This window comes from Serinus canaria, chromosome 6 (genome assembly GCF_022539315.1).
Source record: "Serinus canaria isolate serCan28SL12 chromosome 6, serCan2020, whole genome shotgun sequence".
NCBI lineage: Eukaryota > Metazoa > Chordata > Aves > Passeriformes > Fringillidae > Serinus > Serinus canaria.
Window position 1 is genome coordinate 11,097,759 of NC_066320.1, and position 288,358 is coordinate 11,386,116.

General features: G+C 40.6%; 6 protein-coding genes and 1 long non-coding RNA gene across 7 annotated transcripts in view; 4 read left to right on the plus strand and 3 right to left on the minus strand.

Annotated features, from left to right (window-relative positions):
* Window positions 1-35,266: 35,266 nt before the first annotated feature.
* BMS1 (BMS1 ribosome biogenesis factor) lies at window positions 35,267-57,699 on the minus strand. Its single transcript, XM_018911000.3, has 23 exons — window positions 57,497-57,699; window positions 56,989-57,222; window positions 56,422-56,612; window positions 55,971-56,050; window positions 54,367-54,555; window positions 53,739-53,881; window positions 52,377-52,498; window positions 51,595-51,791; window positions 50,752-50,888; window positions 49,453-50,273; window positions 48,554-48,655; window positions 47,454-47,611; window positions 46,862-46,943; window positions 45,799-45,875; window positions 44,567-44,752; window positions 42,992-43,180; window positions 42,229-42,409; window positions 41,590-41,648; window positions 39,384-39,506; window positions 38,199-38,346; window positions 37,162-37,337; window positions 36,507-36,668; window positions 35,267-35,799 (listed from the first exon to the last, which is right to left on the minus strand). Exons 2-23 carry the CDS (start codon window positions 57,162-57,164, stop codon window positions 35,563-35,565), a joined length of 3,936 nt encoding a protein of 1,311 aa, XP_018766545.1. The 5' UTR covers window positions 57,165-57,222; window positions 57,497-57,699; the 3' UTR covers window positions 35,267-35,562.
* Window positions 57,700-73,257: 15,558 nt separating this feature from the next.
* Window positions 73,258-79,937, plus strand: TMEM254 (transmembrane protein 254). Its single transcript, XM_009087717.4, has 4 exons — window positions 73,258-73,403; window positions 74,901-75,004; window positions 76,198-76,257; window positions 78,396-79,937. Exons 1-4 carry the CDS (start codon window positions 73,302-73,304, stop codon window positions 78,514-78,516), a joined length of 387 nt encoding a protein of 128 aa, XP_009085965.3. The 5' UTR covers window positions 73,258-73,301; the 3' UTR covers window positions 78,517-79,937.
* A 4,171-nt stretch (window positions 79,938-84,108) lies between these two features.
* Window positions 84,109-116,494, minus strand: LOC103814207 (L-threonine dehydratase catabolic TdcB-like). Its single transcript, XM_030241365.2, has 11 exons — window positions 116,284-116,494; window positions 108,173-108,515; window positions 103,929-104,045; window positions 102,804-103,045; window positions 98,574-98,739; window positions 98,031-98,127; window positions 97,077-97,152; window positions 96,306-96,431; window positions 94,926-95,093; window positions 94,556-94,613; window positions 84,109-87,009 (listed from the first exon to the last, which is right to left on the minus strand). Exons 1-11 carry the CDS (start codon window positions 116,436-116,438, stop codon window positions 86,911-86,913), a joined length of 1,647 nt encoding a protein of 548 aa, XP_030097225.1. The 5' UTR covers window positions 116,439-116,494; the 3' UTR covers window positions 84,109-86,910.
* Window positions 90,832-91,581, plus strand: LOC108961638 (uncharacterized). Its single transcript, XR_001989995.3, has 2 exons — window positions 90,832-91,108; window positions 91,404-91,581. It is a non-coding gene; the product is annotated as an uncharacterized LOC108961638 (long non-coding RNA).
* Window positions 116,495-127,052: 10,558 nt separating the features above from the next.
* PLAC9 (placenta associated 9) lies at window positions 127,053-139,013 on the plus strand. Its single transcript, XM_009087715.4, has 4 exons — window positions 127,053-127,333; window positions 136,495-136,592; window positions 137,541-137,661; window positions 138,825-139,013. Exons 1-4 carry the CDS (start codon window positions 127,276-127,278, stop codon window positions 138,833-138,835), a joined length of 288 nt encoding a protein of 95 aa, XP_009085963.3. The 5' UTR covers window positions 127,053-127,275; the 3' UTR covers window positions 138,836-139,013.
* A 928-nt stretch (window positions 139,014-139,941) lies between these two features.
* Window positions 139,942-160,695, minus strand: ANXA11 (annexin A11). Its single transcript, XM_030241059.2, has 15 exons — window positions 160,566-160,695; window positions 151,737-151,797; window positions 150,507-150,619; window positions 149,045-149,419; window positions 148,412-148,499; window positions 147,985-148,079; window positions 147,481-147,594; window positions 147,172-147,262; window positions 146,978-147,057; window positions 146,771-146,827; window positions 145,773-145,866; window positions 144,993-145,088; window positions 142,399-142,457; window positions 141,722-141,844; window positions 139,942-140,692 (listed from the first exon to the last, which is right to left on the minus strand). The coding sequence occupies exons 2-15, from the start codon at window positions 151,786-151,788 to the stop codon at window positions 140,633-140,635; spliced, it is 1,497 nt and encodes a 498-aa protein (XP_030096919.1). The 5' UTR covers window positions 151,789-151,797; window positions 160,566-160,695; the 3' UTR covers window positions 139,942-140,632.
* A 35,680-nt stretch (window positions 160,696-196,375) lies between these two features.
* The window catches only part of ZCCHC24 (zinc finger CCHC-type containing 24), a 101,516-nt gene continuing 9,533 nt past the window's right edge, over window positions 196,376-288,358 (plus strand). The window contains exons 1-3 of the mRNA XM_009087502.4: window positions 196,376-196,771; window positions 212,899-213,099; window positions 285,268-285,432. Of these exons, the coding sequence (XP_009085750.1) occupies window positions 196,532-196,771; window positions 212,899-213,099; window positions 285,268-285,432 (606 nt within the window). The 5' untranslated portion in view covers window positions 196,376-196,531. The remainder of the gene's footprint in view (window positions 196,772-212,898; window positions 213,100-285,267; window positions 285,433-288,358) is intronic.

Here is a 288,358-nt window from a genome sequence, read left to right on the forward strand (position 1 = left end):
TCTGCTTTGAGAAAAGCAAAACTTCATGAATACAAATATACTCACACATAACCTGTGACTTTCCAAAGCAGACAATTCATATTGGAAGATGAAGGGGAGTGGCAAGTGCAAACTACTTGAAAATAAGGATTCCAAAATGGTGGTACCTTTAAAATATTTTTGTTTAGATGCCTTACATGTGCATGGGAAAGGTGGGATGATTCTGCCTCAACTGGTACCGGGTTCTGTGTTAAGTGCTGACAGTTACAGCAACTCTTAGAAACAAAGCAAAAACAAAGGTTTCTACAATTTCCTCAGTTTTGCTTTGTAGCAGAGCACATCCACTTCAGGTCAGGCATCAGCCACTGTGTTCCCAAGTACTACACGTTCTCAGCTTTTAAATGTGGTACTTTCTTACAGTTTTAATCAAAAAAAGGTTTTCAGCAGCCATAAATCCCTAAAGACTGTTTAAAAAAAAAAAAAAAAGTATTTTTCTACACTAGGCAAGAAAGTTTCACAATTTATCACCATATGGTCAACTTTTTCAATGCATTCTAATTAGGACTACATCCTAATTAGATCTTTATCTTTAGCAGTGACTATTGTGCTGTGGGTCTGCTCACCAAGACAGCTCTCCCTAGTTTGTTTTCAGAGGAAGCTCTAAATGCTGAAGCTGAGAAATATGTATTTCATCAGCTGAATGTTTTTCTGCATTTTCCTGGTCAATTGCCTGAAGAGAAACCAGATGCAAATCAGGGTAAGATGATACTTCTCTTTCTGAGGTCTTAACACATTGTAGAGTGTGATTAGAAGTAGTGCAGAAGAGATTCTAGAGATTTCTTTTCTAAAAGCACTGTCCTCCTTTCCTGCACACATGGAGATAATGAGTTTTCACAGAAAACTCTCAGATAAAGTTTTCCAGACCTATCTCTAAGGCACTATACCTTCCGGCTGGCTCATTGCTTCAACTTTTGAATTCATCCATTTGCTTGGTGGATTGAAAAACAAAAAAAAATCAGGAGTAAAGAGAAAAAGCAATGAAGAACATTCATGTAGGAAAATTACAATACTTAATTCTATTCTTCACCCATGCCTAGCTGCATCTACAACACTTGTGAGACTGGAGCTAACAAATCCAAGCAGAAAGATAAACTGCATCACCGCTGAACAAGGAAATTCATATGATAGTTGCTGGGCAAACTGCTCAGATGCTCAGACAAGGTTTCTAGGACAAATGCAGTGCTCCTACAACAACCCAGCAATTTCAATCTAGTTCTGGAGCATCAGCAGTATATGACAAACCACACCAACAAACCTAAGTACAGGTAGCATGTCCCTCAGCTTCTCACAGGGAGCTTGCAATTCTGTAATAAGCCCACAGCTGCCCTGTGATCTAGCATTCACTCCTGATCATGAGTACAAGGAAGTCAGCAGTAGTGGAAATAAAGCAATTAGATGTGGACAGAGGCTTGTGCTGCCTTTGCAGAGCACCCTGAACAGATTTCAAGAGTGACATTAGCCTGCCACTTCCCTTGCCAGTGCCTGGTCTTCTTACATTAAATATATGGATAATAAGTAAAAATATACATGTATTTTTTTGTATTATGGTATTTGTAAACCTTCTAACCTTTTTGGCATTACTGTTGGATTTTATGTGCAAACACACTCAAAACTGTGTCATAAATTATGGGAGGTTGAATTTTTGGTTGGATTGTTTTGTTGGCTTGCCATGGCTGGAGATTTTTTTCAAATTTACAATGTTTCTTATGCTTTCTACCCCCACATCTTTGTCTAAATTTGTTAAGTGCCATAAAAAGTATTTACATGCCTGTAAATGAACTATACATTTCACACTGCAATATTTAATCCTCCATGATATTGAGAAAATGCACTCTGTTCTTTGAAGGTAGCAGTACATCTCACATGTTATTACTAGAAAAGGTCATGAAAAGATCAATACATGCCTTGTGCTTACATATCTTACTAGAGAAAATTGTCCTTTACAAGCAATATTAAAAAACCTCCCCTAGAAAGAAGCAGAATCATAAGGAATAAAAGTGGTAATTAACAGAAGGCAGATGGAATGCCTTGAACTTTCAAGGTTTGATCCTGTGCAGCCTAAGTGGAGATAACAGCCAGAATAGATGCTTAACACCAAGCACAGATGTAAGCAGAGCTGACTAAGAACAGTGGGGGGAGGAAGTTGATCTGCATGGTTACTTACTGAGAAGAGGATGAGAATATAAGCAGTAAATTAAGCAAAATCAGTTCTTCCCAATACCCCACCATACATTTTTTTTCTAATTATGGCATAATTCCCTGCTCCTTCTGAGCACTAACAGCATCTCAGAGCCAGTGAAGATTTTACTCATTCACAAAGAAACCAGATAACAAATATAATTTAAAGTTGTGGTGCAAGTCACCAGTTGGCCCAAAGTTTATTTTAATGATTTGTTGCTACTGCTGTTGTTCTATAACTTCATTTTTGGTTTGGGGTAGGTGAGCATAACAGAATCAACATTTCCCCATTGTATCCAAGGCCTTTCAAAAATTTGCCATTATAGATAGCATTTAAAATCCTTTCTGTCATTTAAAATTCATCAGCCAAAATGTTCATGCTTATCACAGCTTCCTTCTTGCATGGCTTTGACCACCGTGAAATCTGCATCATTTACAGAAAAGTGAAGTACAAAACAAACCAAGTCTGAGATCCAAGAGGGATTTTTGTTTTGAAAGTTGGAGTTACTACAATGTAAAATCTGAGCCAAAATTTTAATCATAGGCTCATGATTATTATAATCATAGGCTTCACTTACTGCCTGAACTCCTCCAATAAGTTGGTTTTCAACATCCCAAAATTTCCACCAGCCAAGGGCTTGGCTTCTACACATGCACATCAGGTAGGAGAGGAAGACCAAAGGATCCAGAATTTTGCATTTCTATCTTGTTAAAACACATAAGACAAAGTATATCTAGATATTTTAACTGAGGGCCTGGCCTAGCAGACATTCCCACAGTACACTGATTAAGTTTAACTCCATACTACATGCCTAGCAATGAAAACACTTATCCAAAAAAGATAAAAACTCTTGCTCTGAAGATATTCAGAAGTGACTTTATAAGACTCATCACTTCAAGAACTGATTTCCTTCTACAGCTCATGAAATGCCCTGCATTCCTTTTCCATTCACTCTGTTTGAATCCTGAGGGTCCCTTTTGAATCCTCAGAGAACACACCAACTTCAGCATGAGAGACTGATTCTATCTCCACATAGAAAGCCCTGCAGTCACACACAGCACAGCTCCTGTGAGGATGGGGGCAGAACTCTTGCCAGACAGAGGCAGGAGGACAACACTATCAACCTGCATAGTGTGCACATCACTAGTCCATCCTGTTTCACAAAAGAAAATTATTTAATAACTTAATATTTTGCTATAGTGGTTTGGGGTTTTGTTAGGGTTTCTTGGGTGGTTGGTTGGTGTGTTTTGAAGGGGTAGTTGTTTAGTTGGGTTTGGGGCTTTTTTTGGTTCTTTTTTCATTAATATGATTTAAATCACAGCAAGATTCCCAGTTTAAAAAAAAAATCTGCATTTTGGGCATCTTCTGGGATAGAAATAAGTTTTAGTGTGTAGGTGTGCAGCTCATTTGGCTTACTAACTCCCTCAGTAGAGTAGCTCAGTAGGCAACCATCTCCATCTGTTGAATTTTGTGTCTTGCTGAGAAACCAAGGTCACTTCTGGAATTTTGCATGGAAAGTTTTGACTTTCAAATTTCCTGATAGGAAAAGAAGGGCCAAAACAATGGGCTGTTTAATCCTTGTCTCTTGTACTCAGTAACCTCTTTATTTCCTCTCCCAAAGACACTGGGACTGCAACCTGAATGCCCACTTCCAAGAGAGGGATAGCTTTCGAAACTGGATATTCAAGCTTCTTTACTGATTTTCAGGCATTTCCTCAGAGTGCTGTTGTTATGCCCCTTCCCTGGTAGGTTCTTATGCATTTTGTCCCAGGTAAGTGTATCTACCTTATCATATGCCATGCAAGAGTCTCTTACTAGACTGAGGATCAGTTCACTGTACCCAGCTGTCAAAGTTTTACTTCAACTCCTCATCCAGATACTTCAGCAAATAAATGGTGTTAAAACAGCTGCCTCCACCTGGAAGCAGTTTCTGTGTCTTATTGCAGATCTTCAATATTGCAGGAGGTAGAGCCCAAACACAGGTTTGTAAAGATGGCAAACACCCCCTATCCCAGAGCTCTCTACATTTCAGGAATAAAAAGGATTTTTATCTCTAATTGTTTTCAAAGGAGGGTCACTTTCCATGCATTGTTTACAATAGATTGTTCTGCCTTTTCCTTTTTATAGCTCACAACATCTAGCTAACTAATAACAGAGTATTTTCCACAGGGGGTCATTCATATCCTATTACCACCAAGTGACCAATTGTCAGTTTGTAGCCCTGTTTACTTAAGCCGTTGCCTAGAAACTACTGTGCTTTTGCATTTGAAGCTCAACTTCATTGCAACACAGACAAACAATGAGATATAACCATGTGGGCAAATAAGTAGCAGCCTGCTTTCAGTAGTTTACACCTATTGTTTCACTTCCCATAAGTGCTGATTTTTGTTAGTGAAATGATTTTGGCCCAAGATATCCAGTAGTGTGACTAAAAAAATCCATCTGTTTTTTTCAGGACTCTCTTGGAAAACAATATATAACTTCTTTCTTGTTTTTTCTTTGAACCCATAGTCCTAAGCTTTTTTGTTATTACAGGCTTGAGGTTTTCTTGTTCAAGTTTAAACATTGAGCCAAGACTGTGTTTAAGATTAGGTACCTCTGTCTGTGAGACTTGTTCTGTGGGAAGAGATACAGTCAGTTCTTATTCTTCACTGTTCCTTTACTCTGGAAGGAGTCTAAGCACCCCAAAATACAGATTACATTTTAGCCTTTTTCTAATACTTATCTACATACATCCAATCACAAAATAAAGCCTATGGTATTGCTAAATAAGTGTATTGTAACTACAAACTTCACCTCATGGTTATCAAGAGCAAACAGCCAGTACAGACTGATGGGAAAAGTTAAAGTGAGCAAGTACTCCTGATGGGAGAACAGTCCCTTCATTCACATCAGTGATTTGGAGGAAGCTGAGGGAATACAAATGAAGCAAAATATTGATTTTTAACTTCCATTATTTCTTAGTCTTGGTAGCAACTCAATGTACCTTAGACATGGATTTTCTTAGGCACTGAACAGGCACAAACAATTGCCCTTTTTGTGTTCCTCACCTCAGCACATCAGACACTGAAAGTAATAGGGAATCAATAACAACTGCACATAAACACATGCCTGGGCTGGAGGTTTCCTTCTGATCCAAGTGTCAGGCTGAGACCCTCACCTATGCAGAGATCTCTAACTCCAACACTTTGAAGTGCAATCTTCCTACCAGAGCCTAACGATAGAGGTTGCAATGACCATGCCCCAGGCTTGGTTTTCTGCAACTAGACTAGGTAGTCTCCATTTTATTATGTATCGACATGGACAGATCAAACTTGGCAAAAGACTTTTCTCTTGAACCAGATTAAATAGATTTTTTTACATTTCCTTCATCTTTTCTGGATTATAAACCTCAGTCTGGACTTATATGCAATTTCAGGCTACTAAGAAAGACAATTCAGCAGATTCAGTTGGAGGTCAACTTTCCTTGCATCTGTATTAGACCTTTCTAGTCACTCAGTAACTTTTCCATTGGCTTCAGTTATGTAACCACTCTTGAAATAACATATGGATTTACCATAGAAATTCAGTTGCTCACACTGTGTTTGAAAGTGAGCACAACCATTGACCTTGAAATATCTCAGCAATAATTCTAGCTGATTCAATAAGAAGTGAAAGAAATATTCTACCAAGATATGGTCATTATAACAACCCACACACCTAAGCCTATGTTTTAGTTTAGAACTACAGTGCCTGACAAAGCTGTTTAGGGTGTATACAGAATACTTGTGCCTATAATGAGTCCATACATGTTAGTACACTCTATAGAGATTCCTTAAACTATGTGAGAGAGCGGGTTTCAGTGTGCAAATTAGATTGTCTTGTTCTGGTGAAAGTTTATGCTGCTAAACAAGCACATCCAGTCAATATTTAATTTAGAGCAGGCAATACAGGGCAGACTGATCATTTCCACAATGGTTGTAGGCAAATTATGTACAAAATAGCACAGCATGAAGAGAGTGAAAAAAAATTACAAATATCATCTCTTTAAAAACAGATAGTTTCAGCTCTTGCTTGTCTGACTGAACAACTACACAAAAAACTTTTTAAATCAAGGCATGCAGAGAAAATGACCAAAGTGTGAACAAGCACTTCCTCCAGTGCTTGCTAAAACATTTGCAGCTGTGCTAAACTTACATTACATACAACTTCAAGTGTGAGGATCTCAAAGCAAATATTATCTGTGAAAATATCATCTGAGTTATTTTAGATAAGGTGTGCAAGACATAGAATATTTTTTGAGCTTGTTTAGATCTTTTGTTCTCAAAAATAAGCTCCAGTCCTCTGCGCATCTTTAAAAAATTGAGCAATTCACATTGAATGTTCCCAGTATTCCATATGGATTAGTAAGCAAGGATGAGAATAAACCCAAGAGTGACATGAATGAGGCACTTTGCGGGAAGTGCAACAAATACATTAGCAAATATTTCAGTGGTTATTTCACTAATGGTCATGAAAGCATGGTAAAACGGCTTTTGAAATATTCTACCGATATTCCTTGAAAACACAGGCCTTACAAAAGAATTCTTGTTTTTCAAAGGTTTGCCCATGAATATTTCTTTCTTCCCCTCATTTATCCCCCTTCTGGTCTACCTATCACTTTTCCCCCAGAAGAGTCCCCTAGATATCTGTTCATGTACTTTCTTTCCCAGACACACTCACACACACTCTGTCCCTCCACTTGTTCTGAGATACAAAGAATAGCTTGCATATTGCCCAAACTTATCAGTTATAGCTAATAAGTTTTGACTGGTATAAAAGACTTCCAGTTCTATGAAGGAGCAGAGTTTGCAAGCTATTTCAAGGTTAAAATATTAAAAATTGGCCCACCAAAGAGATACAGAATAGCAAAAACGCAGATATTTCAACTTCTAAGACATCTTTGTTCTCCCATTGTCTTGCATTACACATTTTGCAACCCAAAATTTGTCAGGTTTAACATGCTTCCTCCACCCCCAGCACAAGACAACTTTACTTAAGGATCCAATTTGTCTGCCATTCATCAATGCCCTCCACGTGAACCTCATGGCATCACAGAAACATTTCTATCCCCTGCATTCACAGTGCTGGAGTCTCTTGAGCCAACAAACTGTCAAATTAGTGCCAACTCATGACAGCTTTATGATATGTAATCTTGTTCACCAGCAAATGGTCTGAGACCCCCTGCTTGCTACTGCTGTCATACAAGAAAAGCTTTTTTTGTGTGTCTCTGATATATTTATATTTTGAAAGCAGATCCCAGCTGGGAAAGTAGTGGTTTTGCCTCAGAAAAATCTTTCATACGCACTCTTAACTGCTCTCTCCATGTGTTACTTAAAGAGCAGCTTTTGCTTGAAAGGTTATGTTAGGGAATAGGAAATTAATTAAAAATTAGTTTTAAATGTACTTTGTCCTGCTGATTCAATATACTTATGTAGCAAGTAAAAAAAACTTACTCCTTCAACATTCAGTCACAACTGACACACTGAAAATAATATCTTGTCAGGGATATGTGGGGCTGTAAAGTTCATGTATCAAAAACCAAGGTGAAGATAAATCAAGTTTATTCAAACATATTCACAAAAAGGAAAATTCACTGGGAAACATGTATGAAGGTTTCAAGATGACAAACAGTGGACAACAGACCAATATGGAGAAGTTAGGAAAGTAGCACACACCCCTCTTACACAGAGTTCTTTGCAACAGGAAATTAGTCTTTCTTTACAGAACTTTATGATAACCTTATTCTAGTCATTGCAATATAAAACAACGCCAGTACACTAGCTTACTTTTTAAATGTATCCTGAAGTAGTTCGCTTTTACATCCCTCTTTGTACAAGTGACAGTAGCTGCCTGCATTTATTTCTTAATTGGTAGCAGAATTAACCACAAGAAGTAGACAAAAGGAAAAATTAGTGTGTGAGAAACACTTAAAAGCAAGAATGCTATTTTCAATTTGCTTCATTTATAATTCAAAAGATATAAAGGGTACAATTCTGAAAAGTTCCCATACAAAGCACTATAGTGAAGCCAGTGGAAACAAAAAGATTTACAGGAACAAGCCCTATAAACTGGATAAAAACAAAAACAATAACAAAACAAAAAAAAAAAAAAAAAAGGGACACACACAAATGTGAAATATCAGTCATGACTTTCACTTGAAAAAATTATCCGTAGAATCTTCAAGGGCCTTGAAAGCTTCAAAGTATAACAGGATTGTGCTAGAAAACAGAATAATTTTCCTCTACTGCCTGTTTCTCTGATCTAGAGAACAGCAGAAAACATCAGTGGTTTTGCTTAAGAAAATTTATTCATAGGGGCAGTATGCATTTCTAGGCTTGAGCTAACTAACAGAGGACTCAGACATGACCTCACAGGGAGTCTAGCAAGTGGCACACCCAGATTACTCACATAAGAAACAAACAATTAACGGACAAATTTTCCTCACCATCCAATCAATCTAGCCATGTTAGGACTTGCAAAGGCTACAAGGCCATATAAAATTCAACATTCTCACCCTTCATCAAACCCTAACTCAGGACCTTGGGCACCAGGGTAACCCAAGCACTGCACCTTCTCACAAGGGAGCCAATAACTATGACACATTCCTGGCACTCAGCTCTTCACCCTCCATACCCCAGAGGAAAAAAACCTGCCCCTCTCACCTCAGGGATGAGGATTCTGTAGCTTTAGGATCAAAACTCATTGCAGATATGCATCTGCTATTTTATAATTGAAGCTAAGATACTTATTTCTTTGAGTGGTGTGGGTAGTACTTTTTACATGGCAGATATTAAAGCTCAGCAATCACAGAAGAAAAGAATCTGCAGCTCATCCCATTTCAACTTTAGTTTATTAGAAAATGTTGCTTGTTCCCATACTCTGGCCAACTAGTACTATGTCACATAATCTGATAGTTTGGTATCAACAGAAAATGACGGCACAAGTAAGCAAGATTTCATCCTATATCAAGCAATACAAATTAACCAGTTCAAAAGTACAAAGCCCAAAGTTCTTCCATTCTTGCTCTTTCAGAAAGTATTTCAGAAATATCCTCATGAATGATGACAAAATTTCGCGAAATAATTTATCCACTGGAGTTTCGACTGGCAGAACCATTGCAAGGTACAAGTTGGAAAGACAGAACCTCAGAGGGTGTTTATGATACTTTAGACCTTTAGGTATTTTCTGTCTTCAGATAAGAATTTATAGACCGTGAAGAAAAGAACATTACGTTGCCTGTGTAGTTGTCCATAGTAATATGACTTTAAAGCACTTGAATTAATTTAGTTAAGTAAAATCTCAAATCCATTTGGGTTCATCTAGCCAGGGACATCCATGGAATAGGAGTTGGCCATGTTGTAAGAATCACAACCACTATGTCCTGAACCAAGGCAATGCAGTCAGTGGCTCTGCATGTACATCTGCCTGCCTAGGAGCAGCCAAGAAAAGCTACTTGGTCTTTCCTGTCACACATCAACAACCCATCTTTCCCATTTACCTGCCATCTAATCAGAAACAGAGAAGAGACCTTTCCACTTGCAAGTTAACGAGTTAGAATTGCTGCTCACTTCACAGGACAGCCAGAAACCCGAGCAAATAAGTGATCTACAAACACATTTCAATGATGCCAGGCATAAAGTCAAGCAGAAAGATGGGTATTTTAGGCTTTTTTTTTTTCAGAGAAATCTTATGCTGCAAATGACATAAATCTCTGTCTCTTCTTTCTCAGTATTAATACACAGAAAGGCACCTTTCCTCCTTAGTGCCTGCTTTCAGTCTGAGCAGAGGAAGGAAGGTGGCCAAGCTTCCTATTGAGATGTATCCTTTCATTTTCACTGTGTGTCCAAAGCAGCTAAAAGGGCTAGAGGTACTGTAGTGTATTCAATATATAGTACAGCTTGTATCCATAAATAATTAAAATATGCTTATTCATTGTGGTCTATGATTATTCCATGAACGCTGCTGCTACAAACTTAAAAAAAAGGGCCAGCTGAGGACAGGCTGTAGCAATGAATATCTCTCTTCTATAGCTGAGATTGAACCTTTCTGTGGAGGGTCTCAACCTGATGAAGTTCCATTATTAGAAGTTGGTAAAACTGTATTTGTAGTCAAGGGAAAACTGCACAGACCTCAGTATGAAATGTACTCAAACTTTAATGTTCCCAACAGTTATAAACAGTCACATTCACAACTGTCACTGTTAACTGACAAATAAATGCTAAGGAATGGATCATTATTGCAGATTTTGAAGAAAAGTACTCCAGAAACCCTTCGAACCCCAGTCTGCTACAGACATGCAGTAATCACAATATGGTGTGCTCGTGCTTTGGAGCCATCTGAGAATGACTTCGGAGAACAATCTGTGTTTATCAAAATTGCCAGATTCAATTATACTTTGAGTGTAAATGCTCTGGGTCCTGAGAACAGGTATATTGCTTTCACGGAGAAATCAGCTCCTCAGGGAAATCAGATCAATAAATCTCTCCAAAAGTACACAGTTTCTTGCTGATTTTCCATTGCTGACTACTCAGGAGAGGAGCATTAGCCAGCCTGCCTCTCCTTGATCAAGCATGTCATTCACTGCCCCCAAAAGAAGGGATCTGCTGTGCCATACCAGACACGCAGTCCTCCAGGGGATCAGAAAAAGCCAGCGTTACAGGCTGAGCTTTACCACTTAGGATTGCATTTGCATTCAGGCTTCTCATAAAGCAAGAACTGAAAATATTACTTCTAAATAAAGAAGAGCAGGACTCTAATTCATACTTAGTTTCAAGGAAGGGCATTAAAATTGATTCTCACCACTGTGCTAAAGCTTCACATTTGTTTTCAAAAAGTACTGTTCAGTATTAATAACAGATGCTCTGTCCAACTAATCCTTCACATATCCTGTCATTTGTTTTGGCTTTCAAGCTTGCTGTTCCTAATGGGCTCTTTTTCCAAATAATGCACGTTGTGGTAGATGCTGTATCATTGCAACAGACGGATGTGTCTCTCTTCCTCCCCCCTACACACACATTTTCTGATGTGCCTTTCCAACCTACTACCAGAGTGTTAAAAACAGTATCCACACACAAAAATCATCTAATTTGAACTGCAATGTACTGTACCTATAGATGAAGTGTGAGTTAAAAGTGAGCATCATTTCCTAGATAAGATATTAGAACAAGACACACAAGACACACTGCATTTGATTGCAGTCTCAGGCAGGAGTCCCTACAGCCTTAGGTAATATCCATAATCCTTAAGATAGACCTTTCTGATCTGTAAAATGAGAATAGTTACATTGTCCATTTTTTTTATTATTATTTTTGAGCAATTTTGAGGCTTACAGTTCTGTACTTGCTGATGTTCAATATTTAACATCTCAGAACACTGATAGGAATCTCTGAACATTTCAAGGAAGAATAGGAAGAAAAGCAAAAAGTTTTCATTCTTTCTTTGAAGAAACAGGATACAAGCTCTTTGCCACAATTAGATAGGAAGAATCAAAGCCCATCTGACAGTTCCCTTCAGGAAAAGATTAGAGCCATGGCTGGAGGCAGGATCATCTCTTTCTCCTTTTCACTGACAAAATCTGTGATAAATTGCTATATAAACCTCATTCTCTGTCTCTCTGAGCAATTATGTAGGTGTTGTTTGATTTTATATAGCTATATACCTGTAGGTATCTATATAGGTATACAAAAATCACACTCCAGCAAAACACGGCACCAACGCTTGGCAGACTACACCAAGATGACTTTTGTAAAATCAAAATACCATTCTGCTTTGTCAGACACATTGTAAAGGAAAAAGAGTGAAACAGTATTAAGCTAATATAGAAATAAAAAACATATATATGTAAATTCTGATATACACACACACACACTCCCACACAGAGAATGTATAGATATAGAGAGAGAAAAATGTCTGTTTCGAAGTCCAGAGCAGGATTTCCCATTCACTAGGTAATTTAATCATTGCTGTCTTAAAATAAGTTGGTTAAAGCGCCAATAAGATGCACAAGGAAGAAAATCTGTCCATCATCAGAAGTTATAGTTGGGGCAACATTATAAATTATCTAATGCACACCCTTTCCCTTAGTGATTTCTTTGAGTAACACTGTTCCAGGAAGATGACTTACAAATTTCATGCTATATTGCAATCATCAATCAACTGATGGTTTTGTAGTGCACATGCAGTTATCCATACATGTGCTCCACAGAAAATACTCTGGCACTATTCTTGCATGATTCTTGTTCAACATGTGCACCAGAGCATGTGCTCAATTTAAATTCTGTGGTTGAAGTTAAACATGGGTTTGTGTCCTTCATCTATGCAGTTGAAATATCACAGGGAAATAAGAATTTTGTTTGATCCTGATTTGGGCTGGACTTCTACAGGTTCTGACCACAGCCCATTCCATAATGTGAACTCTTTCACCTCCTTAAAATTGGGGTTTGAAATTTGAAGACAGAATTCTGAAAAAAATTTTTAAGAATTGAAAACCTCACACATCACTAGCAAGAGCACAGGGGACATGCATACACATAAAAGGCTTGAGTGTCACTGGCAATTGTATGCCATTTTCCGTGCATTCTACAGTCTCCAAGTTAAAGGCACCTGAAAATGGCAGGGATTAAGTTTTTGATAGTTACCTTTAGTCTCATACATCACTAACCATTGACATTTTACATTGGATAATCAAGAATGCCTTAAAGAGAGGCAGCACCAAAACACACTTGCACATTGCCCCAGCTCAATCTAATTTCTCGGGCACTAAGACTCCTGAATTTCTGATGAACTTCCCCATTCTGGTGCCCTCTGAGGTAGGTGAGACAAAGGTTAAGAGACAGAGAACACTAATGAAGAGACAACTGAGACTGCCAAGTTTCCTGTTCCTGCAAACACTGGCGCTGCTCCTGCAACAGAGGGGAATAGCAGTCTGTTAAAGTACCGTTGTATCCCGTAGCTCAAACATCTGCAGAAACCAGGGGATTTACTCTTCTTTCCCATCTCCTTTCTCCCAGCTTCTTGGACACTTACACTTGCAGTGCCTTATGGACTCTATAACACAACACTGACTTAAATCTCACAGCACAGAGACACACTTGGATTTTATTTAGCTCATAACACTAAGCTTCTGCAACAGCTTTTCAAAGCATTATACTGAGAACTCTTTGGAAAAAAATGAAATATTTTTTGGTCCCAAGGAAAAAGGAAAAGCATCCACATAATATTTTATTACACGTGACTTGTTTTCAGTATTGAAATTAAAGCTTTGGAGAAGGCTACAGAATAAAAAAAAAATCAAAGTCTCAAGATTCAAGCTGAATATATCTAACACTGATTTCCATTGAAAGTTTTGTTATATGTAACTGAGTAAGAGTCTTTTCTATATTTGCATAACTAATACATTACACTGGAAAAAGATTTATTCTTAAGCTTTAAAAATACTGTTTTAAAAACATAGGTAGAACTTCATCCAGAAACATACAGGATTTATCTTTTGTGAATAACAATGTATACTGAAACAACTTCTCAACTCTCTCTAGAATTATTTCCTGAGGAATTGGAAGCATGGAAGTAAATTCATATAATGAAACTCTATATTAAATAGTTTTAAACTAGTGTATTATCTGAAGAGAGACATAAGGGTAATCTAACTTGTTACCAAATGCCATTTAGCTCACGTTCTGAGCACCCTTATTGTAGTGAGATATGTTTGCTCACTTCTGAGAGTACATACACCTCCCTTTCTTAGCCATTAGGGCTAAAACTAGTATTTAAGAGTTGGAACAACTTGGCATGTGAAAAGGTTAGTCCTCATATGGCACTAATTTAAGTAGATCAAGAATGACTATCTACCTAAAAATATACACTGAGCCACATATGATATGCTCAATGAAGAAAATACAGGATGGAATTCTGTATCAGGGACCATAATGGTCCCTGCTGTCCTCAAAATCTATCCCTCAAAAATTAAAAATAAAAAACAAAAAGACCCCCAACAAAACCACCTCCCCAGAAAAACAAGATACACACAAACAAAAGCATCACCAAAACTACACACACCCCCCACACCTGACTCATTTTCCCCTTCTGTAGTTCCGTGAAAGTTTGTTGGCTTAGGAGGGGATGTGACTAACATCTTTGCTATAATAAAATGAGTTTTCATCTTGGAGAACTTTTAAAGCACATTATCTACAGCATTCAGACATGAAAACTGTCTAGCACACATGCCCTGACTGTATTAGATGTGCTTTCCAAGCTGCGATAGAAGAGTTTAGTCCCCTCCTTGTTTCTCAGGTCAGAAAGGGCTAACAGTACTTCAAAAGACAGCACATACTCTCAGCTGGATAAGTTTTTCACTGTGGGGGGAATTACAGTCCCAAAGGAAGCTCCTTTCTTCTATTAAAAGGAGAAATTTTGGCTCTTGAGGGAGGCAGAGCTGTGGGAGAAGGTTTTTAATGAACTCAAGCAGAAATTGTGTGAATTAACAGCTGCGTCACTGGATCAGGAGTCAGGAGATATGTGCTCTATTCCTGGCTTTGTGACCTCAGGCAAATCAGTTTTACTTAATAATTAGAACACTACAAGTTATTGGCAGCCAAAAAATCATGTAATGAAATACTCATACAGTAGTGTTAGCCATTTCATGTTGCTTTCAGTTTAGTAGCAAATGAGACAGGTGGTGTCTCAGCCTTCTGAAGAGGTAAAGTCCAAATGCAGGACCTGGTTTGCTGAGTGCCATGTACTTGTACAGGGAGGAGCAAAGACTGACTGTAGACAACAAGTGAGAAAGACATCCAAGAAGTATGATTGCCCAAGACCTATGGCCAAGCACAGAGTAACATCCAGGCAGCAATCACCACCCCGTCCAACTTGGTCTTTTCAAATAAAGTCATCAGTACTACAGAAAACATGGAAGATTCACATATTAAAAAACAAACCAAGCCCCTCCCCCCCCAAAAAAAAAAACCCAACCTAGAAATCATCAAGCATTTTAACATACAAGCCTGGTAAAGTTACAGGATTGTCTAAGACTTTGCTGGTCACAATGTCAAGCATATTTAAGGAAGCCAGTGAAATGGAACAAATTATACAAGAGGTCACATCTCAGCTTTGGAAAGCATCATGTATGGCTTAAAATTTGGGAGGGAGTGTTCCTCTAAACACTCTTTTATTACAAGACCATAAATCACTTAGCTATGTATTATAAAACAAGAACTATATCCCAAAGCCTAATACAATTTAGAAAGGCATTATGCATCCTTTTCCCTTCTGGTTTTGCAGAGTCTTTCCCCACTTGATATTAACCCAGACAACCTGTCTCTTCACATTAGCTTCAAGCTCACTCTAAACTTTCAGTGCACCCTAGGTATGAGATTTCTGTTCTCAATCTGCACCTTAACCAGTAAAATTTCTAGTTATACTGTCAATATTTTCCCTGGGTCAGGTCAATATTTGATCTCTTGGCTTTTTTCATAAATGAAATTAATACTGCAGAAAGAAAAAAGCCCTCTGAGTTTTATCAGTTTTGAAACATAAGCTCAAAAAGGAAACCTCAGGTGTCTTTTGAAAATGGAAGGAAAATATCCCAGCTATGAACTTTAGACAATGACTGTAGTTTTTTATTATCTACCTGTACTTACAAATATAAAAAAATGGTATCTATTATTCTTCAGAAAGCCCTCCCAAATATTAGGATACATTAATCTAATCTGCTGCAAATTTAAAAATTTGTGCTACATGTTTGTGCTTTCCTTCCCCTTTTTACATATATTTGTGTGGCTGTAGAGCTCAATAACCCAGAAGTTTGTTACAGCATAAATTCTTCATTAGAAGAACTACCCCAAGGCAGCATTCCCTGGTGTAGCTGATCTCCAGCTGCATTAACAGGTGTTTACTGCAGTGCTCGTGTACAGTGTCCAGTTTGCCATAGTAAAAATATAAATGTACAACAAAAAGCCCACACCAGCATTTTTCACCTCTCCTTGCTATGCAGAAAAAGGTGAAATGTCCTGCTGTGAGGCAAGAGAGCAGTACAGTTCATCCTCAGAGAACAGGAATGGCCTCAGACATGATGGGCTGTGACTTGGCAAGCACAGCTCCAAGCTGGGTGTCTCAGCACTGTGACAGCACACTGCTGTCACAGTGGGCCTCAGCTGGGTAATAATTAACATTGACCCCATGATTCACAGAAGGCTGATCAATCTCTATCTTTGTTAAGAAACCCATTGCTCTTATAGACAGTTATGATACAGGTTGACCTAATTGGTCCTTTAATTAAAACCATCACCATCGGCTAATTAAGAAACCACCCTTTGGTAAACAAATCTCCCTAACACATTCCACATGTTCACAATACCAGGTGCAGGAAGTTATGATAAGAATTGTTTCTCATTCTTTTGTCTGATCTTCTCACTGCCTTTCCCCAGCACGATGCCTGAGAAAGTTGTCTGTTGCTCTCTGTGGCCAGAGAGCTGCTGCCACAGCACACAAACTCAGAACAGCTTGATTCTGTGCATCCCAGGATCAAAGGCAAAAGCCTCACAGACTGAAGCCCTCTTCTCTAGAAACACATCATCAGCTTCAACACCTACAAAATATTAGCTTAAATCCAGCAGCACAAAGAGAATACTTTCTAAAAGGCTTTTCGGCTCCAGTCCAGTAAAATCAGATTGCTCAACTAAATTAAAACCTGGATTTTTTTATTACCATTCAGGAACAATTACACTTAAACTATGAGTTTGAAATCTCCTATTTGGTTGCTAGCATAAGCACATCTTTTTTCTATTCCTTTCTTAGTATTTATCACCAACACACAACTATATGCCATACAAAATAACTGAAAAATTGTGAGAACCAAAAGTATGCAGAAATAAAATGCATCTTTTGTAAACAATCAAGTAGCATTTTAATGGAGTTTCTAAAGACTGAATATTTCAATTATTATTTGGTGGGAATGAATGTAAAGTGTTTTGTACTTTTCCTATATTTCCTGCCCATATTTGCATGAACTTGGTTGAAAGAAACCAGTCTTTTCTAATAAGCTAGAAAAGTTAAACTCCTATCCCAATATGAAAATAAACACATTAAGAAAATGCTACAACTGACTGATTGCATGTTCTTTCTACTACCTAGAGCATAACACCAGCAGGTTTCAGAAAATGGAAATTCTCCAACCCCATATTACTCCAGTAATATCTGCAAGAATTTTATAAACCTCTACCACTTCTCCAGTAACATGGTAAAATGCACCATAACCAGTAAAACACAGCAGTCTGGTACAGTGACAGCAAATATCACCAGGTGGATGCCAGGCACAGCCAGGAGAGCCCCAAACCAAAGGGTTTGCCTGTGGCATAAGCCAGGCTCAGCTGCCTCTGACCACTCTTCATACCCACCATATGTCATTTCATACCATGAGATTCCTTCCCAGAGCACAGAACAAAAGGATTATCCCTGTTGGCCCCTTTTGCACTTAAATCCCACGACCAGGGACACATTTTGGCAGGAAGATATTCTGAGCTTATTATTGCTGCTCTTTGTTTTGTGTACTTGAGAAACATGAAACCAATGTTCAGTTATACATCATGGAATAAAAACACCTGGATCAAGCACCTGCTCAAATATTATTCAAAATACAAATTATTAGTATAGAACCTCTGCAAAGAGTATTTCTAGACCTAGTGCCCAGTGCCCAGCAGGCAACAAGACACTTTCCACAGAAAGAAGCCAGGCTAACTTCTGTCCTTCCTTTCTGGATCACAGGACAAGGAAACAGCAGCCACAGAAAGACCCATAACAGTCTGTCTGTTGCAGGCAAGAGCTGCAGCCTTGCTGAGGACTGAGCAGCAGAAGCCAGCCTCTCTAGGCTGCACCCCTTACAGCAGCAGCAAAGGAGTCTCTGGCTATCCTGGGGCTGCCAGCAGCTCCTGCTGCAGAATGGGCAGCCTGGACTGTGCCTCCTCAGGCACCAGAAAAGCAAAGTTCCCATAACAGCAGGATCTGGGGGAAGAAATAGTCTGCTTAAGTGTGTGCAAACCCAATTTCCTTCTTGATTTCCTGTCCTTCCCTCCCTTCAATAAGGCACCACTTTATTATGTTACTTGGCAAAGAGCAGTTTGTTCAGCACAAGGGCAATATTAGTTTAAATTTTTCTGTGTAGAAACTACTATTTTTAAGTGACCTCCAAAGGGTCCTTCTTGCTGCCAACAGCACCTGACAGCAAGTTAGAGGTTCAGTGCAGTAATAAGCAAACCAATGCTGCTTGCTTGCTTACTTACTTTATACACATCTAGTAACCAGATAGTAACTGCTCCCAGTTGCAGGGTAGCAGGGGATAAACTTTGATTTTCAACTGCTGATTCAAGGGAAAAAAAAGAAACCTGAAATGTATCAACAAAATTCCCCCCCACACACCCCTTTCTTAACCCAGAAAGGAAAAAAGGGGCACACTTCCCTTGTCATAGCACTCCTCTCTGTCCTCAGATCAAGATTACAGTGGGATTACAGTGGGACTAGCAATTACTGAAGTACTGCTCTGAAAAACACAGGCCCTTTGCCTCTAGAGGCCCTGTTCTTGCACTTCTAACAGAAGACTTCCTACAAGAGAAGTTCTGAAATCTTTCTTTCCATTAATGAAATACTGCTAAGGGTAAACACCTTTCAACAGAAATAATCTGTTATCACCAGCATGAGTGAGTATCATAAAAAAGGCCTAATATTGTATTCTGTAACAAGCCATGGATTTTAGCTCTATCACATGTATTTGTGCTAACCTGTAATAGAGATAACTTAGGAAGAAAGAGAGGATTTAAAACAATTTGCACAAAAATCTAGCAAAGTGACAATCTGTAATAACCCAGCTGTAATCCAGCTCTCAGGATTTTTCAACGCAATGTGTAAAACCAGTTGAGGCTTTCAGTCTATTGCACAGAAAAAGACTCCCCCAGGCAAGTCCTGATGCTTAACCAGACCTTTGCTCAAGAGCCAGACAACAGGACATCACTGAAGAGGGGAACGCATGGAAGCAAACTGCTTCCATGCAGCTGCACGGGGGAAAAAAGCCCCAACAGAGACAATGAAGGGTGTTGAGCTAAAACAAAAATGGTTTATAACAATCATCAGTTTAAAAAAACATTTTAGCAAACCTTTACTGCCCCATCTAAATACAAATAATTCCTTAAACAGAGACAGCACATAGCATGATGGGGCTCAGCAATGTGAACCTACTCAGCCAAAACCAACCACTGAAGTCAGAGCTATTTCTCCAAGTATTTGACAAAACCACCTCTCTTCCGCTCACCTGGGCAGCTGGCTCGCTCTGGAGTCCCTGACTTGGCTCTGCTGTCCCACTTCTTAATCCTTTCAGGGGTTGAGTCTCCAGACCAGCCATCACTCTGCAAACACCATTTCCCAAGAGGCAGCAAATGAGTGCACGCTGGCCTGTTTCCACCTCAGAGTTACTGCACTCTAGGGAGAATAAATCTTAATATCTAAGGGAAAACAATCAATGTAAACTTATTACCAACGCATAATTTATTAACTTATTTTTTAAAAGTTAGTCAAAGTATCAGGGATTTTTCTTCATTAAGTTTTCCTTTCTTTTATTATCTCCATCATTTGACTAACAGGAAGCCAGAGAAGACAGTTAAAGTTAGTTTTAAAAGTACCTACTTCTTCCTGTCTTAAAAGCCAAGTATTCCCTGGATATTGAAAAAAGAATTAACAGTATTATCTTATACCAAGACAGAAGAGTTATATTTGCCTGCTATTTGTTAGTAACAACATCGACTCCAAATATTCATGGACTTGGGGACACAGCTGAAATTGCAATATGGGTACTGATGGTAGAACAAAAAATAGAGCTAAAAATCAGCCATGTCTTTTCCTTTATACTTTACATACCACAGCAGGCATCATTCCTTCCTTGACACTCAGGCAAGAAGCAACAGCCACCCCATGCTGCTGCTCAGGCATCACCAGAGTTTTAGTGGGGGAAAAGAGACCTCAAGCAGATAAAGAAGGGAGCAGAAAGACCCAGATATTCAAGGTCTGTCTGCCTGCCCTCACATCTCTGGGACTGACAAGTCACCTCCCCACATTCCACATCTCTGAGAAAAGTTACTACTCCTGGCCCCATTATTCTAGTTTTTCTTCCTAACAAGCATCCCTTTGCCATCCATTTACCTAAGACAAATGCAGCAAGCTCTGCACCAGAAGTTGCTGCAGAGCAGCATCATATACTGTAAATGTCAAGGATGAGTATTTCTTTTTTGTCTGTTTTACAAATATCTTACACTGTATTATACCAAACCAAAAGGCTTGGAGAGGTGGGGATGTGCATCCTTCTGTTTGCACAATTTATTTTATTCAGTGCTCAGTATTTTCTACAGTTGCAGCACCATATTCTGCAGGAAGAAATGCAATAAGAGTATTCTTAACCTCCAAGGAAGCTGAGGTTAAAGAGCCCTCTACTGAAAGTTGTGTTTTCTCACAAGTTTGCTACACTTCACAACCTCTTTTTCTCCTCCACATGGCTGAGAACAGTTGCACTGATCACTCAAGCAGTAACAGCATAACCTCCCTCCACAGCCAATAGTTTCAGAGTCAATTCCTGGAGATATCCACCATGTTTATTAAAAATGCTTTCTCATTCCACTGATAGCAACAATGCTCACTAAGCCTGAACGTTTAATTGCCCAATATAACCAGAGAACAGTCTTCAAGGCCTACATTTAGCTTACCAACCAAAGTTTACAAATTTGTTTGTACCCAAGTGTTCTGCAGGCAATGAAGAAGAATATGCAGGTTTTCCTCCCAAAAGTGTACAGCATAACTTTTTACTCACTTTATTTGGGAATAAAAAAAAAAAAACAAAGCAAAACTATAGAGTAAACAGAAGAGTGTTGATAATTTCAGGTTTTACAGAATATCAATTAAATTCCTTTTCAGTACAGAACTCAATGTAAAAAGAGAAAAATATGAGAGGCTAGAAATAAATTACAGCAAACTTTCCACTGCTGGCAACTGGGGGATAAAACACACAGTTATCTGACACAGAAAAGGTTAAGAGGACAAAAGAATGAATTTGGTGGACATGAAAAATTGAAGGAAAGACAAATTCGGAACTGATGTCAGGCCACACATTTTAATTGCGGAACTGAATACCAGACATTAACACAGAGCCGGGGTCATCCAGAGAACCATCAAAGGGCACTTGGGGGACATTGGGCACTGGGGTGCAGCAACTTTCTACAGAAAATCTTACTGGTCTTTACTTGCTTGTGCTACAGCTGTGTTATATGTAATAGCTAACACAAACTGGGGTGCTCCTTCAAGACAAAGGAAAAAAACCACAGAAAGAAAATAGTCATACCACTGAGGCTGTCAATCATAAGCAAAAGAAAACTACAGCCATTCAAAATAAACTGCCCCTTCGGAGCTGAGGTCACCTTGTCAATATCAATCTTCTCATTTTGATGCACATTAAGAGCTATTGGAGTGTCCCCTTTCATCCTATGACTGTGAATTGACCTTACTGACACTACTGAATACAATATGGTCATTTAGGGATGTGGTAATTATTGGTAACTGCACTAACAAAGTTAGTGGTACACAGGGCATCATTGCTCTGGCTTGCATTGCCACCTGGCCTTTATTTTAATAGATTTATTCTCATTTCATATGCCTTGACACAAACTGCATACACATCAGTCCCCTATTTACAGTTATTTTCCATGGGATTCCCATGACAGTTTCTGCTAAAAAAAGAGTATTTTCACCTGAAAAAAAGCCAAAACAAAGCTGTTGCTTAAAAACTCTGAATTAAGCCTATAAAAAGTCATTCACACAAACAGTCCTACAATCTTGTCATAGTACCATCCTGTATTCCCTATCTTCTGTCAAAATACAACACAGCTGGGTCAAGAGTGAGACCTCCTGCCAGGTGTTGCAGCCTGTCACTGCAGAGGTGACACAACACACAGCACCAGCACCTCTGATAAGCACCAGCCCTTCAGAAGCAAACCCCACCAAATTGCACCTCCCTCTCGCCAGGATTATACTCGGCTTCCAAAATGAATCAAAAGGTAAAACTGTCTCCAAGACTTGAGATGGGAAGAGCAGGTGCCCAAGACCTGTATCCTTACTCCTTTTTGCATGACTCCTGAGCAGCCACAGCCTTGTGAGTCCGAGAGGTGGCCGTGCTGGGGCAGCAGTGGCCAGCCCAGGCACACACACCAGCTGCTGCACTGCTGCCAGAGATAAGCCACAGTGCTTCCTCAGGCAGCAGCTTCCTTCGGTCTGAAATTGCCTTTCCTGATTTACTGACGAAGATATATAATGTGATCACTGCAGAGATGACTTTTTGTTAAAAGGAAAGAGAAATAATCAATAGTAGTTTGGGCTGGAAAGGGACCTTGGAATTGATTTGGAGATGACATGCTGGGCTTGGGCCCAAAGCAGAGATCCTGGCCAAGCAGAGTCTAATGCTTTTAGAGTTCATTTAAAGATGACCCAAAATTAAATTTCCAATTGTAGGGGTCTAATTCACTCCAGATTGTTTAGAAACACTGCTAAGAAGAAAGAAAAATCCTAATACAAATACCCTTCAGAGGTTTTGGAGTTCAACGTCTTAAATTTTTAAGCAGACCTTGTATTTTATCCCGTATTTGTTCACTTTTGTTGCTATAGGTTGTCACATTCTACTAACCCAGAAGACCAATCAGAGGCAAGTTTCTCAGACAGCTTGCAAACACGACTGTTTTCTTCACACTGTTTCAATTCAGTGCTACTTCTGAGATAGACAGACCCACATTTTTAAAGCTATTTATTTTCCCCTGAAATACATACAGAAGTGCAGTAGCAAGAAGGCACAATACTCCACCTATTAAGCACTTGAAAATATTTCACCTCATTTTGCCATATCACAAGCAAGACTTGAGAAGTTACCTGGCTTTAGAGACTGCCACACATTCATCCCTCCAGACTGCAGTAGTCCCATCACATCAGATTCATCTGCAGTGCAGTCTTACCTGCCAACTGTGCCAGCAGCATTTGCTTCACAGCTGAGAGAAAAGCGAGAACAAACCCCATGGTGATGACCCAGCAAAAGGTCACTGAATCTCACTCTGCTGTGAAATGCCACTGAAGACATCCAGAAAAAGATCCAGAGCACCAGAAAACAGTGACAGAAAACCTGTCATCAGTTATTCAGAGTATTTCAGTAGCTCCAGCAGCCTGAGCAGTACCTTTGCAGAGTTCTCTATGCCAAAGCCCCAGTGTTTTCCCCTAAAGAAAGCATCACTCTGCAAAGGCAAGGGAGATGGGGGTGAGCATGGAAGAAAGAAGAGGGGAACTGGAGGTGAAAAACTCTTCTTTCAAGTGAGTCATACTCACTTTGACTGTTTCTTCAGCTGTGTCTTGACAAACAATTAATGGTAGATTTTCACACTACTACTCATTTGGCAGAAGACATTTAAGTCAATACAAAACACAGATCAGATTTCAAATTAGCGAGATCACCAATGAATTATATGACGAGAACGATAGAAAGCCTGTTCTGGCACCAGGCTTCAGCATGCCACCTGGTATTCCAGATTGCACTGATCCCAGCCTGTGCTGGTCCCCACCACCTGGTGCATTGCAAAATGCCTCTTCTGCAGTACTGCAAGGCTTTCTGAGCAGCCCTCTTGGAAGGAGGGCCCTTCTGTTTCCAAGGTCACCCACACTTCCAAGAAACAGCCTTGCAGAAAGGCTGCTCAGCTCCATCAGACTTTTATGTGCATCTCAGCACCATAAGAATCACAAACCACTTCAGCCTGCTGACTGACCAGTGATCCTATCACTGCTCTCCTCCTCATGACCAGGACTATTTTCTCACGCCCATTTTGCTCATTGAAGGCAACTGTACTCCTCCTTGACATGATCCACAGCGAGCACCCCCACTCCAAAAGGGCATGTATGCTTCTGCCCAAACCAGCTTCCCCTTGCTTCCAGATGGACCAGCTATTTTTCTCTCCCTTTGAGCCAGTTTGATATCAGCTTATACCATGCCCTGGTCACAGCTGGGGCCAGACCATGAAGTGAAGCATGCCCAGGTGTGCCCAGAGAACTCCCTCAGAAAGCCCTGCTGTTTCTGGGTAGGGGGGATCTTGTGCTGTATCATGTAACCAGGGAGAAGAACTTCCTAAATGTAAGCAGACAAATTCCCTATTCCATAAACTATATGGGGAAAGAGCTGTTGCTATATTTAGCAACAAATAAATTTTTAAGTCCAAACAATAGTAAAATAATCAACTGTAGAGCAGGAGAGGTCACATGCCTAATCTACACTGATGAGCAGAGAGAAGTCATGCCAGGGTCCAGACCAGGTTCCCCACTGAAACCTCACTTCTGGCAGGAGTAAGCCACCACTACTGCTGCACGTAGACAGCTCTGCATTGCTATTTATCTTCTTTAAAACTAACAGCAAAAAACTCCAGGGGTGAGGCCTGAAGAAAAATTGGCAGAGACTGCAAGCCTTGGCCAGGGCCTCTCTAGGAGTGCTCACAAGGACACAGCACGCAGTACCTGGTGCTCTGTCCACTGCCACCTCCAGGGACACAGCAGCTGGAGCCCATGCCAGAACACAATGTTCAGAAAGCAGCAGAATAACAAAAAAAAAAAAAAAAAATCAGTTCAGCTAGCCCCCTGCATTATAGGTAGCAAGTAACAGATAGAAAATTCAGAAAAACAACAGCATACTTGGCTTAGAAAGACATTTTCATACCTTAGGGGCTTCTAAGATTTCCAGCAATGCCAAGGAATCAGTAGTGCAGCAGATCCTTCCTTACGAGGTTCCACCAACTTCTTCCATGCTTCACGACCTTCGCATGGACCAGCTTCAGCCACCTGGCACTGAAGATTTGTTGCTGAAGCACCTGCAAAGCAAGGTGTAGCAGATCAGTTATCACTCACCTTAATCAGAAAAGCCTGTGTCTTATCTGCTACATCACAGAATTCCAGCAAATTTTCTGGGATCGAGCTAGCAAACAGTGGGGAGGGGAGCCAAGGGATTACTGGGACACACAGAGCCTGCCTGGGGGAAGTGCAGTGCTGGGGCTACACCTGAGCTCCTGGGGCAAAAGAAGTACAGGAGAGCAAGGGATGGACTTCACAGAATATTCTGAGTTGGAAGGGACCCTCAAGGATCACCAAGTCCAACTCTCCTTAGTAAATGGCCCACAGAGAGTCTGAACCCATGACCTTGGCACTGTCAGCATCATGTTCTGACCATTGAGCCAATAAAAGATTGATGAAGATCCATTTGCATATTGTGGGGAAGGAAAAGATACATGACCTGGAATAAAACCTGCCAAAATGAAGTTAAATCATTATTATTTTTTAAAAATAACCCCTATTTTCACTTCCAGGATAAAGATATATGAAACTACTGCTTTGTGACTCACAGCTACAATGCTCTAAATCCAGCACCAGGAACACTAAAGGACATCTGCCATGCCATTGCTCTGTTTTCCACCTTGGCAAAAGCAGATAATTTATGATCTCTCTGCTATCACAGTAGCTTAGGGGCTTCTTACACTTACATGAGTAAAAACTGCTGAGACTATTAGAGAAGATGTAAAATAAAAATGCAAAATACATCCACTATATAACTCTCCATATTAGCTATAGCTGGAAGGAAAATAGGAGGCTTAGCAGATTAACTGCTTTACTCATTATGGCAAATTATCCATTCCAAAAGGCAACTAGTGGCATGAAAATAATACATGTATGTTAGAGGACATTAGCAGAGGTGTAGGATTTCCCTACCATTAACAGTGCTAGCTTATGTTTTTATCTTTACAAAAAATTAGCCATATATTACAAAAGCTTCTCAACAGTTCTTTCAGTAGAAATTAAACCTTGAGCTCGCAAATATTGACATCTCTGTCTTTTCATGATAACATACCTGAAATGAGATAAATTAATATTTTTCTGCAGTGATTAGGGAAAAAAACCCACTGATTCAAACCATGCCAGAGTAGCCTCAAAGGCAAAAGTCCACTTGTCCTTTCCTCCCCTACTATATGCTAATTTGTTCCAGTGAGGACATTAACATTTAAGAGCAGGCAGGTCTGCTTCACCTGCTCCAGTGTAGCAGAGGCTGCTTTGGAGTGACAGCTGGAAGCCTGGTGGCACAGGCTGCCCTCAGGGGGACACGCTATGGGCACATCCCAGCCCCCAGCCCTGGTGCAGGCCCTGGGCCCCTCCTGTCAGCAAAGAGAGAGAGCAAGGGAGGACTTCAGAGAGTGTCTTATAGGCTGGAATGCAGTAAGGCACTGATATTGTGAAAGTCAAAGAGAAATCTCTTCCAGGCTGGAGGAGCAAGAGACTGGGGTGGGTTCTGCTAATTTATACCATTAGACACAGTTGAATAAAAGATATATTTCCCTACTGAGCCCTTTCACCCCAACAACAGGATGAATTATGTCCAATATATATTCATTCTTCATTTCTTGAGAAGATGAAAGTGGCATCTTTTAGTTTTCCAGAAGTGAAAGACTGGATCTCTATCTTTCCCACTTGCAAGCCTCAGGGACTAACAGGCATCACTCCATCTGGGAGACAAAAATCTGCCCTTCCAGCTGAGACCATAGCCCAAGAGTATTGATCAAACATCCACCTCCCTTCCACATAATAGAATTTCCCAGTGAGCTAATTGTTTTTTTCTTCTTTCATCTCCATAAATGGGGTCAATGGCAAGGGCAAAGAAGAGAGAATTAGCTCTAAGTGTTCTTGGCTTCAAAGCAAGAGGAGACAGAGCTTCCAGATTTTGGAGAGTGCTCCACAGGATTTATAAAGTACCATGGGACCTTACAAATATCTGAATTTAGAATTACTTCAGCTTAGGATAAGACTTACTGCACTGCCCAAAGATCTGTGTTTTTCTACACATGCTGTTACAGTTTGGCAATGCCACTTGTAGGTCACTGATGGCCTTCATGCTGTCCCTCCAAAAGCATGAAGTGAGTGACCAGCTGCCATCTACAGCTCCTAAAACATTTTACAAAAATGCATAAAGCTTCCCACCAGATGTGGGAGCAGGCACGTAGCACAGTGCATCTCTGTGCCTTGTCCTCATTCTCTTCTGCTGCAGTGGCAGAGCTGAGCAGCACCTCCTGCTCTGCAGCCCCGTGCTGGGAGTGCAAGTGAGGAGACAAAGCAGAGTCGTGACAATGCAGGTTTAGACACACACCCACACCATGCTTACAGAAGGGAATACTGAACCACCAGCAAAGGGGCCAGCAACTGAATTAAAACCCAAAGCCTGAGAGAAAAGTAGGTATGTTGGCTTTCTCTTCCGAAACAGCAATGATTCTCTGAGGTCTGGCCATCAGGGCTTCTCTCCTTTTCTCCCCCCAAAATATGGGCATTCCCTTGTGCAGTATAAAAGCCCAATAGGACTCATTAGTATTAATTCAGGCAGAATTAATAACAAGAATCAGGAATGATGGTCAGGGACAAGCAGCTGCAGACTACTGCTTCTATGGGTAGTGAAGCAATTAATTTGCTGCTGAACTCTTCACAAAGTGTTTTCCCATATTTTGGGGACAGTTAGAATTTAAAAGTTACATTGATAGTAGAAAAAGCAAGTTCTCCACCAGAAAGATTAAAAACAAGAAAAAAATTCAACCCAACTCCACAAGTCTATTCTGTACTTTTTCATGTCTGAGTCCCAGCACTATCAGACTAACAGTCTGAAAGCTGGTTGTGTGTGGTGAAGCTTCTGGCACACTCAGGGCTACTGCAGAATCTGCTTTACAACCCTCAGGTTACCACTAAGTCAAAACCATCCAAGGACATGACAAGAGGGCACAGCCAGAGCAGGGGGACAGGACAGCTATGGCCTCACCAGCCCTTGCTCCTGGCAGTCACCCCATTTGCAGCACAGGTGGTGATGCCTTAAGTTTTAGCTTTCATATTTTCCAGATTCTTTACTGCATTAGTGTATAACTCTGCAAGTGTTAGCAAGTTCTCCTCACAGTTTAGATAGACAAAACAATCCTTTTCCAGCCTGTGAACCAAGGATGCCATTGCAGCTTCAGACCCCAAAAACAGAAACAACAGTGAATTGAGGAGAGCAATCTAAAGGATGGCCCTTCATAACCTGAAGCTGTAATTGGACAATTAACCCCAGTATGGAAATGGAAAAAACTTACAAAAGTCTGAAAAACGGTGACCCATCATCCATCTTGGGTGGAGCCTCAGCCAGGCTTTTGTACTGCCCAAGGTGTACCCTTTGAAGGCCTTTTAATAAATCCCTGCTTTATTCCTCTAACACTGGCTAGTTCCTAACACTGCCTCTGTTCCCGGTAGCCTCTCGACGGATCAGCAGGAGGAGGGCTCTCATCTGCTGGGCAGCCAACCAAAAAGTTCCCAATCAGGTGGAAACAGTTTTATGCTTTCCCAATCAAGGCAAGGCACACCTCAGTGGTGAAATTCCCAGGTGTTTGCTGTTCCCTCATTAACACTGGTGCTGAAGTTGTAGAAAACAGTTTTGCATTTTGGAAAGATACCATTAAACCAAGTTTTGAGTTTTGTGGGATTTGCGGAGACCAAGAGGCAGAACAAACCTAGCAGATGTTACTGGTCTCAAAGCAGACGAGGTACCCTGTCCTGAGGGACCGGCCCTCATTAACCAAAAGCTACAACACAAGCAAGGTCAATAGTAACATCATGTCCAACATTTGTAAACGGAATTCTGCAAAGCAAAATTTTTATTGGAACATTCCTGACACATTTACATATGCTTTCCCCACACTTTTGCCAGAAAGAACACCTTATAGAATAGAAAACCTGCCAAAAACATATGCAGTTCAACTCTGGGAATAATTTTTCAAAGTCTGTTCCTTCCTGGATGTGAGCAAATGTTATTTTGTGTCTAGAATAGATCCAGTCCAGACAGATGGAGCATCATGGAGGGAGAAGGACTGAACTCATTGTCTGTTTCCTGAAGAGCCTTTCGTAATGAATTCTGTAAATAGACTTTTTGTAAATCCAAGTGAACTAAACTGCTTTAAATAGCACCACAATAAACAACTTATTGACAATTAGAATTTTTTTTTAATTGCTTTAGCAATGAATCTTGGAAACAGAAGAACAAGGAGGAAAATCTGGATAAAATAATTTTAAAATGCACACCTGTCAGTAGGCTGGAAATGAAACCTCTTCCAAAAAAAGTTTGAGCATATGAGCAATCCCATCAAAAGTCAGGAGTTTATTATTTTTAGGAATAGAGATCTCTATCTTTTCAAGCTCTGACCAGTCTCAGATCACAGAATCATCTATCAAGATCCTCAATAATCCATCCTGTTCCCTGTGTTGTTACTGTCTGTAATGAACAATGTGCCCTAGAAACTATCACATGATCTGAAGACCTCTGAATCTTTAACAGGATGCAGTCTTGTAAGATATGCAGCCTCTCCTGACAATTTTTGAAAGGGCAAAAAACACTGCAAACACATGCTGAAAAATTGAGCATAACCCAGAAATCTTATAACATAGTAGTGTTTTTCTTTAGCATCAGATAACATATTACTCCAAAAACCCAAGAAACACAAAAAAGCAGAATCAAAACAAGGAACTTATGATCTTAAGCCAAAACTGAGAAGGACACCTGAGACAATCTTAGCAGGCCTCATGAGACTGAAGTGATTTTTCAGCTACAGCTAATGTTATTCTAACCTATCTTTGCTCTTAACATTTAACCCCATTGTGGTCCAACTCTTGTTCTTACTCAGGTACTGAAATGCCAGGTTTGGTGCAAATCCCAGAGGGAAGATATGAGCACATTTCAGTTCAGTCCCAACTATGATACATCCCCTTCATAGCTTCATCTGCAGCACAGTGCTTTTACTCCTTTCCCCATTCCTACAGAAGGGGCAATGCAGAGTAAAGGGCTCCTGATCATTCTTCATCTCTTTACCACAATATGGTGGTGGGGACTTCTTTCTCCACGTCCTACTGACTGCTCCTCTCACATGGGAAAACAAGACAATTATTTGTTCAGGCAATTCAAAGTAAAAACCTACTGCAAATATACAATTTGTGTTTGAGTGAACTTTTGAGTAAGCCAGTCTTTACCTCGTTTTGCTCACATTCAGGCTAAGGTCTTCTACTACTTAAAAAAAAAAAAAACCTTGAGAACTCCTTCACAGATATTATCCACAGATAATTTAAAATGAGGCTTAAATGGCATCCTGTTTATACCACAAAAGGGGAAATTAGTAAATGGATGATACTGTAAAAATTCAACTAGCTTTTAATATTGAATTTCTATGGATCATAGGTTTGTTTCATAGCTCCATGAAACCTGCCCTTAAGAGTAAAATGAAGAATAATTACAATAACATTTTTCAAACATGTTTCAAGAATGTTTCAATCGTGACTGCCAGTACAAGAGGGGCTACAGCAGAAAAGCAGGAAAAGCAAAACCTGGCTCAAGACTTTTCCCTCTCTTCTGCCTCCCCATGAGATTTTGCCAAAGCAGATGATACACCAAACTGTGCTACATGGCAAACTGGAGCAGAGAATTCATCCGAGTCAAAAGTACCTCCCCTGTTTTCTTTCTTTAGACACCACTGAAAAAGGAATTTGGCAACATTCACTTAGGATCACTATCCAAATGCCCACATCCTTAGGCCACAATCTGAAACCCTGATTTTTCACTCATGAGACCTGGCGTTTAGCAACAGAAATTAAAAGCCAAAGAGCCAGTTGCTCCAGACTGCATCATCACAGACGACCCATCTCAGGTGCACTGCTAAGTTATTTTGGTGCCAAATAACTTTTCAACACAACAATCTTCCAGCACAGAAGTTTAAGAACCTCCAAAAGAGGGAAATATAACCAAGAAGGAAAATTTAAAATTTAAAAAAGAAAGTGAAGACAAAATAAAGTCAACTATACCCAGCAACATCTTGGGAAAAAGAAATGAATGAAGGAAAAAGTTGTGTATAGCTCTGTATCTGATTTTATACAGTCAGCGTAGCAATGCTTTATCATCACCTACAATATAAGTAACTGAACATTTTTAGTAATGTATAGAAGCACGTATCTTTTTGTACTAAAGAGAGTTAATTTTCATCTATTTCCTCTATTTCCTCCATTCAGGCAACTACTTAATACATTGATCTTTGTTGCATTTCCATTTTCTCCACCAATACACTTCTTATAATTGGAATGAGCTGCTCTATTAAGCTTCTTAATAGATTCTATGTTCTCAAAACACAATAACTTCAGGACAATACATTAAAATAGACAACAAATTAAGCTTGGTGTTCGCAAATGTGAGACCCCATCAACAGTGACCTTTAAAGTTAGTGCAAGGACACTGTTTAGAATTGGTTGCAGAGTAACCAGTATCTGATACATGTAATTGCATTAGTCTGTGCCAATGCTAAACACCCTGAGACTCTTCTGATGGCCAGGAACAAATTACAGCTCTGATGTGAAGCAGCAACGCACACATGTGCAGATGTCAATGAATTCACTTAGAGCTGTGGGTGCACAGTGGTTGTGAAATAAACAGGACCTCTGCATCCCCCACACAGACATAGCCTGGTTTGAGTGATGGAGTCTGGGCTTAGCTTTGTATATGCAAGCAGTGTTCAGCATTACACAGAGCACAGAAGTATTTTGACAGTCTAACATATTTATTTTAATTATATCAATTTGATCCACTAGCTATGCCACAATACCACATTAACTTAGTTTGAAATAATATGAGAAAAGAGTTTTTATTTGCAAACCGTTACAAAGATGCAATTGCATTTAAAAATAGCAGGCAATATAAAAGAATTCTCTCAAAGCTGGTTAGCCCCGGTATGATTTCTACCTCTGCCAATAGCTAATAGCTACATTCATATGCATTTTACATCACTTCTTAAGTAAGTCAGGGGGGTTTTCTGCCACTGCTGAAGAACAGGGTGACCTAATAATGTGGAGGGTGAACACCTGAAACACACTGAGCAACTGGAGCCAGGGGAGGGGCATGCGTGACAGACACATGACAAACTGCTGGAGTGGGCATTTGCCACAACCCAGCCTCTAGGACAGGGCAGGAGATCACATTTGCTCCAGCAGCTGTATCACCAATTCCAGCCCGAGATCAGACTGAAACAACACTAAGAGTTAGGAGGAATGAGGCCTGGTAAAGTGAATCTGGGTAGATAGCCCAAAATGGAAAATTGCCTTCATCTAGCTCTATGCTTCCTGGGAAATATTTTATTTAAAAGTGAGCCCCCAGCTGCCCTTCACCTGGCCTTAGCCTTTGCTAACCACTTCCACAAACAGCTCGCTGGGTAACATCAGCAACACAAGCGCCCTCCTGGCGGCCAATCGACCCCTCACACCTCTATTTATTTTTGATTCCAGTGCCTGTTTCCTTGCAACTTCAGTTTCTTTCAAGTCACACATTTCCGCAGCCTGGCAGGGTGAACTGTTGAAATCCCCCTGCTCACAGGCAATTAGTGAGTATACACTTCCACGTGAAATACTTTGGCACACAGTTCATTTTGTATAAGCCTGCCTGCATGACCTGTATGGCACCTTCCACCAGCACCTTACTTTTTTTAGCACGGAAATCGTTGTAGAAACGACTTTGCTTTTGTTACAGTTTTTCACATTTGCCTCAGGCTTAATCACGATCACAACTGCTAATTATTTGCACCTCCCACAGCGCTGACTGGGCTTATCCAAGATAAGAACAGTTCAGCCCCTCCTTCGCCACCTGCCAGCCCAGGCCTGCTGCCAGCGCTTCCCTCCGATAACCCAGGCTGTGTCAGCAGCTGAGGACGAGCAGTAAAGATTGTTTGTTTTCCTAGGAGGCTGTGGCGAGGGATGTGGGGCTGGGCCGGGGCACAGCTGAAACATTCCATGCTAAAAACAGGCCAAAAGCACTGTGAGAGACTGCTGTTACCACTAAAACCAAGATTTATTTTGTGTTCGGGGACAAAACCCAAGCACGTCGTTAGCTGGCATGTGGTGGTTCTCCTCAAAACCAATATTAACATCTCGCCAGCCAGGCAGGGGCTGTAGCTCGTTTCACCGGGCAGGGCTCCCTGCAGCCTGCCCTCAGGGCTGGAAATCGGGAGCAGCCGCAGGGAAGGCCCTGAGCCGGCCCCCGGTGCCACCGCCTTTCCCTCGGCAGGGCTGGAAATCCGGGAGCAGCCGGCAGGGGAGGCCCTGAGCCGGCCCGCGGTGCCACCGCCTTTCCCTCAGCAGGGCTGGAAATCCGGGAGTGGGAGCAGCCGCAGGGAAGGCCCTGAGCCGGCCCGCGGTGCCACCGCCTTTCCCTCGGCAGGGCCCACTACACACCAGCTCCCACCTACTACCCACTGCCTTCTAAACTTGTCTTAATTTCAAACAAGTCTGGTCAATTTCCAGCGTTTTCTCTCCCATTGAAGAAGGCCACCTAAAGGAGGCAAAAAGTATAACCCAAACCAAGTATCTTTACTGTCTTCCTAGGTGTAACATCTTCACGCTCAGTTTACTCTCTGTCAAAATACTTCTGTGCTTCTCTCCTCAATGAAAAGACTGAGACCATTTTTGTCTCTGGCAGAGCTATTATGGATAAACCAGTTCTAAGTTATTTTTCATTACATGCAAATGGCAAATGTGAAAACCTAAAGTCAAATGTTGCAGTGCTAACTTCCCAGGCAACTGCATGTCCCATGTGAACGCATGGAAGATGCAAACACCACCTAAGATGGAAGTTCACTCATAACAGCATAAAACCAGGGTTAATAGGAAACACTTCCTTGATGGCTTAATTAGAGCCAGCCTAGCACAGCTGGACAGAAGCAGAAAGAACCCTGCAGAAAAAAAGTCATAGCCAACCATCCTGTACTACTCTGTGGGGCAAAATGCCAACAATTTCCTTGTAAGTCTCTGAAAGCAGCAGTTGTCTATTCAGCAGAGACTCTTCAATTATTCAAACATAAACCATGTTTTCATATTCACGTGACCTCATCTGAATCTCACAAGGGAAAAAAAAATTACTGACAAATTAATTTGAGTCAGGTGTCAGCCTAGAATCATATAGGCAAAGATGGATGCGCTAGAATTTCAATATCAGTAAACAGAACATTATGAGATTAATTAAGAAAATCCCAAAATACTAAATGTTTAAAAAAACATCTACAGACCCATTCAACCACAGGCTTTTGTGTGAGGCAGCCTGATCCCACATGGGATCTCACATCTGAGATAGCAAATATTACTACAGTGTAATAATAATGAATTTCAGCTTGATGACAAAGAGTAAACTTTTTCAGGAAGGAGACCAAGAAATTACTGATATTATCTTCTCCAGTGGTTGTTTGAGGATGAAGTATTAAAAATAGGTATATCATAGTAACTACTTTTTTATGCCATATATGGCATAAAAAAATAAATTCTGCTGCTCTTCCAACAAAATGATTGTTTAAAGTCTTCTGTCTGGAAAGACTTCAACTGTCAGTTAATTAAACAGGATTGAAACCTTCTACCACCTCTTCTCTCCATTCATCTTAAGCCTAAAAACGTACCATGAAACCAAGCTGGCTGAACACAGGAAGATTTTCCCAAAGGAAATAGTTATCCTGTCAGTACCAACCCCACAGAAAATCACAGAGTAGCTACACACATTGGGGAAGGTCTGATACTGTTTGCCCAGAAAGCTGCAGTCAGTGAGGGACCTACTGACAGCCCCAACACAAGATCTACATGCAACACTCTTTTGAAGATCTGCTTAATAACCAAGTGAGAAGTGGAAAAAACTGAGATGCTTTCATGCAGGAGGAAATTATCTAAGCACAGGAGTGAGCTACTCAGATCAAAGATAAAGAATTTCCCAAACTCCTACCCACGAACTCTTGATCTTCACACATTTTAATAAAATATTTGCCAAGGGCAAAACTTAGGTAATAGCTCAAAGTAAGGGACGTATCTGGAGACATTGAGGAGAGTTTTCTTCCACAGAAGTCCACTAAGACAACACAGAAAGAAACAATATTCTGTAATTGATTAAAATACTTTATTGGCTAGAAAATGCAGAAATATGCAGTATGCATAGAAATATACTGAAATACAGTCCTCCAGAATATTCCTGTATAAAAACCACAATTCGTACTTCTACATCTTATTTATATACAATACCAAATGTATTCAAGACTGTGAGTAAGGTCATATTTGCATTTCTTCCTTCTCTTGAAAGCTACATTTGGCGTAGTCCAAGGCCTTTTTGTTTCTTCAAGAGAAAATTGCACAGCTACCCTATTTCCTCATTTGGTCTGAAACCTGATGAAATTTTACATACTCTTCTCTCCCTTACTAGATCCTTTCAAGCTTGACTTCTGCCTCTTTTTCTCCCTTTGTCCCAGTATGCGGTAGACTTTTTTCTTAGCCTCCTTCTGCCTCTTGAATTTCTGTTCATCCTCCTTCTGCTTAACTTTGAGATATTCTTTAAGCTGTTCCCGATGCTTTACTTTGGCTTTCTTTATCTTGTAATTATTCACTGTACTCAAAGCACTGAGTAGAGCTGATATCTAGAACAGAAAACAGACAATAAATTTACATGCAGCTCAGTTTTGGTGAGCAAGAAACAGTGTAACCTCAGCAGACACACATAATGAATCAGAGATTCAAGGCAAGTTCCTAATTATCTCTGCACCTGTTACCCAATTTCTAAAATGGTTTAATTATTTATCCTGTTAGGAAGTTAATCAAAGCTTTAATTTTTGTGAACTCTGATTTTGGTTAGATAGCTTTTAAAAGGCTATGCCTAATTGCTACTATAGAACACTTAAACTGCAGTTTGGATCTTCTTGCCTCTGCAAGCACTCTAATTCTCAATTTTGGAAACAGAGTATTTGCTTCAAATGCTGTCTGTGTTAATAATGCATGGCAATGACAAGTCAAATAAAAAACTGCAGCTGCCAATTTAAGTCACCCATAATATGAGAGCACTAAATCCAAGTGAAACACCTTGCAAGTGCTGTGACAAGGACAAAAGTCTTATTTAGCTTTCAGTTGACCTACTAGTCTAAAAAATAGACACCATCCCCTCAGTGACAGTTCCATATACGTACTGTGTGCCAAACAGGAACAAAACAAATTGCATGTGATCATTTTTCACCAGGAACATATATATCTTTAGCATTAGCAGTAGATTCAAATACCAAAACAATAGTCAGAAAAGCTTTAAACACATTTAACCTTCAGGAGTCCTTGTTTCAGAGTAAGTCATAATTACCTTCTTTTCATGAGGCTCCCTGATAACAGCTGGTCTCCACTGGTCTTTTGGAGTCTTGCCTTTCTTCTCAAGATTCTTAGGCTTGTTCTTAAAAGGCAGTGCCTTCTGCAGTGCTTTAGGAATGTGGAGCTTATTGAAGTGCCTCTTCTCCCTCACGATAGGCTAAGGGAATGAATACAGAACACACATATAACACTCATGATCTTAAAAAGCTTTAATTTTGCATCTTTTAGTGGGGAAAATACCCCAAAAAACACCACAAACCAAAACAGAAATACACACCCCTCAAAAAAACCCCAAACCAAACAAAGCATAAAAAACACAGACCAAAAGTAAAAAAACCAACATCCTCTGACATCCTTGGACTGAACTGTAAATGATATGTTCACCCCAATTACTACAGCAGAAGTCTCAGTAAGCTTCTGGAGAAGACTTCTACCCTGCAGATTACTTTATGAACTTTAACTGACCCATAACAATCTACTCTCAACTGTTTTATTTCCATCTCATGCCAGGACTGTGCCTTGTAGATAAAAATTTAAAGTCACACATGCATGTGTATGAACATGTATTCATACTGCTCTCAGTTTGCACAGGTCTGAGACACACTGCAAATGTGACTGGTTTTAAAAAACAAAACAAAACAGAAATGTACCTTATAGAGAGAATCCTTGTTTTGTTTCAGCTTGATGCCTCGCTCATACCTCAGCTGGCCTGTTGTCTTCATTCCACTCCAACTATCTTTCTCACCTGCTGGTTTCAGCAGGGATGTTACGGGGTTGTAAAACATTGGGATGGAAACAGGATACCAAGTCCTCACAAAAACAATATCTGAAAGAAAAGGGAACGTTACTTGGCTCTAAAAATATGAAATGTAAAGAGTTTATCACATCCACATCACATCCACACTAAGCAAAGATTGCCTGAACAGAACAGATACTACACCAGATGCTAGCATTGTGTTTGGTATATAGACTAAATGTCTTCAACTTGTGGTAAAAGCAATGCAAAACTCCATAAAGGCAGGACCTGCACACATTCCTAAAGAGTAGGCAGCTGAATATCATCCTGTTCATCACTGATATTCAAGAACAAGCAACAGAATTCATATATGTATTGTGCCTGTATAATTACTGACAAAACCAATTTTCTTTTCCTTTGCCTATTTTTATAAAATAACTAAGTTGCTTTTATTTTGCACTATCTGTGATTTTGGTGTGTTTAGGAAAATGGGTCATATAAATCCAAGTAAGTAAAAAGTCATATTCTCAGTATCACAGTGACACTCAGCAAACACAGGAGATCCTCTGCACAATTTCCCCAAAAGTTTACAGAAAAAAGTTCTCAGATAAGTCTCCTTTTAGCACTTGTACCACTAAATTCATCGTGTTCAAGGAGAAAGGCTGTGTAAAACACTAAAACCATGCTCTGTAAAGCATTAAAACACTTAAAGATGCATGTCTTCAACTCAAACCTTTTCATCTGCATACTATATGACTTCTGAATAGAAGTGAAAGAAATCCAACATAAATTATACACTTCTTTTGACTTTCACTCTGCATCTCACAAGGCATTTTTTACTCTATGAATTCACATCTCAATTATCAGATCCCAGAATTCTGAGACACGGCTTTACAATCTGTGAAGAAGGATGAAAGTTGTGTTATAACTTACATGCAATGTGCAACTTACCACTCATCAGCAACTTATCTTCAAATGTTGCTCTGAAAGCACCCACAGGAGCTCGGAGAGCCTTTTTGATCTGGCCTCGGATGCCACTCACACTACGGATTGCTGCACCTTCAAACTTAGCCACTTCCAACTGAGAGTTAAACATTCCCTGAAAATGTCAATTACACGCTGTCATTCAAGATGCCAAGTCTCTCTATGACCTATGTAGGCCACAGAAACAAAATTCCCACAAGCATATCTTACAAAGAAACAGGAGGAGCATAGCATTGTCTTTAGACTAAGAGTGCTGATCATACCAAAAACCCACTGAGCTGACTTTAGGTGAGCTACTGAAAGCAATCTACTTAGTCATACATCACAGGCAAGGTTGCTAAGCATTAAATATATGTATTTAAAATTTTAAAACAGAACATATCTACAGAAGCTTTTACAGTTCTCCTTTAAAGTAATTTGCTGGAACACAGGATCACTTAAAAGCAAACAAGCTGCATTAAGTTGCTAGTTCTGTGATTCTAATACAATACAGTTCTTGAAGGTTTGTGCTTCTTTCATATATCACAAGAAAAGCAAGAAAAAAAATCTGTCTATGCCTAGTGCAAACACTTGAATGCTTCATTGCTGGGATCACTGCTTAGCTGCTTGCTGCCTCAAATGCAGAACAACCTAAGCTCTCCCTGAGCCTGAAAGCCCAGCTAAGCACAGTGGGAAGGTCAGTGAACATTCACTTCTGCAGCACTTCCTACCCCGGACATTTTTGTAACTCTGAGAAGTCTTAAGCACTGCTAGAAGTGTCCTTTGACTCCAGAGCTGAAATTTAGTGTGATCAGACTGATCAGTAGGTTAAGACCAGGCACAGGTTTGCATCCTCCAAAGGTGTCTGCCACTGCTAATCAGTAGGTTTTAGGAAGGAAGCAGTGGGTGGGAAGGAAGAAAAAAACCACACTGAATGTGAATCAAGAGACTGTTCCAGAATTTTTGCCTGGTTAACAATTATTCATATTCCTTGTAGTAATGAGTACCTTTAGAGGTCACATAGAAAGGAGCTCCAAAAAGCACAGGCAGCTCCTGAGCTCCAGAACAGCATTCAACAAGAACTGAGAACTTATGCCTCAGGAAAGACAATCCCAGGCTGTATACCTAACATCAGTACCTCTGGTTTTACAGTATACATACCTATGAACTTACCTTAATAAAACAAGTGTTCTTAAAAATTTTGAATGGAAAACCGGTTAGCTTTAATTTCTTTACAATAGTTATGGATTTATCTAAATCAAGCACAACTCCTGTGGCAGCAATCCGGAAGTCAGGCTGAAACATCAGACATGAAAGACACTGCTGAATGTGTGTTTCCCAAACAGTGAAGACACCATTTAGAATCACGGAATCATAAAACAGTTTGATTGGAAGGTCATCTAGATGACTTCTAAAGGTCATTTAGTCCCACCCCCCTGAAGTGAGCAGAGACATCTTCCAATAGATCAGATTGCTCAGAGCCCCAGCCAGTCTGACTCTGAATATTTCCAGGGACAGGGCATCCACAACCTCTCTCATCAACCTGTTTGTGTTTTACCATCATTGTTGTAAAAACCTTCCTCCTCATATCTAGTCTAAATCAACTCTTTTAATTTAAAATCATTCCCCCTTATCCTATCACAGCAGGCCCTGCTAAGTTTATCCCCACATTTTTTTAAGTCCCTCTTACGAACTGAAAGGCTGCAATGAGGTCTCCCCGGAACTTTCTCTTCTCCATGATGAAACCCAACTCTCTCACAGCCTTTCCTCCTAGGAGAGGTGCTCCATCTCTCCAATCATCTTTGTGACTGTTGTCTGGACCTGCTCCAAGAGGTCCCTGTCTTTGCTGTGCTGAGGGCCCCAAGGCTGGCTGTGGTACTCCAGCTGGGGTATCATCAGAGCAGAGCAGAGGGGTAGAATCCCCTCCTTTGCTCTGCTGCTGGCATTGTTCTTGCTGCAGCCCAGGATGCAACTTGCTGTCTGGGCTGCAAATTGCACAACCACAGCATGTCCAGCCTCTCGTCCACCAGAATCCCCAAGTCCTTCCCAGCAGGGGCTGCTCTCAATCCCTTCAAAGCACAATCTGCACTGACACTGGGGGTTGCCCAAGGTCTGGTGCGGGACCTTGCACTCGGCCTCACTGAACCTTATGGGCTTCCCCCTGGACCACTTCTCAAGGTTCCCCTGGACTGCATTCCATTCCTCAGGCATGTCAATCACACCACTCAGCCTGGTGGTGCCTGCAAACTGCCTGTGTCACTGATGGTCAGTGCTGATCACACAGTGCTGGTCCCAGTACAGACTGCTGAGGGACACCACTTGTGGGACACTGTGCTGTTGACCACCACCCTCCAGATGTGGCCATTCAACCTACTCCTCCTCCACTAAACAGTCCACCCACTGAATGAATATCTTTCCAACTCAGAGAGAAGGATGTTGTGGGGCACCTGCACTCCACGTTTCACTTTTAAGATTCCAAATTTCTAACCTTTACAGAAGTAATGCAGCATGAAAAATGCAGATTGACTAGTACGGACTAGTTGAGGTGCTGCTGACATAACATTCCTACCATTCACAATGAGATTTCCAGAACTGCCATTCTAATGACCTTGCAAACAATCTAAAAGTCCTTGTGATCTACCTCACTGTGTTTCTTTATGAAACAGAATCTTTCTCACACAGAAAGTCTCAAAGGAGAAGTGTTTTGTGCACTGCTCTAAGACACTGTTTTATGTGAGGGACAAATGATGAAAATAGACTTTTAAAACATGTAAAAAGACAACTGTGCAATAGTACTTGAAGGCATATTTTAGGAAGGAGATAATAATCATCACTGATTACTGACAAGCTCCTTACAATGCCATGCAAAGCTTTTGTTACCAATTGTCTGCAAACATGAACCTACCTTTGATTAATATATATCTAATAAAGATTATATCTGATAAATACTGCTTTAACACTATTTAAATTGGAATTATGGAAGTGCTTGGTTTTGAAGGGACCTCAAAGATCATCTCATTCAACACATCTACCATGGGCACCTTCCAATAGACCAGGCTGCTCATGGCCCCATGCAATGTGGCCTTGAATCCACAGCTTCTCTGGGCAATCTGTGCCAGAGCCTCATCACCCTCACAGTAAACAATTTCTTCCAGAAATTTGTTAAAAAAAAAACCAAAGAAACAACAACAAAAAAAACCTCTTCATACAGTTTCCCACCTCAACATAATACACCTTTCAAAAGCTTGAGTCCAGCTACTTCCATAGTTCCAACAAGTACACTGTTTTATCATAATGTAAACCTTCTTCCTAGAATATATATATTTTCCACAAATATCCATAGAAAGCAATAATTAACATTCTGTGGTAACAAACCTACCGTTGTGCCACTGACCGACTGCACTGCCAAAAATCCTGTCCCCTGAGGAGTGATGGGCCCTAAAAGAAGTAATTTTAAAATTTCTGAGAAGTTTTACTACACAATATCTAGCCCCTATTTAAATTCCAAAAGCTTAAAAATACATGGCGAATATACTCAATGAAAAAAAAACAAAGTTTAAAGTACTCAAACTATTGCTCACATTTAAAGCCCCATAAAGGAATGGTTAACAAGAAGTTACTCATGCAAGGGCTGGGCCCATAATGTGTGCAAAGTCTATGTGCACATAAGTCAGGTTCCTCTTCAATATGCTACAACTTCACAGAACGCTCAGAATTAGATTAAAAGCCAAGCAATTCACAAATCATTTAAATAATCCACAAATATCAGAGAACTGCCTATTTTCCCATACTACTTGGTGTTATTTTTTGTTCCATGGGGAAATTTCAAAAGCTGTACTTCTCACTGCAAAAGCTGCATTTCCTGGTACATCCTGCAAAGCCTGAGAGCTGCACACTGCCAAAGTGAGGCAGACACAGCTGCAGCAGGCTCACCCCAGAAAGTGCCCCACAGTGCATGTGCATGCACAGCTAGAGCTGCACGCTGCTGAGGTGAGACAGGACACTGCAGCAGGCTCACCCCAGAAGGCTGCCCCACAGTGCATGTGCTGCGGGGTGTACTTGAGCAGCCGGTGCCGCCCGTTGTGGTCCTCGATGTAGAACATGGGGATGGTCTGGAAGCGCCTCCAGCCCAGCGACAGGATCAGGGGATCGCGAGTCTTCAGGATCTTCTTGTACCACCGGTGCTTCTTCAGGCGCAGCTGGTTGGAAGAGAAGGTGAACCATGCTACTACAGGATGGCAACATGATTCTGAAATTCAAGTCTTAGTTTTTCAGGAATGATTGAAAGCAACTTCTATCTACTCTAGAATTCTTTGTACACTAAGTTTTATCTTTGCTTATCTTCAATAATATTAGATTGACTGGGAAGATCATTCAGTATTTCACTCAAAGCATACAAGCAAGTATTATATTAAAAACACATTTATATATGTGCTAGTAGCTTTTCTGTAGTCACTTGTATATAGATCATGAAGGTCAGAGAACAATTAATGTTTGCAATTTAGCAATCACAGTATCAGACCTTAGTCCTGAGACACCTCTGCAGCTGAACATTAAACAACAGTAACCTTTCCCAGTTATCCAATTAAGCCTGTAAAGATCCAAAATCCTCTACTGTAGAATTGCACTTTGTGTCAAAAGCAAATCCCCTATTCAGAAGACAAGGATGGAAGTTTCTGTCTGTGTTTACTGTATTTTAAGTACACAGAAAGCAGTAACTCCAGACACCCCGAAGCACACCTGCACAGAGATAAAATGCACTCAGCCCTTTGGCCACGTACCTGTACATAGCCAACATTTCCCTCGCTGTTGCCCAGACCACCCAGGATGATGGGATAATGAGGATCAAAGTTCAGGACAAATTCACAGGGCACATTCTCAATCTCTATTCGAACATACATGCCAGGCCTGAATCCCTCATACTGCACTCTGGTCTCATCATCCTGATCTTCAAATTCCGCTCGGTTAAGCTATGTGACAAAGAGAAATGTGTTTCACAAAATTCAAGTATTAGCAACTTGTTCATGAAGGGCTGGTTCTCCTTAAAACATGCTAACATTTATATAAATCTTTTTGGGAAAGATCTAATAGAACTTCCTGTTCAGAGGAAGATCTCTAGCACCACAAAGCCCTTCCAATTTGCGATCCCAAGTGGTCCTGTCAAGTCTACTTGAAAAACAGTACCCAGGAGAAGCAAATGGCTGAGTGACTTCTGATACATCTTTCACTAGGGTGACTTTGGATTTTAAAGATACAACTGTCCAAAGTACATTTTTTAATTTAGGAGCCCAAGTATCATTTAAAGTTAATGTCCTGATCTTTAACGTGTCACTTCATGAGGATGCTGCAGCTCAACAACTTAAAAATATTTTTGTGCATCCTCACACTGTACATCATCAAAAGCTCTTGTGTATCACAGGACACGAAAGCAGATACTGTGCAAATATTTAAGAGGATATCCTTGTGCATAACAGGAGCCTCAACCTCCTGCTCTAGCTCCTGATGTTTAGCTACCATTAAGACACTGATTCTTTTACTGGAATGTCCTTCTTTACCCTTGAAGCGCTCTCAGTGCATCAGCATACCAGAGCTCCTATTATCCTTTGTGACAGAGGCTAATACCAGCAGGTAATGATTAATTTAACGAGCAAAATTTTGTCAAAAGACAAGACAGTGAAGTTATTAACATTATTGAAGTTATTAATGTAAGGCAGTGTCCTCCCAAGTCAGTCAAAGAAGGAAGCTACTTTTAAGCTTACAAGTTCTCATGTTAAAAAAACAAAGGCCTGAGGCCTGGAACAAAACCAACACCTCACATTCTGGATACAGTTATGCTCTAGACTTCTACCCCATGTACAGAGCAATGGTCATTAATTATTTTTTCCTCAAAATAACTTTACAGTTGGATGAAAAAGACTGTCACAGAGAATTTACTTCTCCATTAGTAACACTGCAAAAAATCACACTAAAGATAATACCAGGAAAATATATGGCAGAAATTAATATGAGGAGGATTTTCACCTTCCTACACATAAAAGGATGTCTTTTGTTTAAAAACTTTTTAAGCAGTTGAAGTTTAGATGATACATCTTTGCTTATTCAGTGATTTAAACTATGGTTAAATACTGCACTCATTTAAAATTAAGCTTTCATTTGTTTGGCTTATTTGCTTGCTTTCCTTTCCAGATAACAGAATAAAAAAGTTCAAGCATAAAAAAATCACAAGCATGTATTTCTTTCTGAAATACCTCCTGAGCATTACCTCAGTCTCCAGGAAAAAATCTTTGGGAGACAAACTCTGTGGAGCATTTTGGAAGACATACAGCCAGATAAATTGTCAAATTAGCAGATGGTACCTGTGCTTGTTTATGCATTTCTTCTTTAAGATCATCAAAGTATGTGGCATCCCCTTCATCATATTCTGTATCAAACATTTCTTTAAGTTTTCTTTTCTTGTCCATGCGCTCTTTTTTCTTTTCCTCCTCCTCAGGTTCTGGTTTGGACATTTTTTCATCTTCCTCTTCCTCTTCTTCACTTCCAGACTAATCAACAATAAGTTGGCAAACATGTAAAATGCTTCACTGAAAACAACCCATTCTGATCAACATTTTGATAGATATTATTAAACAATACTTTTACAGATATGATTAAACAATACTTTCTTATAGTGTCAATTATTAGACACTTGAAAAATATTACAATTTCAGACTGAAATTAGTAAGCTATTCATACAAGGAGACAACTTCAGCAAGGACCAAAAGATCTCATGGATCTAATCATATTCCTTTTCACTGACAAAACTTTTTTGACTTAAGATGATTTTAACGTAAGGGAACAGACACTAGAACTGACCTACCTGTTTTTCTAGAGCTAAGATAATCATATATAATAAAGGAGGAAAAAAAAGGAATTGTTGATAGCATTGAGCTATCAACTGCTGGAAGGCTAGAAGCACTCTAGAGACCAGGGAGAAGGAAGTTTGTTCACAGACCATTTGAAAACTGCCAAAATGATGCCATTACCCTCAATTTTATAACAAAAGCAAAGCCATCAAGTTGCTCAGTCCAAAAAGAAATTGATTTTTCAGTTTGTACTGTCACAGACAACTACACTTCTGTTATTGGAAGATATCCAAGCCACAGCATAAAATTGCTTGCACCAACCTTTATGCAGATAAGAGGAATGAACTAAGAAACTGTGTCAGGCTTCCACTATTTGTTGTGTTTAAACAGAGTGCTATAATCTTCTGCATCAGATGAGATGACATAGTACAAACAGTTATGATTACATTTGGTTTTAAAATACTTCTGTCCTGCCTCCAGATCCTGCAGCTCTTGATTAAGCCTGACACCTACTGTTAAATAAGTGAGGTGACTTCTACATAATTAACTATAAACAAAAACTCAGGCTCAGGCTAAAAACATGTCACTCTAGATAAAGTCAGTAATAAACATAAATTTTCTTTCATGCTCCCACTGATTTCCTTCCTATTGATTCTATGAACATGGAATTTATTACATAGGATGCCTATCACTTGATAAGAAACACACACTTATGTTGCTAAAGAACATAGAAATGCAGATCAGACCTGCTCTCCTCCAGCAGCAGCCTTTCCTTTGTGCACAACCCCAGTTTCCAGATCTTCAAAATCTCCATACAGCTCTTCTGCAACAGTGAGCACCCAAGACATGTGAGCATTAGTTAACCATTCTGCTGTACTGCTCCACACCATCTCTCATGTTCAGTACTGTGCATTTCTCAGTTCTGCTGAGATTGGTTTCAGTCCAAATATTTTTGATTCCCATCAAATTTTTTATATGTTTGTTCTGCCCTCTCTACAGCTCCAGCTGAAAATTCCCAGGTAAACTCAGCGTGGCTTCTCCTTTACCCCTTCAACACCCTTATGATTTAAAAAATGTAAATGAAGTGTAGATCACCCCAAAGGATTCCCAATACATTACTGTGCACTCTAATGACACAAGACACCAGCACAGCAATTGTTTAACTACTATGTTTAATTAAAAAAAAAAATGTACTCCTATGTTAAATTTAAAAAAAAAAAATATAGCTGAGTCTTTGGGTTAAAAACATATGCATATAGAAGCATGTTAAAGCACAATCATGATGCATGAAAGATACAGTCACATTATTAATTTTTTAAGTATTTCCTAATTAAAAAAAAAAAAACAAAACAAACAAAAAGAGCACCTCCAAAACATCTGAAGATAGATCTCACTTTTCAGCCAGATATGAAAGGCAAGTTTGTCTTCCCAATAAAAAATATTTTCTGTTTATTTCTACCATGACTATCCAAAAGAAAAAAACATATATGATGAATAGATGAACTCAAGATACATAATTCAAAGCTGGCATGTCCAAGTGTTCAGACTAAGGACTCCATTTAGTATTTCAAGTTACATACTCTATTTTTCGTTTAGTAAATTTCCAGAATGTGGTGTGTGCCTACTGTTTCTACAGAGACTGATAGCAATGTGTAATTATGTTAGTATCTATATAATAATTTATATAACAGCTTGAAAGAAAAACCTGCAAGTATAGCACTAAGGTACAATATTCTATATACATAATTAAAAAGTCCTACTTTTCTTAAAAATCCTATGTAAAAGAATCATTTTTAGTGTTACACATACCATCTTCTTCCAACAGCTTTGCTGCATCTTTATCATCCTCCCACTTTCCAGTAACAAAGCAGTCTCGAATACTACTCATAACCTGCAAAATAAGTGTCATTGCCTTGCACAGCTGCAGCTCATCATCAACAGAAATGTTCCCCACTCCCCCATCAGAGACATCACCTCAGAGACAATTCTCACATGCAGCTCCACATCAAGACACCATTACCAAAACTACACAATGCCTTCCCAAAGGCAGGATTGTGAACCCAGTTTAATTCTGGCCCAAAGGTCTTTGCACTACCAAAATCTCTACCCTAGATTGTATTTTTGCTTGGGTCTCCCTTGCTTTTTATTTTTTGGTAAATAACAAACTATTATCCACCAAATACTCAAGTGAGACAAGCATTAAATTGATTTACTGTAACTTGCCACTCTTCTAAGAACAAACCTTGAAATCTGTTACTTATACTGACAGCAAGTGGCAGAATCTTAGACACTGTGGCCATAAATCCCACAGGTCTGTTTCAATGACTCAGTCATGCTTTATGAGACACAGCCAGGACAGAACAAGGCAAGATATGCAGAAGCAATTATCCAATGGCATTACCTCTTCTAAATCCCAATCTTGTGGATTTTCTACCAGAAATTTGGAGCAGTCAAGAGCATTAGCCTTCTGTTTGGATGCTTCGTCTGGACGGCTGACACGAAACAAACCTCCAAGTTCATCATCTGCATCCTCACTCTCCTGGTCCTCATCCTCCACAGCTAAACCAAACACAGAGGCTGTGATCATTTCCCCCACAGTACATGCATGAAATTCATTAACCACCTCTCTCCTTATGTTTCCCAACAGCTGCAGCAGTTTGAGGAAATAAAAGAAGCAAACTGGAACAGTTTTAAATGTAAAAGCCTGAAGAAAAAGGTACGCTGATCCAGTTGTTTTCATAACTGGAATTATATTAAAAAACACTTCCCAATAAGCAAACAATGCTTGTTTACTATCACAAATCAAAACAATAGCAAAATGATCTGTGAATAGGAAAGAACAAGAACAGGAATTAAGCTTGCATGTAAATCAAGACTACCAGACAGGACAATCTGTCAGAAAGTCTTCCCACACCTGCACTGTGGAAGGTTTATAAAGGCCAAATTCTCATCATGCTCTACAAAGGTTCTGCACAATGAGTTTGGCACTCTCAGACAACAACTGTAGAAGTTGTGAATTAAAACAGGACAAGTTACATAAACAGCAATTTTCTCTTCCTTTTAAGCCAGCTATTTTTCCATTGACAAACACCTGATACTAAGTCATGTATAAGAGACTCTTCCACAGTCACTGTGAGACAGAAATTCCTGAAACCAGCCGACAGACAACATCCCTTTAGGAAATACAATTACCACAATGGGTTTGATAATATCTATCAGATCATTACACAAATAACCAAATGTTTAAATGTTTGGAAGAAACAACTGTATAAGAAAACATGAGTAACAACTGAGTAGTCTGGAAAATGAACTCAAAATGCTTTTTACGGGAAAAGTAAAAACTGTCTTCTCATTACAATTATTAGTGAAAATGAGCATCAGCAATTAAAAAGTCAATTAACTCTCCTCAAGACTCCCACCAAAAGACCATGCTCAAATATTCAGACTTGAAAACTTGGTAACAGCTAAAAGCCAGCATATATTGAGACAACCGATCTGTACCTGTTCCATACACAAGTTTACGAAGATTGGGGGTTGATCGCTGCTGTCTTAGAAAGGCCTCAGCTGCCTTCTGTGTGAGGTCCTCTTTCCATTTAAGTGCACCTGAAAAGGGAAAAAATTGCAGAAAGGAAGAAGAATCAGCAACTACAAAAATAATTTAAATAAGGACATAACAAGAGGCTTAAGAAGTGTAGACACAACCCACAGTTTCTTTTTCTCATATTCTATATATACACAGAAACATAAACTGCAGATAACAAATTATACCACTGATTTTATTTTTAAGATAGAATTTTAAAAATTTATTAACAACAGTAATAGATTTGATCATGTTCATGATGATACATGTCTTCTTCATAGACTCACAGAATGGCTGAGGCTGGGAGGGACTTCTGGAGGTCTCTGTGTCCAGCCCCACTGCTCAAGCAGCCACACCTAAGGCAGGCTGCTCAGCACCATGTCAGGATGGCCTTTGAACATCTCCAAAGATGGAGATTCCTGTTCCAGTGCTCAGTGAGTAGTTAGTGCATTTTAGTAACATTCCCCCAAACGTGATTTAGTCTTCCTAGATGTAATAGAGCATCATAATTTGTTTTACACACATAGCTATAAAGATTAAAGAGAAGTACATGCAAAATCAATGAAATTTTGTTTATAAAATGAATCACCTCCATTCTAGAGGAAGGAAACCTGACGCTGCATACTACAATGCAAATGAAAGACCTGGTTTTCCAAGCATTTAAAGCTTTCCTAACTTGAAGTTTTGCTACCTAAGAATTATATTTAAATACATATTTTTATATATATGACAGGCAACATTATGGCGTATTTACTAATTATATCCTTTAACAATTAGTACAATTAAAGTGGACAGTAAAAATTAAACAGTTACGGTCTACCTGTTGTGTCAGCAGAAAGATCAATTTTTTCTTCATACTCCTCTTCCTCTCTCAGCAGGTTCTCCACATCATCATCCTCAGTATCCACAGTTTTGACTTTGGTGTGTCTAACACTATCAGCTTTCTTTGCTTTACTGCGCTGAAATCCATTCCTATTTGACTCTTCAGCTTCTAATTCTTCCTGTGATCCTACTTCATCATCACCCTCTTCAAGGGAAGAGTTCTCATCCTCAGATTCTGATGCCTCTTCTGCAGTGCAGTTTCCTGAATCTGTAGTGAGCACTGCTTTTCTTTTGGGACTGTGCTCTGAGATTTGCGGTTTCGTTTCTGTACATTCACTATCCATGTCACACTGCTTAGATTCAGCTCTCTCATTTGCAGCCTCGAATTCACTACCCGAGCTTTCATCTTCACAAGTCCTTTGTACATCCCCCTCCTCCTCTTCCTCCATCTCACTGTCTTCAGGGGCAGTTTCTCCTTCTTCTTCAGAGCTCATCTCCAGATCATCATCGCTGTCAGCAAATGCTGGTAGCTCGTTCACAGCTTCTTCCTGAGCCACCTCTGTTTTCAGACGCTTGGCTCTCCTAACAGCCATCCCTTCCTGCAAGAGAACCCTCTCACTTTCTTCCTCAGCATCATTTTCATCATCACCATCACCTCCATCTTCAGACTCTGCTTCTTCTTCATCTTCTTCTTCTTGGTCATCTTCCTCATCACTTGCTACATCATCATTTTCCTTTTCATCGTCTTCAAATATGGCCTTCCGACGAACTCTTCCAGTCTTCAAATCCACCTGTCTCTCTTCTTTTGGCATCACAAACCTGTTCTCCCAAAGACCACATTTGGGGTAAGATGGTAAAATACAAGAAAATTTTAATGAAAGAATTAAGCTTCCTGATAATATTTTGTAACAGTTCTACAAATTTTCTTTCAAAGAAAGTGAAGTTACGTAGACCATTAGAAAGGCACTGGCATCCTTTAATGTCTCTTTATTCAAGACTATTGAACTTTATAGCCAAAAATAATTCCAAGAAATTTCCTCATTTTTCCATGGAATGAATTAAAACAGAAATGTTACTTGTATCAGCAAGAAATTCCTGGAAGGCAGGACTACACTGCTTGCAAAACTTCCTACTACCAATTACTTTTATCCCAAAATACAGTGTGGCATATGAGTAATCTCAGTAGAGGAAGAAACAGACATTTTACAGGCTGTGCTCTATTCAGAATTTTTCCTAAATTAGAGCCTGAAATTAGAGATTCATTCATGTTCAAACACTGCTCATGTTCAAAACTTACTCTTGTCCTACATCTTCTGAACCCAAGGGTGTAGAGTCCATGAACAGAGAGACCTTGCTTGATGCCATCTTAACATCAATGGCTGAGTGTGTGGAGATGAGGCTCTGAACAAGTTCCTGATTTGGCCTCACTTCCTCCTGAAAAGACAAGACTTTTTACTTTTTAATTAAGTTGAATAAACAAATGTCTAATGACACCTATCAGTCTAAACCAGCAGAAATATGCATATGCAAGAAAAAATTGCAGAGCATTTTAAAGAAACATTTTCTTGGAATAGAATGGCAAGGTCTCCCTTCCCCTCTGCACATTTCAAGAATATCTATAATATCAACCCAAGAAAAACTGAAGAGGGACTCCTTCACAATTTGCAACCACTACAGTAAAAACCAGCAAACACACTGTCACAGACCCAAAGGTATTTAACACTTAGCACAATACAGGGGGAAAAAACTGAATTCAATTTGTTTGTAGGTAAATTTTTTTTTTTCCTCCCCTTGACCAGTCAAATCCTTTAAATCTTCTCCCAACAATCACCATGCCCTGCAAATAACAACAGTAATAGTCCAGCACCAGGAGATTTCATAAATCTTAGGTCAATATTTGGAAAGTTATTACATAAACTTTAGGTATTTAATATTGTGATCTTCCAATGTTTTGTACAATAACAGATAATAGAAATATCCCTTATCTGAAATCTCTGAAGGAGAAAAGAACTAATTATCCAATATGGATAGATAAAAATTGATTATTTTAGAAAAGCTTATTTTTAAACACTTATTTTGGCTTTAAGGATAAAAACTATATTTTCCAAGAGAATTTAAACCACCAGCAGCATTCTTTTACCTCTTCTTTTTCATGAGCATGGCTTCCACCAAGGTCAATGTAAACAGCATCTTTGTCATACACAATACCCCCAACTCCTGAAAGAGGGGCATAGACGAGCTTCTCTTTCTCATTTAAGGAACGTTTCTTCTGCTGCTCAGGGAGAGCACAGGGGTCTGGCAGGAAACTCACATCACTTACAGTGAAGTCTCCAACACCTGAGGGGACAGACAATGATTCATCAACAGGAAGCTCTGTACCAATCATCCAATTCCTCTGCATTACCACTGAACTCAAAGAAATATAAATAAATTCACCAGAATCCTGCAAAACTTTGTTTGTTTCTTTGCTTGTTTTCAAATGACAAAAACAGCAACTCACTTTTCTGAGTAGGTCTGTAAATTCATTATCACAGTATTTCTTAATTTAAACTTCTTAATAATTCACTTAAAATATGATTCAATTCTGACCATAATAAATATATTACTTAACTTACTAGTTCAAATTAACTTTTCATTATTAGGGCTGATATGTTTTACATTTTAAGCATTTTCTAAAGTGATACACTTATGAAAAATTTTAAATACTGTGAATAATGTGTTTATCAGTGCAACAAAACTGGACAATTTAAAGCAAAACTATTTACAAGATTTATTTTGGCAAAAATGTACATTATGAAAAAAAATTCAAAAACATAACAGAAAGGTGGAAAATCTGTTGTATAACATACTTTAAAGACACAATTTCAGCTATGCTGTTTTTCACATATCAGTACAGAAAGAGTTCTAAGACTGAGAAATTACCTGGCATATGAATTTGACTTTTGTTTTTTAGGTGTGCTCCTCTCAGGTATCCATACAGTGATATCTTCCTGTCACATTTGGGATTGATTCGAACATCCTCTGGGTTTGTCAGCTCTTCCATTCTACTCAACATTTAAAATAACAGTTAAAATATCCAGAGTCTCAATGGTAACTTTTGAGAGAAGGTAATTTAAGAAAAAAAGAACATCACTGCTGCCACTGCATGATCTGCAGACTCTAATAATCAAAACTGAATTATCATAAGAAAGAAAAAATTCATGGAAAAAATGATCTTCTAAAAACATTTTAGAATTCTTTTCTAAAATCTGTATAATTCTGCTCAACAAATTTCCAGAAGGTTTACTGACACTTCACTGAGCAGATACTACTTTCTTAACACATTGTAACTACTCTTTATCGGCTTTGTACACACAACCCTCCTCTAATCAATTTCACCGTTGGAGGGCAAACAGCTGAAAGTCACATTCTCTGCAGCCACACAACACCTTCTTTTCCCTAAGAATGCTGGTGAGCAACACAAAAGCTACCACAGAAAAGAGTGGCTGTTTGCTGGCAGAGGAGGGGGAAACTCCTCTCTACTGCACAGGAGAGGCAGCACACAGAGCCAAGGAATGGAATGGGGAACACAACTCAGCTGCAGATCAGCTTAAAGCTGACCCAACAATCATGAAACTGCAGCACTTACAGCAACCTAAAACATTGTTACTGAAATACTACAGAATGTGGGGTTTGCCTTTTCCCTCTCTTTTCTTTATGAATTTTGTAAGACTTTGCACAACACTTACCTATTTCTCTGATAATTTTTCCTGAAGAATTAGAGCTAAAGAAGAGGCTCATTCAAGGCACCTTGGATTATTGTGGGAATTTAGTCATAACTGTAAGCATTCTGGCAATAAAATATGAAAGGTGAGGTAACTTTTCAAGCAGGCACAGCTCCCATCAAGATTACTTTCATGTTCCAAGGAGACTGTGAATCAAATGCTATACTGGGAGACAGAGCAGACGGGATATTCCAGGGAACTCAGAGGACTAATTCACCAGCTGTTGTTTTATCACTAGTATGCTGTTTCTTTTCCACAGAAATTCAGTATACTCATCAACAAGCAGGATTATTTTAATTATCCTGTGTTTCAAAAGTATTTACAATATACCAGAGGCATGTACATGACCTGACACAAGTGAAAACTGAACTGAACTGCAGAGGCACCTTTCCTTCCCAAAGCCACTCAGGAAACGACAAACACCCATTCACACACAGAGCTGAGGGCTAATAGCACAGCTTTTTCAAACAACAAGGTGCTATCTAGGCTGAGAATAAAGAACAGAGAGAAAAACACACACCTGTCTGCAAGAACATACGGGTGAGATGTTTGCCAAGTGAGAGGCCGGAATTTCATAACTGAGATAAAACGCCCCAAATTGTGAATTTCCTGCTTTTGATATTCTCCATGAACCATCCCAGACAAATAAAACAACTTGGCACCCTAAGCACATTAAAAAGACATAAAAACATAAAAAAGTTCAATTTAACACCCATAAAGCTAACAAGAAAAATACATAGTTAATGCAATTCTAATTTGTAACTCTTAATTGAAAATTACCTTACAACTGGTTCTGAAAGATCAAACTAACCAGTTTACTTCAACATGAAAATTGTCCCCAAAATCTCATTGGAAAACTACTCACATCCTCAAGACCTCATACAGACCTACAAGCAGATCCCCCCTGCACAGCACCTGCATAACAGACCTAGTAGCAAGTTTAGCAGCTTACCACACTGGGATAGAGAATAATCACACAAGTATTTTAGCAAACAGAAGAAAGATGAAACAATCTGACACAGTATCAACATTTTCCACTTACCTATTTAAAAGATGTGAGAATATAATAAACACTTACGTATCAACCCACTTTTAATTTAGCTTCCATAAAGCAAAATACATGAAAAAATTAATGTTAAAAGTCATACCGGATACACTTCAGTCCAGAATCTGTGCTTTAACTTCTTTTTAGTCTTCTTTAATTGTTTGTTGTTCTTGAATGTGTCCAGGTGGGTTAGAACTCCCATAATTTTGGGAAAGCCATGTACCTGGCAAATGTTCAGGAATTCAAAAGTCTCCATCTCAAATCCAAAGCTGGCATCAATGAGCATGAGAACCTGCAAACACAATATTAACATTTCACTACAGCAATACCACAGTGCACTATGAACTTATTTCAAAGACCACACCTTTAAACTGTACAGCTTCTCAAGAATCAAAATTTTGCAAAAGGTTCTGTACTTTATTTTCATATACCCCAAAAACCAACTTTGGCTTTTTATCTGAAGTATGGAACTTGGCTGCTAAAGATCTTCTAGACACTCTAGGAATGCAATAACATTCAGTATTATTATAAGATCTCACCAAGCGTTCACCTGGTGAATTTAAAATATGCAAAAATTATTATCTTCCAAGATTTTCAGGAACATCCTAGAAAATTAATAAAACTCTTATATCTGTGTCTTGGATACAGTAATGCTGCTAAGGCCAAGTAGGGTAAAATGAAACCAACTTTTTTCCCTTGTTGCAATTGCTGTTACACATCACTAAAACGCACTGACACAGGGAAACAGCAGCCAACTGTCACATGAAAATGGAAGCAAAGCTGGTTTAGAGTTTAAGCAATAAAGAACTTAAAGCATACAGGAACTGATGACAGATCTTCAAGCACTAGTGTAATCTCAGCCCCCTAAAAAACAAATCCAAACAGATTCTCAGCACCACCATGTGCACACAGAATCTGAAACATCCACCTGCAGAAGTTTTGGTACTGTTTGGTATCAGTCCCGTACGCAGTAGAAAACATAAGAGTAGAAGAATATCTAGATCAGTGTACACATGTATTTAGATATTTACACAGTTAATACTTAGACAAGGATCCCAAGACTTAATCAGCTGTGAATATCCTCCAAATCCACATGTGAAGTAAAATTCTAAACAAAGGGATCATGCACTGGATCTCCAGGATCAGTTGGTGTAATCTCTTGATCCGAAAGTTGCAAGTAAATTACAAAAGTGACCACACTTCACTGACATCAGCTGTATTGCTACAAAACAGATGGAGACCTCAGGGTGCATAAAAAACCCCAAGTAGTAAACTAGTAAGTCTTTCTACTTTGGACATTAGTTGAAAACTTCTTTACTAAAACCCATTTTCAGATTTTATATGGTTTAACCAAATCCCTTAATGAGAAGTCACTGTGTCACCTTGGCTTGTTATAACACCTTCCACTAGAAGCTTACCAGTTGCATTAGCAATGAAGCTCAGCAGCATGTCACTTGTTTCACATCCTTCCCACCATCACCACACACACACTTTACTTTCCCCCACCCTCAGGATGAGGAAAGAGCTGGGGTTGTTCCAGAACATAAGGTGTGCCCAAGAGCTCAGGTCTTGTTCTCTTTCAAACCGAAGACGGTTTGCCTTTGATAGCAAAAAATGTGTAGAGAAACCAGACACTGGTGCAGTCCAATCAAAAGCAGTATTTTCAATATAAATTATAGCAGAAATCACATTCCATTGTTAACCTACCAAATCAGCAACTTTAGCCAGGTCAATCATTGTGTTAATGTCACATCCACATTCAATAATGGTCAGCCGGCGTTTTTTACCTAAAAACAGAATTAAGCATCAAAAACTGCAACAGAGGGAGCAAACCAATTCACAGTTTTCTTTTCAGTTCACATTCCTGGAGTTCCTCCAGGGTATCTGGGACCCAGATTCTGGTCTAGCATGTAAATCATCCAACATTAATCACTGAAGAAGTGTCTATTTTTACCTGTTTATAATGCTACTAAAATGTAATTTTTTAATTTAAAATTATCTGAATCTTCTTTTAATGTACATATGTCAGATCACATATCCAAATGATATTTTCAAAATGACCAAAAATGATGAGAACATGAGCACATCCCAGCTCTCAAAGTAAGACAAGCAAGGAGCACAAAAGAAGCATTTCCATTTCTCCTATCTTTGTTCTCACCTGAAACAATTGTTACAGGACCCCGGATTTCAACCAGCTTTTGCCTGGTGAAGTTCTTAATGAGACACTTTATCACAGTGCTCTTCCCAACCTTGGGAGGGCCAACCACAACCACCACCACGGGAGGAGGCTCCAAAGGAGTCCGGTCAACCACGGGAATGTGATGCTTTTTAGTCTTCAGATCCTGAGTTCTGAGGAGAAATTTGTAATACATAAATACAGGAACGGCATGGATAGTGGCATTTACTATTTGAAAGTTTTCAGTACTTGCAAAGGCTTGAGCACAAAATGGAGCAGAAGCAGAGACACCAGGAACTCCCACTGAGCCTGAGGAGCTGTCCTGCTTTCCATGGATTAACACAGTGTACAGTGCAACAGAGATGCACAAAGCACCCCACTCCTGACACACACAAACTACAGCGTGACTGGGTGAATGATGAATGCCAAACAGACACACCAGTGAAAATCAGAGTCTGTTTATGTCTACACAAAGTAACACAGAAAGCCCGGGCAACTCCCATTCCTCCAGCCGCCTCTGCAGGCTCTGGAGCCAGTTCCCACTCTCACCTATGGAAAGTCCTGGCCATCCGCACAGCGGACTGCACTGTAAAGGCTTTGGGGTTTCTCTTCCGTGCATTCTCCTCATCGCCTATTCCCAGGTCATTGAGATAACGTTTCCTTTTCTTCTCTGCCTTTGGCCCGCTATGCTTCGCACGATGCTTCTTCTTCTCTTTTTCCTCCATCTTACTGGTTCAACTGCTGTTTACAGCTAGCAGGATTCTGAGTTCCTCCGTGTGGCAGCTGGCACAGGAAGAGAGCACAGTTAGCACAGGGCACGTGTACACAGCGCACCAGCTGGAGAACACAGAGCAAGCACCACCACACCCCGCTCACGGGGCCCCTGCCCGGCGCACGGCAGCCCCCGGGCCCCTCACTCCCGGCCCGGGGCACCGGGCAGGCCGGCAGCGCCCCGGCGGTGCGGCCGAGCGTGGGGAGCTGCCGGGTACACCGCGGTTCCTCAGCTCGCCAAGGGGTCCCGCCGTGGGGCCGCTCCCCACAAGCACACACCACTCACCTGGGCCGTGCGTGCCGAGGGCCCCGGTCCTGTCCGGTCCGATGCTGTCCTGCCCGGCCCGGCGCTGTCCCCCCGGCCTCGTGCTGTGTCCCCTGGGTCGGATACTGTCCCCCGGTTCGGGCGCCGTCCCTCCGGGCCCGTGCTGTGTCCCCCGGGTCGGATGCTGTCCCCCCGGCCCGGTCCGGCCGCCCGGCCCACGTGCGCCCGCACCGACCGCTCCGTTGCGGAGCTGCCCTCCCAGAAACAGTGGCTGCGTGCGGAGTTCCGTGCGCGGCGGCGGCGGAGCGCTATTGCCGGCGCACACGTTGTCCCACAGCGGGATGGTGACAGCGGGGCCGAGCAGCCCGCACGGGGAGCCGGGACGGGAACCGGGAGTCGGCTCCTGTGTGCGTGTTCAGGAATAAATTATTCTCCTGCAAGCTCTGTGAAAGCCGGCGGTAGCTGCCCGGCGGGGCCGGCCCCACAGCACCCGGAGCGGGGGGACCTTTAGCTGCCCGCGGGCTCAGGGCAGCTCCGTACGAACTGACAAATGCGGCCCCAGCAATTACTGCGAGAAGGATAAAAATATCAATCCTTGCCAAGGGGAGGACGAACAAATCAGAGGGTAAAAGCCTATGAAGAGCTTTTCGGTGCAGTGAGTTCGGGCGGAATTCATCAAATGGCAGAAGCAATGTGGATTTCAGCCCTGAGCCCCGGGGTGACGGGGGCCATCCCGTGACCGAGCACCGCCGTGCCAGCCCCGCCTGGGCACTGAGGGCCGCGTTCCTAAAGCCTCCGGGAACGGTGACTCCACCACCTCCCCGGGCAGCCCATTCCACTGTCTAATCGCCTTTTCTGTGAAGAAATTCTTCCTGATTTCCAACCTAAACATCCCCTGGTGCAGCTTAACACTGTGTCCTCTCCTCCTGTCGCTAATACCATTTAGGTGGAGGCGTTTTGCAGGTACCAAGCCCTGCACCCACAGGGACATGACCAGGCATGCAGAGGGCAAGGCACCCGGGTGAGAAGTGAGCCATTGTTTTATCTCAGGTCTGTGCCCCGCCTGAAGGTCAGTCCTGTAGGTGCAGACGCTGCTCAATGCTGAGCCCTCTTGGCAGGGGTGATTCTCCTTATGGCAGAGCCAGCGAGGGGCAGGGCTGCTAACGAGGTGTCTGGGCGTGAGCCGCTCCCTCTGTGCCGCTGCTGGCCCCATCCTGCTCCCAGGCAGGTGACTTCCAGCTGGACTTGCGGGGCCGTGGCTGTCACACTAGCCCTGCTGCTGGAGGAGGCGGCGGGGAAGAAAGGAATGTGATTGCAGGTTCCTCCTACGGAGGAGCTCGGGACACCCTGCAGTGACTAAAAGTGACATTGGTGAATTTGTGTCCTCACTATCTCTTTGATAAGTTATGTAGAAGAAAATACATTTTTCAATATTTAGCATGTAAAATCCCCCCTTCTTCTATAAACAGGAGCATTTTACAGGAAGCGGAAGAGTAATTCAACTACTGAACACATTTGATTCCTGCCCCAGCATCACCTGATCATATGACAGCAGAGATGCTGGCAAGTCCAGGGGAGGCTACTATACCATTGCTATGGAAGTACCTCCTTCGTGTTGAATAAGCATTCTCATCAAGAAGGTATTATGAGGGAGAGGGTATATGTAAATAAATAAGTCTTAATGTATTTTTTTTTCAAAAATTTACTAAATGAGTCATAGATACAATCATCTTTTTGTCCTTCACTCTCAAATACAACTTGTGTTCAAAGTGCCTTGCAGCTTTTGTCTGAAGCCATACAGCTGTTCTGTAATACATGAACTTGTTCCAATTCTTTAGGTCAAGGCAGAAAAGTTATAGCCACAGAAAAAAATGACTGGCAAAAGTCAGGACTAATTTTCTGGACTTCTTGTGTACACACCTCCATAGACAGTTTGTTCAAGGATATCAATTTTATTAATAAAATAATGGTCTGTGATTAAGTTTTATTCTCAATGTTTCTCTTGTTCTATAAACAAAATAATTGAGTTAATAACAAATGTATTACAATCTAAGCATACTTTAAATATTCCAGAGCCACATTTTAAACCCAAAAATAGATGTGCATGTAGAGTTTTCAGCATCCTAGGCCTCATACTGCTTTAACACATATCCATGGCAGTTCTCCAGAGGTACATGTGAAGAACCTTTCCATGGTTTCTGCGGTCTTTTGGATAACCATGGATCTTGAGAATTCTAAAATTAGGCTCAATGTGCAAATGCAAAGATGAAACACATTTTCCTCTCCTCTGAGTGCAATTCTACAACTTCATGAAGGTAAAAAACCTTAATTTGGCAACTAGACAATCACAATAAAAAAAAAGACAATTTGCAAACAAATTACACAAAACAAAATTACAAAAACGTTGCCTTTTAAAAGACTGTGGTCATTTTTAAATGAAAACACTATATATTAAGTACCCAGGAAAAGACCATTAGTGTTCTGAGGAACACACCTAAAATGCAAACACCCAGTGAGATGTCCCCTGCCACCACCAAGGCTACTTTTCCCATGCTTGTACCCCTCTTGTGTTAATGCTTTCTCAACTAAAAGCTATAAATAAGTTTGTTATCTAAGATTCCTTAAGTTAAAATAAGTGAATTATGACCAGAAACAAAACTCAGTACAGTAAGGCCACAAAAACATCACCATAGTGCTAAACCTCCTGGCAGAATGAATCCAGCACAGTCTGAACACAGAGAGCTCTTCAGTGCTGACACACATGTGAAGATCAGTCTATGCATGCAGGTTAGTGCTAGGCTGCCCATAACCAAACACGTGCAGGAATACTGCTAAGGGCTGGTGACAGATGGCCTAGGCTGGGGAGGCAGCTCAGATGCAGCAGGTAGCCCTTGCTAACATGGCTTATCTTTCTTTCCCTTCCATACAGGGCACAAAAATCAGAGCAAGCACTCTGCACCTAGACCTGCAAAACCTCTAGCCACTTCAGACAACACTGGCAACCAAGAAAAAAAAATCACATTCGTTTTCCATCAGGCAAGTGGACCCACTGCCAGTTTCATGTCTGACCTAAATGACAGACTGAATTCTGGCCACCAAAAGCAGAAAGGTAACTTTTTGTTTGACCCTGCTCCACATTTTGTTCATTCTCAAACAGCAAATCTAACCCTATTCCCAAAATTTCATTTCTCATGCCCAGCCAATGAGTGTCATAGTCATTTACTGCCTCCAGCAGCTGCTGCTCGTACAGTGGGGCTGGAGTGGCAAGTGCCCTTTGATACCCCCCTTCATGCTTTGGAACTACCAAAGGAGGACTAGCATTACTAGCTGCAGGCAGAGGTGAACTGTGCCTCATCTGCTCGGGCTCAAGCTTGGGTTCCCCCCCACCAAAACTGAAAGTGGACCCCTTCCCAAAGGGAGAATTGCTTGACTCGGCATACAAACAGTTCTCCACACCCAGGCCCTGATTAGCACTGAAGTAGTTTAAGACAGGCTTCCTGTACATGTTCTCTTTAGGTGCTGGGTACTGGTGATCTGTACAAGGCTGGAACACATCTGCATCTGAGTAGTAGCTTTCAGGGAAGGATTTCTTCAGGTGCGGATACTCCTGTGCCGGCTGCACAGGGAGCGAAAACGAGGGGGCACTCCCCACGCTTCCCGCACCTAGTGGGACCCCTCTTCCCGAACAGTCCAAGCCGAAGTCAGCTGGGGTCTGACTCAGCGCTCCAAAAGTGTTATCCAAGCTCCTGAAATGCATGTCGAGCCTCGAGTACAGCTGCCCCGAGTAGAACGGCGGCTGACCTCCGAAGCTCTGGCTCCCTCCTGGCAGGCCTGGCTGCGGGCAGAGACGGCTCCGCTCTGTCCCCGTGCCCTGCTGCGCCAGGGGCCGCTCCTGCCCAGCGCACCGGGGCGGCTTCGGCTTGCCCGGCCTGGCGTAGGCGGCGGCCTCGCTCTTCTTGTGGTTTAGCTGCCGGGCTCTCCGGTTCTGGAACCACACCTGTGGGACCGGCAGAGACTGAGCACCCGGGCCGCCGGGGAAGCCGCTCCGCCACCCGCCCGTCCTCCCTGCCCGGACCGCCCCTCTCACCTGGATTCGGGACTCGGGGATGTCGGTGAGGCTGGAGAGCTGCTCCCGCAGGGCGATGCCGGGGTACGGCTCCTTCTCGAAGGCGCGGACCAGCAGCTCCAGCTGCGCCTTGCTGAAGGTGGTTCGCTTGCGCCGGCCGCCCTCCCGCCCCGAACTGGGGCCGCCGGGGCGCGCCCGGGGCTCGCCTGCGGAGAGAGAACGGGGAGCGGCGGTCAGCGGGGCCGGGCCGCGTTCTCCTGCCCCAACGCCGCCAACACTGCCACCAACACCACCATCAACACTGCCACCACCAACACCGCCACCAAAACCCCCGCCGCCTGCCCGCCCGGCGCGGCTCACCGGCGGCTCCGGGGCTGGGGACCGGGCTGGCGGAGGGGAGGCTGGCGGGGACCAGGCTGGCGGGGGGCAGACTGGCGAGCTCCATGCGGGCCGAGGTCTGCGGGCGGTGTAACGGCACTGGCAGGTCCGTGCCTTAAGAGCCCTCCACCCCGGCCTTTAGCGACCCCCACCCACCCGGCCCGGCCCCTCTGCGGCTCCGAGGGTGACTCAGAGCAGTCTCCAACACCTCCATTGTCATCCCATCACCAAAATACACATAATGAGGGCTCGCCCGATCCAAGGAGCCAAAGTGTCTCCCAGCGAAGTCCCCGTTGCTGCCACCAACCCATCCACCTTTCTTTAATTCAAATGGAGAGCAAATAATTTAATGAAGAAATCTTCCACCTTGGGTTCAGCCCTCTGGGGGAGATCCCCTTTTCCCTGCACTGCAGGCCTGGAGCTCTGCTGGAAACCCGGTTCTCCCCCAATGCAAGGAGGCCTCCATACCACCCTTCTAAAAGCAAGCCATCCCAGCGCTTACAGCACCCAGGTCACAAGTCCTTGTCTTCCCCATTTGGTTACCCTGCTCCTATTCCCATCCATGAGACATTTCTCATCACCTTTACTGCCGGAAATAAAATGCTGGTGGCTTTACTAGACATTGCATCAACACCTAATGTTCACAGCAAAGGACAAAGCCTCCCCCAGCACACTCAGGTCACCCAGGTCAGATGGAGCAGTCTCCCTCCAGATTGCATGCTGAAGAGCTCAGCAAAGGTTTTCCTTTCCTGGGGCAGCTTTCTTTCCCTCCAGACAGCTCTGCTCATCCAAGTCAGGTACAGAACAAGCAAGGTCTGTGCTATCAGCCCAAGGTAAAATCATGAACAGCAAATTAATTCAAAAGAGTGGCCAGAAATATCATTTAAGAGAGCCAAGAGTGACATAAGGGACTTACAGGGAGCAATGTTGCAATGTTGCAACATTGAAAAGGATTAGATGTTAGAAGAGAAGCAAATCAATTAGTCAATGTAATAATTTGTCAAATGAGGCCACTAATGGCTGTCACTGAAGGTGTTCAAGAACAGCAGCAACATTACATCATTTGTTTTTCATCTCAACTTGTCCCCATTCATTTTTCAAACTTGGGACCTACTCCAGCTTGCTGTGAATCTGAAGGGTACAGGGACAAAGTGTGTGCAAGCTGGTACACAGTGTTTGCATTCTGTAGGGACCAGTGCACCCATTATCCACACTGCCACTTCTGGGTTGAGCTGCACAAGGGTTTTAACATTACACACACCATCACAGTGCTTCACAACGAAAAATGAATGTCCTTCCAAACAGGGATGGCAGTCAGCTCCTGTGAGTCTGGTACTGCAGGGACTGGATTCCTTTAGCAGCTTCATAAGGCTCAGAAACCACTATGCCTAAATAACATTTTCAAGCAGAAGTGCATATGTATCTGGGTGCTCAATTACAATAAGCAAACTTATAAAGCTTGGGGGCATGGTTTTATTGACAGTGTTCATTACAGCAAATTCAGCTTCAGCTATTAATTCTTGTTCTAGGCATGCAGGGTTCATTCACCTCTAGCTGCCATGAAGTCCTCAGAGGGCTTTGCACCCAGTTGTGCACAAACCATCTCCAGTGCACCCTGGGCTAGCACAGCTCATGCAGCTGCTCCTTCAAAAAAACCTGATAACTTTTTTTTTTTTGCCAGTTTAGTTTTTAGTGAACTTAATACAAGCATCAGCATGGGACAGGGAGGCACAGGGGCAAAGGGTAAGAGAGAATTGGGGAGCCTCAGTTTGAACTGGCTCAATAAGGTGTGGAATTGCACATGATGTTCCCATCTCTGCAATTCCAATACAACTGTCCATGGGGTTCATGCTACACTGGATCAAGGATACCAAGGATGTTTGTAGGGTACAAAGAGAGATTACTTCAGTCTGGACAGAGGGAATGCTGGAACAAATGCTCAAATTTTTCTTTCTGGATTTTCAGTTTTCATAGCAGAAAAGATCATCTCATGGCAGGAACTACAACACAAAGCTGCCCCTGTAGGCAGCCTGCAATATTGAGCTCAAAAGAACAGGGAAGCCACCTCCTCCAACACATACATACACACCTTATAGACACAGCCAGTGCAGAAGAGATAAGAAGGAGCCAGCAGAGGCTTGCACAGACTTGCACTACTTGCTGACAGTGACTGTCCATCACTACAAGCTCGGCTCAAATAGAACAGCTTTTGTTAACATCCCCTAGCATAGAGAGAGCAGTTCACACTTCCCGGAGTTATTGTTTGAGGAACTCTGCCAGGCAGCCTCTTTACACCCTTCATTTTCAGAGATTTTCTTTGCAATGCTAATCGATAGAGATTGCGAGTTTTAAGTCAGATTCCAGGAAAGAAGAGGACAATTGTGTCCTCCCCCTCCTTTTCCTCCTGTTCTGCTGAGGCATATGGACTTGGCCTAACATAAGAGCTAATTTTTGCCTCAGCTGCAGATGGAAAATAATATTCTGACCCCTACTTTTGATTCATTTCACAAATAGAAAAATGGGAGAAGTGTGGGAAAAGAAGCAGGAATACCCAAAGCAGCATGCTTAACAAAACCAGCATCTCTTTGCTTCATAGATTGTCTTCAGACTTCCACAAAAATCCATGGAATTTTGCTATAGTTTAAAGTAGAGTCCAAATGTGGAAACCCATTCTGCCGGGGTTCCTTTATGCCCTTTGTGATACGACTTCGTCTGCAGAAGAATCCAAATCACAGGTGGGATATGCTGAGAATAGAAGAGAAATGAAGGATACATAAGTAAAATACATTTAGGAGCAACAACATAATTAATAGACAAGGACTAGCCTCGGCGCTCTTTAAAATGGCTCTCGAAAAAAGGTTTGCACCAATCCTATGCAGGGCACTGGAAGCAGCTCTGTTCTCTCCCTCCAGAGCAGCAAAGTCATGGTAGCATGAATGGTATGCTGAATCATCCCGTGCAGCAGGGCCCTGTCACCAGGCGCCTGCCTGGGGAGTCTTAGGACAAACACCCTTCAGAAATCCCTACATCAAACATTTTCTAGGGCAGTACAAAGCTATTGATGTTTGAGCAGAACTTTCAGCCCGAAGGAAGCAAGATCAATTTCACTAGTTGGTCTTCAGGCATTAACACCTCATAAAAAGGGTGCTCATGCCCTGCTTATCTGGAATGTGTCTTTAATTATCTATCTTTTGGTACACCTTTTGCAGCCCATTACTTACCAGTCAACACTGCTTTAATTATGGGCTTGGCAGTAACAGACAGCTCTTACATCGTTGAAATAAAAATGCCAGAAAGCAACTCGGGAGAATTGCAAAGAGATTTCATGTTCAAATGGAAAATGGTGAAATTCAGCAAAGGGACATGGATTCTCATTCACAAAGATTTCATACCATGAGCAGGACTCTCATGGCCAGGGGCACACAGGAACTCTCCAAAGAACATGAGCAGACAAGTGATGGTTGTGCTGTCACCTGTTCCACAGGGAAAGGAGCACTTCCAGCAGCCCCACGTGCTTTGAAAAGTAGTTCAGTGTCCAGACATGTCCAATTCCATGGGGTTCCAGCAGGATGGAGGTACATTTTTCACCGTGAGCAAAAAGAAGGCAAAATTTATGACAATCCTTGCTTTTCAAGAGTATTCATTCCCCAGTCCAGAACCGGCTCTTGAGGGAGCTTGTCACTTACACTGAGCTTTTCCTAACAGTAAACACCTTTGTTAATCCAAGGCATTGCTCTAGACTTTTCTCCTACCAGAAGTAGATGTTGTTTCTAATGCTTGAAGGTGGAGGCAAAAAATATTACTGAAAACACCATGCACTTTTGGGACATACCAGTCTTGCTGTAGTTCACACTAAAATCTATATATTTCAAGATGAAAAAGGCATTAGGTCCATTTCAGGTAACTTGGAATAATATTACACTTCAATATTTCTTATATTTAAATGAATATAAGAAATAATTTAAATAGTTTATGTGACTGATTGTAATGCTCTGAAATCCAGGCTAATAATAAAAAAAGACTGGATGTCTGTCTCATCTGATATTTAACTCTTCACCAACGATGAAAACTGGATACCTTCCATGGGAAGGTAGGAATCTATAACCAGCTCAGTAAATGACATACTGGTACTTGAAAATTATGATGCAGACAGTGGTCATTTTCAGCCCAGTGTTTCTATTTTGTGAATTCATTCAGTCTTTCTCTAAATGTATGTAAAATTTTTAGCTTCCAGAGCATCCTTTCACTAGGACTTGTCGCGTGAAACAACATTGAGTTTTCTGGGTTCTGAACATGTAACTTGCTAAAATCATTTGGTGCTTGCTGCTGCCCACCCAAGAATGTGGAGTGACCTTCACTGATTCCAGCAGTTCACACTGACCATTTTTTCATAAAACCCCTTCAGCCACCTTATTTCCAGACTGAAGAATCCCATCTTATTCCTGCTAGCTGCTCGATGCCTTCCTTATTCACATTGTCTTTTCCAGAGGTTTTTCTGGTTATGCTGTATTCTTTGTGGAAAAAAAAAGAAGATAGAGTGACTCTCAGAGTTTAGGATGTAGAGATTAATGGTGTTTTAACTATTATGAAGGTAATGTGCAGGTTTTTTTACCAGTGCTTTCCTAACAGCTAATTTGCTTTGTCTTTTTGACGCTCACTGAGCTTGTTTTCTCACAGAATTATCTATCAAATTCCAAAATCTCATTTCTGAATTGTAATGCTAATCTGCTGTGAAACCTGAAAACAGTTCCTTACTTGTACTGTCACTATGCTGCCTACTGGTGAGTTTTTGAGTCCTGTGGCAATCTTGAAAGAAATTGTCATCCCTGTCAAAGAGAAGGCTGCCTTAAATTTTAAAGGAAGTAAGACACTAGATAATACCAAAGCTAAAGTATTTGTAAAAATTGTGTATTTTATGAAGCGGCAGCCCAGCAGTACTCAACATTGTTCATTTTTTCTGGGCAGTAGAAAAAAAGTCTTAGAAGATGGATGTAGGATAGCTAGGAAAGTGGTGATCAGTGCCCCCAGCCTCATGCAATACAATGTCTCCTGCTCTGGTGGAGGAAAAATCTGTGTTCTGTGGGACAGACCTGCCCTCCCACAGCCACACATAACACTGATCTGCAGTTTGGACAGGCTGAGCCTGAGTCTGTAAAGGGTTAGGATGACCACAGGGAAGGGCAAATCAGCAGACCAGAATCCACACCAGTGCAGCAATGGCCTGGAGTAGGATTTCCCTGTTCAATAAGCCTAAGGAATAGATTATCAGTATTCTTGACCCCGTTGAACACATAGTAGAAAAGCCACACAGACATGCAGTAGGAAACCTGTGGTCAGTAAAATCCTGCCTCAGGAAACATAAAATAATTGTGGATAAAATATCCTCCAGAAATCCAGCCTGGGCCTCCAGAGAGTTACTGAGCACAATTCAGTCTGGCGAGCCCTCGCTTGCTGCAGCACCACTGAGATAAATACGATTTCCTTTAAATGTCATGGTATTTCATGCCCAGTACAGTCAGGCTCACAGGCTACCTTATTTTATGGTAATCCTTTTCCCTGTACTCTGTGCTGTGTCCTTCCCTGTCTCCTTTCCTTTGTGAGAAAGCGTCTGTAATCGTCCTCACCCGTGCTGTTTATGTAACTGCAGATCTATCCTGTGACTGATCAGCTCCAGAAGCACTACTGGACTCTCAGACCTGAGAGGATCAGACCTCTAAACTGCAGATGTTTTAGGAAAAGGACTATCTATTTCTTGTGCTGACAAAATCCAAGCACACCACATGATACTACAGGAATACAACAGATCTCAACATCGTAGTCTGCTGAACTTGATTATGATAACTAGTCACCTAAGGACGAGTGAATTTGGCCTTAAGGCTAGTCTGCTGGGACTGGAGACAAGTTGTCTGGAGTCTTCTCCTCCCTGTTTAAAGAACTATTGCTCTAACCTCCCTTGTCAATCCTATTCCTCCTCATCTCCCAAATAACATCCCCACCCATGTGGCTGTAGTGAAACATGCTTCCCACCTATCTCACCCATCTGCTAGTGAGTGACCCCATTTCTTTGCTAGGTCTATGCTGGCTTTTTTCTACTGCATTTAGTTTTTCCATCAAATATTTCTATTCCAGACACGAAGGAAAAAATATTCAGGACTATAAAACTGTGTCAATTGATATGACTTGTTCATTAACTGAGAAGCACAAAAAAGATCCATTAGTTGGTCCCCATGGACCCTCAAGAACAGTAAACTAAATGGAAGCCTTTCCTTTTTCTCAACACTGCACTCTGTGTTTACTGCCATCCCACTTGGCAACATAAGGCAGTGTCTTTCCCAACAGGAAGCAGAAATAAAGAGTTAGGAATTCCTTCAGAGAGAAAGAAGAAATAGTGTCAGATTCCAAACACTATGTATTAAAATACACATGCACTGTCATGAAGTGATTAAAGGCCACAACAAGGCATCAAAATGCTGAGGGTTTGCTGGAGATTTAGTCCTTCATCCTGTTATAACCAGTGAATGTGCTGTAGGATGCTGGTGTGCAGAGTCACAGCACTGGACCTGTATGAAATATGTTTTTGAATAGTCTAAGCTGCTCAGGGTTTTCCAATATGACCAATTTGAATGAGGCTGTCTGTCACAATTTATCCTTGCAAAGTACATTCAGTTTTATTAAATACCCTCCCCAAATGACATAAAATCTTTCTTTGCTCCCATACCTTAAAAAATATCTTGTAAAATGCTTGTAGTTCATATACATTTTTTAAAATTCTTCCAGATTCATGTACCATAAATCTAACATTTTTAAACTGAGATTTCAAATGGACTTGTTACTTCTTATTTCATTTTTCAAAGCTACCTCACATAATAAAAAAAAGACATCAGAGATATCCACAAAATATTTTTAGTAGGACTCAAGTTACTGACTTCCAGCAGATATGAATAAAAACAAGTAGAGAACTGTAAACTGCACAGCTGTGGTCAAAACTGAAGCTCTCTGTGCAACCTGGACTTCAAACAAGTGAGCCTTGGCTGTCTCTTGACAAAGGCTTATTAAGGCAATGTTGGTTGAAGCACATCATGATAAAGATGGCTGTTTCACCCTCCTCTTCCTCTTTAATAAGAGAAAAAAACCCACGGTGATATTGTTAGGATGAGCATATGGAACTCTGACATAAATTCACCTCTAAAATGTACAAACTGAATTTGTAGGAAAATCAATGAGAATTTCATGTTTATAAGTTCTAGGTGTTACCTAGTTCCTAATCTTTGCAAAGAATAAAGTATTTAGCTGGGACCTTTATAGCTGACAATCTCCAAGACTTGAATTATGCTCAAAATTGTGTTTGAAATATGATAGGAGAGAAGTAGTTTTATCAAACACCCAAGGAATCCAATGACAAAGGAGAAGGATGCAGCAGACAGATGCAAAGGTTAACTCACTCCAAGTTGCAAAGGCTATTCACCACAGTATCAAACAGAATTACTATAGCACACTGTTTCCTGTTATGCACCTCTCATTACACTCAACATTTCCTGTAAGTATGGGAATCTGTTGAAAATCTTGTCCATTAACCTAAAAATTTAATGCTTGTCAAATTGCAACACAAAATATTTTAAAAGAGCATACTTTTCCTTAGCTTCTCTAGTCTTACAACGAAAAGATTAAGGTGATACAATTCTGAGTCCCCACTAAAAATTAAAAATGACAGGTTAACTAGCTACATAAGGAACCAGACATTGCTTGCAGTGGTTTCATTATAGCACTGTGCCATTTAGCTCTGATTTTAAAAAAAAGTCCTGTTGATAATTCTATTTCCTTAGGTGACTTTCCCTGAACAGATCCCATCTCTTTTATACCAGCTTCAAATCCAGTTTAAAATAGGTTCCAGTTTATTTCCAAGTAACTTCATATGAAAAGTCCAATGCCTAAATCCTTACTTGTAAAGAAAGTTGCTGTTTAAACTAGTCACCTCACTGACTCTAGCATGATGACTCATGCCATAAAATTTGTTCTGAATTTGACTAATCCTCCCTCCCTCCCCCTCCTCCTTTTTTTTTTTAAGGAATTTTAAAAGACAGGGAAGAGCTAACGTGTCTCTATCTATTCTCTGGCATCCACCAAGAACACCAAACAAAAGAGGCCGACTACCTGGCAAATACCCTTTGTGCTTCCCGATGGAAGTGAGATAGCCAATATCTCTAAGTTAGAGATAGCAAATGTTTCTAAACTGAAGAGGCAACAGTTTTCAAAGTAGAAATCTCAGAAGTTATGGTAAAATAGTTTTATTTTCTGTAAACTCAGCAAAGTGAATTTGTTCTGCATTTTTTCAATAATTCACTTAACAGTGTTTGGGATTTGTTGTTTCAAGTTTAGATTATACCTGTCAATAAATGCAATTCACTGATAAATAACATTTCCAATGCTGAAGCCACAAAGATAAATAATCTGTCAAAAATATGAGGGCAGAATTGCAAACCTTTGCAAAATATGAAAGAGCAAGCTTTTCAGCTACTCTGGGAAATTACTCCTTCAAAATTAGTCATCAGATGTATCTAACAACACCTAAGAAACACAAAAAAGATTAATCACTGAAAGCTGTGGACTTTCTGTTTTATGACACCTTGAAAGAAAGACAAAATGATCTTTGAAACGTATCCTGTAAGTGCAAGTCACTGACCTCTATTAAGAGAAACAAGGTAATATTTAATGGCGTGTGCTGGCCAGACTAGATGATGCTACAGGTCTTCTGGCTTTCAGTTATTGCAACTGGAACTATATCCAGCTTCTTAAATACTCCTCTTTTTGTCAAGAGAAATAGCCTGTTTTAAAAAGTCAGGTCAAAGACACTGTCCTGGATTAGAAATGGAATCTCTGAATGTCCAGCCCCCAAGAAAGGCCTTAGCAGGGAGTTGCCTTCATGAACTATTTCACATTCATGTCCAAGGCTGCTGAGATGCCGAGACTGGTAGAGCTACCCATGACAGTCAACAGGGCTGGCAGCGAGTGGGGGCTGCTGCCCCACGTGAAGCTGGAAGAATATCACTTGATAAAAAGATATATCAATTATTTTTGGCAAAAGAGAAACAAAAGTAAGCCAACTCCCTGACCTCTGCCCACAGTGCGGGCGGTCTGCACTGGAGTGTGGCAGTACGGGTGACACGACAGCGTCTCTGACCCCACCTGGCCACCAAGGCCAGTCTAACGAGGCAAATGCAGCGGCAGCGGCTGGTGCTGGCAGCCCGCGCCTTTGCTGTGCATCCACCGCCCTCTGCAGTCACCGCGGCGCAGCAGCCCTGCAGGGAGTGCATCCCTTCAGCCCCGGCACTTTTTGACTGCGTGCCCAAACATGGGCCGTGCTGTGACCGCGGGGATGGTCCTGGGCCGGGCAAGGTGGGCTCTCCTGGTGCGGGCCCGTCCCAGCCTCTGCTTCCACAAAGCTCGGCCCGGATCAGGATCTCAGCTCCACCTTTGGGCGCGGCATTACTAGCAGGCAGAAGCAATTGTGTAGAATGTCCTAAAGAGGAAGAAATTAACGAGTGGGCTACTAAAAAACAAACTAAAGCAAAACAAAACAAACCCGTGAGAGAAAAGAACAAAAAGTTTAATTTCAGAAATTTCTCCCAGATACTAAGATGTAAGTGGGGCCACACGCTCTTCTCTCCTGCATCAGCAAAGCAACACAGGGAAATTTATGAATCAGGTTTAAGTCCACATAGCCAACCTCACTGGGTTTTGTAGATGGGATTCCCAGCAACAGTTTTACCACAGCAGGATTTTTTACCAAGCTGTCTTGTAATCTCCAAAGAACACCCCAGAAAAAGGAGGAAAAAAGCGCACAGGTATGTCATTAACACATAATTAACGGAGCAGTGTGTTTAACCTTCATGCAAGGAGAAACAAGAGCACAGCCAACATTTTACAGCGTCTCTACACTGTCAGTCATGCCAAGCAAACAGGTAGCAAAGCTCAAAGGAAAGCATAAACCCACCCAACCCACTCCCCAGCATTTCTACCCCTGAGCACCTTTCCCAAGGTCCTGGTGACTCATCACCAAGACCACATTTCCAAAACGGCACAGAATAGAAAATGCCGGACTTAATATGCTTTGAATCGCCAGTTTTAAAAAGGGAAGGCATTCTGTACTGGTCTAGATAACGACTGAACCGCTCAGTGGTAGGAAGGTCAATAGCTGTTTATTTTCCCCCAGGAGAGAGCGCCATTGCAGTCTGCGACCCGGGCTGTGCTGCGGCAGGGACAGCGCGCGTGTCGCAGGGACAGTCCCGGCGCTCCAGGTGACACCGGGCACACCCGTGAGCCGCTCCGCTCGGCGCCACGAGAGGGCGCTCCGGTCCCTGCGGCGCGGGCTGGGGCAGGGCCGGGGCTGCCCGGGAGGCGGGGGCGCACCGCGGGCCGCATCTGCTGCGACTGCCCCATTTCCTGCATTTTCTCACCTCTCGGCAAACCCTGCAGTAAAGTAGCAAGGAGTCGAGTTGAAAAGATCGCTCCAACTTCTGTGCTGTTCCACGCTGCGTTCGGTACAGAATCGCAGAATCGATTAGGTTGGAAAAGTAATCTGTGACCAAACATGACAAACACCAAACACTTTGTCAATTAGACCATGGCTAGGAGTGCCACGCTCAGTCTTTTATTAAACACCTCCTGGGGCTGTGACACCACCACCTCCCTGGGCAGTCCGTTTCGGTGTCTAATCACCCCAAACTGCCCTAGTGTGGTTCTGTACTATGTCTTCTTGTCCTGCCACTGACTGCCTGGGACAAGGGACCAATTCCCACCTGGCTACACCCTCCTTTCAGGGAGTCGTACAGAGTGATAAGGTTTCCCCAGGCTAAACCCCATCTCCCTCAGCTGCTCCTCGCAGTGCTTGTGTTCTAGACCCCTCACCAGCCTTGCTGCCCTTCCTTGGACACATTCCAGCAGCTCAAAATCCTTCCCAAACTGAGGGGCCCTGAATTGGACACAGCACTCGAGGTGGGGCCTCCCCAATGCCAAGTACAGGGGGATGATCCCTTGCCTGGTCCTGCTGGCCACACGACTGCAGATCCAGGCCAGGATGGCATTGGCCAGTGGTCAAACAGGCACCCTGCTGGCTCATGTTCAGCCAGTGCCGAGCAGCAGCCCCACTCTTTCTCCGCTGGGCCACTTCCCAGGCACTCTGCCCCCAGCCTGAGCCTGTAGAGGCCAACTGCAGGAGGCGACAGTCGGTCGGGCCGGCAGTGCCGGACCGCTCCCCGCCCGGGCCCGAGGGCAGTGCCTGCCCGACGCTGGGCGAGGCCGCCGCCTCCGCCCGCCGGCCCCGCCCCCCTCAGCCCGGCCTTAGCGGCGGCGGCGCGGCCTCCGCTCACAGCGCGGCCCGGCGGCATGGCGGCAGCGACAGAGCGCGGCCGCGATGGCAGCTGCCACTTCCAGCGCTCCCGGCTCATCTGGATGGTTGCCATCATCTTCGGCATGGTCCTCCTCGGCGTAAGGAGCGGCGCGGGAAGGGAGGGAGGGAGGGAGATAGATCGGTCAGAAACCGCGGGGTGCATGGAACAGGTTCCCTGCATCGTCCCCGTGTCCGCGGAAACGCCGTTCCCTAAAATAAATGGGGAGAGAAGGGAAACTAGAGGTGCTGCTTTGGCCAGGCAGGGAGGAGGCTGGACAGAGCCATGCAGGAAGGCCGGAGTGAGGAGAAACCAGCTGGTCAGCGCAGGGAAGCGGGGCCGTGGCGCTGGAGGCGCGTCCCGGGCCCGGCCAGAGCATCCCGGGCGCGGCAGCAGCGAGGGCTGGCGGGGCAGGTGCCCCGGGAAAGGGGCTGCAGCATTGCCGGCACTGGGAGCTGAGGCACCGAGCATCAGCACAATTCGCTCCGGGACAGCTGGGAGGCATGTCAGTCCTTAAGGTGCCTTTACAGGTGAGGGCTTTGGGCATAGGCTGTACGAACTGGTGGTGTTGGGAAACACACGAGTTCTGTCACCACGTTGTGCTAATTTCCAAAAACAGACTTCAGCTAAGTTAGTTTGGATTACTGGAGCAGGGATATTAATGGCTTTTTGATGTATCTTACAAGTTTTTTCTGTTTGCACAGATTTTCTAAACTTTAGAACCACCAATGAAAAAATGATAGGGCACATCAAGTCACTCACAAAACAGTTTTTGGGCTGTTTCAAGGAACAGAAGAGCTTCAAGCAGATTCCCTGTTTAAACCCATCACCAGCCACATCTTTGGTATAGTTAAATTTACATGTAGTGAGAAACTGCAGTGCGGATACCAGAAGCAAGATAAGGCAGTGTGAACTTTGGCCTGGCGCTTACCTTACATCCCCAGCGGCCTCTGAAGTGCACAGCTCATCACTCACTGCCTGCTTCTCCTCCCAGCTTGTGGAAGTCAGTGTGCACAGTGCTGAACACTGCGCACAGCTCAGTGACAGGAAGGAAATCAGGAAAGAAATTCTGCATCTCTGGTCTTGGGATTTGTGCTCAGCTTTCTTCTGTGCCCTGTTAAAAATAAACAAAAATCTGACATTTTTAGGGGATGAAAGAAGAAAGACTAATCCCCTAGTTTTAGATAGTTATTCCTCCTAAACAGTGTATTCATTGTTTGGCCTTCTCAGGTCACTTGCCTCAGATTAACTTCTTCAGGACAAAGACAATGTAGGTTTTGCAGCTTCCATGTCTAATAGGTAATGAGCTTAGAACTTAAATACCACTTAAAGTGCAGATGCACTCTTGGTACCCAGACAGCAACCTTAAACTTATCCCGTTGGCATCTGGTATGTCAAGGAATAGAAATTTCCTAGTTGGAATCTTTCAAAGGCTACTGGAAGAATATGGTCCTTGGACAAGGTTAATAGAATTAAAGAATTGAAGTACTATGAATAAATAAGCTCTTAACTCATGGGGCTCAAAATTAAAGCTATTTTGAAGGTTCAATTGATTGTACGTCTACCTTGAAGTAAGATAACTTTTTTTTTTTTTTAGTGGGTAACACTTTGGCCTTCAACTATACCTTATAGTTACTTGGGATTATTTGGTACCTTCCTTAATTATTTAGTGGAACACCACCACAAATGGGTATGCTACGGGTAAGTTCTGTTTGACTGTGTAATTATTTTGCCTCTCTCTGACCCTTGTACTTAGTCTGTGTTAACAGGCTTTTCTGTAACCCAGTTGTTAATTAGATTTAAAGAGCTCTCTTTTCGAGCTCATTACAATTAAGGGTGTGGGGTAATAAGTATGTATAGGAATAGATAGGCTAAGACCAGTTTGATACTTTAAAAACTCAACTTTGAATTTGGCATCACTGATGGTTTAACAAGAAAGGGAAAAATATTAAGATACTACTTTTGACGACAGTTATTAGTCCAAAGTTATACTTGTACCATCTACTGCAAGTCTTTTTCTTTTCTAGTTCTTACTCGAGCAGTCCAGTTCTTTCTTTAGGAATCTTTTTTATCCAGCTTCAATTAAAGAACATTTTCTACCCTGGTGCTCACTTCTCCCGATCTACATGAGAAATAATCTGCTGAACAAACTGCATAGTGCTGTTTTGCTGGGTTACAAAACTTAGTTTTTGCTACTGTAATTAACAAAAGAGCCAGAAAATATTTCCTTGACCTCACTGACTCCCTGTAAAGACAGAAATCAGTAGGTCTTGTTTATTTCACCATGTATCATGTAGAACCTTCATCTTTTCTCAGAGCATCTTTTGCTTTAGCAAGGTGTTAAATTGATCCTCACTAAATCTCTTGTCTTTTTTTTTTCCTACAAAAGCTTTTATATAAAAATTTTTAGGCCAAGTGTGGCTTATCAAGTCACATTATATATATATTCTGAATATGTACACACAGTTGTTTCTGTAGAACTAAATCTGTAAAGACTTAAGTAGCTCCTTAGAACCATTAAAAATACTTATGTAAGTAAAAGGATAGATTTTGCATGCTTAACTAAGATTAACTTGTACTGCTTTCACTAAGCATTTGGCTTTTTGGCTTAATCTGAGTGCTGAGAATTTTGGAAGCCTAGTGGACGCTTCAAATAGCGGGTCAAGGCTTATTGCACAAGTTACAGTTGCTCTGATTTTCTCAGTGGGCTTCAGTTTCTTTTAAGTGTACACTTGTGGGTTTTTTTCAAGATGAAAAACAACCCTTCCTTTCCAGGTTAAAATAAGTTGTCGCTTCAGTGCTTCCAGATTTATATTCTCTGCATAATGCATCTTGGATACAGCAGTCTTCTCCCTGATTTTCAGCAAAATAAAACCATGTTTTCTTTCCACCAGGTTCTGGATATCCTGGTTGATTCACATAGTGGAAGCCCTCTACGGTATTAAGTTATGCCAGTAAGTCGTCCCCTCCACTCACTCCAACACAGGTTCTCTGTTAAGGGTTTCTGAATCAAGTAACATAAGCTACAGACTGATTGTCGTGGCTCTCAGCAGCAGTGAATTCAGAGGATGCTGGTAAAATTCTTGCTGCAATGATTATTTGCTGTCCTCCACAGTTGGTTGCTGCCACTTCTCCCAGTGGTTACTGTTGGGCAGGGCAGCAAAACCAAGAGCTGGTAACTTGCAGAAGTGGCAGCAGCAAGGTTTACCAGAGCTTGTCTGAACTCTGAACTCCCTGTTCACTGGGTAACACTGCTGCTCAGAAGGCAGAGGGAACAATAGACAGTGTAGAAATAGTCTGATAACTCCAGGTGTTAGAATTTTATCAGCTCTTACCTCATCAGGATTTCGATACTGCTAATTACATGCTTAAACAATCACACTTGTATTGTGGGAACACAACTGGGCACTTTCATTTGGGGACTCTCTCATATCTACTTGCATCTGCAGGTCCCTGGGATAAAGTACTGGAACTAGTCAGACCATACAAGCAAGGCCATCTGAGTCTTAGGTTAGGATAACCACGTACCTGGAAAGGAGTGCTGTCCAAACACATCCTCCTTCTGCTCACTTGTGGTTGCAGCAGTTCAGAAGAATGTAGATACTCATTGGGTTCTCATGCTCTGCAGAGTCAGGCCAGTCTAGCCACAGTCAGGCCAGTCTGCCATGATGGGTTTTTCCACTTCATTTGGGTCATTCACTGCTGTCTGCCCCAGGCTTCTAAGGTGACAGCTCTTGGAAGCAACAGGATTTCGTTTCATGGAACACTGCATAAGTTTGTTTGTTCGTTGGTTTTTAAGATAGAAGAATATGGATGAATAATTTCTGCCTTCAGGATGAGAATTAGTAAAAATTTAGTGTTTATCAGACTCTCATTTTAAGTGTGAGTGTGCAGATAATGGGTATCTGGGCCTAAGGCAATTCTTTTAAGTATGAGGAAACTTGACTATCAGTGAACATTCCAGATGAGTGTATTGTAATTAATTTTAAAAATGAAGTTTTACAGACTAGTGTTCAAATCCACCAAAAAAAAAAAAAAAAAAGCAGAGATGGACTACCCATCATCATCTCATCAGGGTGCTGCTTTAGATTACCTAACAGTTGTACTTCTGTGAGCACCAAACACAATTTATTTTTATTTATGTAAAAGTTATGTCTACTTGGCAACATCACAAAGGAGGCACTAAGAACACTGTGAGGACTCAGATACAAATTTGTTAATCAGCAGTAGTACTGTCATTGGCTCATGGCCTGTATTGCTGCACATGGTCTATTCATTAAGCTTGTCTTGTAGCAACAGGTAAATTTCTTAAGCCCTTGTTCTCCAGGATTTGCACTAATTTGAAAACACTGCAGCTGGGATTATAAACAAAAAACCACAGCTATGGAATTGTGTACAGGAAATGTGAAACCCCTTGGGTTTGCTGTTGTGTTTATACTTGTTCCTTTCAGTAGGAGTACTTCTCAAGAAAAATGGAGGAGAAAATTACATTTTCTGTAACATACAGAAAAGGTCACGCGTGTTATGTTGAAACTAACTAACACAGGAAGGTCTCTTCATAAATTAAGTGCCTTCAGCCCTTTTACTTCTCTTTGTCTAGCCACAAACTCAGGTACCAGTGTTTCTCCATCCCCCATCACACAGTCATTGTCAGGTCTCTGCCCTGCCAGCATAGTCTCCCACAGCATAGTGTGACTGACACAGTCAGCAAGAAATTATATTCAGACTTGTGTATTAGGATCAGTATTAAGCTACTCCAGTTTCTTCTTTGCAAACAGATTTCTAGGATAAGCAATTTCAAATAGGACAGACGGAGATTGCAATTTATATGTTGTTGAGGAAATTGTATGCATAGAATGTCTGTAAGGAGTTTTGTTCAATAAATAGCTTAAAATTCTAAAACCACAAGAACTGGTATGTTTAGTTAGCACAAGAAATGTCTCAGTAGATGAAAAATAATGTGCTGAATTGAAATGTTCTAATCCAGTCTAAATCTCAAGGATGGGTAGAGATAGCTTACCTTACTTTATAAGTACCAGTGCAGCCTGCAGGAGCATAAGTTTTTTGACACATTTTGGTTTTTTTGTTACAGAGCTAAAGGAATCACTGACCCAGCTGTTCAGTTCCAGTGGTTTGTTCAGACCCTTTTATTTGGATATGCTTCCTTCGGTCTCCTGGTGTCTTACAAGCCTGCAGACAAGAAGCAGTACTAGAAGACAATGCAAGAGGTCACCTCTCACATACTTAATCTCATTTTTCTCAAAAGACCCCACATACATATCTAGGTGCTGTAATTAGCTAAATTACATTCCTGCTGCATGATGCAGTGCCCTTCTACTCAAGCAGCTCTCCTCTTACTAAGCAACACAATTAAAATTCACAGGGCCCTGTGGATAGTTCAGTAGAAAATCAACTCTTCAGTCTTGGCACTGCCAAATTTTAATCCTGCTTGTTATGAAAGAAGTCAAAAGTTGCTCCTCTGCAGGTTTTGTCATGTATACTCTGTCACTGACAGCTGGTAGCAGTGGTTGATAAATTACCTTTTCATGAGGAGAATTGTTCTTCAGCAACAGGGAGGGTTATTGACAGCCACAAGGCAACTTGCACCTGTTTTGTACTAGGATTTAAATTTACCTTTATTTTCTCTATGGGATTGACAGTGTTGTTAAAGCCTGCTCTTTGCACTTAGTTTTGTCTGCTGCTTTTGTTCCACAGAGGACAGACCACTGTACTGCTGCAGGCACATTGAAAAGACCAGGTCTTAGCTCAGGCTGAGGGACAGTGAGCTTGGATACATGAAGCACTTTAACTTGGTTTAATACAAGTGCCTTAAAATTCATGCAGCATGACCTCATCTTTGTAATGAAGATTTTAAGTTATGAGTTATTATCATATAAAGTAGCAATGAGGGCAGCTTTTTTGAGAAGTGATTTATTATCTGAAGAAAAAAAAATTGATCAAAAACATAGCTGAAAAGTTGATATTTGGCAATGAAACTAGATGCAGTGAATAAACATATACCACTGGTTCCCAGATGCTGGTCTGCAAAACCTAATGTTGAGAGACCATCAAAAGCACACCTCAAGAGTATTTCCTGTATGTGTAGTGAGTCTTCCATAGATTGTATTTTACTTTTGAATATTTGAACAAGAATTTAGCCTGTGTAGTTTTAGCACTTTTAAAAGGAATAACTATTTAAAGTACTAACCTTGGTGTGGGGAGAAGTTTTATCGTGCCACTTGCCATGAGACTATTCTGGAAGAAAGGTAAAAAAAGGTTGTTTTTTACCCTCTAAGAGCTCCACAAGGTGGTAACAAGTAACTTTGTGCAGTACCTACAGGCTGTAATACCTATGTGGGAAGCCTTATTCAAGCACAGATAGATCAAGTTTTTGCTTTCAGTGGGTACTAAAAGCATGGAGAACTGAAGGGTTTGAAATGGTGGTTTGTTTATCATTTGGGGGGTGTTGTTGTCTAATGGCAAACTGTTTAACTTAAATATTTTATAGAGAAGTAGAATCTCATTTAGTGACTAGAAATCCAACAGGAATGTCAAGAGCCTGAGCTATGTTTTACTGTGTAACCTTTTGTCTTAGTCTGTGACTCTGGAATAAAGATTTTTAAAAATTGAAGAAGTTGTTTTTAATACAGCATAAAAATAAAATGCCCATACAAAATACATAGACACATTCTTGATACCAGTATCAGTGTTCACACTTAGAACATGCAGGATCAGCTTTCCAAAGTCCCATCACTGACACTACACTGCCTTCCCCTCCCATGGCTAGACTGCATGCCAATGCTGCTCAGGCTCACTCTCAGCCCTTTCCACTGGGCTCTGGAATGGCTACAGGTAAATCATAGCTCTGAGAAGTTAACCACATCCGCTCAACCTCCCCCTAATTGGACAGGCTTCCTTTTAGACAGGCAGTGGCAACACTTCCTCAATGCTGCCCTAGGAAGCTACAGTAGAAAAAACTATGTACTGTCTTAGTTTAAAAAAATGGCCAAGTTAAAACAAGTTTTAGCCAGGCACTGGCATCAGCCCCATTTTTTGAAGCCTCTCTGGGATTTTTGTTTGGCATGACAATTTTCAGCAGCTTTCTCCGCACAGGTTGCTGGGCATTGCTTATCAAAGATTCTAGAAATGCAACTCCCAGCTATTCATCCACCTTCAGACATTTTCTCTCCCCAACCTTTGCTTCACAGCAGTTCAGTTTTAACATTTGTTTAAAAAAACCCACAAAACACCCCCAAAAATAAAAACCCAAAGAAAACCACCCAGTGTTTGCTGTCAGCCTCTGTCCCAGAGCTGTAAACAGCACAGATGCCTGTTTGCTGAAGTTTGGGGGGCTTCACAATGCAATCCCAACTGCAAACCTCAGGAGCATGGGATAGGTAATGCTGACTGGCTTTGAGGAAAAGGAACAAATCCACAGCATGACAAGACTGAAAATAATATTGAGATATCATTTCTGAGTAAGTGTTTATAGTGCCTGTAACAGCACAGTGAGATAAACATACCCTTAATGTGTTACAAAACTATATTTAAAAGCCAGTAGGAGCACGAATACAGGTTGGCACCTCACTCAGCTCACAAAGATACATTCCTGGTCTCATCAGGCTCTCTGGAAATGCTGCTGGTTGTACCAGGCATAAGCGTTTCTCCAGGCTAGTCCTAGTAATAAAGGATTACTCTTAATCACTTAGAGCAACTCTTTCCACTGCAATCAAAACATCCTTTCCACAACAGAAGGGCAGAGCAACAGAAGTGCACCCTGTGTTCCCAAAGGCTGGGTGTCAAACCACCTCCATCAGCACCCAACCCACCCTGCTTGCCAAAGGAAAATACTTGCAAATTTACTTATTCACTGTAACAAAATATTTCAAAATATCACTTCCCATTGAAAGGAAACCCCAATGAAACATACAGAGGAGCTTTTACTGTTGGAAAAGACCACTAAATAAGAAGGTCAATCACCAGGAAAGCTAAGATGACGTTAATAAAGGTTTTTCAGGATGGGTATTTCTGCTAACTCGGCTGGTGACAACACTGAAGAATAAATACTGTTTAGACATCCATTTCAAATTGGAAAGAAGAAAAAACCCAACCCTGCTATGAAAGCTAAGTGCAGGACTGAGTATGCATTATATTAACAATGCAAAATAGGTGCCAAGAAAATTTAAAAAGCAACCATGCCTATTTTTTCTAGACATACTAAAAACCATCCCCATTCATTATTTATTTGTCCTGCATTGATAATCAAAAGAAATAATTTCATACAAGTCAGAACCGCCTCACTTAAAAGAGTACTTTTATGCTGTGATTGCTTGGTAGCTTTGTTGCAGAAGAAAACAAAGAAACCACCCAGATCCATTTCCACCCTTAAATCACAATATATGGAAATGAGTGTAATTTACTCCTTAAAGTCAGGTTATCCAGATCAGCACATTTGGCAAATCACTGCTCAAATCAAGCTCTGTTGAGGACATCTGGCTGTGTAGATCAGGACATGCAGCATCAGAAACACTGCAGAGCCTGGACAGTGAGAGGTCTACCACCCATTTTTCAGAACTACTTCTAAAGCTTTCAGGGCTGTAGCTCATTTTTGTGAGGCAGTGATGAAAAACTTCTCAGAATCTCAATATGTTGTCTTGATTTACCTCTTTTTCATGCTGACCTAGATTTTTCTAAACACAACAGGAGTCAACTGAGCCAGACTTTGGAAATGCCCAAGTGCTGGTTAATTAGGGACATTTAATTTGCTCTGGGGCTGAGGAGCTGGTCCCCTGCAGAGCAGTAGAGCCCGGTGAAGCTGGGGGAATGCCCTCCTTGGTCACTGCCATGGAGTCTGCAGTGAATTTGACCCCTACAGACAAGTCCCACAGTCTGATGTTTGTGGGCTTTCTGGTACAGTCTCTATGCAAGAGTTACATGAACAGCTCAAGAAATTACCACAGCTTGTTGAAAGCAAATGAAACAAAATCCCTCGGTATTTCCTTTCATTCTGTTTTTCAGAAGCACAGTAATAAGATGGCACAATCCACACACTGTGCTAGACCTTACACATCCCCTGCAATTCCAAACATACCTACAGCACATGCATGAGGGTTCTTAGAGACTATTGTCACAAAGGAAAACCACTCAGGTGCCCCTTGTGGGAATACACAGGGTGACCACTCTACTAAGTTTAGCAATTGTACAATTTGCTATGTCCTTCAGAAGACACTCTAGGCCTCTTATCAAAAGGGAAACCACATCCTTCTCCAGAATGTCAGAAGTATGAAGGATAGGGATTTTCACAATTGCAATCTGCCCCTGCACCCCCCCACACACCAGGCAGGTAAAACCAGAAATAAATTAGAGTGGCTGCATTTAGAGGAGCTTTCAGACATCAGCAGCGCAGGATAAGCCCCCTGTATCCTTTGAGTAGGTGCACTCAGATGTGACTGATCTGGCTCTGTCCTTAAGGACTCTTTGGTTCTTTAGACTGACAGTTTGTGTGAGCTTAGCTGTATGGGATATTGATCATTATTGACATACTTCACAACATTCATATTTGATTAGAATATTTTCCAAAGACTGCCACCAGTTTTTGCTGCAGCTTTAAAAAAATAAATAAGTGCTTTTGAACAATAGGAAATTCATCAGCTCAGGAGGGCACAATGTACTGAAGGATTCCTCCTCCTCTGAGATGTAGCAAAAGTTTGGGAGCCCATGAAAGCAAAGATTTGTAACAGAAAAAACTCTAAAAAATTCAACACTCTACACATGGCAGAATGCTTAAAGTTAAACAAACTGCAGAGAAAGTGACAGGAGAACCACAGCCATCCAACAAACGACTGGCAGGAATTACAGCCCAACCCCAGAGTGTTGCAGTTTACTTTTTCATTCAATAAACCACGTGCCTATGTTTGGGTCTAGCAAAAGTTAAACAGTAACATGTCATATTCACTTACTGTGTTGTAGGATGGGGAGTTTGTGAATCTCCCAAAAGCTGTAGGCCAGAAGGCAAGGTGCTGCCTGTGAGGACATGCCACCTGCATGGGAAGATAAACTCCTCCTGATGCAAAAACATGTACTGGCAGAGATTTAGATGTTAATCCCCAGCTAACAGGACCTGGTTGAAACAATTTAGGAATTAGTGTGGGAAGATATTTTGTTTCAATTTAAGATGCACCTTGTTTGCAACAGTCCTGGGAAGATGTTGTGCTGTGCCCCTGACAAGCAGAGTGTGCCTAGGACAGCTCCCAAAGCTGCTTAGCTCCAGTGGACCCACCTGGGTCAAGGCATCTTGTGCCCCTGGAGACAGGACTGTGCATTTTAGCCAGTGGCACCCTAGAAATGAAGGACAGGTTCCCCAAAGTCGGTGATGATTGCAGTGAGAATCCCAGAGAGCTGCCTCAGCTGGTCCCATGGACTTCACTGACCCACCTGAGCCCAGCCCAGGACACGCTGCACCCACACCCTGCCCACTGCCCAGGAGCACAGCCAGGCCCAGGGCAAGGAACAGCACCTCCATCTGTGCCACTGGGCAGAGTCTGGGCTGGAATGAGCACAGTCCATGCTGACTCCCACCAGGTTGGGGAGCAGCCAGGAGCCTCCCCTGCCACCACACAGGACCAGAGCAGCCATCCTGCCCAGCTGCTCTCTCCTTCCTGGCAGCTCAGAGCTCCCCCCTCACACGAATAATGTAGATTTTGAGCCAACAGATAAAAGAAAAATATTACCTCTGATTTTTTAAAGTGAGGCTGCTATCACTGTCACACAAGAGAATGAGAAATCTTTCATTGCTGAGGTGGCGTAGCAGAATTTTAATTATTTTTCAAATAAATACAATGCTTAGATTTATATTTTGCTGATTGAACCATTTAAAATAAATTTAAAATAATAATTAAATTTATTTTTCAAGGTACATAAGAACACTCTATATAAAAATACTTCTTTAAATAAAACAGTCAAAACCACATTATTAGATCTTTGAAATGCCATAGATCTTATTATATTTCATAATTCAAAAAGGAAAAGGTTAGCAGCACAGGTGTTTAATTATTCTTTCCAAGCATACATTCACTTAAATGTCTCATTTTGAGGTTTTTTCCCCCCTTGGAAGACCTTAGTTTTGTCTTTTAAGCCAATGAGACTTCAATAAAGGCAATATAGAATGTAAAACACCTCTGGTATTATTATAGTCACATATAAAGTGTTTATTACTGAAGAGTGATTTACACTTTAAACTATGCTTATACTTTAAACAATAAAAATAAAACCAAACAGCAAATATCAGGTTCAACATTTTAAGCACCTTCTGGACATCACCTTCCTTCCCCCCACCCCAAACACGTTTCCAAAATCATATAGTGCTTTCAAGTGCTGATTTTTGGTTGCTCTATCTGCTACATCTTCTTGCCCCAGGTTTGTGAAGATATGCTAACTGCAGTTCCCACTGATTAGGAAAGAAGTTGTTAACGCTCTGAGCTTCCAAAACAACAAAGTCCAGGATAATACAAAATGTTAAATCAAATACCCAGACAGCAGAACCTGTTGGCCAGTACTGTGAACTTTGGTTATAAAGCTCCATTTTCTTCTCATGTAGGTACCTGAGACATCCTGAAAATTTCCTGAGACTTTCGCCAAAACACATGAGAGGGTAGTTAGACCCTTACCAATAGTGGGTTTTCATCCCCAAATCTGCTCTTTGATGACGTGGGGTCCATTTCTCATTCCAATGGAAGTAGCAAGTATGCAATATGGACTCTATCATCTATTCCCATAGAGATTTTTAAACTCTCCTGACAGTGGAGAAAGGAGCTGTGTCTGAAAAGACACAGCTGTGATTTACTGGACCAAGGCCTATACCCATCATTCTGGATGGCAAGAAGGGAACAAAAATGATCTTTGGGGCATCAGTAATTTTTAGTTCCACATGCAAACCAATATGGTCCTTCCAAAAACAGACCAAACCTGTAAACTTCTATTTTTTGTCCACCATTTTTCAGACTCTGTACTCCTGCTCCTTTGTGAACTACAACAAGAAGGAGAAAACAAATTATTTCTCAGAAAAATTCTACTGCAGAGACAGCCACAATGCTGCCCTTCTCATCCCTACTTGCCTGTACAAGCTACAGGGAGAGATGGATCATGGAACCATAGAATGGTTTGGGTTGGGAGGGACCTCAAAGACCATTTAGTTCTAACCTCCCTGTTGAGAAGTTCTGTTCACTAGACCAGATAGCTCAAATCACCAACCAACATGGCCTTGAATAATTCCAGGGATGGGGCATCCATAACTTTTCTGGGCAACCTGTGCCAGAGCCTACCACCCTCACAGTAAAGCATTTCTTCCTAATACCTAATATAAATCTGCCCTCTTTCACTTTAAAGCCTTTGCCCCTTGTCCCATGCAGCTTTCCTGTGGGCCCTCTAGGTACTGCAAGGATCTGTAAGGTCTTTCAGAGCTGCAGTCAAATTCTGCCCAAATGAAAAGGCACAACTGTGTTATGTGCACATTCAGAAGAGGGCCTGAACTTCTCTTACGTTTCTTGCCATCCCACTCTGTCATATTATTAGTTGGTCTCTGCCTGTAGTGATAAAAATGGTATTTGGGTCAATGTGTTCTTTGTTAATTGCATTAGCCATGTGCCTAAGACTTAGGCTTCCTCTTCTCCCAGCACTGCCTTTGGCTATTAACATGTGGTCTTTAAATATATGTCACTATTAACAGTGTACTCAATCTGTCAGGTGAGATGGATAGAGCCTGTTTTAGACAGGCTAAGATAATCAGTGGAATGCTATTTACAAAATTCACATTGGTAGCCAGACCCCTTTTTATACAGAAACACAAGCCAGTTGCTACTTTTTATACTGAGTCTCCAAAAGCAGAGGGAAGAAATATATTTGTGCTCCTTTTATGAGCTCTAATAATTCTCAATACTTTTTTTCAATTTCTGCAAAATATTTTTGAACTTTATTCTGCAAATAGGATAATTTTCCTTTGGGAAAAAATTAATATTATATTGGCTTTTATCTTCCAAGGGTTTTTCTGTGTTTAACTCACCTTCTATTAGCTTAATTTTTCCTCACGTGGTAGCAAAGATCAGAACATATTCGTGTTCAACCCCACACATCTCCTGAAGCAGATTTAGCAAACAGAAAACTGCTTCTGGCTTGGAAATAGAAAATTTCTGTACTTGTAACGTGGCTAAGTCCAGCAGAAGGAGCTGCGTTACTTCAACAACGGGCATCAAAACCAGGATATAGACCTTTGAGAGGTCTATATTCAGATGTAAAGAGAAATGCCTTCTCCCTGTTTATGGAATATCATGGGGTTCTACAAACCAGCTAAAATCCAGGCAGCCAGCTGATAATGAATTGAGGAATTCCAACACCAGCAGAGACTAAGAGCTTCCTTTAGCTAAACTAAAGTTCTCAGTTGAACTTTTTTTTCCCAAAGACATTTACTACATTTTGAGCAGGAAATAAATATCCTGAAACTATTTGCTAACTGGTCAGCTTTGAAAGATAATATTTGTTGTGAAAGCCTCCAGGCTGGGGCTCTGCAGAATCCTTGTCAGAGGCCCTGGTGCCCCCACCCCACGCTGTGCCCGTCACCGCTCAGTCCAGGCAGCTGTGGGGTAGCGTTCCAGGAGTGCATTCCTCAGCTGGGCTGTGTGGATCTTGTCTCTGGTCTCCACAGTGCAGATCACCTGCAAAAAGAATTAGGACCATTCCTGATGGCATGGCAGCAATCTCAGACAAAGCCATTTCCAACTTAAACCTAAAATACATTCATAAAAACAATCAGTTCAAAATAAAAACTCTGGCCCTCACATCTGCTGTCTATGCAGGTAAGGGAACTGACATTGCAGAAATCTGGGGCTCTTCCAGCCCATCTGCATGACCATAAAACCTTCCAAAACCCTACTTTATTGCCTTCAAAGTTTAAATAAGACAGGCTGATCCTCTGCTGGCTCTTGGGCAAGGTACCTCTCTGCTCTTGGCCTCCCTGAAGACATCTGTTAGCAGTTTCTCTTTTCATTTCCCTGTACGTGGCATTGCTGCCACCTCACCCACCTCTGACTCTTACTTCATCACATTTCGGTATTTATGGCAAGTGTTTATTCCAGTACCTCCATCCTTCAAGCTTTTTATATTCTCCTTCTCTCATCTTTCATGGAGTTATCCCCTAGTTCTTTATCATTCCTGCAGTATTTTGGCTTCTTTCACTTCTCACACACCTTCTTGCTTCATTCTGTTTTTTCTTTGCTTATTGCATCACATCTAGTTTTCTTTTATGGTTGTTCGGCTGCTAAATAAAACTTGGGCAAAACCAATCTCAATAGGTTCTTTTTAGTTGTTCACTTGCCTCCACAGGTACTATTGATCTGGTCATGTAGCTACTAAAGATAATAACTTGAATGGCAATTTTCCTATTTTTCTATAATCTCACTTTTTTGCATACTCACAAATCTGCCCCATCACTTGAAAGCCTGGGCACTAGCAAAGATGAAGCACCAAATTAAAGGCACAGAAGGAAAATTATACTTGACAATTTGAGGCTCCTAACTTTCATTACTGATAGTCCTGCTGGAAAAATCACTGGTGTTGAAAGTGCCACATGGGGAAAAGACCTCACAGAAATGTGGAAATCTAGCAAGGAAAGGACCCAAGATGAGTTACAGGGCAGCTACAGAGAGTTCATTGTAGCAGCAAATCTACAGAGAGCAGAGAAACAAGGAGCCATGATAACCTGGGCTGCTCCAGACATGCCCTGTCAAAATGTTCCTATCAGAGCTGCATCCCTTTTAGAAAGCAAAAAATACTCTAATTTGGAACTGTCTTAAAATAACAATAAGCCTTTTGCAAAACTGTTGAATGAAAATATAAAACACTAACACTCCAAGTTAATCTAAATAGACATAGCTCACTTAATTAGAAAACTGGCTACAGCTTCTCAAATACCCCTCCTGAAATGAGGCACAATTCTGATCTGTTCTTGAAATTCTTTGCCTCTTGTGCTGCACATAGTTCTATTTGTTTGGTTCTTTGGAATGCAAATTAGATGCTAATTTATTTCTTATTCAAAAAAGTGGACTTTAATCTCAAGAGAAGGATAGTCATAGAGGACAAGTAATAATGAGGAAAGGGGAGAGAACACAATGATTGGGAAAAGTATCTGAGAGCACCAATGTACCCAATACCCATTATCCATTCCCTGCCTCATGTAAAATCCCCAAAGCTTTGCAATCATATCTTCAAGGGGACACACACATCTCACATGGAGTCTGTAATTAAAAAAGCAAGATTTTTCCTTTTCCAGAGTAATCATGCCTGCTTTGTCCTGAGTAAATAAATTTCTGCTCCTGGAAGCAGTCTGCATGTGGGAGATTCAGCCTTGAATGTCTGGTAGCAAGCTGTGGCTCTGCCCTGGAACCAAGCATGGGGAAGCATTTTGATTTATGGCTAATGATCCTCTCTGCCCTTTCCTTTCTGCTCATGATGGAAACCAGGCAGACCTCACTAGACTGGAGCCAGAGAGCTTGTGAGCAGGTTGGATAAGCACCGTCATTTTGTTCTAAGCATGCACCACAACCAGCAGCTGATAAGGGAGACACTATGCTGCAGTGGATCTTAAAAGTACTAATGGCCACAGCAGTGATAAAAAGCAACCCCAGAAATTCACCTGATTTTTCACAGTTGTCAAAGAAAGGAATAGAGAATTTGGCCCCAGCAGGAGTGAAGAGACTATCACACAGCACCTCAGGGCAGCTCCAGATCTCAGCAGCAAGGAAGGCAAGAATTTACTGTCTTGCATAGATTAAGCCAATTTACACTGCAGTTATACTTTCAGAAACTTTCTCTCTTGCCTGGGACACATAATTTACATGAGTGTCCAACAGAGCAACCCTCACATTCACAGGGAGTTGATGAGGTTATATTTATGTGAGATGCTGAAGCACCCCAATAGCTATAGGAGGGTGCACAGCTATCAATGACCTAAGAGTAACTGCACCAAAAGTTTCTTATTTAAGAATAAATGACAAAACCTATTGCCAGATCTTTCTTGTACACCAGACAAGGTAACTTACAACAACTAGAGAAAAATTTACTTGAAACTTATCTCTTACTGATAAGTCCTCAGAACTTACATAAGATTTTTGAACCTGCAGAGCTGTTATTGGCTGCAGGGCCAGCTGTGCACAGCACACCTTGCTTTTCTGTGTATCAAAAACCCCACAAAACCACCAATAGCAGAGTGCATTTTACAAATTTCTCTCCTACATATTTGTTGGATTCAATATATAAATAAATAAATAATTGTCTGGTCCAGTAGGACCAATAAAATAACCAGACAGATGGACCTTTTACTGCATTTAAAGTTCCATTCCCTGTGACAGGTAATCTAAAGATACATTTCAGCCAAAGGGTTTAGTCAGCCTGAAAGTTTTTTTCAGAGCAGGCCTACAAGTAATTAAAGACAGAAGAGATTTCACTGAATATTGATGGCTTGTGGGGTTTATTTAATAACTGGAAATTATTAAGGAAGCAGAACAAAGGCTAAAAAAAAAATTAAAGGAAAAATTTATAACAAGTTATTGCTGTACAACACCAAAATCCAGATGCATAAATCCAAATTCTCTTTGGAATTACGCTGACTTCAAAGAGAGGAAATTTCATAACTTCACAAAAGGAAGAAATTTGCAAAGTTATGTGCTAAATAGGGTGGACAGCTCTAGTCCCTTTTAACTGCAAGATCTTATAGTGGAGGCACTTCACCTTTTAGATCATATTTTCCTAGATTTTAAAAATGAATTTGGCATGTCTGTCAGCTCCCTGATGCCTACTATCTGTAGGCTGCGTGTGCAAATAACACTGGGTGGACAGGCTGAGCCAATGTTAGAGAGCAGAAGAAATGTGAGTAGTACTGCTGAATCAAGAGATTTCAGTCTTTTGTGCTTTCCCAGGTTCCATGGAAAGCTAATCCTAAATAACCAGTGCAGTTCTTTATGTCTGTGAATCATCAATTGAACCTTTGCATTCTGCTTCTTTAATTCTAGAAATCATCGTAAGCTGTCTCTTTGCATAACTTAGCATTCATGATACACCACATTTAGCGACATTATAGGTTTGTTTGCAGGAAAGTCACTGGAATTAAGAGTGAAAACTTCATTTATATACGCTGGTTTCTGTTCTGTATTTAGAAAAAGTGGTTTCTTTTAAAAAAGTCAACAACTGGGCAATTTTCTGAATTATTTGGTAAACACCCAGTGTAGATTACGTCACATTACAGATTGTTTGGTAACAGCAGCTCAGCTGATGGTTTGGGGATCAGCTGCCAGATTGTCCCCATGGTCAGAGCAATGGGATGCTTGAGAAAGAGTGCAGCAGCTGTCAGCTGGTTGTGCAACCTGAGCCCTTATCTTTTGGCACTTGGGGCATTCAGGTGGGTGAGCACCAGCAGGAACAAGCTGCAGCCACGTTACGTAAGGCAGGTAATAACCCACAGGAACTCCCAGACCCTCCCCAGGGCCAGCCTCTCCTCCAGCTGGGCTAGGCTGCCCTGTGCCACAGTCTGCTGTGGAATGCCATCAAAGAACATGACCAAATTCTTCTGGAGAGCCTCAGAAGAAATGGAGTGTTTTGCTTCACACTCCCAGTGTCTCCACTTTGCAGTTGGGGAATGGAACATGGAAAGAGAGCCTTGCCCAGGGTCATGCAGGAAATGCTTTGGGAATGATAGCATCCTGCACATCTTAGCTGTACAGCAGCCTTCTCCTGTGTATTTGCTTCACAGGGCAATAACAGGTAATGTGCTGGCAACTGGGGACTCTAATCCAAAACATTCCCTTCCACCCTTTACAAGTTGGCCCAAATGAATTTATTCAAATTGATCAGAGCAGACTAAAATAATTCATTGAGCTCTGGCCTGAGGTGAATGAACTGTATGAGAAAAACAGGCACTATACCACACAAAGCCAGGAATTTCAGCATCCCTGGGAGAATGTGTAATGTTACTGAAAAGAGAAGGAAATATTTATGATTTAGCATTTTCATGCACAGACAAGAGGGAGAAGTAATGTGGTGGATGTTCTTTTTACAGGCAGTCTCTTCCAAGTTCTTCAGAACCACAGCACAGTGAAGCTCCCAAGAGGTCTGCAGTGACCAGACAACCCATAATGCCAGACAGGAGTGAGCCCAGACGGAGCACTGCCACCACTGCAGGGCAAACACCACCCACTGAAAAGCTGCTGAGGCAATAAAAACCTTACCGAACCCTCCTGGACCTGCCAGTTTGATTATGCTGGGGTGTCAGTGGTGAGAAGACTTTTCTAGAAAATTGATGAGCTCAAAGTTTTTTTTTTCAACTAGGTTGCCCAAAAAATATACACTTACTAAGCAGGCAAGCTGCTGAACTACTTCGTAGCAAAGAATGTCCTCACCTTATTAAGTTGCTTATTGATTTGTTCATTGACTTCTCTTTGAGCCAATAGTAATATGAAATTAAAGGGACTTAAATGGTTTTAAAGAGGTTTATGTATGGAAGTAGTTTAAGTAATAAGTTGTCCCAGTTGAATCTGAGGAATATTACTGATGGAGAAGAGAGAAAGTTCACAGAAGCAAGTTGCAGCTTCCTCTCATGAATTGGTAGTTCTTTAGATATCTGTATCCCCTTAACTGGCGATATCATATGATTATTTAATTAGCTCAGATCTTTTTTCTGTCTAGATATTCCCTGTCATCTAACCTCCTTCAACAGGTGTCAAATGTGAAGCCTACCAGACTGGTTATTTGTCTGATTTGCTAATTATCTATTTCAATATAGGGGCTTTGGAAGTAGTTTCCTAACCAGCCAGGTAAGACTGAATTAAGGTGCAGCCCTCTGCGAGAAAGAAATCCAGAATGAGTCACAAGGGAAGAGAATCTAAACTGGAGGTATGAGCAGGCAGAATCCTAAAGAAACTCCCATAATATTCCATGAAACACAAGCAGCTGATCCCTCTGCACAAGGCACTTCTTACTCTAATATAGAGTAATATATTCCTTCCTTATTTTTTAGTCAAGAAAAAAAATCTCTTATTTTTGCCAGTAAAATGTTCCAAAAGTTTTTTTTTTCAGAAGTGTAGTTTGAACATAAAATTTCATTTTAGAAAGTCTTTACTTTTTCATGAAATCAGGCTATCAGCAAAGATCTTCTCACAGAGTGTTCCAAGTGTGCACTAGGTGAACAAACACTTATCCAGAAATGCATTTCACTAGAATGAAAAAAACCCAACCAAAGCAGCTCTATCATCCTAATAAGTGACTAGAAGCCAAGTTTCTCTCTGTTAGAAATAAAAGGGTACATCTAAAAGGATGATTAAATACTGAGGCAATAATCTTGACAGGACAGATTTAGTGTTTCAAATCAGGATCTATGCTCGCTGCTCTGTTCTGCCAAACACCCAATCTACATCCACAGTCAAAAGTCCACATTAAAGTCAGAATGAAATGGATATAGCTGCAACGCCTTTCTTGTTATTACTGCCAGTCCAGCACAAGGTGATAATTTTGGTTCTTGATCCAGGTTTAAATTCATACCTTATTTTATGTGCTGCAATTTATACTACAAATGCTTAAAATGTTTTGATGACACAGGTCTTTGGCTCTTAGAAACAACAAAGAAAACACCAAAACATCCCTCACAGGTATTAGCTTTACTCTGAAAATAGATATTTTTTCTTGTACCTGGATAGAGCAAATTCATTTTGATGCTTACATATAAACTCTATCTTTTATCCTTTTTGATTACATGTGTTTTAATTTTCAAAGAAAGCTTCACAGTTCTCTAGATATCCCCAGATAGAGCTGCTTGCAGATGTCTGTATGTCTGGGTCTCTACTTTGTACTTCACATCTAATTATTTTATTGGCTCTCCCAGACTGATTGAAAGCCTTCATGCAAATCCAATATCCAATAAAATTATTCAGGGATGCAGATTCCTCCCTTCTACCCTTTTGTACAACATTTTCAGATTCTTGAAGTGAAATTACACTGTGTTTAAAGTACAGGGAATAGTATATGGCACTGTTTTCATTCAGGGCCTGTATTTACTAAAAACTAAAAAATAAACCAAACAAAAAAAAAAAAAAAAAAAAACCAAAAAAAACACCTAAGACAGTAGATTTCATTTGATTTGCTCAATAGCATTAGTAAAACTACAAGCCTCACTCCATAAAAGTGGCATTGAAAACTTGATAAGAGTTACAGGTTTTATTGAATCTAGCCATCAGTGAAAAGCATTTCCAGAGCTAAGTTGGTCACCCAGAGGGATTTATCCACCTCATGCAGCAAGTGCCACGTTATCTCCAAATCAGCCAAACCAGTGAGCTGGCCCATCATTATGGCACCCTGCAGAACAATGTGGGTTAAGTCCTAGATGCTTGAGAGTACTGATGATATCATGTACTACAGGGATCTTTAATCTACCTCTTCTTTATATCTGCAAGTGAAAATATTGGGCAGGCTTTTGCATCCAGGCAGGAAATTAAATTTAAAGGCCAAAATCAAAGAGATTGCTTACCCAAAAACATTTCTGCACCCCAGTTATGAGCCTATTTAGCAAAGATCTCTTGACTTCCACCTGGGGTTTCACAAACTAAGTCAGGTTGGACCTGAACAGCAATAGCATGAAATCAGTAGGACCACGCCTTTGCCAAACCAGTTGAAATAAGAGATGCATCATAAGAAAAATGGTCCTTTTAAGAGACACCATTAGCTGGTAACACCTCTACTCTATTTCTGCACCCAATACTCAGCAAAGGGATAATGGCTTTCCTCTGTGCTCTTGGTGGCTAGGAAACAAAATTGAGTCCCTAGTTTAAAATGAGTATTCCTTAAGAGTAAGGGTGTTCTCTACATTGCTTCAAGGCAAACATGTCAGACAATTACAGCCAGCCTACACAGCTGGCTCTTCAAGTTCTGGATGGATGCTGCAGCTTGCTCACCTCCTCCAGCACCTACCACACATGTCAGGAGCAATGCAACACCTGGAGTACTTCGCCAGGGTGTTGCAACAGCAAGTAAAACTGGTCTTGTGTTATTTATATGCCTGCTAAGTGTTTGGCAAGAAGCTCTATAACACAGAGGAAATAATCTATGACACTCTGCATGTTCTGTTTGACTTCTTCAACATGGGCATAAGGAGACAGGGAAACAGAATAAACCAGGGGAGGCCAGTACTATTAGGGAAACTGAAATCGCATCTCCTCTTACCTCGACAGTGAAGAGCTCAGATGTCACAAATGTGCGTTCTTGTTTGATATCCAAAACTCTAAATCAAATAAGGGACAAATAAGAGATCACAACAATCCCCTGTCATTGCAAAACAGTTTCTGCAAGTGTTTGGAGAGTAAATAACTTTCCTTCTTTCTGAATTAGACACAATTCTATGCTACAAAGGTGTTTTCAGATTAGAACAAAAATGAAGGAAATAAAAACTTTTCTGCAATATAACAAGTAAAAAAACTTTGATGAATTAATTACTTACAGACTTGGCTTCAGAGATGCTTGGAAACATTTCCTAATCTTTAATAATCTTTGTGCTAATCTGTGATTATATTTCCCAACTATTAGTCTGATTTACCTTGCTTCCTCCCGAGCCAAAATCTCCAGTAGCTTTGACATGTCTCCTGGGCAGTCAGAAATCACAAGGGAAAATCTGCACACTCTGTTATCCAGGGTCAGGGCACGAGCTATGCACTGTTGCAGCAAATGTAATTCCAGGTTTCCACTGCATATAACAACTGCCACTCTGAAAACAGACAGAAAAACAAGAGTTTTGATTAGCACTTGCCTGAGTAAAGGAACTATAAATCATAAAGACTGTGCCAATATCAGCCTAAGGTCTGCTAGAACCTCCCCTCAATAAGTATTACAGATTAGAGGGCTCTTGCCTCAGTATCCATTGTGAGCAGGTAGGGGAAGCCTATAATTTGGCTGCATTAGTTCTTCTGAAATGTTGTTTTCATTTCTCATTTCCTGGAGATTTGAGTTTTGTTAGAGATAATGAGCTGGAGAACTGTAGATCTAGGTTGCAAGTTTTAAGAATTTGATATAATTCTCACCTGGAAGTTCTAAGTTTCAGCCTCTTACTGATCAGACAAATGTATGTTCAAGGTTTTCTGTAACCATTGATTAAATTCATCACAACCCTGAAAAATGAGTGCAGAAATGTTTGAAGTGTAAGTGAAGAGCCACAAGATTAGTCTATGAAAATCTGTCTCTGCTGAGTCGAACCTAATCTCTGTGCATCTTCCCTTTCATTGTAGCTGTACTAAAATGTGTTGCTGCTCTGTGTGTACTGCCAGTCTGTTCTGAAGAATTGCCTCAGCAGTATTTTGGTGTACAATGCTGCGCACTAGAAATTTTATTTTGTCTTGAGGGCATGTATGTTTAAATACATTCTGGACTATGACCTGAGCCAAGGCTCAATCCACTTAAGTGCTGAGTCCTCAAGCTGAGAGCAAGGCAGCACTCGACCACATGTTAAACACTAAGCACAAGGATAATCTCTCTGACTGTGTGGACAGTTCTCAGGACTGGGAGGCAGGTGCACTGGGTCACTGCAGCAGACAGCCTAGCTCCTGTCCCACCACATGCAGGGCTGGATTCCACAAGTGGAACAAGAGGACACAACAGGCTGACAAGGGCAGGACACTGTCCTGGCAGGTGTGACAATGCCTCATGGAGCTATAGCTGCCTCTTCCCCAGATATCTGAGAATCAAGGAAAGGGACAAGATTTGTCAGGTCCCCAGGCTGCCATCTGTCTGGCTCAGCACAATCTTACCACCTGTGACCAGGCCAGTCAGTCTGAAGTTTCTGCCACCGACGAGCCCCTTGCCAGTTCAGGGGCAGGAACTGCCTGGTCACCCAGAGAACAAGTAGATTTTCACTTTTTCCTAGGACCAAGGTGCTCAGTCCCATGTTTTTGCCACAGTTCCCTGTTTGCAGTAGCTGCTGTACCTTTTACCCTTCAACTCAGGCAGTTTCCCTGCCACCAGTGCTGCAAGCCCAATGGCCCCTTCTGCATCAACTGTGGCTCGCTCATACTCCAGCAGCCTCAGCATTGAAATGAGGATGTCCTCCTCCCTGAAAGCAAGAGACTTGGGTCAAAACAAATCCAATCAAAAGAGCTCCCAAAAGTATAAGATAATACATTTATGGGTAACTGGGTTCTTCCCATCCACCCAGATACATGTGATCCCCAAGTGGTGTTACAGAATGCTCTGCTGCTGGGGGTGAGTGTACATCTCAGACTCATTATTAACTGAAAGACAGGAGGGCTTGCTACCTAGAAATATTACCTAACTCCTAGGATTAAGTATATTCCACAAATGTGGCCTTTTTGTGAAGATTTAGAAGAGGTTTGTCAAGGGCTGCCTTCAAGTGTTATAGAACACAAGGACAAGTTTTACACACAGAGAATGACCAGGTAGTGGTGGCAGGTGAAATTTGGCCAGAGAGTGAGTTTGGACAACACTTTTCTTCATATCACTTAGTTTTAAGTAGTCCTGTGAGGAGCTGGGAGTTGTACTTGATAATCCTCCATGGATCTCTTTCAATTCGAGATATTCTGTGATTTCTGTGATTTGTGGGTCTGGGTTCAAAGTCTTCAGTGCCCCTCTTGGAAGGAAAGGTACCCCATCCCCACATTCCCCCAGTCTGCATGTTGCATTTTTCACATACAATAATGCGCATCCAGTATTATTCATTTCACTGTTTTTCTTGACCTACCTCACAGCAACAACTTTATCCACAAGCTTCCCAGTCAGCTGCAAAGAATTGCTGCCAAAGCAAACTCCACTCACATCTGCAGATTTCAAAAGACAAAAATATGAAGTTGGCTGCTTTAGACACATTCAACATTTTTTAAAGTCCTGGCTGGTTTGTGCCCTTAATGAGTGCAGCACACTGCTGTTATATGACCTTAAGTTGCTTGGTTTTTTTCATGCAATAGAAATGTGTTTGGCAATGAGAGACCAAATCTCACAAGAAGACTTTGCCATTTTGGACCTCTTCAAGAAACTTCTGATACCACACTGGCATTGTTGCAGTCTGAGAGTGACCCTGCAGCCCTGTGCTTTTCACTGTTCAACAAGGATTAAAGGAGAGGAGACTCAAGCATGGTACTGGGATTGTTAGCTCCAGCAGGACAGCTGGCTAAGACTGCAAACACAGGCAGAGCTAACCAAGAGAAATTAGAAGTTTCTTACAAAACTTCCATTTAATCCAAAACTTCCAGAGATTTGAACATCAGGCAAACAGGATGTTCTTAAACTGCTTAACAGATGAGGTTTTTGAACAAATTATAAGGAAACAACTCTACTATTTATAAACACTTTTGTTCTGAGAACAGTTTTGTGTCTAAATATTAAGGCACTGCATCATTTTCCTGCCTTTTCCCCAAGAGCTTTCCCATTGACTTCACTGGTTTAGATGCTGTGTGTGAGCACAACGTTCAGACAATATACTCTCCTATTTCTAAGTATTCATGTGCACTGGAAATAATATTTTACCCCATCAGGGTGTGGGGGGAAATGTGGCAGAAGTTGCTCTTAGAGCTTGGATTAAATTCTGACTCTTCAGAGAACTCCCTTAATAAAATAAGAAATAATAAGAAAATTATATACTTGGAGAAATCTCTTCAAACCTGTATTTTACCTCCAAAAGAATACTGCACTTTCTCACCTCCATAGAAGTGATGATTGTTGCAGGCCTGGTCATCATTTGGGTGGCCAGCTTTTAAGGACTGTTGCAATACTGGGAAACTTTCAGATTCAACTCCCTGAGGAAGAGAGAGGTTGTCACTTTTTTATTGAACCAGTTGTAACAGAAGTTGCCACCAAAGTAGTCAAATCTACGGAAATTTCCTCTTCAAATTAACAATAAATTTCAAGTGTCAGAACAACCATGTTACCACTAAACTTATTCCGTGGCTTACTTAGGACCAAATGTTTCCAGTAAGAACTTATTTCAAAACGCAGAACTGGATTTTATTTGCTTAGGAAAAGTCTTCCCACACTTTTCTCTTAAATCCAGCCAGACAGCCAAGGGACAGGAACTTCCCTGGTTCTTACAGGGTCTTCTCTGAGGCAAAGCCCATGGGATCAGATAGTTCCTGTCCCCAGTGCAGGCAGTCTCTGCAAGTGTCACTAGATACCACTGTCTTTTGTAAACAGCTGTGGTGAAAGCCACCCAAATACAATGCTTAATAGGTGAAAGGCAACTTACAATTACAGAAATATGTGGGTTGAGGTGTTTGAGTGCAGCAGCTGACCCTGCCAGCAAGCCACAGTGGCCTCCTGCAGGGAAAATCACTGCGTCCAGCTTTGGCACCTGCTCGTACATCTCCAGCCCCACGGTTCCCAGGCCTGACAGGTACACAGCACTGTCCTCCCTGGGGGAAGGAAGGGCACACAGTAGCAGAGGTCACAGTTGTCAGTGCAGGAATAATAATTCCATCTACTACTTTCGAGATATTGTTCAGCAGAAAAAGATAAATGTGAGAGTAAATCAGCAGCACGTGAGGGGAGGAGGTGATGCAGCAGGACTGTGCCATCAGGTGGATCACAGCATGCTGCTGCCTACTGGGAGAAAACCTGTGCCGTAGAAAAGCCCCTCCACAAGTCTTCAGACTGAAGAGCACTTAACTCCCATTGTTATCAGGGGTTTACAGAACTGGCAGGGACAAGTCATATTTCCATTGCCATCACTACCTTCTGCTTTAAATGTTGCAGTCTAAACTACAAGCAAAGCCTCAAAAAGAAATTCCCTCTCTACTTATCAGTGGATGTAGTGTTTGTGATGAATGGAAATTTTCATGAGATTTTTTCATGAGATTTAAGCAGTGTGTTCAACCTCACAAATATCAGAGATTGCTAGAGTTGTCTTTCCACAGTCCATGGCCAATATCTGATACCTTTCCATTAAGTGAAGCATTTAGTCATGCCAAAATATTTACTGTTAAAATACTTTCAGGCAAATGTAGGATAAATAATAGGGACAAGCAGCATCAAAAAAAATTGAAGAAAATTCCACTATAAAGTTGTGACTGACTTGGATCTATTTCTAAAAGCTGGTTTGCATTTTATGTACAAGTTAGCAATGATGTAAATGTAAGAAAATAAATATGAGCTCTCTGTACAGTCTGCTTTTTCTGACAATTCTGTCAGAAAAAGCAGACTGTACAGAGAGCAAATTGACAAACAGATACAATGGAAGTACTTGATTTACTTGACCCAAGGATGTTTGGGTACTGGGAAACTGTTTTTATTACTGTACCTGTTAGGCACAGAGAGGCTCAGTGTAGGAGCACAGAATTCCTGCAAGGAGGAGACAAAGGCCCTTGAGAAGTAGCCTCACAGAAAATTCTTCAGGGCAAGGGTCTATATAACTACATAAGAAAGGATAGGATTAATGAACTTCCACTCCTGTAGTGCAGCCAAAGACAAAGGCAAGAAATCATAGTGGAACAAGTAACTGAATCCTTGTATTTATGGTCTTTATCAAGATACTGAAGGAGCTCTCTCCTCCTCCTTATAGGTGACAAAATACACCACTGGCCTCCTGAACAGTTCTGGAGACTTATTCCCAAATAAGATTCAGATCCAAGTTTGTGGGGCTACCCCTGCCATAGTTCCATGGGGTACAAGGGGACCTGCAAAAATGAATGAAGGCTTGGAATATTCACTGAAGGAATAAAGCCTCTCTAACAACTGAAAACTGTCCAGAATAAAACTGCTCAAAGCATAGAGAGCTGTTAGCAATTTGAATCAGTATTTAAGATCATCATGTTTTCCTTGCTAACATCCAGTTGAAACGTCAGTTCACTGATGAGCCATCAGCTTTTATAATAAAATGGATGAATTTCTTGTCATTGTGACTGATAACTTCTGCTTTTTGAAAGTAAAAAATATATCATATGCTATTGAGGTAAAATGAAGGAAGAGGGCAGATAAATCTAAAGACTGCAGACTGAAACAAGCATTTTTGAGCCAGAGCCAGAAAGTTGGATATTTGCCTTCTGAAATGTGTGATACATCAGCAATCAAAGATGGGCTGTCAGGATGTAGTTTTCCAATGAAGTTTTGGTGTGGCAGCTAGAAGGCTCTGTTCCTATCTATTCCAAGGAAAGAACTCAGTCTGTTGGATAGAGTAACAGACTAACCAGATCAGAAATAATCAGGTTCAATCAGCATTTAGATATGGAGTTACACAAGAAGAAATGGGCTCTCAAGGATGGAAGGTGTGCAATGCAATCTGCAGCACCCTTTCCTCCCTGATTCACAAAGGAATGTTTCTCACATCCTCACAGAGATACTGAATTAATTATTGGCAATAGTCACATTGCATTTATAATGAGGTCCTGAGCCCCTGTAGTTAGTAAAAATTTCATGGCACCTAGGCAGCAATTAGGCAGACTAAATTATTGAATTCCAATTTGAAAAATCACGTTTCCTTCCTGGGATTCCCCAGGAAGTTGCAACCAAGTAAAAAGTGTCCTTCATCTATTTGAATTCTTGCGTGGTCATTTTCATGACACAGTATTTTAATTGCACCCAGCAATGGGAAGAGCTGGCAGTGACACACCCAGCTGCAGGGCATCGCCCCTGCAGGCACAGCCCAGCCCAGTCACGTAGGGTCTGCTTCAGGAAGGGCAGAATGAGTTCCTCTCTGGGTGAGGAGACCCAGAGACCAAATTGCTAGGGATTGTATCCAAGCTAGAATTAAACTGAAATACAAGGACATTTTGGAAGTTCCATTCTAACACTTGGGAGCTCAGCTAGTATTTTACAAAGAGCTTTGGCAAGTGACAAGAATGTGTGTCAGACCCACAATGGAGAAGACTGGCCATCCATAAAGGCATACATTACACTGGGAAATCTCTCCAGATCTACACATAAACAAATATTTTTCAGATATTCCATTATGAAAAGCCTCACAATTGAAGTGGGGTTTTTTCCTTTTGTTTTTTTTTCAGTGAAAAATTCCATCTGTGTGGTTTTAATTGAACACAGTCCCAGATGGAACCACTTGTTTCTTGTAACCTGGAACCTGAAATAAATCAGAGTGCTTTAGTATTCTTAATGGTAGTGTGCATACAGAGTTCCTCAGTGTTGGATGTTGAAGTTCTACACAGGCATTGTCCCTGGAGCTTCATGAACCTGGAGAATATCTGCCTTATGTAACTTAAATCATTATTGAATGATGAAGGGAAGATTAAACATGAAATTACAATAAAATAATTTAGTTCTGTTGTGTGAACGTGATAGTTGATGCAAGCCAGCTGGAGGTTAACACATCAATTGAAAAATTTATTTGGGAATTACCAAATTATTTGGAAATCACCAAATTATGGAAAACTGTGGTTTTCAAAGGAGCTTAAAAGTGTTTAAAATTCATTGTTCAGGGCCCCTCATTCCCCACTGAAAATCCCAGTCTGGGACAAGACTGTGCCCATGCTGGCAGACCACGAACCAGCCCTGTGTGTCACTGGCTGCTGGCAGAACTACCAGAGGTGTTGAACAGTACAGTCTGCAGCATTGCCTTCCCAACACACCAGCTGGGAAAGAGCTGAGGACTTCCTCTGTTCTGCTCATTCTAGGATCTTCTTCCCAGGCAACAACCCTCACCATGACTGTGTTTGAGGCAGCAGTGCTGGGAGCTGGAGGGGAATGGGCCCTCCCTGCAGAGGATGCCATACAAACACCAGGAGTGGGATGAAGCCTGTTAATGATTAACACCTGATCAGGTACCCTGATCTGGAATGTGCTTTTGGAAATCTTTCTTGAAGAAAGGTTAAAAAAGAAAAGGGGGTGGGCCAGGGGAATGCGTAAGAGAGATTTGAGAGAAAAGGAAAAAGGTATGAGTTCTAAGTGGTTTTTGCCCATCTTACCTATGTTTTTGTTAGATCTGCCTTGTCCAGTGACCTCTAATAGTTCAAATTTAGATTTATGCTCCTCCTTAGCTATTTTAAATGTATGTGTGAAGTAGCCTCTTAATCATCCTTTTTTCAAGACAGTATCAGTTTTGTTCCTCACACCAGATATCTGAAAATCTTGGAGCATTAACCTTCTCTTGTTCCACATTTTCCCACTGAACTATTTTCATTAAAGAGTAACTTTTACTCACCGAACTTCAAACAGAGAGACCAGAAATGAACACCAGCCTAAATACTTTCTGACAGAGTCACTAAAGAATTAAACTATCGCCACTATCATGTAAGCTCATAGAAATCAGAGTTTGCCTAATTGAGGGGCAGAGGAGTGTGTTTCATTTTGTTCAACATCCCCAGATGCTACAGAAAGACACGATTTGTGCCTGGGAACACCTAACTGTCCACATTCCTGGTAAGAGGAGCGTTTGGATGAGCTGTGGTAACATTTTAATGAAACTAATTGTTTTTGCAGAGCTGTGCAAGCACCTAATGAGATCTCTCTAATGTGCCTGGCTTTCACTCACTCTTCCAGGTAGAGGTAGCCATTCTCCTGTGCCAGCCTGCGGGCGTGCACCTGGGAGTCCCTGGCAGTGGTGCCGTAGGAGATGACCATGGCCCCGTAGTCGCGGCACATCCTCACCCGGGCCGGGGCCGTGCTGGTGCACAGGATGACAAACACGGGCACACGGAGCTCTGAGGCGTGGTGAGCAACAGCCATGGAGAAGTTACTGTCCGAGGCCACAATCACTCCTTTTCTTTGCTGCTCCTGAAAACCAGGGTTGTTATTGCACATCAGACAGGGTCACATAGCTGTCCCATATGATCCTGGACCATTCTGGCTTCCTTTTTTCCCTTTACTAGCTGATTGAATTGTGATATTATGGTACACTATATGCATGGCTGGTGTGATCTCAGGATTTACACACAAAGATAAAACAGCACAAGATCAATCCCTTTGCCTGCATTCCTCTGGGTTCAATTCTTGTTCCATGGGAAAGAGGATCACAGAAGATCTGATCACAGAAGAGCTGATAGCAGGTCCCTCAGAGCATATATCTCTGCTCTGCCTGTATGAAATAAATTTCTTTTAATAGAAGATTTTATTTATATTACGAAAGGCTGGAATAACCACTGCTCTGGGCTGCTGTCTCATGCCTATTTTAACAATTACTGCAGAGACTCCTATGACAATGGCAATAATCTCCTATGACAAATGATAAACAAGCTATTCATGTAAGAAAACTGAAATTCATTACAAAATCAGTCGGTGATCTAGATCTTTGTCATCACTCATTGTAATTCAATTTCATCATTGCTCATCAGTTTGGTGGTTTCAACACATCAGAACTACAGTACACATAAAAACACTTGCATCTTAATGCCACAAGAAAATGCTGGTGTTTCCATTTTGCAAGCTTTTGTTTCAAACATTTTTAAGAATTTCACCGGCAGATCAGCCAATTGTAAATAAAGTAGTATTTTACATTCAGACCTATCTCTGTTCACATGCTGTGTTCAGTACAATGATTCTAAAGACAAGAAACACTGTGATTCCATGGAGATTAGAGGTAAATTTATCTTCAACTCTGCTCCATTTTTGTGAAGCAGAGCTACTCTACTTCTTTTTGAATGCTGACATTTTGCTATACCTGAGGCAATGACATCAGAAGGTAAAGTACACCTCGTTCCTTCACAGACCCTGTGTACTGGAGGAACTCCTTCTTCAAGTAGATGTCCATTCCATACTGCTTGGATAGCCTAGAATACTGGAGTAGATAAATAATATGTCAATAGATCTACCATTAAGAAAAAACTTCCACACCCCATCAGCTGCCTGTTAAGGCATGAATTCTACTGCTATATATGAGCTCCAAAAAGCAAAATTCATCTTCTGGTTCTTCAGTCACAACAGAGTATTGTTACCTACCAGGTCCTTCTGCTTTATGGAAGTGATTTTCAAACTCACTGCAGTGAAATATGGACCACATGCCATTAAGAACTCTGAAAATAGCACTTGCTTTGGATCTTACTGTTCAAACACAGGCATTAAAATAAATATTTTCAATTATCTCAAAACTCATGCCTCCAGTACTTGCCAGAACTGGATACTGACTACCCAAAAAATGAGGTAATCATCTAATAGATACAAAGGCCATCAGAAAAAACCTCCTTGAGCCCCATTATGGCTCAGCTATGGTTTCTGCCACTGATTCACTACTGAGTGTTGTCTATTTTGCATCCTGAGGCCAGTAGAAAATTATTAAAGAAATTTCTTACTCAAAGAAAAATGGAAACAATAAAAACAATTTCCCAGGACTGCAAGTGTAAGCAGCAGCTGTTTGGAAAAGCTTACTGTTTGGAACAGAAATGAAGCCTGAGCTGAGGGGAATTAGAAAGCACATTACATGTGATGCAGTGCCCAAGTGCATGATTTTTAAAAATTTTTAAAGGCAAATATTTGTTAAGATTTATAATAAGACCCTCCCAGCATGTATCAACATATTAATTTCCTATTACCATATTCATTAAACCCAGAGTTTTACACAAGATAACTTGTGAAATAGAGCTGCAGTAAGCCTCTGGGTGCCAGCTCCTCAGGCTTACTGCAGCTCTATTTCAGAACTGGCTCCATCTCCTCTATTGGCTGCCAAATCAAATGAGGCCCTGGTGATTTAGGGGATCAAGTCCTCATTTAAGATAAGTCATGAAGTGAGACAGATCCAAAACCAGCACAACAAAATATTTCTCTCAAGCAATATCTGGCAGTGTCGTACATACAATGTATAGTGTACACACTGACATTGTTTTCAGACTGCAGGACTTTCCAAGGGAATTTTATAAACTAAATATATCTGATCAGACACTTGCTTTAAAGTATGCAGTTAAACTACATGTTTCAGGTGAATGTTTCAAGGCTTTTTAGTGGACTTCCAAGCATATGTTTAAGTTTCTCACCCATAGGTGGGGCTAGATTCTCTATTTTGCTTCTGAAAATCCTGACATGAGAGCTACCACTTGCTGCTCCTTTGCAAATCTGGCTGCAGAAACTGAAACAATGGAAAGTGCTTAGCACACTAATAGGATAATAGTTTATATCCTAAACATCCTAATCTATGAGAATGCCTATGCAAAATAATACAAGAGCACCATAAAAGAAATGCTACCAGTGCTTCACATACCATACTTGTTTCTGTAGATAATCTTGGATTCCCTGTAAATCCAAGATTTAGAGGGAACAATCAGAAAAAGGATTTAAGGAGAAGAATCCTGAAATAAAGTTGCTAAGCCTCCTACATTTAAAACTGTGTCATTAAGTCACTCTTTTCCACAGGGGTGGTGTACTTTAGATTGATATTTATCTTTAATTTTGATAGTCAGGATTTTAACTCTTTAGGTTATCCTTTTTGTCTTCCTTTAACTGAGGATTTTTTCATATAGCCTAAATATAGGCATCAGTGCTATTTGCAGTTCAACTGACCTGATGTGTGACCTCTTAAGACTCATTGAACCAGCCTGTAAGATTTGCTTTGAGTCACTGTGATCTTATCTAAGGACTACAGATACCATGTCCAAGGTACAGCACACAGCACAGCCTCCCTCTGGCATCCACAAAGCTAACACAACACAACCCTCACAGCTCCTTCATCAGTAGTCAAGCCAGGTGTCCAGCTTGATGTCAGTTCCTCATTTTCTTGGGCTTACTACCTCTTGGACATGTTACAATTCACTCGTGATGCCATATCTCATCTCCAAGGCAAACTCCTGCCTAAGGAACCAGGATGCTCCATCCATGGTTTTACCTGCAGATTAGGAATCACCCTATGCAAAGTGTTTCTCCCTTCAATTAATTAAATGGATGATAGTCACACTCACTTTGTTAGTCTAAAGAAATTTCCTTTAAAGGGGCTCTTACCTCTACACAATGAGTTAAAATAAAGGTTTTCTGTGTTTTTCTTGACACCACTCTGTGCTTTTGAAACAGTGCATTGAATGCACTAAAAACTTCTGCTGGAACATTACTTTGAATAACAACAGTCATGGGTTATTTTTACAGTAAAATATACAGGTTTTTATATGAGTATAGGTTTTCCACTATTTGGATAACTTTAAAAGAATAATTCATAAAAAAAGACTTAAGTGAGACTGTTTACTAAAACGGTAGATGCAGAAAGGGGATACAACTGGGTTTTATAAATCTGCCAGGGACAACCAGGAGAGAGGAGCTATCTAAGTTGAGGGGTGTCATGGTTTAACCTCAGCTGGCAACTAAATATCATCCTACCACTTGCTCATTTCCCTGCTCCCGTGCTCTGGGCAAGATGAGAATTAGAAGGGTAAAAGTAAGACGTCTCATGGGTTGGGATAAGAACAATTAGTAAGAATAAATAAATAAATACATAAATAAATAAATAAATAACAACAATGCAATTAAAATGAAAATAACAAAGAGAGATAATAAGACCCAAGAAAGACAGCTTATGCAATTGAAAACAATCGCTCACCAACCATCAGCTGATGACCAGCCTGGCCCTAAGCCACAGCCCCCCAGCCAGCTTTCCCCCTTATTTAATTGCTGAGCAAGGTGTCACATGGTGTAGGATGTCCCTTTGGTCAGTTTGGGTCAGCAGCTCCAGCTGTCTCCCCTCCCAACTCCTTGTACATCCCCAGTCTTTTCACTGGTGGGATGGAGTGAGGAAGAGGAAACATCTCGTCTCTGTGTAAGAGCTGCTCAGCAGTAACGAAAACATCGCTGTCTTATCAACAATATTTTCATCACAAATCCAAAATCCATCCCAGCCCCATACCAGCTAGTGTGAAGAAAATTAACTCTACCTTAGCCAAAATTTGCCTGCTTTCCAGCCAAATCTTTTGTGCCACCTGACAGCCCCAAACCATTTTACCATGTCCTTTGACACAAGACCCACTTCAGAAATGTGCTACAAAAAGCACAGCTGTCCTTATTTTGGGAACACCATCCTAAAAAACCCACAGTGGAAGCAGTTACAATGTCTGTGCATCAGCAGGCACCATATGGGAACAAGGAGAACTGCTGCACTTTGAGAACCCAACCACTTCACTCCAGGGACTGCTAACCCCAAGTAGATTGCAAGATTCTTACCCTGTGCAAGTCAGAAAAACAATCCACAAGGGTTCACTGAGACTGTGATTTGGGACTGCTGCTAGGAATTGCCATTTGGCAAAGACACTCTTTTCACCCACCAAAAGGAAAAGAGATTACCCAGAGTAGCCTGCTTGAAGAGCTCTCAACAGTAGAAAAACACTCTGAAAAAGTACAGAAACACAGTACAGGTTGCCATTGTATTTCTCTTGTGCTTTAGCAGACCTTGTACGTTGATGGGAGAATCTCAGTTGTTTCGACACCAATTACAGGTGCACATGTTTGTGTGCATCCTTATTTTGCTGAGGACACCTGTGGCAGAATACCTGGTTACAGAACATATCCAGCCCTTCCTGGTTGGCCTGACTGAGAAGGCAAACCTGTACCTTCAAACCCTCCAAATATGAGGGCTGGTTCCAAAACAGACCCTCCCACAAGAGTGCTTACCCAGACACTCATAGTCTGCCACCTCCAACTCAGGTTCCTTATAGGAGTTTTTCACTGGGAGCATAATACCACAGTGCATTAAGTCTAGGCCTAATGTGGTTTATCCTTTGTTTACAGGTCACTGCAATCTTTGAGGATTTAGGTTAGTGTAAACAGATAAGAAGAAAATTATTATTGACAGTTAAACACAATTAATATGAACAAGAGTCTTCTCACACAGATCTATCTGCTGCAATTCACAGATACCCTTTCTTCAATTCTAATCAACTTTCCTAAGGAAAATGAAAAGAAACATTGAAAGAATGCAAAACCATAAAGATTCCCTACCATGCAGGGGGTTTTCTGAACACCACACTGGATTTTGAAGGCTGCTGCACTAATGTCTTCAAACCGAATCAGCCTGTTACAGCTTGCCAGGCTGGTCCTACTGCTTGGCTGAGGGATGCAGGAAAGGGCATCCCTAAGTAACTCCTCATTTCGGCTCACTATCTTCATTTCCCAGGTCTTCACATCCCCATTCAGGTAATCCTCCTCACCAAAATCCTTCAGTCTCTCGGGGTTGATAGAGGGTGCCTTCTGCCCAATAAGGCCATTTCTTACAGGGACATCCTTACAGCAGTGAAGATCACAAACTGCTGGGATATCTTGTTTCTTTATTTTATTGTCATCCCTGAAAACAAATAAAAGAAACTTGTTAAAAAGGCTTGGATGATTAAAGATTTGATACTTAGCATTTTAGAAGGACGCCCATCTCAGTTGCTCTTTGCAAGCCTCAAACAAGCAGAGTGAGTTGTTACTGACATAATACCTACCTGTAGGTGCACTTTAAGATACTGTAAGCCTTCCAGCTGTTAGAAAAGCCACAAATAACTCAACATGTGGGCAAACTTTGAAACTATCCTACCCATGAAAATAAGAAATATACAATCTGTGCTGTCTGGACAGCAAGACCTTCCTTAGTACTCGGTATTCAATCAGCAATGATCCTAGTTCAGTGATTCCAAAAATTTTGGAATAACTGGAGTTGTATTTTCTGTACACAATTCTATCTCTTTTAAAAAAGGCAAGGAGTTGCTGCAGACCATTCCCATACACTATTAATAGCAGTAACAAATGCCACTATGTTGTACATGTGCTCTCTGCCCTTGCATACTTGCAGAGAGTACTCTTGACAGCCATCAACTGCCTCGTGAGGGGAAGGAAATTACTTTGATTAGGCATAATAATTATATCCTCCTACAGAGCTAAAGAATTAGGTCTTCTGATCTGTGGGTTTACATTTCATGGGTAAATATCTGTGTAGATAAGGCAGAAATGGGATGGCACAAAAACTCCTTCCCCAAGAAACAGTCGAGAGATAGCACTGCTAGAAAAAATGGCAGGATTTGCCTCCTTCAGCTGTCTGACTCTATGGTCCACAGTGTCCAGACCACAAGGAACGCTGTACTGTGGTGCAGGATTCTGCAGCCCTACTAGCAGATACATGCAAAGCTTCTAGGAATTCTTGGAATTTGGGGATTATTATGGGGAAAGGGAGCATTAAGCAGAAGACCAGTGATTTGGAAAAGAGCTGATACCACCCCTGGTTTGTAGCTGTGATTAGACAGATGGTGTAAGCTCCTCTACATGACTCACTATTAATCTATTTGGTGGAAATGGTTTTCTAAAAGCAAATGTGTTAAATTATGTCAGAGATTCCAGCGTTATCTCCAACAAAAAAATATTTACCTTTTTCCTAAAATAATTTGGGTCTAAGTTTTGCAGCTATCCATTAATAGAACTGGCTAAAGCACATTTTACAGCAGTGATCAACACCATAATATGCTTTGTAGCAACTTCCAAAAGAATTTTTAAATATTTAGAAACTTCTTTATTTTGAGCAATTGCCCACTTTGGGCAGTATCATCCATTTCCTTAATGGTATCAATAATCTGTGCCAGTAGCTCTGGCTCCTATCACACTTCCAATTCCTCCACTGAGGAATTCACATAACAATATGGGCAACATAAAATGTTTTATTATTAGAATCAAGTAATATACCACAGCATCAATCATTCTGTATATCTTCACAGGAGAAAATTTTTGTAGCAAGACCTTCACTCTAAAATTAATGAGAACACTAATTTTCTAAGATAAATAAACTATATACACATTTTTAACCTCTTTATGTAGAAATTTGTGATCTTAAGTATTTTCCCAATACTTTATCTTAAAGCTGATACAGCCTAACACCAGTCATTCTGCTTGAAATCAAGAAACTTAGCAAGGAGCTCTGTTCCATACATTTCTGCATCTCTGCTCCATTGGGGTTAGACAGCTGGAACACTTCATAAAGATGTTAAGCTTCCAGTGTTAGCTCGGGCGCACATTAGTCTGCTTAATGCAAAGCTGAGAGCCAGATCAGACTGCCTCCCTGTGAACTTGGTACAGCACAGCCCCCAAAAAACAACAGCAGCAGCATCCAGGAGGCCACAGTGCTGGCAGAGTTCGTTCCATGCCTCTCCCTACCAAAAAAATATTTTCTGTATCACAGTCTCCCATAACCACTCCAAAAGGAAGAACAGAGAGGTCTTATTTCTGAACATACTGTCTAAAATGTTTAGCAAGCATTAGCAATGAATTATGTTCTTACACTGGAAATGGTTTAAAGGGGTCTATGTAGGGTAAAAAAAAAAAAAAAAAGGCAGATCAAAAATTTGTGAGTTTATGGTTCAAAATTTTTAACCAACTGGCATTTGAGATTGAAGAACAATTCTCATTTTTCATTGCATCTGTTGCAATCAAAAAGTCTATAAAAACACCCAGCCAAACATGACCACAAGAAGTTTATCAATGAAGCAGGATTCTGTGAGAAAGTACAACTGCAGGGTAATGCCTCATCGCACCAGTGCTATCAAATATTTGTACCTGCAGGTAGACTAAGATGGTATATTGATTTTTTGCCTGTCTTAGGTTTCCCTTTTTTTGGCAGAAAATAAAAGGAGGGAAGTAAATCAGATTCTCAGCCCTTGATGCGCAGTACTACTCCCATGACTCTAATGGAGACAACACCTTGTGACCAATGGAGAAGAGAAACAGAAATCAAACAGCTGTAAAATATGTATAGGCTTTTCAGGCTTGAGTTTGCTTTAGAGCACATCTGAATTATTACCATCTCAATATTTAATACAAAAACTATCATACATTTGCATCTGAAAAGTCAGCAGCCTCTTTATCAAGGGGATATCATTCTATTGTACATATATGTATTGTGTGTATTTATTTCAGAATAACTTTGAGTCTTCTTCTACACCCTCATGTTTCATTTACATTGGAGAACGTCATTTTCCCATATTGAGCCCACCTGGATGTGCCACAGACCCTCCTAGAGCTCTCAAACTCCCCAGGTAAACAGTGGGCTGAGGTTTGATCACATATCACAAATAGGCAACTGATGTCCCTGTTGGGTCAAAAGTATTTCTTGCCTCAAAAGCATTCCACATGCTTGGCAGAGATCTAGATGGATTTCTTTTACAGGAACAGCCAAAGCAGGCAGCAAAGCATGCAAGTGCTCACAAAAACACAGCACATGACTTCTCAAGCACAGTCAAAACACAGCCCCTACTCCAGCAGCCATGTCCACCAGCTGAAGATCTGAGCCAATATAAATCCAAACCCCACCATTATAAAGCACTGCTCCTTTCAAATGGAGCTTTTCCTTTTTTGGAGCTTGTCACAAGTTTTCATTAAAAGGTCTGTTTATTTCCAGACATAAAACAAACACCCAGCTGGCAAGCTTTTTTACTTGGTTATAAATTACAACATTTTACCTTTAAAGTGATTAGTAAAAGCAAACATGAAAATACAGTTTATAAACCTACTTTTTCAAGAACAGCTGCTCAGCATAACTGGAAAAAAAAAGAGAAGATCCATATGCAGACTTTCCATAAACAATTAAGGCACAGGAAAAAATATCATTTGTTTTACATATTTTAAAATCTCAAAGTCAATGCAAAAACAGTGTGTACCAAAATGTACTCCTACAATAATAAAAAGCAACAACTTGGAATGAATCATTTTTCTATTTCCAGTTTGTTTTTTTGAACCTACTGATAATATTCATCAAGTTAAACAGCACTGGGGAAAAATTTCAAAAATAGCAATATTAACAAACTAAGAAAATAATAAAACCAGCAAAAATAATTTTGGAAAGATGAAAGGCAATAATATGCACACTATACCTAAAGACCACAGCTGTTGCCTTTGTTAGACAGAGAAGTGTCCAAGTGTGCAGTGAGGGACAGTTACATGTCCCCATGGTGAAGCACTTCAGATTGCCTCCCTCAGGACCCACAAAACAGACTAAACAGATTAAACTGATGCACTGGATCTCCTCAGCTTCTAAAACTGAAGGAACAAAATCTGCAAAATCATGCATGTCCAGGGAATAGCAAAGTGTGAAAGACTAGTCACCATTCTGCCCAGTATAAATGTTAGGGGGAGATGGTATTCAAGTATGAGGTAGAAAATTTAAAATTTTGCTTCTTAGAGAAAATAATTAGCTGACAGAACTCATGGCAAGAGGACTCTATGAAGAACAACAAAGTAAATGGGCTCCTAAAAAAAATGCACAACTAAATGGAAATAGTGACCAATCCACACATTGTTCAAGAATTAATCTGTGATTCAAGAAGTCTCTGAGCAAACTCCATGAAAGCATGTAAGACAAAGTGTCTTAGGTGGCTTTCATTTTTCTCCCAGTTCTATTACTGGCCACCCCTGGAGAGAGGACACAGAGGAGGACTGCTCTTTGGCCTGACCCAGAGTTGATTGCAGATGTACCCAATGCCAGCAGTTAGCCTATTTGTCAGCTTTTACACTTTAAAAATGAGTCACAACAGCATGTTTTGAGCCAGACATGAAGTTGAAGTTATGGACATACATTCCCATGTACTGGTTCCCAGATGGAAATTCAACTGTCACAGAAGGAAACTACTTTCAATATAAGACTGAAAACTCAGCCTTTCTTTGTCATTTCCACAGCAGCTTTTGTCATCTGCATTCACAGTGATACACATTCACTATAAAGAGGGACTGACAGTGTTGTGAAATGTGCAGTTGAGCAGTCACAAAATGTTAAGATTGAATACCACTTTAAACTCATATGCACATGTTCTCTACATGTGGATTTTCATTTTGTCTTTTTTTAATGTTTTGGGTGTAGGGGTTTCTTAAGGTCATACCTATATGCTGCCATCACCTTCAGGCTCCCTGAGGACTTTCCTGGAGCACGCTGACCAAGAGGCATTGGTAAGAAACAGCTTTAGACAGATTTGTCACCTGCTTTCAGGTAACTGGGCTCAGATCTTACACCTGCAAGTTCAGAATACTTATTAAGGCAAAAGGTGACCCCATTTGAAGTCACTTCTGCCTCTTCGCTCAGTGTTGAGCAGAGATGGGTCAGGTACAGGGGGCAAGGCAGGGTGAGCAGCCTGCTGGAGGTAGCAATCTCCTTGGCTTATGACTGCAATGTGGCTGGGGCTGGGATCTCCTCTTACAGGAGTGAGAAAGAGGCAATCCCAGGATATGACAGAGAGGGCCCTTTCCCTCATCCAAATCCCTTTTACCCAGAACCTTTCCAGCTCCATTAATCCTTCTAATTCCATGTCCCAATGCTGTCTCCTCTGACCCTTATCGCCACCTGAGCCTCCCAGACCCCTCTGACACTTTCCTTGTTTGTTGCAATCCCCTTTTCAAGTAGCTCATAAAAATTCCTGTTCCATCTCAACTCCTCTTCTACCTTTTTACCCATTCCCAAATATGGCAATAGCAGCAATTCTTTAAAGCATCTCACCAACTTGTGCAAGTGTGACTTAATGAAAGAAAAATGTTAGAAAAAATAGAGGCTTGCTGAGATAAAATTATCAAGAAGGATCATAACAAATGTCATCTTCACTACCAGAAATTCCAGGTTAGGCACTCAATAGTGTCTGAGTGCCCTGCACACCACTACAGGGTGACAAGTAAACTGCAGGCACAGGGAAGGAACACAGTAAATTTGACAATTCTCTTGCTTTGACAATAAATTCAAAACAGATCAAAGACAATAATGCACTCTAAATATGACTGTCTTGAGTTATCATTATTTTGATATTGAATTATCAGTATTTTGTGTAATATTAGTACTTAGAAACACCCATTTGAGACTGTATCACTCCAACTAGTGGCACATACGGGATGGAAATATATGATGTTTATCTGATCTTTATATATCTAAAGCCTATGCAAAGTGATTGCTCTTAAATCACATAGGAATCACCAGCACCTTCCCCTAAACAGAAGGACAAGTTCAGCAAATATTAGCTCAACTTTATTGATGGAAACTGGGACACAGACAGATCCAGTGACTTGCCTAAGACTTCCGCAGGGCTATTTATCAGAGTGTCTTAAAGACAAGGAGGTGGGGGCATAGTAACCATGCTGGGTGACAAAAGTGTAAGCACTGTGACCATCCAGCACAGCTACATAATAACCAAGCCTTGAGACTGAGCAGGTCTTTAGAACTCTATTCATCATATACAGGTCTGATGAACCCCTGTGATGCTGCACCAGCGACACACACAAAGAAAGCTCAAGCTCATGCAGCAAACAACCAAGCTGTATTATAACCTCTGATAAAATCTCTCCTTACTTTTAGCAAGTCAGATTTAACAGAACCTGAGCTTAGCACTATATATCTCCATCTGTGGTCATAATCTATTGCCATTCTTCTGTACACACTATGCACATGCCATTGCTTACTGCTGTCAATGGCAACTGGGTGTCAGCTGCTAAATAGAAAACACTGGGAAAAGCAATCTGAAAGCAAGAGGAATTCACAAGGCCACCCATGATGGAAATGTTGAAGCAGAGGTAACCAACAGTCCCTCAAACAGACCCATCCCTCTCAAAAATTCTTGTAAGACATCCACAGCTGTGAGTGTCAAATGATAGCTATCCAACACTGCACAGAGTTTGGCAGCCAAAACTCATTAAGCAATTAAACTTTTTCCTAAATTGAATGTATTCTGAGTGTAGAGGTTTTCTGGTGATTAACACATATTCATAATTCACTTCCAGTTAGGAACGAATAGCATAATTCAAAATAGAGGAAAGAGTGGTCCTATGCTGAAAGGAGATCAACAGTGCACTGCAGAACAGGTCATATCATGGGTTACTTTGGGCAAGCCCTTTTTACAGTGCAGAAGACCTTGTCTTCCCCTTTATGAACAGCATTAAGTCCACTGAAGCAATTTAAATGTTAACAACATCCGTGACAAGGAGATGCAGGAAATGAGAATTGTTCCTTGTTTGTACCACATCTGGCAAAACCAGAGCGTGATCTCAGTAGTGGTGTCCAGATAATAAAATGGAGGGAAAAACAAACTATGGAAAAGGTTAAGAATGAGGTTGCACAACACCACCATGCCATGTGTGTGCACAGCCTCAGCTCATGCTACACAAGGACACTAGATGACTCTTAAATTCCATCTGCACCATCCAAGTCTGACAACAGGAATTTAAGATCACCATAAGCATCATAACAAAGACAACCACAGAATTGTAATAACAGGATCTGACATGGGCTATCCCAAGATAAATTTTCAGCAGTCCACTGGCCTGTCTAGGATTATTTTTGATACCGTACTCTTGAAGAAATAAAAAAGCTGAACTCCGTGGGCTAAAAATATTAAAATCTCCAGCACTTCTAGCGGATAACTCCAAGAGCAACCCATATCCACAGAACCCTGGGAGATTATGGAAAATTACAAACAATTTCCCGGATTTTTTGCGTGGTTTGTTTTTTTTAAGAAATTAGGGAAAGGAAAAAGAAAGCATTACCTATACAGCACAGCGACTAAATAAACAACGAGGCGAAGCAAAACTCCAACTACGACACCATAAGGTGGCAGGAGGGGTCCAGGGGTTGTCATGTCCGTGGGCCTGGCCCTGGGGTGACCCCGAGGGCTGACCATGACCCCTGAAGGGGATAAAGGAGCACTCTAGCTCTAAGTCAGACAGCAATATTCTCCAACCTTTGCCAGAAAGGATCGTAGTCTTCGTCTTCCCTGTAGCGCTCCCTGGGACTTCTGTTTTTTAAGACCCTGAAGTAGATAAACTGTGCTGCAAAATTCATTGTAACTCCTGGTGCAAAGCAAAGCTGGGACACTGCTGGCAGGGGACACACTTGCCTGCGAGAAGTGTCAGCCCTGCACTGCCTGGGTGGGAAATAGCAGGCAATGTGCTGTAAGCAGCTCTCAGGGCTGGCTGGGGGGGGGAAGTGACTTGGAAAGAGATGGCTGCTGCTATTTAAAGAGATTATTTCAGAGCCCAACCTGTCCTTGTCAATTTGAGTCAGGGCCTGGATTATGCTTGGGTGACGCTCTGTTAGCAGGACACTTGAAGCTTTAGTTACTTACTGCTTAGCTGTGGAGCATGATCCCCACCAGCTGCAGGGCCCATGACTGAGCAGCGGGGCTCTGGCAGGCAGAGCAGCAGGAAAGGGATGCCAGGTTTGGGGTGGCTGTCTCTGCAGGGATCCTTTCAGGCAGCACCAAGGGACTGGGCTCCTCATGACTGAGGCATGACAGAGGAGACAGCTCAGTTTGTGTAGGTCTTCTCTTGGCACAAGTCCCTGCAGCAGAAAAATACAGGTATCTAGATTTTAAAGAACAGAAAACACCATCTAGGGGAAGGACAGTACATATCTATGTACATATGTGTTAAATCTATTTACAGCTATTTGGGGTTTATATATCTATATAGAAACACATATGTGTGTGTGTGTATATATATATATATATATATATATATATATATAAACTCCATCTAAATTTGTCTTTCTTTGCCCTGAGAGAGAACTAGCAAAGGCATAGACACAGTTCCAGATACAGAGTGGCTGTGCAGCAGGGATGGGGCAGAAGTTGCAGTCTCCAGACTGCCTGGAGACAAACAAGGTATCTATTTCCAGGTATGAGTGGGCCCTCAGTACTCTCTGCTTTCTACTGAAACCATACAAAATCTTAATCTCCAAGATAGAGAACAGACATTTCATAAAATCTAACCCAAGCCGTGACCTAACTCTCCCCACAGGATATCATGAGAAATGCTATAATCAGATTAAAATGGGAGAGTCAAAATAAATGCTCAAATAGTTTTCTGGGATCTCTGGAAAGTCTGAGCTGTGCTGGTGGAGCCTTCCCTACACAGGCGTGGCAGGCAGGCCCATGTTCTCTTGACTTCATCAGTACTGATGAAGCTCCAGATTCACTGCTTTTTCCAGTTTCTCACACACAGACCCCTTTTATTCTTTCTTTTCCAGGTGCTGGAAATGCAGGTTGTGGTGGTGCCATGTGCTACAAGTGGCCACAGCCCAGCAGCATGCTGTTGCCAGGGGAGATGAGGAAAAAATGCACTCAGCTGCTGCCAGGACTTGCAGCCTTGCAGCCAAGTTACCTTCCCTCTGTGCCTTGAAGCACAGAGGGAAGGCAAGGGGAGTTACTACTCTGTTCACAACACAGCTGAGCTGCAATGGTGGGCAGGAAATGGACCTTTATAGAGGTGAAAATGGCAATTCCTTTGGCCCTTGGGTATCTGGGGGTCCACACTGATGTGCACATGTCTTGAAATGAATTCAGTTCCTCACAAACAAGGCTCTGGTCTGTGACTGACACTTGTAGACTATGCTGCATGGGTGAAAGGACTGCTGGGACCATTTGGTCAAGAAGCTGGAAAAAAATTCAGCAAGCTTTTGCATGACGGAAGTACATGAAGCACTGAATTGCTATCCCTATAAAACACTCCCAAACAAGCAGCCAGCTGTAGAAAAAGGATCTTTGGGAATTTCTGCTGCAGATTTCAGCCCATGTCAAGCATTCTTTCAAAGTCCTTGCCACTTCCAAACCTGCTCACAGTGCATTAAAACACACCACAATTACCACAGGAAGGAAAAACTAGATTTCAGCTTTGATTTTTTTCTTTTATATGGATGGAAGGAAGGGATAAGTAAGATACAATTGTAGTGCTGGTACAGTCAAGTGATATCTAACACAATTGCCACAAAATTGTCAAAGACACTAAGTTACAGGTCACCCCAGGTGACATTTCTTTTCAAATCCAGAATTTCTTACTTTCCTCCAAGCTGCTCTTTGGTGGGTCCTAAGGGAAGGAAGCCAATGCCTCAGTGCTGTATAGCTTTCCAAAGGTTTCACTTACATGCTGCCACCACTCACACTCTGTGTGTTTGTGCAAGGAAATCATCATTCATATCTGCCCAACTTTAGGCTGAGACCTCAGTAAAACCAGACTTGGTCAGAGGCACTGTGTACATCTGAAATGGCAGTTATTGGGAAGTGGCTTTATCCACATCATAATAAAATATTATCTTGTACTCAGACAATTTGAGTCCAAAGAAAAAATAAAACACACAGTTAAATCAACAGAGAGGACTGAAATACAGTGCTTGTGTGCTGGTGTGTAAGAAAAAGCAATGATTAGCACTGGAAAGAATTGGAAAATCCAAGTCTCAGAAAAACAGTTTTACACTCACCAGGTCATATATAACTGCCAGCCTTCCTCCCTCAGTCCCTGGTGCAAAACCCATTAGGAATAGCATAATGTGGAGAGTAACAGCTGCTTCTTTTTCTAGAAAACCTTTTAAACAAGGTTATGCTGCACTTTTCCTGAACTAAAAAATAAAATAGAACCATTTTGCTGGCAGAATGGAAAACAATGCTTCATTCTCTTGTAACCAGAGAGAACTCAGTTTGGACAGCACTGAGAAAAATAGCTATGGCCATTGTAAATAAGGACTTTATTGAATTACAGGACTTGAAAGATTGTTTTGAAGGGTTAGCCAAGCTTTTCCCTACACTAAATAAAATTAATAACATTTCCAACCTCAGTGAGAACAGCATGGGTGGGAAGTGATAGTCTATCCAAAGCAGAGAATTCTTTACAGAATTTGATCACTTTCAGAAACAAAGAGGGTGGAGACAGTCTACAGTTAAGCCAATAAAAACAATACAAGTTTCTCAGAGAATAGCAACTCAGAAAACCAAAATGATAATTGAGGATTATGCAACATATTGATGCAAATGTGGTGGTAAACCACTATGATAATCAGTATGGATAAAAAATATAGTCAACTCATAAAGAATTGCCAACTAAAAAAAAAAAAAAAGGAAAAAAATATAGGCACCAAAAAGACTCCTATTTCCTTCTAATTATAGATACTAATTTAACTCCCATCTCAGATTCTTCATAAATCAATATTCATAGAGCAGACTGAAGTTTCAGCCCCCAGTGTTCATATTTTTATTTGTTTACATTTGTCAGCAGCTGACCCACAACAGTAAAATGTCTCATTCCCATTTACTATCTTTAGGGATCTCAGACAAGGTAGATTCAAACCAGTGGAAACAGAAGTAGTTTCCCCAGGCTGTATTTCACAGAGCCTGAAATAAAGAGCAGGCATCAATTCAAAGAACATATTAGCTGGAGCAAGACACACCAGGGAAGCCTGGATGTGCTTTATCTAAAGTTATGGAACAGACTGTATCTGTTAGTGTGGGACAGACTGTATCTGTTTTATGTAAACATTTTGCAGAAAGGATGAGATATTTCTCAAGGCAAAGAGCAAAAGCTTACATTAGAGTCCAAAAACTATCTCCTCAAAATAGAATCTATATCCATAAGAGGTCTAATACTAAGATGCTGAACCATTAGATGAGGAAAAACTGGCAACACAAAGCTTGTGCCTTGCTGTAACAAAAAAAAAAAAAAAAAAAAAAAAGTACATTCTCTTCTACCGAGACTAAATACCTGGTAAGAACCAGCAAAATATTTTATGCTCCTATTTGGGATATTTAACATCTTGCTTATCTCAGTTTCAGTGGTAGGACAACATTTATAATACATGCAGAGGCAGCAGATTAGCATTGCAGATGCATGAAAGCACCCAGGAGTCTATTCTAAGCCACCTCACAAAATTATATTAATGAGCAAAGATTGTATGCAGTTATCTTTGAATAACACGAGATCCCTTATGCTGTCACTGGCTCCAGGGTTTTTGCCCATGTGCTCTAAAGCACTGGCCATGCAGTTGTGTTCACAGAGAGTGGAAGGGCCCTGGCTGAAGCCCACACAGGGAATCGCTGAAAATCCACATTTGAGTCTCTCTGCAGAGAAAGGCAACTGCAATCAGCTGTTTCACTTCTGCTTTTCCAGACACGTTAGACCATCAGAGTGGCACCAAATAATTTCAAAGTACTACTGCAATAATTTTTTCTCACTAACGGAGATCATCAGGCATTCAAACGGCAAGCGAACGTGAGCTGAAACACAATTAACGCTGGGTTTTTAACAAACTGAACTCCCAAAGGGATTCTGATTTGCCACAGCCTATAGAAAACCACTCCACGATGCTTTCAGAGGCTTACAATGCCTTGGAGGATGTGTGAGCCAGCAGCAGAGCAGAACAGACGGCGTTTCGGCTGAGCGCGGGTGCCGCTCACCAGCCCCCCGGCACGGACACGGACCCAGCTTGGCTCCCCTGGCGGCCCCAGAGCGCTCAAGGTCAAGCACGAACAGCCGGGGCTGTGACCCTGCCCGAGACACTCAGGGACCCAAATCCTCTTCCCTGCCCTCCCTGTGGCTGTGTCTAATTAAAACACTGAACTCTGGGTTGCAGTTCACGCTGTGCCGGAGATCAGCACACCTGGGCTCTGCCCAGCGCTGCTGCGGGAGGAGGAGAGAGAAGCAGCGCCGGAGCCAAAGATGGGGGAGGAGAGGAAGCGGTCCCGGCCAACCTGGTGGCCAGAAATAGGTCACCTCAGTGCCACCTGTGGGGCAGCTCCCCAGCGGCCAGGGGCCAGTCACACGTGTGTGCCAGCCCGCTCCCCACGGCCCTTCCCCTGCCCTTCTGCCGGGCTGCTGCCCCACCCCCGCCGCGCCTCCGCCTGCTCCCACACTCTCTCCTTTCCAACAATCCCATCAAAGCTGTGCAATCAACTCCCTCCCAGTGGCCCCAGCAGAACATTTGGTGCACCCCAGACTGCTATAATTTCTTCTAAATTCAAGCCATAGGCTTTTGCCCCATCAGCTTCTCCTAATTCACCTTTTTAATGATAAAGAGATTACTTCAGAATTATTTATATTATCGTGATGATTCAATTGGTTCCTGTCCTCACCTTTGATGCTTCTTATTCCTTGAACACATGCAATGAGCCCTCCATTTCCTTTCGACTTTTTTATCCTCTAATCTTGTATTTCCTCTTTTCTCAGTGTTAATGAGAAGAGACGTTAGAGAGTCACCACTGTGAAAGTCATACCTTCATTATTCTGTAGATAGCAAAAGGTAGTATTCAAAAAGATAGAAACAGATAGCACTTACAGAAATAAAAATTACAGATTGACAGACTAATATCTGCATTAAGACATAATATTTCTGTTATTCTTACAAAGAGTTCCAGAGGTGAATATGGATTATAGAGCATTTGGGACAGATAATCTAAAGCATTATACTGCATCTGGACAGAATACTGTAAAAGATCTTTTAACTTTGAGCTAACTGGTCTCTTAAGGCAAGGAAGGCTGTCCTGGAACCTGACATTGGAAACAACATCCATGCTATGCCCTTTTCCTACATGGATGCTGCTTCAGGTGATAATTCTCGCTCCTACTTCTTTTATCCTTAACACTAAACTACTCATGCAGATACAGCAAACTAATAGCAAGTGTAGCAACCAGCAGGCTCCCTCCTAAATACATATGGAACCAATTGCACTTTAATGAACTCATTAGAAAAAAATTTAGAAAAGGGGTGGAGGACAATAGTCCAGTTCACATCTGTTTTCCAACAACTGGAGTTAATGTTCTGCCTCTAGAGTTTGTGGAGTATGCTAATCCATTCATTTGTTCATCTGCTCACAAGGTTTTTCATGCCTTGAATCAACTTTGAATAGAAATCTTTACGTGGGTCCTTCTCTTCTTTCCTACAATTATACTATTTCCCTATGGCAACTACCACACATTCTCCTGTTAAGTAGTGGCATTATGAAAGTATTAAAGTGATCTTTTACTGCAGTTTTTCAGCTGGAATTAAAGAGGTGAGAAGCCATCAGTACTATACAGTAATAACTAGCTGTACTGTTGGGGAATCTTGTTGGACAGGATCCATCATGTGATTAACTACACAGGCAGCAGGATGAAAAAATTCATACACATTTTTGTTCACTCTCTGCCTGGAAACATGTACTGGAAGCATGTTTGAAGAAAAATTGCAGCTAAAGACATAAGGGATCTATAACAACAAAGGAAGTACTATCATCCTGCTAAAGCATTGTATATTCACTCACACACGTATTTTAAAAGGAATTTTAACCAGGGATTTTTACTGCATTGGCTTTAAAATTATACACATACTGTAAATTTTCAGAGAAATGGCAGTAGAATGATTAGCTTGGCTTCTCTCTCTGACACACCATTCTTCCCCTTGCAAGTCTCCATGATCTTGAGGTAATTAAGAGGAAAGGAGACCATTCTGAGTGGCAAACAAAAATAGGATTTATTTCCAGCTATTTCTCTGGTTTTTTAGGTATCTCCATGGTAAATATTATGTACATTCAAAGGCTTCACATACACAGCTGATGCCTTCCCTAATGGAGAAAGGTACACAGGCATTAAGTAACAGACCTTTGCTATTGTCATGACTCGTGTTCAGCAAGGTGCTACTCAACACGTGGGTATTAGCAGGTCCTTCATGGAACAAAATTGTGGCTTCAGTTTCAAGTAATTATCTCATTTAATTGGTGTGGTTTGCAATACTGATCTGCTAAAGACACCAGCTGAGTAATTCTAATTGGGGAATAATCAAGTGCTTCCCCTCTATTATTTTCCCTGAATATTATCCACCACAGACTCACAGATCTATCCCATTTTCATGTGACGCAAATGGGTGCACGTAAAGTTACAACAGCAAAGGGCCACAACCTTCTGCAATAGAAAATAGAGCAAGTATCAGGTCACCATGTGTGCAATACAAGACTGGGAGTAAAGAGTCTATTCATGAATCACTAATTTTGCTGGGAATATAGTTGATCCAACTTTCCAAGGTTTCTTTTAAAGAAAAATAAAGGTTTCTTTTCATTAAAATGGGTGGGTGCACTGCATATCATATTTCATAGGGTTCCTGAGGCATGGCCAGCCTTCATAAAATGCCTGAAATCTGTCAAATAAAAGGATATAACTTGTTAAAATACAAAACAAACAACAGAATTCACTAGCATTCCATGTGACCCACCTTTTCCTTCAGCTTTCTGATTCAGTTTCCTTGCGGCTCATTGCTCAGGAAGCTGAAGCCACAGACTGACAACAGCCTGAAGCCATAGGATGCTTACCTAATGCTGGCAAACAGAATCCAGCCTAGTGTGCTGGCACCTAGATGACACCAGAGAGTCAATTCCTGCAGCTGACTCACTGCTGGCTCTAGGCATAGCACAAAATGTATTGTTTTGAAGAAGGCTGGATCAGAGTTGTTTGCTCCATGACACACAGGCTTGTTAACTTCTCCAGGGAGGGCAGAGACAGAGCTGATCTTCACAGTGCTTCACACTATGAACCACGTGATACATCACGATACATCATTTTTAACCGCATCAGAAATTATGCCTTTATGACAATAGCGGGAGAACTTGACAGTTTTTGATGTCTCCTGCAAATCAAGATAATAAACATGAGTACAAGTTGATATGCAACAGACCAGGCTTGCACTGGCACAGGGAAGGTGATCACTCATTCAAGGTGATCACTCATTCAAGGTGATCACTCATTCAAGGCTGCAGATCTGTAACTCCAACAGAGGAGTTACAAGAGGAGGCATGGAGGCTCTGTGAAGACTTCCAGGGATGTGTGCTAAAAATCACTACTATCCAAAGCTTTCAATGGCAATTTCCACTTCATTCTAATGAAATCACCACTGCAAGAGGCCCTTCATCCATTCACCAAACAGAAGTATTGTTGCAGAGCAAATTTCTGCTTCCCTGAGAAGCAGCCCAAAAGCTGCATGCCTGCTCTGCACAAATCAGCCTCTCCAGGTAATAAAATTCTACTTTTGCATCTGTCCAACAACTGCTTCAACCCAGCAGTCAGAAACCAAATGAATCAAGAGAGTGAAAGTAAGTGACCTCTTCCCAATGGATCATGTAACAAGTCTCAATTTACAATAGGTATTCAACAGCCTCCAAGTAGCAAGAACTCCTGGTCATGAACAGCTGACAGAAGTTAAGCCTGTGACAAGAGCCTAAGGTACCTCCACAGTTTCTAATGGAGACAAATCTTCTCTCAGGGGCAGGTAGGCAGCCTACACAAAGCTTGCCCAGATTTCATCATCCACCAGTGTTAAATCCAGGGTGGTGGTTATACTCTTTAATTTCCTTCTCTTCAGGGTAAGGCACTTTCCTCTCCCTACAAGGATTGCTTTCCTACCATATTTTTGTCTCCTGAAGTAATTTCCACTAATTTTCTCTGTGTTTTACATAAGGTCCTTTTTTTACCCAAAGAGTTTGCTCAGCTATATCCTTTGTCAGCCCATGCTGCAGGATTTCATGCCCAATAGCAATGTGATTTTTTTCACACGGCACATATGTCCTCTGTCAACATATACCCTTTATTTAGTCCATTCCTTCTCCCTGTGCACCCTTGGGATTATTGTGCAGTTATTTATTGCTTTTGCCGAGCATTTAACTAGTCCAAGAAAGAGATACAGAAAGACTGTACCAAAAACAAACAAAAAAGCATCTCCCGAAATAGACTTAGTCCTTATGTTTGCTCTCCCTTTCACCAAACTGCCTGCTGGCATAAATTCACATCCCTGTTCACTGGTATGCTTTTTTTGGCTGCCAGTGCCTTGGGAACATCTCAACAGCTGGATTTTGTGCAAACCTACATTCATATGATCTCATTGTGTTCTCATATATGGCCATTTTGAAGATGAATGTGCTAAAGAATGCTTTCTCTGATGGCCATCAGTTACCAACTTCTCAGAACACAAATATGTTTGCATCATATTCTTTCTTTTGCTCTCACATCTTCTGTCTTCTGAAAAGCCTGCTTTACAATTCAATGGGTATTGTCATATCCCCAGATTTTTTGTACTTTAGTTGCCAGTTGTCTTACTCTGCAGCTTTCTTCTGAGTATTTATAAATTACAAAAGCAATCTGAGGTAATTACCCAAGATGACCAAAAATCTCAGGACAGGTAGTCCTACTGCAAAGCAGAATCCCACTTGGCAGAAATATTCTTTCTGGCTGCATTTCCCTGCAGTGGAAAAAACTACTCTCTGATTACAGAAACAACCCCTGGAGGATAATACTAGAGAAAACCCACACTATTTTGTTTAGTTCTCCATGGCTATCAGACCAGCACCTCGCTATAGTCAAACATAACACAGTATGCAAAAATATGCAGCAAGTGCCTTAGAGGGACTGAACTGTTCCAGGAGAGCAATTCAGGAGGAACCTCCAGGAAATGTGCTCTAAAGGGGGTGAGTGGCCTCAGCAAAGGTGGTCTGGAATGAAAATTGCCATATTTTTTACAGTGTGTTGAAGGGAAAACTGTTTCAATGAACGTTCATTGCTTTTTAGTGTGTGGCATAGAGGACGGCAGAGAGAGCTTGCAGAAATCCTCCATGAACAGGCCCCCTTTGCAATACAGAGATTGGATTGGCTGATTCTGCTTAAAAAAAGGACAGAACCAAAGGACAAACACATTTAGAAAACAGCAGCCAACTAGTCAGAAATATTCTTCTTGTGCTTCCCAGTACCTTCTCTTTAAAGCACAGACAACACACAGATAACGTCTCACTTCAGAAATCACAGCCTACCACAACAGCATCTCATACAGAAACACAGGGTACAAGTGAGGCTGGACTCAATGTTACCTTTTGCAGTTCCCCTCTCAGGACCTGTTAATAAGAAATTAAGATTTATCTAAGTTTTCAGCAGGCATAATCAAATTTATTCTCCAAACAAGAATTCATAAGATATGCAGTACACTACATAGTGATTCAAGCCAAAACACCCAGAAAAACACTGCCACTCCAATTTTCAAAGCTAATTTAAATTTATTTCATAAAAATGTTAATGCATTGAAACCAACCCTGAGGGCTTAATAAACATTGAGGTTGTTCTATGCCTCATCAAAGTTACCAGATAAATTCCAATCACAGAATCTCTGTTACTGAGACTATTTTGCCTTGCAACTGAGTACAAACTAACTTGTTATGGAAGTCACTATGGATCTTTACACTTTGAACACTGAGATAGCATCTTTACAGGATAATTTTCAGATATTCAAAGAATTTGATTTTTCGACTGCTGGGGGGGTGGTAAAGACCAAGGAAATCTGTTCTAGTTTGCAGGGGTTTATTTTCAGTAGTTAAAAGACTGTCTAGCCTGAACAATGGCCTTTGGGATTAAGTAGGATGCCTTACTGGCCTCTCATTTTTTCTTGCAGTAGTTTGAAAAAAGATAACTCAAATGATTATGAGGAATAATACCAGGAAGGTGACACTTTAAGTGTTTGAACACCAGCCTAGAGGGGTCAAAGACTGATGCTTATCCAGTCAACACCCAGGAGCCTGCAAGACAATGTTCAACCAAGATCCTGCTAAAAATCACACACATTGCCAGCCTACCATGAGTAGTGCTATTTTTGCATGTGATGTTACCAAGCCAAACAAATTTTAAAACCCTGCCAAACTGAGAAGAGCCCAGATGGCTCCTCAGGAGATCCTATGATAATGTCCAAACATAAAGAACCACAGACAGTTGTAACCTCCCACAAGACTGCCACACATTGTACTGCCCAAGGAAGATGTTTCTGTGCTCTTCATAAAGAGCATACAGTGGTAAAAGCCTTATAAGCTCACAAGATCTAAAGATACTGTGTTTTCCAGTGCTTTGCCTGCCCCAGATGAAATTCTACAGGGAAAGAAACATCTAGCACCCCTTCCTCCTCCTTTCTGCCTTCCTTGCCTTGCCCCACTTGCTATATTTACAGCATCCAAAGCTTTTCATCAAATTCCATTGTAATCTGTGTAAATAAATAGAAGCATAAAAAAAAAAAAAAAAACAAACAAACAAAAAAAAACCAACTTTGGGGAACCTGGGCCACTTCCAGCTTGGCTGGATAGCTGGGCTGTGCATGGAGCTGGAAGGGTGTTTTTAAAAGGAGGGAAGCAGAAGAGAACAGCTTAAGAATCTTGGCTCAGGCTGGGCATATTTCCGCCTAACTCTGGCTAAACCTCAGCACGAAGGGCTGGACGAGGAGTCGATAGGAAGCCGGGGAGCGGGGGAGGGAGCCTGCGGGGCTCTCCAGCACAGCCACGGCAAAGCCCGGGCAGGCTGGAACCATGCTTTTCCTCTGGGCACTGGCGTTTGTTTTAGTCCTGCAGGAGCAAGATCCTTTAGGTAAGTGACTCTCAACCTGCAAAGCACAAAGTGTGGCTTAATCGCAGTATGGTCAAAGCCTTTGCATGGGGTGGGAGGGGGAGGCAAATAATTGCTTAATTTCTTTGTGGGTTTTATGTGAAGGTGACACAGGTATGTGTCAAAATTCTCTGATTTAAGAGGTAAGACTCCATTTTGGTGACATTAAAGTCTGTCCTGTAGGCATATTGCTTTGGTAGATTTTGAGATTTTTTACTTCTTACAGGAGAGAGAATCACTCTACCTTCAGAAATTTAGAACCACATTGAGGTGCTGCAAACAGTGCTCTGAATTTCCATAATTACTGTTCTGGCAGCCGTATTAATATCACACTAATCCACTTGGAAATGAGATTGAAGTTCAAGGTGATTAGAGAAAGATTCTCCTTTATTCATAGCCTTCTTTTTAAATTTCCTGGTAACAGCATCACCACTTTGTTTCTTCTGCTTTGGATTGCTTATTCCTGAGTTTTTGAAGTACATAATGACTTCTCCAAAAGCCTTGGGAGAACAAAATATAAACAGAGAACACCTGATAAGCCTGCATCTGAATTCTACTTTCATTAACAAGAGATTAGCACTGAATAACCTGTAATCACATTGTAGTGTGACAAAGCTATTCAGCTTGGCTAGTTCAAGGGTTTACAGTCCCTGTGTAACCAGAAACTTGGCTTCCCAGCCTGTTTGTACTACATCTTTTCCGCTAGCTGAGGCTCAGATTTATTTTCCCTCTGGTCCTACTTTCTTGACAAGACAATAGCTGTACTTCATGATAGGGTAGTAAGATCCTCTTACATTCAAAACTCTTCCTTGCCCTGACTGCCTCTTACTTAACTGGCTTTGTGATGTTTATCTCAGTGATGAACTGAAATATCAATGCAACAGCAAGAGCACTCTAACTTGTTTTCACTCCACAAGAATTCACTATCCTCTTGTGAGTTTTGCAAGCTTCATTGAAATAAATGTGAAATTAAAGAAACTAAAAAACGGCTTTGTCTATTCCCACAAAAGTAGAGTTTTAACCTAAAATAATTTTCCAACTCAGAGAAAATTCAGTTAATTAGAATAGCACTTCAACATGAACTGCGAGGAGACTAGCACCCAGTATCATGCCAGGTGGCAGCTATTCAGTCAGCAAATCATGTTTACTGTCTTAATGGTTTTCATCATGCAAAATGAGAAATTTTCTGTCATGGCCAGGGGAGCACCCTGCCAGACCGAAGGCTTTAAAAAGCCATCCCCACTTTCCCTCTGATACACTTCAGTTGGGGAACGTAACTTTTGATTCCCTTGCAGAATCCACCAACCTAACTCCCATGGGTTCCTCTTAAAAATTAATCCACCAAACAAGAATTTAAGTTTTAATTCAGCCATTAATATAAACAATCTCATATTCAAAGAACTCAGCCTTCAAATCATTCAGGAGAGGCTGGCACAGGAGCCCTTCTGGATGCAACCATGTGCTCCTGCCACAGTTTACAGTGCTTTGCTGCTTGTGCTGGGTTAATTTGTGGGGCGCTACTCAAATGCAGTGCACCATGTAGCCTGGAGCACAATACCTGCCCCTTTTAAACGTGTTTCCAGGCAAATCGTTCCGAGGGGTGAGACACCCAACGGCAAAGATTGTGCTCCATGTCTATGGGTGGCAGAGAGGTGACCTGGAGGGTGAAGAAGCACCTGCCCCAGTGACACGGGCTCTTAGCGGAGCACACCAAACACCGAGCGCTCTACCAGGGACAGCTTCCAGCGGAGGCACTGCTGCTCCACACTGTGGCGTCATTTGCTTTCAAACAGCAGGAGTTTCATTCGGTTTTACTACAAGTTAAAGTAAATCAAGGGTATGAATGCTTCTCTTCATTCACCTAACATTTTTTGAATTACTAAGATGTTTTGAATCCCCTGATGCAATATCAAAGCTGGCAAGATCTATAACCTAGGCCATTATCTAGAAACCAGAAAAAAAAAAATCCTTTCAGAAGACCCAGATTCTGCCCCAAATTAACCACTTGCATTATCACAGAGAAGCATTTTTTCTCAAGGAGATTAAAACACTGCATTGTAGAATTAAAGCCACAGGTGATATCCTATTTTAGGTCTGACTTGGACTCATATTTGTCTACTAACAAATTAATAATAGTTTAACCTATACTCCATATTATAGGTATCTTCTGTCCTTATAGAAACCTACCAGCATCATTGTCTCCAACTCAAGGATTGCAGTCCTTGCAGAACCCACCTCTGAGCTCTAACAAGGAAGGAGAAATAAAGTTTGTGACAACAAAGCGTACCCCAAAATAACTGTGGTTTTTAAGATTGTGAGGTGTCTGGAGATCAGGGTTCAGTACAGAAGTGAGCCTTTTATAAAGAGATTTTATATATCTGTAAAGGCCTATGCTTTCTTATGTTTAGTTAAAAGGAATTTCAATTCTGTGGACAACGTAACTTCCTCATGTAAAGCAAAAGTTAGTATCAAACTCCCCCAAAAAATCAGGAGTTTAGAAATATAGGACTCCTATTGTTCACCTGCAGGATAAGGCTTTATTCATAAACCCAGCTGATCTGCTCTGGCTGAGGCAGATATAAGTCCTGGGCCTGAATGTCAGGATCTACTATGTGTGTATCTATGTATCTGCCCTTCTCTCACAATTCTACTTCTGGAGCTGCTGCAGACTGCATGAACTGTCAGCCAAGAGAAAATAGAGCTTCAAGCAAGTTCTTAGATTTGTTTACATTTTTGGAAAAAACCTAAAATTATATTCTTTCATTTTACTTACTTCTTTCTACTGCCCTGACTTAGACATATGAAAACGACACAGTCACAGAGCTGACTAATAAGTCACAGACTCACTTTACCCACTCCCCATGACCATCGTTTTTAGTACTAAACACAGACTAAAAGCCATGTCCTCAAAAAACTGAGAAACTCTTTATCTCCTGATAGCAGTGGTTATCCTCAAATTGATGGTGGCATCCATTATTTATGCATCTCACATCCTTCACTTTCAAGCCAGCCTTAAGCTCACTAATTCTGCACAACTTGGTTTCTTTATGGATACTAAGACACAGCTCCTCTTCTTCCTAAAAAGCTTCCCCTCCTCTACACAAGATTATGTCCTATACAGCTTCTAGCTATAATCCTCCAAATGTTTAGCCTTGGTTTCCATAACAAAGATAAATTCACACAAAAATAAATCCATAATAAAGGCAAACTTTTCTGGAGCCCAAAGCATCATTGTAAGATACAGCATGAATTAGAGTAACATACCTGCTGATTATGTACCTTGTGCCTCTTATCAGTCCAATTTCCTGTAGTTATTTTCCACTGCAGAAGCAAGTGCAAGAGGATATTCTCTGGCTGCTTGTTCAGAAGACCAGCATGCTGAAAACACTCTCCAAGCCAATAGTTCCCTCACAGGAACATTTAATTATTATCCTTCTTCCTTTGAATGAAAATACACAAAACTTAAGTGCTTCTTACAATCACAGATATGGTCAAATGGCAGAAAAAGGAAAGTAGTTTTTCAAGTAGCAATTTTGCTTCTGGCACATAGCCATGGCAAGGGCCCAGATTTTTCTGTGCCTTAAAAAAAACCCCCACTCACTGGAAGCATGAACTATCCCTGGTCTTGTGCACTCCCTCTCAGTCTCCACTGCTGGGTAAGAGAGAGATGGATCCCTTTATGAAATGAGAATTATATGGGTTACAATAGCAAAAGTTGTCTGTAAATGAAGTAGTTTTACACAGAAATATGTGCTATCTAGTCAGGAAGAATTGCTATGAGGTCCCATTTCTGGTTTTGCACATTTCACAAGCACAAGTGATGTGTGATCAGACCAGAACACTCTGTGACACCAAGTCCCATACCCAGGTGGATGGGATACACTAGGCAAAGATGTGAGAACTCATGGGCTGGCACCTGACCCACCTCCATCAATAGATTCCCTAACCCATGAGATTCCCCCTTTGCTCCTTCTCTTTCAGGTAAAAAGGAATTAAAAAAAGTACAACCTTAACTGATGTAGGATCTGAAATAATATTCATAGCAGCATATTCTACACCTTGATAAAGAGAATATGAACCAGGTGTGCAATTTTGGAACTTGACTTTTTGATATGGTTATTCAGCTTTTAAAATTAATTTTAACAATGACTAATTTCATAGAAGAAACTTATTTCAGGATATTTGCCTTGTCAGAGGATCATAAATCTCAGATACCAGAGAAATCCCTTGGATTTTTATCATGTTTGAAACTTTTCCAGGACTTGACATTTAGGCAGCAGTTGAAGTATTCAGTGAATGTATAGATTACAGATTAATCGCTAATCAGGCATTAAAAACTTTAATGTACCTTCTTGAAATTAAAACAAACAAAACCTAAAACCACAACAAACAAAAACCAAACCAAAAAGAAAATGTAAAAAAACCCCAATCTTCCCACAACTCCTAAATTTCAGGTCTTCCTATGCTATCAGTTTACTGTCTAATATACTATGCCTGATAGATCATATTTACCCTGTATGAAATTTGCCTTGTCCTTCTGCCATAAAAGCTAGAGCCTAGTAAAGGTGTGTGTACATTTAAATATTTACATGTGTATGTATATATTTACATGCATATGTATATATTTGCATGTAAATATAAGCTAACACATGCAGTTGTCTCCAGTGTGAAGCATATGGCAGTGTCTAAGTTGCTAAGGAGTTTTATATATTTATTGCAATTTCTGCAGTCTTTATTGCAATCACTAGAGGTAAGAACTCCCTTATCTTTAAGGAAACAGAGACTGAACTCTAAAAAGAGGTAGAATTACCTGGTTAGAACTACCCAGATGTGTCAAAATCACAGCTAAACATTAGCATTTTATGGATTACAGCCAGAAAGATGCTCTACGTCCACTTAAAGATGTGCTTCTGAGTAGCTAAGAACTTGAAGGGAATCTGTGCCCTAAAAAGTATTTTCCTGTTGGAACATAAATCATTAGTACAGCCATTCCTTTTCTCATCAAAGGCTGTCTGGCCACCTTATGCTCCATGCTTTAGGAATAGAATGATACTAAGAAACCTAAAGCAGTGCAAACAAAACCACAGAGCACAGCATGTTTTTTTGAAGAGTTAGTCATGTTCTCATTTATTCCCCTTGCTCTATCACATGTTTTCAGCTTTCCTCGTTTGCCATCTGGTTCCTGTTTTAATCTCCCATGTCTCCCACTTGGCTTGTGGCCGGCTTTGTTTATCCCTCCTGCCCTACTGAGCGCAAACAAGGCCTTGCAGACAACTTTCAAAACCACACTGATCATAGAACGAGGCCTAAGAATTTTACAGGTTTCAAGACCAATGGGAAATGTGGTCACTCACCTTGACCTTCTCTATAATGCAGACTAAAGAACCCAACCCAGCAATTTCTAGATCAAGCCTGTAACCTCATTTGGACCAGCAATGTGTCATTAGGAAGGTTACTTTAAAAGACCTACCAGATCTGTGTGGTCACATCCTTCAGTTCTGGCAGTCCTAGTAACCACAGAAAATGACAGCAGACAGGCAGTGTCTCAGGTTTATTCTGATGCTTACCATTAACAACTACTTGGATGATCAAAATGAACCTGGATAGAAAGAACCCTGACAGTCCTACAAGTCCTAGACGGGAACTTCATCAGGGAGCACAGAGAAGCAACATCTTGTGGGTTGGGGGAATATATCAAATGTACAGGAGGCAGAAGAGCTTAACTGAGGGATATTCTTAATCAAAGGCCTCTGCTCTTAACCTGTTTAGTAAGGCTGTTTTGATTCTTACTTCATTGCTCTCTCTCTCCCTTGCTATAAAATCAAGTTTTGTACAGTCCGGCTGACCATAATACATAGATCTTACTCTCCATCATGCTACTTCTTTCAAACTTTAGGCGTGTTCTTCTAGTAAATAGATCCTTATTAACAACCAGTTCAGAGATGCTCCACTTCCCTGCTGGTGCCTGCATCATGGCCCAGGGTGGTTAGAACTACCTAGATTTATGGGCACCATCAATGTAGCACAGAGGACTTAATCAGAGCAAAAAAGGCATGAGTTGTTTTCTTATCTTGAACACGAGAGTTCTGGTTTTTGATGGAAAATAACCACCCTACATTTCAAATAGAATGGATTGCAAGAATTTAACTGAATATCTCACTTGCAAGAAACATCAGGTGGAAATTTGCAGATGAGACATTACCTGAAAGGTAATGTTCTCTCTGCCATATTGAAATGTTGCAAGCATCTGCATGAAATAATCTATTAAGTTTCAAATTAGATATTTAAGACATTGAAATATGCCTCCTACACACTTGCCTAAGCTGTCAGAAGTTGCAAACACCCACACATTTTAAATATGTAATTTATATTAAATACAAAGAACACTTGACTTTTAAAAGTGGTTAGCTTCAAAACTTACTACCAAAATTGTCTCTGTGCACTTGCTTTGAAACACAGACAAGTAAAAATTCCAATTTACATTTAAAAAATGTTTCTTCAGTAACTTCAGAAAGCAAGTACCTGGAACTATCCTAAGTCATTAGCCTTTTGCTTACATAGTTTGCAGCCTTCTGCTTTTCACTTCCTTTACATGGTGACTGTTATTATTATATGAAGTAGAGATGCTGCTGGAGTAAGGTCAGTGCCAAAGGCAGATTGTGTCCCTTTCTTTCACCAATTGCAACAGAGGAGGGCAGTGCTCCTAAGCAACATTCCACGTGCTCTCTTTGAGTACATGGAAATTACTGCTTTGGCTGAATTGCCTGACCATAGTGACCCAGATATGTGCCATATTAACAAGGGACCGGATGTGTCCTGTGAACAGCCCATCCCAGAGATAAAGCTGTGGCTTAAAAGCTAAAGCGAAACAACAGAATAATAATGAGTGTTTTGGGAAGCCAAAGCCTCAAGTCAGGACTCAGAAAAAAAGAAATCTACACTGACTGCCCAGCCAGCAGCAGCTGAAACAGCCTGTTCCAGCGTGGTGGTGAAGGGGCAATTGCAAGAGCCTGAGCAGCTCTGTTCTGGTGTGAAAGTCACTAACAAGAGATGGACATGCAGGTCTGGAGAGGGTTTCTCCTTGCTCAGCCCTCTCACAGGTCCCAGCTCCATAATGTGTGGTCTACAACTAGACACGCTTTTGCTTATACTAACCCTTAGCCTTGCTAACATCAGCTGTCAGGTGCTTCCTGAGACACTTAGGCTTGGCCTGTTTGTCAAAGTTTTAGGCACTGCACTAATTCAGTGGCTCTGAGTGATATCTTACAGCCCTGTCAAACTAGGACTTGGTCCTCCTTCAGTATGGCCATTACAGCTGGTAACGCAGCAAAGCGCTGTGAGCGATGGTAAGCTGTGTCCCTCTGGCTCAGGAGAGGAACCCACCATCCTAAGGAACCAGGAGCTACTGAGTCCTGTGTCTCATAGCAGCCCCTTTACCTCCTTCTCTAGGTACACACAAAGCTGTCTGTATGTGCACACAATGCACACCAAGCTGTGCAGTGCTTTGCTAAGCTCACAGTAAGATGCAACCACCTTACATTGGCTGTACATATCTATCATGGTATGGATACATGTGCTTACCAACTGTCAGTCATTCATCATATCTAAGCTCCTCACCTACAAACACCTGCCTAGAGAATCAGCCACCACAATTCCAGTATCTCCACACTGTTCCAGTCATGATGAAAAAAAGACATGTAAAGAAGCAAAAATTTTGAGAAATAGCATGGCTCACTTGACTACTGAGACAGTAACAAGACTCATATACCACCACCACTAGCAGCAAACAGGGAAAAAAAGGGCAATTGCAAAGCAGCTGGTGTTGAAATACCTGCTGTATTTCAGCACTTTTCTGTAAACAGGCAGACATAGTCTTCGGGATTCTGTCCTAACAGCACCACCTTCTGGTACTGCGCTAGTAAAACCGCTAACCAAATCTCTGCCAAACCAACTTCTAAATAATGCCCAGTAAGTCAGGTCACTTTGTAATCCCTCCTCCTCTCCATCCTCCACCCACCAATTCCAAGGATGCCATTCCAACTCAGAGTACATCTCTAATCGCCTCCAAACTGCAGCGATCCTTACTGCCACATGTTTGCCATCACCTGACACCTACACTCCAGAAATCTTGGCACAGGCTTGAGAAGAAGCACTGCAGCAGTTCCAAACCACTGCTCTGGCACAGCAGCACTGAAGGCAGAATTAGTTACTGCTCTTGTCTGTCTTACTGTTCATTGTAACACGAGCTCAGTTTTGTCTTTGTTACAAACCATGACAGAATGAGTTACTGCTGCTTCCTCATTATGAGTTACTGCTGCTTCAAGCATGAAACAAGAGCAAAAACTAACTTTACACGCAGGAAGATATGTTACCACTTCAGCAGAGTTTAAAATATTCCACTACAGTCCTCTGCACACAATTGAAAATTTAAATGCTACTGAATGCTGCACAGAAGTTATGAAAAGCAAATACACTCCGCTAAAGCATGGACACCAGCAGCTACTGACCTTTCATGGAGCACAGCCAGCAGAATGAAAAGTTCAAAGAGCAAGAGCTCATGAGTACTGAGAGGTAAACACAGATAACTGACAGAGATATGTGACTCTGTATATAGCAAAGTCAGCAAATGTGCTCAGCAGTAAAAAAATCTTTATTATTTCCCTTCCCATTGCAAAGTCAGACTGTCTGGGATAACTATCTGGCACAGAGGATCATCAGCATCCATTTGGAAAGTGAACAAGCTTAGCTAGTCTTCAAAGCTTTACAGCACCAGCTCCTTCTGAAGAAAGTCTACGAGGAACTGTTGTGTTAGGCAGATCTTCCCAACAGTTAGATTTTACACTTAAGAGAGACAGAGGCACAGCCTATAAACTTACCCTACACATGTAGGAAAAAATAGATCATGTAAAACAAACACACGCACACAAAACAAACACCTGTGGCAAGAAAAAACACCTTGTTCCAACCAACATGATGTGTGCAGGCAAGTACTGGGGTACAGCTGTAGTTATTGGAAAAGAAGATCAATGCCTACATTTGGTTCATCAACAATGCTGCGTAGCCTGCAAAATACCACATCAGAAATCAGAAAGGCAAGGATTGCTATTAACCCTCTGCCAATTAACTGTGTCTCTACTGACCAGCTGCTGCTGATCCTGTCAGTGTAGTACCTGGAAGTCTGGAAAGAGAAACCTGGTGTAATGAACACATGCTCCACGAACGTTTAGATACTATTGAAGAGGTAAGAGATTGTACTGGCTCCTGAACCTTACCAGACTTCTGCTCTATCCTTTTGACCATAGAAAAAGGATGTTTCTAGGCAGTGTCCCTTCTTGACTTTATTCTAGCCACGGTTGGACTAGAATAAAGGGTGGATTTTTTCAGATGTCATAGTTTATAACTATCCATAAAGCCATTATCACCAGAAATATATAATCTTGATGAATTCAAAAAAACTGATTAACAATTTTTTATGTCAGCCTTTTCTAGAATGTTTATAATCTAAACTATGCCTTTAATCTAAAAATCTCAGAATCTGTATTTGTAAGGTTTCACACTGACTTATGGGTAGATGTGAGTTCTGCAGGTGACTCCAAGACTGATAGAGGAATATCTGCTCACCCCAGCTGACACTTAAGAGCTAAATGAGCTTTATGATGGGGATTCCAGGAAAGTGCAAAGGTTTTTTTTTTTTTTCTCTCCCAGCTGGTGTCTTAAGCACTCACATGATACCTGTTAACTATTCTCAGCTGGGTAGCTCCCAAACTTCATGTTGTGGTTCTCAAATGGGAACATTACCTCTCTTCTGCCCTAGTCCCAGCCCTCATCATTCCACCTCATCAGCTCCTCTCATCATCCATGCAGATTTTTTTGTTGCATTTAATAAACTGCATCTCTAAGAAATTAGAAATAATTAAAAACCAACTAATGCAAAACTCCAAGTCAAATTCTTCTTTATACAGGGGTGCTATAACATAACTCTTGCAAAACCAAGTGCTAATACTTAATGCCACTAGAGGCCAGCAGAACACAAGGAATGTTTAAACCTGCAATGCGCATAACAAATTAAATTAGCTGGTGGCATTACAGAACATGAGGTTTGCATTTCTGCAAACACATCTGGTGCAATTCCTCCCACTTGACCCTCTGACTACCTCCTTTCTCCATTTGTCTCCCTTGTTTCCATTAGAAGGTAATAAAAACAGTGGAGCACCTAGAATCAGAAGTAAAATCGCTCCTCAACATGATCAGTGAGACAACAGCGAATATCCCCACCGTTCCAGGAACTCCACTTATAGATGCTTTTGATGGTCAGTATCTCGTCAGGTACAACCGATGTTGAAAAAAGGGTTACAAATGTTATTATAAAGTATGCCATATTTTCTCTCTCAAGATGTGAAGTAATTCAGCTCAAGCTAGCCAAGGCCTCAGAACCCCAATTGCAGGTCCAGTTTGCAAAATCAGATTTCAACAATCACTAAAGAGAGGGCTGGGAGAAAAGGAAGCAACTCATCTTACAATGGCAGAACAGACTAAGTAATCCCAACGTCCTTCCCAGAGCTAAGATCCTGTGATTCTTTAGCTTCATGTGTGACAAAATAAGGGACAGCATTAGAATTTTACAAAATTGGAGGTACTGCCATTTTGATATCCTAAATCCAACTTTGACATGTAAGCCCCTCCCACAAAACATGCTCCTGGAAAAATGTTTTTGGAATAAATTAAATCACAACAGAAATTAGTTGGATGAGGCCACCTATTCTACTCACTTTCTTATATTATTGTTCTATTCTCTTCATCCTCCACCTAAATATCAACAGTGTATTTAACAAGGTGAGACTCTCTGGGTGGAAAATAAGCCACTTGTGTACAGATAAAAGCATCCACAGACATGTTTATGAAGTCAGTTTTGTCAGTGCTGGGCTGTTTGTTCATTTAAGGCAGTTGTACCTGGGCACACTACAGTGCACTTACATGATGGAAGTGGGCTTGAAGTATACAACAGTAGAGCTTATGCTGGTTTTTAGTTCTTGCAGTTGGCTGTATGGATCTGGTAACCACGACTGACACCATCCTCACCAAGTCTGTGATCCATTGAAGTTAACAGTTTTCTGTGAAGGGCAGTTAACAGGTTAACAACTAAGTTACTTCCCTGGGTATTCTAGGAAAAGTGAAAGATATTCTAGTAAAGCATTGCAGTGAATTTAAAACGGAAATCAGCACATTTGCAGATTTGCCCCAAATCTATAGCAATAGATTTGCAGTAAATCTATAGCAAGTACTATTCAGATGGATCTTGCAACAACTGCCAAATTGCTCAAGAATTACAGATTGGACCTTCCTTCTATAATTTTGTGAATCAAAGTGACAATTCTCCACTTCAGACTAGAAAGATTCATGTTTTAAGAGATTTATCCAAGTTTGATCCTGATCTCATAACCAAAAATAATCACATCAGCTCTTCTCTATACAGATACCAGCTGAGCACTGTGAAGACAGAAGATAGCTGAATCTAACAGTGTGGTTGTCATCAACAGTTGCACTTCTGATGATTTAATAAGCTTGTGTTTCCAGAATTCATGCAGGGTGAACAATCCTCAGCTGTACCTTGTCTTCTGTGTTGCTGTGCTTTATAATAAAAAGGTATTTGCTTTCAGACACAGTTTTAAACTTGGCATTCTAAATCTTTCAAGAGCCCTACTTTATCAAAACTGCCTTTCAAATACAGCCTTGTCAGTAAGAAAACAAGATCAGGTGGTGTTCAGGACTAAAGCACAGCTAACAAACTTCCCTTAATTCAAAAGCTTCCTCCTTCCCTTGCAAAGAAGTGAACCCTTGCTACTGGTTTCAGCCAACAAAGACAGACTTCCAGCTGCAATTCCTCTCAAGACACACTCAGTTTGTCTGACAGAAATGAGAGTATGGTTTGCCTTTGGACACAGGTCACACTGATGCCACTGACCAAACTGGGAGTCCTGTCAGCAAGTCCCAGTCAGAATCCATCATTTGGACACATGGCTACCATATCCTCTAATCTTTACATTCCCCTCCCTCGACATGGTGACAAATTGCAGTCCAGAATTAAATCCACAACACTGCCTTTTTCTTTCAAGACAAATAGCAATACAACTTACAAGAAAAAGGACCTGCCTGACCCTTACACAACAGAAGGAGAACACTTACATGTATGTACTTCAGTAAGGGGAGGTTGCATGTTGTTGATTAGCAAGCAATCTATTTTCACTGACCTAGTTTGAAAACTTTTCCCCCACTTTGTACTTTTTACCTTTACGTGTTTTTATTTTGAGAACAACAAGCTGAAGAGATGTCATCCAAGCCAGCAGGGAATAAAAACTCAGAGTTCCAAGAGAAAGAGAAGTTACAACATGCAAAATGAAAATACTGAGCAATAACTACAGATTACATGTCTCACGTACAGACAATTACTCATCAACAGCACAACAACTCCCTAACTCGTACCAAAACAACAATTTCTGGATAATCCTGTGGAAGAAAATTTCTCAGGAAAAGCTAAATTATATAAGCTGAGTCATCACTCACATACATCAATATGACACCAAAAGGCACAGTCTGCAAAGACTTAGCTTTAATTTCATAACCTCTTCTTACGTACATACATACATATATATATTTAAGGCACAATCCAAAACCTTTAAACATGAATGACAGAATCTTTACTACTGTCAACATTACTCCTGCCTTGTGACAGTCTGCCTTAGCAAGAATGAAATGTAGAACATACCTTCCTTGAAAAGAATCAAGGTAAAAAACAGAACTTGACAAAACTTCTTTAAAACAGCCTTAACTAGACACAAAACCTCAAGGCTGCGATCTCCACATAATGGGAAGTGGGCTAGCCCAAAACCAACTCTGCATACAACAGATATAAAACTTGCATTTAAATGGCACTCAATGTTTATACAAAAGAACACCCTTAAAATCATACAACTGTGATTTTTTTTTTCATTAAACATTATTTCAACATGATATAAGCAGAAAAGAAATAATGATCATTCACGGATTGCTGAGGGTACTATACAGAATCCTGAGCAGATGGCACTTAAGCTTGGTATTTTGGGGGGGGGGGGGGGCATTTATTACCTACTACTTTTGAACTGAAGATATATGCAGTATTATCTTTTAAAATGCAATTGCTTTAGAACAAACAGGTTGTTACATATTTACTTATGGAGAAAAAAAGATGCTCTGCAGCAAGTATGTGAAAAGAGCCGCTTTTTTAAGAAAAGCTCAATGCTCCATTTAGTCATTTCCACCACACAACTTGAGTAGGATTTTCCGGTAGTCTCCTGAAGTATCACCCTGAAAAGGAACCCAGAAAAAGAAAAGTTGAAGAACAACCAAAAGAGGTGAAGCTGCAGCTGAAAAACTAAGAGCTTCCTTTCCAGGGACATTTTTGGCTCTACTTTTACCGAAATAAGCAGCAGAGCTTACATATGCGGATATGCACACCCCGTATTCACTGAAGCCAAGTTTTGACCAAATTCAGTCCATTAAATAGATATGGCCTGTTCTGCTTCTAGATGACAAATTATAATGCCAGATCAAAAGAGGAACAGGGGGAAGAAGCAATACAGAGCTTTTTCACCAATGTCTCACTGCTTTTTACTCATACATTGGTGGTCACAGGGCATGCAACTACGGTAGAAGTAACACTTGGAACATGCTATCCTCCAGAATCTCTACAGGATTCTTTCCAAACACTACCAAGTTACAGCCCTTCAGTGTCCACAGCAGAAGGAATAAAGAGGGGCTTAACAGGTTTGGCACCCTCATTGCAAGGTAAATAAAAGTGGCACCACTCACTCTCCTCCAGTTCTTATTACCCTACCAGTGGCCAGGCATCCTCTGGGCTGTTGGTACAGCCCTTAATAGCAATAGGAAGGTGGATCAACTGCTAAAGAATCTGAAGTTTAGTCTATTTACAGAGTCTTGTACTTTCCAGAGAAAGAGGAGGCAATTCTTTAGATTTTTAGAAGCTTTATAGTCTTCCAACAAACAAATGAAGTAGAGCGTCACTGTTGCTAAACTGGAGGACTGAATGGTTCCCACAAGATCGTGTAAGGAGACTGGTCCAGAGGGGCCCCTCTGGACCAATTTCCCATTCCTTCCTTGCCTGTTAGCTTCTTCCCTATCTCTAGTTCATCAAGGCTCCATGCAAGCCCAAGTGCTCTCCATCCTCTGGCCCTCAGCCTCCATGCTCCTAGCAAATGCAGCAACCCAACACAGCCAGCCACACTCAGTGCAGGTAACAGCTGTTCAGCACAAGGACCAGTGCTCTGCCAGTGTAAGGGGTGTCATAGCAGGGCAGGGAAGGTCTCCAGGGCTTACAGTGATGTCTGTGTAGAGGGATCTGCCATACATCCGCTTGTACTCTGCACGTATGTCCAGCAGGTCAACCTCGCTGCGTGATACCATGATCCGGATCAGTGTCCTGTCCTTGGTTCCTGCTCCCTGAAACAAACAAAGCAGCAGTATAATGTACTGGAAAGTGGATAATATAGCATCAGGAAAAAAATAAAATGCCTGTTAACTAGCAAAACCCCACTGACTTAATAAGCTGTTAAACAGAATTTAGCCTATCATGCTAAAATAAATTAAATGTAGTGGTACGACACTCATTTCTCTGCACAAGAACAGCTCAAAAAAAGAAGGGGGATTGACAGAGATACAGGGGGTCTGGAAAATTTGGTGAGTTAAATGGCTTATTTATTTCTGCTAGAATTCCCTACTTTAAAAATATCAATTTCAATGAGTTTTAAGCATATTTGTGTTTCACCAAGTGAAGATTATTGTTTAATGCACGGTTGTATTCATTGCTCTGTTAAGTTGGATCAAATTAGCTAGATTTTTCCAGCCTTTCATAATCATGACTGCATCATGACTGTTAGTCATCTGCCCACTGAAAAGTGTAATCCCTTCAGCTGCACAGTTCCTTCCCAAGAGCTGTACAAGCATTTAAGAAAATTCCACACTACAAGTTTATGTAACTTGTCACAGACACCTACCTTCATTGCTTTATGTAATCTCTCTGCAAAAAAAGCTGGTGTGTTCTTGAGACACTTAACTGCAAAAAGGAACAGAGGAACATGATTACAGAAATAAGGCATTCCTCCTCAATCAGAAGTCAGTAATTTTTTGAGTTTATCCGACATAGTCACATGCTTGAATTTTACATAAACATACACTTGATACAACACAGCTTTCTCCTTCCATTAGTCACTGAAATTATTTTTAATCCAAACAGTAGCTGCAATACAGTTAAAAAACCTACACTGCATGGCTCAAAGCAAACACTTCTGTCACTAGAAACCATCTAGTGTGAAGCAGCCACAATGAACTTTTGAATTTTAATGACCAGATTCTTGTGTATGAAGGGAAAAGAGGGGATGAGGAGGGGGCAGAAGACTTGAAGTAATACATAGGTAGTGGTATGCATCTGCAAGGTGTGACAAATTCAAGTCCTGCCCTAGTACAAATTAGGAAACCATATATGATAGCAGAGAATCTTAGGTGGTTCCTTCTTCTAAAGGGTGAGTCATCACAACTCTTATTTTAAAGTCTTAATTAGCCACAAAGTTCATCAGGACTCCTGAAAAAATTTTAACATGCTCATTTAGTAATGACTGGATGGTATATTTAATTGGCATAGTTAATCAGAAATCTGAAAGAGCAAAATCTAAGTCAAATTACTGTCAGGATAATGAAATTAATCAGGAAAATTAAAGAATCCTCCATCACTGATCAGAATTAAAATCTATATATTGATGCAACATTGTTACAAGTAAACAATCATGCAAACAGTGGCAAACTACAGAGGAAACAGACCACACTTGACATTTAATAGCACAATAAGGCATCAAAATCAGTCACACAGAATCAATACAGAACTAAAGGTGTAAACCCAGACATGTTTTTCATACAACACATTCAGTATAAGAAGTACTTTTCTCAGTAGGAAAATGTAGATGAGATATAGCAGTTCACCACAAAACTGTCAATGATATGTACAATGCTATTCAAAAATATGACAAAATGAAATGCATGTTTCTGTATCACTCTACTTAGCTAACACAACACACCTGCGTTCTAAGATGTTTAAAGATATTGATGTAAGTTACCAGCTGTACAATCCAGAAAGCTTTAAAGAAAGCAAAATTAAATATTTTCAATTAGAAACCCCTTTTTTCCTGCATGTAAGGTCCACAGAACAAATGACATTAATATAATTTACTGATATAGATACATGTGTATATACATATAAATAAAAAACCCCACAGAATCTATTTAATAAAGGGAGTTATTCAGTGAATATTAAGGACAAGCCTTGATCAAAAGGCTATTGACTTGTCTGCCAGCTACAGTCTCAGTTTTGAATCTGGATCTACAGGGAGACCTGTCAAGTCACTATGAAGCTCCATGAAGTCAAATGCCTTCTAAATGCTGAGCAGTTTTTTTACCAGGGCAGTATTTTTCTACAAACAGAGAAATGTCTTTACCCTAAGCTTGGTTTTCTAACAATAGTTTCTGAGGTGACAAAGTCTGAATCCTGGAAAAGATTTGCAAAACAATCAGACACAATGAGCTAGATCCAGTTTGTGTCATTAAAAGATCAGTACAATGACAACATGGCCAAGTAGAATAAGAACAGCAGTTACAGAGTTCACACATGCACAAGACAGGAGTGAAAAAATGAGGCTTTTAAAGTTGATTTTCATTTTGCCAAGATTTTGTTAGAAACTATAGCGAAAAAAATTTGTTGTGGTTGAACCAAATATCTTCTATCTCATTTCCAAGTGAGGCAAAGTTCATTTTTCCTATTTTGGTAGGAGTTTTTGGGTTTGGTTACATTACTACCATATCAAAAACCAAAGCACAACACTTTCAAAGCAGGAGCTCTAGATACTACAGTATATTTACAGTAATAAACTGAAAAAGAAATTGAGATGTAAAGAAAAAAGACAGGAAAGTGGTTCACAGTTATATCTATAATAAAGCATTTTAAATAAAACTTCTGCACAACAACTTGAAGCCCTGTCCCAACCTAATGGAAACAAATTACTGCTTCTGAAGAGACAATAGACCTGAGATAAGAGTTTCCACTCCTCAGAAGTACTGGGAGCAATTCAAAACTATGATTTAATAAAACTGTAGCCACAGTAAAGGTGAGAAAAAAACTCCTTTGCAATGAAATTTAAGTTTTCTTTCTACTAAACAGAGGTAGAAGTAACTAATTAGAGTTAATGCCTGCATTTTAATTAATGATTTCCAAAATTGTCCAAATACTCCATTCTCACTAACCCAGGACTTGGTAAAATTCACTTCTTAAAACAGTGTCAATTATAGTTAATAATTCTCTCCCCATTTTAACATGTAAAATTTAAATTCTGCAGTTGACTGAAATAAAAAAGCTTCATCTGTCATTCTGAGGTGAATTAAATGCCCCACTTTACTAATCACAAATGACTTCACAGAAAGCTCAACATAACAAGCAGAAAACTGGAATTACCACTAACAAGAACACCTTTAGCTGAAGTCAGAGGCCCCACCTGAGCCAGCTGTAATGGAATAGCAGGAATGAACTTGCTAAGGTGGCACATACCTACTGCCAGCATGCCCATCTCCAGGTCTCCAGACATCTCACGGCATATGCTGCTTTCGATGTCCCGGTTACACATCCTCTGGTACTCGCTGAAGACTGCAAATGGAAAAGAAAGATTCCAGTTCCACAGCAAGAGGTGGCACTGGAATGTGCTGGATGGCTGCATTTCAGTGCATTCTCAGCTGGACACTACAGCGTACTCACACTAGTTTGAACATCTCAAGGATTAATACTGTGTTATCAACCATTTACACGTTATAACGCTCCTTCTAGCTTGCCTAGATGTGTCCTTTTCATTCAAGGGCTGGACCAAGAAAGCACAGCAATTATTTTAGGAAAGCTCTGGGTCCCAATGAAGTTAAGAAGAAAATACTGAGGTTCTCATACACACCCCTTTCCTTCATAAAAGTACCTCGCACCCCAATAGCACAATGTGAAAGTTCTATGTAGTTACTAAAACATTTCCACCACAACAGACTGATGTAGAACCTTACATTAGCAAGTAAAAGGGGAAGGATTTTAAGTGCCTTGCACAGTAAAACAATTCTAGTTTTTCTATTCTTTCATCAGAGGATCATTTGAACCAGTATGGCCTCTACCTGCTCTGATATCTAAGAAAGGTGACTCTTGCTTTTCCTCAGCAGAATACACCCTGCTTTTCATTGGTATCTTGTTTGGCTCATTTTACAGATGGAGGAAATTCAGGCAGAGAGCACTGCTGTACATTTTTATCATTACACACAACAGAAACAAGTTACAGTTTACACAGGACATCATTACCTGCTCTAAGATGGGCCCTGCTTCTTGCACACAGAATGGCATTGAACTTGGATTCGTCAGTTCCTAGACGGTTCTCTCCAGCCGCATACAACTCCTGAGCACACAAGAGAACTCACATTTCATTACTCAGAAAAGTAGTCAGGCTAAACAGCTGAATTACAGATTTGCTTCCTTGCAGCCTCCCCACCTTTTATACTTATTTCTTAGCCTATGTACTAACTACTGCAAAACAGGAGCAAGCAATAAATAGCAACTAGTTCTAACCTTCCTATGCTATGCTTGCAGTCTTCCTAGCTTGCTGATGCAGAAGTGCTCCAACACAAGAGCTCCAGATTACTAAAGGAGGGGACATGGCTCAAGAAATACCTGAAAATTGTTCTTCCTAACAGTTCTTACATCTACCTTTTCTTCCACAATTCTAGGTGTGCTCTGGGACGTTCTTGTGTTTTGGCTAAGGCACACTATGTAGAAAGCTAATGACATTACTATTTAATTGACACTAGTATGGCTAAAACAGTCCAGATTTTCCCTTTGCTATGTAGTGAAATGGAACACACAGAAAAAGAAATGGGGCAAGCATTACAAAGTCCAAGTGCCTTATTTGCTGCAAAACTCCAGACTTCCTTAAACAACACGCAAAGGCTAAAGCAGGTGTTGAATAGTTTAAAATTTAATCCGCACACCTACCCCCTCAAATCTCTTTGGACAATTTCCCCAGAAAGCAGCACAATCCAAACTTGGAAAAGCCAAAGACCTGACAGAATGAGAGGTAAAATATCCTATGGACTGTACTCCCAAGAGCTTCATCTCTGTATTGCACCTATATGGCTCTAATGCTCTGTCACAGGTTTTTATAACTCTTCCATCCACTCAAAGATAGGCACGGCATCAGAAGTTGTCACAAGGTGTTCAAAACTAACAGTAAGTAGAATCTACACAGCCAAATTTCAGCATATTGAGTTGACTATACTTAGAAACAATGAAGCATTTCTACTGACCTGTACATCTCTTTGGACAACAGACATGTCAACATTTGTACTTTCATCTCTGTTTCCCTGAAAGAATTAGAAAATCCAGAAGTGTTACTGGTGGGCTTTGATGGACTACCTTTTTTTTAATAAAAAAAAAAAACCAAAACCAAACCAAACAAAATCCATAGCACCTACAAACACACAACAAATTCCAAAATCTCAGCAGGCAAATACCTGAGCAAGTGAAATTAAAAGCCTCTGAAAGTGTCCAGACGTGTCACTTTTTATTGCTTCCTCCAGAGTTTTCTTATATTCTGGAAAAGAGATAGTCATGAATCCTCATACAACCCTGCTCATTTCCTAAATTCTTACTATCAGTCAGTGACTGAGTAAAAAAAGGAAGAAAATTTTGATGCGACAGATCAAACCTGCTTTATAGACCCTGTTGAGTTCCTGAATATGCTCATTACTGCGGGAAGCTAAGATTTCAATGAGACAATTTTCATCTGTGCCAACACCCTAAAACAAACAAAGGAGAAACAGTTCAGATTCTTGATTTCTACAACCTAGTACAAAGAAATGTAACAAAACTATATAGGAAAAAATTCAGAATATAACCTTGTATAAGAAGTCAAAGCAAGTACTCCCAAATAAATCCCAACTTTGAAATGGCAACCAAGTATTTTATCAGCTCAACTATTTTCTCTGGGCTATAAATTTCTATCTCCTACACACACCTTTATAGCTTCCTTGATTTCATAAGCATCAAACATGACAGGTGTCTTCATCATTGCCAAGATTGTCCTCTCAAAGTTACCTGAGAGCTCAGACTTGAGATCCTTTATCAAATCCTAATGAGAAGGAAAAACAAGGAAAAAATGCATAAAGACCAAACTTGACAAAAGCAAGCACCAAAAATATGCCTTTTACTAAGAATTCTTTATGTATAAGCACCAGTAATGTATTTTCAAAGTAAAGCTATTCCACTTAACACTAAAACCAGCATAATGGTATGTGTACATTGAGGCCATCAAGGTCCATTCAGCATAGAAACTGCTTTACATGTTTCATCTGCCACACTGCATGAAGAAGCCAAGTGAGGGTAAAAAGTAGAACTCTGAACTGGCTATTACTTAAGAACCATCTTCCCCTAATACACCTTCCAATCTCTCTTTCCCACCATTTAGTCTTCTGACTGCCACTGAAGGGAAATAGGCTCTCATTTCTCACAATGTACTTACCTTTCCATAAGCTGTTTTGAAGGACAGGATTATCTGCTGCCGTTGCTTGTTTGAACGACTTCCAAGACAATCGATGATCGCCTGCTCATCAGTTCCTGTACATGCACAGACACCACAGAATGAGTGAGGATTTAGCTTTCTGTCTTTATTTCATCCTGTTCTAAACCCAGTAGAAGGACATGAATGCCTTGAATTCATCTACAGTATCTATTCTTGTGTACAACCACAGAACTTCAAGCTCACAAACACAGTAAGAATACAAAGAAAACCTAAACCAAACTCATTATATTGTTTATGCCCACATGAACTTCCAGTAATATTTCTGATAACCAAGGACTCAGTACACACACAGCAATAGAAAAACATCAGTGCTGAATGGAGACACAATTCTACTTTTAACTGAAATCTAAATCCTCAGACTGCTCACCGAATCCTTTCATGGCCTTCCTTAAGACTTCTGCATCCTTCAGAGGGTCAAAGCCCGGTGCATCAGTGATTGTACCTCGGTTTCTGTGCTAAAATGAGATCAATAGTGTTAAATAACAGTAGTGTTAACAGCATATTAGCGTCAAATAGTGAAACACTGTGGTTTACTACTTAAGAAAGATGATCACTTATCAGATTTCTTTTTGTGAGAAAAGTAATAGAGAAAACTCAAACCAACCCTGCCTTAAGCAATTTTTTAATTTCTAGACACAAATTACAAGAAAATGCAAGATCAAGGTTTGCTGACATTAAATCTGCTTTCCAATTTATTAAAGTTTGATGGTACTGTATATGCAACTGGAAATACTTGCTAAAGTTAGGAAAAGCATGATTAAATAATTTGAATTAATATAAAACCTTTTTTCTTGGATACCATGGCAAAACATAATTTGTTTCAAGACTATATAAGCCTATAGTGCTTGCATTTGGAAAGGTTCCATCTCTCTCTTTACTCAAACTTCTTTTCATAACTTTCTTTTCCATTTTGTGATTAGTTTACACTAATACACACAAGAAAATGCAAAGGAACATATATACAGTCACACCTCAAAAGAAAAGCACTGAATGCTCTTACTGTTACAGGAGTGACTGCAGGCCCTGTAGCTCCTGAGTAAGAGGGCATAGATGGGTTCACAGCTGGACCTGCTGGATAACTTGGCATGGGCTGCTGCCCTGGGTGAGTTGCTGGAAGTCCAGGATAGCTCATAGGCTGCTGCCCAGGCGGTGGTGTGGGCTGGCCTGGCACGGGGCCGCCCGCGTATCCCGGGTAAGGTGGCATTCCGGACGGGGGATTTCCTCCAGGTGGAGGATACCCTCCGTACGAGGGCTGCTGTCCTGGTGGGGGTTGCCCAAAGCCACCTGGAGGAACTGGTGGATAACCCCCAGGTGTGGAAGGATACATGCTTTGTGGTACATTTGTCCCTCCAAAGGTTCCTGCCAGGTTGGATGCCTGCAATGACAGCAATAAAACAAGAGACAAGAAGGAGCACCAACAGCTGAGTTTCAGCAACATGCTTAATACAATACAACCTCCCTCCCCACCAACAGACAGATAGCTCTTTATCTGCAAAAGATAGCAAGCAGGATGGAAAAACCGGCCTAAAACTTTACACCAAATAATCCTTTCTTTGCCCATGGCTGCCTTGTGTGATTGAAAGGTTGCACCTGGATGCAAGGACTTTAAGCAACCTTTGGCTGCTTTACGATGTGTTAGTAGTTTAGAACTAGCAGGAGTTCCTGGACTACATTTGGAAAGACTTCTGCATAAACTAAAATTAAGATATTCCACTCCACATCGACATCTTATTACTGAAACCCCTCTTCTAGATAGAAACCACTAGCTGCTGTAGATATAGGCTCATGCATCCTAGATAGCTTGTTGTTTAATTTGCCTGCTGGCTGCCAAATCCCTTAATTTATCACTGCCTCAGAAAAACATGTATGATGCAAATATCTTCCTACAAACTGCACTCCTTATGCAGCATAACAGATTTCTGAAGATTAAAGTTGTCAGAAGTGTCACTCACTTCTGCTCTATGAAAAAAAAAATCACATTGACTGAAGAAGATGTAAATGTTTCCAATGTAAAAGGTTTTTACTTCCATCTGTTAAACATCAGTGTTTGTAAGAGACTGTTGATCCCATATTCTTTTCAAGGACGAATCATTGATACCGCTCGTTATACAGCCTTTTTCCTTACTCTGACTGGTCAAAATCCAGGTAAATAGGCAAAATCCAGACTGTGTTTGCCCATGTAAATTCCTCTACACAGCAAATGCCAAGTTATATTAGTTTTATGTCCACAACTTTTGAAGTTAGACTGTTAACAACATTTAACTAGTGCTCTGTTCTCCTAAAAAAAGAAATGGCTTGCAGAAACCATTTTCCTCAATAGGCAATATTGAATGCTCAACACCTAAACTGATTAGACATAAAGGCACAGAATTCAGTGATGAACCTCTTAGTGACAATCCCAGAAGCACAACTTTGCCCTTAAGGACATCACTGCAGAACACATGAAGTGAAAGCAAACTCACCATTCCAGCCATGTGGCTGGGATTGAACTGGCTGGCATAGCCAGCCACATTTTCCAGACCAATTGGAGGTGGATTTGAAGGTGGATAGGCAGCACCACCCCAAGGACTGCCACCTGAAATCAAACACAGATGTGCTGAAACAAGAAACTATACCTTTTTAAAGTTCTCACTACTTAAATTTCTAATGTAATGTATTTTCAACCCTACCAGGGAAATCAACTGAAGAGGTGCAGGGGAGCACTGCAATTATTATAAAAAGAGAAGTTTCACTGGTTATTTCTAATCATCTTAGTTATCACTGAATCTGTAAGTTCTCACTTAAAACAACTCTAAACCTAATTGAAGGTTAACACTCAAGACTGCTAACAACATAATTTGACTTGAGAGCACCTAAAGTACACAGTTGTCTGCATATTCCAGTAGGAAGATATTATTGATCCCACTTACTCTGCTAATTTGAGAGGTGTCCATGGAGCACAATAATACATTTCCAGGCACCAAAGTCATAAAACCAGCAGTACAGCACACAGCAGTATAGTCTTTAGACAGAATATTTTGCTGAGAAATACGCTTTATCTTCCTGGCTGGTTGGGCTTCTCACTGTACACTGCTTCTCCTTCCTGAGCTAGCCTGCCTAATGCCACATTTCACCATACCTGCATGACTCCAGTCCTTTCTTTCTAGCTTACAACAACACTAACAACTGTAAAATTCAGCTTGATAACAAAGCAGTGGTTGAGTATTTAATGAGCTTTATGTTATTATTAATTGCTACCCTTTTTAACAGCCCTTTCCCTTTTGTACACAACCACCTGCCTAAGAATAGTGAATTAAGGATAATTTCCTATTTCTTTGGGGGATATGGTTGTCAGTTGTATGAATGATTTCTTGCCATAATCATTTGTCTCACTACCCACATTGAAGACTCAGTATCAGCCAGACATTGATCCTTGTCAGTTATTGGATTTGGTCAAGTTAAGACCATCTCCTAATGCTCTGTGCTTTATTTGAGAATGAAACTGGAAATTACTATACGAGCATATGGCAGAACACACATATTAGACAAATCAGAATCCCCAGGCCAGATAAAACAGGATTTAACAAACAAGTACAGAAAGCTCTGGGGAGCCAAGGAAACCCTTCACCATTCTTGTTCTTCATCTATGCCATGTTTCCACTCCACATAGGACCACCACTGAATTGAATGTTTACTTCACCTGAACAACTTACCTGGGGCAGCTGGTGGGTATCCACCCGCTGGAGGATAGCCTGGGTAACTCATTGCAAAGACCTGCAAAGTATGTGTGATACAGTTATTTTCTGTAATACTTCACTCATTACACCACATAACACTAAGAGGCAATATGTATGCAATAGCCAGTTACAAAAATGTAGAGACATAACCTGCACACTCTGCCCCAGCTTTTCCCTTAGAAACCTCTTGCCATTTCCTGACTAATAAACAGATAGTTAAGCAGTTGCAGAGTCACTCCTCACACAATTTTTCTCATTTGTTGCAGTTGCTACTTATTGCTTAGTCTATTATGTTGTTAGGGATGTACTACTTGAACTTGCTTCCTTTATTGCGCCACTAAAACCTCCAGAAGTTTCCAGCCTAACTGTCTTATCAATGATGAGTAGAAAATCACCTGACAAAGAAGCTACATCTTCAAGTGAGTAACTAAAAGAAGTTGTTAGAAGGCACCTAAATGCAAACATCTGCAGAAGTGCAAGGTCAGAGTAAGAAGCAGAAGGGATACATTTTCATGCTTACAGCATTGCCATAAAATATGAAGGGTTTACTGATAGGATAAGATCACTAGAACAAATTGAGTCTCTCAAAATGGATAGTGCCTCTGTCAGCACAGAAGTGCACAAAGTCATTAGCTGTCCAAAATAGAAGTGGAGGTCATAAAGGAAGAACAGCTAAATGAAGGACAAAATGAAAACTGGCTTCCAGAATATAAGGGCCTTATTTTAAACAGAACGGCTACCAGTAAGAATGGTAAAAGTAACTATGAAGAAAAATATCTATAATGAGTGTTAACTTTTTGAAGGTTATTTTTAATGACAAGCCACACTCTATTTTTAGAATTGCTGTGTGAATTATCCCATTCCCCCCCACGGCCTTTCCCCTAAAGCACTACCTTTTGCATCTGGCATGTTTTGCTGTGTTTTGGGTTTCAGCTGTGGAATTTTGTTTTAGATTTGGTTTGAGTTGGCAGGGGTGCTGTTCTTGTGAAATTGTTTTCATTTTGCATGATCACATTAAGTTCCTTTCTGGTTTGCATGGCTCTATTGCACAGCAACACTGAAATGGAGAGATACCTTTTTGTGGTTTTCTTTTTTAATAAGGAAATAAAATCAGGAAATCTACAATTTACTTAAAAACTGTTTGGACTGCAATACTCATTTAAATTTAAAGAGCTAGAAACGAACTAACAGAAACTGCAATGAACAGAGCACACCAAAAGTTATAACCCTACTTTACTTCTGCTCCAGTATGCAGCACCTAACAGAATCAATAAATACATGAATGCAGCTTCTCAGCATTAGAAAAGCAATGCCTGCTGTTAGCCATGGGAAGACTGACCCCAAACTCACGAGGCCGAGAAACAAAACGCAAAACTCGTATTCCCGCTCTGCTGCTGGAAAACGAGCAGGCAGTTTCCTCCCTCCTGATGCCTGGCCCCACAATTGCCAGAGGCGGGAGCTGCTGAGCCCCAGGCCCACCCTGCCACCTCCGGGCAGTACCCGAGCATGAAAGGGCAGAGAGGCCAGCAGAATAAAAATAACATTATAAAAACTCAACAGAAGGCAGCCTGGCACACTTCAGAGCTTCTCTAATTCAGAACTGGGCTTTGCGTAATAAAGCACAGAAAAATAGCAAAGAGCAATTATTACCACATCACTCAAAAACCAACCAAAGAGCCCCCACAATCTAGATTCTTAGCATGCAAAATGTCAATGTGTACATTTTTATACACAGATAATTACAACACCAAAATTAGTGTTATTTCTTCAGGTATAACCATAATGATATTTTTAGTTATTTTTTAGCTTTACATCTAAATACAATAAAGACAGGGTACTCAAAAAATTGTAATATGTCTTTTTCAATAAAGCTTTAGGTACAAATTAAAGGCAAAAAACCTTTTTCTGAGGGTGAGAAGCAATGGGATAGGTTTTGTTTTTCTTAACAAGTCTGTTTGATTGCTTTTAATCCCATATAGAACACTCATTTCAAATTGGAAAAACCCCCAAGATTAAAAGAGCCTTTTGGCTCTGAAAGCTGAGGTTGAGAAAAAAAACAGGCAACTTCAGCAACCTGAAAAAAAGTGCTAGTTTCTATAAAAATGTTCCACTTGCTTCTTTTGAACACTGTATTTATCCAGGGCTTTTCCAAGGGGAAATTTTCCCAGACTGGTTTGATTCCAGGCAAACTAGAGCTGCAAACACACCGACTTCTCATGTTCAGAAACTTCCCTGATCACCACCTTTTCCACAGTTCATTGGAGCCTCTGTTTGCCAATACTCTAAATTTAGGAATATTAACACAGAAAGTTACCTTTCCCAACCATTCCCTCAACCTAGCCTCTATTTCATCTTCTACTCTCATCTTCCACACGTTCTCCTGCTACATCCAAATTCTTCGTGATGAGCAGCACTTGCCTGCTGATAACAAAGGGGTGACACAGGCAAGGGAACAGAAGATATGGAAACCCACCCTGCTGTACAAACACTGTGTGGGAGGACACAGGAACAGCAAGGTTTCTGTTTGCTCAGTCAAAAAAAAAAAAAAAAAATGTAGTGCATAAGAACAAGGGAAAAATCCAACCAACCAAACCACACACGGAAAGAGGGAGTGCCTAGAGGAAAATAAAGAACAACTACTGTCAAGGTCTTCTCCCCATTCCCAGTATTCAATCCCATAGGTCCACCTCAGAACTCTATTTAAAGACCTGAGGTTTTACTCCCACAGTGAACATTGCTATCATGCTTCATACTGCAAGCTATAAACCATTCAGGACCTTGAGCATTTTCCTGCTGCTTGGCAAAGCTAAGAGGGAACAGACCTGTTCATAGAAGATTAAATCTGTGACAGACTTTCAACAGGCATCTTGAAAATTCGCTTCTGTAAGACACAGTACAGAAGGAAAGGACTACAACTTGTAAAATTTATAGCAAAACAACGAATTCCATGATGGCAGAAATAAAGAAAAAAACTTCAAGGCCGCCAGAAAAGCTCTGTTAGAAGGTGCAATAGCAATAAGCTCAGCCACTGCATTCACACCCATTCCTGGAATTTATTTAGTGGCTGCTGTTCAGGCTCCAGCTATGCCACGGTACAATAACTTCAGGACAAAAAATGATGAAAAACCGTAACATTTATTAGTTCAAAATTATTTGTTTAATTATGCCCATTTCACAGGGATCACCGAGTATAGTTAAATCCTTGTCCTTGACTCCTCCACAAGGTTAATTAGCAGGATATAGTAGACAAAGCAGCCTGAAGCTATAAATTACAGTACCTGCTCTGAGACTGATCCCTGATTGTGAAACCAGCAGAACAGAATTTACAATGTGCTGTAGTTTTTCATCAGATATGAGCTCAGGCATCCAGCACTGTGCTTTTCCAAGACAAGGACAAACCACAGCACTGAACCAGTTAACTGCTATTTACCAGCCTAAGCAAGATTTATCTTTGACTCACACACTGCAGCATACAAGTTGTTCTCTCCTGTATCAGTTGTAGTATTTTTCATCCTGATGGACAAATAGTATGGCAATTTTGTTTTATCATTAAGTCTTCTGTGTATGTGACTCCTGTCTAGCCTTCCTTTCACTATGAAAAAAATCTAATTTAGTAGAAAGGGTTTATCTTCTAACAAGGCTGAATTCATGCCAGCCAACAATGAGGAAACCTCTTTTACACAGATATTATCATTCATTGTTCACCTTTTCAAACTTTTACTGGACTTCATCCAACAAGGTATATTTAAGGAGTATTAACACATCATCTACTTCCTACCAAAAAAAGCTTCCTTAACAAAAAGCCCAAAGCAACTCACAGCTGTGAATAGATGGTGGAACAAAAACAAACTCAAATATGCGTTTTTTCTAAGAACTATCCATTTGAATTGCGTGCTAGTATTATGACTCTGGAGCTCTGCCAGTTTTAGTGATCCTTCTAATTCAATATCATAATCTATTTTATGACAGTAAATAATCTAGCACTTTGACCTGCTGGGGCAAGGGGGTGACAAAGGTAGCACTTGCAGGCTTTAATCAAAACAGAACTGAAAGAGATGCCATGTCCATCAAAGAAAAGCTGAATGGGAAGACACACCCATAAGCTACAACTGAGCTGTAAAAATATTACTAAGAACATTCCTGTAGCCTTTCCAGTGACAGAAGCTCTACACATATACTCAGGGCTTCAAAATCCAAAGAAATTAGTTGAGCTGCATGGACTTTCAAGATCTATATGCAGCAAAAACATGAGTTAATTCCAAGGGATCAGTTTCATTTTGGATCCCTACTCTGCCCTGATGCAAGTGCTTCCTTTTGTAGCACACTTCAACACTCTCTTTCAAATTTATACAATACACAGTCAAAACATTTATGACAATACAGAGAGACACCTTCCAAACAACAAAACAAGCAAGAAAAAACACCACATTAAGGTTAACAGATGTTTGAAGAAGTAATGGAATGAGGTTGTTTTATTTCAAACTCATAACTTGTCACAGAGAATCATTTGTTGCAAAAAAAAATAATACTATAAATAGTCTGAGCTATGTTCTAAACTGACTAATGCCTCAGGGATTTATAATCCTCTATTTTAAGTTCCACCATGCAAGAATAAATTTTTATACCATTAGTGCAAGTCAGAATATGTAAATACCAATTACTCCATGAACTACAACAATAGTGTAGTATTCAGCACCCTAATATAATTACTAAAAAATATCTGATTGCTCATTTCACAGCAGCAGTTTTTAATTAGTCGCTGTGCCCGAGCTTGAAGCTCAGAGCCAGGGCGTGGCCCCACCGCATAGGCACAGGCACCAGGAACAAAAGGACAACACAAGGTTTCCATGAGGTCTGCAGCTGTTTGGGCTGCTGAGGGGGCCAGACTGACACCAGGCTGTGCAAGTGACAGCTCCCACAGTCGGGCGCACTGGCAGGAGCTGCACCGACATACCCTACCTTCCACAAAGCCTCTCTGCTGACAGCCTTGGGACTCCCCAGATGAACAAGAGGTACAAAGTCATCAGCATTTTCTTAACAGTGATGACTTTCACACTTCAGGACAGGGAAGGCTTACACATTCAGCTGTCCAGCAACACTGGGATGGTTACCGCCCCTCAGTGAGCAAATGGACAAGCCTTCATTTAGTGCAGGCTATAAGGAATTATTCATTTTCAGCTGATTAATTCTTTCCAGGAACAGAATTATTCAAGAACCAATTTAGAGTAGTAAGATAGAGAGACAGATATTTCAAAGCAACCATAAACAAGGAATGTGAAAAGAAAGCAAGACTATAGCCTTCAAATCTAGACTGCACTTGAGATCAGCAAGCTCTCGTCCTCAAAGCTTACTACTGAGAAGTGTTTTTTCCCCTGAATCCTAACATTTGTAAGATGCATTTATTCTCCTAGCTAATAGAAAATCAAGTACTTTTAAAACACTGCCAAGCATAGCAAACAACCAATTGTTTTGACTATAGATAAGTACACTGTTTACTGAATAAGTGCAAATTCCCAAGCTTAAAGTTGTTATCTCTAGCAATAAGAAAAGTAATATTCACCCTGTCTGCTTTAGGCAACTTAAACATTTAATTCAGAGCAACTTACTAGGCCAAAGTCCAAACTCAGACATGTTTTTCTAGGCAAGCCAGAGGTCTTTGGAGTGCAGGAATTAATTATAGCAAGTGTCACTTCACATACATATTGCTATAGTAAAGTTTAGCACAAAAAAGAGACCTTCAAAAGCATTAAAACTCATCTGGATCTTTAATATGGAACTAATGTATTTGACAGTTCTTAAGCTCATCAGAAGTTAAGATCTAAAAGCCTGAATTGGAAGCCCACCTCTCCTACTGGAGAAGAAACTCCAGCGCCCTAAGAAAAACCCTCACCACCCACAACTTTGCAGTTAAAGAAAAAAAAAAACCAAAACAAGAATTCCAAATTACTTTTAACCTTCCCTTACCAAGTAAGACAGCATATTCTCTCTCAGACAGCACATAAGGGAAAAAAGGAGGCCACACCTGGGAAGAACTTGTTTCCCTTTCTTTGGAGATCTTAAACAAGACCATTGCTACTGACCAGAGGGCACAGTGACAGTGCAGTGCACAGGGAACAGCCAGGTGGTGGAGCTGGGTGGGGCTGTGGTTGTTTTATTCAGTTACCACTATCTAACGATTGGCACTGGTCCACATTCAGCATCTGTGACAGCTGAACAGTATGGATACAACTGCACACATACAAACAAAAAACTAGCTGCCAAGCAAGGATCACACAAGAAATGTGACAGATTTGTCTCTTAGAAGGAACACCACTGAGTCCCAGCTCTGCCCCATAGCTGATTTCCAGGTTTACCCCATTCAGGATCTAACCTCTTATCAAGATTGCCTAGTGAGTGCTGATAAAATCTGGAAGCAGCACAGAGCAACAATAGAAGCACTACACAGTAAATACCTATTGCTGCTCTTAGGTTTGCTTATCTACTTTACATTCTTCCGAGCTTGGGGAACTGAGAAGGAAATTCAGCATTTTTATCAACCACACCCACCTTCAAAGTGGCAAAAGTAAAGGGACAACGCAAGTTTCAAAGAGGTCAAAGTGCCACTCACTGGCTCACTGAAAGATAAACATGCAGCCTTTTCCTTTCCTTTAAAAAGTCTTTTGCTACCTTCAAAAGAAACTCAAAACAAAACACACTGCATACAGCTAACAAGTCCCTGTCCTTATTTCCAACAGTTTACATAAAACACTTTAAAAATATATACAATAATAAACATGGTTCAAGATAGTAAACATAAATGCATGAAATTTTATGAAAGAAAATATTCAGCTGAGTAATATCACCAAAGAAACACCATTGGTGATATTACTCAGTTGAATATTTAATGTAATGGAATCCTCCAACCACAATTTGAAGCCAACAGAGATGTTTCTCCAAATTATTATATAGAGGCTTGCCTAAAAATAAATGAAATTTTCAGTTTGTTCACAAGCCCTACTATTTCTGTAGTCACAATTAAACTATCTGCTGTTTTCAATTATATCACAGCTTCAGGTTTTTTTTTTTTTATATATACCTCCATTGCTATTACAGAACTAGAATTAGGTTGGCTCTACCTTGGCCCTGATTAATGCATCTCTATTGAACAGACCCTTAGGAAGCTCCACCTTCCAAAACTTCCTAGAGGTCTAGCAAACAGCATCTCCTGTAATCTTCAAATCAGACAAGCTTCTTGGCTTGATTTTTTTATAGCAGATCAGTTTTGTATTTTAAGTTGTTATCTAACACTATGTCCTTACAATTCTGACAACATAAACACCGCCATGAAATAGCTCCATCCCACTTATATTTTTAGTGACTTTTGACATTTCACAAAGTTCTCAGTCTAACAATTCAAAACTTTTGGGGATTACAATTAATAAGCTAAAGAAGTGACAAATCATATGAACAAATGTGATGGCTACTCCAGAAATTTTAAGTACAGACAGACATTTTGGCCCCTGACCTTATACTAAGGTCAGGCAAGAGAAAGGAACAAAAATATCATAAATATTGTTGACATAAAATCATTAGGCACTCAGCTGAAATGTACTGAGGAGAGGGTTACAAGCAAACACATAAGCAATACTCAGTTCAAGTTATCTGCTGCATCAGTGGGAAGAGAGTGGTCCACATGACTCTTACAGCAACTCAAAATACAGGAAATTACAGAAATAGAAATATGGGGAAAGCATTCACACACTCAGGCTTTAGAGCAATCATACACTTGCACTGGGTTTGTATTGTTTCTGACGTTACCCTGGGCGTTCCTGTAAAGCACTGACTCACTCCACAGAAAATAACTGTATGCTGGGGGAGCTATCAGGGAATGAACCTCCCACCTCCGATAGCAGCTGGGCTTTCAGGTGCATAACCCTCATAATCAGCTCCTTCATCAAAACCCACGGCAGCAGCACTTCTCTCTCTCGCCAGTCTGCTTTCCCTCCGCACCTTCTGCCCCAGCGCCATCGGTCCCCGTTCTAGGCTGAGATGCCTTCCATGCTTCTGCCACTCCCTTCAGAACGTTATTTCTCGACAGCTCCTCCTTAACAGGAAGAAGCTTCCAGGAACTACTACAAATATATTTAAAAAGAAAAATATATTCCACAGAAGTACTGCCTTACTGCCCTTAGAGAAGTACTTCCTTACAGAAACAGGATGGGGATAAGAAGGAACTGCTTTTCTGAATATGGAGATATTTCTGTCACACACAGAGCTACAGCATAACATGAGTTTGAAGGGTTTCCGTTTTAAGACAACTAAAGTGGCTTGAAGACACTTAAGTGTCTTAAAGACATTCGAAGCACACATGGTATAAGAAAGGGTAAAGTACACTACGAGCAGTTTAGAGAAAGGGGCCTTCAGGGGGAGGGGAAAAAAAGCACTGCGTAATGGCCAGCCTACCATCTTAGGCTGCTGTCTTCTGCCAACTGTACACATCAAAACTACAAACTCAAGATAAACTACGGACACAGGCAAAGGACCGAACTACAACTGCAACAGCAAAACATGCCCTCTCCTCTGAAAACACATTTCCCCAGGAAGCAGGCGTTGCTTCCTCCCAGCGGCGGAGCTGCCCCAAGCCCTGAGCTCGCCCCGCCAGCCCTTGAGCCGCTGCCTGTCACCCCGCGGGCTCCGGCCGCCCCAGGATCCCGTAGCCTCAGGACACGGGCCCGGCCCACAGCCCCGCGGGCCCGCCCGGCTCCGCCGCACCGAGTGGCCCCGGCCCCTCGCCCCCGTCCCGTCCCGCCGCGGGGTCGCGCCTACCGAAGATCCTGTGGAGCCACCGCTACCGCCGCCCGTCTCAGGTGCTGCCGGCGCTGCAGGGCGGTGCCGGGGAGCGGCAGGAGGAGGAGCCGCTGCGGCCGTGGCTCACTCCGCCCGCCCGCCGCGGCCTCGGTGCGAGGGAGGGCCAGGGCCGGCCGGTGCAAAACCTGCGGCGGGTGGCGGGGCGCGGTGAGCCCCCGAGGGGGGTGGGGCAGCCCAGGCACCGGCCCCCCAGGGGGGACAGGCCCCGCACCAGCCCACGCCAGCCGCGGGTGGAAACCGCACGGCAGGTTTGACCAAGAGGCGGCTTCAGCGAGAGCCCCATTGTATAAAAACAAAACACGGGGTAAGAAAGGTAACTCCGCCCGTCACGTGGGCAGCCTGGGCATTCCCCAGGAGCGCAGCGTCGCCTCAGGGACCGGCTGACCTGGACACGGCAAAACCAAATCCTGGTTCAAGTGAGGGCTGTAAAGGTTCAGCACAACATCGGATTTAAACCCCAAACCACCCCTGACTGTTCTCACCAGGAAACTTCAGAAAACATGCTTTCCAAACACAGTGGTACAGAAAACCCCCATTTTGTATAAAACATACTTTTCCTTAAGTAAAATTCCACAAAAAATCAAGAGGAAGGAGATTGTCGTGTCGACCTTTTCTAGCACAAGCAGTAATAGCTGAAGTCTTCAATAAACATCTTTTTTTTCCCCCTAAATGCATTTTTTAAAGATGAAGTTGCTCACATGGAAACATTTAGAGAGAGAAAACCAATATAATAAAAACGAAAAATAAAAAGGGCTAGCATTTTCCAATTATATTTCTTTTGCCAAGACACTAATCAAAATAGCAAACACAGCATTATCTAACTGAATCACAGCATTATACAACTTGGGTGGGGAATGAACTTGACTATGCAGCTGGGAATTTTGTGAACAGGGTCCAGAACCTCTTTTCCAACACTTGCTTCTCTAATATGTATGCTTTGTAACAGGCAATTTCATTTGGAATGAAACTTAATTTGGATAGATGTGTTCACACTTCTTAAAGCATCCTGTTCAAGCACCAATAGCTTTCAGTGGAGGACCTGGGCTGTTTCTCCTCCGTACAACTTTCACATACCACAATGGCCCATCATTGAAATACAACAGCTATGACCGAGCTAAAGAAAAGAAATTGCCATTTTTCCCTCTCCCTCAGCAAAATTTTAATTGGTAGAGTAGAGGCCAAGGCTGCACTCGTGGGAAACAGCTACATTTAAAGTAGTCTAAAGCAGGTGAATAGCTATATTTGAATATAAGAATAGCTGAGGTGGTTTAACCCCAGCCAGCAGCCAAGCCCCACACAGCCTCTCTTCCTACCTGGCCAGTAAGATCAGGGAGAGAAGGAGGAAGGTAAAAGCCAGAAAACTTGTGTGTTGAGATAAAGACAGTGTAATAGGAAAAGCAAAAGCCATGCACACAGGCAAAGAAAAAGGAAATAATTCTCCACTTCCCATGGGCAGGCAGGTATTCAGTCACCTCCAGGACAAGACTCCACCACACATAACAGTTACTTGGAAAGACAAATGCCATTACTCCAAATGTCCCTCCTACTTTCATAGCCTGAGCACAATGTCATATGGTCTGGAATATCCCTTGGGGTCAGTTGGGGTCACCTGTGTCCCTGCCCAACTTTTTTTGCACCCCCAGACTCCTCACTGGTGAGGTGAGAAGCAGAAAGGCTTTGGCTTCGTCCAAGCCCTGCTCAGCAATAACAAAAGCATCTCTGTATTACCACCACTGTCTTCAGCACAAATCCAAAACATAGCCCCCCACTAGCCACTGTAAGAAGATAAACTGCCTCTCAGTCAAAACCAGCACATTAGCTTATTGTGGTTTAACACAAATTATAAATTATCTTAAGATATCTTAAGCTTCACTGATAAAGACATTTCTCATTAACAGGCAAAGCTAAACATCAACACAGGTTCTGATGCAGAATGTATCCTGATGTTCACAATGCAGGCAAATGGAGAAATTATGTACCCAGAGTAGCTTAGGTGGAAGGAAGGCCAGGGATCTTTGTCCTCTAAGTCTGCTGGTATTGCTTCTCTTGGGAGTTAAACTCCTCTCACCTGTGCCATCCAAAAGGGGCCACATTAGCTCTAACACAGGAGTTCTGTTGACCAGAGTAACTTTGAAACAGGTTAGAAGCCATTCAAAGGAGCTGCTGCTCCCATCAGGTGAGGACACAGCAACTTCTACAAAGCATTATTTCTTCCAGCAGCATTTGAAAAAAACCCAAACTCATATTTCTACAACTTTATTGCTGCTATTTTTTCATGTAGAAAAGCCCTTTGAGTATCAATGCCTAGGCTGGAGGGGGTGTATGGGGAAGCTTGTACTGCTGCAACCAGCCTGGTATTCATTCCAGACCAGGTTGTGCTCTCTTTGAAGTCAATTGCAATCCTCCATGGGTTTAACCAAGGTCTAGATTTGGCTTACTTCTATGAATCCCTCTATTAATCCAGGCTCAGTAACTGGAAGTCTCACACCTTTGATGCTCCATTCATAAACAGAAAACTGGACTAGCTGTGGCAGCATATGGAATATTCTTTTGACAAAGAAATCATTGTATGGAAACCTACTACCTGCCATTTTCAGACAGCCAGGGACTGAGACATTTGCCTAACATACTTTATTTCTGGAATTTTTTCCACAGGAATGATAACCTCTGAGGCCATGCTTTTTGGGACCTCTGGCTGGAGTAAAACCTTTTTCCTGCAAAAACTGCTACAGGCAGCACATGTACTTGTCAGCATCTACTTAAAGTTCCAGGAGTTTTAATATATTTTTATTTCCCAACCCCTTGGCTTTTTATATTTAAGCTGGTATTTAACCAGGATAGAACCCCAAAGCACCGTGTGCTGTGCAATTGAACAGAGGTTTACTTTTACTCATAAAAAAACTGTGACTCTGTACTGGCATTTCAAACCAAATTCATACAGACAATGATGCTGCAGGCAGAAATGAAGCAGAAATGAGGCCTAGTGTCCTTGGTGTTGGGATAGTGGGAGTTTGCCTGTCATCTCAAGCATAGTCCCACTGCTTTCTGACATTGTGCCAATACTGACCCAGCACCAACTGAAACAGAGAAGTCTTTGTGGGAGAACCCACAAAAATCACAGCAGCATTTCCTGCAAGCAGTGCATTTTCCTAGTGATCCTTCCAAGCTTACAAGCTCCAGCCTTGTAGTTTTCCAAGTGGATTTGTGCCATTATAATAGACAGACCGAACTAAGTGGTGGAAACCAGTACAACAAAACATCCACACTCCTGATTTCACAGGTACTGCCTTCTTTGTATTTCCATATTCATTTTACAGCATTTCATTTCTATCACTAAAATATTCCACTGTTGAAAACTCAAAAAGAAAAATCTTGAGTGTTTACACAGTAAAAGCCAGCAGAAAATACTTAAGAAAACATAAAATCTGCAAGTATTATAAAACAATCTTTCAGACAGTCTAGAACCCTCGAGTACCAGTGTGAGGTACATTTTTGGGAGTTCTAGCCTGGAACCCAAATGGTCCAGGTTACCCCAGAGGTTTCCTGCATTAATTTGATCAGGTTCAGATCTCTGAAGGTGCACATACATACAGCCTACATTCATGTTGAGTCCTAAGGAACTGACATGCATAATTCGTAACTCACTGTCTTATGAGAAAGGGTGTTCTCTCACAGTCATGCTGGGGTGTAGCTCACTTTTTTACAGTCCTATTGGTCGATGGAGATTTTAGAAAGACATTTGCCCGAATCCTTTCACTGTGCTTTAGCCACAAAAGACATTTATCTTCCCTCCTTGCTTTTTTTGTTGCTCCTGAGCAGTCTGTAGGTTTTATACTTACTTCTTTTTTGCTCATGGTTTCTAACTCCATCAGCTTGCAACTCTTCTATGCACCTCTTCTTCATAACCGGGCCTTCAGTTAAACCAGATCCCTGCAAGACAATATAATGTATTTGAATTTGCCTCCCCTGCTTGTTCCTCTACAGGTTCTTTGTGTATGCCAGCATATCAGACTTGAAGATAACAAGCATTTGATGATAACAACATTATCCTCAATCTGTGTTACACTCCTGAGAAAATTTTACTGCTTAAGATGCATTGCTTGGAGGCAGGCTTAGCTGAAATGACCTCTGCACTCCAGCTTTGTTTCCTCAGTGCATTTTTGTTGCAACAGGAGGCTGCAATGTTTAATGTCTGCTCTGCCATTAGTGTGGAAAAAAGGTAATACAGCCTAGGGCTCGACTTGCTGTAGCTGAGGAATGCAACACTTAGCCATTTCATAACTGGGCCAGAACTTGTGATGGACTATACAAACTATGTTATCAAACTATCTGCCTTAGACCTGGGTAGGTCTCTAGCACAAAAATCTTTTGTTAAATTATTTTCTTGCATTTTCCTGCAATCCATCATGCTGTGAGCTTTCATCTGTGAGGCTGTCAATCTGAGCATCTTCCATTGCTACTAAAAGCCCTCAAATTAAGTTAAGAGTGAATTGGAGTGTTGAGCATGCATTTGTATGTAAACCATTACCTTTCACATGCCGCAGAATATAGCCTTGAAATAAACATTTTCACCAAGGAGTAACAGATGGAAGTACTTTTGTTTCCATTTTGTATTAACAGAAACTTCTCATTACACTCCTGAAATGTTACAGTTAGCTCTGTGTTTTCCGGCTTGGTGGGCATAGCCTGGTTGACATTGGTGGGCTGACACTTTGCCACCTACACTAACAGAAGTCACAAGTTCTCACCTTTACAGATCATATTTTCTACCATTTGTTTAGATCTTCTGCTTTGCATTGTGTCTTGTGTAAAATTGAATTCTGAATTCCAATCAACATTTAATTCTAAGTAACAGAGTTAGCCAACAGGAAAAGGAACTCACAGAAACAGACTGAGTGCACACTTCACTTACAGAGTTTAAGCTCCCAGTATGGGGAAATATCTAAATATCTGCTAGTATTTTTAAGTACTCCTGAATGCAGTTGGTTGACTGGGAACCCCATCTGCGTGCATTCTGGATGAGTCATTCATCCCTATGTATCAGCTGTGGCAATTTGTAATACCATTCTGAGCTGATTGCGTCAGTACTGTAAATGACGTTTCAGCCTCACAAAGTTTCTGGGTGGAACTTAATATGATGTAAACACAAATACCTACCTATTTTTTCCTCCTCCAGGAAGTAGAGAGCAAATAAACTCAGGCATTCAGCAGTATCAAAGAGTTTTCAAGCTATTAAGAGAAGTCATTACTGTAGGATTAAGCAAAACGTTCTATTAAAGAGTGATTTAACAATGATGATTAAACAGCTAATACACAATGACAACAAGGTGGTCAAACACTATTACTTACCACACTTCTAATAATTAAGCTGGCTTGTGAAGAGTATGCTTTAGAATTAAAATAAAGTGTCACTTAGCTTGCTATAGATTCCAGATGCCAGGCAAGGGATCTCTTGGTCTTGAGGAGTGGCCTTGGGAGGCACCCCTGCTCAAGGGGACATCACCACTGTGCAGCCACTGCCATGCCAAAGAGCTCAGGCTCTGGGACTGCAGATATCTGTAGTGTAAAGTGATTGGCTTGCAGTCAAACTCCTCTCTGGTGGCAGCCATAGAAGTTCTAGATATGTCTGGTCTCAGTTCAGGCTGGTCCTGCTAACTCCCAGTAAGACCAAAATTCTTACGTGAAGAGCTACAGCTTAGCATAATTTCTCAAGGTTTGCACAGCAGGGCTGGCTTCAGCCAAGCCTACTTGTTGGTGATGCCAACAAATGGCGTACCACTGACTCAGAGCAGGTGTGCCCATTACACCATAAAGTTTGACAAAGGGTTTGGGAAAGAAAAATCTCAGTTCCTATACTCCTTCACCTCTGATGTAACAGTTCATAATTCTGTCTCACAGCAATGCTTCTGTTGTACTCCTGACAGAAAAAGGTGGGATTTGGAGTCACTCACAAAGCTCCATTTAGCCTTGATTCTGGCTTTGACACCTTTTAGCTCCTCCCATCAGGTCATGAACCCACAGCTTTTTACCTTTACTGTCCTATTCACTAGAACTGAACTGTCTATCTTCTGTTCTGCTCTCCCCACCTTTAAATCCTATGTCAGAATACACCATATGGAACTATTCTTCTTTTCCTTCATCTACTATATGCCCCTCTTTAATAGTTGTGTGGTAATTCTGTGAAGAAAGGAGTGCCTATAGCTTATATGTGTATTAAATACATCAAAACAGTCATGGAGCTGAAAATACGACTACTCAGTAAACATCAAGATCTGGGTAATTTAGCTTACTATAGGCTTAGTATGTGACTTTAGCCTGTTCATTCTTCAAATTCCTTTCCTTAACACTGGAAATAAATACCATTAATCTATCCTCAGTGTGATGATAAAAACTAAGAGGGCTACATAAAGATAAATATCCTTCATGTACAAGACTTCTTTGTAACTATTAGTCAGAATTGAAAGGCTTAATAAAAAATTCTCAAGACTACAAGAAATACAGTTCAAACTGTAGTTAAAAGTGTAGCTTTTCAGAGGTTCTGATCATTAGTGCCTGTGGGGGTCATCTGTACACAGCAAGCTCTGAGGGGCTTCTTCACCTCACTAGTGATACGGGTCAGCACCTCCTCAAACCATGCCTCCAGCTGCAGCAGTGTCCTGCTGTGGCAAAACTGTTCTTTGGGACATAACTCTTGTACCAAGTCTCATATAGAGAAGCATCATAATCTTCCCATGACTCAGCCCTGACTCACCAGGAGCCTTTTCCACATTTAAGGAAAACCATGTCATTCAAGCCATCTTTAGCACAGATGACCTTTTAAGTAAGATTGCTCAAAATATTTTGCAACTATTAAGAAAAGCAAGCACTGAAAGTTTGCCTTTCATAGGTATCCCAGCCCAGCCTTACTTGCAGGTAAGCACCCTAACCACAGACTAGGGATCAGATCCTGGGAGAGCTGGACCACACAGTATTTAACTGAAACTGAGTAGATTTGTGTCCTTGGTATTGACAGCAACCAGGCAGCATTTGTGTAAAAGGAAGAAGGCAAATTTAGAGCTAAGTAAGCATTTTTCCAACAAGTATTGCCCACCCAACTGATACTTTGAATCACCACGTAGTTCTTTGCTTGCCTTCCAATTGCAGGGATCAAGAGTCTCCTTGTGGTGTGGGAGTGCACAGCAGTGTAGCCTCGGGTGGCCTCGTGGCACAGGTTCCCTGGACTCAGCACCCCAACAGCCTCCATTCCCTGCAGCTCTGCAAAACACAGGCTCCACTGCAGTGGTCATCCACCCTTGCCAAGGAAATCTCTTCTCTTTCTCAGCTCCCTCAGTCCTAGGTGATTACAGCTGGCCTCAAATGCTTTTTGGTTCGCTTTTGGTTTTTTGTTTTGTATCTCTTATCCTTATTTTGAACACTGCAAACCGCCTTGGATTGAAGTGTTAAGGAAGGGAGCCTCATTGCATCCTGAACTAGACTTTTTCATATTTAGAAGCAATAAAAAAAAAAAAAGAAATTGTTGTTTTCTACATAGCAGTTACTGTCAGCAAAGCCTATTATCCGAGCTAGCTCAAAGTACAAAGGAATGACAGCTCAGTGCTAACATTTAAGATTCAGTTTCAGTCTATTTTAATACATTCTATGATGAGTCAGAGCCCTTTCCTAAAAACATGGAAAAGCATTTTTCTTTTCTTAAAATAGTTGTGCTATTTCACCTGAAAAATACTTAACACCCATAAATATGAGCCACTGATATTCCTGCTTCCTTCAATTTTAATTTGCTTTTACAGCAGAGAACGTAAAAGCGTGGTAAGAGAAAAAATTTAACAATGATGCTCAGATGTAAAAAGACCAGAATTAAAGTGTCTGAGTTTACAGTTCAGGTGCAGATTGTGGCTAGTTAGTTTTGTTTGTTGAAGCACAACATCATTAATCAAATTGCTGCGATTTCACAAAATTCAAGTACCCCAGGAAAATACAAGCACACAATAATTCTCATTATCTCTCAGTTACCCATAGACTTGCCAACAGAGGGAGTCCTCTTACTACCAAAGCTTTGTTGGAGTGACGGTGTCCCTGCTGAGCAGCTATCATCGCACTAATGGCAAGGATGAAAAAGGTTTGCAAAACAGAATCACCTCGAGGTATTTAGCAAATCAAAACATGGGGTAATATCAGACATCCAATCACTAGAAGTGCACTGGAGGATTCAAGTGGTCGTTTGTGTTATTACAGCAATTATATCTATGGGCAGAGCTATGAAATATCTATGAGAGTAATTACTCTTAAATACATTGAGAAGAATTATGCTAGATAAACATATAGTTCCCTTATGTCTGCGAATCAATGTTAAACTGTAAAACTCCTTTGAGTTCTTTCCTGTTGTTATAGTCATAGCTTGTCAAACAGCAACTATTCTCAAGCAGTGGTTTGGAGGAAGCAAAATAATTAAAAAGAAACCAAAACAAAACAACCCCCTCCCCCTCAAAAAAAAAAAAAAAAAAAACCCCAAAAAAAAAAAAAAAACCAAGACTTACTTCTACATTGTGATTTCCTTAAAGGATAATATAATTTTAATCCCAACCAAACTAACTTGAATATAGTAAGACCTTCAGAACTTCATTTGCTTTTTCATCACAGAATAAACTAAACTTTCTTGTGAAGTATGAAAATATTGATATAGTATTTTATAGTCACCGTTTGGATCATTATGGTTTCTGCTGCTTACCCTTTACTTGAAGTGTCCAGTTCCCTTATGACTTGATGAAAGGATTTCAACAATGTTCCAGATTATCTTGGACACAGCATTTTAGTGCATTTAAGGGAAAAAATTGAAAAAGAAGAAGCAGCATTATACTTATTACATCAAAGTAAACACTCTACAACTACAATGCATTGCCAGAACTACAGTTCTGTGAAATATTAAGTAACCAAACCAAGAACTGAGCAGCAATCAGATATGGTGATTTCCTAGCAGTAGCATAAGGACAAAAATATGAAGTTACAATCACATCTGTGTGACAGTAGGTCCTTCCTTCTCACAGAAATTGCCATTTTTACAGTAGTCAAGACTGAAGTGCTCATGAAGCAACTCCTAAACCTCTGGGTTTTCCCAGCCTGATATATCCCAGTGAGTCTTTTAGAAAAATAAAAATACAAAACCAGTATAATCTGCATCTGTTCCATCCCTTTTCATCCTTTTACTGAGACCTGGATTTACACAGAGATTTCAGCAGCAGTCCTAACCTCAATTAATTATCTTTTAAAACTAGTTCAGGATTGGTAAACCAATGCCAAGAAAACTCAGAACTGCTACTAAATTGAGCCTAATTATTGATGGGAGTAAATTTGAGATTTTTTTTCTTCTTCATTTTTTGATGAGTAAAGTTCTTTGTTTTCTTCTTCTTTTAACACTGCAAACAGATCAGCTTTGCAAGTTTTGGACATCTGGCCATTTTAGATAAACATTCCAACCTTTTAAGTGTTTACAGACTAAACTGTAGAGCTAAATGTTTATGCTGCACTGAATAACTTCAGCTTTGTATTTAACAGAAAGACTGCTAAAGCAATATTGTTTCAATCAGTAGGTGAAGACACATGCTACTGAAATAACCAAAATTTTAAAGAAAGATATTAATACTAGTCTGTCCATAAATATTTAATACATCTCTATGTAGTAGGAATATATAAAACTGTGACAGTTTACAGGGTTTCTAATTTTAAAACTATTCCCACACCTTTCAAAAACAATTATTGTAGCCATTAGCTTCTAAAACTAGAATGTAGCTTTTTGGCTTTCAAATAGTATGTTCCTCCCCTAATTCTAGTTTAATATGAAATAAATCCTGGCCATTTATTTCAAGGAACACAGCCTCAGATACTGTTCAGAACAGGGTTTGGATCCTATTATTGAACCTTTGCAGGACAAGAGTTTACCCTGACACATGCAAAACTACATAGAGCAGAGAACTGGTCTGGTCCAGGATAGAGGATTTCTGGACCAAAATATCTGTTCTCAATCAAATCCTAGTTTTAAATAATGATCAAGCTGTTGCTGCTAAGATTACTTTGAATAATGTCTCTCTTTTCTTGGTATTTATATTTTTCTTACTGTTTGGGGAAAGCAACAATATCTAATAGTGTGTAAATCAGAAAGTATATAATTCACTCCAAAATACCACTTTGCTTGCAAAATGAAAACAAGCTGGGGCACAATATTGCTTCTAAGAAAAAGGAAAACAAGATGAAGAGAGTTGCAGTGGCATCAGCTTGCAGGCTGCGTTATTCATTGCTCAGCTGCTCATGTAGAGACTTTCTACGTTAAAACAACACAACGATGAGGATATTTCTTAACTTCTGTGGTTAACTTGTATGTTTCCATTTGACTGTGAGTTTGGGCTGGATGTGTTTTCCGCAAGGTCAGAAGAATTTGCCCTGGATCGGCTCCTCTAGGGATCATACCATTACACGTTTCCTGTTTTGCACATGACAACACAGTAAGCTTTTTCAAAGACACAAGCTGTATGTGTAAGCCTTCTGAGCAGAGTTACTACTGTACTACTCCAAGAGTAAGACAATATAAAGGAAAGAATTCTTCATTGAAACTTTTCCCATCTTTCTATTGAGTCGTTCAGAACCTCAATTCAAGCCCACTGCTCAAACAAGTTGAATTCAAAGAGCAACCACCTCAGGCTTTAACCTGGGTTTTCAAATCCCTGAGTGTAATATAGCATTTATGTTTTTTGTCTTTTGTCCATGGCTTAGGCAAGTCAGTTTTCACTGTCTCAGTCTTCTGACTGGTCTGGTAAGGTGAAGTTACCTGAGACTCAGAACAGATACACCCTTTCTAATGAACCCAGAGGTAATCAGGCAGCAATTCCTGAACCAGCTGATAAAAACTGGCATCACTATTTCTTTTTCACAGACTGCTTCCTGACATGATCTTGAAATAATGCCTTCTCCATACAAGGGGGAAAAAAAAATAAAAAGAACTTTTGACTAATTCATAGAATGTCATAGTCCTCAAAATTGGGACTGTTATTCATAGTTCACAAAACTCTCCTGTGAGAAAATGCTTGCAGTATGTGGGACAGAAGGGCAGGAGGGGATCAAGCCAGCCTTTGATTTTGGGAGCTTCAGGCAGCAGGGAATCCCAGACATACCAGGACTGACATGGAGGCTGCTGTGTCCTCCCTCCCCTGTAGTGACTTCTACATCATCTTCACCCCAAAGGAAGCTCTGCCTTGGAGGAGCCTGGCTTGCTTGCTCCTGCAATCAGGAATGGAAAGCATTGACAAAGATAAGCCAGAAAGAGTGCATTGTACTGCAGGATATTGGTATCTAAACATAACATTTGGGAAAACAATTCAAAAGAAGAATTTAAGAAATACATAGAAACATCTCATTCCTTTCTGGTGTTTCCAAGGATCCTGGCAACATAGTATTTCCTCAATAGGCCAGCAGCCTGTTCCAGCTACAAAGATGGACCACCTCACTTTACACCCAGTGAAAAACAGGTATAGAAAGCCATCTGATGACTGCTTGAGTCCCCCAGAGAGACCTGTGGAGGCAGATCCATAAACAGTGTTCAGGGGCTGCTTGCATGAAATTCAGTACAGGACTGGAGCTAAATTCTCTGTTCTGTCAGCTGTTGGTAGCATGCAAGACCCCAGCTAGTGAGCTCAGATCAAGCCTCAACAGGCACATGCTCACCTCTTAAAATAGTACAGTCTGGCAATAGATTGTAAAAAGGCAAAAATACTCACGCTATAAAACCTAATTACCATTGCAGCCCATGTCATGGTCTGCCATCGCACACCATGCATAGTAAAGGAGGGTTTTTCCCAGGACTCTGACAGCTCAGCACGGTGGCTTTTCACCCCTGGAGTACCCTGAAAAAGTATATCAAAGGAGAGATTGCTATCTGTTTTCCTATAATGAAATAGTTTTGAAGGACTGAGATTACAGATGCTAAAAATGGGGAGCACATAGCATTGACTCATCTAGTTGTATTCCATACCTAAACAAATCTGATCTCAACTGTGCATTTATGCCAAATTACTCTCTATGTGAAAAAAATATCCCACTGCCTTCACCTTTGCAGTCTCATAGTGTTCACCATCAACAGAGTGGAGGAATTTCTCTTTCCTGACTACCACCTGATAGTCTCTGTTTTGTCCCTGTTTAATAATTCACTTCACTCTCCAATGTTTGAGTTCACCAAGTATTTGCTGGCATTTACCTTGAATTCTCTGTAGAGGGACTTCAGTTCTTTGAGGGTTTGAAGAAAATTATATTCTCTATTCATGCCTCTACTAATGTATTATATGAAGTGCTAGCTCTGAACATATTTTCTAGTCTGTCCATGCTTTCGAAATATAATAACTGGGTCCTGACTATCAATAAAATGGCCAGTTTTGATCACTGCCTTCTGCACCTACAACCCCAAGCTTGCATCATATGTATTTCCTTGCCAGAACATTCAATAATTTATTTCTTATTCAGGGATTGCATTTCCACAGTTATTTCTCAGCCCATTCTAACATTTACATTTTCTCTAAATCTGGTATGATATGAATATTTTACTAATATGCTGCTCCTATTTTCTTTTACAATAGCCTCATGATATACTTTCAATGAATGTATTTAAATCAGTAGTTCATCTGTGTACGTGAGAGTAAAAAAAAAGATTAAGCATTTGTTCAGTGTTATCTCCCACTACGCCTTGCATTTGCAATATATTGCTTCTAATCCTGAATTCAATTCTAAATTTATTATATACTAGGCTTTTAAAATTTGTTTGAAGCTTATCAGTTGAAGCTCTACAATCCTACTAGTGGAAACTTAAGAAACAGTTTACTTACCATCTGTGTCAAATTAGACTCTCACATCTATCTCTATAGCCAGAAATAGAAGAACTGAGCAACTTCATTTTTAAAATCCTTTTTCTAGGATCTGGGGAAAGGTGGGGGAAGGCTTTAATAGTGCAGCCTCTTTACTAGGTACAAGTTATTAAGAGGAATTACTTGGCTTCTTTTATATATATATTTTTATATACACACACACACACATCACAGTTGAGATGGCCACAATACACAGAGTATCACCATACAATATCAGAAGCCTTTAAGCATTCACCCTTACAGAGTAACACCAGATCCCATCAGAAGACCTCAGGCATCTGCTCCTCTTGTTCTTCAGCCCAACCTTTTCTATTCCTCATCCTACATGCATTGCACCTGTGTGCCCTCTGTTCCCTTTGGTGGTTGGTCAGTGCCCCTGGGCACTCCATGGCTCATTGCTGTCAGTGCTGCTCACTGCTGCTCACAGCTGTGCCCACTGGGGATGAGGCTCCCTCAGCCCCACTCCCAATTACCCAAACGGTCTGCATACACATTCATATTAGCTACCAGTGTCTAAGAGATTGACAGGAGTAAATCACATAAAACCTAAGCTGAATTACATGAGTGAGAGAACTTCTTCAGAATATTCCACAAAACAGTGCCTGGTGTGTTTGAAGAAAGTTTATATTCAAAATACACTTGGTTTTCTAGTCAGGAAAGGCCCAGTGAAATAGGGAAACTCTCCCCTCAAGATAACCCTTTAACAGGCTCTTCCTTAGAAACTGAATATACAGAGGGATAAGAATAGAGTGGCAGAGAATGCCCTGCTTAAAACAAGAGAAAATAGCAGCTGCTGCTATGACTGCAATGCACTTGTGCTTAGAGGACAGCTTGAAAGTTGCAAGGGACTAGAAAGCATTACTAACTTAGGAAAAATAAAAATAAAACCTCTAATTCAGTGCCTAATTTTGTCTGTTTCATTTTAAGTTCTGAATGATCAGCTGAACACAATGAAACAAGGACAGCCTAAAGAGAAGCACAGAAGATTTAGATGGGATTTTGAGCAAGGTTCTAACTCTACTCCTAAAGGCAAGTGAGCTCTTACTAATCCTGTCCTTAATAAATTATCATTTAAATTGACACAACTACTGATCCTATTACTGCTTAAGTACAAAAGCCACTTTATGTGTGTAATAATTCCACAAGCACTGAGATTTCCATTCAACAGGCCATCTAATGTCTGCAGTTCAAGACTAGGGCACAGCACTTCTGGCAGAAAAAAAAAAATAAAATTCAGTCCCAAGTGTAATTGCACTAAACTGACAATTAACTGCTTAACGTGATGTGTAATGCAAGGTCGAGGGTAAGGTGAAAGAGATGACTTTCACCTCTGCTACAGTTTGATAGCAGGAAGATTCCTTTAGAACCCAGAGATACAGTAGGTTGTTGGTTGAAAAGGAAACATTGTGTGGATTTCTATGAGGCTTCTGTGAGTGGAAACAAAAGTTGTCCTTTCTGAGAAATGTACCCAGAATGAGAATATCTCCTGCTGAACAGCTTGGACAAAGAGCTGGGACTGCCAAAAGCTGTGGAAAGCTGCCAAAGGACAAGGAAGAAAATAAAGCAACAGAGAAGTGCTAACATTTTATCAAAAAAATCATTAGGGTAGGGAAAGCAAGCTTCTAAATACCAGCAGTCACCATACATGAACACCCTGAAACAGGAAAGAGCAGAAATTCTTTTTCTGTGCTGGGGAGCACAGTAAAAGATTTTGCACAGGAAATGGGGAGATCAAATTACCATCAAAATTTTGATTTTCAGAGAGGGCCCAGATAGTCAATAAAACAGTTACAGTCCTATAACTCCTTTTAATTCTATGAATTGTAAAAAATGTAACATCTAAACTGCAAGAACCCTTATGGATCACCATCTGCAAACAGCAGGAAATAGTCAAACACTTCACTTGCTGAAGTGGGATGCAGGCACATCAGTCTACAGACATTTTCAGGTAACATTTCACTGATATTCACCAACATCTGAACCTTTATTCAATGATTTCCTGAACATAAAATAAAATTTGTATCAATTGTTGCATAAAAATGATAAGGATAAGCAATTAAAACTCCTATGGAGGACTACCATTTTGCATCCACCCAACTGTCATGGTTATCACTTCAAAAGTAAACCAAACTTTTTTTCTCCATATCCAAAATAAGTAGAAAGGCCTCAGAAAATCTCCATATCTAAGATAAATAGAAAAACTTCAGAAAACCTCCACCAGTATATTTCTAGAAAATAAGATCAGTGACATAGTGCTGGTGAAACAAGAGACTATATAAGTCCTGTCCTCAAATAAACTGATTTTTCTTCATTCAAGCAAGCATTCTCACACACACTTCTACACGAGTTTGGGAAGGAATTTTAGAGGAATATCTTCAGAGTTGTTTCTGTTCTCATGTAGTCAGGCCTGACTTTAAGAAGAAGTTACACCTGACTGTGGAAACTGAGCTGCTGCATTACTGCCATGGAGAGATTAGATACTACTAAAATTAAGATAGTGGAGCCACATGTCATGCTTTGCAGCATAGTTACTTCTCTCATTACAATCTTTAGCAGATACTTCTTCAGTAGTATGCAGTTCAGTGCAGCTACAGAGTATGTGCCTATGCATTTGTATGTGCATTTGCATTCTATGTCCCAAACAAATGTGGCTGTTACCATATATACCTGCTATTTGAGTTACTATTTTAGTATTAGCTGCACAGGACTAATGGCATCCCTCTTTATTGTTTGGAAACTGCATATAAAATAGTAAGAAAAAGTGGCACTGATTTATTTGTATGATTAGTGAAAGCAGTCCTGTGTAAGGATCTCTTGATTACCACAGGCTGTATAAATTTCAATAAAAAGCATTCAGTAGCTGGCACTGAACTCTACGTGGCAGTAATGTACCAGCTCAGTCTGTACAGCCAAGGCTTAAAATAGGCAGGGGATTATACGCAGCAGGTGTAAATTAGGAAGATATTAGGACTTGACCCTGTGAAGCATAAGAAAAAGTAACAACCTGTGAAACAAATTTAAAGAATTCATAATTTACCACAATTTTAGGAAGGCATGTCCCTCTACCTCCTGCACAACTAGCAAAAAATTCCCCTTCATCTTTCTGAAAACATATTCATGCTTGCTAGAGTCTTAAAAATCTACTTATATTTTTGTGGCCATCCTGTCTGGCTTTGTAGAATCTTTTGGAAGAGAGCGCTACAATTTTCCACCCCAAGATATCTGATAGCTACACTAAAAATAGCCCCATGGCAATTCCTCTGTTGAAGATACACCTACTGGTATGTGTCATGTTGATCATAGTTTAGAATCCTCTTGGACACTCCAACTACTGCTGATGTCCCAGGGGCTGTAACAGAATGAGTCTCACTGTGCTCTTTAAACAATCATTAATAACTTATGCCCATAATAAACCACATGAGAGTGTATCTATTTTCTGCACATTGAGTATCTCAAACTTAGTGTTCTCTGACCATGTGAGGGGAGGAAGGAGATGCAAATCAGCGAGTGAGGAGAGGGCATGAAGAACATCTTGGCATTGTTTGCACAGCTGTGGTGTCATGTTTTCCCCTTGCATTACATTTTTCAGTATTCCTGTCCTACACAGTTAAATACTCCACAAATATCAAACAATTTACCTCTCATAATTCATTAAGAATCAAGAGTTATAAGAGCTAGGCAAAATCCCATTTCTATGGATATCTGCTCATCTTAGAGAAATGAGAGCTAGTCTCTCACTAGGGTTTTTCCCAAAACCCACCTCACTCAGGCTTCTAGGATGTACAGCAGAAACTCAGGTGCCCCAGGAGAGACATCCAGAGCTTCCCTATGGCTGCAGATAGCTGCAGTGAATGCTCTTGCAGCAGGAATGCTTCCTGACAAGTTCTGCTTTGTAGTTTTTTCATATACATCAAATAATTGCATTCTGTGTGTAAGGGGTATCATATATTATAACAAAAGAATTAATAGGTTTGAAAAAGTGCAGCTTTAAAACTTAAGTTCTCCTTTAAGGAAGCTCTGTAGCATCTAGGTGTTACTCTGACTAAAACATCTTTTTTCCAAATTCTGGAGAGTATAGGCCTCCATTTCTGCACTGCTCTATGAGCCAGCACTTTCTAGTTTATTGCTTGAAAAGACATTCCTGCTTTTTCAACTATTAAAATGGAATTTCTGGAGCAAGTAAACTGAATTTAAAAAAAGAATAAAAAAATCAGTCTCCATTATTCTAAAATTAAACATTCAAATTAGTCACTAGATATCTTCAGTCTTGCTTTTCTTTTATGTTTTTTGGCTGCATAATTATTGCATAGATGAACTTTCCAAATGAAACATACAGAACAACAGTCAGGTTTGGAAAAGTCTAGCCCATTTTCTTCTTTCAAACAGAAGATTGTAAAAATGTCTTATTGATGAAACAGGGAAACTGATGCCACCTCAAACATGAGCAAGAAACAAGCTACTAATGATACTGCTCATGAGCTAAATTGCCATGAAAAGTAATATGCTCCAAAGGCAAAGAAAGGACTGCAGTAGGTAGGGTGAGGGGGAAGCATCTTGAAAAGTGAGAACATGTTTGATAGGATCTCCCCCTAAGGGGTAGAATATCACTCCTCTGCCCTGGGAGCCTTTCACTGCTCCTTTCCAACTGCTGGCTTCAGCCTTGACTCAAGTCCTGTCACCCACATAGGCACAGTTCTGGTCCATTTATACTCTGAGACTTACCTCGATTCAGCTTTTATAAACATGACAATGTTATAAACCTAACAACTACTATAAACATAACAGTGTCACAAGTTAACAACTGCATGCACTGCAGGGCATCATTCACCTGCCTGGAGTTCCAGTCACTGCTTGCATGTGCAGAATTCAACACTTTATTATTACCTGGCCTTAGACTAGTAACATGGAGAAGGTCTGTCCTCAGCTTTGGGAGTACAGGTAACAGGGAAACAGGAGAGAGAAGGAAGTCAATAAAGGATTCTGATTCTAGAGACTTAAACTTCAAGGCTTATTTTGAAGGTTTTTTTGAGAAGGCAAATGATAAAAATCCCTTAATTACTTATAGAAAAAACCACATTCCTGCAAGTCCAAAAACGTACACAAGATATGATATCCAAAAGCAAGTAATGCAGTTGCAGTTCATATTAAAAGGAGTTTGGAACCAGCATGATCCTTCCATGTGCTCCAGGCAATCCAGTTTCTTAGATATACAAACAAAAGCAGATGTGTTGATTTTTAGTGGCAAAGTGATTTATCTCTATATATGGTATCAGTACTAGAAAACTGTGTACAGATGACATCCACATTTTAATAAGACCAGATGTAGTTTGGAGAGCAGGGCAGCAGGAAGGAAAAAATTTCTTCAAAAATTTTTAAAAGATATTCTAGAATTGATTTTTTGCTTGGTAATAAAGGCCCTCAAACAATTTAATATAGTAAAAGAAAAGGCAATATGATTCTGGAACAAAAGAACTTTCAGAGAAATAAAGTAATTAGAAAAACCGAAACCCATTGGCCTGGAGAGCGTCAGCAGAAAAAAACTAAACCCCACCCAAAAATCTGATAACTAGCAGCTGAGGACAATTTTAATTTGGAGAGTGATTATCCACTGGATGCCCTTTCTCTTGCAAGGGTGTTTTTCAGATCACGTAGATCATCAAGAAGATATTTTTAGCCAATGATACTAGAAAGATTATACAATTCTTGGCAAAATTTACTATCTTGCTTACTAGGGTTGTCCAGAGCAAACATTTCCATAGCCTTTTCCAGCTTTAAACTCTGTGAAGAGTTAGACCTTCTTCAAAACATTTTGAGGTGAAGGCTCTTATTCAGTTTTTTTACACAAACTCCTGCTATCCACTAAGGTATCTTGTAACATCAACTGTATTTTTAACAAGGTTGCTACTTCACAGCAGTAGAAGAGAAGAAATATGAGCGCACACAACAAAGCTGTTAAACCCAGTGCTAAAATGCAAGCTCAAGCGAAGTGAGCCATGTTCCAGCCGTGTCTGTAGGGCTGAGTAGTCAACTAATTAGGTAAGTCTTTTTGTAAACATCTGGCAGTGATATAACAGGGATTTTTCTTCCTATTCCATTCCAAGAAAAATTGAGTACATTGAATGGGAATAAATCACACACTGATAAAACACACCAGAAAACACTCATGAGGAAACTCACTATTGAAACCTCAGTCAGCAGGTTTGCTGTGCCTGCACAAAGCTATGTACTACTGCAGACACAGGGCAAAACAAAGGAAATCATTAAGAGTATTTGAGATTGGAACAAGGCAGAGTTCCATCATGAAGCCTCCTATAGGTTTAAAAGCTCTTTGCCAAGAAATTGAAGACTCAAGTAAGAGGCAAGAAAGACATATATTGCTGATAGCCACCTCCTGAACACCTACATTTGACTACCAAAACTCATCCATTTGTGTTTCCTGGGATCAATATATAGCATTCCCTTTTTCTTTTGCTCACCATATTTTTCTAGTTACTATTTCTGACCTTGATTCTTCTATTTTTTGGCTGGGGCATTGGTTTTTATTTGGTTTCGGGATTTTTTTTCCAAACAGAATTTTTCACTTTTTTGTGCTCTTCACCATAGATTTTGTTTTTCAAACACCATGAAATTACTGGGCAACATCTGTCAAGCCAAGGAATTAACCTGAAAATAGTGAAAAGAACATATAATTTTTGCCTCCTGTTCCTCTACAGTACAACCAATATAACAATATAAACCTATTAGCCTGCTTTTCCTACAGTAAAGGACACATGGGATGGAGCTATGTAGATGTGACCACTCTCTCCAGGCAGGCCTTGTGCTGAGCTTGGCAAAAAAGAACAGGGGATAAAATATCTCTGCAAAAATGTCCACAAAAAAAAAAAAAAAAAAAAAAAAAAAAAAAAAACCCCAAACCAACCAGCAACCGAATAAAAAGAAGTGAAAGGGGTTTTTCTAATTCCATAGAGTAATTCAGTGGCTGAACAAGTAATTGGAATACAGTTCTTCCCAAGTTCCTTCTATTGCCCTAACCACAAGATGTGCTGCTGCATACCAGCAATTATTCTATGAGATCAAGACGTGACCGTGTCTTGATTCACTGTTTAGAAGCTGAAAACAGACAAACAGTTCAGAAGCATAGTAAGAAATCAATGGATCACTGTTAATTTCCTTCCCAGCATCCATTGTTTGCTATGAGATGCTTCCACACAGCATTTATGGGAGCTCTCTAATCAACAATGCAGCCCTTCTTAATCCAAGCAGTGACATAGTTTTCAAAGTTTCATTTCCAAGAAGATACTTCAGCAGCTAAAGGTTTAAAATTTCTTAGCTCTTTGTCAAACTCTTTAAGCGGGCTGGGGGAAAGTAAAGAGTGGTAGATTCAGCAGTGAAAATAAATTCCTCAAAGAAGAGGAGAAGTTTTGGCAATGAATAATAAGTGGAAAAATGGTCAAAACATCAGTTGTGAAAACTCAGACTTCTAAAAAGGCTCCTACAAGGTCTCAAATTTATTTACAGACAGTAAGACATCTATAATTATAACAATCTTCTGAAATAGGTCAAGATAGCCTTCTCCCAGCAGATTAGTTATTCAAGGCACAAAGAAGATAACAGTAACATTCCCAAAGTCTGACTTGCTGCAAAACTAATAAAGCCAGGTCACGTATTTTCTGGTCTTGATATGAAACTCATTCAAAACAGCAGGCTTTACTGACACAAAATGCTTTAAACACCCTGCAGAGGAGCAAAGGGCTTGTGTTGTTTTTTTTTGTTTTTTTTTATTGCAGCCATTTGGAAACACTGACAATCCTTTATCAGAGGCCTACTGTAGTAGTACTGACATCAAAATTCAGTTCTCAACATATAACTACTGATTTTTACTCACCCTGTTTTGCTTATGAATGTAAGTAATTTGTACTTCTATGGCAAAGTAAAAAGTAAGAAAAGTTTCTTCTTTCTTAGATAAAGAACACATCGGCAAGTCACAATAGGTAATTACAAGAAGGTTACACTGCATCAAGAAATATTTTACAGTATGCTTAATAAGTGTATAGAATAACATGCAGCCAAACTAATTAAATGTAGAAATTTCTTGACTATTATCTACTGCAGCTAAGGCTAAAACCAGTTTTTTTGAGGAAAGTGGTCAGAACTCCAAAAGACAAGTGCCTGTGCATTCAAGTGGCTCAGTCATACTGTAGGCTGTACAGATGCTGTGTGACAAACCCTGTCAGAATTATAGGACTTTCTCTTTAGACTGGGAAAGTGTGGTCCTACAGAGTAGGACTAAGGTTTGTGGTTTACTGATTGGAAAGATCTGCTGTGCCACTGTCTATATAAGCTGCATTGCGGCCAACCCTTGGCCAAAGGATAAATATATTTGATTTTCTATTCTGCCAAGACAGAGGCTCCATTGACATGTACACTTGAAAGGCTAAACTAAACTCACCCACTTCATCTAAACACCTATGCAATTCAGCAACATCTCAAATCTATAGCTAAAATTTCAGCTAATTTTTTTGTGTAGCACTGAGGAGCTTTAACCAGTGATTATTTTCAAGACAGTAGAGCAAGACCTGTAAAAAATTAAAAATTAGCTCATCCACAGTCACCCCCAGGTTAACAGTTAATGCAAGGGGTGTTGAAGAAATTCTGCAAGAAAATCTAGCTTAAGCTAAATCTCAAAAATATGAGGTGTCAAATATTGGACAGGATAGTCAAAGAAGAAAAATAGTATTTCAGTAATTTGTCCTTGGCAAGATACTATTTTTATCTTAAAAATTAGAAACCTTTCTTCCACTCATATTTGTACATCATTTTCCCACAGAATCTGACATAATCAGAAGTTGCTGAAAAGATTAAAAAGAACCACAGCCCTTATACCACATTTTCTTTTGGGTGAAAGCTGAAAACAAATAGCTGTGTTATCTGCTAACAGATCATCAAAAGCCTTCCAGAAAATGAACTTACTGTCCACATAGAGCAAGCAACAGAATCACTGGGTCTTGACTAACCAGTGGTTAAAATAAACAACTGGGAAGCACCATCTCAATAGCCACTTCTAAAACCTGAAAACAAATAAATTGATAATTATAATAACTGCTGCTGGAATATGTCTGAGTGGTTATTGCTTTATTCTTAAGCCAGGTACAGCCTCAGCTAGAAGGCAGCAAATTCAGGTATTTCAAAATGTACTTCTTCAAAGCAGAAGGTAGTCTGTAGGATTTTTTAAAAAGCAAATAACAGATTAAAGAACCCCAAAACTATGCTAACAATGCACATAAAAATTTAGTAGCTGCTTTAAATTTTTAATTTGTAAATTTTTTCATGAACCTTCATGAGATAAATGCTGACATCCTATATGTTTCATTTTGTTAAATATAGAGTAACCAAAATAATTTTTTATCACTCAGTGATTGAAATATTTACCCCACATTAAACTCTTCTTTCTTCGTGTTCCTTCTGTGTTGGCAAAAAAAAAAAAAAGAGAAGAAAAAGCTAGAGGTGGGAAGTCTACTTGGAGGAAGTTTGTCAGTGCTACAGCTTCAGTCAACTCAAAGCCTTAGAGTGTACAATACTTGAGAAGTTCTAGCTAACCACAGTCTATAACAAATAATTCCTTTTTAATAGCCATAAAAATTTTACTGGAAAACTAGTGAAAAATTATTGGAGACATCATAGTCTACCATTGAGATAAAAAGCAATAGTTGCTCAGTCAAAGCACTGTGGTTCCTTTAAAGAAAATCTCTTCCCTCCTTCAACAATTAGACTACACTAATAAGTTAACAGAACAGCCAATAATATGGTTTTATGTGCTTTTTTCACACGGCATTGTGAAGAGCTTGCTCACAAATATTAACAAGGAAAATAAATAGTTGTGAGCACACATGCATGTAACCAGAGACATCCATGTCTCTTCCTGCCAGGGAAGACCTCATATAAATTTATTCTTCAACAGAGGAAGAAGAAATAATACTTGAACAACCCAATCTCCCTTTATTAATTGTATTATTGATACATTTATTAGAGATTGGAAAGCAGAAGAGAGTCATGAAATGAAGACACTCTGAATAACGAGGCAAAGGAACTCTTTTTTTAAAGAGAATTAGAGGAATAAGGGGGATCAAGAGGAAAAGTATATTCTGTGCTGTCTTATATTGAAATACACTATCAATACTTACGATTTTATTACACAAAAAGGCAGAGCCTAGTACTATTAAATAAATTATTTTAAAATATGATTTTTCAAGAAAATTGTTAATGGGCATCAAGTGTAAAGTCAAAACCAAGTAACTTTGTTTGATATGCCAGTAAGAATTGCTAAGTAACGAACACTTATACAGGTATCTTTGAGAAAGTAACTCTTTGAGAAAATATTTCTAACATTCAAAATTATGCACTGTGGTTTGCCGAGCAGATACTGGACTCCTCCCAGGAAGTGGGAGCATTCCAATAGAGCCAGGATGCTAGGAGTGATTATGGCAGATCCAGAGCCTTCCTCCTCTTACAAGAGGGTGGCTTATTAGTTCTGGGAATCTGTCACAACCAGCCAGTGGGAAAAAGGGAGCTGAAGATATTCCACTTAAGGTATAACAAAAGTGTTCTTTTCACTGCAGACTAGGGGGTTTTTGTTGGGTTTTGGTTTGTTTTAATTCTAACAATGTCGTCCAAAACCACCAATATCCCAGTTTATCCTGTACCAATATTGCTGCATGAGCAGAAGTTGAACAGTAATGGAAGAACTTAATGTGAAAAAGAAAACGTTTAAAGTGCCAAGCTCATAATAAATTCTTAGCTTAGGCTTGAGACTTCAGGGTCTGGGCAGGCACTTAAAAGCCACAAACATACAGGTGGCCAAACAAAGCCTGGCTGCTGCAGGGATCCAAAGCCACCGCTGAAGGTTTGGTTTCACTGCCTCCTCTTGGCAATCTGTTGAGCTTGAAGGGATATCAGAATTAGCTGACATCGGGCAGTGAAGTGTCTGTAACAGGCATAATCGATCATGGGAAGAACAAGAAAAACCTTATGTTTGTTCCCCACAAGTATTCCACAGGCAGTGGGTGGGGCTGACGTTTACAGCCTTTCCCAGCCCGAACGACGAGGAGCCAAAGGCAGACGGGCACTTGAAATTCACTGCTTTGCGGTGAGGGTGTTTGCCTTAACAGTGGTGCAGCCTTACAACACGGTCTGAGTGCTGTGAAAAGAAAGGAGTAAGTTAAATGGAGGCTTTTAGAGTTCCCCAGTAGCTTCTGTCACTCAAAACACAGCCACTCTTAATCCCAGTTCCAATAAACAGTGGAAAGCATTCCCCTGAAATTCATGTGGCAAAGCAGCCTAAAGCGAAGGGCTCAGACGACCTCCTTGCTCTCAGGTCCTGGGGGATGCCAGCAGCTTTAGTAGTCAAGTCAGCTCATTAGAAAAGGCAGAAAACTAGTTCAAAGGTAAACAATGAAATAAAAGACAAATATTCTTCATGCATCCAGATTCTAGTCAGCCCTTTAAAGAGGACTAGAATTCAGTGGGACAAAAATTCTGGAAGCAGACTGGCTGACTAGGATTTTTTTTTTAACTGAAAATTTTTCTCATTTCAGAGGTAAAAGCAGGATGAGACTTTGCAACCCAAGTGTAGACCATTTTTTCAAGAAAGGGGATGTATTTCAAGAACACCCACAGTTAGAGTACACTCATCAAGTCCCTGCTATGTGGGTTAGTGATTGGAGTTAGAAATTAGAGGTCAGAGCTTTGGCTGTCTTTTCTGCTAGGGGTTCACATTTATCCACATTCAAGTCAGGTCCTTGGTCCAAGTTTATATACCTACAGAATTTGTTTTAATAACACCTAGCAAATGAATACACTAACCCTTATTTAATATTGATAAAGGACTTAGTGATTCAAGAGTACCATTGAGTTGAAGGTCACTGAAGAAAAATATTATTTTAGAGCATGAAAATAGTTATACAAAGCCATTTTCTTTTTCCCTTGATGGCTGAAACTTGTCTCACACCGCTGATAAAATCCTGACTTAATGGGTGTTTAGTGTCCTGTGACAAATAATACATACTTTTGATTCCATTCCAAGCAAATAAGTAAACATCAGTACTGAATTGGGCCACTAAGCCTCACAGAAAGGACAAATAGTCTTCATAATGAAAGAAACATAAAAATAGTACAAGTAAAGACAAACTATTCAAGGTATCACAGCGTGAAAACATTTTGTGATTCCAGAAATGCCACTGTGGCAAGCTTTCATGTAATATTCTGTGCTCTTCAGAAACACAGAGGGGGGTCATCTTACCATTTTGAAACCCTTGCTAAGAAAAATGCTTGGTTAAGAGCTGTCTTTCATGCCTCCAGAGAAGAGAAAGCATAAAAAGCTGTATAACTGGGTGAGGAAATCAACAACAAAAAACCCAAACAAAACCCTCAGAAACAAACAAACCCCTCTCAAACAAAGAGCCAAAACAAAGAAACCCAGCAACAACAACAAAAACCCACACAAAGGGGAGAACTACCATAATACATCCTGAATGGATGGGAGAGGGAAAGGCAGGAATTTGCATTTAGGCCCAGGACCAGCACAGCAGTAACAGAAATACACTTTATCTTCTCTTAAGGGCAAGGAGGAAAGCCAGAGGAACAGTGGAGTTCATGTTCCAGTCTCAGGTAGGCTCACCTAGAGAACATTATGCCAATGTTTTAATCCAGACCAGGACCATTCCTGTCATAAATATTGTTGGGGCTGTTCTCACTTGGTTTTATTCACATCTCAGAGCATCCATAGCATGTGGTAAACAAATCTGTGCTCTTACTGCTGGTCTAGATGGCAAGACTATCATCTTGCATTAGGGAGAAAGAACCACGGAAATGTATAGGATGGGGATACCAGATCCATTGATCCTTTTAAAAAGAACTCAATCACTAACACAGTTAGAATCCTATTTGCTTTCCCCCCCTTGGGCTGGACTGTTACTTCTCCAAACAGACATTCAAAACAATAAGCACCCAAACTATTCCAGGCCAAGAAAAGGAACAGAGAATTTAGTGATAAAGACTATCTCAGTAAGGAAAAGTGAATGATTAGAGAAGCAGATTGAAAAGAATAAGGCTTTTCCCCCAGACTTTGAGAATTACCAGAAGCCAAAAATTTAAGACACCCAGGCAGGATATATGACTCTTTCAATTTCTACTGAGTTCTAACTGAGTGATTTTCAAGCTTTCAATGGAATATGCAAGTACCACAGAGCCATAGTAGTCCGATTAAAAATTCATTATAGAACCCAAGGAGACTAAGGTCTATCTCTGGTAACTCACTGGAATTTATTAGTCCTTGTAGACTGGCTGCTATTATGAGGAAAAGCAATTATTCATGTTAGAGTGTGACTGTTAATGTAAAAATGTCCCATTGTAACCCAAGTCTCCTGCTACCATACAGCCATCAAGCCATCCAAAAAGCAGATCTTTATGGGGTATAGCATGAACTATTTATTTATTGGTCTTCTAGAGCCATTCTTTATGAAAGAATTGCAATCACATAGCTATGATGGTGGAAGGAAAAAGAGAATATTTGAAGTGTACAAACAGTACAAGATAAAGGTATTTTAAAACAGAGAATAGAACCTAATCTGAACCCTGTACAAACTGTCCAACTACAGCTGAAAATTAATTATGATTTTGGAAGTACTTCTGCAAATTGCTACTCCAGCTGACACCCCAGCCACAGTTAACCACAAATCAAAGCCAAACCACAACATGTTACTGGGGATATTAGTTGTCACTGTCAGTTCTTCTCGAAAGACTTTTAAAAGCGAATCATAATTTTGGCAATAATTGCAGCACAGTCATATTTTCAGTTCATCGAGGAGAAAGTTTTAAAATAAACAAAGGATTTTATTTCTAATGTATTGTTGAATTCTCTACTAAATTTAGGTAAGCTTAAGTGAACCATTTTGGTGACACTCAGTTTCCCAAGGGATGCCTGATATTTTTCTGCTAACACAGTAAAAACCATAATACAGATAAGTGGTTGTGGGATTTTTTCCTAGCTTCATGAATCCTCTTATCTCACCTTGAAACATCTGACAAAATAGGGAAACAAATGCAGGATACCAACATCTTCATGCAAGTCATTCATGACCTAGAAAGAAACAGCTGAAAAGCATGATCCTTCCTTGTGCTGCGCCTCATTGGGGATGTTACTATTTGTCATCCCCACTTTGCTATGTTTTGATATAGATACAGTCAAAACACACGTGCTGACACCAGAGGCAAAATGACAAGCACATATAACATTACACCAGTGGTAAAGCAGAACAGGAACTTTTTTCTGCAGAGCCTTCAGTTGCGCTCTGGACCCCTCTGGTTCTCATTAATAGGAGGCAATACACTGCACCCCAACTTTCAGACCATAAAGACCAATTTGCATCTGTTCCTTTGGAAATAATCTGTACATGACAGTGTTCTGATTCTTAAAATGGTAGATAATAACCCATTTCTAACATTTGAAGGGTTTTTAAAATTAGTTCTCCTTTCCTCTGAACCTTAGACAGCAAAGATGAACACAGACTAGCAGCTGAACTCCTACTCGCTGCCATGTCCTTGATTCAAAGCACATTAGCAACTAAGCAAAACCAAGCCAGACTGTCAGAAAAATGGTTCAACAATTTCATACGTTCAATAATTTAATCTGTACCACTAGAAGTGGTATCAAACAAACTGCATATTCCACATATATAAAAGTAATACATAATTACTATCTAAAATTCTAACTTTTTCTTTTTTTTGCTTTTTGCAAAATCTAGCTGGTTTGGGGACCCAGAGACTCAACATATATGATTTTAATTTAGATTTTTCTGTGAAAATATTATCAGTAAACATAGTTTTTCTTTTAGTAGAAATTTCACTAACTCAGAAACAATGTAACAAAGCCAGCTCAGTTTGCTCAAGTAGTGTCCCATTTTGCTAGAGAACTGGATACATTCTTGTTGAATATAATGTTCTTGTAGCATTTTTAAAATCAAATTTTCAGAGATGGGGATTTCTTTTCTTTTTTTTTTTTTTTTTTGTGAATGCAATACATAACTCTGCCATTAGCAAAGCTGAAATTTGGCAATGGCAGGAACACACAGTACCTTTGACAGCAGTGGTGTTTGTTCTACTGAGCTGAAGCCCCTTTCCTGAAAGATGTTTCACCAAGGCATGAAAGGCAACCAGCATAGGAGTAAGCTATCAAGAAAAGATTTAAACTATGTTTTTCTATACTTACCTTCTATATTTCCCTTTTGCTGTGATTTGTAAGGTGAGAGCTAAGATTACACTGGGACATCCACCCATTCCTTTATGTCCTTATTTACGTAGCAATTCACTTCTGACACTTTTAAGGAATATCTCTGACAGTGCTGATTGGGATGAATGTTTTTCAATCAGTGACAGGGATGCTGTGGCAGAAACAGTGAGGTGGACACACATCAGCTGGAGAGGGTGTTTCTGTAGCTACACAGTCACATACACTCTCTGTAGCTGGCCCTGGCCTACAGCTTGTGCTGAGACAAGTGGAAGAAAACAAGGTGCAATCAATATTAAAGGTGGGAAAATAAACATTATGCTTTTTTCACTTGTTCATCAATAAACATAATATCTGTTCATTGGCTGTCTACATTTCTGAGCAAATATGACATTCCATAAGGTAGAAATATTGGAAAGTTAATTTTGGAGCAATTACACCCTTGCAGACTTCCTCAGCTTTCATTTTTATTTTTCATTCAACAAGTTATTAGTGTTAATGATACCCTTGGCTAATCCCATCCTCACAGGACCAGGTGGTACATGTTAACACTTCCAAATTAACAGCTGTGTTTCAGATAGAGACACTGGTAGGTTTGTTCAGCCCTTTAGAGGAGAAGAAGTTACTTGTCTCACTGCATTGGACAGGGTCAGGTCAGTACTCATGGGCTGGCACCAGTCTTAACTTAAGAGGATCATTGTAAGGGTCTGCAGTAGTGTTTAGGCCAACACAGAGAGTAAAAATAAAGTTTCAGGTTAACAGGCAAGAAAAATTACCATAAGAATTCAAAATATTCCAGTTTTACACTAAGAAGAGTGTAAAACTGGAATATTTTGCTTTCTCTAAGGCATGTGTGCCTATACCCTTCTGGCTCATTTATTTACTGTAATCTTCACTATAACTTATTTTTTTCTTATTTAGAATTGCATTGAAGAAACAAAGAAAATGTCTTGATAGAAATTCCTGTTTTGCCTTCAGCTGAATTAAGCTGGGCTAATATGAATAGGGACTTGAGTAGGGACAAGCAGTTTTACACCAAGAATTGCTTTTACACAGGCTTTAAAAGAGCAATTTTTTCCCTATGCATATTTCCTTTTTCTTGGTGAGTGACTGGAATGTAGTGCTTCTACTAAACAAGACATACAGGTGAGAGAGAATGACGTCTGTCAGTTGTATTAACTGAGGTGAAAAAAACACCCTGGATTAAAAAGGAAGACAGCTTTTAATGTTTTGAAGTAGTTCTAGTGTTCCATAAGCAGTGATAACTTATGCAATATCACTGTGACTTTTATCTAGGATTTACAGATGTATATATATGGAAAGGATTTTTTAACTAGAATTAAGTCCATATTTGTTTTCACCAATATCACTGTTCTCATAAAACCATATACCAGGACTGATGTAGCAAATCTAATCCAAAACCTGTACAGCACATATGTGTTGAAAAAGCTGATGACTTTTAGGCCCTTGGTGGGATGGTAGCAGGGAACAGCCTCTTCCTGCACAGAGCTGTAAAATCAGTACTTACTGCCATTCTACTGCCTGCACCAGCCAGCTCAAAAGCAGATGGCCCTGGCAAACTCTGTAGGTGTGTGAGGTGTGCTGACTGAGGCAAGAACTGAGCCCTTATGTGAGACAGAGGTCCAAGTTTCAGAAAAAAACCCCCAACCTCGTGTCTTCAGTCATCTGCAGTTCATTCCTTTTATTTGAAGAATTGCCTGGAACCTGCTTGGAGAGTTTTCAAGTCTGATATAAATATTGTGCTGACTCAAAGTACCTAGGAAACAAACTTCCCTGCAACAGGGCTAGTGCCAATTAAGATTGGCAACTAATTCTAGCCTGCTCTAGAATTAACATAGCAGCTCACCACGGATAAATATTTACACTCCTGAACAAATAAATCATTCTGTTATCCAGACTAACAGAAAGTGGGGATAAAACAGAAAAAGCAAACCCACCAACAATCTTATGTACGTAAAGAAAGCATTAAGAAGAAATTAGTGAGAGTGCAGCACTGACACAGGGAGTAGCAGTATGCTCTGTGATGGCTGGGGTGCCAGCAGATTGCCATACCATGAATAAAATACTGCTTCCAGACCCCATCTAACTTCAGGACAATCCCAAAAAGCAGTCAAACACTCCATCAATCAAAAGATAATTGCAGATACAATCCCAGCTTCCAATCCCACCACACCCACTCTGTTTGCAGGTCCCAACAGTTCCTTCTTGTCATTTTCATGTCCTATTTACCACTATGGCCTGTGCCATCCACTAATCACCATTACATGGACCTTTATCTCTGGCATTCTTTTTTTGTCTCCTGCAGTTGCTCTAACTCAAAGCCTTGTTCTACCACAGCAAGCAGGGTTAAGAAAAAGATCTGGTGGAGCTCCTAGGGAAAAGCAGAGAAGTGGCAAACAATTAAGCACTATCTCTGTTTCCTGGAGCTTGCAGTACCATGGAATTGGTGAGAGAAGTAGATGGGCAGAAATACTATATGCAGTAAAGAGACATATAGAAAAATGCAAATGAAACCTTCTGTGCATTTTCAAAAGGATCAAGTAAAGAATCCTCCTTTCCCTCCTTGGGTAGTTGCTTGAGGATTTTTATTGCATTCTTTCACACCAAGGTCTTTAAGGGGCTCCATAAATAGCACCTAACGTATTCTTCAGCTGGGAACCTGTTACAAAGCACTGAGGCCATTTAACCCTCAGTAAGGGGTCTCCTAGAGCCTAAGGCAGATTAGAGGGATCTCCAGGTGACACAAAATCCCTGGGCCTCCCCACTTGCCTGCCATTTCTCTGGTTGCAGAAGCAACTATCAGCAGCTGCTCCAATGCAGACACTTCCAGGGAAGGCAGATGGGCTCCCCTGCACCCATTTCTCTTCTCCCTATCTGCTACTGCTCTTCTCATCTGCTCTGCTCTTTTCCTTGAACTCCATCTCTTGGATTCCTGGGTCAAGCAAGTGAAAGGGGTTAGGATGAGCTAACTATATACCTCAGCTACTGTTTTGGACATGGATACTGAACTTTTAGATGAGTACTAGAAACAAGGAGATACTGTCTTTCAAAACTGAAATAATGGAACAATTCAGATGACTGTGCTGCAGCTGAAGAAGGTAAAGGAAGCTTCATAAAACAATACAGAAAAACCAAACCACTATTTCTCACACAGCTACTCAGATCCAGGGCTTATTTCATGCAATTACTCAGCAATGCATTGACATCTTAACAGAGAGCAAGCAAGGAGGCCCCAGGACTTAAAACCACAACCTGGCCAGGTGCAGAATCTGTGTGCTCCAAGAGGATCTGTTACACCAATTACCTACTTGGTGGCTTGAGACAGTCTTGCAGGAATTGTGCTTCACACACTATCCACAGCAAATTGTTACTGCATATGGTATATATTTACTAACATTCTACATATGGATGAACCATACGTTCATACTCATATTTTTCCAGGATTTTCTATGTCAAAACCATAGAAGGAAGAAACCAGGAATTTTTACTTTTAATTTTTAATTTTTTTACTTAAGCACTGGGTTGCAGTTGATCCTTTGGATGGGTGCAAAAATCCATGGAGTTCCATACCCAAGCACAAGCATTTCCCAGTCCCATTTTGACTGACTGGTTTATGCTACGTTTCATTGCTGGCAGTGGAACTGTTGTACCTACCCAGCAAACACAAGTGGTTCTAACATCCATAACTCACAAATGCCACATACAGATGTGCTTTCACAGTTTACAACTCTGCTGAATTGCCTTCTCATAATTCGAAGAGTGCTCACACAGTTTCTACCGCATAGCAAAATTATTTCATAATAAGATAAGAATCTCTGCTGCAGCAGATGAAAAACATTTGTTTGGAATATTTCAGCTACACTGCAGATGAACAGCCTATTGCATTATGTATATCCTGATTACAGAAACTGGAGAATACAGTGGGCTCAAGTTACCCATGTTCTCTACTATTACTGGCAGTTTTGGGTATTCATTCTATTTTCCTACTGGAGCCCCATCTAATCTAAAAGATGACTAAGAAGACAGCAATTCATACCAAGACAAATTTAAAAGCTCAAGAATCCAGGATATTTGTAGTAGGGCACATTCACTTTTAAAACATGGAGGAACACAAAATTTTTCTTTAAAAAAAAAAATTAAATTACATATATAGTTTAAAGGCTGACATCATCTAAAGGTATGAACATTGCAAGCAAGAACTTAAATATATTAGATTATGAAACAAGTCCTGGCCAGAAGTGGAAAATCATGTTCCTCACTCTTGGAAAGGTGTTGTGGGAAGGGTGCAGCCCCAAGATGTCCAGATCACTAAGGGGACAGGCTGAGCGAGCAGTTAAAAGGAGATTTTGGATAAATACATGATCACTTAAACAATAGGACTGAAGCAGCTGAATCCTGTCCCTGTGTTTTCCTTTGACTTGTTTCAAGACTTCTATTTTCCAGGTCATTTAAGCTATTCCATTTATTCAAAGTTTGATGTTAAAGTTTCAGTTGTTTTTTACTTCATTAGCAGTACTCAAATAAAACCAAGGTGATTCACAGATGTTTTGGCAACAGAAGGCTGATGTAAAATCCATGTAGTTAGTGTCACTTATACTCCATCCCAAAATAATCAATAGGAAGATATTGTGCATGTCTGGAAGATAATTCAAAGCCACCCCACTACCTTATTGGGCACTTTTGTCTCAAGTACTTCTGAGAAGAATAGATGCAATTGACCTTAGCACCTTTTTCTGTACTGTCATGTCTCTCCTAAACAGATCATTTGTATCCATCTTCTCCTCACTCATCTACGACTCCCAGAGGTGAAGAGTGGACTTCCAATTAAAAAATTGCTATCTTGAACCTAAGTGGACTGAAACAAGTGTGGCAGCAGCATTTTGCTAAGCTAAGAGCAGTATTAAATACAGAAATGAGAAGGAACTGCCTGAAACTGCTCCAGAAGAAATTGCACAGGAGACCAGGATGACAACTGAACCTCAAAGAGTGGGTGCTTTTCAGCTAAGCTCCTCAAAATGCATGCATTTGCAGCCTTTCCCTTTCCTGATACGCCAAACAAAGCATCTATTCAATTTACTCATTCCTGTGCATGGTTACTAGAAGCCACCAGGGCTACTGCCAAGGGGCAATGTCAGCCAAAAGCTCTTGGTGTTCAAATGCATCTGGTGGAGCACACGGTGCCCCTCACATCATAATGGGTTGCTGCATTCATGAATGCAGCTGCTGCAATAAATGCACCCTAACTCCACCTTCTCCTGCCCCACAGCACTCTCTACTGTGTTGTCTAACTAAAACAATGCAACTACCTACAACAAGAACTATATTCAATTTAGGGAGAAAAAGTATCAAAATATACCAAAACCTCTTCACTGAAAACATGGCATCACCTTGACCACTCTTTATTTTGACCTCTGCTTTTGACCTCTATTGCTACAAAACCCCTGTTGTATTATCTCTTCTGCCTGTTCATTCAAATTCCTATTTCCTTCACAGCATCTTACTAAACAGAGTGCACAGTGGAGCTGCCAAATACAAATACATGTATTTAACTTACCAAGTAAAAGAGGGAAGTGATAAGAATAGAAATTGTCTTTAAGGAAGGAATTAGCATGCCTACAAAAAGAAAAAATCCAAACAACTCCACAACAACAAAACAAGCAGCTTCAGCCTAGTTCCCCCTTCTAGACTTTCTACCATATCCTGACTTTTAAAATACCATCTGCCAGAAAGGCAAGTTCCTCAGATGTGATATCTGTTTGTGGGGGTTTTTCTTCATTTACCAGCAAATTGTGGAAAATCCTCCTCCACAATTTAAGTCACTAAGCCTTATCCACCTTTTCCTTCCTTAAAACACTATGCAACTGTTTGAGTATGGGATGCAATTTGATTGAATTCTTCTGATATGATCTCTGTTGTGGAGAGAACATAAAGACCCTTTACACTGGTAGAAGTTTGTTCCTTCTCATGCTGATGCACACATATTTAAATGTGCCACAAAGGCCTTCTAAACCAAGAGAGTGTACAAAAGAGTGAATTGCATTTTTGCTGCAAGGACTTTGTCACTAAAAAAATTTTAAGAAACCCCAAACAAACAAAAAAAAGTAGCCTCGCTAAAGGAATTCCATTTGATTCAGCTGTTCTAAGCTTGACATTGCAGTTCTGGAAAGTCAGAATCTTCGCCTGCATTTAAATTCCTGCAAGCAGATAGCTCTGCTGCCCTAACTAGAACTATCAAAAGTTGCATGCACCCAACTTTGGTGTTTGCAGCTGACAACTAAACAGCATTTTCTACTGTGTGTACACTGACCCTCATTTTCTGTTGCTTGGAACCAGGCCTTTTCAGAAGAATGACTTTTCTTCTATCTTGGCAGAGACATATGGCTTATTACAGCTAACCAAGATGCCAACTTTGATGTTTCAAAGGTCAGATTTTTTTTTCCCCGTTATCTAAGTAAAGAAGGCTTTTATTTTTTCCCCAAAACCATATTGGGAAGCCACATTAATTTTTACCCTTTTGTCACTCGGCAAAGAGCACAAGGAGCTATGATCAAGTTTTTCAGTTACCTCTTGGGAACTCCTTTGAAAACTCCTAGTTTGATTACTACGGTGTTTGTACCAAAGCAAGAAATAGCTGCCCTGTTCCACTCATTGCAGGGAAGGCAGCAGGGAAGAGTTTATGAACTGTAATTACCAGCTTACCCACTCAGGCTCCTTCCTAAAGCAGGAATCATTCATCATCCTCTTTTGTGCTACCCACTCCTTAAAAGGCCTACTCAGCTTTAACTCCCGGGTATCCCACCACAGCCAGGCTCCCCAAGAGCCCACGCCGGGCTACCTAGATGGATTTCAAAGGGAACATCGCGCCGCTCGCCTGCCTTATTTGGAAAACCCTCACTCCGCACGGCTTGGCACAACCTCAGCGGCAGCGCAGGGCTTCGTAAACCCGGAGCACTGACAGAGATTTAACGAGAAGGAACCTCAGATTGCAATGAACTCTCAGCACCAGCAAGAAACAGAAATGAGAATAAAAAGAGAGGGCGGGCTGACAAGAGCCGAGCGAAAGTTGTCGAGTTAAAAACAAGCCCAAAAGGGCCCAGCGAGGAGCCCTCGGGAGGACTTTGCGCGTGTTTGGCGCAAAAATCTTCAGGAAGGAGGAAGAGGAAGGCCGGGGAGCGAGGGAGAGAGCCGGTCCGACCCTGGCGGGCGAGGGGCCAGTGGTCCGGGGACACCCGCGGCCGGCGGCGCGGACACCTCGGCCGCACACGCTCCTCTGGCCGCTCTCAGGCAGGGCAGGGCGGGGGCGGAGCGGCGCCGGGACGCCCCTGCACCCCCGCGGCGGCCGCGAGGCCTATGGGGGCGCGGCGTCGCCGCCGGAGCGCCGGCAGCCCCTCCCCGCCGCTGCCTGCGGGAGTGGGAATAAAGACAGATAGCGGGGCAGGCACCGGCCGGGCGGGCGGGACGTAGCGCACACAAAGTTTCCTGCGGAGCCCGCGGGCGGCGGCAGCGATGCCCGTGCTGCGCGGAGCGCTGGGGCTGCGCGGGCGCCGCCGGCCTTAGGGGAGCGAGAGCGGCGCGGGGCGCGGCAGAGAGCCCCCGGCCCGTCCTCTCCTCCGGACGGCCAGGAGGAAGCGCCCCGGGCAGGGACGGGAGAGCGGCACTGCCGGAGCGCGGGGAGGGGGACCGGCACCGCGGGGCCAGCCGCGCCGGCGGAGCCGGGGGGAAAGATGAGCTTGTTGTCAACCATCGACACCAGCGCCGCGCCCGTGTACCAACCCGCCCAGCTCCTCAACTGGGTCTATCTCTCGCTGCAAGACACGCACCAGGCCAGCGCCTTTGATGCCTTCAGACCCGAGCCCTCCTCGTCCCAGCACCCCGACCTCGGCTACACCAAGAGCACCCCGGAGCTGGGCTCCTCACTCAGCTCCAGCTATCTCAACAGCTTCTTCCAGCTCCAGCGGAGCGAGGTGAGTCTGCCGCGCCGCCCGGCGCGGAGCCCCCGGCCCCCCCGGGCCACAACCGCCATGATGCCTCGGCAGCCTCCTGCCCCCTTCCCCGGGCCGGCACCGAGCCCGCCCGAAGCGGGGCAGCCCCGCTCCCCGCCGCGCACGCCGGGGCGGCTCGGCCACCCGCGCAGGCTCCTTGTCCTCCTGCCCGGCCGGCCCCTTCCCGCCCGGCGCTCCCTCGCTGCCCATCCCGCTAACGGGCCGGGGCGAGGCGCCGCCGCGGCCGCGGCATTGGCGCGGCCGCCGCCTCCTCCCGCCGCCCGCCAGCGGCGCGGGGCGCCCGTGTTGACAGTCTGGTCAATGGTTACACGGATTTCCCGTGCGCAGCCGGAGGGACGGGGGGCAGGACACGCAAAAAGTGCTACATCCGTCATAACGTGCAAAAATATCACCGCAGCCGCCACCCCCCCCTTTTATCCCCCCCCCCCCACCAAGCGTTACTTAAAAAACTTGATACAAGACTACATATGGCTTATGAGAGATCAAAGGCAGGCACCATTTGAAATGAAGAAATATAAACAGGAACGTGATAAAAACAGCAAAAAGTTTTGTGCACGTTTTGTAACGCAAAACAAGACTAAATCTAACCAAAGGGAAGGAAGCTAAAAAACTGGGATATGCAAAGACAATTCGCTGTGGAACTCCCTGTCACAGGAAGTTGTTGAGGTCAAGCACTTCTGCATTGGAGGGGTTTCACATGTGTGGGGGTACTGCAAGGTGGCACCTCGCACACCACAGCTCCCAGCCTCTCCAGAAAAGACCCAGCTACAGTTGGCACCCTACTGTGGGACTCTTGCCGGAGGCATTCAACAGCGGCTTTGTTTGATATGGTCAGATGGACTATACATCCCAACCTGCTCTGGCACTTCCCACAGAATGACATTTCAAAGTCCTTCCAGCACTTTTTATGTTAAACTTCGACTTTAAAAGTATTCTCAGTCAAAGTACACCCTTCTATTCTGTCAGAAAAGTTATGGCGTTATTAATTAAGACTGAATCAAATTCCCCAAGTGCTCTCAATAACAGAGCTGCTAACAGTTGAGAGCCAGAGTTATATAGACACGTTTTCCTTTATTAGAAATTTTTTCTTCTTTAAGAATTTAACAAAGCACATCCAATCTCAAAATAGATACTGTTTTTGAAAGTATGTGGCTTGAAAGATGTTCAGCCTGATGAAGTTTTATTAAGCATGACATGACATGGGCAGCTTAACAACATATATACCTAACAAGCACATTGATTTTTCAAGAAGATTTGCAGGCAGTGCAATTTAAGCTATTAGCTACCTACCTGTTGAGGACAAGTTGTAGGTTTTACCCCTTCCTGCTTGGCTTTTGAGCTTTATGGTACCCAGGTAGCAGCAAGCCTCCAGGAGTTTGGCCAGCATGGATTCCAGATTGGGACTCTCTTCAGGCCCGTGTTTGTTGAAGTTGGGATACATTCTGCTCACAGCAGGTCCTTTATTTTTTGGGAGAAAAAGGAAGAAATAAGTAAGTGGAGTCTGCATTCAGGAAGTCTTTGAAACAGTCTCTGAGAAACAGTTTTCTCTTTCTGACAGTTCCAAGTTCATTTTCAGCTTCTACTATACTCTGTGCAAGTAGGGGCTAATCCTTTTGTCACACTCCCTTTCCACTTGGCTCATAGTTCTTTCCATTTCCCCCCCTAACCTTTCTTCTGGAAAATACTTTTCCTGCTATGCTAGCCTTCCTCAGGCCCCCCGTCTCTGCCCCAGCTCCAAGCAGTCTGTCCCTGTGCAGCCTCCCCCCAGCTGTGCTGTTTTCAGATCCCAGAAGTCACCTTCTGTGTGGATTCCTATCATCCACAAGCTGTAACTTTATTCTGCTCTTTTTAACCTCATTACAGTTTCCTGGGGCACATGAACAGCAGCAGCAGCAACTGAGAATTGCAGCTCTGTAGAAAGCCAAGAACACTTACCATTCAGAAAATAAGAAGCCATCTCATTCTATACAGTTATTTTATTATTTTTTAAAGATAAAGCATGTTAGTTTGTTGCCATTCATTTTCCAGCCTGTGTTGACAGCTTTGACTTTGTGGCTGGTGGAGACACTTCTTTGTTTCCACTGGTATTCACCTGAACTATGTCTTAATACATGGTAACCTGAAAAGAGGGAAAGGGGCACAGCTATCTCCTATGGCATGGGAATGCATCTCCCTGCTGGATATGCCCTGAAGGAAATAGGCAACCCTCTAATTTCCCAGGCTAGCACTGCCTGCTTAATACAGCAGCTTTCATTCAAGGGTTGAGAAGGTGCTAGAGATACTGTTGCTCAAAAGAAGTTCTGTCAACATGTTGGATGCTCTGTTCTTTCCAGAAACGGGAAACTAGACTGCTTTTTGGCAGGAGTCACCCAAGAGTTTCCGACAATGTCATGCCCCTAATTCTTGAGATTCTAACATCTGTTTATTTGCAGATGCCATTGGGTATACACTACACATTTCAACCACATAAAATTATTTTGGAGCGCATTAGTACTGTATGCTGTTTCTGCAGCAAGTGGGCTAATGCTATCTTTGGAACAACACATAGCTTTCCACAGTCAAACTGTTGACTGTTTTCTACACAGTGCTTGCTTTGGTTGGCATTTTTTTCTCCCTCACGGTTTTGTCCTGGGTTGGCTTAGCCTGGAGCCGAGCTGTGACAATGATTGACACATAGCTGTACACAATATTTGGAAAGTGACCTAATGAGGGTCCAAAATAGCAACAGATTGAAAAATGATAGGATCATAGGGTGTAAAATAGTTGTGTGTCCTGTATGTTGCCTTGCAATTGAAACTTTCTGGAGAAGAACACTTGGAATAAGAGACAGCACTTGTGAAAAGTTGCTATTATACAGGGTTTGCAAGTCTGCATGGCACTGCCTGTGTATGTGACTTGCATACTGACCAAAGGAACAGGACTGAAAAAAAAATAAAAGTGCCAGCACCCCCAGAGTAGTCTTGTACTTCAAGATTTTTGTCCTCCAGACTTTTTCCACTACAATGGATGCCTTCTAAATAAACATGATGAACACAGCTGTTTGGTGCATAAAAGCCCATTGTACCAAGAAAAAAAAAACAATAATAAAGGTTTAAACAGTAAAGCAACAATGAGTGTTTTGTTCTGTATGCAAGACTCATTTTGCAAAACAGACCTGCTTTAAACCGAACTTTATGGCAGTATTTGTTATCCTAGATATGAAATAAAAGCATGTTAGACCATTAAGATGCAATAAATTGGCCATTGAACTGAGCTCCACCCTCATTATAACACCATCCATCAGAGCCAAGTATTTGAGGTTTTGTTGTGAGGCTGGTTACGTGGGATTTAATGCCTTTGAGACATAGCCAGGTATCTGTGGCTTTGTCAGTGAGGGTTATAATTGAACAACCTAGAGTAAGGGGGCAAGAGACTCACGAGGTATTTTTCTGTACTAACAGGAGGCAACCTACCAGGTCAATGCTGTCTTTGGTCAAGAAGAGACAGCAAGCAGTAACTAGAAATTATCATAATATAATAGTTAAATTATTTCTCTACTGTGTCTTTCAAGAGCCAAAATTCCTTCTAGAAGCCTCTATGGCAGTCACTTTCTGGATCTAAACCAGATTTTATTTAAGCACAAATAACTGCATGTACTAGATGAGAAAATAATCACCATTTTCATGTTTCTGACTTAGAGACTTCCAGTCCTTATAGGCAAGAGGGGAACTAACTGGGAATGCGAACACACCAGCTAGTTCAGTTTGCTGCAGTAAATTATGGATCGCTTGCTTGGAAAGAAAAATGTGTGGAGTTAAAAAAAGTTCACAGTGTGCTGTAGAAAATAACATTCAAAACCCTGTGAAACAGAAGCAAGTCTAAAGCACTGGGATAGATTAGGTAACTTCCCAAAGAAGATGTTAGCTTATGAATGAAACTAACAAAAACTATTGAAACACTGGAAGAACAAAAACATAGGGAAGGAAATTGGCAGTTCTACAGAAAATACATTTTAGCAGACAAACTTGTTGTCCATCTGTCTTTCATAGAATTAGGGGGGTAGGCTGATACCTGCTGAAGAAAGATCTGTTATTTGGCAGAGATGAAGTAATTTGGAGGATAATTATAAGATTTTTAAAAATCTCCATTCTGTTAGTATCAGAAGAATACACTGATTGCTATACCACATCAGGCCATTTGTTCCTTGAATTAAGTGCAGTATCTGTGAGAACAGCCATGATTAAAAGATTTTAAAGGGAAAACCAAATGCCTTTTAAGAGGCTGCTCACAACCTGTATGGTCTGAAGGCAAACTCAGCAGAGAGGCAGGTTAACAGAAATTGCCATATGTTGCAAAACATGTCCAATTTGTTTAATTTTGTGTAACATTGTTAGTAATTCTAACACGCAGCATGCTTTTGATCCACGGGGTGCTTAATGTGCGAGGCATTCAAGTGAGGACTTCTTGCTTTCTCAGCTACAGAGTAGCAGTCTATGGTACCTGAATATGTCCTCTAATAATAATGATTACTATTTATTTCCTAATATTATTTTTTTCTCTCTATTCTTTGTGTAAGTACCAACATTGGAGTGCTCTTAACCTTCTCCAAATTTTATTGAAAGGGCACTAGCATAACAATTCCTGTGTTGCAGGAACTTGTGCTCTCTGCCTCAGGATGATTGTACACTACCGATATTTTGTGGCTACTTAAAGTGCCAGACAAGTAATTCCAAAATGCCTTTCAGGAAGTTAAATGTCAATTCTCACATCAGACCTCCTAAGAGATTCCAGGGAGCTGAATCTCTTATGTTAATCAGAGGACAACATGCATTTGGAGATTTTGGCAGGACCAGCCTCTGTCCTCCTGACACAGCCAGCTCCAGAGCCCGTTTGAGGATGTTGCCTCAGCATACAAAGTGCAGCTTTCACAGCCCACTGTACACTGGTCTCAAAATCTTACATCCTATTACAGGTATTTGAGCTAATAACTATTCTGTTCCTAATTCAAATTGCACATATGCTTTAAAATGCAAAAATTCAGGGGTTTATGTCTATAAGCTTTTTCTTTTGCACCCCGTTCTTATCTCTGCAGCCATGGCCTCCTGCTTTGCTACTTCTGTAGCCTTTGGAAAACACCCACGTTTGCCAAGGAAATAAAAGCCCCACATGTAAATGTACTATAGGAAGTGGAGTCAGAAACTAAGATCTATATCTTGTATAAAAAGTGTGAAACTCAAATTATTATCCAAATTACACTCTTCCATTTGTATCACCTTGGTATGGCTTTAGGCTTCTCTATTGTCCAGGATTAAGTGTGGTTTGTGTGTGTTTTTATAAGTGGACAGTCCTGCATGTAGCAGATACTCTCCTTACTCTTGACACGTAGGCTGAATTACCTAATAGCAATTTGATTACAGGAAGAAATGCACAAGAGTCAAATTTGATTCACCAAAGAAAGTGTTCTAAATACAATTATGTTGCTTTTACTCTGGCTTCCTTACCTGACTAAGAACAGCAGGAAGTTCCCCGATGTAAGAAGAAAATGTGTTGAATTGACTCCAACAGCCAGAGCCTTTGTCTTGTGTCCTTAGCCACAAACTGCCCCTGCCCCAGCAAATGCTGCTGGAGCTCTGCAGCACACCTGCCCTACCTCCAGCTTTAACTAATTCAAACATGACTTACACCTGGGCTTTACTTGATTTACAGTGAAAGTATTATCCACCAAAGTCATCTGCAGCTACTTGCTTTCACATCACAATCAGAACCACGCTTGGAAAGCTGGCAAGAACTAAAATATTAATTGCTGAAAGTAAATCAAGTCTTCAAGAAGAGGAATATGCACTTTCTGCTTTACTATTGATTTCTTTTTCATAGCTTGAAAAGAAAAATAAAATCAAAAAATATTATATAATTATATATGTTATATAATGATATACGTTATATAATGATATATGTTATATATGTTATATTTCTTTTTATGGTTATATTTTTTATTCCAAATTAGCCGAAAATCATTGCCAATTCTTTTAAATCACTTGGGATTTTGTATCTATGCAAATTACTCATTGAGAGAAGCTCTGGCATGCTTTTTCTGCTTCACAAATACATTCACATCTTGGAAAAAGCCTGTCAGGCAGTATATAGAAAAGAAAAACACACTAACCTATAATTGGAGGCAAAAGGATATAGAATTCTTGTTACAATTATATTTTATACACAGAGCTTTCATTTACAGTTATTTTATGCGTTTACAGTGCCTTCCATGCCAAAGCACCCAAACAAAGGGGTGATGTAACTGTGTGTTGGGTAATGATTTTTCATCCACTCCTCTTTTTCTCTGCAGACACAGACTCAGTTATTCAGAAAAGAAAAGGAACATCCTTCTCCAGTGAACTGCACAAATAATCAGACAACCGAGTCTGACTTGAACCAATATATTAATTTATGAAGTGTATGGAATGAATTAGATAACCAAGAGGTGTAGTCAACTGCTTTTATCCAAAAGCCAATGCCACTCTTCCCCCCCACCCAGGCCTTTTTGGTTACATTTGGGGGATTTTGTGTGTTTGTACAAGATAGAACTTGTAGAGATGGTCCAGCTACATGGTAATTGACAACTAGAAGAAAGGATTGCATTTTACTGACAGATGCTAGGATTAACACCAAGGAAAGTTTCCTAGATCAGAGTTTAAGTGCACCATAAAAGGTCTTTGAAACACAATTTAAGTGAAAATTAAATCTAAGACCAGAGAATCTTCTCCATGCTGCTTTAAGAAGCATGAAAAATAATGACATAGTGCACTTGCCAAAAAGTGCAGGCACAGGTATTACAGAGCCAAATTCTGATAATATGTATTTGCATAGGAAGAAAAGCAGCTGTATCCTGTTTCCCAAATTAGATGCATACATAAAAATGCTACCTAAAAAGTGATACTGAGTATAACCTTCCATTTTCTGAGCAGATTAATGAAATGTCACAATTAATACCCATGCCTCTCCCCAGTTTGTCTTCCCCAGAAGAATTGCCAGCGGCCTGATGCCCATTTTGCTAACTCTGGAATCGCTCTTCCTCTTTTAGAAAGCCACAATGAAATTACTAAATTAAATGGAGAGAATATAAGTCTCTTCCTCATGGTTTGCTTAGGTTCTGTGTGGGTTCCAGAGTAATTTAATAGATCAAAGCAACTAATTAAATTTTACAAAGCTATTCAAATCTTACAGTAATGCTGACATAATTCAGACAGACAGTATTTCATAAGTGTAAAAGCCTGGATCACTTTGTTTTTCCTGCAGGTTGGTTCTTACTCTCAGAACCATAGCAAGCGATTTGTGATCTGCTAAAAGTGGAATCTAAAATTATAGACAGATTCACTTGAGGAAAGCAGAATAAATGCAGGGTTACAAGTCCTTTCTCCCTGTCCCTCATTGTCTAGCCAGGCCAGCACAGCTGTGGGGAGTTTTGGTGGCTTTTAAATTTTAACATATCACAAGCCTAGCCCCTTACTTTCTTTCATATGTTTTGGTGTAAGCAACTAGTAACAAATCCAATACTTTGACTAAGAAGTGTTTTAAGGAGCCTCATGTAGACCCTTTTTCTTAGCTCTTTCAACTGCTGCTGATGGGAGAACTGCTGCCTGGTCTTCCAAACCTCTTTCTTAAGAAATACATTTTGTGTTTTGACAAATTTAGTTTGAAGTTTAGCAAATGCTCTCATGATCCAGGACTTGAGCATATGCAAAGCAGAGATAAATTCCTGCTGTATTAACTGGCCACCCACACCTACTCCCTGCATGTGGTAGGATTTGGTGTCTCTTTTCAATGAACACAAGTGCAATACCTTGCATAGAAGGATTGTGGGTACCTGGAAATCTGTATTTGCATCTCATCCAGCTAAATACTAACCAAGCAAACACTTTAGGGCATCAGCTTGGTCTCAAAGATTTCTCTTGCTTCTAGGAGTTCCAGGTATCTCAGTGATCTTTGCAGGGGAGTTGCAGCCTATATTTCTTCACTAAGGGAGCCTGCTAGGCAGCTATTTTGTAAATAGTCATTAGGGCTGTGGATACTTGTGGTTGAAAGGAGAGCAAATGATCTATTGTAGAGTCATTGCACCCTGAAAATAGAGGACTAGCAAGAGTTTTTAAGAGGGTTTGGGCATCAGTGATCCTTGAAATACAGAGGTGTTCTTATATAACCATCTTTCTCTAACATACATGGCAACTGAAATTAGTAGAATAATAGATTAATTCCTCTAACAGTCACAACATGGGAAGAAAACCCCTCAAATCTACTTCGAAACCAGATTTCTCAGTTTTTATTTTATAATTTATCTGAAGCAGATTATGATGTTTTTAGGCTTGTTTGCTGAGATCACACTTCAAGCTGTGCTGTATCACAGTTGATTAAGAGGGTAGCCTTATACGTAGATAAAACTATCTAAAAGCTGGAGTCACAAAACGAAATTCCAGCCTGTCATTTAGTAATAGAAATAATTTATTTTCCTCCCTATATTCAATTTACTGAAAGTTTTTGTCTTGCTGTGAGCGCAGGAGCTGGGGCCCTGGGCGCACTGCGAGGGGCCCGCTCTGGGCAGATGATGTATTGTTCCTACCTCTGACAGCGACCTCGGCTTCGCCTCTTTTCAACTTTGGCAGCCGTCGCAGAGGTTTCTGTGCCAAGAAGGCATTACTGGATGTAAATGATATAAACAAAACTGTCTCAGACTTAGAGTTCTGTTTAACCCAAAATGGACATTTCTTAGCAAAACCTTTCATCATGCAAGAGCTGCACAGGAGGTGAATGCTTTCCTAAGTGTGTCTTGAACAGGCACATATCTATTTCCGGGTGTTATTTTTCTTGCGTTTGGAGTGTCAAAAGACCTACCAAATGAGAGGAAACTTGACTCTTGTTTTTCAGACTTCAGGTCAGATTGAGACAAGATTTCCTGCAGGAAGCAGAGATGTTAACAGAAAGTTCAGGGATCAAAACATGTCCATCCGTTTCTCCCCTCACTTCGTGCTATACAGCCTTCATGACCTGCTCCTTGCCAGAGACCCCTGTCTCAGGCAAAAGGACTTGTTTCTGGGCAGGGGGACAGAGGGGCCTGCCAGGGACCCTCTCCGTGGCCACTCCCCAAAGGTCAGGGAGGTTGGTGGCCAGGGCAGACCCAGCTCAGGCAGGCAGGGGACAGCCTGGGAATCCAGGGCTCCTGGGGGGATGTGTTAAAGCAATTTGCAATGTGAATGGTCTCTGTTGTCCCTAATATAGTGCTCATGTGTTAGAGCTTCTCTTGAACATAAGTGGGCAGTTGTTGGGCATTCAGCAGATGAAAAGGAACCTTGCAGAACTTGGTGCAAAATTTAGAAAGTTCCTTCAAGACTGCATGTCTCTGACCAGAGCAAATCTCTGTCCTCTCCCACATCTGCCTTTAAAGGCTATTTGTGAGGTCCCTGTACGTTGTGAAAAAGGAGTGTCCTCGCTGATATTCACAGCAAACCCCTCCCTGAGGCTGAAATACGGAGAATCACACTACTAGCAGAAAGCCAAAAGGCCTACCTGAGCTCCAGCAAGCCTGGAGATGGTGACTGAGCAATTCCTGAACTGTCAGCAATTCCATAACTTTACCACTGTACAGTACAGAGGGAGCAGGATTTTTTGGGGACCTGAGAAACTCATTGAAAGCTTTGGTTCCAAGCGTTAAAGGCCAGCAGATCTAGAGCAAGGCGAGGTGGTGGCGTGTGTTGCTCTCCAGCCTTGCTGTGATTGAAGGGACACACCAGTCATGCTCAGAGGAGTGTGTTGCACCCCCTTGCTGTTCTGCAGAGTCTCAGCAATTGCAGCCTGAGAAGCCACAGCCAGCTGAGCTGTCAGATTTGGAATAACGAGATTAGAGAGATCTATATGCTGGATTAAAGATTCATTGCCCTCCAATTAGTTGTTTCCCAACCACTGGCAGGTCACACTGCGTTTGTAGCTGTCTCCTTAAGATACTGTTTCTGCAGAAGGAAGGGCCTAGTGCCATCTATCTGAAAATATTTAGAAGTAGACATTAGTGTTAGCAGTTTAACATAAACATGTATTTGTCTAAAACTCCCTGCAGAAGAAAGATGAATTAAGGTATACTTGGCTAGTCTAACTAGCCAGGAATGCATTAAGGTTTACTTGGCTAATCTACATTTATCTGTGGTTTTATATGAGAACTTGAGTAATTCGGATTTTACTAAAAAGTCAGGCTAAAGACCAGATTTTTTTGACAGCTGACTTAAAGGTTGACTTCAGAAGAAAACAGAAACCTGAGTCTTTTTTTTCTCTTTCTCCAGGCAAACATTTTCTTTACTGAGTGATGAGCTTGGCTTTTAGTTTTCCGATGATCAAATGTTACTGAACAAACTCTTAAGCGTTGTTTTTTTGTAAAAGTATCCAATTTATCAGAGAAGCTAGAGCAGACACAAGCCATACAGGAGCAGCTTTTGAGGTTTTCCAGTTCAGCCTTGGTAATTAAACTTCTCTATTTCTTCTGGCTCAAATTAATACAACTAAATTTATTGCAGTATTTTCATTTAATCCCTCTGTTTTCAGAAGGCTTTGGGGTTGGCCATAAACATTGATGATGATCTTAAAGGTCTTTTCCAATCTAAACAATTCCATGATACTCTTCTGTGATTCTGCATTGGATGTTTTCTTTGGGGACAAAAACAGGGAACTGTTTTAACCACTTATGAAGAGCTGAAGCACAGAGAAGTCAGAGATTTGAAGTGCTCTTCTCCAAACCTGGTTCTCTTCTGGTGCAACTGTTGTGCTTTCACACCTATTGCATGGCCCAGTGGCTAAAGCTCACATCAGAAACAAGCCTTAGGGCACTAGTAAATAGACAGCTATAGGCCCTTGGGTTAGGTTTTGTATATTACACACACAAGCCACTGAATTACTGTTTGGGTAGCTCAGATTTCCCTCTCCTCCAACATGAAAGTAGCAACTGAGGGCAATGACTTGTCTATCCCACTGTTTTATCCATGACACACCACAGGGACCATTCAGTTCTTATCTTTGTGAAAATCCAAGCTGATAACTTTAGCACCTTTTGATATTTTGGTGCAGGGCTAATGAGTAGCATGGCTAGTCTGGTTACTGTCATACAGTCTGGAAAATATTTACAGTTTACAGTGGACGAAAACCTTACTTTTTCCATACTGATGACAGGGCAATCCAACTCCCTTTTCCTACAGACTTCAAACAGCCGTGGCGTCTGTCGACTTAACTCTGTCCATTAAGACTGCTTTATTTGTGTTTGCTTGATTAGGTCAGCAGCAAAAATAAGTCATCAAAAATTCTTTGCTCTTTGCTTTTCAATAATAGCCTATTTCAGGTTGTGGAAGCGTTGATGACTGGACTAGATTGTAGGACCATTGTAGTGCTGCAGGGCCTCACTTCAGTGTATGCAATTACTACAATTGTAGAGAGAACCATAGGCACAAATCACACTAACTTCTAGACTATCAGACAGATGCACTGGCCAGATACAGCCCCCATCACCCAGCACAAGTCATTCTAGCTTTCTGTAATGGTGGATATGTTCATCTTTATCACTGTCTTAAGGGTCCAGCAACCACAAAATGAACTTGGGGCAGAAACTGGTTTTTCCAGAGATTCCTCTGCTTTTCCAGTCCATGCCTAATAAGAAGATACCATTCCCACATGAACAAGTTGCCATTACTTATTAATACCAGCTGGTCTGATAGATGCTCAGGCATAAATGTCATAATTGAGAGGCTGTTGTGCTCTCTGTGCTTTCTAGTCCCTTTTAAAAACATACCTTTATAGGTAAAGCAGTAGCTATACATACCAAAGGGAAATTTGGAAACTAAGACTTGCCTCTTTCTTATCTTTCAATATTTCATTGCATATTCACAACAGTTGTCTTTCTTCTCAACATTATACCATTGCTAAAAAAGAAACTAAAGAGATAAAGCCAGGGTTTCAAGGTTTCTTTTTCTATCTCTTGACACATCAATCCCAAAAGATGTTTCTGAAAGGCAGGGACCCAGCCAAGGGAATCAAGAGCATTAGCCAATCATTCATGTAATAAGGAGTATCTTAGAGGTGAATTAGATACTGGAACTCCTGAGTCACTCACACAGGTTAATCTACTGGAAATCAGAGTGAGGAAGCTATAGAAGACAATAGCTGCCTTTCACAAAGGACTACACTGCAACCCTGCAGGTTATGTGCCCTTTAACTGGAAACACTGAGCAAGCAAATAACAAAGAGAAATTTGCTTCCCAACACCACCAACAGATACAGTTTAAAGATCTACCCAGCAGTGAGGTTACCTTTGGAAAATACAATACAAGATCTTCAGTTTGGTTCATATGCAATTAAATCAACAAGTTTCATAGGAAGGAAAAACCAAACAGATAAGACAAACTTACATTATCAGCTCAAACCTCCCACCAAGGCTGTTTCTAAGTTTTACCACCAAATTCCCCATCCCCCCAGTATGGCAAGATAAGGAAATCCTGAATTCATTGCAGCTGGGCTGATGAGCCTTGTAATTAGGACATGCAGTGTGGTCTTTCAGGCGCCTTGACAGCACTAACTCTTTCACTGCCAAATCCTTTTTGCCTGCTCAAGCTCAAAATGAGACTCTATTTGAGAGGTACTATTGTCTACCATTTAAAGAAATAGGCTGGCTTTGCTAGTGTTGCATTGTAAACACAGAGCAAGTCATTGCTTTTGGTGGAATTCATGAGAGGAGCAATCTCCCTGCCACGTCCCAGATGAGTACTAATACACTTGAGACCAGAGTGAGTCAGAATGCATTTGTTTCTCCATCTCTGTTTTCTGTCTGAGGCCATCAGCACTCTCCCTGGCACTCTAATCACCCCCTGGACATCTCCTTTTGGTGTGAAGCTAATTCAAAGTTTTTATTCAAAACCCTTCTTAAAAATCCTCTTTGCAGTAGTGCAAATACTTAGTAAAGGCTGAATTGCCTGTTCTGCTCAATTGAGTGCCCCAGAAAGAAAAAAAAAAACAAAACAAAACTGACCAAAACTGTTTTATGTATCTCAGCAATATTCATTCACCCCTTGTCTTTTACAATGACAAAATAGAGTCAATCACCATTTCATCACATTTGTTACAAGTCCTAAGCTTTCACTATTTGATTCCAGGGACTGGGATGAACTTTCCCATTACCACCCTTATTATATAACTTAGCTTTTGGGAATGGTTTATTTCCTCATCTCTTTCTGAAGAATTAGGGATTTCCAGAGCTAGAAACAGGATGTAGCACCATTTGTGCTGGTGCTCTTTATAGCAACTTTCAAGTGCCAGATTGATGTGTTTTTCACATTGACTTGGAGTGAAACAGATTTAAGGCCATTTTCCAGGTCAGATTGGCAGGAACTGCTGAATTGGTTTGCCTGACTATACCCAGAGGGATGGGCTGCATCTTGGGATTGTCTAGTCATTTTCCAGAGGAATGCATTGTTCTTTAAAGTACCAGTGTCATCAGCAATGTCCATCTTCTCCTTTACTGTCATGTTCTGGGGTGTTATATTTGTTTCTTCCTTTTCTACACTGGGCCTCTGGATGGTTGTAGGGAAGTGTTTTGCGGTGCCATGTGTGCACTGAATGTTTTGCCATGTCCAGAGGTGGCATGCCAGCTGAACCAGGAGGGCATTTTAGAGCAGTGTGCCACTCTTTGGCCACAGAACCACTGGGGGCTGCTAAGGGTATGGTTTAGTGTCAGTGCAGCCCAGGGTCTGATGGGATCCTAGCCTCTGGCACAGCTTCTGGCTGCCACGGTTGAAACACAAGTTTGTGAAGGTTTGCTGCCAAGGTGCCAAACTGCACCTTGTTCCCTATTGACCTGAAACGTGCCAGGAAGGGTTGGTGGAGGAGTGAGTTACATAATACCCAGCTGTGGTTCCAAATTGCTCCCTTTTAATGAGGTCAATAGCTCAGTGTAAAGGATGTGTAGGAAAGAAAACAGTCATCACTGCATGCCCTATGTCCAATTCAAAGCCCACTGTAGGCAGCAGATAGATGTTTTGGTTTGTTTCTGAGTTGGCCCTGGGGGGAAAAAATAGCAACCTCCTGATGGGCAGGAGTTATTCTGCATCCCCAGAAGATATTCCAGATTTTGGCAATAGGTAAAGAATTTGCAACTCCATATGTTCTGTGTTCATACTTTCACCTTTCTATAAAATCAGATAATAAGGAATTTGCAAAGTTACTAATGGGTGTAATGTAGGTGAAGTACTTGAAGAATCTCTTGGCAAGAGGCTCTCTTAAAAAGAAGGATTTTATATTTTTCCAAGAGTGTATAAGAGAAAGTGGCTCCTAGGGAGACAAGAACTTCTTGAAGATCCTTAATTAATACTCTTTTGGCATTCACAGCACTTCCCCTTCCTTTTCAAAATCTGATGCCAAGAATTTCTCATTCCAATAGCATCCAATAAATCCTAGAACTAAATTCCAGTGACCATTGGAGGTCTGTTTGGTTGCTTGATGGCTAAAGCAGCTAAAATCTTTTTATTCATTTTTGAAATACCTTTTTCTTTTAAACTGTGGATTCAAACCCTGAAACAAAGTGGCTGATTCTCTTCTTGCACAGAACTGTGCTACACAGGATGTTTTAGCCTCAGGGCATATGTGAACTCCCAGGTGAGATCAGATTGCACTCTGGGACCTCTTGAATTGATCCTGCTGCTGTGCACCAGCTTCAGCTTTGCAAGAGGAGTCAGTGGAGATCAGGATGTTGTCTTTGACTATGGTGCAGGTGGGTGAGGCAGATTACTAGGCTGAATTGTTCTGTACACCATCTGTGGAGGGATGGAATTCAGGGATAGTTGGGGCTCACCCAGATATTTGTCCCTAGAGCTTTAATATTATTCTTTTGGTATGCAGCTGATACCCAGAAAACACTCACTGTGCAGGCACCCTGAATGTTTGAGATCTCTGAAATTAATTTAATTTCAATTTCAGATTAATTTCACAAACTATAAAACTATTTCAGTGCATGTCTTCAAAATATATATAACATGTATAAACATATGAAAACACATATAAAGACCCCATTGAAATATTTGAATTCAGTAAAATTAAAGCACAGTCACAGACTGGACCTCTTCTTCCCTCACTTTCCCATGAGCCAGCAGTAATTCTCTGATGGCAGGAGAATTACATGAGCATAGCATTGCAGACCTAAGGTGGAAACACCGTGTGAAATGTGTCCCATCATGTGAGGATGGAAAGGACACTCAGTAGTTGGTCCTATTTCTACAGTGATTCATTATGATGTTAATTTTTAAAAGAGTTTTAATTTTCCTTTTGAACTCCACTAAGGTTTCTTTTGGGCCTTAAGCAGTTAAAGTGAATTAATCCTTGTTATCTCCATTAGGGAGAATACCTATTGAGGTGTTGATGGGTTTCCTGCTGTTCTAAAACTACTGAATAGCAAATTAGGAGCTACTGATTTTGATTTGCAGAATGAGAGAGTGAAGATCCTATTGAGGTGAAGTACAAAACCTAGGTATTTACTGTTTATCAGGAAATGTTTAAATCACAGCAGGTTCCCCCTTAGAAAATCCAAACCAGATGTAGCTCTCAATGGTTCTTGTTATTATTTGAACATGGGACTCTGTGTTGACTGTCTGATTAACCAGATTGGAAATTGGAAGTTACTTTGCATTTTTCTTGGTGTTCTTTCCTTTCCCTGACTTCAGTATTCTTTGCCTAAGTAGTTTTGGACACAAAAAGGTTCTGTTTTGTGAGCTGTTCTTTCAGCTTTTTGCCTGCATAATCTAACTGTACTGTGAATGCATTATAGCCAAACACAAGAAAGCAATCGTTGCTTAGTGGGAAGGTTGCAGTAAGAAAACCGTGGCAAGCTCAAAAGTTTCCTCAACAGTGGGGTGACCAGCTCCATTGCACTGCAATTGTGAAGCCTGTATATTGCTTCCCTCAAATGTGCAGCCATGTTCTTAAGAAAAAAATAATTACTTTGTTTTTCCTGCTATTTTTATCTATCCCCTATTCAAATCTCCCTGAGAACAATCCTTTATACAGTACTGTGTTGCATGTGACTTATTTGTTTTCTTTTGCAGGCTCTGAGCAGCAGTCTTTACAAGAGTGCCTCACCCTATGGCTCACTTAATAACATTGTGGATGGGTTAAGCTCCCTCACCGAGCATTTCTCTGACCTATCCCTTTCTTCAGAAGCCAGAAAACCCAGCAAGAGGCCACCTCCTAACTACCTGTGCCACCTCTGCTTTAACAAAGGACACTACATCAAAGACTGCCCCCAGGTAAGTAATGCATAATATTCTGAAAAAATATGCATCGAGATTTTCCTCAGTCCTTGATTTAGCAGCACAGAATTTGACTGAAATACTTTATAGAGTGAGTAACACTGAAGAAGTATCTTGACAAAGTGCCAAGCTAGCCATGTATTCTTTTAATCTATTCTTTATCACAATGGTGATGGACAAAGTACACTATTTCATTTGCCTTGTAAGTATTACAGAAGACATTAATCTAGGCACACAGCTAAATAGATTGTGGTAACTTTAAAAATGTCTACTCTGTAATTTTCTGTCAGGCACCACTCTGTATTATCAGTTTGGCAATGGCCCTTAATACAGCAAGTTACATATGCTAAAGGAGAAGAAATTGTTACATTCAGAGAGAACTTAGAGTCAGTGTTGCATTAACACAGGCTTCAGGTATTTTGGGTGCAAACTCTTGCAGTCTTTTGTCCTACAGAAGAGGTTTGCTGTACTTCGCAATATGGTCTTGGACTCCTAGAACTTTTCTGTAGTGGCAAAGCTGGCAATATTTATTTCCTTCAAAAAGAGGTATAAACTAGTGTGCACTAAAATACTTGCCAATCTACAATTTTTTTTTTCCCCTGAGGCTCCCAAGCATAGTGAGCCAGGTTTCTTAATTTTCTGGTTTCAGCTGGATGCAGTTGTGTTGCTGGCTTAAACTTTCACAATTGCAACAACATCCTATGTAAAGTCCCAAGGAAATTAAAATGCTGCCAATACTCTAAAAACACAGATGTGGACATTACTAGCATCCACTTCATTATGACTTTAACCTCCTAGCCTCTTATTGTGTGACTTTGAGCAGAATTAATCTGCATAAAAATTAACTACAGTGAATTTGCTGTTGAGGATGTCAGACATTTGTAAACCAAAACACAGGCGGAAAAACATCTGCCAGCAGAGGAAGGAGAGCATGAAATCAAGTCTAACATCAGATGAGCTTTGAGTGTTTTCCTCTTGCTGTTATGCATAGACTAACTTTATCACTTTCACTGTATATCTTTCATTAATTCTAATGAAAGCTATGGAATTAAAGTAGGTTTGCAGTCTTGAGTGTGGCACTTGAAAATATTTTTACTTCTTATTTTGATCTAGGTTGAGTAAAAATCTTCTTTAGAGAAAAACTATGATATTTTCTTTGCTAGGAGATCAAAAGTACTCTAATTTCCTTACTTAAGTGTTTAATCTACTTAATTTAGAATGTTACAGAAGAATGCAAAGACAGAACCATGTAATAGTATACTTTACTTAACAAGAGAATTGAAACTCCAGCTACTAAATATGTGTCAGAGTGAGAAACTGCTGGACTGGGGGTGGATGGTTGTGCTTTGCCATGCTGTGTGAGAAGCCAAATGAATGCAACAGGCCTCTTGACAATCAGTATGTGCAAGCTGCAGCTCACACAGACCAAGTGAATGTGTCAGTGTTGGAGCAGTAATGCATTATTTATTTCATAGGTATTTTTATGGTTTGAGGCACTAGGGATTAAACATGTTAGTGAAAATTGAAGATATGCACACCATGAAATCCAGGAGATACAAACAATTAAGGATTGTGTAGGAACACTAATTCTCTTAAATTGCACATCCTGTATATTTTTTTTCCAGATTTAATTTGTAAGGTCTTCAATTTTTCTGTGAACCAGGAAGTGGAAAGACTTCCTACTGGCATACTCTGTGACTATCCTGTGAGTTTGGGAGGAATGAGTAAAGGAACACAGGACAGGGAAACATCTGCTCGCTCACCACATGCAGTCTATGGTTACAGGCAGCCATATCATACAGCCCCTTTTGAAAACTGATCAGGTTTTACTTGGGAAGCAATTCAGTATTTTGCCTTTGCTACTGCTGGTGTGGGAAGCTGCTCCAGAACCTCAGTCCTCTCCTAACTAGAAATCTTCCAATTTCTAGGATGAGTGTAAGTCATGGCCACTTTATAGTCATTTGTTCTCCTGCCAACATTGTCCTCCACTGAAATAGCTCTTATCCCTCCCTGGTGTTTATCTCAGGATGTATTAATAGACTGCAATCATATCCTCTCTCAGCATTCAATCACATCCTCTCTCAGCTTTCATTCTGTAGGACTAACCAAGCCAGGTTCTCTCAGTTTCTTCACACAAAGTATACAGAGCCTCTATTCCCCTGGCCTTCTCAAGGCTCTTCTCTTCTGCTTTTCATCTCCTTGCTCACGCATGGCTACACGTACGTGTGGCATCCCAGAGCAGAGCTTGTCAGTGCCTTCTGCTGTGTGTGCACGGTTCTGTTTGTGTTAGTTAAGGGACAGGTGATATGAAATTGATTCTCTTTGGCTGGAGATTTCTTTTAACACAGGCAAGTGCTTTCTGGTTTAATCAGCAAGTGCTTTCTTGAGGAAAAGCAGAGTTAAGCATTCACAGGACCATACACGCTTTGCTTATGTTATCTGAGTTTGAGGACAGTTCTAAAGAGGATGACTCTGTGTATACAAGTTATGTTCAAAACATTGAAAACATTGTGCACAAAATGGGAGCAGCAATGGTAGGATCAGGCTTTTGTCATTAAGTCCCCATTTGTTACCACTGCTTTTGACAATAACTGTTTTCTTAATTTAAACATTATATACACTGCTTAATATCTTAGGTTTTGATGCTTAGTTTTGCTAAGTGTCAAAAATAGTGCTGTCAAAAATAAAAGTTGTTTAGCAAATCCTACCACAAAAAGAGCTGTATTAGTGTGTTTTTAAAGTCTTTAAACCTGGATAGAGAAAATCTGATCTGAACAAAACATGTACCAGTAAATCATACAGTGTTTTTCTTTTGTTTTTATGAAACTGCCTAATAAGAAACACATTTTGAAATGGGGTGTTCTATGAAGTTTTTTCTGCATAGCAAAGAAATTGTGCAACTACTTTAGGACTTAATATCTTCCCTTAATTCTGCCTGTTATAACAACTGAAAATATATGTTGTTTTTCTGTTGTTGTAAAAGTTCATGGAAAGGTGTGTATCACTTCAGATATCGATCTTAAGTGCTGATCATATTCCAGGAGGTTTAATAATTATAAACAAAAATTGCCAGCTTTAGTTTTTAAGTACCTCTTGTATCTGCAATTTGTCTAATATTGTGTCCACAACTATCTGTTTGAAAATCAAAATGGGATTTAGCAGACTTTTATTATTTTACAATGTAGTTTGTGTCATGCATGGTGATAGAAAGTGTTCTTTTCTGTTTAGGAAACTACCAGAAATAAGAGCAATGTTATGGTTGCAATTCATTATTTCCAATTTGCCTACATTTGCAAAAAGCTGTTTGCTGCAATAATTATGTCTATAAAAAACCCAGCACTAATCTTTATAGCATACCTACATTTGTTACAAAACTAATTTGTGAGTTTCAGTGGCTTAGACAGTAACATCTTACTCATACCTCTGTGATGTTCTTGCACATACAGAATTCTCATTGACTTGAATGAAGTGAAAAATGTGTAGAGAATAAAGGTTAAAAGCAGTGTTCTTAATATAGCCCTGCTCTTAAATTATTATTGACAGTGACATAAAAAATAAACAAGATCTTTCTCTTAAAATAGCATGGAAGGTAAGGAATGAGATTTCCTATCTGGTTTACTAGTGGTTGATTGTATGATATATAAATATAGATATTCTGTCAAAACTCTGTACTCAGAGGTACCATACCTATGCCTGGGGACCACAGGGGCTTTTTTCCCCACAATGAGTTCTGGACCAGTAATATTAAAGATACATGATTCTATATGACATTTTTTTTATATAGCAGGTGCAGAAATTATTAGAAGATCTTTTTTAAAAAGTTACATTGCCTCTTTTCACCCATTATCACTATATCTTTATTTTAAATCCTATAAAATATAAACAGGGAGTTCCTTTGTACCAAGTGTGGCCTATAAAAAAAATGAATCTTGCTCCTTTAAATTGTTAAGAATGTTATTGACATGAATTCTCTTCCATGAGGTCATCAACCTAAACTCAGACCTATCATAGAAGTTTAATTTGCAGAAAGTATAGAATAATGGGGTATGGTGTCTATGTCTAGATACAATCTATGTACACATTTGTAAATAAAACACCTAGTTCACATTCTAAGATGTTGCTTAGTGAATGAACCTTTGCCATTTTTCAAAAATCAACTTAGGATTTAGGAAAGTAAATACACAAATCCTGGATCTCATTTTTTTCTTATGTCATTCCAGTTGTTAATTTAATAAGGTGCAAAAGAAGCCCAAGCTTGGAGCTCCAGCAAAACATCTCTGTATTCCGAATTTTCAAACTGCTCTACCTGGTCTTTCTGCCAAGCACCAGTTCCATCTACTGCTGTCTCTGCCCTAACGTGTATTCAACTCTGCCCACAGTGTATTCAAACACTGTGCCACTGCACAGCTCATTGAAAAACCCTTTCTGACAGCTCCTGTGAATTTCTGCACAGGCAAGGAACCCTTGCCTCATGGTGATGTGCTAGGGAAAGTAAATGGGCACATATTACTGTTCTGCAGTCAAATTCCCATGCACTGCCACTATCCCAGTTTCTGGGAGACAGGGGAATGTTGCATAGTGTGTTTCCCAATTTCACATTGTACTTACAGAGGAAAGTGCCATGTGCTCACAGGAGTACAGACATAGATGAAATGGGAAGCTGTTAGTCTCTTTCTGCACTGCATGTTTAAACCTGTGGCTGAAATGCATGGCATGGTCCATATTGATGTGGCCAATAGTGGGAGTCTTTCCACTGCCAACAGGCATCTTTGAAGCAGATCCTGTAAAACTGAAGTGCCTTAAGAGCACAAATTCAAGTCAATAGGAGCAGAAGGTAATTGCTGTGGCTGCTTGAGTTTGCATAGATTTGCTTTTGTGGTTTCATGCAGGATGTGGAAGAAATCAGTGTCAAGCTGAGTTTAGTCCTTTCTTCTTGGTCCATAGCTTGGCCTGCCAGATCACGCTGCCCTGAAGCTGTCCCTCCCTGTGGTCAGATACAGTGCATCTTTGGCAGGGGAGCTGCCTCAGCAGGCAGCTCTTTGGCTGCAAGATTGAAGCAACTCTCATGCCTGAAACATTCATCTGATTTGACTTGTGCCTTATGGTTGTGCAAGGATCTCAAAGGTGCATAACATTTAAGGAATTCACAGCTGTGATTTCTCCAGGTACCAAAGGCTGACTAAGATGGCAATGAGGAACAAACTAGCATCTCTACAAAGTTGGAAAAAATTTAACTTTCTGGTTTTTAGCTCCAAAATCTTAACTTTTTTTTTAACAAAGCAAAACAAACACTAACTTCTTGGAATTTATCTTCCCTTTAAAATAAAGGTGAGATTTCAAAGAGCTCTGGAATTAAAGGAGATCACAGACCTTAGAAAATCCTAACATTCACTCTGAAAATGTTTTTGACAGTTGCTACGTTTTGCATTTTATAGTAGGTTTTTGGATATTGTGTGACAGTATCCAAATAAATGTGTCTTTTCCCTATTGAACTGAGTGAGATATTATTATTACTCAGTTACAGGATGAAAGGTTAATCTCCCCATTCTTGGAGGAATCTGACACCCTGTATAGGCTCAATTTTTCAGGTTTCACCATAGTTTTTGGTCAGAGTATACTTGGTAGCATTTAATCTGGTGCTGTACAGGCCTCTCCTATTTATGTTCCAGTTCTATGGGCCTAGACAATTACTGAAGTATCCCTGATACAAATAAAGCAGTATTTGAATCACCAGAATTAGCATTCTTCTTGCAAAGGAGGCAAAGATGAAAATATGGGACACTTAAGAAAACAGCAATTTTACATCTGGTAAGTTAGTGGTGTTAGTAGGATCAGTGCTGAGACAGAACCTGTTAGCCTGTGTTACAAGGAGGGAAAAGGTGTTAAATCTCTGCTATATGTAATTGCTTTCAAACCATGCGTGGCACTCCAGAAAAAACATCTGTATTTCTAGCCCCTTCATTCTCTAGCTTTGAAATACATCTAGGTATGCACATCTCTTCATCTACACATCTTTCTAAAAGGAATTGTGGCTTTTAGGTGTTCATTCTGCAAATACTTTCCACATTACAAGATACTGGATGAATGTGAGGCTCTGAAGAGTCCTCTTTATATACAACAGGCTGATTTCATTTATTCCTATTTTTTCATTGAGAACCTGCATTAAACTATTGTGGATAATTTGGACTTGGCTAAGATTTTTAATTTTTTTTTTGTTACATGGAGCTACTTTGACAACTCCATGATATTAAATATACTACAAAATTTATTGCAGGCTGTTATTTTTTGTTCTCATATTCTTGAACTTAGCTGTGCCAAGTTTTCTCAGCATTTCTGAGATTAGCTGAATATATTTTTTCAGATAATTTCTACTTTTATTATGAGGACTTGCAGAAATCTTGCAACCAAAGTATAGTGGGCTATAAATTGGTGACATCCATCTTACCTCTGAAAATGTAAGCTATTTAAGTGTCTGAAAGATCAAAAAATACCCATTGTGCACTCTCTTTGAAATTCTCAATAAACTGTGCATGTCATGGATTCAAACCATTTATCAGAGACAAATAACTCAGACAGCTGTACATGAGTAGAGGGGATCCAAAGAGCCCTGATTTGAGAGCATGCTCCCAAGTTCTTGTTTCAAAGCTGTGTGTAGAGTATGTGGCATTTATGTCCAGTTTTTTGATAAACTGTGTGCTTAAAAAGAAGATACTGAACCCTAACATACCAAAGTAAGAATGGTTGGATAGTGAAAAAGAAAACAGAAAACACCTAGTGAGCTATGTCTGTGTCCCTTTCCTGTCTAGCACACTACTTGACATTACATTCCCAAAAGTCTAGAAGTCCAGCCAAACCCAAGCTCCCCCTTCAGGCCCATGACTAAGCTGTTATTACTGTGCTTCAGTCTTTATATACTAATATGAGTTCAAAAAGGTTTTTTCATCCCTGTGGGATGTCTGCAATGCAGACAGAGGTGATAAAGGAAAGTACCCTAAGAGAACAGTGCTTGGTTGGTCTTTGCAGTGGCCTTGGAGTCCCAGGTCTTGTGTGATAGCTACCAATGGCTGTGTGACAGGTTGGATCATCCAGCACAGAATGGGATTGCATTTCATTGAGGTTTTCCAACTACTTTTTATTCACCTTTGAATCTCATTTTCATATTCACTATGTAGATAATATCAAGCCAACTGGCAACTAGCAACAAGGTAGATATCAGAAAGAGAATACTGTTTAAATGCAAAACCATAAGGATACCCAGCATTTAAACTGAATAAGGTTTTAGCACTGATAAAGCCTCCTCTGGCTCCACGTTGGGCACAGAAATTCAGGGTAAAGTGGAGAGCAGAAAAATCAATTTGAGGTCTCTGAAATGTGACTTGTGTTGAAAGGCTGAAGAACCAGTGTTGTTTGTTCCCACAAAAAGTCACATTAAAAATTTGCAAATACGTAGAAAGCCTCACACGAAGGGCACAGTTTGTTTTCCACAGCCACAGCTAATGAGTCCAGTAGTGGCCTTCAGCTAGGCTGCTCTAACTGCAAGGCCTTGAAGTAGAGTGCTCTTGATCACTGGAGGACTTTCAGAACAATGTAGGTGAATATAATCCAAGATTTGCACTTGTGGTCCTGCCCAGGGACAAGTGAGGAGAACATCCCAAAGCACCTCCCAGCCTTGTGTTTCTGCTATTGCATATCTGCATGCTAATATTACAATTCACTACCTTAAACTTGCATAATTTATACTTAAAATCCATGCACAGTAAACCAGGTCCAAATCCTGTGCAAGTCACTGAGAGACTTTTATAAACTCATTGGAAGTAGACTGAACATAGTTATTGCACTGGTCTAAATATGAACTCTGTTTACTAACAATTTAGTATTTGCTTAGTTTGCAGTAAAAATCCTGATAAACCATAATTAAGTGTTTAGCTTTGAAATTAGTACTGAGACCATTCCTTTTGAGGAGGAAAGTAAGGTCTGTTTTCAAGCCCTCCACCAGCTGATTTATAGATAACATAATGAGAGAGCTACCAGGTCAAACCACACTCATTTATCAATTCCTTATTTGTACTGATAAGAAATGAATAATTGAAAATTAAGTGAAACATTTTTTCTCACTTCATAAAAGTATTTTGGTTTAGTGTGAAATATAGGTTGTGGAATTTCCATTCATGCTTGAAAGTGTTTGAGATCTGACTGGACAAAGTCGTATAAACCTGACCTGAACTCAGTGTTGGTTCTTCTTTGAGCAGGAGGTTGGACTTGGTGACTTCCCAATGTCCCCATCAAATGTAATCATAGAGTTGTTTATGAAAATTAACTAAATTTTCATGCTCTGCAATAAATGATCACTGTTCTTCAAGATCTCTGTCTCCCAGCTCTAATATCTACCATAATCCTTCCTCACTATGCTTTTAAAAAAAAGCATAAAAGTAGAAGCAAACAGGCATTTATTACAACATCAAATAAATAAAAAGGCCCCCCTAAACTTACCACCTGCACAAACCCTTTCTGTGAAAAGGCAGCTTCACTTGATCTATATTTAAAGAATGAATCAAATAACTTTTTTTTTCCAAAGGAGTTTTCTCCTGGAAAATATGCTTCAACAAGTTGTTCAGCTGAAAAAGCAAAAGTTGAAGCAAACACCTGAAGTGGAAGCTTTTCACTTTGCAATGGCTTGAATTTGTTTTGCAAGAATTTGTTTGGAAATGTTTCAAAAGCCTAATTTACCCAAAGTGAAAATTTATTATTTCATGGTGTTTCTGGTTTGAAATTCCAAAAATTTTCAATCTGCCAACTGTATAAATACTACAACTCCCTTTCCCAGTTTTACCAGAGCCTTGTTTCCCTGTTTCTCAAAAATGAAAATGTATTTTCTGATAACTACATGCCCAATTAGAGAAGGCCTTCAAGGTCTGATCAGAGGCTGGGATGGTGTCATGGAAATGGGAAACGCTCTGGCTCTTGAGGAGAAAGTGACTGTCAGGGGTGTCAACTGCTGTGTCTCTCCCTCCCTTTTCCTTTGAAGTTCCTCTCCAGAGGAGGAAGCTGGCAAACAGCAAAAGCAGTGAACAAGAGCAAATGGCTGAAGGCAGATCAGCAGTTTCTGCTGGCAGCAGCCGACAGTGGCAGCTCAGCCCCTCCTTGCTTTCCTGCTTGTCCCAGGACAGTCAGTAGATTGTGAGGGCACAAATCCAACCCAGGGGCCCCCTCTCATTTTCCTGCTGTCAGTGTGTAGCACACAGTCCTGCCTGTCCCTCCCATTGTATCACTTCCCTCAAGAAATTAAGATACTAAATGGAAGTTAATCCCTATTCCATTTCCCTGCTATAGCACAAATACTGGTGGTATTCTACTGTATCTGGCTTTTATCAATAAATGTAGAAGGAGCCTTACATATTTGGATATGTCTCATTTCCCAGCTATAAAAAGCTCTACTATGAGATATGAACAGACTTTCTCAGGTAAATATTGTCACCTGTGCCTGGTAGGATTGAGGATATCCTTCAGACTGCCTGAGAGAGAGACAGAAGCGGGAAAGGAGGCAGCACTGCATGGATCAGGAACACAGGACTCTGCTGTGCTGATACAGGCAATGTCAGCTTCATAGACATGAGGCTTGGGGTAAACTTAGTATAGACTTCATTCCTTAACATTTTATATTTTATACTATAACCTGTCAGTCCTGTTTCTGATAGAACATTGTTATTTAAAGATGCATTTCGCAGGTTTGTAGAAGTTTTTTTAAGACCAAAAAAAAAGGTTTTTAAGACATTTTTTTCAAAATGTCCTTCATTTGGCAGGAAAGCTAAAATGTTTGTATAGTAATTGGAGAAAACAATGAATAAGCCTTTTATTTCAGAGCCTGGTTAGTGCCAAATTATTAGCTAAAGCAATAAAGCCTATATACAGGCACTTAAATTGAAACATTTGGGGATTTTAGCAGCAACAGCAGACATTTTGGAAATGACATAATCTTGATAACCAGTTTATCCTCAGATTTCTGACTTGCTACTCTTGGTTTCTAACTCATTTCCTGACTGTGTAGAAATGTGCATAGGAAGAGGGCAGCACCTTCTGAGATCTTCTGTATTATTGAACCCTGTAAATAATTATTTTTTTCATTTTGGAGAGAAATAACACTAGTTGAAAACTAGTTTCAACTAGTTTTCAACACAGTCTCAAGCTATAACCTTGGAAATGAGTTCAGGGTTACCCTGAACATTTCCCAGGCTCAAAGGTTTCACATACAAAATACTGGTTTCAAGTCAATTTCTAATTTTAAACCACATTGCAGGTGTGCAGCTACAGTTAAAACTCTGCAACAGTCCAGGCAAATGAATACTTGCACCTGAGCCAGGCTGCCCACACCACCTGGCAGCCAAGAACACACAGCCCAGGTGCACACTCAGCCCTCCCAAACACTGCCCTGTCAGTCTCACAGTTTAAGGAAAGGAGACCCTCAGAAGGCTTCATGAGAGCAGAGATAGCTTCTGAAAGGATTTTATATAGAAGTCATGTTTCTCTTACTACTGATTACACAGTTGAAAAAATTAGAGGGGCAAAAAATGGGAAAGAGAAAGTCTTCTTCCAAATAAGTGGCAAACAAGAAAGCTTTCCTAGAAGGTCAAGAGGAGTCATCATTTAAGTAGAAAGATGGGTTTGATTTAAATATTTCTAAAAACCAAAATGCAATACCAGTAATTCCAGACCTGCATTTTGTATTTCCTCTTTTTCTATTTCTTCTATCGCAAGTTGGAGCTCTGCTACTAAAAACAGACTTCTGTAAACTCCAGTTAAGGAGTTTCAATAGATTAGAATATAAAGACAAAACCTCACTGCTGTCTTCATATGTTTCCTCAAAATTCACGAAAAAAAAATCTTCCTGTTATATCAGCAGAAAAACGTGTGTGATGGGAAGTACATATTTACCTGCACGTCTCCTGCCACAGGCATGTACCTTTCTCAGGAAAGTTGGTATCCATATCTCCTGAGGCAGCATAGAGTGCTGTTTCACATATGAAACTAACCATACTGTGGTTTTACAGCATGCTACTCATTTTTGCACTAGTGACTCAAAATTTCTATCAATTTTTAGCTCATTTAAGTATATTACACAGTTGTATCCTCAAATTTGTAGGTGAAGCCCTCAAGAGAGGGTAGAGAATGCTATATGAAGTTTTCTTGAGGTGACTTGCAGGGGAGTGTCAAAGCCTGACTTCCATGTTTTTCTGCAGCTTTATTTTTCTTTCAGTTTTTCTCCAATATCTGTAATCACACTGCCCTCTCAGCATTTTACCTTTTTGTAATTTTGCTAGATTCCTTATCCTAGACTCATCTGATCTTCTAAAACATGACCAAAAGCTTCCTGTCAATCCCCCTTTCTCTGTGTGACCCAGACACAAATGATACTTAAGAGTTTCCTCATTTTCTTAGAGCCCATAGAAGACAGGGCTGTCTGACTAGATAGTGTGGCACTCGAGGTCTGGGAGCCAGATGTCCTGCACTGGGAGGGAGAAGGATAAAGTAGGTTGTAAAGGTGGATATTTTATGCCAGCAACTATTAGCCTTAGCAAATGTGATGAGCTCTTTCAGTCATCCAGAGGTTGTTGGCATAGCACCATGTACAGCACTGACAGAGTTACTGCTTCTGTTGCTATTTCTGCTGTTCTGCAGTGAAAGCTATGCTTATTAATAACTGTCTGACTTTTCAGCCACTGCTAACAGTACTGTTAAACTTTAAAAAAAGTGGTCTCTCTTGCTGCTGTTGTTTACAGAAGTCTCCTAAGCAGCAAGTCTTAACTGTAATTTTATGGTTGGTTTGTGATAAATTATTTCCTTTCATACTCTATTGAATTTATTTAAATAGAAGATAGGAGACACTACAAAACTACCAAGTGGTGGTATTAATGTGAAACTACTGGAAAGGTTTGATTGGGGTCTTTTTACATACTGGCATATATAAGTAAATAATACAATGTTCTCCTCTATAGGTGCTTGAGGTAGAATAGATCCAATATTAGTGGGTACAGCTAATATGGCTGTAGTGCTTGTGCTGAGCTCACAATGTGACTCACATGTTATGTTTGTTTGCAAAGTTGGAGAAGAGAAGGGGCATTTTTTTTCTACATTAACGTAATTTTAACTCTCATCTGCTTTCTTCTGAGCTCCCATTCCTGATTCAGCACGCATGAGTCTGCTAATGAACTCCAGATGTCAGACGAAAAAACAATAAGCTCTCCCACCCTTCTGGTGGATCAGGTTTCTCAGAGAATGGAAAAAAAAAGAATCAAGAAAGATTCCTAGAATGTCTGAAACTTTAGATTTCAGTGTGTGTTCAGAGAGCAGAGGGCAGCAGGGGGATGGTTTGAAGGTAAAATTGATAGCAAGTCAAGATTCTTGGTGCAAACATGAGAAGAAATTGAGTGATTATGTTATCGGTTGCTCTGAGCCCTAAACAGAGCTAGTATATCCCAAAGTCAGTGCTACTACTGAAGAATTACTGAAAAATGAAATAATTCATTAATAACAAATAATTAAAAGTGGTGTCTTCTGTATTTCCAATAACAGTAGGATGCATCAGGGTTTGTTTTGACTCTGAGAGGCATCTCTCCCTAGGCACATGTGAGGCATTGCAAGCTTTCCTCATTTCAGCTGTATTTGACTTAAGCCAAGTCACAAAGTGCTGCTTTGCTGCAGGAAGTTTCCTCTGTGACTGGAAGCAGAGTGGTCGACAGCAGTGGCCTCCTCTCAGTGGCCACACTTCTCCCAGTTCTGTCTGACTGTGGTGCTTGCAGACTTGGGCACGTTCTGCCTCTGCTGCAGACCCCTGGCCAGGCTAGTTCTGATACAAAAGTCCTGAAACCCTACTTGTTGAGATGTAAATCTGTAGATTTGGGATTTTTAAATGCCACAGCTTCACATCTTTCAGTATTGCACTCTTTTCTGTAGAATACTGTGATTAAACCTGTTATGATAGAAGCAAATCTTGCAGCTGTCAAATGGCACGGTTACTCATGGATGCTGCTCAGTAGTAGTACAGTATCTGCACAAGAGCTCTCTGCTGTCAGACTGAACAGAGCTGTTGAAATTTGTGTCTCCTACAAAGGGAACTGCTTTTTAACTACAGGCCCTTCAAAGCACACATTCACTACTATGTATTTGGCCCAGGTTATCAAGCTGTTCATTATTCATGAGCTGCTCTTATCTGAGCTGTGGTCACAATGGTCATAACTTGTGATGATGGATGCTTAAGAGCTGGTTCCAGTGTGCAGACTTAGCATTAGAGCTTGTGTTGTTTTAACCAGTTCCTCTGGTAGCTGTACACAGGGATTCAACAGGATGACTGTGCACAGAAACCACAGTGGGGACCAGTGGCAGAGTCTCTGCTCTAGAAGGGGGCAGGCCAAATGATCCTTTCATGAGGGTTACAAACCACCTCAGTGCAATTCCTTGGACCTTGCCATTCTTTTACATGAGGAACAGCAGTATCTTATGAAAGCATCACTCTTCATAAACATTTCTTATCACATCTTTTCTTTCTGCCTCATAGTCATCTCTGTTACAAGCCCCTGATACATTTGATGTCTGATAAGGGCCAAAAGCAGAAGCTATAGAGATAAGAGCCAGGGAAGTGAGAGAAGTGAGAAGACAGCTGTTGCCTGAAGACTACCAGCTGTTGAAAAACAATCAGAGGGCACTATAGACCATCACCCTAAGATAACTTAAATAAAGACTTTAGCTCTGATCTCTGTTTGTGCAAAAAACCTTCTTCTTTGAGTAGGAACTGAAGACAGATAGAAGCAACCTTGGATGGTCAGCCTTCAGAAATAGGCTGTTGTCTCACTCCAGCAGAATTATTGGAGTACATACAGAGGGTCTGACCCTACTGACCCCACATTCTGCATCATGTCATACCTTCTCTTTATCTCACCTCCATTCTTGAGATTCTTTCCTAATCAATTAGTCTCCTTATCCAGCTACTAAAGGTAAACCCCCCATTTAGTTCCCAGAGTATCTAAGATCAATATTTTGACACATTCAGTCTTCTTTCCAAGGTGTCTTCCACTGGTGTGAGAGAATTAAGGCTGAAGAATGGATATTTAGCACACCAAAATGGGGAATGGAAAGCACAGCTCTCTTATTCCTTGTATCTAGTTCCCAGAAACACAAGCCTTATCTAGCTTTTCCAAACTCAACTTTTTCCATTATTTTCTTTTAATCTCCAGTGACTCTCATATCATTCATCAATGCCATTTTATTAATCACTCTAGAAAAGTTGTTGTTTATCTGCTTAGCACATCTTGCAAGTTAAGATACAGTGGTTTCTTCTCTGGATATTTTAACTTACCTTGGGTGGTTATGTTACAGCAAGGAACACAGCCAAAGTGCAGTGTTCCATAACTAGTTAAATGTATAGATTCCGATCTGTGAAAAAGCAATTTAAAGTTCTTGAAAAAGCCCAGATTACATTTTAGTAGGACTCCATGTCAGACTTAGCTAGCAGTTGAATAACCAGCAGTAAATATTCACTGCCTCCTTGTGAAGTTGATTTATTCCATACTGATTCTTAAAAAAAAAAATAAATCCTGATTCCTTCATACTTAAGGTAGAGATAAAAACTGAATTTGGACGCTGTAAAAAGTACCCTACTGTGCAGGTCCATAAGACAGGTCATCTGTCAGCTGATTTTTCGTCTAAGCCCTCCCTGACTCCTTGATTTACTGTTGGAGAAAATTATGTGGACTGATCAGATAAACATCCAACAGAATACAGAATGTGAAGAACTGGTGTTCCACCACATATAAGCAGAGCCTTTTCTGCTAATGTAGTGTCACTTCATACAGGTAGAACTAAACATCTAGCCTATAGAACAAAATACTCTATTTTCATTTCATTTGTGATCAATTTGTGGGAAAGGAATCTGGTTTTAGTTGGATCTGAACAGTCTGATACAGTTTTAACCATCAGTTGGGTTACCAGTATTCTGATATTCAGGTTTTTTTGCTTAACTATGGCTGGTTACTAAATTCCTATGATACTGTTCTTTACAGCCAAAATAGAATTTTTAGTTTTCCAGAAGTATGCGACCAGGAAATATGTTTGCTCAAATTTTTGTAAAAAGTGAAGACACCTGAAAACAATCCACTAAAGATCCATAGGTATTTAAAGAAGATATTGTCATGCACTCAGTCCCCTTCAAAATCTAGTCTAATGTACTTTTGCATTCATATATAAATCAAGAAATGAGGTGCTCAGCACATCCATATTAAACTTCTAAAGCTGAAAACCCACTGGTGTTTGCAAACCTCCCCACACTTTCATACTAAATACCACTTTTATTCTTTCTGTTACTCTTCAAAACACAGGTGCTTTACAGGGGACCTTCCACATGACTCCAGAATATTAAATCACAAAAACAACAAACCTGCTGAGGCTGGCAGGGATCTGGGGAGGTCAGCTAATCCAACCCCCTGCCCAATACTCAGGTGTTGAGTATCTCCAAGGATAAAGGCACCACAACCCCCTTGGACATCCTGTGTCAGCACTCAGTCACCCTCACCTTAAAACAGCTCTTATATTTAAAAGGAATTTCTGGTATTTCAATTTGGGCTCATTGCCTTTTGGATCAGATCTCCTCTACCACTGGAAAGCAGTGAAAAGCGTCTAACGCTGTCTTCTTTAATCTCTCCTGTGCTACATATCAGCTACACAACACAAAATCTGAGGAGCCTTTTGAATTAAATATTAATCATGCTGAACAGGTTTTCACTGTGAGGGAAGATGTTGTGGCCACCTTTTTGCCATCTGAGATGCAAAGTCTAACAAGGTGGATGCTAAAATATGTGATTCATAGGATGTTAGAAGTCACTTGGACCTAAACTCTGGCTGTGCATAAAACAGTTGCACTTTCCATGCTGCAGGGCACTGTCATTCAGAGAATTAGAGTTGCATGCATCGCAGCATGCAATTTCCACTTCTGGAAGTAGCTTCTTCAGAGCTACCATCCTACCAGTCCCCTAAAACAGAAACTAAGAGGTATAGTCATGACAGATAATCATGTCTAGGAAAAGGAGCTTTTTGTCTCTCAAATACACTCTGGGGAGGAAAAAAAAATCAGTCAAGTCAATGAATTGAGAGACTTTTGCTCATCTAAGTAGTTGACATGGAAACTTCTCTTGAGGCAGGCAGTGCATTTCAGATGCTGGGGGCAATGAATCTCTGAATGCATTGGATTAACACATGCAGAATCAATTATATAGAGTACACATTTTGACTGCCTCAAATACAATTTTCTCTGTTCCAATTTAATGAAAGAGAATGGAAAGAAAGAGAAGTAAAAGCAGAACTTCATTTTAAATCAGAATATATGCATTAGCTTCAGTATTTTCATCAATGTTTGACAGAGAATGATCTTTGCACTGCAGATTTTGTGTTGCAGTGAGGCAGTTTGCTATTAGTTCTCTGTTTTAAACAGAGCTACAGGACCAGGATTTTCAAGACCTTCACTCTTTCTTCTCCATCTTTGCTGGGTTTTATCTCTCTACCTCTCCTGTACCTGCAGCAGTGTTTTGTGTGTTAGGCTTTAAAGGTCAAGGCAGGCAAGCCCTCAAAGACAAATGAGCATGATTCTGTTCAAGTCTGTTAGGATGCATCTGTTTGTAATATTGGATTATCTGGTCCACAGTATCAAACAGGAAAAGCCAGAAGATGCTGTTAGCAGAGAGTTTCAGTTGGCATGGCACTCTGACTTGATAATAGCTGGCGTGTTCATGTGTGATGGAAAGAACTGAAAATCACAGTGATTATGCCAATCTTGAGTTGTCAAGAGGGGCAAGGCAACTTCCTTCAACAATTACTGTACCTTTTACTTTTCCATGCATTTCCTTATAAACCAAACATTTCTCCTTTTGTCCAATGGCACTCCCTAGCAAGGTATCTGCTTCTTTCTGATCTAAGGCTGGTGATAGAAGTTTTGAATACCTGCATCTCAGCTGACTCCAAGACCCTTGGCTCAGATGTGGGGCAGTGCTGCAGAGCTGGCCTGTGGCACATGCACACTCTGTTCCCAGCATTTTACTACCCACTTGGAAGTAGTAAACTTTCTGCTTGTTCTTGCACGGCTGACCTAATTGCTCAGAGAACTAAATTAGAGTAGGCTTTTCTTTTTAATGACTAGCCTTGATTAAAAACAACAAAAAAAACCCAAAAACCAACCAACCAAACAAAAAAACCCCAGTGTTGCAGTGCACAAGATCATCTGTGATGAAGAAAAAGTTTACTTTTTTTCATAGTGTCATACTGGAAACTCAAGTTTAGCTGATTCTGAATCACTCTCCTGAGAAGAAACCTCTACTTACAAGTTGTAGCCCTTCAGTTTTAGATTTGCCTATGGTAAAAAATGGTCCTGTGCCACTTTTGCAGTGATTGAGATCACTGTATCAGTTAGCTGGTCTCTTCATTATTTACCACATCCCAGGCACTCTGCAGACTTTATTACTCCTTACTACCTATGTTCCTCTTTCTGGCTACATCTTCATGTAATAATATCAAAGTGAAATAAAGGACAGGTTTGCTTCAGCATCCACATATTAAGAATAATGAATTTTTATTTTCAGATTCAACTCACTCCTAAACTGCTTTTGCTACTGAAAAACACTCATTACAACCAATTTAACTATGGGGCTGATTCAGGGAATGGTAAATTTGTGACACTGAATTACTAAGTCATCACTATAAGTAAGAGTCAATGCTGTTCTCATATTTTTCCAAAATATAAAAGCATTTCTAATTTTGAATGTTTGGCTTTGACCCTATCTATATAATTGTTTGTATTGGTGTAATTATAATTCTACTTATGGTCCCTTGACCTATAGGAATATTGTATAATTACAAGCAGGTAATATCACATCTTAAATGTTTATCTATAAAGAGTAATAGATAAAAACCCTAGAAAACCCCTGCAAAAAAAGGTTTTGAAAGAACAGCACTTCAAAGTTATATTTGATGAAAAATTACAAATATTTTGTGTGGTGATGAAAATCACAAAACATTAAAAAAAACCCAGTGGAAACAGCCTACCTTCTGTTTTATCAAACTGATAAAAGCTTAGAAATAAACTCAAATATTATTTTCTAAACTTTTTTGATTCATATAATTTTGGAGAAAAGTTATCTAACTGGCTTTCATGATTCCCCACTAATGTTTGAATTTGTGATGCTAGTCATTTTGCTATTCTGGTATGGAAGTTTCTCTGAAATATTTTTTTTCCCTCCCCATTTGCTTCTTACACTTTCAATCACTCTTTATGGGCTTGCTCTAAGGCCAGTGACTAATTTTTAAGGCCTACAAATCAATCCTGAGCACCTTTTACATGCATAAATATACATCATCACTCAAACTAATGGTTCCTAAATGCCAGCATAAGTTGTTGTCACAGTTCTAATTTCTGTCTCACTATTAAATCAACCCAGCATTGATTTCCCTTTCAACTTTGTATTTTCAGAGCTCTGGCTTAAGCTGGTCAAGATAGGACCTAAGGACTAGAAAAGAATAAGAACACTGTACATCCATGCTTTTGGCTCATCATTTCAGTGAGAGAGTTGTATCATGGTGGTGATTCCTTCTAGAGCCATTTATGAGAGTATTTATGTCTTTCTCATTTTCTCACCTTTAACTAACACTGTTTCACTCTGGTGAAGGTTACCCAAGAAAGACAAATTAAGCATACAGCAAATAGTCATTTGTATCAGCAGTGATCATGTAGTTTTAGTTAATGGTGTCTTCTGGAAGGAAAACCAGCACAGCTGTCAGATAACCATGATGGGTCTATGGAAAATATTCCTCAATCAAAACTCTGCTAGTTCAGAGAATATGTGCTTAAAGCACTTGGGGATGGTTAACCAACAGAGAAGAGAAATTCTGGGAGGCAATGGTTTGTTATTTTGCAATCAAAGTTAATTCTTAATTTGTTACTTCTTTGGAGGAAAGTTGTAATTGTCAGGCACTGGATAAAATGAAAAACACAGTGGTACCCTGAGGAATGCATTGGTCAGCTAACAGAATCTAATTTTTTTTTTTTAACAAGTTGCAGCCACTGTCCTTTTATCTAGAAGTGGAGCAATACTATTAGTCATTTATAGTATGGTCACTTGTCTTGGATTCACTCTGCTCGGCATTGTTCTTCCACATAGTCACAAAAGGGCCTAGTCCCACAGGGATGGGAAAACTAGAAAGTGAGTTTTCTCAACTACTGTTTAATAACTACTAATAATATGGGAGAGACAACTACTTTATACAAAATAAATACAAAAAATAAAAGTTGGAAACCTTCCTAAAATATACCAGGTTTTCTATAACAGACTGGTCTTTCTTAGGGCATCTTGCACAGAACATCTACTGGTAATGCTTTGTCTTTGTACTGTATCAGTGTAAAGCTCTGCATCACAGCATCTTTGGGCCAAATAATGGACTACTTCTAAACACTTTTGGTCCAGAAACTGCTTCTTGATACTGCTTCTTGTACTGCTCCATTAAATCCTAGACAGTTCAATTCTGCTAAATTATAAAAACATTCTAAGTCAAAATATAACCCCATGCATTGTTCAGCGAGGACTGAACTGTCCCATCTGCTATTGTCTTCTGCACTACCACATACTCAGGACAGAAATACAACAGAGAGATTGTGTGCAGACCTCCCCAGTTTAGCTGCAGTGTGCACTATGCTCAGGAATTTCAATCACAAAAAAGATCCTTTTTTACAAGAAGGCAGTAATGTGCCCTTAGAAACCATTGGTATCATGTGAAACAGAACTGTGTTTGTTCTGCCTAATGGACTTTGCATGGGGCATCTTTCTAGCACAGTCAGAAATATATTCTTTGGCTGTACCAGTTTGCCCTGAGGCACTGCAGTACCCCACAGATTCTCCCCAGGGAATTCTTGCTTTTCGAAATCCTAGCCAGGTCCTCTTTGGTAAATGTGTGTGTCCCTGGACCTTCAGTGCAGCATGTTGCTGTTGGCTACATGTCATAACTGTAAAACATAGGTTAAAAACAGCATGGGAGTTTTGTCTCATTTTGTTAATATAGGGAGGAACTGGACCATGTGCCTGTAGTTCATTGAAATCAACCATATTGCTTATTTCATGGAGGAAGGGGATTGTTTAATGAGAAGTACATTCTTACTTCAATTACATTGTAGCAACTAAAAGAGCATTCTCTAAAGTGAGCAAAAGTAAATGGCTTTTAGCAACTGAAATGAATGGAAAAATTCCTAGAGAACTTGATTCCATAGAAGCTTGCTGAGTCAGCAAGCTCTCCAAACTTTCTTTCCTTTGTTTGGTGGTTATAGTACTCAACTTTACAGCAATGTATTCTCTAAATCATGTATTTTAAAAATATATCTTTTTCTTCTGTAGGTCATCATTGGTTTTACTAGTTTCAGAATGTGGGAGTTAGATTTTTTTTTTGTCTTTCAGTAAGCACAGATGTTGTGCATACTGACCTTAAATTCAGTTCTGCTTACTGTCTACAGGCTCAACAACAGAACATACAAGCTTACATGGTCATAGTCAGGCTGACCTCATGGAATCCCAGCCAGTTTCCTGCACAACATGCTTTTCAGATATTTTTGTTTGCATTTAGACTTCTTGTACTGTGTAACATTACTTTGGAAGTGAGAGAATGGTCTTGTGGTTTAAGATGTGGACTAAGGTTCAAAAACATGTAGGTTGGATGCTGACTAGTTATATACACTTGTAGTACTGATATTAACAATACTGTATGTCCACGTTTTATGGATAAGGAACTGTGGCAAAATCCTATTTTACCAACTAGAGTCAGCTCTTTTGGCCAAAGTATTTTTTCTGTCATTTTGTTTATCTCCTACTGCAACAGACTTGGGATCTCCACATAGTATTAAATGATAAATGATTTTTAGACAAGGTTGAAAAACACTTTATCACTGCTGGTCTGCACTGGTCTGGGGATCAATGTGTCAAGTCAGCACAGCTGACATACCACAGGTTTACAGAGTACTATTTACAAAAGACATGTGGAACAAAAGAAAAATTCAAATATGGTTCAAAACCAAGGGGAACCTGGTTTAGCCTCCTGGACGTGCCAAGCAGGGCTGGAAAGCAAATGAGAACAGTGTTTCATGAGATTTTCCCACTTCTGGTCAGGCCAGAAATTTTGCAAGAGCAGCTTTTCTCATGATATTTTGGCACTTTTGCTTCTGGTCTTGCCTGAAGCCTGAGGGCAGAGCCATGTGAAAATACTGAGGGAAAAAACAGCTTTTCTCAGTGTGTTTGATCTTCAGCTACAGCCTGAAAGATTCATGTTCTCATACTTTATCTATGTCCAGCTGTTACTTTCAGGTTTAAATGTTTTTTAACTCATACCTCCTTATTTTGCTGCTGTAAACTTGCAGCCTCACATACAGCTTAATCCTTCATCACCAGAAGAAACTGAAAGCATAAAATGAAGTCTCATTCTTAAAAGAGATGACTTTGAATTAAGGAGAGGAAGGTGCTGTCCTTGAAGCCAGCCTTCAAACTACCTTAACACCACTGCCTACTTGACCCCAGAACTTCCCATTTGATGTCAGAACACTGTGTGGGGACTCACTTGAGTGGGGACTTGATGTAGCCACTGTAGTCATTGACAAGATTACAAGAGCTCACAGAATGTACTCCACCTACCTTCAACCCAAAAGCAATCCAATGTCATTTTCCAATCAGTTGATGTTGTCATCTAAATAACAAACTCATTGGGGCAGAAACTGACCCTACCCATGAGTTACCCGGGTCTGTTGTGATAGACAACTTCCCACAAATAGCAAATGATACTGTTAATACCAGCTCTTTCTTCTGTGGAGCATTTATTCTCCATATAAAGTAGTGAATCATAGAATACACAAGGGTTAATGGGAAAGGATCTCCCTAGGCCTCTTGCTAGGAAGCTTTTCTTCTACTCAAATGAACATAGGGTCTCTGCAGCCTCTCTTTTACAAAGGAGATGATTTTGACTATGGATAACAATCAGAAAAGAAGTTAAACTCACACGCCCCTCCCCTCAATTTTTCAGATGACACTATTTCAATGAACTTCTTAGCTAATTTGTTTATGACCATTTGCAACATTGCTCTAAACACAGGGTCATCTGTGCCAGCATGCCTGCCAAAACCAAAAGCTGAAATTTGGGGGATTTGTAGGTACACACCATGTTTTTTTCTGGAGTGGGGAATAGGAGGGAATAGGAGGTGGATGAACTGAGCCTTTCAGTCTTTCTTCAGTGTGGCTCAGAGCACTGTCCTCACCTAATCAATCTCCCCCGAGAAGTGTATGTGTATTAGGACCCATTGCAGGTGTTCTTGAACTGTGTTCTGGGGACAGGTGATAACCATACTCTGGACCACTGAAATTTCATGTAGGCTGGAATTTATTTCTTGATTCATCTACAGCTGTTTCTCAGATGATAAGAATAGGCTCCTGTGTTCATGCTATTGCCACCTATTTTGATTAAAACAAGATGTGCAACAAGATCCTGTTCTGATCCATATGATCCAGAATAAGGAAAGGGTGAAACAAAGTTTTCTTTCTAGCAAAGTTTAAGGGAAAGGGAGAGGAAAATGAACAAGCAAGAAACAGACAATTAATTCCCATTTAGGTCTTTTTAGAGCCTTTCCTAGAGTTTGCAAATTGCATTGGGTAAGAACTCAACACTGCAGCTTTCTTAGCACCTCAGTTTGTTGCATACATATTAGTAGAAGAAAGGTACTTGCCATGATTAAACCAGTACCCCGGGTGAAGTCAGCAGTTGATTCTTGCTTGTTCCTGTGAGAAGCACAAAATAGTACTGCATAGTTCTTGATCTCTGTCAGCATGCCAAAGGAGGAATTAAGGGCTGGAACCAGGACTGGGCAGCAGTTGCCAAGAAAAGTGATCACTGTATTGGGCTTCAGGTGGACTCACCAAAGCAGTCCCTTTCACTGATGCTGTTGGTGGTGTTCTCAAAGTCTGTGCTTGTCTCAAATTATTGTACCAAGCAAGAGCAAAAGAACTTCCACACATTCAGAGCCAGGTTCATAATGGACAGAACTGGAATGTGATAGGATGGAGAGAAATTCCATAGTTTGGTACTGCACTATAACAAGAGTGTTAAGTCTGGACAGATGGTGATGAAGCCTGCCTGAAAGGCACATATCATCTACCCTCAGAGCATAGTGCCCTCTCAGTACTGATGAATGTTCTTTACTCAAAAAGTATCCTTACAAACCTTTTTATACTATTTTAGAAACCTTGCATTATTAATACCTTTAAAAGAATATATTGAAATTAAGATTTCAGTTGACTTTTAGTTCCACTAGCAGTACTATACTTGATCTCAAATATCTCTAGCTAGTACAGTTGTTATTCCTTTTAGAGATCATTGGAGTGCTCTTTAGTCTAAATATATCCAATTCACTTTATCAGGCCTAGAATATTTTTGATAGGAATCCAAACCTGGGAAAGTTTAGCTGAAACCTTGAGAATTCTTTATCAGAGAGGATTAAAAAGATAAATAATGTAGCCCAGATCAAAGTGAAGAATATCAGGTTAACTCCTAGCCTTAAATGGGCATAACCAAAAGTTTCCTGTGTCCTTACTCCATAAAGGAAAATGGCTTGGATCGTGTGGAAAGGAATTATACTAAATACCCAGAGGCATTTGATAGGGTACTACAGAAAAAAGAAAATCAGAGGAAAAAAACACAGAAAAAGTCCCACCACTCCAGAGTGTTGCTTCTCTGTCCTACACATCTTTGTACTTGGAGATCTTTGATCATGGAACACCTGTTGTCCCTCAGAATCAAACATGCAATATTGAAAAGAGGAGAGCATTTTATTAAATTATTTACTCATGGTCTTTGGGAAAGCGTTTCATACTTCAGCTGCCTGGATTGTTTTCTGCCACAATCTGGCACAGCTTTATCTCAAGCAAAAGGTGCTAAATCATCAAGTGTGTTCAGGCACATCTGTGATGTCATACCATATGCAGTAACAATGTATTTATTATGTGATATGGTGTGCATCTGTCCTAGTAGGTCATTCCTATCGTTGTCTTCATCAGCAACACGCTTTTTTTTTCTTTCTATGTGCAATGTTTTGTTTTACTTTGAGAGCACAGACAGCTTTGGCAAGCTTTAAAAGTTAGCAGTTGCATGGACCTAACTGGACAAGTGAGCAGATCAAACCCAGGAGATAACAGCGTATATTTATAGGGAGATATGTTTATGGAAACCTATGGGAAAGGCCAGCTTCCTTTTCAGAGAAGACAGAAGTTGTACATGCTCATTACAGCTTTGGAAATTTTTCCTTTTACCTTTTTACCAGATTCTGAGTGAAAATTAATTGCAAATAAATTCTTGCTACTCCTGTCATCTCTAATGCTCTATTAAGCTTCAGTTTAATACTTTGTTGCTCAAAAATCTTTGGGACAAATTATCTCCTGGCTTAACTCCACCAACTGTGGTGAAGCTACATTAGAATGGATTTGGCCCTACATTTTTTTCCCCAGTGCTGCTTTTGCTTGGCTCTGTGCATGACCAGAATATAAAGACAGCAAGCTGACATTAGAAACAAGTCACTAGAGAAACCAAGAAATCTTTCAAAGCTATCAAATGTCTTTTCATTGGGTGTAAATCTCTGCACAGTTAATTTCCTTCCTTTTCAATATCTTCTGGCAGGAAGACAGTGCTAACTGTCATGTAAACATCAAGTTTTACAAAAGAATTCTCAAAAATAAGTAAAATACTGGTTTACATTGCTTAGTTCACTTTTCCCACTGTTTATACACAAACCTGAAATTCTCATTACAGAATTATAAACAATTGGAACCCCCCAAAACCATTCATTTTAGAGGACATAATCTGTTTCAACATGTTTGTGGTTCAGCTGGTGCAACAGCCTCCTGGATTTACTGCTGGTCTGTTGTGCAGCAGACCCCTAGAAATTCTGCCAGAGAACACCTCAGTCATCTAGATTATCAGAGTCTTTCCCTAAAGCAGTGTTTTCCCACTCCTGCTGTCCCATTTTACATGACTCAGCAATGGAGTTTCACACTGAAGACAGTTCCACATTCTAATTGATGCTTTGCTTTTTTATTGCTATTTCTTTTCAGGGTTGAAAGAGAGCTGCTTTTGTAGCCTTAAGGCACGTGGCAGGAGGAGATGGAAACATTTCTTTCATAATATCTTTCTGATTATAGAGCCCTTTGATCCTCGAAGATTTACATTCAGCTGAAACAAAAACTGAGACAAAACAACCATTTGTAATCACTGGTCACTGGTACAATTTGAAGTGTCGGGCAGGCTAAATACAAATTGGCATAACCTCACAGATACACATACAGGAATATCTGTCTACCACATTATTTAAAAAAAAAAAACACAGTGGAGTAGAAGAAACTTTCCAAGTTTTGGCTAAATCTATTTGAAAGAGAGTGTTATCCTGCTAGTACAGAAGAATCTAAAGATAGTGACATCCAAACACCAGGAGAGCAATGCTCTTCCTCATGTAGAGCGCTGTGCCAGCAAATTCTTTGCTGAAGATGACACTGTGGCAAACTGGTGGCTTAAATTTAGACACTTGCTAAATTGAGAGCTGTTGGAAAACTGCATACAGACCTAAGAATCTGTGAGTATACCCATCTGAAATGCTGTAGGTAGCTTTAAAGTAATGATCCCTTTTACAGTGCCAGAGACCTAAATCGCAACTAACCTGCACATCTGTGCCAACATGGTTTGCTTCTCTCTGATGCTGAACCTACTGACTTGGAAACTGAAGCACAGCTGTACAGCCTGTCCAGCTAAGGACCTGAGAGGGATTGTTTTGCCATCTTTGGCAATTTTTTGTCTATTCTGACTAGAAAATGAAGAAATCAGAAGGTAGAGACACATGAATTGACACACTACTTGACTGTAGTAGATATTTACACAGTTCTAGCTACAAGTGAAAATCTGAGCAGAATGGAGAGGAAGGATAGTGTTGGAAGCTTGGAGGAGGCAGCAGTCACTGCCCAAAATGGAGCAGCCTGTTGAGTTAGCTTTGCCATTTCCTCAGCTCATGCTACTGCCTTTCAGTCTGTATGTTCTCAAGTGTTCTCTGCAGTTGGACTTCAAACAGCTGAAAGAGTGGCATGTCTGCAATTTCCTAACCTGACAGCTATACCTTACTGCTAGGAATTTTCATCTTAGACATTTAAACTGAAGTTTCACATCTAATACTAGGAAGAAGATGAGTAGCAACACCTCCCACCACTTACTTTATAACAGCCTGACAATGTTCACTTAAAACTGCTCACAGTAATTCTTTACTCCCTTGGAATTGTGTTTGATGTATCTACAGAAGTGTCATTCTGCTTCTGAAATCTATAGGACATTTACTTATTTACTAGCAAAATATCATCTAGATTGGGATTTTGCCACCAAATCTTACTGCAGTTTTATGAAGCTTAGTACTTGATACATTAAGGCTCCTTTAGAAAACCTGATACATGTTTTTTTGGTTTTTTTTCCTTATGGATTATTTTCCTAAGTTTTATTTGTTACTTTATAAAAATAACTTTCTGCTTACATCTTCATCTATGCTTACACAAACATAAGTCACCTCAGCAAACTAGAATTCCCATGATCTGAAATCCTCATCTGCAACATTTTGGAAACTCGGTCAGAATTTTAAAACCACCTAATCCAGTTCGGCACTGTGTTTTGATGACCTTGAGGAAGTACTGCTTGTTTTAAATGTCAGCTACCAAATTTCCAAATCAGTTTCCAATAATTTATATTTCTAGCTGCACAAGCACCTTTTTCCCTCCACACTTGATTGCTGAAGCACTTTTTAGCATTTGCTAGATTCTTAGCTCAAATGACAAAAACAATACCTAATTTTTACTGACACTGGTGGAGTTTTCCCACCCTGCCTGGGAAGCCTAAATACAAGCAGACTGGAGCAGAGCAGGAACAAAGAAGCCATGCTGGAGGAACTTGCTCTAAAAACACAGCTGAGCATGCTGAGTTCCCAATGCACCGGAGACACAGACAATAATGTAAAGTGAGGATGGAAGCTCTTGCTGTGAAACCCCTTGTTCTGCATCTCTGAGAATATGTCCAGCCCAGAAGAATTTACATGAAGATGGGTGTGAGGCTGCCCAGCTCAGAGGTACAGCCAGTGCATGCAACTCAGCATAAAGCCCTTTGTGTTTACAAGGGGCCAGTCTCTTGCTCAGGGAGCCATGTCTTCTTGTTTACCCACTGGGGTGCTGCCTGCTGCTCCTTATTTGGGCCCCTGCCTCTACAGGCATTTCTTGGTACAGTCCATGCAAGCATTTTTTAACTATTACTTACAAAATGGCAGTGGCTTCCCCAAGGCCATATCTTTGTTTCTTTGTACAATGCTGTGATTGTGTAAATTGTCTTGCGTAAGCACATCAGCCCACTCTGGAATTAATTTTTTCCCCCCTTATGGCCTTTCATTGTTGTTCTTTTATGGTGGGATTTGTTCTTTTGCCATCTTGTCACAAATCCATTCCTGTGGCTATGTCACTTTTAAGAAATAGCATGGCTAAGTCTGGCCTTTCAATTTGCAGAGGTCTGGGGAGCAGCTACTTCTGCTGAGAGCACTGTTGTCAGCAAACTGAATGGGCTCCCTAGCATTGTCACACAAAATTGCAGAGTCCCCAAAACCATGAAGCCCAAAGCAGCCACTTGTGTTCTTATATCATAATCCTGCATATAGCTCAACAGACTGTCTTCTAAATCTAGTCATGTGACTTGTGACATCAAACCTGGGAGTATGAGAGGGCTTCCTCTCTTAGGGATGATCAGGCAAATAAGTCCTTGGATCTTGAATGCAGACACAGCGAGCCTCAGCATCGTGTACAAATATTTCTTCTTTCATTTGTATAAAGAGCAAACCACAAGTGAAACCCAGAGTCTGTGAGAAACCTGAAGTTTCAAGATGGCACAACATTTTGAAGCATGTTTGCCTCCAGCCATCTCCACAGGAGATTAGCTGAAATACTGCTTCAAGGTGTGTTTTGGTAGTGTACAAAATCCCTCCCTGGGTCATGGATCTGACCACTATTTCCTCAGCTGCTAATATTCATCTGGCAAGTTATAAAAGGGTAACAGGAAAGCACATGTAGAGGCCTCCCCTTTTTCTTTCGCTACAAACAGAAGAGGTCTGGCTGACCAGCAGGCTTTGCTGGCTCAGGGTGTGCAAGAGCCCATCAGAAAATGTCCATAAGGGAGGACACTTCTATAGGACACACTCTCAGGGTTTATTACTGTCCATGTCTGCAGAAACCATCTCAGCTGACCCTGACAGCATTGCACAGGTTGTCAGCTATGCAGCAGCCCCATTTGGAGCTCAGGAATACAATAGTCAATTTAAGATTAGACAAGAGAGAGTTAACTAATCAGGCTTTCTTGGAAGAAAGGAAAATTGCACTTAATGAGCTTGTGCCACCTAGAAGGATTGAGACTATGTTTTTAGCCACAGACCCGCTCAAAGGGAACACATAAATCAGGATCAGTATTGTTGATTTACCAGAAAGGATGCGATCCAAATCCCTGTTATCCGAAATGTGTTGGTTTGTCAGTATAAAGCAGCACCCATGGAGTTCACTTCTTACTGTGTGTACAAACACAGTCACATACTCCACTAAATAACCAGTAATGAATAAGCCCAAGTCTAACTGAGGGCAATGGAAATTCCATTGTCTTCCACCAAGCTTTGAAATGAGCCTGAGTCAGGCATAGCATTTTTGCATGTGTGTTTGTTATAATACAGTCATACTTCAGAGAACAGTGTTGCAAGATGTAAAATACTATGTTCAAATACTCTAAGCTCAGTGCATAAAATAAATCACTTCTATTCATCATGTTTGCCCTTACAAATCTATTGTTTTAGCCACATTAAAAAATAATCAATATTCTTAAGACTTGAATGCTACAAAGATGCAGATCAGGTATCACAGACAAACCACTAAAAAGAGAGAAATTACCTTCCTATAAATAAAGTATGTCATCTTCAACACAAAAATTTAGAAAAAGTTTACCTCCTAATGTTAAAAGCTAAACTGTCTAAATGATGCTAGATAAATGTAGGGTAATGCTGCTGTTGTCCAGAGAACTTAAGGAGCTTGATGAGGGTTCTAAGTATTTTGTCTTTGCATGATTGCAATATCATCCCCAAGTCTAACATTAGATTTTATTGAAATAAAATGAATTAGCATTAAACAAAAATGCTGCAATAAAGTGGAAGCTGCCTTTGTAACAGTGATTCTTCAGGTATGCCTCACTCCCTTTTCTGCCCCTAAATGCTCACTAAACTGCTTGTGCATTTCTGTTGAGCTGAAAGATCCACAGTCCACATTTCCTAGAACCACTTGCTAAGTGAGTCTCAGTGATCCAGAATTAAATATTCTTTTGGCAGCATACTGAAGAGCAACCTTACCAGCTCTTTCTCTTGTGTTAGCTGCATGGCTCATGTATAAGTATCAGACCTAAATGTTTTCAACTCAGAATTGAATCTGAATGAAGAACTGGTTTATACAGGTTGAGATATTATTACTGTTACCCTGGGCTATGCTTCTGAGGCTGTGTTTGGCACGTGTCCTCGACTGAAATGCTTTGTGTTTACTGCTATCAGTATTGCTCATGTTCATGCTGTTTGTGTCTCAGCACACCTGATCTCCGAATTTCAAAGAAAACTGTAAGTAGAACTCTGGTGTTGGTTGCCAGCTAAAGCTGATGAGCACCTGCCTTTAAACACTGCTGTTGAACTCCTCCTGCTAGCACTGGAGCAGACTGGAGCAGTCTGTTCATCATGTCTGGACTTCTCTGCTAACACTAACAAGAGCTGGTTTAAAAACATTTAGATTATCTCTGCATTTGTTTGAAGCTTGGCCTAGATAACAAGAGCAAGATTTCTGTTGTGTTAAGGAAGGAAACTTCTAAAAAGCAATAAAAATAGGAAATAGCTTATTTGGAAATGACCTGACTGGTCATATTGTTTATCCCATAATCTTAGGAACATTGGAAATATTCATTCTGTTTATACTTTGGCTTCAGCAACAGCACAAAGTATTGGTTGTGCTGTTCATCTTTGTCTAAGCAAGTAATGATGAGAACAAGCTTAATTGCAGAACTAAAATACATGGAGGTAGCAGGAGGTAAGACCTTTTTTCTTGAAGAAAATTCTGAAATACAGAGTTAGCATGATGAGGCTTCAAGAGAAGATGTGAAGATGATCGACTGCAGAGATCATGTATATGTCAAGAGATAGCAAAAATCACCAGAAAGGTACAAGATCACTGGCTATATGGAGAATATAGCAAGCGGGAGAATTAAACCCTTATTAATCCTAGCTTTCAGTGTACTAAAGAGCAATTTATAAGAAGACATATAGCTTTGTCCTCCAGCAATAGTGTCCCCCCTGCCTGCCCATGTCAGTGCCATGCCAAGCTGGCACCAGCCAGTGACCAATGGGGCTCTGCACCATCTGATGTGCAGAGCAGATAGGGAAGCAACAGCTCTGGCCAGCAGGTGGATGGGCACTAAGGGAAATGTAAGAATTAATCTAGGGAAAGATGCTTTGAGGATGAATCTAGGACTATTTTTATATTACTGATCAGAGGAGTTCAAATGGCTTATGTGGAAGGAGATGAGTAATAATGGATTTTCTATAGAAGTGATGGTATAGAATTTTGTTTTCTTCCTGGCAAACAGGCAAAACAGATCTGTGTGTTTCTTGCCAGGAGAACTAAAACAGAATTAAGCTGTAAAGCAAGCCCTCATTTTCTGGGGTGCTCAATGAAGATATTAACATTGAAATTACTGCATATTAACATTTTTAAATTTTAAAATGGTGTTTCTGCCAGTTTCTATATAGAAATGGGAATCAGACATAGCATGACAAAGGCCCAAGTATGTAAAGTCTTTAGAAAATCACCACTCTTTCCTATTTACTTTCATCTGTTTTTGATGAGACTGTCATTTAAACGGACTTTTCTATCCTCTTCAAACTGAATGCTAAGGACTCCAAATTTAGTAGGAAAAATATAATCACCATACAGACCAGAATAACAAAAACTGCTGTTGAGGGTCATGGAACTGAGCTAAGAACAGTTGCAGCAACCAGGCTTATACACTGCTCAGCCTGTTTAGAAATATCATCTCAAAACTGTTTAATTACACATGATGTGACTCAGTAATGAAAATTTAAGGTAGGTGCTTAGTTCATTGAAATAACTATTAATTGACTGTTGCTCTATATTCCCTTCCCAAAATACACAACCTGAAAATCAGCATTCCACTAGGAAATCCAGATGCGTGCAAAGAACTGATTAACCCAATCACCTATCCCACAGAGAATGCCTGCACTTCTACTTTTTGTGGAATTGCCTGATTTCGGAAGGATGACAAAGGGCAAAAAGTCATGATGTGTACAGCATGCAAACACAAACTTAAGTTTCCAAAAGGTGTTTCTTATATTGGAAAACAAAGCCCAGACACATCCCCTTCAGGTCTTCTTTGGCACTAAGTTCTTTGAGGTATTGTCAAGAAGAGACAGGAGTTTAGTGCACTAGTGTACAAAAAAGGAAATGGAGATCCCATCCTTTAGGTTGCAGTCTTGAAAATATCTATAAAATATGATAACAGGGTAGATTTTTATTTCTCAAGAGCTGATATTATGTGAATGTGGGCTATTTGGAGGCAGAGATTTTGTGTCCTCCGTATGCCACTTATTTCCCCATTTGAACAGAGAAATATGGGCATGGAGGTATGTAGATTCCTGCAGACATCTCAGGGCTGAGCATGGCTTTGCAGGTTCTGCTACAAACTTATCCCTTTTGCTAGAGAGCAGCATGCCAGCAGGGAGTGACAAAACAGAATAACATGTACACATGGTTTTCAAAACAGAGTTTTCAAAGCTCTGTTACAGTTCTTAAACACTGATAGAGACCAGTTACCAAGTATGCTTCACCCATGAGAAAAAAAGGATTTCAGTTCTTTGAAGTGTTTTGAGAAACCAACCCGTAAATGCGCATACAGTTGAAGAAATGAATATATAAAGCTGACAGTTTTCCCTATGTCCATAAAATGCAGCTAAAGGAGCTATACCTTCTGTTCATGCACAGGTGAAGATTGCTCAGTGTCCCCCTTTCCTTTCACAAGGTTCATTCAGTAACTTCTCACCAGCTTTTCTCCAGCATCTGCGTCAGCTAAACAAACAGAGCAGAGAGGAGCTCAGAGCTGGACTAAAGGAGACTCCAACTGTCCCAAGAACTTTTCACAGACACAAATCTTGGCCTGGCAAAAGTGCAAAGAAGGCCATGGGAAAAATATCCAAGCACGCAGGAGGCCAGGCAGGCCTGATGTGTAGTAGAGTCCTATGGCCTGTCACTGCCATGACTTGGAGAGCTGCTCACTTAGAGGGGCTAATGAGATCACTTTGAAAATGTGGTCTAAAACCTTTCCCCCCCTCTTTCTCCTCTTCTGAGTCCAGACTTCCTTCCAACAACCTTTAATCTTCCAAGAAAAACAGTCACAACCTCCATCTTTAAAGGAATATATCATACATAAAAGTTATAACCCAATTGGAAAATGAATAATGACATATTTCTTCTAAAGAGATTACACTGATATCAACAGATCTTTTCAGAAGCCTGGAATGTGTGTGAGGGTCCCACTAACCCCAGCCAAGCTGAGGCACAGGGCTCTCCATCTGGGTTGACCTTCACCACAGCCCCTGCCTGAGGTAGGCAGCATATCATCCTGCCACAGACTCTTAAATGGCACACAGAGGAGTAAAGCATGAACTGAGAAAAGCTATTCAGTTCCAGGCAGCTCTTCCCAGGCCTGTCCTCAACCACACAGCTTTTTGCCCCAGAATGATCTCCCTGTGTACACACTTCAGTATAAAAAAACAGCATTTGAAATTAATATCTCAGAAGTTTCTGTTCTTTGAAAATTACGTCTGATGTCAGCTTACTGGCAGAACACATCAAGTGCAGGCAAGGGAGAAGAGGAATACAAAGCAGAGGATGTGAACTTCTACAAAGCTCAAAAGAAAAACTGTTGTTATCATTGGCCTGGGTATTGTGGCTTTAAATTACAAATTACTTTAAATTGTAAAAACATCCATAGTGAGCCCTGGAGAAGAATCCCCAGAATGGCAGTAAATAAAGAGCATCCTGTCCCTCTTTATGCCACAGCTAATGTGGGAGGTAGTTTAAAATCCTAGCTTGGCAAGTGCTGCATGTCAGAGTTGATGATTTGAAAGGATGTGCATGTACACAGACCCAAACAAAGAACTTCTAACACACAGAAAAATTACTGCACTCAGTGGCTGTTGATGTTGAACAGTGCAGCAACATTTGCTCTTATACTTGGACTAGTTGTCCTGAATTTTTATAGAGGCTCCCATTACCTTGGAAGTGGCAGGTGGCTTTTCAGGGATCCTTGGGGCTGCTGTCATAGGGGAAAGTTAAGCTCACAAAGTACTTCCTTGTCAGATCCCTCACCACCCTGGGAAGAGGAGGATTTTTCTTTCTGTTTTGTCCCGGGTCTGGAGTCTGGGAGTCCCACCTGCTCCTGCAGCTCACCTCGCCTGAAACCAGACCCCATCCAGCAGCTGCATAAATCACTGGGAACAGGGCTGCAGCGGGGTGTCGAGCAGTTGGGAGCACATGGGGGAGTGACTCCCTCCTCCCCTGCAGGCCTCCATCTTCCCCTAAAGTAAACAACAGCAGTCCCCACTGTGAACCCAGTTGCGAAACCTCGTGGCTCTGAACTTTAACTCTGTGATGAACAGCCAGCCCTTGCATGGGCTGTGTAGCTGAGAGCTCCTCTGGCCTGTGTTCTTCTGCTGCCTTCCAGGCTGCTGCCAGCCAGGGAATTCTTTCCATAGCTTGTACAGACACCCTAGGAAAGGCAGCCTGCTTGCAAATGTGCAGCTGAATGAGGTGGTGTGGGCAGCTTAATGCATCATTTTTCTGGGGCCGAGTCAAAACCAAAAGTGCATTTAAATAAATTGCTAATACCAATTTACATACAATCAGCTCTATCAACATTTATCCCATGTCAGGTAACTTTTAGTTCTCCTAGAAGCTCTTAGCATAAGAAAGCAGCATAAAAAAGCAGACCAGTCAAGTTGAAAAGTTCAGTGGCAGATCAGAGTAGTAACTTCCTTTACAGACTAAACTGTAAAGTTCAGTGACAGATCAGAATAGTAACTCTCCTCTGACTAGATAATGCAAATGATTTTTGGTTCAGACATAATTATAACAACATGTTGTAGATGCTGATGTGGTTTTTTTCCAGGATGGAATTCCAAAACTAGCAAAAGCTACCACATCACAAATGAGGAAACCACTCCCTTGGTGAAGAAAAGATGGTACAACATTAAATCAGTGGAAAAGAAAACCCTCAAAAAGCCAATAGATGCATTGAAGCTATCCATATGCAGAAGTGGTGGTCCAGGGATCTGAGCAGTAATGCTCTGCAGATGCCTTGCAACCCAAGTCATGTTTAAAGGAGTCCTTAAAGTCTCACCCACACAAGAGATTCTGGTTTAAAGCCAGCTCCAGGAAACAGCATTCTACAATGTTTCTTTCATATAATAAAGACTTTCTGGGTTTTAATTTTATCATTGTGGTTATAGCACTCAGATAAGGACTTGGAACCCAGAGCTCTTCATGTTGAGATGAAGTTTATACCTTCCCCTCTAAAGATTTCTCTCGTGTTGATATTTTAGATAAGTTAGAAAAACTTATCTTCTATACCATGTCATGAGGAAATATACTGTCCTGAATTTTTAAAACTCTCTGTAAGCATGGAACCTCCACTCAAATTATTCATATGAGTGCTAATAAAATAAGAACAATGGCTCTCACCTAGATATAAATTTTTTAACTTAAGAATCACATTATTAATGGCTAAACCACTAATTTGGTTGAAATTCAGCTTTCAACCAAAATCTGGGCTTTATTATTTGGGCCTTTTCTTTCTTGTCTATCTAAAGATACAGATACAACTGTGCACTCCCAGGCATTAAGAAGTAAAGCCAATCTGTGTGTATTGTGGTGGAGAACCTGACAGGAAAAAAAAGAGAGCTCTAATTGTAACTAGAACTGAAAATGTATTAAAACCAGGAGAGAAAGAAAGAGCTTCAGGAGAGCAGGTCCTTGTTCAGCACTCAGGTTCTAAATCTCACTGTAGCTCACCCAGGCTCAGGTTTCAGAGCCCTGGAAGATCAGCAGGCTAAGCTTGGTGAGATGTGCTGTTCACAGTATGGTCCTTGGGCTCTTGGGAGAGGAATCTCAGTTTAGTCTTCTGTTTGTAGTAGGCTTTGTGCCTTTTCCCATCACTTTGATTGTGGAAGTATGCAAATTTATTACAAAGGTTAACTGAATTGGGCTCTCTTTTTGTGGTAGAGGGGAAAGTAAACAATGTGCCATGGGTACATTGTTTACAGAGGGGAGACAGCAAACAATGTGCCACGGGTACAGGACACCCAAAATGCCTGAGTGAAATTTGAGGTGTGTAACCCTCCTATAACTGCAGTTGAGCTCCTTGCTGTTCACTGTTTGAAATGCTGTCACTGCTGTTGTGCCGTTGTTTGACCAGAACACAGCTTGGCTTAATCTCTTTTATTTCTTCTTCTGTTTGGATGGGGAGCCATTAGATGTACCTGAACTACACTTCACCACTCTCTTCCCTAAAATCCAGGACCTTCTTTGGTACATCTGCTCCTGCCTGTGCTTTCCTACCAGTTCCAGAGAGAATTGTTTCATCCTACACACATCATCCATAGAGAGAAGGAAAGAGATTTCCTCGCTCTTTTCCTTTCTTTCCACAGCATGGAAATAAACTAACTGGGATGGCTAAGTTTTGAGGCCTCCCTTGTGCAAAGACACCTAACCCAACCATCCTCTGAGCAGCTGCATAGCTCTGACTTACATCAGCAGGATTCTGGCATCTTCAGCTAAAATGCATCTTCACTGGAGGTTTTTTTTTTTTTTTTTTTGCTGCCTTCATTATGTATCTTTTAGTTATCTGTACTTCAAAGAAGTACAGATCTGTTGGATGTATTCCAACAGAAGTACACCCCTTCTGCAGGCTAGCTGAAACCCTGGTTAGCACAGGATTATGTACTTTCAATGCACACCTTTCTGTAGCTTGTAATATATCATTAAAAAAAAATTAAATCAAACTCTCTCTGGAACATAAGCTGGTGCCAGAGGTTATAGTAAATTCTAGCAAGTAGACAGAAATTTTCCTCCCTAATTTTGTTTTCCTCAGGGAGTAGTGGTTTCCACGTAAACACTTCTATGACCAGGCCCTTGGAGACAAGCCTGGAAGAATATATGTTCTGCTGAACACATATCCACCATATCTTAGCAGCTAAGAAAAATAATTCTGCGGTCTCACAACACTTCACCACTATCACCTCAGCCTGGCTAAGCTAAAAATTAGAAGAAAGACCAAAGAAATGTTGGTATGTTGAGAGAAAGCTATGGCTCATAATGGCTGATATGTTGTTTCTGGATTTTTTCCCATCTATTCTGCTAAGTTTCTAACTCCAGGAAATAGTGTTTGAAACCATGAATTATGGTACATAAGGACAGAGAAAACATAACACCATAGTCATTCATTTCTCATTGCTACGTGGAGCAGTAAGCAACACCAGCCTGTGACATCCAGAGAATTTGCTGTAAAGTTTAGATCATTGTAAAACATATAAAGGACTTTTTTCTCCTCTGTTTTTATGTAAGGTCCGATATACATTGCCTTAATATAGAAGATCCCCTTTGATGTCCATTCACATTTCATAAGCCAAGAGGAAAATAGTTAGGGCCTTGGAAGACAAGGGGAAAAAATGTAAATGTAAGTTATTCTTGGAAGTAATTTGGATCCCAGCTCCAGACCAGAGAATCTTTGAACCTGCCTGAGGAAACTGTTCAGTGTCTGAGCCCAGCCCAACACTGGATTTGAAGCTATGAAACGGACAATTCCAAACCATGGACCTGGATGCTCATAAGCTCCTGAACATTCTTTATTTCTGGTTTGTTTGGGTTTTTTTTTTTTCCTTCATCCTGAACTGTCTCCTAGTTATTTATACAAGATACCTCTGAATCTTTTAGTTAGTTTGGTTGGGTTTTTTTCCCCCTCACATGCATTTACTTATAATGCCAAGATGCTATTAAATATTTGTAATGCTTACTAAGCAAAACTCTGAGTAGTGAGTCTGGATTAGAGTACCCAGAGATTCCCTCCACAAATTCCAAGTGCAGGCTAAAAAAAAAAAAACCAAAAACAAAGAGCAGTTCTGGGACTTATAATTATAGAATGCTTATATTTAAAGCATGCACCTTCAGTAAAGCAAGTTCTGAATTCTTCTTGCACATAATCAATGACATTCTTCCCTCCCAGCAAAATAGCAGTTCTTTGTCCCAGCAGAGCAAAGTGGGAGGCAAAGAGAGCAGAAGAGTATGTGAGTATGTGGAAGAGCTTGGTCTCTGGTCACTTGGTGACTCAAGGACTGCAAAACAGAAACTGAAGCTTATTATGACAGGAACAGAAAAGCTTCATGTTCAAGGAATGAGATTCCAAGAGAGTTGTGGGGATTTTTTTCCCCCCTTCAAACAAAGCATTTCTTTTCTAGTCAAGTCCAATTCCCTCATGGAAACCCAAGCCCTAAAGTAGCTAAAATAGCCTTTTCTCTCTCTCCAGTCAGTCTCTGCTTCTTGAAAAGAAGGAATTTTGAGCAGGAAGTCGTGTTGGTTAATGGCACAGGGCAGAGCTTCCAGAGGAAACTTCACCTACAGCCATTTATTATGTTGATAGTGATGTGGTTTGTGGCCCTTTTTTTCCCCTAGACAAGACTGAAAAACAGATCCTGATCCAAATCCCATAGCTCTTGGTTTTTAGACACCTGAGCACTCCTTATTTCCCACAAGTCTCCAAGAAATGCTGGTTCTCAGAAGGAGTGAGTGCAATAAACTTTCCATTCTTTGATAAAATTCAAAGGAGCCTTAGGAAACTGGACACTCAAGTCCCACTGTTTCTGGCAAAGCTGTCTTGCTTTCAGCTTGCAGTTCTTTTGCTTTACAGGCACACCACATCTGTGTCTTATTCTTTGTGTTCACCAATACTTCATTTTCTTGTACTGCCCTAGTCCTATTAGTAACCAAACAGTACATGTAGTTTTTGCAGTTGCTTCTGATTTTGTATCAGAACCTTGTATTACAATAAACTGCAGGGCTTTAAAGAAGTAGGGTAGAGTGGGATGTTAACACACCAATTAGCCCCTTATCAGTAATCCAGTATTTTTTTCTCTAGATGCCAATCAGTAAACAGCCAGCCCGACAGCCATAAACTTCTGTTTTCAAGCAGTGATGTATCCTGCTGGGTAACAACCCTTTTGATACTAAAGATATCTCCTTCCATGCATTCTCCACTGCCAAGCAATGATTGTTGACATAGTGTTTCATTTAATAAATATTACCAGTGTGTATGAGCATGAGGGGATGATTGAGCAGCATCAGGGGCCCTATGGCAGCACTCCTAACAGGAAGACAGAAATGATTTCTTCATAGCAAATGAATCAGGCTCCAGACCTAGGACACTTGGAGAAACATCCTTTTTTCACTAAATTGTCATGTCTCAGGGTTGCATTAATAATGACAACATATGCAAAAGCTGCAACTTGTTTCTTATCTGTAAAGCGGGGATCATGACATTCACCACTCTAAAGCCTGTGGGTCTCTGTAAACTCATGACACAAATCAAAAAAGCTTTTCCATGCACCACCCTCTCAGCCATACCTTTCTAGAGCTTTTCTTCAGAATCAAAATTATTGAAACTTGTTAACTGCTACTTACAGCTGACTTGCCTTGGCAGCCAGTTAAACAGACGAAGCTTGTAACCAAAAACTCCTAGCCAGTGCTGAGGAACTGACTCTGATCCTAGTCTCTCTTTTAATTTTTGTGTAGAAAATTGGTAACAGACTTCCATGGTTAAATTCATAAAGCCTGCTCATCTTTGAATTGCTATGAAAAAAAATTTAAAAATCAGTCTTTTATAGCAAGAATTCTACATGTGTAAATAGCAGGTTACACAAATAGAAGTTGCATTACTGTGCTTTTGGTAGCAAAGAATTTAAATTCATCTATTAGTCTATCATAGCCTGTTATCTAACACAAAGTTTCTGTGATGTATTAAAAAATAAAATTGAGAGATCAGTTATCTAGGTGTCCACAGATGAAGATAAATGCTGAGACATTTATTCATTCAGGAGGACCTCATGCTCAAAAAATAACTGCATTTACATCTTTGCGGTTATTCATGAATGAAAATATTCAGTGGGAGGAATAAATGTTCACAAAACTTCCCTGAAGAAATCCAAATGTTCAAAAATTTGTTTGTCAGTAACAGATTGATTTGTGGAAACTCTCAAATTCATGAAAGGCAAGTTTGCCACATAACTACTGGATGAATTCCAGGGAACCTTAATTTGAGACTGGTTGAAGAATTAAATGGTATTTTATTTATTAAACATCTGTGTAAATCTAGTGCAAATTAAAAATCCTGTCTGTTCCACATAATTTTTTAATAAACTTGGGTTATGATTTCCATACTGTGTGTTGAATAGGTGTTGCACTGTTAAGTGCTGTGGAAAGTGCCCTTTCTGTTACCTGACTCAGGCAGGACTGACCCCACTGCAGACCCCAAGCCTGTGAACATTGAATCTGTCCTGTCTGGGAATAAAGCATGGGCAGACAGCAGAGCCAAGTTAGACCTGCAGTTATACTGTGTGCTCTTCCTGGATGAAAATCCTTTTTTTTTTTTCCAATTGACTCTGAAATAAATATTTAGCTATATGCCTTTGAGAGTAATGGTTTGTTTGGGTTTATCTTCTACACCATCATGTCACAGTATTTGGTAATTCACATCCCTTGGGGTGGCTTCCTACTCAGAGCATTACACAAAGAATGCATTTTCAGACTAGATTTCCAGTAAATAACCCTGCAGTTCCAGGAGATTGACTAAAATAGCAGCACGCCTGCAGCACAATGCCACTTAAGTTCAGATCTCTCCCTTACTCTGCTTCTATCCTCTTCTGTCTCTCCCCCAACACTAGCATAATTGTCAGTGTCCTCTTCCTGTGAGCATCTTGGTTATCACCAAGCTCTTCACTAGCTCATCTTTGCCTGCTGCTATGCTCCCATGGAATCCTGCACTCTTGATTCATGTTTCCAGCCCTCCCCATAGAGTCATCATCTGCCACATTACAGTAACACTGTTTGTGTAAGTTCTGCCTATACTGCTAAGAGTCTGGAGACACCCAGCACCTTTTCGCAGACTATTATACAGAAACAGCCTCAAAAGAGAGATCACTCTTAGTAAAGAACAATGACTAAACAGATGCTTCAAGAAATGTTAAAAAATGAATGTAAAATCTTGAAGTGTATCTTTGTCACATTGTTTTATGAGTTGCAGTTGCCACATATCCTGCTGAATACTGTTTTTTTATTAATTGCAGATGAGTTTTTACCATGCCTAACTCATTGTTCTTACTCTTTACAAATCCTTGATTCTGATTTTGAATGCAGTTTGGTCCCCAGTCTCAGTGAGTGCCAAAGATTGGAATTACGCATTGTATAATGCATATCTTTTCAGTGAGTTATTTTCTAATTCAGTTTAATATCCTAATCTGTGTGAGAGCCAGGAGAACTTCCAGTTTACCCACTCTGCACTTCTACCATGTGCTCATTCACTTATTGTGTAAAAACAGGGGAGTTTTGTTAAGAGAGTCTGACCAGCCTTTCTTTTCACAGATCACCCTTTTGACTTTCTCAGAGCCCACATTTAAACAGGTAGCAGGGTCTTTGCAGGATCTTATCTACACAAGCAATAACCAATGCAGCAAAAATAACCAATGCAGTTTTGAATTCTTTCAGAAGAAATTGGTCTGAAATATACTGTCAGATTGGAGGGAAATCTGTTCTGGACAACTCAAACAGTTGTACACCCGAAGGAACATCAGTTACATTTGTTTAGCTTGTAGACTAAATGGGCTCTTTGGAGGTGACCTTACAGTTTTGCATGCAGACACCATGCTTGGTTCACCCATTCCTAAAATGCATTGCTCTCCTCATTTTGTCAGCTAGCATACTGCAAGACAGGGTGCCAGCTGGCTGGTTGACATATCAGGGTGAGTTGGCAATGTGTTGTGAGAAATGTAAGAAAAAAACCTGAATGCTAACAAAACAATTCTTTCCAGTGTTTTTTGCAGTCCCTCACTTGCCACTTGATTTCCTTCTCTTTCCTCCTTATTTTCCTTTCAGCCCTGAGCATTTATTGTCCTTTCCTCTCTTTCCCTGGCCTGCCCTGGCAGGAGATATCACTGAGCAGAAGAGAAGCCTCTCTCTCACATCTCTATAGCTTTACTACTACTCGCTTTTCCGGACAGTTCTTTCTCTTACCCCATATTTCACTCTGCACTGACAGCTTGGCCAGAGCACAGCACATTTTCCAGGCACAGATGTTTCTATCAGATTCATGCTTGCTTCTTGGAGACACGGCAGAAGGAATCTTTTTACTTGTACTTCAACTGATACAAATGATCCCAAGCCAATATGCAGCAAATTTCTTTATCCTATTTTTGTCTTTCTAAACATATGTGTTTGCTTCAGTATTTACATGAGGAAAGGCCAATACTTAATTCTAATTTTAAAAAAATAGATATACTATTAAGGATAACTGACTGAATTTTTAATATGCTCCTTTTCAAATAGCAAGACATTTGAGCACAGCTCTGGCCTTAGAGTAAGTGGCAAAACATACAAGGTCTTAAATTTTCAGTCAGATACTTATTTGCATAAAGATCTTCCTTAAACTTTTGGGAATTTCCAACTGTGCCACAGGTCATCCTGCATGAAACTAGCTGTAAGAGTGGAACCTAAGATTATTATTTTTTCCACACAAAAACTCTAGCTGACTGACTTTAACTTCTGTAAGAGGGTACAGTTGCATGATAGAATCTAAGAGTCTTTAACAAAAAATATTTGCAGATCTATTGCCAAGAAAATAAAAGACCAAACGATGAAGATAAGCACAAGGTATTTATAAGGTGCTATTTAAATCACTGCTTTCTCAGAACTCGTTACTGATCTGGGCCTAGTGATGGAGTGTTCTCATGCAGACACTGGCAGCAGGTCACAGCAGAGTAACTCAGTTCACATTGATGCAGTCACAGAGTGTTTGCACACTTTCAACATTTTTTTAATGCATGGATTTTAAATACAATGGGAATAATCAGTTGCTTGGTCTGATCATATCAACTTCCTTATCTTTTATTTTTATTCCTGTCTTTTACTTTCCTTCCTTTCTTCCACCATTGCCATATAATGAAAGAGGTGCAGGGGAAGGAAGAAGAGAAAAGAGAAAGAAGTGCATGCTAAGAGTTCTTGTGGCAATCATTGCATATAAGGTTCCACCTCTAGCTGGGATCCAGAAAGCAATGTCCCAGTGCTCCCAGTAAAAGGGTAAATGTCACTTGGTATAGCCTTTCTGTTCTTGCTCTTATTTCTTCACAGCTGAAGAAATAAGATAAAGTAGAAAAGTAAATTGGTCAGGTTTTGCACAGGCAGTTCCAGAGAGCAATGCTCCCAAGGCATAGCAGTGGCTTCTCTAGAGGACAGCCCACAGTTGGCATCAGGGTGCTGTTCAGGACCAAAATGGGATGTCTGCCAGTTCTGAAACTAAATGGGAGCAAAGCCATAGGTATACAGTCTCTAACTTTCACAGCTGCCAGGAAAGTCTGTTGCATCAGTAATTCCATAGGTCTCCTCTGACCATTCATCCCAGTCTGTATCACAGCTCTGGTTTTAATTGCATCTGAAGTTAACTCAGCAGAAAAACATCTTTGTCCCGAGTGATAGACAACTGTTTTCTTCCAGTTTTATGTAACCTTATATCATTACCAAAAGAAAACACCCACCCTCACCAATCAATATTTTCCCATAGTCTTTCTGGTGCACGTGAGCAAGCATTATAAAGCCCTACAGCAAAAACTGCCACAAATTCTTTGTTTCAATGAAACAATCATAAAGCCTAGGAAACAGCCATTTATATATTTATTTACTACATGTTTGTTTACATCTATCTGACTTTAATAGATATCCTGATGGATTTTTTTTCAAATTTTTTAATGTATAAATAAAAGACAGGATTATTCATTCCTAGCATAGTTTGACCAAAAAAAAAAAAATTACACTCTGTGGCACCTTGCAATCCTGCCAGCTGTACAGTTGTTTTACATGGGAATATAGATGCATGTTTGTCTTGAGAGCTCCCAAATCCCTGCATTCTCCATAAGAAAGAATTGGACAGGAAATTTCTGGGTTACTGGGCTCTTTGGTGCAGATGTCTCTTTTGCTTTCACACGTATTTCCACAGCAAGAGGAGATTCATGCTAAGCAACAGACACAGAGTCTCATTCAGCAATGGTTCTTTTCTTTTTTTGTCTGCTCTAAAATAGTCTGAGTGTTAGGAAGAGTAGCAAGCACTGAACTTTTCCCCACATACATTACTCACACAGAGGAATGAAAGTGGGTTGAGATAAGACTACTTTTATTTTTCTTCTCAAAGGATAAACCCAAGTTCAGGTGCCTTCAAATTAGGTTTGTTATTGGAATAATAAGACCACAATCCAGCAAAATGTACCTGATTTCAGTATAATTTTTATGTGCTTTTGAAGTTAAATATAAATTTAAGAATTTGCCTGATTAGGTGATTAGGCTTGTGACAGAAGATTTAGGCAAACACCTAAAGTTGGGGATTCTATGATCTCAGTTCTCATGCTGAGAGCTTTAGGTATGAAAAAGTGCCGAAGACACAGTCCTTACATTCTCAAATATTTTACCATATACTGCAATCTTAAAGTTCAGAGAGCTTTTCACCATCAGTAATAAAACTTGATAATTTTTTTTCTTACACTCATTTTATTATGTTTGACCCACATTGCTATAATAAGAGGAGTCTCAAATTATTCACTTTGCCTTGTCACATTCCTTTTAAGGCAAGAGTATCTAGTAATCCATAGGGAATTGTGAGGAATAAGAAGGGCAATGACATGTCCTAGGTGGCATTTGGAAGTAAACCTTCCTCTCCCTGAGCTCCTGTTCTAGATCTGGAAAAGTTTTCTTCCCCATAACACAGGTTCTCCTTCAGCCATAGTTTGTGCTTTATATCCAAAAATACAGTAGGCAGAGGCTTACTGTGATAACCAGAAAATTATGCCTACTCAGCATTTTGTGTAAGTATTTTCTTACTAGAAATTTGGCTTTTGTTTTGTGACATAACCTGAGGAATAGTGGCTTCCTGTTCGTATGGAATACACAAAATAAAAGAGACAACCAAAATGCTCAATATGTAACAAGACCATAGGCACAACTTTTCTGGAGGGTCTAAAAGGCTTGAACTCCTCTGTGGGGTTCTGCCCAAGCAACTGCAGTGCATCAGCTGTGTATTCTCCCTCCTGGCAGCAGCCAGCATCTTAAAAATGTACAGGCATCAAAATTTCCCACTGATTATTGCAAAGTGACCTGCTGTATACAAATTTAAGGTGGCCTGGGGAAGGATGCTCAGAGATTTTCAAAAAATAATCAGGTTTTTTGGTGAGGTGAAAACAGGGTGCCTGGGAGGGAAGGCACTGGCATGCAAGCTTATTCCAGTGTGCACAGGAGAATTGGGAATTCAAACTGATATCCATATAGTACTTCAAGGAAAGCACAAAAACAACAAATGCAACATATTACTGCTTGTCATAAGTTCTGCATCAGCTGTGAGGTTTTCACTAAAAGGAATTTTAAAACTCATAGTCTTTTAGCACTTTATAATCAATTCTCAAATCAGACACCAATTGCAAGACAAAAAATGTTGCCACTCCTCTATTTACATTAATCCTACTGGTGGGGTCTTATTCTCAGTGATTTCTCCAGCACAATTTCTGCTGCCATTGGTTAAGCCCAGTTTGAGACCACATGGGTCTTTCAGAACTCTGTTATCTGATTTTCCTGTGGATTATGAGCAGCAGGTTTTGTCTGTACCATAATCTGTTCACACATTCTGACAAGAAAATGCAAACTCAAAATGCCTATAACAGAAAACACTACTTTAGTCCCAAACCAAAACAGCAAAACATTAAATAGTTACAGCAGAAATAGCCAATGTCTGTAGTTTGTAGAGGAACAAGATAGTATCAATGTGGAATATTTTAGAGCAATATAACCAGCTTAAAACCACTCAAATTTTAACTGATGGCATTTTGACCACAGCATATAATCCCAGATATGCAATTTACTGAGTATAAACAAGCCAGAAGGGAGAAAACTCCTTGGCGCCTGCTACACGTAATACACACAAGAGCTGCAGAAATCTGCTGATAATCCCCTTTTCAGTTTGTGTTCACAGCTAAATCTACTTCACTTCCTCTGATACTGAACATTATGCAGTGCTCTGAGGTCCACCACTAGCCATAAATCCCAGGCAGGAAACAGTCTTCAAGCCTTTCATTTTCTAAAGCCAGCCCAGAGTTACCAGGTCAAACAAAGTTTGGAGCTGAAGCTCTTGAAACTCAGGGTATAATTGTGTATGTTTTTCTGCTTGTTTTGTTACCGGTTAACCGGATGCAACAAATAAAACCATTTTTCTTTCTGATTTTCTCTCTCTGACTGCCTCATTGGGAGCTCCTCTTTGGGAGCCAGCCTCTCCATGAGCCAGTGCTTGAGGTCATAGCTCCCTAACTTCAAGACATCTGCTAGGTCAGACATACTTGAAGAGAATCAGCTGTTTGCAGCCAGCACATTATTAGCACACTGAGTCCCAGACAAATGCTGAGCGCCTCTCTCTCTTTTTCCATCTCTCTAACAAACAGAATCACATATATCCACATATTGTGTTTAAATTTTCTTGTCTTGATCATAGATCTATCTCCAATGCCGATACCAAGCATTAAATAAAGAGTTTGAGTTCTTAAATATTTGAATAATCAGCTAGAATAATTACAGAAAAAAATTACTAAACACAATACTCTCTTCACTTCTGGTGCTAGGGATTGAGTTTGCTCTGTATGGTACTCCTAACTTTCTGAAAAATCACAGAAGATACAAAAAAACCCTAATTTATACTGTGTTGGATACCTGAAGAACAGATTGGTGAAATATACTTTGTGAAAACAAAACTCCTCTTGATGGCTGAAACTCAGCATTTAAATCCAGAGGCTCTTTAAAGCATTTGCTCCTTATGAAGCACGTGGTGCCCCTTCTTATATTCATTATTTAAAACATTTCAATCATTTCAGTAACAGATGTAACAAAAAGGCAGATAAATATCCAGTATTTGTGTTCATCTCTCTGATATACAGGAAAAATGTCGTTAGTAAGGAATTATTTCTTCTTTCTAAGTCAGCAAAGGCTTGTCCTAGAGCTCCTTCAAGCCACCTTTTCTGCCCTAAATGAAGTGTTACTCGGAAATAGAACAGCCAGTTTACAGTAAGGAAAAAAAATCTGCCTGGAAAAAAAATACACCAGGCTTGATTCAAAACTTGCACACTGGAGTGCCAGCTTGGCAGCAGTTGAAAGTGCAATGGAATTGAAAGGTTTCCATCTCACTGCTAAGCTTTAACACAGCATGTTAGATATTCACAGTGCTGTGGCACAGACCTGCAGCCCCAAGTGTACTAATTTCTACAAAGCTTTTGAAATTCTCATTCAGGTGCCTGGAAAAGCAGAAAGTACAAGGAAATTGGTAACATACCCCTCTGGGAGTACCTAAAAGCCAGTCAAAATTGCAGGACCTGTATCTAGGGAATTGCAGTAAAAATCCTTCTATACAGCTCATCTCTTTAACAGACTTTAGGAGGGAATTGCTAGGAACTGGATTCACAGACATTATAAAGCCACCAAGCAGCATTTATCCATATATTGATGTCTGTTTAGCTAAGGTTCAGTCACTGCTCATCTCCACCACATCTGGTGTTGTGAAAATAAGTAGGAAAAACCAACATCTATTAAGGGCTCCTTAAAGCTCTGTCCACTTTACCCTCTGTCATCCAATTCACTGTATTCTTTCCATGTATACCAAGAACTAATTTCGGTTTTGCACCTATTCTTCTCAAGTCTGCTGACAGAAAACATCAGGAAGGCAATGTATACTCGGAGATTGATGCAGGCTCTCTACTGGACTCTCTGTGTCTTTTGCAGTGAACAAAGTCTTGCAAGAAAAATAAGAATATGGCAATGAACAAATGTAGTGCTATTATAGTTATATTTTCCATCTCTAAGTATTTCCCCCATATTTTATCTCTTTACATCATAGTACAAAGATCAAAAATTGGTTGAGGTTAAAATTTTCATTGGACAGCCCCTGGGGAAAGCTCTTCTACTGGCCTGCAGAGACCATGCAATCCCTGCTGAACACAGGTGCAGGGGAGTCAGTGCAAGCTGTCAGCCTTGTCTGAAGTCCTCTCTCTGCCCTTGTAAGATCAGCACACAGGAAGAGCATGGGGTAATGGCTTTGGTCTGCAGGAGTTTGTCTTTCAGAACTAGACTGAAAAACATGTCTTGGTAAGTCCAAAACAAGCACCGTGTTTGAACCAAGACGCTTCAACAGGGAAAACAGAGCCTTTTATAAAAACATTCTTGCTAATCTACTTGATACCATTTGAGTCTCCAAAAAGTACCAGTCTGAAAGAAAACATATCTTTCATATGCTGACTGTAAGTAATTTTGATTCTGTGTCTTTCAAGTTAGAAGCAAAGTGTGGGGAACAGAGAGCATTTGACACTATCAGTGTTCATCATCTCCACTCAAAATAGGAAATACAGAACATTAGTCTCTTGTGATTTCTTCAGTGGAAGTGAATTATGATCCAGGACTGCCACTTGCTTAACACATTCATGACAGGGTTATTAACTCATTCTTTAATCAGCTGTGCTCTGTCAGATACAGTACTCTTGGATTAAACTTCTGAGCAGCAAGATCAGAAGAGGGTTTGGGTAAAGATACCACCACTGGCTCAGGGCCTCCCTCAGTTGCAAATTGGTGAGGTCTGGAGGAGCTTACTGGGGTAAAACTATTTTATGCTTAGCTTGGTGTTGTAGTCTCCTCTGGCATCCATGGCGGGACCTACCAAGGGCTGGGCTAGCACTTTGTCTGGCCCAGTTCAGTCATTCTGGCATGCATGTACCTGCATGAAATGATAGTGCTCAGTGAAGGAAATAACCTACAGTTACAATAAAAATGAAAAAGGCCCAAGTTCAGAGACAGCAATGCAGTTACCATAGCTACTAGTAGATCCTCAACTACAAAAAATTAAAGTATTATGCATGCTATACAATAAAACCACATCTTGACATAGAACCACTTGACTGCTGATGTCAGGCACCATTCAGGATGTGAATCAAGTACTAGGTAGAATTAACCTTAGAAATTCTTTTCAGTTTGTGGAGAGGGAAATAGGCTTGCAACTCATTTATTACATATTCTTTGGGAACAAGGAAGAAGGTGAATTAGAAAATCACAGAGAATCTTATTTTCAAACAGATTTGCTTTTATAGGTTTTTTTAAAAAGGCAAAAAAATAAGGTTGAGTCTGTGCTTTTTATCACTTCAAGAGTGATAAAAGAGACCATTCAGCATGGTCTGATCTGGTTTTGGAGTTGGAAAGCAGCGCAATTCTGTGTCAAAATAACACAGTTAATATCTTTAGCAAGTCATCAAACAGATACATAAATTTAAACATCAAGTGCCTCATTTTGTTTCTGACTAGATTTACCAGGTGTGTGCTTTGAGCTGCGTGTCAGCACCATCCTTTATTTGTCCAACACACAGAACCTCTGGGCATGTACAGGTCAGTGTACAAACACACCCTGCACTCACTTTCTGAAGTATAGGCTCATGCTGAAAGTCCTGTTTATAGCATCCGATAAGTCATTCTTAAGCTCTTTTTAATTTCACTTTTATCTAAATTCAGCTCTTCTGTGTTAATGATAATACATACAGTAAGAAAAAGATAAGAGTAATTTAGCATTAAAAATCTTTTAAATGTACATTACAAACAAACTAATGCTTCTCTCTGAATGGTGCATTTTTATCAGTCCTACACACACAGACTAAAAAATCACAAAGGGAAGAGACATGAGGGCTCTTTGAGCCTGTTCAGGAGACAGGAAGGAGAAAAAGCAAAGGTTTCAGCATCACTGGGTTTGGTAGGAGTCTCCTTCAAAGACAACAAATAAGCAGAAGAGGGCCATATCAGAGGGTATAAAATTTGGCCAGCAGGCTACCTAAGGTTCTGAGTATAGATGAATTCTGAACTATGATATGAGTAGATTTTACACTTTGTAGTGAATCTAGAATCAAACCTGTTGTTTGCTTTTTCTTGAAGAGCAGATTTTGCTAAAGTTTTATTGTAGCAGATTAAACTCAACCAAGACCACTTTAGAGGAGGATTTTTGTCTGCAAAATTCCCATACACCCCTCTCAGGAGACATGAAAACTGTAGCAAAATTACATTAGCAGATACCCCTCAATAAAAGAAAAGGAAGACTCAGCCTGGTATTTCTCCTTTTGATTTCTCCATGCCACCTTTTGATGGCAACAACAGGAACTCTGTTGTAGATTTCCCATCTCTGCCTAACCCCAAGTACATGCATACACGTAGGTGCAATGTAGAAACTTGCTCTAACTCAGAGTGCTGGCAGCCAAACTCCACTAAAATATAGGCCTCCAAACTGAAGCCCTGCTCTTGGACCTCATCCTTCTGAAAGAATTAATTATGAGGAGGGTTTTGGGACTTCTTTTCCTTATTTTACATTCCCTTGCTCTTCTCTGCTTTCTGTTGAAACTGTGTACTGCTCTTCCATTCTTGCTCCCCTGATTTCCATGGTTCAGATGTTTGAAAACACTTTGTAGAATTCTGCAAGCTTCTTCCAGCTATGCCAAAGCAAACTTGAACTCACAGACTTCTGAGGCTTTCCCATCACTGCTGACACACTCTTGGTGATCTGCCTGCTATGAAGTTTTTGCTGGGTTTTCTGACCATTTCTGCACATCCACCATGGAACAGCTAAATGAGATATGGATGCCAGGGGGAAAAAACTCCAAAACCCTACATTGCTTTCCCTTGATTAGTCACAAAGCTGTTTAAATGGGAGGGGAAAAAAAAGGAAAAGAGAAGAAACAGGGGGAGAAGGGCAGAGGGGCAGAAAATAGAGAAGCAGTGTGGGCATGTGTATTTGAGGGAGCAAGCAACTGTAAAAGAAGGTGGTCTTTTCACTAAGTACTGTCTCTTTAAAAATAAAATTTAAAAAAATACCCTCAGTGTTTTCTTTAGTCTTTTTCATTCTTTGGCAGCATCCCAAAGATTTCACTGTCCTTGTCTCCAGCATCTGGAAACCATCAGGGTAAACAATAGAGTGCTAGGAACTGGAACCCCTGCCTCAGCTCCCGTGGGACTTCACTCTGGAGAACATGAGAACACAAACCATTGGACACCATGTGGTCAATTACTTCAAACTAACAAATCTGTGTGCCTTCCTATTTTCTGTTTTCCTTGGCACCACATGACCCTTTCACAATGGAACCCAGCTGTTGAAAAAGCCAGACGTTTTCTTTTTTAACCTCTTGCTTACTTTTGTGCTTGCTTTCTGCAGCAAGCTTAGGGCTGGCACGTACCCTAGGTAGAAGTGTCCTGCTTATTAAAATCCTGGCTGGCTCTAATGTTTGCCTGTATTAGTCAGCAGAGAGGCTTGAGAGTATTAACTTAACAGGATCATACTGCAGTGAGGACTCCACAGGTGGTCCTGTGTTTTCTGGGTTTCCTGACATTGCATGCCAGGACTTAAAGCAGATACACCAGGACACTTTTGTAGCCTGCCTGTTTTGTGCAATCAGTAATTGCATGTGCAGTTGTGACCTACTTTTTAAAATTTGTTCCTAGTGCAGGTGCTGTATTGGCAATTGCAAAGAGCTAAAGTCATCTCAAAGCCAAAGGCTGTTGAGGGGGCCACCCCCTTCTAGTGCTGTGAAATAAACTTTGCTCTGGATTAGCCATACTTGCTCCAGCACTAAAGCTGGTGGTCACAAAGTAGAGACTGATGGCTTCTTGTTCTTCCCAGCCTTCTGTTTCAAAAGACAATCTTTGAATTGTGGGAAACAGTGCAGTGTTACTGACTACACACAAGCCAAGATTTTAGATGCATCAACTTATATGTGTTGTTTACTTTCATTACCTTTCTTCAATGAATGCAATGGACTTGTGCAAGAGATTTAGGACTTTACCTTTACGTTACCTTTAAAGTTGCTGAACATCCCTAGCACACACTAAAGAAAAGCAGCTGACATTTCATGTATAAATAATCAATCGCACATGCGCTGACAGTTTGATTTCTGGGAGAAAGATAGGTACATGTTCAATGCTATGCCTAAAAGACAGGAAAAAACAAGGATTCATGTTGGATCCTCACAGCTGGAAATCCACTCAGAGATATGGCTTTACCTGTATTCTGGGACTCAGCTTCAGCACCTCTGACCTCAAACAGGTGATTGCTTATCTGCTGTGCAAAGGCAGCCCTGTAAAGGTCAGGGAGTTGGCACCAGTAGAGTCAGGAGCCTTGTGCAGGGTAACCAGACTCACAGTGGCAGCTATTTCCATCAGATCTGCATCCCAGAGGGACAGGGCTGGCTCAGTGACCAGGTCCAGCCTTTCTCCACAGGCTGCTTAGTGAGGCTGGCCTTGTCTGTGAATACAGGAGGGCTTTCCTAGGGCTTCACTGGTCAAGTCCTGACATCTTGCTTATACACGGAGTACTACTCACCTTTCTCATTTCTAGGTTGCTGTGTGCAACTGTACTGCCTCATTTTCATTAAAGTTACAGGAATCTGTAGAAACTTTTAACCCTGTCAGTTTATTTCCATTTAGAGCCAGCAGTGGAGTTCCTTTATAATTTTTTTCAGCCTCTTTGGATTTAAATATAAAACTTTTTCACTATAATGACCTCACATCAAAACACAACCCAACTAACAGAAACAAAATAAATAATAATATATATGTATCTGCTGTGAGCTGCAGAGACCAACAATAATCATGAAAGCTGACAATTTTAAACTTAAAAGACAGACAAACTAGGAGACAGCTTGGATAGGCTGAATAAGCAAATAATGCTTGAAAACCTTATCTGCAAGCTTGTAAAGAAACGCTGCTGAGCCTAAAACTAACAAGATGGATGCCTGGAATTGATAGAATATTGTTCCTCCCCTTTCCATAAAGTGCAATATATATTTTGTGTACACTTTCAAGTTATATTTCTTTTAAAAGAGATGAAGATGAATCATTAAATGGATTTGCTGAAGGAATTTCTACTGCAGGATCTAAGAATTTAGCCATTTTGTAGCCAGTAGTATTAATATGTGATTTTTTTTAATCCCAGGTCCAGCCTATAGCTCAGCAGTAATACTAGGGAAACTTTTTTTCCCTTTTCTGCCAGTACTTTTCAATCCCAAATGTCTGCAGAATTGACTAACGTGATACTGGAAGGGCAGAAGTGGTAGGGGGAAGGGGAAAGTTAGGACTATGCAGTAGCAACTTAAACAACACAGTACATGCTTAATGTTTTAATATTTATGGAAGAGTTGGTTAAATGGTAAAATTTCAAATCAATTGGTATGGTAAAATTTCAAATCAATTTACTACTTTCCTATATGAGCATCTTGGACAGCTTCTTGTCTGGCTGAAGTATAGATACAGTTCTTTAAGGAAGGTTCTGCCTGTAACAAGAAATCAATGTCATACAAGAGTTAAGGGAGCCTACCTTAACTAACTGAAGGAGTCCCAGTACGACTTGGGTGCAAGCCAGGACACAAATTAAACCACTATAATGGCACTGATGGATGACCCCGTTCCAGTAATGAGGAAACATCACATCCATTCTCTTCATCCTGCACCTCTTTAGCATCTGACATAACTGTCCATGAGATATAGCTGTTCCACCAGGAAGAGGTGCCAGACAGCCAGAGTGTTGTGTTAGGATAGTTTCAGTCTTTTTCAACAAGAACAGCACTTCCAATATTTGTTCCTCTTTCCCAGCTCAGTGTTGTGACATTCCACAAGAATCAGTTTCCCTCTGGTCTCTGCACGTTTGCATTTACTAAGTAGAAAAGTTGCATTTCAATGCCAGCAATATTTCTGTGTGTGACACACAGAGCCACAAGCTGGTTTTCACTGCCTCTAACTCTATCACTCCTGTGTAGTGAGCCTGTGTTCGGTGGGGTGAATTGAATTCAGGGATGAAAAACAGCTGCTTGAAGGTGAACAAGAGCAAGAGCTGACACTGGCAGCCAGAGGACAGACCTTTTGGAATGTTTTAGGACTAGTGCAATCTGAAGATTGATCAAATTTAGTCACTCTTTTATGGCTGTTGTGGTATTACTCCCCAAATCTAACTTGCCCTAATTCTAAAGGAACGTTTTTCTGTCTCTCTGAAATGCTGCAGTTACTCTTTGCTGAGGCTGCTTTACTGCTCAAGTGCAGTCCTATGTACCTGACTATGATGCCTACACCTCTTAGGAAGCTGAAGGCATTCAAGTATAGTGCAGCATGTATCTCCAGCAGTTCAGGAGTCAGCTTGTGTTCTGTAGCTTTCCACAGAACTGAAGTCCAGGCTGAATCACATGCTGTGATCCTGCAGACCAAGTAGTACCAAGTTCATGAGATATTCTAAATAGCTTTCATGATTTGGTCCACAAAATCCTCATCTTCAAGTTGTTTCATTAACTGGGCCATGTTATCTGAGGGTACCCACCTATAAGTATCACCAAGATTTCCACAAGCACTTGTCACCAAAAACCAAAAGGTAAAAACCTTTCCAATGCAAAGTTTCAGGAACAAGGGCAACTCAGGAACTGAGGATTCCCACAAGCCTCCTCAAGTACACGGTGTGCACATTTTAAGCTTATGTTCAATGTACTGAATGTACTGAAATACGTATGTTTACAATAGATTTAAAAACTAGAAGTCTTGTTTAGAACAAGCTTTCTCCTGCACTAAAGGAAAGGGGGAGAGATTAAGTGCTTTGTTCTTAAAGCTGATTATACTGGAATAACAAACTTTATGAGATACTTTTTTCCATCTTTCTGTGAATCTAAAGGATGCATATCTTACTGCTAGTTTTGAATCAGCATAGCATGTAGAACACTTCAACTCTTGTGATCTCTTTCAATGTATTAAGTTTAAAATGAGTTAGTGTTTGTCTGTGGCTGCTCTCTACTTAAAGGAACCTCTTTTTCCACCATTCAAGAGCATTTTTATTTCCAGTCAAGTGTAGAAAAGCAAATGTAATTCTGATGTTGTACAAGAGATAAAAACACGCATTTTCAAGTTCCCAGAAAGTTGTTAGAAGTAAAACAAAAAGCATCATCTATGCTCATTTTTGGTTTGAAATACAAAAAGCCCAAGCCAATGTGCAATATTGTTCTATCTCTTGCAGTTTCTACACTCTGTTGTGATCTCCTGCTCATTTTTAAATGGAACTGGTAAATCATTAATTGAAAACAGTTTACTAGTGCAATTTTGTGTTTAAAAATAATTTGCAAGATGTATACAGTCAGATTTCTGTGACTTTTTTCATTAATTGCTACAGCTTGTGCATCTGTTTCTACAATAGACTTTAATAAATAGGTCCATAAGCCACATTTCCTGCAACTCCTTACAGTACAATCCTACATATCACCACTTCTGACAGATCACAGACTATAAAGTTATATTTCTGCCTCATGGGGCTGAGTTATTACTAACCACTGAGCTCCACAGAGATGAGTCTGTTTATCATAATGTGACTAAAAAGAGCAAGTAGTCAGGGTGGAGAAGAGTGCTGAGGAGGGAGAGGTGTAACTGGAAAGAAAGCTTCATTTGTAGATGACAGAGCACTGCTTTTCTACAGAGATGAATGACTTGGAGATTTTACACATCCTGTTTTTCCTCCACTGTTGAAGTTTTTAAACATTAACACTGATTCTAAAAGAAATAAAGAAGAAAAGAAAATAATATAGAAGAGCATGAAAATTACAGCTGAAAAGAAAAAAACATGAAAATAGAGAATTCTGTTGATTAACTACCAGCGAATTCAGACTCTATGAAGGTCATTTCATCTCATTTAGTCTCCTGTGTTCAGAAAGAGAATTGACTTCAGGCCACTGATCATCAAGAAGGATATGCATGTAGGCAAGGCTGGAAGAACTGATTGTATTGCTCACACCATTTCTGCTGAAGGGAAACAGGGCACCAAAGTCATACCTGCCTTCAGCTCTAGTCAGCATTTCGGAAGCTGATTCGTATTCAGATGTAATACAGAAACTTTTTTACTTTGATTTAACTCACGAAATTTCCAACCATCTACAACAAGCGTGGTGTCTATTTTGTGACATCAGGTCTGCAACACAAGTTTTCAGAGTATTCCTTTCAAAATCTGCTGCTGCACACTAAAATTCCTATTAGGAAGGGACCAAAGAACACATTGCATGTAATATGGGAGGAAATGGCATTCAGTTTGCTGCTTCTGTAGTCAGGTACCACAGCACACTGGGATTTTGGCTCTTGGTTTAGACAGTGCCACCTAGTAACTCAGGTCAGCTAACACCTGAGCTTGTTTGTTTTCAAATACCTGTTTACATGATTGAGCACTTGGCTTAGGGAAAGCAAATGTGCAGACAGTACAGATGCTGCAAAGGGAAGTTCATTTTCACACTGGTCAGCATGGTCACAGGCCCTTTCCTCCTACTCTAAATCTTTCTGTGGTAGTACACCATTAGTCCAGGAATGTCAAGCCAGCCACAGGACATCAGTATGCCTTGGATTCTTACTTTGTTCTGCAAACTCTACCTTGTTTTCAGTCTAAGGGGCTGTTTAGCTCTGTCCATCAAAGGGAATGAAAATATCCTTTGCTTGTGGGGCTGTTTGTCTCTATCTGAATGGTCTGAAGAGAATTACCATATTCAAATAAGTACAAAACTCAGTGCTCTAAGGCTTTTATTTATTTATTGCAGCAAACACGTTTGTGAATAGTCTCTATCTCTTGGACAAAATAAAAGTTCTCCATTATTTATATGCCCTTTTACTGGCAACATTCAACTTTTTCCTTTTGTCCTTCCTATTTACTAGTGCAAATACTAAAACAACCTGCTCCCAGCTGTTGGAAGCCCTACGCTGTCCCCTTCCCCCTGCCAGGACAGAACAGCTGTTATTGTGCACAACACAGGCACTGCAGGATCAAATCCAGGCAATCTTGATCACTGTTTTTCTAGGGAGAAGTTTTGAACTGTAGTTTGAAAAACTTACTGCTGAGCAGGAGCTTCATGTGCAATTCTACTTCTGTTCTTTGTTCATCCATAATCCTGGTTAACAGAAGAGGCATTACCTGTTTTCTCTTGTAGTACAATCCACTTTTAGCTGAATTAATTGCTTGAAAGAGAGAAATGCAAATCCTAAACTGGCCCCACACACTTCAGCAGACTATTGCTAAGTTGTGGTTGAAAGCAATTTCTTCTGCAAGTTTACAAACCTGACTTTGCTGTAACAGTGCTGCCTTACATTTTCAGCACAGCTCTCCACATGCAGTGTTAAATGTATGCTTGAACAGAGTCCCAAAACAGCTTCCAGTGAATACAGACAGTGAGAATGTTTTCCAAAGCAACATCCTAAGCAAAAATCTGCAAAGTTATGGTTGTGTTAGCCAGGGCAGACCACCCAGCTTTTATGAGATCACTTGAGGACTGCCATGGCCCACAGCAGTCACCTGAGCAGAAGCTGCAGCATGTGCTCCTGCCTGGCTGCCTGCAGGACAACAGCACCCAGCAAGCAGGGCCTCTCTCTGCTTCCCAGGGGACATGGGGGCATATCCAGGAGCATGTCAGGACCTGCAGTCTAGGCAGACAGATACCTGCAAGTTACCCCAGTGACAGCTGTGTACAGACACCTAACAGCAGCACCCCTAATCTTGTGTCCTCCACACTACCCTTCTGCACCAAGCCAGCCCAGGTGAGCCCTTCTGCCTGCAGAGCACAGGCTGCCAGTGCAGCCTGCAGAAATCACACTTGTAAAATCTGAACTAATAACTTTAAATAGCTCTCCTCCCTGGTGAAAAAAGTGCTGTTAAATGCAGATCCATCTACACCCTGAGATGGCTGCAAATAGCTGCAACTTTTCTACTAACAGGTATGAATACTGACATTGGAAGTGCTCCAGTTATTTGCAGGCACTGTGAAACAAAGCAGCTCAGTTTAAAAGCAGAGTTCAAAGGCAGAGAAGATTTTTGCAGCTGTTGTTCTGCCCTGGAATTTGTTGTGCATATCTCCTTTTTGGGAACATTTCTTTGTTTCACGGTGCCTTCAAAAATATACTGTCATCACAACCTTCTTGCCAAATACCACTCCAAGCTGGTTATTCACTGCTGCCCTTTTCCCAAGACAAACCATGCATTTCTAAAACATTTCTCACATGATGGGGAGCAACATGCTCAGTCTCAGGCCAACCTGTGAAGTAAATAGTTGATCTTCATTTCCTCTAAGTGAAGCAATGAAACAACAGTCTCGTAAGAGAACTGAAAGATTATCCCTGGGTGGTTACAGTTTTTTGATATCAAGAGCTTTTTTTAACACCTCTGGTTTGACAAATTTACTCATAACAGATCATTTAAGGGGCACAAACTGCAAGATGTCATAGAGAGAAATTAATTTGGAGGCAATCCCAATTTAAAGACTCAATTTTTTAAAATAAAAAGTTCAGGTAAGTTCTTTTGTATTTCCCCACTACTCCTACTTACAGGAAATGGCTACATATTTTAAGCTTTAATATAAAATAGTACTGTGATGAATATTTTGATAAAGCCTGAGGAAAACAACAAAAGGACAGGGTAGGCATAGTAAAAAAAGAGCTCCATTCCAGTTGACATACATCTACCCTGGTATTTTGAACGAGTTACTAGATCATGAACCTCAGCTGAATAACACTGTGTGATCAGTGACAGCAAATAAATAAATACTGGAGGCTGTTCTTAAAGTTTTTCTCAGAAGTATTAATATGTTTAGGTTTACTAATGTCACATGATACAACACAATGAACTTTTTGCCATTTCACAAATCAAAAAAAAAACCAGAGCATTGAAACAACATCTCAACTACCATTTTAACTTTCAAACAATGTGGTCTCACCCCCGCCTTCTAGAGAAGATGACTATTTTGATATGTAATACTTTAATATTTTAAAAAAACTTGTGAAAGAGCAGAAACAATGTTGACTGTTGAAGAAGCTGCTGAGATAGCACAGATATGAATTTCTGACTGCTGGGTACATCTACGTCTGCAGGTTTATTTGGTATAAACACTAAACTTCCCTGCTACACTGCAAATTACAGTGGATGCGTAATTTCATGTTGTTTTCTTACATCCTTCTCCTGGATAGCTTCTCCTGTTATGTTTCTATTTTATTTCACTGTGTCTGTTCATTACAGATAATGTTTAATAAAGATTATTTTTATAGTCTTTAAATTGTCTGTCCACACACTCTGAAGAGTTCTTTTTACCCATTCTTGACATTTTTCTAAGCAGACAGATATCTGTTCCACTGTTTTATACCTGGTGGGGAATAAAGGACAGGCAAGGTAAGGGATTTTTAAATACTCCTTTAGCTGGTGTTAAAAGCATGACTTCAGTTTATGCTGTTTACACTCAAGTCCCAAGAGATGATTTAGGAATAAGGCAGTTGTCCACAGATAATTTAGAGAAATTCCTTTTATACTGCTTATTCTGATAACAAGAAGAATAAGGAGGCCTTTCCTGTTTATATCCCAATTTCATGTGCAGAACCACATCCTTAAAAAGAAGTGGGTGGTGGGCAGTCTCTAAAGGGATTTCTTGCACATATTTCCTTGATTGCATCGTGGCAGCACAGAACGTGCTGCCCACAGCCCTGTCCAACAGCTGTAGCATCTTGTTGTACAACCTAAGCAGCCCCCACAAGCATCAGAATGGATTTACAGTGACATACTTGACATAGATTTTTTCCTTTTATTTTCAAGGAGAAATTGGAACGCCTTAGAACACAATTCCTCCTCCAAGTTGGCTTGGCTACTCCAACATTTAGGAAGGGATCACCTGAGGCACTATCTTACTTTCCCAGTCTCTCTGTCCATTTCCATAAGCTCTCAGTATTTAGTACAGAGCTTTACAGATGAGCCCTCTAACAATATTATATCAAAGTGAACTGTAACATTCACCATTATAAGGAAAATTACCTATATTTGCTGAATGAATTGTATGCTCATGCTAAATATACATAACACGTGCTCTTTTGTTTCTGTCTACCCATGGAAGTTAAATGCCTAATAATTATTCTTCTTTTTCTGTGTCCTTTTCCTATTGCTGCTGTCATTAACTCCACATTTAGAGAATTATGTATTATGATGAAATTGTTTCAGGCTCTCAAAACTGATTCAAACTGATTCCTCACATGTTGGAAACTATTTGGTAGCTTCTCTTCCTGAAGACCTACTGAGTGTACCCCAGAACTTTCATACAGATTTATTACTGTGAAGAGGTAGCAAAAGGCGAAGCACAGGCTGGAACTGCTCTCTACCCCAAAGGTGCATTTCCATACCAGCAGATGTACTGTATAATTTTAGAGTGCTCTGTAATGGGAACAAGTGGGAAATAGCCCAGGACATGTTTTTAATGGCTGACAAAATTAGTTTAACTTTTCATTAAAACACAGCAACTTCTTCAGTAAGGTATGTTTTAACAGTCTCATTAGAGGACAATTTAAAATAGAAAACTAAGATCGCTTGAAATCAAGCCTTCCAAGACCTGCACTGCAGCTGTCTTCATAACAAAAATACTCCAGGGTTAATAACCTCTGTTCATTGCCCCAAGTGTAAAGAGTTTTAAGTGAGCTCAGGGCTTGTGTTCAGATAGTGGGTAATATGATATTTACAAAACCAGTGGATCTGTTTTCAATAAAGTGGAATATTCTTGGTTACATCATGCTATCCTGAGCCATGTACTTTAACTCAACAGCAAGGGCAAGAGGAACCAAGGCTGTTTGTGAGGAGTCTGCTGTCTCATTGAGCAAACTGTCTAAAGGGCTCTATCTCTTCCGTTGGTTGTTGTTGTTGTATTTGTCACTAGTGGAAATGTCTACTGTCCCTCAGCATACTTCAGGGTTTACTAGGATGTCCAAGGAAGAGCAGGCTTCCCCTCGTTTGTATTGCTGCCTCTCACTGGCACCTTTCGGAGAGCTCAAGCTGTCCCCTAGGGCTGGCAAGAACCTTTTAAATCTGAGTGTTGCACAGGAGACAAAAGGATCTGATATGAAAATAGCTGCATCTATGTGTAAAGTAAGTAGGTTTAATTTTGTCCAAGAGTGAACAAAGCTGAGCAGAGTAGATGGTACAATTGCTAAAGATGGCACTGCCCCAGAAGAAAGGCCATTTGTTGCTAGTCAGCTGTCCTAAAAACTAAACCTGAACTTGCCCCACAACCCCAGCTGAAGATGTGGTCAACACAAGACAGCCCTTTCTCCAGTTCTGCCAGACCTGAAGACAAACAGCAGCTCCTGTAGAGTTCAAAGTTTAACAGAAGCCCATTTTCTGTCCCCTCGAAGGGCTTTTCCTGGGGCCCTGTGCCTGTCTCCTGCTCAATGAATGCTGTCTTTGTACCCACCAAGTTGACAAATGCCAGCACTGCAGAATAAGGATGACATTTCTGCTGTGGTATTAGGGCTGAGAAAGGGGATTATTCCGGGCAGTTTGGGCCAGGATGCAGCGCACGAGGGAGGCTGCGCGACGCCGTTGTTTGTGCTGCGACAAGGAGGCCCTTGAAGGCCGCGGCCAAGGCCGAACACAGGAGCTGTGTGTGGGGAGACGTGCGCGCACAGCCGGGCCACTGTCCCCAGCCAAGTCCCCGGCCTCGTGGCACACCTGTGGCAGCTTCCTCCTCCCAAGCCCTCCTCATTATGCCCGAGCGAACGAGCGAGCGCACAAAGAACCAGCTGCGCCGGGGCCGCGAGCCCGCCGCGCTGGCCAGGCCGGGGCCACCGGAAACCAGGAGCAGCCACCTCTTTTGTTACTTTTCCAAAATCGAGGGTTTGTTTTGAGCCTGAGGAGGATAATGAGCCTCTCAGCAGGCACACACTGAACTGCACATCCCCCCAAAATGCAGAGCGGATAAAATTAACTGGTCCTTGGAATGACTGAAAAAAATAAATCAAGGGGCTCGAAGACTTTTGATGTTGTGCCAATCTCCTCACAAGAGCCTGAATCCACAGCTTACCAGAACAGCACCCCTTTAAACAATGCTCCTTGATTTGGAAAAATAACACTCAGAGACCTTATTATACATCAGGTGTTGCTGACTTGTTTTTGTTTGTGTTCTATTTTATCACTCCTTGTTAATATTTTTTTTCTTAAATCAGTAATACTGCTGAAGCTGTTCAGTGTGAGATTATCCCATGTAACAGAGAGGAGTACCTTAATACGAAAAACAAAATCAATGATTCCTGATAAGGTTTTCTCAATGGTTTCAAAATTTTTGCCCTCCAAGATCAAGGCAAATTCACTTGTACTACATCCCTGGAAGCAGAGCAGCCATGAATCTATCCTTAGACTAGCATCTGCCTCTCCCATCATCTTCTGCAGCAAACACCATGACAAGCATTTTACACCAGATGCTTCTTGCACAATACCTTTTTAAAAATGAATAGTTTCTTAGCAAACAACAGAGAGAAGCATCTAGTAAAGATATTTTCCTGTGGGCTATTCACTGTGTCAAGAAAACTGCCTTAGACTTAAGAAACACTGAAGATGGCCTTGGTCACAAATGTGTTCCCATGACAAGAACTGAGCACAGCACAAAACCTTGCCATGCCTTCTGTGCCCTACAGCCCTTTGGTGGATCCTCTGGTCCCATGAGATTTCAATTAGAACTTGTATTCTTCCTTTCTATTGTTTAATAATGAGCTTTTCACTTCACTGGCCTGTGGATATTGAAACTAGCTCCCATAAAAGTACAAAAGTGGGATCAGATATTTTGAACAGGGCAATGAATTTCTAAAATAGAGCTAGAACCTCAGGAAAGAACTGTTCCTAGTCATGTAGAGTGGCTGAACAGCTCTCCTTCCCATGTGCTCTGTGGCGCACTGCGTTATTCACTAGTAAAAGAGATAGCAAACTTGGTAGTAGCGTCTGGTGCTGTCTTGTTTTTCCCTGAAAAAAAAATTCTTCCTTTGGGTAGAAAGATTTACTCTGTAAGGCATGTTCATAAGCCAATCCATGTTGAAGAATATGGAACTACCAGTTGGCCTCAGGCCACTCTCTCCTATTTTGGTTCAGCTGCTAGCAACAGGTCTGTGGTACTGCCAACATCATATGCTCTAAGCTGTCCAGTGTGACATTATGGTGAAATGTGTCCTATGGTGACAGCTACTGCCGTGTACACAGGCAACAAAGTGTTGCCTTTCAGGAAGCGAGACTTTAGGTATCCATGATAAGGAAATGCTGTGAGTGTCTTTGACAATAAATTCTTAAATGTAGGAAATGCCATTGGGGCCACTGGACAAACATACTGTGAAGATTGCAAATGGTTGATTAATTTTGCTTTTTGAAGAAGGACCAGGCAAAACAGTAATAAAAAAAATTGGAATAGAAATGTCATCTACTTGCATGAAAGGAAATGGCGCTTACAGCTCACTTGTTTAGATAGTTCCAATTTTGTTTCAGTTTTCTTACTATATTGTGGTCAAAACAATTTTCATTCAAAATGTTTAATGGCAATGACTATGTTATACAGAATGGGCCTAAAACATCAGTGTTCAAAACACTTAGTTACGGTACCGGCAGGCAGCCTGATGGGTCAGATATGAGTTTCCTATTTCAACACAGAAAAGATTTTATTTCTCTCAAAAACTCACACAACATCCATGGCCTGAGTCAACCTATGACCTTTTTGTTTCCCAGGAAGTTTCAGATAAATGTCCTTCTGGCTTATTTTATGAACTGAATAGAACTACAAAATCATTAGTTATGAAAAGACAAAGAGTCAGTTAACTAAAAGAAGGCAAAATCTGAACAGTTGAAAAGGCTATAAATTTTATTTCTTATTGTTGTGTAACAGTCACCTCCTAGATGCCACTTTCCCCATTCATTCTAGCAAGAACTCCGATGTGAGAAGTGCTCTTCACCCAACACCACCTATGCTGTCCTCTTACCCTTCACATACCAATTAGTATTCTCGCTCTGTACTTAGTGGTTGCACTCCATCCTTCCTCACCTTCAAGGTACTGCATATTTCTGCATGTGATTAAGAAAGACATTTCAGAGGGAACTGGATTGCTTCAGCTTGTTTTCATGAAAATTTCAGTAAAATGCTCTAAGTTCTTGTAACGCAACAAACATGAACTATGAATCTTACAGAATGGTTGGTGAAGTCTGACAGCTGCTAACGCTGTTCTTGGGGAATGACAAGTGATTCTTTAGATTATTCAAGTTAGCTTTGCACAGAGTGGAAAAAAAGCAGTCAAGAAGCCCAGTGGAACATACAAATACAACTGCAGGAACAGGAGGCACTGAGAAGGGGAAGATGGGAGAGATTAGAGGTGCAGATTCTTATTGTATTGTCACTAAATGCACAGCAAAAGATGGATGCCTTTGGATCATCTAAAGTGCATCTGATGCACTTCAGTTGTTAAAAGCTTGCTCTTTCACAATGGGGAGAACAAGCCTACTGTAGAAGAAAGCTATCTAGGAGTTCCTCCCAGGCAACTGTACGTGCACAGGTGGCCAGAGCAAGCAAGGAGCACTCAAGCAGTGTCATGCACATGAACCAAGTCAGGTAGCTGGGATTTGGTGGCTCTTGAGGTAGAAGAACAAACACATGACTGCTCTGGGCAGAAAGGGTGAGTTTCTAAGACTTTCTTCTATGCAATATATTCATGTATGGCCTGGCACAGTATTTCTAGAGGAAAGAATACTAGGACGAGAAAAAAGTTTCCTTCACGTTTATGCAGTTTACATATCAGCATCTGAAGTCATGTTTCATTTTTGGGCAATGCATAGCATGTCTTTTTCCAGGCTCAAAAAGAATGCTGTAATTTAAAGCAGGCTGACTCAATTGGTGTTTTTGTATGTCATCTCATAGGCAGCATGGCAGGGGGGAAGGAAGGTGGAGGGAAGGAGGCTGAGGTGGAGAAAACGACGGTGATTGCTCATCTGGTCTTTATTTCCTATCCCTGTTTCTTAATAGTTCAAGCAAAGGCTCATTCCAGCCAGAAGCAATGACACTCTTGCTGTGGTATTTCACTTTGGAGGAGGACACAGCTTGCCCTATTTGCTGATGTCCTGGGAGCCTGTACCACTGTGCTGCTGTGGGGTGAGGGAGGTTACAGGGCCAGGTGGTCCTTATGCTGCATTTGGTACAGCGGGAAGCTTTCTAAGAGGGCCCAAGCTTCATCTTTTGCATAAAGAATTTCCTTAGCTGGAAATCCTTACAACTCCGTAGGAACTTGTCTTACATTATGTTGCTTTTTTTTTTTTTAATAATGTATCAGTGGAGAGGCCACAAGCAGATAATGGAAAATGACAGTTCTGACTGCTTTAACCAGTCAGGTTGTAGAGAAAACAAACGGAACAAAAGCATCCAAAAGCAGAGACTTTATAAAAAATCGCTCAAAGGGGTGAGGCCAGCATCACCAGTGACAGGCCTAGAGTAGTCCTTGTTCAAAACTCCTGCCTGAGAATTGTATAACAAGAGTCATGCATACTGCTCACTTTTGTAGTAACAAACACTGATTAAAGTCTCAGAATGTGATGTACACTAGCACTGCCCATACTCCAGATGAAAATTCAAACATGGAGAGATCAAGTAACTTGGGCACAAACCAAGAGAAAGAGCCTGTAGTCAAGCCAGGAATGAAAGCCTGGGCTTGCAGAGACCCAGTCCTGTGCCTTAACCACAAGATCACATTACTCTCATGATCCGGCACTCTCCTGCTGGAATTTTCTTACTCTAGTTATACCTATTCTCACACAGTGTGTGGATATGCCATGAAGCAGGTCTTGAAGCCGTAGGGATTTAGTGGGTAGTTGAAAGAGATCCTGTGCCTTTCAGAACAGAAGGAAGGAAGAAGGCTGAGTTCTCCTAGAAACATCCTTTCCCCTGAAACTTGCCCTTATCATCTTAACAGTATTTCCTTTACTTTCCAAGAGTTGTTTTGAAGAGATAAAACCTTTACATGAGCAAAAGCATTTATAATTCAGGCTAAAAGAAATCCAGCATTATAATAATTCATACACATATGAATGGAACAAAAAAAGTGTGCCGGTCCAGAGGGTGCAACAAGTAACATAAAATCAGAGCAAAATAAGCAATTTCCTGAGTGGTAAGTTGCTGAGGCTGCATTTCATATTGCATTGAATTAAAATATTCTCTGCTTTGTCACCTCCTTCTCCTCCCCACCTCCAAGGCCAATGCTTTCCCCTGCACACCCTTTGCCCAACCTGTAGAGTACATAGCACTCATCCTTTGGTCACTGTCAGCTGAGGACAATGACTATGCAGGAAACTTCACACAAACTGGATACAGTTCTTAATTTTTTTTTATTAATTAAGTAATAAAATTAGTTAAGTAATAATAGTAAAGTATCTGTTGTATGAGTTTAAATTTGTGGGCTATAAACTGTAAGTATGGGAATAACAATCTTTTGGGATGATGCAGTTTCATTTAAAAACTAAGCAAGAAATTAATGTTATTTTTAGATATATGAACATCAAATATACTGATTAGAATAAAATTCTTATTCATTGTAATATCCTTGTTAACATCATCCAAGTTCTAAAACAACTATACCTCCAATGAAGAAGTACCTTAACATGAAGCAGTCATCTCCCCTGACATCCTAGGACATCAACACACTGTGTTTCTAAAGAACAAGTCAAAGTAGCAGATTCCCAAGTTGACATTTCTTATTCAGATCACTGATACATTAAAGTCCCTCCCCAAATATTTTCCGCAAGTGCAGCACAGCAGGTATTTGGCTTGGAGGAAAGCCACAACAGGTCTAGATTTACAAAAGGATAAAGGCACCAAAAGGTATGGTTTGTCACAGAGCAGGATTTTACAGTGCCACTCAAGCAGCAGAGAAACCTCTGTCCTCTCAGCATCTACAGAGTTCTTTAATACAGCTGTTTTCTCTACTCCCCTCTGTAAACTGACACCAAAGTTATATCCAGCTGCACCCAGTACAAGATTAAGGTACAGTAGGTCATGAAAAGCAAGTACTAAATGTTTTGGAAATTGCCATGTCTGCAATTAAATTTCCAATGTATCTTTGCAACAGTTCAAATAGTAAGGACAACACTATTATTTTTGCATATAGTTGGAAGAGAGCAAAGCCTCAGATTCTAAGCTGTAACACCAAAAACTAACATAAGCTCTATGGTCACCCCATGAAATGAAAAATTCTCTGATCCAAATGCTCTTGAAAATATGCTTTGACCAAATAGGGGTATACCCAGTCTAGCCTGGACATTTTTACATCCATGTCTGGACCCTAGTCTTCCCGTGCAGCTTCTTTACCTGGACACTTAATAAGGAAAGAAATACCATCACAGAATCAACTGGAGATATGTAGCTTTATCTCATCATCACAATTTAAGCCATATCTTTTCTTCAGGCAGAAACTTTGCATAAACACATCTCAGAACAGCAGTGAAGCAGAAAGCAGCATCCCAGTTGTTGAATTTGGCTCCAAAAGCACCTGCTGCTCACTTAGATTTGGAATAGAATTGCCTTCAATGACATCTGTCTGCCTTCCTACCTGTTCTGAACAGCTTCATGACCCATGGGGAGGCAAGGGGTCCATCAGAACTACTCCACTGCTTTGAAAGGACAGATCAGTGCCCCAGCTGTGCCATGTTAGCCCAGGGAGAATTGTGAAATCCACAGGAAGGCATCTGAGGTGAACCAGTTAAACAAGTCCAGAAATATAAGTCTTGGCCTCAGCCTGGAAGAGGTAATGCTTGATTATAGCAGGGGTTTGACTCTCCCTTCTCCAAAACCCTGATTCCAACTACTAAATAAATATGAACATATTAAATATAGTGTGCCACCAGAGGGGGAGGGAGAGGAGGAGAGTATTGCTATTGTATGTTCTAAGCAACGGATGAAGAGGAACAAAAGAGTCCAAACATCAGGAAACTATTAAAATGAATACATTCCTAGTTTCTTCATAATTAATTCAGCATGTCCAATTTTGTATCAGAGAAGGGAAAGGAAAGATTTTGACCACTTCCTTTTATCTCAAGCTGTTTGGAAGAATATGATCTCATAATGCTGAAAAGAAGTGCCTCACTGCACCCCAGCAGGCGAGTGTAATTTTAACTCTTCCACATGCCTAATTTGATATGCAAATCCCTATTTTCTGTATGTCATATAGTTCTTAAATTACACAGCAAATACCCAGGTTTGCTTAGGCACACTTCATCCCCACTTTCTAGCCCCACCCCCTTTTTTACTTTGTATTGCATTAAACATTACCTTGAAAACAATTTTCATTATGCAATTTCCTAATTTTTTCAGTTTGCTTGCTTTGTTGCACAATTTAATATCTAGTTCAGATGTTAATGGTTACCTTTACATGCATAAGGACCTGTTCTTGAAACTTTAGGCTTTGGGTTTGACAGAGTTATGCAATACTTTCAAAAGAAGGTTCATTGAAGAAAAGCATTAAATTGTGTGTCTGCATTTTGCTTTGAGGAAACTCAGCCTCATGTTGTTTATAATGAATCTAGTTTTAAGCAGGGCACGTTGGGGGAGGGCAGCATGCTTTGTTTTTGCTGACTCTGCAAACTGATACTTTGAGGGAATTGTTTAGTGAAAGCAGAGAGTCCTTTATTATGTACGTCACTGCCAAGTGATTTGGCAGATCCCTCATGAGATGCACTCTCTGATAGGTTGACAGAGAGCTGGACTGGCCAGTTACCAGCAGAAAAGCTTGACTTAAACACTTTTAAAATCTTATGATGGCCAATTTGTGGTTTTGGCTCAAGAAAGAAAGAAGACGAAAAATAGAGACAGCTGGGTGTCAGTGAGAGATGGAATATTGAGGTAATTTTTGTTAGTGTGCCACACAAAATTCACTGGCTTTGTACATTTGTTATTTCCAGCCAAGGCAAACACATACACTGACTAGGTACACCTGCAAAGCTGATGGCAGTTGTGTCAGCTTGTCTGAAGTCAAAACATCACAAAACTCCCTAATACCTAGATCTTGACATTGAGACATACTTCCAGCAATGGCTAGTTTCTGATCCTCGTAGCAAAATCCGTTTGGTTTTGATCCTCCCCAAAGGCCTACCTGTCCAGGATGCAGTAAATCCTTTAAACATCCAAATGAAGACACACCAAGTTTTTTGCAGCTAAGGATAGAAACCAGGCCAAAGATCTACCTGGGCCTACAGGCAATGGGACAGTATATTTTAATATGGTAACAACAAAATATTGTACCATTATGAAAAGGAGCATAACTTTGCCAGATTAATTCTGCACATAAATAAATTAATCTCTATCTGCAGACAGAGTAAGAAGAGAATGCTCAGTACAGGAATTTGCAGGACTTAAAGACCAACCAAAGTCTATTATTAACCACCATTCAAATGGAGCTGGGGTGTAGAGAGAATAGGAGGCTAATGGTTTAAACAAGGTAAATCCCACATTCTGTAAAGCAAGGATTTTTAGGTTAATACCAAATGACAGAATGTGTATTCTTGCTTTCTTTTGGCATTTAGTTAAGGAAAAACCTCTGGTGAAAATAGTTCTTGCCCTCCAGCTGAATGAGCACTAAGATACCTCAGTTGCAGAGTGACCGGGTGCTCGAGCACCCTGTGGGCAGGGCTGGCTGCTTCTGTGCCAAGGAGCAGGCTGTTTCTTGGAAATGTTTATGCAATTCAGCTGTGCTCCTGCTGGAGCCAGACACTTTATATTAAAAAAAAAGCCAACAAAAAAAAAAACCAACAACCTAACAGCTACAAAAAAACCCCAGCAACAAACAAACCAGAACACCCAGCCTCAGATCTCCCAGGCCATTAGTGTATCTCACTCAGACTTCGCCTTCTACCAAATACTATCAAATACCTGCTTTGTTTGGTTCTGCAGGGTGGAGGGAGTTGGAGGGTTGCCTTCACTGCTGTCAGTGGTTCCTAATGATGTTTCCCACTAGAGAAAATGAGCTTGCTTGTTTGTAAGTCTAAATTCCCTGTGGGGCACGGCTTGAGAAACTGAAGATATGGGAAGGAAAATAATATCTATTAGGACAACGCATAAACATACATAAAGCAGAATGGCAAAACACCTACAGAGAATGTTGTAACTTTGCCAACAAACTAATTAGAGTTACTGACTGAGGAGGGAGCTGTGACAGTCAAAAAGTTAAAATAAAAATAAATCAAAAGTTCAGTCTAGCAATTATAACAGGAAATAACCAACAGAGTCAGGCCTCGTACATTTTTTTCCTGGTTCTGCTTCCGATTTACCAAGAAAGCTGGAGAAGCCAGATTTTAAAAGTAGCTTTTAATTTGAAAAGCCTCCATTTCTGATGCTTAGTGGTACACACAGAGGACTCCACAGATCAGTATCTTCAGTGCTCCCTGTGCATTTGTGAGGGCATTGGTGTCTCTGAAGTCACGTATGTGACCTGGACAAACCCACAATCACTGGCCCGCCCAAGTGGCCATCTCTGAAAGTTTCCCATCTGGGAATTGTGGCTGGCACAGCATATTGCTGTGGGAGTCTGATGTTTAAATGCTCTTTATGGCTGACATAACATTTGTGTGGGAGTGTTACGTTCAAATATTCTTTGTAAACATTTACAAGACTTCCAAGATGCACTCCGTCCCCAAAGTCAGTACTATTTCTTTTGGAAATAATGAACCCTGTAAACTGCACATTTTCTGAAAGGACCTCTGCTTGGTAGGGGCACTGAATTGCATTTTCAAGTCTGGCTGCAGAAGGAGTTTACATAGAGGGTGACTTAATCAGAGAATCAAAAATAATTTGTCTTCCATTCAATAACCCCCCCCCCCATAGAAACTGCAAATAAAACAATCTGTGATGCCTCAGGAGGAGAGGGCAGGTCTCTAAAATACAGGAGCTCTCTGGACACAGAGTTTCTGTTCATAACAATTTCTAAATGAAGAGAGCATGTGGCTTCTTACACTGAGTTGTGCTATGAGCTCCTCAGAGGCAGAACCAAATTAAGTATCCAGAATAAGGATGTCTCCATAAACTGACATTTTCCTGCACTACATTCACTTGCAATCTCTCATCCTTATCAAGGGACACCATGGGCTGGAGAGCTACACTCTGAGTGCCTACCAGCACTCACTTAGTTGTGGAAGTCTGAATGTTTCTTACTATATCAATGCACTATTTTTTCTTCTGTGCTATACTACTGTAAATATGTGTGTCCTGGTCAGCTTTATCTTCGCTGTCAGACAGAATATTTACAGTGGCTTGTCAGAAGAACATTACTATAGAAGTTTGCCTTTTTGTAATTGAGGTTGCTACTGAGCCAATCTTCTAAAGAATATCGCTATGCTGAGGAATAAGCATAAAAAAAAGAGAGAATGTTGTTTACTGACACTACAGAAAGGAAAAAAAAGGCAGGAGTAGGTTTGGTGTCCCCTGCTCTTCCACCCACAGCATGCGGGGGAGAGCGCACTCAATGTTCCTTTCCCTTCTTGCTCCCACATGCGACCCAAGAGGGTCTCAGTGTTCACCATCTCCATCAGCCACTGGAGCCTGAGTCTCAGCGCTCCTGCCAAGCTCAGGTCTTCTGCCAACCACCTGCTTGTGCAACCCATGTTTTCACATAGAAAGCAATTTGGACCTGCACACTGAGAAATCGTACAAACTCCCAAAACAAAAAACAAAAGCCTTCCCAGCATGATGGCTCATTTCACTTTTGTAAACTTTATCTGGAAGCCTTAAAAAAGTAAAGCTGCTTAGGTCTGACATGTAAGTAAGGGACAAAGAACCCTTTGATAGGTGATCACAGTACACTGCCGCTAGACAGGCAAAGTATCTCCCTCTAGGCAGCAACAAACTAAACACAGTGACATGGACAGTGTTTCAACACCTGCTAGGGACTCTGGGAAAACAGCTTCATCTTTACAGCTATCCTAGCACAGCTGGATGCAACACCCTTATCTTCACATACCTCACCATATTTTGTTAAGCACAACACACAATTTTAGTGAGTGAATGCATGTACAAAAAATAAACCTGGTATTTGCGTACAGTCATTGTCAGCTCTGCTGGCTTCCCTAGATAAAAAGGCTTTCTTTAAGGAACATTTAACATTCAGACATCACAACACACCATTTGAGAGTCCTTTCCTATTTCCTTCAAAAGGCAGAAATAGTGAAACCATTTACCAAGAGCCAGCAACCAGATAAAGTTAATAAAAGTTATTATTTCCACTAGTCAGAATGTCTTTCCTTCATACTCAATCCCAGTTTGTGCACTCCCATATGACAACATATAGGCTGTGAAAAGCAGAACTATTTAAAATCTTCTTAACTACAGGTTTTTAGTGGAAAATAGGCTAGATTTCTAAACTGGAATTTCTAGTAAAAAAGTAGTCCTTTTTTATTAATGAGCTACTCCTCCTAATGTTATATATATTGCTAGTGATATATACTCAATAGAGATGATTTTATCATAATGAAACTAATACTAAAACTATTCATTCAAAAAGTGAAAGAGTATATTTCTAAAAACTCAGTGTCACTAACAAGTATTATGTTTTCTTGAACTTTTGAATACTTCTCACCATTCTCAGAACTGTTAAACTCTAACTGCAACATATGAACTCTTCATTTAGGGGACATGTCCTTCATACTTTCCTTCAGTATCTTCTGCCCAAAGTTTCCTAATTTTAAAAATGTTTATTTTTCTCCTACACACGCCCACACCCACCCATTTTCAGTCATTTATTACTACTTCCCTTTGTTTTGTAGGCTCGTCCAAAAGGAGAAGGCCTGACACCATACCAGGGCAAGAAACGCTGCTTTGGTGAATATAAGTGCCCCAAATGCAAGAGAAAATGGATGAGTGGAAACTCCTGGGCTAACATGGGACAAGAATGTATCAAGTGCCACATTAATGTCTATCCTCACAAACAGGTAGGAGAAATGCAGACCTGATGGCAACAGGCTTAGAGCTAGGAATGCTGTTGACTTTGTAAAGTGTGGGTAAGACTTAAGAACTTGACATGGACTGCAACACAGCACAGAGAATGTTTCCTGGATTAGCTGTCTCAGCTCTGGAAATCTGGACAGTTGTCATCAGAGGTGCAAAATTTGAATGTTCTTTTTTTCAGTACAAATACCTCAAACCCAAAATCTTTACCTGCTTTTCTTATAGAAAGAGACTGTGGGGCTTTTTAATCTTAAGAGTAATAAAAGTTCAGCAATAGCAATTGGCCTTCTAGTTCTTCTGATTCTCTTCATATTTACACAAATTTATTGTTTCATTCCACTGGTGTCAGCAGAATTACTTCCCATGTGTACTGCTTTTTTCACTAGTTGGATTTTCTCAAGGGGCTATCTCTACTTACAAAGAGTAGTGATAAAAGAGAACAACATTAAGATGACTCCTGCCTACAAAACCCATTGGTTAATGACTCTAATTTAAAATAAGAATCTCAGAGCTTCCAACGCCTCCTGTTCCTTACCTCTGTTTAGACAGCTTGTCTAAAAAATCCCATACGTGGTGTTTGGACACGCATCCAGTGCCACACAATATTCTCTAAACATTTATCAACATTTATCAGTGGGGAGCTATTCTGCCCCATTTTGGAAAGTATATTATACCTAGTCACTGCTACTCTTATACCAAAAACTGTATTTTGTAAAAGCACAGTGAACGATTTCAAAAGTGCAATATTTCTAGTTTGAGAATTAAAGCACGAAAAAGTCTTGTGCACATAATATGTTTGTTTTTTTTTTTTAAATAGCACTGCTACACCACCTTAGCATTTTCTAGATATGTTTCCTATTTAGTCTTTAGATTTTGATTATCTCGTTGGTACCTACCATAGCAGAGGCCTCATTCATGTTTGATTTCCTCTGCATTTCTAGAGGTTTTTAAGCCCTCACTTCCCTCTCAGTGGATGTCCTCAGTTATGTGTGTCATTCTGCATTTATTATATCAGATCAGAGTATTTGCATTCTCAACTGAATCTTCCACTGGACAGATTTTCCAACTTAAATAATTCACCTGAGAAAATATCTTGCCTCCCCTACACACCATGATTCTCTTGTGTCATTCTAACTCCATTTGAAAAAAAATAAAGCATTGCAGTTAAACAAAACAGCAGACAGACACTACAAAACAGCAATGTCACCACAATATGTGATGTGATTGATCATAGTACAAATAATCAATAAATTGAGTTTTTTCTTCAGTTTAACAAAAACCAGATGAACTGTAGAAGTCTGACCTCCTTTCAAGATCAGATAGTATTTACCTCTAGTGAAATAAATTATTTCTGCTTTCAAGCAATCTTGTCAATATTTCTTTTCAGCAATGTGCTGGAATTCATCATCTTCTATTCTTTCTCTTTGCCCTATCATTTTGTAAACATATAATTGTAACCTGATAAAAAAAAGATATTTTGGAACATAATTTAAAAAATAATGGTCATTTTATCAGCAGATGAAAATGACTGCTGGTCCCTTAACATGAAGTAACCTTTTGTCAAATTACAAGAGCTTCCAAAATTATAAAAACTGTAAACATCTCAGCCCATATCTAAAACAGTCAGGGACCACAGTTCCCTGGTGAGGGCATATGATAGAAAGTTTCCATTCAGTGTATTCATCAGGAAAACTCACACCAGGTCAAATCAACTCCCCCCCCATTCCACACCTGGTCCTAGGCAGTGGCAGACCCAGGAAGGTGTGTGTGTGTATAGGCAAGACAAAACAGTCACCTCTGAGGATTCTTCCCCAGCCTCTTGTATGGCCTAGTGACTACCTCTGCATTCTCCCAGTTTGTCACCAAACAGATCAAACCTTACAGAGTCTATCAAATGGCTGAAATCCAACCACATGGGCCACCAAGCTTTGCTGTGCCACTGTAGGAAAGTAGGATGCTTGTGCCCAATTTAGGACAAAAATTTGAAAATCTTATTTCAGGATTGCTCAATATTCATTGCAGTGAATTAGGAGTGTCTTCTCAATTGCCAGGCTTGCCCTTTTCTCCCATCCTCATCTCTACAGCAGTATTTCATCTTCCTCAGCCACTTTCCTAAATCCATGGACTTCCCAGTACTGTCAGGTTTACCCATGTCTCACAAAGAATGGTTTGCTGCTGAAGTACTCCCATGTAACTGGCTCAGGCAATAATATCAGAGTACTGAAGATAATAATCTCCACTCTGGATAGCTTTGGGGTAGCCATTTAAGCACATATGTTGGCTCTGTGAATGGCTTGTGCAGCTATGCTCAAATCCTGATTTCCTATGCATACCTTTCATTAGTGAGTCCCTGGAGAGGAGAGCAGCCACACTTTCCTGCCACCTGCTCATTGTTCCTGGAAGCTCATTTCACTCCAGAAAACTATTCTGGGCCAGTTCCCCACAAGGAATGTCTCAATGCAGCCCTATGCTCTTAGTCCACATGGCCTAGCTGTGAGAATGAGCTTTTAATCTCTCTGGGGCAGGAAAAGTCTTCTCAGCACTTTTACAGCTGTGTATATACTTTAGAGTGCTCTATAAATACAGCTCTAAACCTCTATTTAAAAGAGATGGTGGAGCATGTATTACAAGAAGTTACACGAGGGCCTGACGGGAGGGCTGCTGCCATTCAATCCCCAACTCATCCACCAAGTAGGGAATCAGGTGGCTGTCACACCTGAGCTGCAAAACTGCTCCATAAGCAAGCTTTGCTAAATTATTCCACTGTGTTCCTCCTTCTGCATTTTCACCACTCCCATAAGGGACAAACCTTCCCATGGGAGTGCTTACAGGAATGCACAGAACATGGGCCAAAAACCCATTGAGCTCCAGCCTTACTGGAGACTAAAGAACTACCCAGACAAATTTGCC

Bases quoted from the DNA above. Each gene is read 5' to 3' on its own strand.
- PLAC9 (XM_009087715.4), top strand. From the start codon at position 127,276: ATGCTTTTCCTCTGGGCACTGGCGTTTGTTTTAGTCCTGCAGGAGCAA. The intron at 127,334-136,494 runs GTAAGTGACTCT...TCTACTGACCAG, and splicing joins GCAGGAGCAAGATCCTTTAG to CTGCTGCTGATCCTGTCAGT. The intron at 136,593-137,540 runs GTAAGAGATTGT...TGTTTCCATTAG, and splicing joins GTTTAGATACTATTGAAGAG to AAGGTAATAAAAACAGTGGA.
- TMEM254 (XM_009087717.4), top strand. From the start codon at position 73,302: ATGGCGGCAGCGACAGAGCGCGGCCGCGATGGCAGCTGCCACTTCCAG. The intron at 73,404-74,900 runs GTAAGGAGCGGC...TTTTTTTTTTAG, and splicing joins TCGGCATGGTCCTCCTCGGC to TGGGTAACACTTTGGCCTTC. The intron at 76,258-78,395 runs GTAAGTCGTCCC...TTTTTGTTACAG, and splicing joins TACGGTATTAAGTTATGCCA to AGCTAAAGGAATCACTGACC.
- BMS1 (XM_018911000.3), bottom strand. From the start codon at position 57,164: ATGGAGGAAAAAGAGAAGAAGAAGCATCGTGCGAAGCATAGCGGGCCA. The intron at 41,649-42,228 runs GTGAGCCTGCTG...TACTTCTTTTAG, and splicing joins CTGTGGGGCAGCCTTCTGGG to GGCCCATCACTCCTCAGGGG. The intron at 36,669-37,161 runs GTACATTTCTGT...TCATTCCCTTAG, and splicing joins ACAAGGATTCTCTCTATAAG to CCTATCGTGAGGGAGAAGAG.
- ANXA11 (XM_030241059.2), bottom strand. From the start codon at position 151,788: ATGAGTTACCCAGGCTATCCTCCAGCGGGTGGATACCCACCAGCTGCC. The intron at 150,620-151,736 runs GTAAGTTGTTCA...GTTTGATTTCAG, and splicing joins ATACCCACCAGCTGCCCCAG to GTGGCAGTCCTTGGGGTGGT. The intron at 148,080-148,411 runs GTGAGCAGTCTG...GTGCATGTACAG, and splicing joins GAAGGCCATGAAAGGATTCG to GAACTGATGAGCAGGCGATC.
- LOC103814207 (XM_030241365.2), bottom strand. From the start codon at position 116,438: ATGAGGAGCCCAGTCCCTTGGTGCTGCCTGAAAGGATCCCTGCAGAGA. The intron at 94,614-94,925 runs GTAAATCAGACT...TATTTGATTTAG, and splicing joins TTGGCTCGGGAGGAAGCAAG to AGTTTTGGATATCAAACAAG. The intron at 87,010-94,555 runs GTAAGAGGAGAT...TTCTTTTTGCAG, and splicing joins CTGAGCTCTTCACTGTCGAG to GTGATCTGCACTGTGGAGAC.